The sequence below is a fragment of the Bacillus rossius genome, chromosome 3 (genome assembly GCF_032445375.1).
Source record: "Bacillus rossius redtenbacheri isolate Brsri chromosome 3, Brsri_v3, whole genome shotgun sequence".
NCBI classification, from domain to species: domain Eukaryota; kingdom Metazoa; phylum Arthropoda; class Insecta; order Phasmatodea; family Bacillidae; genus Bacillus; species Bacillus rossius.
This window is the reverse complement of record NC_086332.1, coordinates 72,221,712-72,510,069: the sequence shown is the minus strand read 5'-3', so window position 1 is coordinate 72,510,069 and position 288,358 is coordinate 72,221,712. Positions and strand designations below refer to the sequence as shown.

Sequence of the window (288,358 nt, the reverse complement as noted above, 5' to 3'; positions counted from 1 at the left end):
AGGTTTTAAAATATTAGCGAGAAAAAAAATACATTCCATTGGGTTTTTAGATAAGTTGTTCAATCTCTATTTGAGAGTATGCATTTATTCATGAACCTTAATAAACGTCCACGAATTTCATCATAAAATATTGCCTGTGGAGTGGGATACGAGAGAAGGAAACGTGCGAGTAAATAGCTCTCATTTTGTCCCGTCGAAGGTGCCAAACCTCGCCTGTCTGACGGCCGCGGAGAGGGGGTAGTAGTGGTTCGTGCGCCGCGCTGCCCCTGCTGGCCCCTCGAGCCGCGGGGAAGGGTCGTTACGCCATTAGAGCGACTCCACGTCCGCGCCGATAAGCACGGAGGCAGGATAACAACTGCAGCCATTTGTGGCGAGCTGGGCGCCAAGTGTGCCAACAAAACAAACGCGACCCCGCTCTCGGGGAAGGAGGGGTCTGTCAGAGCGGCCCAGTTGGCTCAGGCGCGAGCAGTAACCCGCACAGCATGGCAAGTACTCGCTCCAGCTAACTTATTATTATTATACTATTGTTTTTTTTTTTACTTTTTCACATTGTTTACGCAATCACACTAATTTATTTTAAGAACATTAAATACAAAAGCAAATTAGCGTGTGAGTGCTTCTAGTCTCTTAATGCCACCAGCGGTCTTTTGACTATATAAATAATTTATTTAAAATTTTTGCAAAAATACAATAAATGGACAAATATAGAAAACTTAACCAAAATTACCTATACAATTAATATTTTTTATTAGTTATTTTTTTAGAATCACAAGAGTTCAATTATAAATATAATTTATTAAAATTACTATAAAATGAATAATTTGAGTATATAAGCTACTAGAGGGAAAAAAACATATAAATTATATCATATCACCACTGGATATATCCAGCCAAAGGTTAATACATATATATATATATATTTTTTTTTTAAATATTTGTCTTCGAAGACTACCTTGATTTTTGTTAGAAACATTTTATAATTAATTTGTGGCTATTTTTGTGAAGTAAATTAAAACGATAATTCATGTTCTCTTTATTCAGTGTTGGATAATTATGAACTACACAATTTTACTGATTTTTACTTTATATACATACTTGTTACTGTAGCTAAATTTTACAATTTTCTAAACTAACTATGAAAATTTTAATAATTTCCTTAGTTGGGTACGTATAGGTGAGCGTTGTCTCAACGTATAGTTGACATTGAGGTCATTAGATATGGACGAGGGGTGACATGGAGTATTGATGTAATGAACGGGCGAGAGGGAATATGGGAGTACTCCGAGAAAACCCCTCGCCGCAACGGTCCACAGCAACTTCGGCTGCAGTTCCCCGCTAGCTGTAACTCCCGCAGGGGAATCGAACTTGCGTCTCCTCATAAGCAGGCGAGTGATCTGATTGCTCCACAAAAGTGGGTTAATAGTCGTCTAGGGTATGAACCGTAGAGCTAATAGTGTACATCCACGCCAATCGCAACACGTTCGAAGATAATCAAAAAAATAGCCACTGCACGTTATTTTTGATGGCTGAAGACGTGATACGAACGCCTGGTGTAAACAGTTAAGCCTTTTATCTCACTAACTGTTCTGGTTATTTTTATTTGTTGTTGTCATTGCTATAATTGAAGTGCAATTCCGGTAAACCCATCGCGATAGCTATCTTGAATTGTATGTTTTATCATAATTTTTTTCGGTTGGTACTAAGTGTTATCTAATTATTAATTAAAACGTTTTTTTACGGAACATCGCGATGGATTTACCGAGCAGAGTTATCTTAAAGTCCCCACACACGATCAGTCCAACTCCCAGTTCGGACTTCTCAGTGCGAGCTGAATGTTTGGACTGAACTGAAGCTTTCCTCACACACGATAGGTCTTGTGGTTGTTGTTACTGTCGGATGTATCGTTTCATTGTAGATTATGAAAAAAACTTTGGATGTTGCAATTACAGTTGCACTCTTAGTTAGAAAAAGGAAAACAAAATAGCAAAGCAACCAAAGAGTATAAACAAAAATGTCTGCCACGACACTCGGCTGATGGACTGATTGTTTGGACTGACAGTTTGGACTGGCTAGACGCAGTTCCCACACACGGCAGTTCGGACTGAGTGCTCTCGAGCCCAAAGGCCGATTCTATGGGAAGCCATCAGTTAAGAGTTATTAGTCCACCGTCCTTGCTCACACACGGCAGTTAAGTTCCAACTGATAATTGTGAACTATAAGATTGGACTGATCGTGTGTGGGGGCCTTAAAAGAGGCACATTGGTAGAGTGATTACCCACACACACACACACACTCACACTCACCTACACACACATACACACACACTAGTAGATACCTGCCCGCTTCGCAGATAATTACGTAATTTCAGTTATAAATTTATTTTGTTGGTCGTGAATTTTATCATTAAATAACAATCGAATAAAACAAATCGCTGTCACGAAAGTAAAACACAATCACAAACACAAGCTATGTCGATAAAACAATAATCTCAAGGTTTGTTACAAAGTTCACGTCTGTCATATAGTTAGGAGAAACTGATTTTTATTTTCGTTCATTTATAGCCTATCGTTTACGCAACCGCATGATCTTACTGTTTCCAAATTTCAGGACGATCGGTCAAGTCATTTTTGAGTTATAAGCGCACATACAGTTCGACAGACAGAGAGACAGACAGACAAAAGCATAATTGGAATTATTGAGTTGTAAAATTACTATTTCACGCAAAATTGTTGAAATTACTAAAATGTAGAAACAGACGCTAGAGATTTATATATTAGTAAAGTTAATGAATTAATATACATATAATAACTCAATTTTGTTATTTTTCACGCAAAAAAAATTATACACTCTATAATTTTCCTTTCAAACTTTGCTATCCCCTTTCTCCCCTTAGAAAAATAATTTCAAAAAATGCTAAAATACGGTTTTATTAATTGCATCAAGAACAATGAATACCAAAATTTCAAGCTAATCCAACCAGATTTTTTTTCCATACAGTTTTCTTTACGAATTTTGCTACCCCATTTCTCCCCCCTAGGGCTTGGATTTTTAAAAATCCTATCTTAAATGATATCTGTATAGATAAAATCAACATGCTCTCCAAATTTCACCTTTTGACATGAATACCTCTTTAAAATTGCTTCCATATTGGAAGGCAATTCCAAAAACCAATCATAAAATCGGGGGATACAGTTTAGTGTTGCAGCTACATATCTATCATCTCCATCCAAAATTTAATTACACCAATGGATAGTTATATGATCAAAGAACTCGTTACGCAAAAAGAGGACTGTGACACATCGCGCGCGGGGTAAGGGGAAGCGCCGCCATTTTGAGGTCATTTTGCTGCGTTTCGAGATTTCCATTTAGTATAACTTTTGACTCGGAGAAGCTACGACGTTCGTTTGAGTTCCAATCGTCAGCTCTCTTCAAAATATATCGATTGCATTTATAACGCATTAGTGTAAAATAGTTACAGTAAATATTCATTGCGTCAAAATAAAAAATATATAATTTTGGCCTATACGCGACTTCTTGGGGTTTAAACATGATTATAACATACATTAAATAGCGTATTTTATATTTCGTATAGAAAACATTACCTGTTACGTACACGTATTCACGTACAACACGCGCCCGTGTCCATGACACAGCCACAACCCATTTTTTTTCCTTTCTGTGGTTCAGCCTACAGCGTGATGAGTCAGTCAGGACTTTGCCTTCTATATATTGTTACAAACGTAGGCGGCAAGGGTGCGCCTGGTGAGCCCGCACGGCCACTGACGTCACACGCGTCCTCCTTCCTCAGCGTGGTTATCCATCCCTTAGCGGCCTGGGGATTCAGTGGGATTACTGAGCCCACCACGTGGAGTGGCGTGAATAAGCGCTGATATTCTGGATGTTTCGAACGTCGGGTCGGTCCGGGATGACGCGACACGTCACAACCACTTCAGTTGGTTCCAGAAAGACTGCCAACGGATATAAAATCGGTGACGCCGGCCTCCGCGGGAGTTCCAGCAGGCGAGTTGAGTTGAAGTGCGTGTTCGGCGAGCGGCGCGACGCGGAGCGACGGGGCCGTGCGAGTGCGACCGAGTGGCGCGAGACTGTGTGCGTGGACAGGCGCGAGCCTAGCTCCAGTGAGGAGTGCGAACTGTGGATTTGACAGATACTTAGTGATTTGTGAACAGACATTAAGTGTGGTGATTTAAATTAGTAATGAAATTGTTAGTAGCAAATAAAACTGTATAACATTAGTTGGACTATTCTTACGGACCCGATTTTCCCCATTCGTAACAATATTTAGATAAGTGAAAATTCGTGTCTCGCGCGTGAGGCGGCCCAGCTCCCTTGTGTTATTATATCAACACATTCCTAAGCATAAAAATAATATAGACAGTAAAGCAAAACTACTGGGAGGACAAATGTGAAACACAAATGCTTTAACTATATGAAATCAATTGAAACTTCAAAATAACAATTTCAAGGCATTTTTCAACTTTTTTTTATACACTCAATTCCGATTGTTAAGTGGTCAGAGTCTCTTACTTCAAGGCCTATCTACAAGTCGGAAGTACAATTCCCAACTCAGGCGCGGGTTGTCATTCAAAGATTAGTTAGTTTATAAATATGACAAAATTTGAAGACATTATTATTCTGTAAAGTAATTTTTTAAAAATGGGTGGTTGGCCGCTACTTTAAGGATAAAACAGAAAATTCAATAATTACCTAGCTAGAACGATAAAACTAAACATTTAAGTACAGACTAATAGAGGTTCACTGGGGGGGTCAAAGTTGTAAAAAATATGGTGACGAATAAACCTTACAACCGTTAACAACTTATACCGTTGTTGCACACTGCCACCTCTTGGCCCCGATGGCACCGCCAGTGCGCGTGTGGGGAGTGAGGGGAGTGTGGGCAGAGATCACCGTGTCGCGGCAGTATCGCGCCGGTCGCCAAAGACGACACATCGGAAGTCGCGCCGCCGGGGCAGTATAGTGCCAGCTGGCAGCGGAGTCATCAGACGCGCTGGAGGCGTGTGCTCGCGGACGGGTGCCTCGGCCGACGCGGGACGCAACCACGGCGAGGAAGCTTGGTTCCCAGGGCCGGATTTACTGCCTGTGGGCCCCTAGGCTGAGTCTGTGGTGCGGGCCCTCTTTAAGGGGAAGGGGGGGGAGTATATTGAGTATCCCCTTCCAGTGCCTCTTGCCTGGGTCTGGGTGGGTAGTTTATTTTAACTGACCTACAAAACTCATAGTTTTGATCAATTTTTCTATTTTGAAAAAAAAATTAGTTTATTATTAAACTAGACGATTAAAAAAAACAATATTTAGATGTTAAGGAATTAAGTGACACCAAAACCAATTAAAATAATCGAAAATTTCTAAATGCTGACACAACTCATATATCAGCTTTCCACAGAAGAGTTTAGTTCGGCGCAATTAACCCACACAAAACAACTGGAGACTATGTCGACGCGTATTTTAAGAATATAAGAAGATCCACATCGCAGTATAATTTTTTTTTTGTGTCGTGTGGTGCGGGCCCCCATTTGTGGTGCGGGCCCATATAGGCTACAGCCTAGATAGCCTGCGCGTAAATACGGCCCTGCTGGTTCTACAACACGAAACTGCGGTACTCTCCGGGACAGTGACACACCTGCGCTAGGCTTGATCCCCAGGCCACGAGGCTCGAACCCCCTCTACCACCCATCTGAGCAGCCGGGACTTCAACCACCACAGACGGGATCAGCCCCAGTGACATCATATTATTTCCCTCCCCAACATCGAGTGTTCCACTCCTGACAGTTACCTTCAATTTTAGTGACCTAGACTTTCCATTAGCTACACTTTTTATTACATACACTTTTCGGTACCTACACTTTTCGTAACTCAGTTTTAGTTACACTTTGATGACTCATCGCCTTTACTAAGCTGTAAAGAAGTATCGCTTCAATAAAATTATTTAATTGATTTTTAAAGCAAAATTGAACCTGCCAGTACGATTAATACCAACTTTGTTGAAGTATCTATACATGTCAAAATTATACAAAATGCATTCTATTTTAAATGAACCTGAGAATGCCAATGCCAGTACCGATCCAACTTCTCTTCACCATGTTAGGCAAAACATTTTCGACGGTTAATTCTTGCAGTAACAGCCCTCATTTAGTCACAATACTGCCAAAAACTTGCTTCAACTTATAGAAATGTCAGTTATTTGTAGATAAATTATTGAACTCACTTCTCTGCTCCGCAAAAAATCGTGAAAACGTTTTAGGGCCTACACTAATGCCAAATTTTCCCACATATAGCTGTGTCCTGCCAAAGGCAATTGTAAGTCATTTTCCTGCATCATTCTTTTGAGTTCTGGCATGTAGAAGCAATAAAGATACAAGCTAGTTATAGAGTAATAAAACTACTGGGAATAAGAATTTGGTATCTAGCTCGCGACCCAAATAAACAAACGAATGTCGTCTTGGTTTTTGTTTGTATCCTTCTGAAACGTTCTCTTTTACGCATTAAATAGTTATTTAAGGGATAGTGTGAGTGTTCCTGCAAACATGGTTTATTAATAACATAATTTTTTTTAATATACTCTAATATAATTCATTGATATTCATTGAGAACAATTAAGGATAATGCTAACATTAAAAATCTGTATATAAAAGATAAAGATCATTCATGGTAGAAAATTAACATTTACAAAAAAAAAAATACTTTGCATGAAGCCAAGCAGACAACAGCGATGTTATGCTTTAGTAAGTGACCCCTGACTTTTTTTATTAAAAGTTTTAGTAATAGAACATGTATTATTTTGTTTTATTTAGGATACAAGACGGACCCAGTTTGAAGCTCTGAGAGTGCTTCTTCAACTCTCCTTCATCTGCCTGCCCTCGTGTTGGTCTGCAAAGTTGGAGATACCTCATAATTCGTCACAGGTGGCCTTGGCTATATCTGTAATCGACAAGCATTTCAGTCAAGGACTGTGCTTCGTGGTGGTCCACAACGAACAGCGGGAAAGTAACTCCATCGTAGATGACATTGTTCGTTACATGCATAGTAGTGCGGCGGTACCCATGCTGGGATCACCAGTTGGAGCAAAGGCCGAGGACTACGGCGCCTTGCGTCGCCTGGACAACACAGAAACCGCCGTGGCGTATCTGATTTTCTTGGGCCGGGCTGCTAACCATTGCTTCGTGGATGCCAACTGGACGAGCCTCCCGTTCTGGAACCCTCAAGCTTTGTTTCTGGTGATCATTACTGAAGTATACTCCGAAGAAACGGTCCCGCTCTTGCCCATCTTTCAGCACTGCTGGGAGGTCTTTAACATCCTCAACCTTGCTGTGATATACTCTACGTCAGAGAAGGAAGTACATGGGATTGAGAACGAAGACACTCGCATTGCCACATTCAATCCTTTCCTAAGATCGGCAGCAGTGATTGACGTTCGCAAGAGATGGTCCAAACACAGAACTGGCGTGTTCCCCCAGAAACTGAAGAACACCAACGGGTACGTATTCGATGTCACAGTCGGGCCAGCTCGCCAATACGCCGACGTCACGCAAGATGCCGAAGGTAACATGATTTTCACAGGGCCAGCGAGTTTTGCAACTGCCGTGGCGATAAAGAAGATGAACGGTACCATTCAGGTGCTCCAGCCATCTGATTCTGTACGTCTCACAGGCAGTAACTTCTCTAAGGCTCTGTATTCCTGTGAGTCTGTTGGGTTCCAAAGTGTGGCAAGTCAACTAGCCTATCCACACGAGCAAGCTTGCATTACAGGGGTCGTCCCGAAAGCCAACAGAATACCAAAGTACATGAACATCATAATGCCATTCACAAACTACTTGTGGCTCATGTATATTGTAACGGTGTTTCTGTTTGCATTATGCTGGAAAGTGATCACTGTATTCGATACAGAGCATAGCAATTGCAGCAGCACTGTTCTGGAGACTGTTAGGTTGTTGGTTCTGGGAGGTAGCATGAGATCGCCTCAATTCTTGGTACAGAGAACAACCGTGTTACTTGGGTTGTTCTTCAACATAATCTTGGGGAATTCGTATCAAGGTTCCATGACGACTTTTCTGTTCAAGAAGTTCCACTATCCTGACATACGAAACTTTTGGGAACTGATGAAGACTGACCTGAGCGTTTCGTTGTTCGTCTCCGTCGAAGACATATCCACGTTTATCGAGGACATCGGGCTGGACAGCGAATTGGCGACCCTCGCGAGCAAGCTGACTTTCATCCGCGATGACAGCGAGGCCCTCTACATGGCTGCCAACTTCAGGAACATGAGCAGGATCATGACACTCAGCAACGCGGTGCGGGAGATGGCCAAGCCGTCCTACTACAGCGACGGTGAACCGATGCTGTACGTCATGGACTACTGCATGATGAAGTCACCGCTGAGCCACTGGGCGGTCACCGCGCACAACCCTTTCCTCGGCCGCCTCAACACCATCGTGCAGCGACTGTCGGAGGGCGGGCTGATCCACAAGTGGAGGACCGACGACGAGCAGCGCTCCCGGGAGACGGCAGCCTCCATGAAGGGGTCTCCTCACTCGCCAATCACCATCGGCCACCTGCTGGTACCGTTCTTCTCCCTGGGAATGTGTATATTCGCGAGCTGCGTCGCTCTGGCTGGCGAGATTGTGTTCAGCAAGATAAGCAAATTGATCAGTGAAGAGCAGAAAAACACGAACAGTACCCCATCTGGGACCAAGAAGCATTCCCAATATGACGTGCGTCTGGCAGCAGACTGTTCGTGGCTCAAAGATCACCTACCTGAGATACAGACCGAGAAGCATTCTCAATACGAGGTGTGTCTGGAAGCAGATTGCTCATGGCTAAGAGATTAAATAGATGAGTTGCCATCTAAGTTACACACTCTTTAAAAGTGCTGTAATCAATGTGTCGGTGATTTTTCACTGTCTCAGTTGACATCAGACCATTTTTCCTAAAAGTATACTTAAAATATCGTTTTTCAAAATGCAACATATTACTTTACTAAATATTACTTTCAATATCTTATAAATAAAAATGAATGTGTGTGTGTGTTTCATCTATGCGTTCGCGCATCATTCATCCAACTGAGTTGAAACTTTGCACACTGAACCTTCTATACATTATGAAGGTCACTAACTAAGTAATATTTTCATAAAACCACCACTTAAAGGAGAAATTAATTATTGTTGATGGAATTTCATTTTATTGGTAATGCTTTATTCGTCTCTATGTCAACTGGCTTTTGCATTGTTGATGTCTTGTGCGTATCAATTCGATGCGCAGCAGGGGCGTATTCACGAGGAGGGGCATGCGTAATGAGCGGTGAGAGAGTGTATGCTTGTAGACTTCCGAAGCGAAGCACGGGTACATCAGCTAGTTATTAGTAAAAATCATATAAATTTAAATTCAAAGATTTAGCTAGGAATTAATTTTGTGCGGGTGGGAATAAATTTCGTGAGGGAGGGAGGCTGAATCACCCTCTCAGTCCTATTTAACTGTTTACCATCAATAAAATAGATGCTATAAAATGGGAATATTCTGAGTTAAAATGAGTGGAATCTAAGAATCTAAACATGTTTAATGTCAATATCAGATTGCTATTTCACAACATAGACATAAGTAGCTAAGGAATATCTCTGAATCAGTAATTCCATTTATATATGTTTATATATAAGAATAACAAATTCAATGAAGGTATTGTGTTAGAATTTCCATGTTTTGGCCCTAAAATAAAAGTAAGCGGCTGATTACTTACGAGACGATTAGAAGAAAGCATGTTCATCACTTGTTTTCCGAAGTGATTATTAAGAGAATAGAAGACAATTAAAAATCAAAATAATTAAAGATTTACCAAAAACTTCTACTGAATAAGAAAACAATTGGCGAGAAAATTTTTTTCTGGTAGCGTATTGTTACATAAGTGAGAAAAAAGGGCTTGGTGATATCGTTCCCCTTTTTGGTAAAATAAGAAAGGCTATATTTTTTCAAAAATAATTTCCTAAGATTTAACTGTAATCTATTTTTTTTGTGATCAAAGAGCACTCTCAGTTAAACCAATTTCGCGAAATGCAAAGAGGTAATAGCAGTTAAAGGCAATTCGGCGCCAGATTGAACGTTCAACATAATGCTCTTTCGTTATTGATTTTAAGGAATAATTATTACAACCATTGTGACACTGCAATGCTTTCATTATTTGCTAACAACCGTTTGAATGATTCTTGCAATGGAGAAGATAGATTTAAAACATTATTTTGGACATACGCCATTGCAGGTTTACACTATATGTCATAGAAAATATCTGAATAATGAAGAATACAAAAACACAAAGAAAAGAAGCCAAAACCACACGATGTCAAATGTTAAATTCATAAACAGCACAGAAAATTCCGTTGAAGGTATTAGTCTGAACGATATCACATAACAGACGAAAACAGTGGGCTGACAAAAAACTACAAACAGAGTAAACAATCAATCATACTAAACTGTTAATCTGGACAATATAACCACAATACAACGTTGCAAGGCGAAACCAGTGACGAAATTGAACAATTATTCTCGCAACACAACGACGACAGCATAGAAAAACACAGTATGTTTCCAAAGACGAAAAAAAAAAATTTTATTTTTGGGAACCCGTCGTCAGGCACAAACAGGATCAAGCTTCATTACAGGCATCACAACGTCGACGCACGTGTCCGAATACGCCAGTCGTCGCTTTGAGTGCTGTGTGAAGCTGGACGATTTCTTTCCTGAGTCGATCAGTGACGTGCACATTAGGGATTGAATGAGGTGTTCACACGCACCATCATGTCGTGTTATATTAGAATCGCGCAGGCCATGGCACAGGACCTCCGCGACGAATCCAGTGGGCGCCAAAAATGTGTATTAAGTATCTAAATATGCATATATTCCTTTTACTTAAGCCCAAGTGGGTTTATGGCAGGCAGGACAATGTCACTTGGCAGCTCTCTACGCACTATGACCTTACACAGCACCAAGAAGGTGTACTAATGCTAGTAGTTTTCACTCTTGGTAAGCCCACATTAACCAATAAAATCTTCTTAGAATACCACGTTTGCATAAGCTAGGTGCCGATTGCATATGCATTACCAACGAAATTTGTTATATATCTTGTCTCATACACTTTCCAAAATATTTTTCTACTCTTGAATAATCACTTTACCTCAGCGGGACCTGTCTCCTTCAACAAATATTTACCTAGTGTGTCTCTTTTAACAAACTTAGAGGCCGTTGTGACGTACAAAATAGTTTGTGACACCAATAGGCAATACTCATAATAGTCATCAAATTTAAATTATGTTTTCTCCTCACAGATGGTGAGCCCCCGTTGAAATACATACTAGATACTATGGTACATATGGAATTGACGTTGCATCGTACCAACACTATTTTATTGTCAGTTTATCACTTTTATCAATACTGCCTTCCTAGCTAAATGATAAATACATTCCATGTTCAGATTTATAGGTAGTAAGGAAATTTAACCTAAACATGATTATAAAACAAAGCACTTTGAGAAGTAAACACTTCGTTTGTCAATCTTATCTATTAAAATTAACTTTAACCATTTATATGTATAAATAAGTCACAAAAATAATTAAATCTTTGCTTGCAAGGACATATTTTGTTACGTTGTATGTTTTTGCCCGGCTAACCACACATAGAAACGTAACAATACAAAACAAACAATGTTCCTGAGGTTCTGCTTTATTTGGAAATAAAAGAGTTTATTAAATTATCTTTGTTTATTTCTTTAAAAAAATGTTTTTTCTCATCGTTACATGGCTTCAATACACAATTTTACAAATGAATTTAATTAGAAAAACTTCATTACTTGTACAGTTTTTGTCTTTTCTTATACGAATTTTAACGATATCTTTGAATTTTGATAGGATGAGGTCCAAATACATACCACAGCACCATACATATTGCCGTTGATGGTCGAGGAGTCTTGTCACTCGCCAAAGAAGAAAGAAAGAAAAAAAAACTTAGTAATGTCCCTTGGTTAATTACCTAACTCAAGGTACCGTTGATCGCGGACCGAAATCACACGAGTCGGGCCGATGCCGACGCCTAGGGCCTAAATTTCTAATACATAGTCCGAAAAAAAAAATGAAATTAGGTTAAAAAACTACGGCGTGGCCCCAGCCCCTAGGCGTTAAATTGTCCCTTAATAATTTTTCATTTGTTTCGTGACTTGCCGACGACGCGACCGAGTTCGGCGACGATCGAGCAACAAGTGACTTGGTCGACGAGATTACCTTCCCTTGTAAAGGTGAAAACAAGGGAGGCAACCCCGTGGGCCAACTGACCAATCACAGTACAGCATTCATCAACATGCCCAAATAAGGAATTTCGGCCGAGCGCATCACACCACGCCAGGACTCGCCCTGATTGGCTGGCTAGTGGTAGCCTCCAGAGACCCTTCCAGACGGTCGCTACAGCTGTGCGTACGTGACGCGTAAATCCCAAACACGCATTTACAAAGTGAAAAATAGCTTTCTGGCGCCAGAGTGTCGCGCCTGTCCGCTCTTCCTTCTGTACCTTCCAGACTATTCTCAAAATATCACACTAGCAATATCCAATAGAATATAAAATTACCCAAAAAATTCAAATACAATGTTAAAAATTTAGTAAACAAAGTTGAAATTCATATAAAAACTTTTGTTTAAAAATGATGTCCTGTAAAATTATAATCTATACTGCTTTAATTACTGACATTAATTATCAAATATCAACATTAATTATTATGAATTAGAGTTAACCCTCAAATTAATAATTAAGTATCTCAAGGAAATAAGTATTTTAAGGCTTTCCATGAAATTTAACCAAAGTAATTAATAACAATTCTTAACAGCTCTGAACTGTTCTCTATATCAACAAAAAAAAATATCCTTCACCTCAAACTTATTCTTAATATTCTTATGACTCATTTTGCAATGCTACATAACCCCCCCCCCTACTTTTTTATTGAATATGCAAAATTAAATCAAAAAGTACAAAAGTGTAAATTGTTGAACCAAAAGAAATAACATACCATAACAAAAGTGTAAACAAATGTAACAAATTAACATCAACATTAGAAATGCAAATCTTGACACAATAATAGCAAACAATGACTTTTCATATTATTACATATCTTTAAAACGCAAACAATATAACTCAAACATTGAAGCATTTGTTTATATATAAATTCAAAAAACTGTTTCTTAAATATTGCAATATTAATTCCTTGTCAAAAAGCCAAAAATTTGAAATATCTCTCTTACTACAAAGTGTCAACAACTCTTCACAAACGGTTATCTCCCTCTCATCAGTGCAAAATACAAATAACTTTGAAACTGGTTTCTCTACAAGCTTCAAGCAGACACCCCCTGGTCAACGAAGAATCCTCAATAACAGCAAAAAACTCTGAATAACTTACTTAAACTCCAGGAATTACGTCTCCATGACTACCTCAACGACGATGAATAAACACAAAAACTTCAACATCTTCAAAAACTTAAACCTCAACGACGACGACAAATAACCTCCAAACAAATTATTTCCTTTAACCTCGACGACGACAACAAATCTTCAACTCCAGGAATTACGTCTCCATGACCACCTTAACGACGATAAAAACTTCCAACCTCAACGACGACGACAAATAACCTCCAAACAAATTATTTCCTTTAAAATCCTTTAAAAACCAGTTACCATAATTCTCTGCTGCTTATGGAAAAACTCCTCAAATCCCCTGGAACAACTACTTTGACCCACAAATCCACCAATATCTCCACTCTTCATATCTGCACTAATAAAAACTTGACAACACTATCACTTCAAAACTGTTGACACAAAATTTTCCTATATTTCATCCCAAAGAAACAACTTCTAATGTTACCCTGTCCATTCCCTCTAATATTACTCAGCTTTTCCTCTACTTTTTGATTGAATTTATAAAAAATTAAATCAAAAAGTACACAAGTGTCAATTGAAACAAAAGAGATACTATAACAAATCAACAAAGTGTAAATAAATGCAACAAATTAACCTGACCATGAGTATTGCAATATCTTTTTAACACAACAACAACATACCATTACTTTTGATATTATTATAACTCCTTAAAACAAATTTATAAAATTATAACCCAAACATTGAAAAATTACATACATAAAATTATTTTAATTCTCCATACCAAATTAAAGTGACCAATCAATCTTTACTAAAAAACACAATTAACACTTGATTATAGATAAAACATAACCTTTAACAGGTTATACTGACACTACAAAACATTTCATTGGAATTTCATGTTCATTTGTCATTTAAAAAATATGCTAAATATTCACTATAGTGAAGTGTCTTTAGTCCAACCTGATAAAATTCATGATCACAATTTGTTTACAATATCAACATAAACATACTTTACACAATAATCAAACATTGCATAGCTGATTGTCCATAATAATGTTTCATTGATGTCCACATTGTTTCATTGACTCATACTAAAAAAGTACATACTCAACTTGCTTAAAATGTACCCTTTTTATTTTATACTTAATTAATTTTCCATGGTCTGAGTAAAGAGACGTGCCAATTAGCATCGTTTACTCTGTAAACATTGTGGCCTACCACAGCCTTTATTTCATATGGCCCATCATATAATTTGAAAAACTTGGATATCTTATTATCTATAAGGGATGACAACTTATGTGAAGCAATTAATACTTCATCCCCTTCCTTAAAACTTATTTGTCTGACAGTTCTATCAAATCTGGCCTTCCTTGAATTAGCCTTATGCATTAGTTTTTCTTTTGCCTTATCTAACTTTTCTTTCAAATCTACAGCATCATTTTTAGGAAAGTTAATTCTATTTTGGAGTTTGGTGGTTGGTAACTTTTGTAGCATCAACTCGATAGGTGTAAACCCTGTACTCTCATGCCAACAATTGTTGATCAATTTCTCTACCTGGCCTACAATGCTGGCCCATGTGTTATGTTTCTCATTACAGTAAACCCTAAACAAACGCCCCAATTCTCTCATTACTCTTTCAGCAGGGTTGGCTGCTGGGTGATATACAGCAGTGTATCCTAGTTCGATACCTAAAATACTAGATAAGGTTTTCCAAACTTCACTCCGAAATTGGGGACCATTATCAGAGATTATTTTGTTAGGGATACCTATTTATTTTACATAAACATCCATTATTTTATTTGTAACAACCTGAGCTGAAGCCTTTTTAATCGGATACAGTTTAACATACTTAGAAAAAATGTCTAAAACTACCAGTATGTTTTTGGTACCACCCCTGCCGCTTGGTAAAGGTCCAAATAGGTCAACACACACAAGGCTTGGTAGCTAAAACATTTCCCATGTATCCTTGGCATTTCCGATTCATTACTTTGGTTTGTGCACATAGTAAACATGATTTGATATTAACAGCTACCATCCTGTACATATCTTTAAAAACACAAAACTTTTGAATGTATTTAATAGTTTTGGTAACTCCAAAGTGTCCGCATTCTATATGCATCAAAGTACATATCTCATTTCTCAGAGTATTGGGGACGCATAGTACCCACTTGGGTACTCTGCCGGATACATTTTGGAATAAATATTCACCCTCCAATACAAAAGTTTCTCTTATCACATCCCTACAATTTGGAGATCCTAATTCGTGTATCACTTTCTGTAGTCTGGGATCTTTACTTATTTCTTCTGTCAATTTCTTAGAAAACTCCTCTATTCCCTTTTCTACCTCTTGCATTTGTTTTCTTAAATTACGAATTTGGAATTCTTTTGTTCGGGCCGATTGTGAATCTGTTACAACTCTAGACAGTGCATCTGCAACAACTTGTTCTTTTCCTGGTACATATTGTAAATCTAAATTATATTCTTGTAAGGATAAAATCCATCTAGTGATTCTGCCATGCAATAATTTACACGAATCCATGTGGCATAAGGCCTTATGATCCGTTTGCACCGTGGTTTTCTTACCATAAATATAGATTCGAAATTTTGAGCAAGCAAATACAATACTTAACAGTTCTTTCTCTGTAGTAGTGTAGTTTATTTCGGCAGAATGCAGAGCTCTACTGGCAAAACTTATTGGAATTTGATCTCCTTCCCTATTCACTTGGAAAAGCATGGCACCAACTGCCTCACCTGATGCATCACAAGTAATATAAAATTCCTGATCTAATTTTGGGTGGTGCAATAAAATTTCCTTTTCTAATTCTTGTTTTAGTAGTTCTACTGCTCGCTCCTGTTCCTGTCTCCATTCCCAACACTGGTTTTTTTGTAACAATTTTCTCAATGGACTACAAATATTGCTAAAATTTGGAATATATTTCCGAAAAAAGTTGAAAAATCCTATCAACCTTTCTAATTGTTTTCTGTTTGTAGGTGATGGGTATTCCCTAACTGCTTTTAATTTTTCAGGATCGATACAAATTCCCTTAGCATTTACAATATTACCCAAAAAGTTAATTTCATCTTTCAAAAACTCAGATTTCTTTAAATTTGCAGTCATGCCTCCTTCTTGTAATTTTCTCAACACTAACTGTACAACTTTACAATGTTCCTCGAAAGTTTTAGTTGCAATCAAAATATCGTCTACATACACAGTTACCAAATTTAATACTTCAGGTCCCAAAACCTGTTCAAGCCCTCTAATGAAATGGCTCACTGATACATTTAATCCGAAAGGCATCCTTTTAAAACAATATGTTTTTCCTTGATATGAAAAAGCAGTGCAAGGTCTAGATTCCACATTTAAAGGGATTTGCCAATAAGAAGCTACTAGATCAATTTTTGAAAAATAGGCACAGCCTTCAAATTTCTGTAAAAGTTCATCCATAGGTTCTGTTGATTCTCTATCAGGAACAATTAACTGATTTAGTTTTCTAGCGTCTACACATAACCTTACCCCCCCATTTTTCTTGTTAACCACAACGAGTGGATTCAAATATTCGGAACTGCACCTTTCAATTATGTCCCCATCAATCATATTCTGTATTTCGTTTTCAACGGCTAGCCTCAAACTATATGCAACTGGGTAAGGTTTCTGTACAAAAGGTTGGTGTTCTTTCAGCTTCAGGCGACATTCGTATTTATTATTGAGCCCAGGGAAATTGGCAAACGCTTTACATTCTTTTTGCAAAATTTGTTTAAATTCATACTGCTGTTCTGTGTTACCATTATGTAATATTATTTGTTCTACTTCAGTTTCTAAAATATAGTCCCTTTCTAAAAAATTACATTCTACTTCAAAACCCATTTCAAAATCATTTCCCATTATAATTCGTAAATTAAATGAGTTGTTTCTAGCATCAGTTTCAGCAAAAGTAATTTGTGTCTCTTTTACATGTATATACTGCTTTGAATAATCAATGATAACCTCATTTGATTGCAACCAATCAGCTCCCAATAGTCCATCAACATTAAGTCCTTTAACTATTAGAAAAACCACCCACATAATTACTTCACCTATTTTGATTTCCATTAAAACTTGTTTTTTCACATTTTTATTTCTTACTCCAGTTGCTCCTATGATCATAATATTTGAAACTGGTAGCACTGCAACTGCTTCCATTGCTTTACTTCCTAGTGAATTAAAATATTCTTCAGACATTGCGGTTACTTCACTCCCTGAATCAATTAATAATTTAACTTTTGTTTCGGTACCAACAATTTCACCCTGTATTACTGGACATAACCCCAACTTGCCTTGAATGAATTTTGATTTTTCATTGACATTTTGCAAAAGATCCTTCCCTTCGTGTGTAATAGTGGGTTCATTACAGCCCTGTTTTTTCAACACCTTACATGACCCTCCTGCCTCTGCGAAATGAATAGGGAAAGTATCAGAGGCTATATCTTCCCTATCTAAGAGTTTAAATTCCTTGCATTCCCTTGCTCATCATGTCTCTGCCTATCCTGTCTTTCCCTGACCCTCTCTTCCCTTGGATGTTCCTGCTGAGGTCTCTGTCCCTCCCATTGTGGCCTTACGTTACCTTGCAACTCTTGTCGATGGGGTCGCTGAACCTGTTCCCTCGGCATGCCCTCTGGAGGATGAAATCTCTCTCTGGGTTGTCCTCGCTGCCTTCCTGGGAGCTCTGGTTCCCTTCCCCTCAGTCCTTCCTCTCGCTCGTTCCTCCTGTCCAATGTTTCAAGCAATGCAATGACCTCTTCAACACTCTTAGTCCTAGCCCCCAAAATGCAGTTTTGAACTTGCTGGTAAAAATGGTGAACAATGTGGGAAATAAATCTTTCATCAGTAATTGGATTATTCAAAAACTTTGACTGTAAATACAACCTTTGAACATAAGGGGCCTTGGGGCCGTCTCTTGCTCGGTGTTTTCCTGAAAATAAATATTGTAGGAAATCATCTTGAATGTATATACCCCAATATTTGTTCAAAAATGCTACCTTTGCCTCTTTAAATGTTTTCCATTCATTCTCCTTATGCATTGCCCATTGCAATGCAACACCATCCACATACAATTTAGTGATAAACAATTCTACCTGTTGTTCATCTGAACCACTAAAATAGCTAACTACTTTCTCGCATTTGGTTACAAATTGTATCGGAGTGACCCCTCGATCATCTCCAAAAAATTTAATCACTGTCCCTTCAAAAGTGTTCACTTCATCTACAGCCAAAATTGAACCTCCAATGTTACACTGTTCATCCCCTCTAATCTTACTCAGACCTTTCTCGATTTCCTGTAAACATTCTCTACCCACATCATACCTAAAATTCTCCAACTGGCCACCCTCCTTTGAACTTTCTGTAAACGTCCTTTCAACATTAGCTTCAAAATTCCCCTTAACTTCCTGAACCACTTTCAACTGTAAATCTGTGACATCATCTTGATTTTCGACAATTCTGTTTTGTACACCCTCACCATGTTGTACCAACTCCGAAATTTTTTTACTATGCTCCTGAAATGTTTTACCTGTTTGTATCAAATTTTCCTGAACTGGGCCCACTATTCCTTCACATGTTTTTAACCTAGACTGTGCCTCCTCCATCTGCACTTCACAATTATTTACTTTGCCGATACAAGATGAGATCTGTTCATTAAGGTCATTCCTAAGTGCATCAAATCGGTTCTCAAATGTATTGGTTATTTCTTGTCTTACTTGTACAATTTTCTGTGTAATGGCATCTAATTTTTGTTCCATCATATGTCTGAATTCAGTCTGACCTTGTGACATGTTATGCATCCCTTGTGACATGTTATCCATCATTATCATTAATTTTTCTAACATTTGATTAGACATACCTGACCCCCCCATAACCTCTACTGGACTACCATTTGCAGGCTGTTCCATGTTTTCCGACTGCTCCTGCACTAATTCAATATTCAAATTAGGATCGGACATTCCTGAAGTTTCAGGAAAACCCGCAAGGTCATCCTGACTGTCTGTACTCATTTTTCTTTTGGTTTTACTATTATAAATGACCAGAAAACGTAAACAACCCTTTAAAAACACATTTAAAAAAAACTTTAAACAATGATAACCACAAATACAAAATTTAGACCATAAGAATATAAGTTTCTGTCCAATTTAGACTTGCTGTTTCCGGCGATTCATCCCTCGTTGTCCCGCGAAGTACCGATTCATCCCTCGTTGTCCTGCGAAGTACCGAGATGGTCTATGTTGCTAGAATCGTGTCCCACGATGTTCTGCGAAGCGCTGTTCTACGATGTTCTAAACTGTAGTTCTCGTCGCATTCCTTTCCCACGATGTCCCGCGATGTTCTTATACGGTGAATGCTGGCTTCTCACGCTCGTTTTCGTTTGTTGATGTTTACAAGTACGACGCGAAGATCACACGATCCCCTATCGAATCACTCGTTCACAAGTTATAATTTTGCCGTTGTTCCAAAAGGTATTACCACAGTTAATTTAGACATAATTGGCTTTTACTTGATAAGTTTTTACTGTTTTTCCGAATGTTTATTTTATCATCAGGCAGTGTCTAAATTCGTGCCCCACGACAGGGCAGCCATGTTGTTACGTTGTATGTTTTTGCCCGGCTAACCACACATAGAAACGTAACAATACAAAACAAACAATGTTCCTGAGGTTCTGCTTTATTTGGAAATAAAAGAGTTTATTAAATTATCTTTGTTTATTTCTTTAAAAAAATGTTTTTTCTCATCGTTACATGGCTTCAATACACAATTTTACAAATGAATTTAATTAGAAAAACTTCATTACTTGTACAGTTTTTGTCTTTTCTTATACGAATTTTAACGATATCTTTGAATTTTGATAGGATGAGGTCCAAATACATACCACAGCACCATACATATTGCCGTTGATGGTCGAGGAGTCTTGTCACTCGCCAAAGAAGAAAGAAAGAAAAAAAAAACTTAGTAATGTCCCTTGGTTAATTACCTAACTCAAGGTACCGTTGATCGCGGACCGAAATCACACGAGTCGGGCCGATGCCGACGCCTAGGGCCTAAATTTCTAATACATAGTCCGAAAAAAAAAAATGAAATTAGGTTAAAAAACTACGGCGTGGCCCCAGCCCCTAGGCGTTAAATTGTCCCTTAATAATTTTTCATTTGTTTCGTGACTTGCCGACGACGCGACCGAGTTCGGCGACGATCGAGCAACAAGTGACTTGGTCGACGAGATTACCTTCCCTTGTAAAGGTGAAAACAAGGGAGGCAACCCCGTGGGCCAACTGACCAATCACAGTACAGCATTCATCAACATGCCCAAATAAGGAATTTCGGCCGAGCGCATCACACCACGCCAGGACTCGCCCTGATTGGCTGGCTAGTGGTAGCCTCCAGAGACCCTTCCAGACGGTCGCTACAGCTGTGCGTACGTGACGCGTAAATCCCAAACACGCATTTACAAAGTGAAAAATAGCTTTCTGGCGCCAGAGTGTCGCGCCTGTCCGCTCTTCCTTCTGTACCTTCCAGACTATTCTCAAAATATCACACTAGCAATATCCAATAGAATATAAAATTACCCAAAAAATTCAAATACAATGTTAAAAATTTAGTAAACAAAGTTGAAATTCATATAAAAACTTTTGTTTAAAAATGATGTCCTGTAAAATTATAATCTATACTGCTTTAATTACTGACATTAATTATCAAATATCAACATTAATTATTATGAATTAGAGTTAACCCTCAAATTAATAATTAAGTATCTCAAGGAAATAAGTATTTTAAGGCTTTCCATGAAATTTAACCAAAGTAATTAATAACAATTCTTAACAGCTCTGAACTGTTCTCTATATCAACAAAAAAAAATATCCTTCACCTCAAACTTATTCTTAATATTCTTATGACCCATTTTGCAATGCTACAATTTTTAAGTATTTAGAAATGTAAATTTAGACTTGGTCCACGTGTTATTTTATTAGGTTCTTGCAGGGTGGTGGTATTACTAATGTATCACACACAATGTAATGTACAATAAAAGCATACTCCTCCTCTATTAGGAAGAGAATTAGAGGTATACGCAAAAATAAAAAGGACACAAAAAACAAGGACGAAAATTCTGATTCTTTCAACCTGAAAAGCCCGGGCTTTTTTTTAAATAAAAAACAAAAAAAGAATATGGTGGCTTTAAATAAAGGCTGTTTTTTATCTTAGCCACTTTTAAAGTCAAATAATAAGTATTTTGGAATATCAGGGGAATATTTTATGTCGGCAAATCCTAACAGTAAGTATTCGGGTGGAGTGTGCAAGGAAGTGTGGTAAAATGGCAGGAGTCGGTGTTTTATTATTCGTTATAATGAATAAAGTGGCGTTCTCCCGGTTGTCAGTTAAGGTCAGGGCTGAGATGTAGATGTTTTTCCTGGGCGCTTGCTTGCTCGAACGGCACGAAAAAGTCTCCTTTCCTCAGGGCTGGTAATGTTCTTCCTGGTGAGGTCATTCGGCCTCGACCAACGGCTGTTTGCGAAACAGACAGTGGTTCACGTACTGAGAAAAGACGCCTTTGTAAATGCACTATTTGTCTGTTACGTGCAATACAACTCCCAGACACGCCAAACTGGCGGGAAGCGAAAACTGCTGACAAAGGGGCTGTTTCCCCCTTGCCCCAAAAGAGGGGTTGGCTGCAGACATCTGAGGCCGGAGCTGGTTGGGGCTCAGGAAAGGGACTAGGCTTTGAAAGGTCAGTTAGCCCATTTCGTGACAAGTTAGATAAGGAAAAAAAGCGTAGACTTCACAAAATCAATCAAAATGTACAAAGATCATAACAGTGTTGAAATTTTATATCTTCACTCTATGCACTGCTTGTCCAGAGAAAGTTAGCATTTTTTAAACACATAAATTATGTACAGCCGAATTATGCACTTCTTGAAAAGAACAAAAAAGCAACTATGTTACCTTTTCTTTACGAACACCATCATTGCGTGTCTTTACATGTCCTATGTTTCATGTTTTGCTCAAGATATGTGGCTAAGACCTGAGAGTATATACAAATTTGAAGATTAGGCAGATTGGCTAAAGACTTCCCGTCCTTATGTTTATTGCGATGTATGTAACCGCGATGTTAATATTCCTTCCAAGTGTGTTGAGTCACGTCATGTATAGATAAAACGTCCATACTTTAACTTGAGTAATTCCACGAAAATATACCTCTACATTATGATTTATGTGTCTGTGTTTATCCTAAATGTAGCTCCCTTCTCAAGTATCTATGAATACTTCATGCTGCAATCAGTAAATAAAGAGTAATTTACAAGGCGCTACTCAGAAGATTGTCAATGACCATTTGTTGCCAGTTTCTGGCTATTCCAAAGATAATTTGAAAATAATCGCTTGAACATTTTTTTGTAAATTAATGTTTGCAGTAACCAGCGTTTGCTGTTCTGTCCATATCTCGCATGCACATTTGCTTAGCTTCCAGGGGATTACCCAAACAGAAAACATATCTTACTACTGATCATAAAGTAACTATTCCGAATAATAATTTTAAACTAGGTAATATTGAAGTTCTGATAATAATTTGAGATGAAATCGATCTTACAGCTTTAGCTGATTTTTTTGATTAATTCGCTACCTGTGCTCCATGATATCTATCCCGAATCGCATATAGTGACTAAAGCACACCCCATTCATTTATATCAAAGTTAACTCAAAATATCAGGGAAGCTGAAAATGACTTATTATTTGGCATTTACTCGACAATAAATCACAGTTAAATAAAGCTGAACTAAAGTTTTCTGATACACATACATTCTTCAACTGTTATTAACTACCTACTTATATTCACACCGAAGGGCCCTTAGAACTCCGAAGGGACACTTACTGGTTTGGTGGAAGTTGGCTGGCAAAAAGGAAAATGTGAATATATTTTTATAAAATATTCTCAAGATGATGTTGACACACTAATACTAATAATGCGCAGGTGAATAAAATAAATATAGCTAGACCTACTTAAAAATGTATACATATGGACTGAAACTATGCAAATAACTGCTTGAACTAAAGGTGGTTGTTATTTACATATTTTTATTATAGTTATTTTTCCTTGTGATGTATCTTAAAATTTCTTGTATTGCTCTCATTTGTATTAGGTCTGTTAATAGCAAATTTATGTACCAGTTTAATAAAATACTACTGTTTGGGAAAAAAACTGGTGAAACAGCATACGCTATGGATATAGACTAGAAAACTCACAGGTTTAATTATTTTTGGATAGACACCACTGTCATCTCCTTAATTGGAAAAATTTCACCCATTTTCGGTTCCTGATTTGTGGTAGATCGTTACCATGATTCAAAACTTCCTTGATTTATAGCTAAGAATTGGCTTATAGTTCTTCACATCAAACTGAGGGCAAACATAGAAAAATACTAAAATTAAAAATGTTTGGATTTTAGAATACCAAAATTTCAACCGCCAAATTCTCCGATTTCTACGTATGTATTGGTTCAAGTGACGCCAATGCAAGGGATTAACGCGCAATGAAATTCAACCTGCTGCGACTCGGAAAAGTGATATCGAAATATCTCGTATCAAGTTAATATGTGCAGGCCTCGGTCGGTTGTTTTGGGACATATAACCTACTATTCTTCCTTCACTCCCTGTGAATGTGACATATATTTATCAACAGTCACTCTCTAAGTAGTGTAAGAGATATTATTCTGACGTGTCTTGATTAACATGTCATAGAATTATGAGAAAATTAGGCCAAATGTAGATGTACCACCACCACTATCACCACCACAACCTCCAAAGTAAAAAAAAAAATTATTTTACTACCATTACAACCAGCTAGAAGTTAGCCCATAATAGGATTTACTTCACTACAGGCCATTCTAGTTGTCATCCAGTGCAGTATCACAGGAGAAAAATAATATGGAAGATCTTCAAAAAGGAAACCATTCAAAGTAGAACCCAGCACGAAACCACGACAGAATACCGTTCTTCAGATATCCAGAGTAACCAACACACTGGGTAGGAATAAGGAGCATTTTTCTGTAATCGTATAATCAAAATACTATTTACATCTTCAAACAAAGTCTTATATTTATATAATGGTATTATCACATGAATTAATTTACAATGAAGTCATGTCCTTCTATTACCTCCCATGTAATTCCAACAGCGAAGTCGAAGACTAAGTAATTTAAGACTGTGGAGAGAGAGAGAGTGTGTGTGTGAAAGAGACAAGAGACACACTCAAAAGCAAGCCAACAACACGTCCACTCTTCGCCAGAAATTTAGGGAACTGATGCAGTGCAGTGGCACTTGGCATGACCTTAAGGTAGCCAATACCCAGAAATATAACCATCACACTCCACTATTATTATTATTAGGCTTTTATTTTTAGTTGCTACAGTCTACTGTGTGTTCTATATGAAGTTCGTCTGGTGTGAGCATCGCTCCTGCATGCTGTCGGCCAGGATGTTCCCGGTGCATTGACGTTCCCGAAGACTGACAGCAGGGACGTCGGAACGTTTTCATGAGTGGGAGGGGCGAAAAGATGTATCACACTTGCCTCAGTCCTAGAGCGGGGGGTCCGGGGACCCTCCCCCGGAAAAATTTGGAGTTTTAGATGCAAAATTGTAATATTTAATGAGTTTCCGAACCAAAATATTAATTATACCATTCCAAGAATTTGATGACGTAGTATGTATTAAATACTACTCTGACAGTAGATGTAGTACAATTTAAATAAAATACCATCTAGGAATTTGCAATCCTTTTACAGTATATTGATAATCATAAATTTGATTTCCTAACCAATGTGATCACCAATGCAACGTTTGTAACTACTGGTTGAGAAAAATACTACTAGGACCAAACATTTATTCTCGGAAAAGGAAGGGGGCGAAATGCTATTCTCGCCCCCCCCCCCCCCATGCATAACAGCACGGGGGCGACTCGCCCCTGCTACCCCCCCCCCCCCCCTGTTCCGACATCCATGACTGACAGTCTCGCGTCGTGGTGCGAGCATCTGAGGCGTCTGTGCAGCTGCGACCAACTGTGACCAACTGCGACCGAGCACATCCCACAGGGTGGAAGATACGGGATTCCAGCTTGCTTGGGTGACTGGAAGTATACTGAATAGCAGTCCGTGGACCAACGGTGGTGTGGCGGCGCCTAAGGCAATCGGCGGGAAGCAGTTCGTCGGTGAAGGCTCGCAGGAGATCACGACGTGCCCAAAAATGCGAAGAAGGGTTTAGAGCCAGTAAACCCTGGTCCTGAAATAACCGGGAAAACCCAGTACTTTTGAAATAAAAAAAGAACCTGTAATTTAAAATATATTTCCGGATCTTTCGTTACCTTTGGGACTCGACTTCGACAGCATAAAATTTCGTTTATATTGTGTGCAATATTCTTAAAATATATATATTTTTAATTTTGTTATGAAAAGAATAAATGTTACTTTAAGTTAATAATTATGAGATTTTGCATGTGTTAAAACGATTTTTTGTTAAATTTTTCCTTCAAAGTTAAATATTGAGAGTATGGCTGAGAATAAAGTGATTTTTTCCCTTTATTAGATACTTTTTGCAATAAAAAATTGTAATGCAAATTTTCATATTTTTACTTTTGTGCTGTTACATGACTATCCCATGCACAGAAAATGAATTGTTTTTATTTTAAATAACATTTTAATATAATAATTATTATTTGTTAATATTTTCATGTTTAATGCTCTATGTTTGTTATTGGACGTATCTACGAGTTCTACACTCTATAACGTAGCCCGAGTGACATTCCAGCAACAATTGGCAAGACCTCTCTAGGGAACTATTGACTTTAACGGCAAATGAAACTTTTTCCACGTATTTTATATAAAAGGAAATTCATTGTTGGAAATTAACATTTTTAAATTTGTGACATTTTAATATTTTAAGATGTATTGTTGGAAGTCTGTATTTTGTTTTGAAGTGTAAATTACGTCAACGATCTTTTTATTTCGGCCAATGAGAGGCCGAGTTACTTAAGTTAAGCGTTTTGAGGAGGAGAGTTAAGAATAAGTAATGAATGGTGACGGCGTTGGCGATATAGCCCGGGTTGAAATCCCTTACAAATCAGATAATCTGACAAGCTAAATAGATCATCATATTATGTTTTGAATCGTCGTGCAAATATAAATATATGTGATTAATATAGGGCACATCCGCACTGATGTGTATTTAGGTGTGATTCTGACGTGAGTAAAACAGACTCATAATTCTCCATTGTAAACGACGGTTTTCCTGCACCTAATGTGCGTCAATCCTGCTAATCACGAATAAAAACATTGATTATTTTGTCAAACTAAGTAAAGCCTTACAGAGAAAAACATTTTAAACCAATTAATATTCTAGTTACATATTCCTGTTCAGACCCAGAGGTTAAATGAGACAGGGTTCTCATGTTGTTCTACCCACCCAACACACTGAATTGAGCCGAGGTATATTATTTTAAATTAAATTTTAACGGTAATAAACTATATTTTGATACACTTTCTTCGATTTAAGAGTGAGAGCAACGGACATAATAAATTGAATTAATGAACTTTTGTTGTATTGTCATGTGTGAAACATATTTCCTGTTTGTTTGAGAGACATAAGGGTATACCACTGGCCAAGCCAAAAATTATATATATTAATTTTTTTAAAGACTATTTGTTTAATTCTATTTTATTTTATTATTATTTCATAGTGTGTATGTTTTCAACGACCTTAAATTCTCCATGTTTTCACTCTACTTAAATATTATATCTGAAGTGTTTTTTTTCCTCTTATGTATTCTACTACACTTGTTCTCTTTTGGTAACAAAGTTGAGGTCTGCATAGGAGTGGCGCCCAGTAACAACTATCAATTCAAAGAGTCTTCACACATTAACATTAAAGTGACTCCACCCGGCAGAGGGACCATTATAAGAAGTAGAGACCTATAGAAAACCTACATAGTTCCGAAAGTACTGGTAATTTTCAGTTCCGTTGAAGACTAATACCGGAATTCCCTGTTCTGAAAATCTGTTAAGGTTATGAATACCTTAAAGCGAAGTTTAGTGAACTTCAGGCTGGAGTTTGCGGTCTGTGGGATGCTACGCGCGCAACGGTACTGATCAGCACCGGAATTCAGATTGGAAGGCAACAGGGACCTTCGTCTGGAGTCACTGCATGTAGAAGTGGTAGGTACAGGTGGCGTGCAATAAAACTGTCTCAATATTTTGAGGTAAGGATTGGCCCCCTCCTCCCGCACCGTGGCATGAAAGGGCACTGTTGTTAACTGCAAAAAAAAATACGACATTGGAGCAATGCCTGGCTGCCTGGGACGTCGTGCGCCGGCAGTATGAGCCGGTATACTGACTCGCCTGCACGCCCCTTCATGCTCCAGTGAATATTTTCAGGCAGAGGCAGGGAAATATTCGCAACAGCCTGGCGATCGAACAAACTAGCTTTGTTCGCATCGCGGCCACCAGGAGAGCTTGTGCCACTGGTACAGCACCCGCAATACCACCCCATTGGCTGTGGCCTACGGCCAATGGGAACACAGATTTTTTATCTTTCCACACGCTTCTCGCACGAAACCAACTTCCTACTTTATTTCTTACCTAACCTGTAATTTATTGCAGCTTATGCAGTTTTTAAGCTTGATTTATACCTCGGTTTTTCCCAGTACTTTACTCTATTGTACTGGTTATTGCGTGCCCTTATCTAGACACTTTTTCGGGTTCTGCCGATGGCCACAATTTGTTCCATGGCACCATTAAGCCCCGCTATCAGCCACGATGCATGTGAACTACTTGCAACCCACCCGCAACTTGAGTGTAAAGCACTTGCCCTGAAACGCACTCATTCCCCAACCAAACTTAAATACTGACATGCATGCCGGAGAGCTCACACAACTGTGAAGGGGCTCATGTTGGCTTGGCGGTATTTGGGGGCTAGCTAAATAAAAAATAAATTGAGAATTTCTTTAAATGATTATACATTTGAATTCATACGCATAAATGTCCAAAACCAATTAAAACTATATGTTTTGTTCTAACCTGAAAAAACAAACAATTAATTATGGCCGGTTTCACCAATATCTCATAACTTTAGATGGCTGCTTAAGGCTCGTGTAAGGACTGTCCATGGTATTGAATTGTTACCCTAATGATTAAGTAATTACCTGAAATCTTAAACAGGTCTTAATTTAAGCAGCTAAAATCGAGTCTTTAAGTTCTTAAGACGTCCTTCCAGATCCCAAAAAGGTAAAATAAAATGTATGCTGTGGGGAGACAGAAAGTACTTGCCGAAGAAGTAAAATTTTTCATATTAATGTTTTGGCTGAAGTTCTAGAATGGCTGCCAAAACCACGAATATTTCAACGCAAGCCTAAGTATTATGACCAACTAGATGAAAGTGATTTCTTTATGAGATTTTGCATAAAGAATTATGTTGTCCATTGTGTTATGCTACGCACCGAAGATTATTTGGAATACCCTTCCGACAGGTTAGAACAATTTTAGTTGTAATTTATTTCTTATTTTTATGATCTAGTAGATAACAACTGAATAAAACATTTTTCCGAACATTAGCTTTTGATGTTAGTTTTCTTTAGTAATACCTGCCAAACAGTAGGCTATAATATTTCTTGGATTTTGATAAAGTAACATAAGCACAAAACGGTTCACGGCAAAATTAAAACACTACATGACTTTTAAAATACAATTAATGCACTTGGTGAATATTACAATCAGGAAATATATTTTACAACAACAATTACTGCCAATGTGGCTTACTGGGCATTGTTGAAGTACTAAACATTCTCTATTCAATTTTTCAATTTCGTGTATTTGTATTTTCTTCATATTAACTCCTTCTTTGTGGTATTATATATGATATAATTATATATTATATGATATAAAATTGCAAATTTAATTGTGTAGTATTTTACTAAGGCTTGAAGATTAACTTTATTTATAACTATAAAGGTTGTTAGGTAGTTTTTTTTTTAAATTTCATTACCATGTATGTTTGGAAATTATTTATAATGCTTTTTTAATATATTATTACTTTCCTCTTTTTATGAATTTTTATATGTGTTTTACTATAACTAGTATATAGGTGATCTAGTATTTATTAGCCGCACACTCACTTATCAATCTGTGAATAAAATATGTGGAAAGTAAACAAGATAAAGGTGCACCAAGTATTAGCCTTGTTACGGCCCAGTATGATGTTGCGCGTAGAACCAAAAATATCAAAAAGTGACACTTAAGAAAACGGACAGAATTTTATTTAAATATTCCGCACATAAACACAAGTGGCATATATATACAACGCAAAATGCTCCATCAAAGTCCTTGAAACCAAGCACAAGTTTATTAGGCCTAGATATAAATGTCAATATGATGGGCAAATTAAACTCCAAGAATCTTTTCCTTCAGAGATAAATTTAAACAACATAAAACTGTGGCAAATTCGGCTAGATAATTTCTACAAGATAAAAATTAATTAATTGACAACTAACTCAATTCTATAAACATTAAAAACAGAGTCTTAGAACTTCTAGACTTCTGTGAGCTTATCTGTTCATTTGCAATGTTTGTTTATAAATAATGGAGAAGTAAATTACACACACAGTATTGTTCAAATTAGCTCAAGGTTTAAGTATAATTCAAAACATTTTGAAGCCACAGAGTACGCAACAAAGGACTTTTATCAAGGTAGAATTACTAAGAAACCTAGTAACAGTTTCTCAAAATGGCGTACCTGGTAGGATGCTGCTATGGACCCACCTTCGTAATTGTCTATCATACACTACGCCTGGCGCCTACAAACCCCTTCAAATTTCGAAGTGCTGCGCTGCCAAAGCATCGACCAATCACATGATGAAATTCAATAATGTTTGAAAAACTTTTAAACTGTCATAAAAGAAATAACATATGGATAATACAACAAATACTGTTTGTTTCCAAACATTATGAAATAAATAATAAGTAGCACTAGCAACACAATACAGTTTAAAGTTTGTTGCTGCTCACATGTAAACAAACCTCATATTTCGCGACTGATTGCCTTAGCGATGGTGAACAATATACATATTCAATTATCCAATTAAAACATTCTGAAACACTGTAAAAGTACAGATGCTGCTCCCAGCCAAATTTCAAAACACATTTGAACTGATTTTTTGTATAATTTTGGCTGTTCAAATCACTCTGCTTAAAATGGCAACAGCGCGTGCGGCAATGCTGCAGGCAGCCGGTCACTTGACACTTGCTGTGCCGTCTTCCCACGAGGCGCTCCACCACATCGCCTTGGGAAAAGGCAGACACCAGCTGCTGTTGGAGGTATCACCTTACCTCGATGAAGGGTCTCAACATTGCAGAAGAGGCTGCTATTCTAACGTCATTGCACGGTAAGTGCCAGTCACACCGGAACTCTGGAACCATGAGAATGTTATTACATGCAGTTAGTCACCCATGTGTTGATGGTTACAGGTAACACCCCACTGGGATGCTGTCCCCTGGGATGCTGCCCGTATCGTCACCCCTGTCTGATGTCACACCGAGGACATCACTAGAAGTGACGGAGGGGTTGCAATGCCAGACAAACATGTTCGGGACTGCTGTGGCAGCTCCACACCAGACAAGTTGCCGGCCGGGCATCGGGCCCGCGGCCTAACCTGATGTGGGGAGGTCTGCTGCCGCTGCATCTACTGCCCCATGCAGTAGAAGATACCAGAGTGGATGGCATCATTGTCCGTGCAGTTCTCTAGCAATCGCAGACACAACATAGTCACATGGATAAGAGATTTTTCACCCACTCTGAGGATCAATCGCGCTATCTGACATTAAGTGTCTGTGCTTTTTTTTATTCACAGTTCATAGGGTACCTTTAAATTCTGAATTCACTTTTCCTCTTGAGTCCCTAATTTAACTTAATTAATAGATGGAGTAGTTTAACGTTGATATTATTTAAAATAAACACTAGAACTTAACTATTAACTCTTTTTTAGAATTACATTAAATTATTAAATAACATGAATAGCATTACATAGTAAACAACATACACTTACAAAGTTCACTAAGTAATTAATAGTATATACACACAGTTTCTTGTAGTAACAGAACATATATACATTGTTAGTGTGGACCATTGTTTACCATAAAAAAAATCAAGTCCAAAATCAAAACTATAATTTTTTCCCAATAACCTGTGACCTCATTGTACATATTTTAATGCGAATAGCTGAATAACATATACTTTTTTCACAAATCTTACTTTAATAAACAACTTTGTACATGGTTGAACTTAAAATATATTTTTTCATAAAATATGACAAAAAATTATTGACGAACACATATGTTTATTAGACTTACTTTGTCATTAGTAATACAATATCCATAACTTATTTCATTCAAATTTTTCTCTCGCCAAGAACTAAATAATCGTCGACTTTGCCATAAACCCTACAGCTGATCATCATAACAAAACATTCTATGTAGAAACTGAAGTCGATAAAATCTTAAGTCAACCACATAGTTGGCTTATACAACCATATTTTACTGCAATAGATTGGCTTTAATCTCCTTTGACAATATTTCACATGTTTTTGCTAGTCTTTCATTCAGATTAGATCGCTTTGTTTACATGATGAGGATTGGCAGTTTGGGTCGTACTGACGCTTGTAATCTTAGTACCTATACCCAGTCGCGCCCTAGCTGCCAGCCGTATCGGTCGAGCTCTCTCTTCACTCCAGTTAAGATGCCAAACCCGCGCCGAAGGAAGAGGGTGAAAAATCGCAGCCACAAGCACTTAGAGCAGCGCGACTCAAGCCAAGAGATGGAGGCGGACTTCGGACCTGAAGTGTCGCCAAACCAACTGCAGTGCAGTTCGCCTGTCGGCTTTCTCGCAAGAAGGTACGATTGCGACATGCCGGAGTACTTCGGTTCTCTGGTTTTCTGCATCGGGCTCTCTTGGAATGGAGACCTAGAGCCGGAGAAACTGCGTCAGCTGATCAGCGAATACTTAGAAGATCCCGACGAAGTATACCAGGATGAAGTAGTGGTAGTTAAAATACCCACTTACCCAGGCTTCACAGAAGCACTAGTGTATCTGCGAGAGTCCTGCTATTTGAAGAAACTCTACGAAGTAGAAGACACCAGATACCGCGTGGGGAAACACATCCCGGCCGTTCGCATACCAGCAGAGCCGGAATACGAGTACATCCCGTGGGATACGTACTGCACTGTAGTAGCATGCGGAAAAAAAAGAGTCGCTAAAATGCAACTACAGCACAGCCCAGTCTACTCAGTCCAGCCCGTCTACCAAGTACACTCCAGAGATGCGTAATAACAGCACCCAGACAGACCATCCAGCGAAGCTCCGACACACCTCGTGTCATACGCCCGTCCCAGCCGAGTGGAAACACTCGTGCACACAAACAGCCGTTTTTACGGCAGAGAAAGGTACCAGCACTGCTCGAACAGACGTCGCAGCTCACCAACAATAGCTGCCGACATCGAAAGCCCGCTCAGCGACACAGGCCACCCCTGCCAAGAAGAGGGAGGCGACCACAGCTGCGCGGGATCCACGAGAACAGCCTGCTGAAGAGCGACGCCAGCAGCCTCCGCAACTGAAGAGAGTGCCCTGGCACTTTGTTGTCCTCCGGGGCGACAAAGGGGCCGGGGTGCCGACCGAGGAAGTTGAGGCTGCCCTGCACGAAGCCGGCCACAAGCCGACCAAGTGCTGGCGCATCCGCAGCCGGGCAACAGGGCGCCCCACTGGCCTCCACCGAGTGGCTTTTGCCACTTCAGAAGAGGCCACTCGACTCCTGGGGGCCGGGCTCGTCATCCAGGGCGCCCACCTAGCAGCTGAACCAGCCCACACCAGACCGCAGCTCTCCAGGGCCTGGGGACGCACCGAACTGCAGTATATTCCGCGCGGCGCAGTGCTGCAGTTGGCAGACATGCTAACTGCAGTTCTGAGCCGCCCCACGTACACAGCGAGCCAGCCGTTGGTCGAGGGGACTCGTCCCCTCCGCCGGCCTAGCCCCTTCTCCCGTTAAAGGAAGGGGGTCAGTGGCCCACAGTCTCAGGAAGCTCGCCTGATATACTATACCTCTTAATGCAGTAAATTAGTCCAGCCATTGCCCACATGCAAAACTTAATTAAAATCGACAAAGTAAATAACAGTAAATAATATCACCAAGATTACCTGAGCAGCTAAGGCCAACTGCTCAGCTTAAATTAAATTTGCCCCCCCCCCCCCCCCCCTATTTTACACTTAAAGGGATGGCTGGACAACACTACGATTTTAAAGTAAAATATAAATTCATCACACGAAATTAAATTTAAAATTTTCGGCCACTTGCATTCACCACTGCTTCGCAACATTTTTAGAAACACTGTATACAAAAACACCAAAACAAAACGCACAGCAGTCAAATCAGGAGGTTAGGGGTCGCACTAGGCAACCTGGGACTCCTTCACGGGCCTCGGGGTTTGATGCCAAGTCTCGGCACTCGTCCCCTAGGCCCACATGGGCGATGATGATATCCCTGTCAGTCAGACATGACGTCTGCTTAGGGTTGCTTCATTAAGCAATTAACTCTGAGAAAGTACTTATACCCTAAAATCCTCGCCACGTGTTACACTTCAGGTGTGCCACAACATATGCTTACAGGCACTGAAGACATCTCATCGCAACGAGGCTCAAATTTCAAGAGTGAACGAAAGTGCATTCATATGTGTTCAATAAATCTTTACCTGTGCAATATAGGCTGATATAGTGGCAATAAATCATGTTATTTCTAAGATAAAATATCTCATTCCGAGCATAAATAGGATAGTGTGGTCAATAAGAATAACCACTTAAGTGTATTGTGGAAGATAAATATTAACCAGAATTCCTTGCAAAAAATGGAAGTACATGGGCTGAATCTTAGAAGTTCAAACAGGTTAGTGTTAGAGATAATTTATTTTTACAGTGTTGATGATATGTTTTGCTACACTTGTAACACATGTAGGTGTCGGTAGACTACAACATACGGCCTATTAGTACACTGTAACTTCCCTGTAACTTTCATGTTGTTTTGTGTACCACAGTTCACATAATTCATGCCAAAAATGATCTTAATTACACAGGGTTGTACAGGCATTGTTAAGTTCGGGTGGCATCGACTTACTAGGTGTTATCAATCGTACATTCAGTACGCAGGTCCTGTAAGATGTCGCCTAGGAACAGAGAATTTGCACTCTGTACTGGACCAAAAATATGCTTATGAGGCAAATACTTATTCAAGCCAATACCAGCTGACTAACACCTAAGTCCTTCGGTATAACATTACCGTTACAAACAATAGTAGCATACACACTTGTATCGTAACCTCTTTTATGTACGAGGTAGTATAACATTAAATTTCAAATGTGACCCTTTAGTAAGCTTGCAAAACAGTATGTACAGTTTGCTATTAGGCATACACTGGTTTTTATTCTTAATCAACTAGGAAGTTGTAGGTCCTTAATGGGTTTATATTGTAGTTTACTACCGTGTCACCTGTTAATACATCCTTTAGTGTGTAGCAATTTTCACGACAGATCAGTACAATCTTGTACAGACCACTGTACCACTGTACAGAACAAACAATGTTTGGGTAATATCACATCTACTGCTTGAGAGGGTGCTGTTTTTCGCAGTACGAGGTCACCCAACTTAATCTTGCGAATGCAGGATGCTCGCTTTCATTTCTGCCTAATTATCGCTTCAGATAAAAGCTTATTTCGTATCAATTCTTCGATCTCCTCCCCGGTCGGTTCCTTGGCACAGTCAGTTGTGTAGCAGGTTGGGAGGTATTAATGCAGTATAACTGTTGGGGTGCACCATAATCAATTGTGTTTATCTTGTATATCAGGAGGGCACTCGCTGCTCCACCATTTGCTTGTATTAAGATGGAATGGATAGACATCTGGTGCTAGAAGTATCCTTTTTGCTGGAATGTAGCTGGCAGTGTGAAAGAGTAGTTGTTGCTGAGGAAACTCGCTGAGCTTGAGACTGCAAGTGTGGTTTCTTCACCAACTGGGGAGAACAACAGCTGCTGCTGCTCCTCTGGAGGAGGCAGTGGGAAGTCTTAGTACTTACTACGTGCTTATCTTAATCGCTAGTCGTGGTATTAATGCATGGGAGGCCGTTTCTCCTCGGAGTACCGCTGCTGCTTCCTGTTAGCTGCTGTCCCTGGCCTGGCTGCTCCACCTCGTCATTGTCCATGTGGTGGCATTTTCCCTACCAGATGTTCGTCATACTTTTGTTATTATTGTATGGCTTGCGCTGTTTTGCTGTTTGTTGCTGCCCTTATTATATTGACAGCTGGTAATGTTGATTAGTGCTTTCTGGTTGCCACCACATCTCTGCCATTGCTGGAACAGAGGTGCAGTCTTCTGTGGAGGGGGCTGATCTTTGTCCGATGTGGTGTTCTTGGACAGTCGCTCCAGCCTGTCGAAATCCAACACTTTCTATCTGAATTCTATGATATTAGCGCATTTCCATCCTGTAAGGTGTACCTGGTAGAGTAGAGGGAGCTGTACGACCACCATTGTAATGAATTCCTCGTCGCCCATCTCGATATCCAAATACTGGGTTCTTTTAAACATGTTCGATAAATGCGACTCCAAAGACTAACTCTTCTTGAAGTTGTACTTATCTGTGTGTAATCTTGCAATGAGTTTGCCCTGAATCTGGATATTACAGAACTGATTTTTAAAGTTCTGCTTTAACTCCTGGTAGGTGATGATGAATGGCAGTAACACCTCCCACCATTTGTATGCATGATCTCTGAGTGCAGTATTATTATACACCTTCTCAGCACCAGAAATCTTGAAAATCTCTACATATTCCTCAAAACATTTCAGTAAATGTATGGGGATTTCCAGTTCACGAGCAGAGAAACGAAGCAAGCCTCTGACCATTCTCTGGCCGGGTGGTACATTGTGGTAACTTGATCCAGCACTGGCCAGTTGGTAGGCTATCTCGATGGTTCAGGCAATTCGACAGGCAAGGATTTCACTACAGAAGTATTTGCCTGAGTTTCCCTGACAGGGGTGAGTTTCACTTCAGTCAGGTACCCATGTGGTCTGTCAGGTTGTCGTCTCGTAACTGAAGCATTCTCTCTTCAGGATCCACACTCGAAGCTCCACTTGGTTACCTGATCTTCCTGTTTTTGGGACACATATTGCAGATGTTGTGTAGTTGCCTGCTCGATCCGAAAAAGTGTTCTTCCATGGACTCCGCTACCATGGCCTGACAGTTAGACTGGATTTCTTCTAGGCCACAGTAGTTTTGAGCAGCCTGCTCAGCCACTGGCTCTATGGGCTCGGATAACTGCTGCTGTTTAATTGACAACACCTTAGAGTTGGTTTCCAGCACTTCCACCTTGCTGTATACAGTTGCTATACCTTAGATCACTTCCTGGAGCTCTTGTTTCAATCTGTTCTCCAGTTGTTTCAAATTGACAATTGCATTCATTTCGTGAGTCAGTTGTTGAACTTTTTCGTTCAGCTTGTTATTCGTTTGCTGTGTCATTTGCTGAGAGTTTTCGTCCAGTCTGGTATTCATTTGCTGCAGTGGCCGATTTAGAGGGGAGGCAGGGGGGCAAGTGCCCCTCCTCAGAAGGGTAAGATATGCACTTGGTAATATGACTTCTGAAGTAATGAACAGGTTATTTTACTAGGTCCAGACTACCGAGGCTCCACCCAGAAGTAAATCCTGGATCCAACCCTGATTTGCTGTGCCATTTACTTAGAGTTTTAGTCCACTCCATGGATTGAGAAGTGGTGTCAACAATTTATTTAAATATGAGACACTGCCAGTCTGTTTCTGGATGGCTGTCAAAGAAAATATAAATCACATTTGGATTACTGAGACCATCAGTTTCGCTGATAACAGTCAAAAACAATATTATTAATACACGACACTCATTGGCGTAGCTGCGTTCATAATGTTGGGGGGGGGACAAATAATGATTTTGATGTCATGTAAACCCATTCCCCTCTTACGGGGGTCCTCCACCGGAAAATTTTGATTTTAAAAGTGCAAAATAGCGCTTTTTAAGCAGTTTTTGTATCTAACCATTGGATACATCGATGTTAAAATTATTATTGTTTCCTTAAGATAAAATTTGATGAGTGAAGAAATTACAAATAAAGTTGGGCAGAATAATATTATAAAATAAAAATATCACGGTCTAGAAAGTTGGGGGGGACAGTTCCCTCCACTGTAAACGTTCAGGGGGACATGTCCCCCCTGTCCCCCCCGGTTCCTATGCCCCTGACGACACTGGTGGCAGCCGGCCATGATGCCACAGGATGCGCTTCCACAATGGCAGATGGTACTGGAACCCGAGCTTAGCATACAGCCTAGGTCCATACCACATACAAATAACTTGAAATAGTTATTGAATCTTGACACATTATCAAAGCTTATTGTTGGATTGAACTAGCTTAGCCTTTAATATCTATTCTAGTGGTTGGAGCCATTTGCAAATCCCTGGCAAACACGAGTTCGGGTTATAAATGGAGTAGCCAGATGATGCATTGTGGCACCATCCATACCAGCAGCACAACCTGCACCACTTGGCGGACTATGTTACAGAGATTGTTTTGGTGGACCATGAGGTTATCTGCATGAGGGACGAGTCCTCGCCTGCAGTTCCTGAGTGAAAGAGGAGGCCGTATAGCCTATGACAGGCACAAGAGATCACACTCTGATCCTGCTTTCTGGTGTAAGCACGCAGTCGGCCTTGACCCGGGCTTGACATGTGGGTATCTGACGTGGCTGAATGCTAAGCCCAGGTCCCAGTACCATCTGCTGCTGTGGGAGCACATTCTGTAATGTTACGGCTGGTCATCAACATGAATTGTGTATTAATAATATCATTTTAGACTGTTATCCAACAAGGATGGTGTAATTTATATTGCCGTCGTCCGGGTTATCGTGTTCGAGATCCGGCGTGGTTCCTAGCGGGAAGGCTGGTTATTTACTGAAAATGTGTCCGGGAGGTCGCCAGGCTAGCTCTGTGGCTAACCACGAGTTGGGTCGTTGGGTGCGAGTGCCCCTGCGTGGTCCGCTAGGAACGGCAGCAGTGGTCATGGTGGGAGGGATCCCTGGCTATTGATACACCACTGGTCCTACACAGCAAAGCATGCTGATCCCTGACTGGATTAGATACACGAGTCTGGTTTTGCACTGTCGTATACACGTCGCGCACGGAGTGTGCAGAGTGGACGTTTAATTGAAATCGGCAGTTACACTTGCAGTTACAGTTACACTGACGTGTCCCAGCCGGAGACCGTAGGCGATAGATGGTTTTAAGGTGGGGGTGAAAACCCCCGAGGTGTAGCGGATTCAGGCGCTACCGAAGAGTTCCTGCAGGCGGGCAGTGAGTCTGGCCGAGATGGGCTGCGGGCGAGTGTCCTGGGGCTGGCTGCCCTCCTCGTAGGGCTTGGGTGGCCGCCGGTCCGGAAGGGGGGGAATGTCGATGGGGAGGAGGGGGGGGGCCGGACTTGATGGGGGATAGCAGCTGGGGAGGATGAGGGAAGAGGGGCGCTGCAGAGGGTGGGTGTTCTGGGGAATAGGGGACCGATGGAAAGTCGAAGGAATGGAGGGGACTGTAGATCGGACTAGGCGCCACTGGGCCTGAAGAGAAGTAGCCCAGATGATATTCCTGCCCTGGCTTCACCTTCTCGGCTGGCTGGTGGTTGCCCTGCCTGGAATGTCGTCTGCCTGCCCTCTTGCTTGGCATGAGCGAAGATAGGGAAAAGGGAGGGGGGGGGGGAAACAGGAGCCTAGAGCGAAATCCCCGAAGGGCCGCTCCAAGAGGGGAAGGGAGTCTAGAGCGTAATCCCGAAGGCCGCTCCAGGAAAGGATTCCAGGAAAGGATTCCAGAGCGTAATTCCAAAGGCCGCTCTAAAGGAAGGAAGAGAGAGAGAGGGAGAGGAGAGGAGTAAATAAAACAAAACACCAATTCAATGTTACTGCTGTATTTACCCAGATTTCTCTGGGGCAAGGATCTCTGGCTAGGCACATTTCGACCCAGCTTATATACAGCTCCTTCAGACATTGGTCACTGACAAAGTGACAATCTTTCCCCAATACAGAAAAACCGGCCATCCTGTGCCCTCCACAGTATTTCACACACTAGGATATTATTTAGTTATACCATATATAGCACTGACACACATTTTATATTATACAGTCCTTAATAAATCCATATGCACTGCTATAAACGTTCGAAAAGATGCGTGCTGCCATCTATGATATGTTTGTGGCACCACTCGTAGTCTATATCCCATGGCTGGTGTAGAGAAGTCTGTTGGGATACAGCTTTCCTTGTGAAGTGGCCATGTTGGTTGCAGAGAGAGGAGGCCGAGGTCAAATATAGGACACAACAATTCGCCCCCTCCCTCTGTGGCCTCGGCCTGGATCGTTGCACCTGCCAGAGGTCAGCACGCTGGGCTTCAGTCCCAGGGCTGACCTCCCTACACTGGCCACTGCACTATGGGGAGGTTAGTAGGTAGCGGGCTGGTCTGACCAGCCGGTCCCGTGGTCTGAGGGTTCTGGAGGCACACTCTGGACCTGGTGGGGAGGGACTAGCAGGTTTCTGGGGTTGCGGGATTTCTGGGAGGTTGTCGTCTCGCAGTGAGTTGGTAGGACAGTCCTTTTGGGGTACACCGGGCGATGGGTCTTGATCCCCCTGCAAGGACTTATGAAGTTCTTGCTGGTGGACCTTGATGATTTTCCCCGGTTTCTGCTGCAGATGGAAAACCTGCCCTTGTTTTCCCACTACTGGGTATGGACCTTGCCAGCGTGGAGCAAGGCTGGCACAGAAGTTGTCATCCTTGGAGGACAAGTGGTGGGTTTTCCAGTATGCAAGGTCCCCTACTTGGAGAGATGAGTCCGACTTGTCTCCGGAAGTTGGGGCTTGGGTCCGAACGTGGTATTGGGATTGGTGCTCTCTGGCCGCTTGTTGTCTCGCTTCGGCTTGGGAGCAAGGACATCCCGGTGAAACCCCCTGATTCACATTGGTTTGGACTGCTGGTAAGTCCCACTCCCCGGGTCGTCGGAGGTCTTGTCCCATCAGTAATCTGCTGGGACTGCAGCCGATTACATTATTGTATCTGGTCCGGAGGGTGAAGAGGATGGCAGGAATGTGGCGATCCCATTGACGATGGTCCTCTCGGAGTCGGAGGCGTATGCCCTTCTTGATTTCTTGGTTTCGCCTTTCGGTTGGGTTTCCCTGAGGATGGTACAAGGCAGTTGTCCATATTTTGACCCACCACCGTTGGCAGGCCTGGTTCCATTGTTCCCCGGTAAACTGCTTCCCATTGTCACTGAGGATTTGTCTGGGGAATCCCCAGCGAGGAAAGACCTCGGTCTCCAGGACCTGGACAACCTTCGGTGCCTTAGCGGTCTTCATGGGAAACGCTTCTATCCATCGGGAGCATAGGTCAGTCACTACTAACAGGAATCGGTTTCCTCGGACGCTCTTCGGGTAGGGTCCCATAAGATCGACTGCCATGGTTTCCCACACTCGTTCCGGTTGTCGGGGTCGTAGTTGCCGATGTCCGGTTGGACGGTGTGCTTTGGCGATGTTGCACCGGCGGCACCTTGCCACGTATTCCTCAACGTCGCGTTTGATTCCTTCCCAGGTGTAGCCCTTGTGTATGGATCGTCGGGTTTCGGCCATGCCGGGGTGGCCAGCGAGGTCTGTGTCATGGTAGTCCCTCAGCACCTTTTGCCGTAAATCCCGGGGAACGTTTATTTGTGGCGGGTCTCCATTCTCGGGCCACCAGACTAAACTACTCGAGTGGAGGCGATGAGTCTGGAAGAAACGTTGGTCACCAGGGGTCCGTTCTGAAGGCAATCGACATTACAGGTCCTGCAGGCGCTGTACCAAAGCGCATATCCTGGGATCAGACTGTTGACTCCTTATTACTTCGTGACAAAGACTTTCCCCGGGTACCTCGGTCTGTTGGAGGCTTATCCCTGAACCTCCTGGGTCTTGGAGTTCGTTAAGGTCCACCAACATTCTATCGCAATCCTGAAAATTGTTTTCCAGTAGTGGTCCGGTGGGGTTTCAGGATAGCGAGTCCGCGAGTTCATTCTCCTTCCCAGGGCAATGTTCGATGGTGAAGTTGTATTTCTGCAGCAGCAGTGCCCAGCGTGCGAGCTTGGCTTTACTGTCCTTCATGGAGCCCAGCCAGGTGAGTGCCCTGTTATCCGTACGTAGCGTAAAGTGCCTGTCTTCAAGGTATGGCCTGAATCGCTTGATTGCCCACATGATGGCCAGACACTCTAACTCATTGCTGTGGTACCTATTTCAGCTCAGTGGGGGAGAGCTTGGCACTGGCGTAGGAGATGACTCGTCTATCTCCGGAAGAAGACACCTGGTATAACACGGCTCCCAACCCTCGCTGACTGGCGTCTGTTTGAAGGGTGAACGGCTGCGTGATGTCGGGTCTACTCAGCTTTTTGAGGTTAGAGAATCTTTCTCGAAGATCTGCCAGAGCCTGAGCCTGTTCGCTGCCCCAGTGGAAGCGTACCTGTGGGCTGAGTAGCTGTGAGATGGGTCCACATATACTGGAGAAGTGTGGAATGAACTCCCTCATCCAATTGCATAGTCCCAGAAATTTTCGAACTTGCTTCACAGTGCGGGGAGTTTCTGCCTCCATTATGGCTTGGATTTTCTTCGGGTTGGCTTCGTTTCCCTCAGCTGACACCAAGTGCCCTAGGTATTCTAGCCATTCCTTTCCGAAATGACATTTATTCAGATGGCAAGTCAGGTGATGTAGTTGGCACCGCTCCAGTACCTGCGCAAAGTGTTGGAGATGTTCCTCCCAAGAGTTGGAGAACACTATTATATCATCTAGATATGCAAAGCAGCACCGGCCGATGAGGTCCGGCAGTACGTCTTGAGTCATCATTTGCTGAAAGGTGCTAGGTGCGTTCTTAAGTCCAAAGGGCATAACCTTAAACTGGTATCGCTCTCCGGTGGGTGTGGTGAATGCAGTAAGAGGTTTAGAGTCTGGGTGCATGGGGATTTGCCAATAGCCAGACTTGAGGTCCAAGGTTGAGAAGACCCGCCCCGTTCCGATGTCCTTCAGTGTCTCGTGAATGTTCACGGCGGGTGGTGCAGCGCTGATGGTTGCATGGTTCAGCGGTTGAAAATTTATGCAGAATCGGGGTGTCTTGTCTTTCTTCTCTACTATTACAAATTGTGAATTGTAGGCTGACCGGCTGGGTTCTATGATGTCTGCTGCCCTCATTTCTGCTACTTGATCCATGATCAGCTTTCGCTTGAGATGAGATGGGGCGCGGTGTCGAATGTATATGGGTCGGTCATCCTTCAGGATCACCTTGTGGCACGCGCTGGCGGTTCTCGGTAGGTTTCCATTGGGTTTAAACACTGTCCGAAAAGGCTGCAGGGTCAACAGGAGTTGCTGCTGCAGTGGTTCAGGGAATCCCTGTTGGAGGTCTTTCAGTGTCAACGCGGGGACTTTCTCTTCGCAACCCCGCTTGGTCACCCAGTAGAGGGACTGGCGAGGTGCTTTACCAAAGCATATTCTCTGGGCCTCGAAGTCCATGATGGCTTGTTGCTCGACCAGCCAATCTTGTCCCAGGATTAGATCCTCATGTAGATCCTCGGCTACTAGACAGCTTATCGTCACCTCCCTGTCTCCGATTTGACATTGTAAGGCAGTCCGCCCTTGTAGTGTCAGTCGGGCGCCTTGCTGTGCCAATTGGGCCTGTTGTCTATGGGTGGTGATGGATGCGCCAATGCGTCTGACCAAGCTGGCTTTTACATAGCTGTTTGTAGCCGCTGAGTCTAACAGGGCATAAATTTGTTCGTGCGCCAGCTGTACTGAGAGACGGGGAAGAATCTGAGGTAGATCTTGGAGGATGCTGGTTATTTGTCCAGCCTCCTGGTTGCCCCTGTGACTGCCATGAGGCTTTTTATTCCTATCGGGAAAGATGATGGGGGCTGCATTCCTTTCCCTTAAAGGTTTTCCTGGTTGGTCCTCGGGGCCCGGGGTGTTGGTCCTTGGCCTCGGACCGGGCAGTCTGCATTCAGGTGTCTTCCAGGACAGAACCAGCACTTCGGGATCTCTCTTTGAGCAGCAGTCTTCTCCTTTTCCCGGGGTGGTGAGACATTGTTCTTGTTGGTGCTCGTGTTTCGAGTTTCCTGGTAGTCTCGTTGTACCGCCACGGCTCGGCGACATAGTTCTGACCAGTCTTGTAGTATTGGGTGCCATAGGAATGGCCGTAGATTGGGCCTCATGAGTTCTAGGACAGTCGGGAGAAACTCCTTGGCATCCCTGTTGGGGTGCAACCTCTTGAAGAGCCTCTTCTTCCGCGTGATAAAGCTCTCTATATCTTCACTTTCTCTCTGTTTGTTACCAAACAATTGTGACGTGAGTTCAGCTATCCGGGTTTGACTGCCGAAATTGTCTATGAAGCTGGTGGCGAAGTCTTCCCAGTCGTCATATAGCCCTTCGTGGTTCTTCCACCACCGGGCTGCCTCCTCTAGTAGTAACTCTCCGATATGGTCAACCTATTCGGCGTGGGGAATTCCTTGTGATCGTAGTGCCTTTTCCCATTGCCTGATTTGCTGATGCGGATCCTCGTGGTCTTGCCCCCTAAAAGGCCTGAGGGTGACCTTGGTCTCCGTCCCCTTCAGTGCTCCGGGACTCGGAGGGTTCTTGCACTCTTCACACCTGAATGATAGTTCTGCCAGGTTTAGTGGGACTCCTTCCCAGCCTAGACAAGAAAGATGGTACTCCCGAGAACAGCTCTGGCATGTTGTCAAGAGGATTGCAGTCTGTGGACACCCTGGTGCGAAGCATCGCCGGGGTACTACTGGTGTGGGCTTCTGATCTCGTAATTGCTCTTGACAAGAGCGGCAAATGTAGAAAAAGTCTTGGGAGTTGTTGTCGAGCTCGGCCTCCCTTACGCCGGGTTGGTGGAGAGCGGTTCCGCAGCATACGCAGCTGATGTTGGCTCTTTCTTGGGTGCTGCCATCGGATGCGGTGCTCTGTGATGATGCCATCATAGTAGTGGGTGGGCGCCACCAGGTTTTTGCTGCACTCCTGGAAGTGGATGTTGGTCCGGCAGTGATGCGAAGCTCTAGCAGCGGTAGGTCGTGGTCCTCAGCCTATCCAGACTGTTGCTGGCCCCACGTTGGGCGCCAAATTGACGTGTACCAGCCGGAGACCGTAGGCGATGGATGGTTTTAAGGTGGGGGTGAAAACCCCCGAGGTGTAGCGGATTCAGGCGCTACCGAAGAGTTCCTGCAGGCGGGCAGTGAGTCTGGCCGAGATGGGCTGCGGCCGAGGGTCCTTGGGTGGCCGCCGGTCCGGAAGGGGGGGAATGTCGATGGAGAGGAGGGGGGGGCCGGACTTGATGGGGGATAGCAGCTGGGGAGGATGAGGGAAGAGGGGCGCTGCAGAGGGTGGGTGTTCTGGGGAATAGATGATCGATGGAAAGTCGAAGGAATGGAGGGGACTGAAGATCGGACTAGGCGCCACTGGGCCTGAAGAGAAGTAGCCCAGATGATATTCCTGCCCTGGCTTCACCTTCTCGGCTGGCTGGTGGTTGCCCTGCCTGAAATGTCGTCTGCCTGCCCTCTTGCTTGACATGAGCGAAGATAGGGATAAGGGGGCGGGGAAACAGGAGCCTAGAGCGAAATCCCCGAAGGGCCACTCCAAGGGGGGAAGGGAGTCTAGAACATAATCCCGAAAACCACTCCCGGGTAAGAAGGCTGCTCCAGAGGCAGGAAGAGAGAGCAAGAGAGAGGAGAGGAGAGCAGTAGATAAAACAACATTCCATTTCATTATTACTGCTGTATTTCCCTATATTTCTCTGGGGCAAGGATCTCTGACTAGGCACATTTCGACCCAGCTTATATACAGCTCCTTCAGACATTGGTCACTGACAAAGTGACAATCTTTCCCCAATACAGAAAAACCGGCCATCCTGTGCCCTCCACAGTAATTCACACACTAGGATATTATTTACTTATACCATATATAGCACTGACACACATTTTATATTATACAGTCCTTAATAAATCCATATGCACTGCTATAAACGTTCGAAAAGATGCGTGCTGCCATCTATGATATGTTTGCGGCACCACTCGTAGTCTATATCCCATGGCTGGTGTAGAGAAGTCTGTTGGGATACAGCTTTCCTTGTGAAGTGGCCATGTTGGTTGCAGAGAGAGGAGGCCGAGGTCAAATATAGGACACAACAACACTATGCACACTAATTTTCCCTACACAAATTACACTAGGTTGACACTGGGCGCTCTGATGCGCCGTCACTAATATTAAGTCCTCACGCCAGTCGAAGTAGAAGGGGGGAGTTCGATTGTAGTCGGCCAATCCCGAAAATTGCGAACGGCGACGCCCGGGCCCACCTGTGTGGACTGTGGCTCACTATGAAATTCGTTAAAAGTCTTTTAGTCACTGTGGCCGGTGCCTGTGCAGTCGGCGATTACCCAAAAGTCTGTGGTTGCGGGATTCGGCCTGCGCCGTATGCTGCACCGCCCCGCGTAATGCTTTGTGTGGGGAGTTTACGCTTAAGCAGCTGGGATAGGCCCTACACCGTAAAAGGACCGGGCGCACACAGGGAGTTAAATACCTACGAAAAGGTTTTGTAGAGTGACTATAATTACCAGGAGTGAAATCGGTGAAGAGAAAGGTTGAAGGCTCCCCATGGGACGCACATCCGTCCCGGTCCGCGAGTCGCTCGGTACTGGCGTCTGGCCCTGGCGCGAGGGGAGGGCTCAGGATCCTCTTGCGCCAAAGGTTCTAAAGTTCCGTTATTCGGAAATTATTAAATTAATAAGAGATTGAAAGTGGCTCTAAATTCACAGATTAAATAATAAAAATTAACCTAATACACAGATACATTTTGGGAATTGGATTTAACAAGTTTACATTAATTAAGTTTGGATAATGCGAGTCACACTGGAGACTGTTCGTCACTTGTTGACTGCTCCAGTGGTGAATGATATACACAAATTGGGGAGGTTATAATTACGTCACACACTACTTTATTTAATTTAGGCTGAAGGCCGTAAGGGGAGCACTCACAAATGTATTACATTGCAGCAGTTGCCGCCTCCCGGGCTAGCAGAGCGCTCCCTTCCCCTCCATCCTTTTCCCCTCTCCACCTTGCCCCAGCCTTCCCCTCCGCACTTCCCCTCCTTTCCCGAGGCTTCCCGTCTTCCCTTCTCCTCGTTTCTCGAACCTTCCCCTCCGCCGCTTTTCTCTATTGTTCTCGAAAGACAGTTCGCCTGTATATAAGGCCGCGAGTTTGCTTAGGCCGGCACTGTCTTCAGTCACTCTCGCTCGTAGGCAGTCCGCTGGGAGGAGGCCGCGCTACTTATGCTCATGGTTGATTAGTTATGTTAGAAGCTTCGCTTTAAATCCACTATGGATCTCTGCCTTGTAATTTCCGCGTGCATTAATGGTCTGTTTGCTCAAGTTTAACTTCTTTCTTACGAGCCTTCTGCTCTTGATTGAGTGGTCTAGATGGGTCTTGTACCTAATTTTGTTGGATGTTCCATTTATCACCGACCTTAATTTACATGAGTGTTTGCTTGATTATTTGTTTTGCGCATTGGGCTTCCTCCCTGTCGTAATATTTTTTGTTTTAATGTCTTTTAGCTGGGGTTCGCGATTCCCATTTAAATTTGCCATGAAAGCTTATGTTGCAAGTAAACTTAATGCATAATTTAAAGCCTTAATATTTATACTTAATTGTTTGATAACGTTTGATAGCGTGAGACTTTTATATGACTTTTGTCTGCCTGCTAAGGTCTTTTAAATGTACATAAATTAAGAGAACTTTCCTTATGCGCAGTACTTATATATGTGTTACGTCAGGCGCATTTTCATTGCGCAAACTGTTCATGATGCTTTCTTTTCAAGCATCTGTTTTATACTCATGTTTGTAAAAACTATAACGATTAATGGGTGTGGCCTGCACATTTGTTATATCTATTTGTACCTTAATATATTATCATTTTTGTTTAATGAATAAAATATATTTTTTCCTACTTTCATTTATTTTCTAATATAACAACATTTTCACAACTGCTGTTGTATCATACTGGAATGGTACACCATTGGTTCCTATTTAACTAGTTGAAGTTACTTCGATCCCACTTCCACCTAGCTTCAACGTCTGCGCAACTCTGCTTCGGCAGTTGTTACTTTGTTGTTTGTTCTCTGTTACCATGAGCCGCCCTGGAGTCACATGGATCTATCAGCTGCACCGGGATGAACTTGTCCGGTACTGTGAAGAAAATCAACTGCCTGCCGAGTCGGGCGACACTGTCACGACCTTGCGTGCCCGACTCGTTCGGTTTATGCGTGACAGCAGTGACGTCACACCTGTGAGGGGTGAGGTGGAGGCCTCACTGGAAGTAAGTCCTACTCCCACTCATTCCTTTTCTCAAAAGTTGTTCTTTTCCTCTTTGAAGTGTTTTTCATGAGGCTGAGCGTCTCATTAAGCTGAACCTGGTTCCTTCTGAGGCATTTATGAAGGCGCTCTTAACTAAGTGTTCTGGTATATTTGTGAATAGGCTAACTGAGGCTATTGTGCAAAAGTCGGATTTTCACACATTTAAGTTATCCGTGCTGAGGGGAGTTTGCCCCCCCCCCCCCCCCACGGGTGTTGGACGCCTGCAAGAGAGACTTAGTCTTTCGCTTTCAGCGCCCTGATGAGTCGGTGACTCAGTACATTGATTCGGTACTTTCGTACGCGGATGTGTTGGAACTTGATACCCCCGAGGCGGAATTAGTTCAGCTTGTCTTAGGTAACTTTGCCCCTCGTGTTCTCAGTCTTGCTAGTATGTTAACTCCTCCTTCCACCTTTGATTCTTTACGAGCCTGGGGCAGTGAAATAGAGGCCCGTTTGTTAGCCGTCTCTAAATACGAGACGGAATTTCCATCGCGTCGTGACACTGATAGTAAGTGGCAGCCTCGCGACTGTAAGTGCGAGGTTCGCTCGTTACCCACATTTCGCTCAGAGGCAAATGATAAGGCATGTCATTCTTATCGCCCCTCAAATCCTAGTCGGGGTGCATTCCGGCAACGCATTCAGTCACACAACACTGAACGCATTAGCGCGCCAGCAGCGGGCGCATTCTCTTCGCCTCGTGTAAGTGCTCCCGCCCACCTTGCTGCCGCCTCCGCTCTTAAAGCCACAGGTCATGTACAGTGCGATCAAAGAAATGTACGCACTCGCTGTGCAAACTGTTGCATTTTTGGACATATTTCTAAAGACTGCGGTCAGCCATTCATACCGCACAATGACCGGAAATGTTTTTCCTGTAAGGGAACAGGGCATTACCGGGCTAAGTGTCCGGGAAACTCCGTCTGACGGGACGTAAGAGAGGTCGTTTCTGTCGGTTTGTTAAAAAATCCTCTGTGCCAGTCTATTTGCATTTTCTTCCAATTCATATTCAGGAGCATTCTTTTCCGGCTCTAGTTGACACTGGCGCCACCCATTCGGTTATTAGCGAAGGTTTTTTGCAGAATTTAATTAAAATGTTTCCTACTATTGCTTCACATGTGTATTGCAATGATCCAGTTAATATTTGTGTTGCAAATGGTGAATGCATTCGATCTAACAAGTCAGTCACTTTACATTTAAAGATTAAACATTTTTCCTGGAACTGGAAATTCGCTGTTATTTCTGATTTACACCCTGAATTTATTTTGGGTTTAGATTTTTTGGGCAAGACTAAAGCAGTTTTAAATTTTGGTCTTCATGAGCTTTCTTTTGGATTCGCACTTACTGTCAAAATCCCTTTAACTTTCGACTCTTCTAAGCCTGTCATTTTTGAATTTCGTGATAGTAACGACTATCTACAGAAGCAAGTCCTTGCCAACCTCGTGCATAGATTTTCCGATGTTATTTCTCCTAAAATCGGACGCTGCGACATCTTGCCCTACAAGTTTTACTTGAAGGATGAAACTCCGGTTCGCAGTAAATATCACAAGGTTTCCCCTCCTAAACTTCAGGCCATGCATGATATCGTAGATAAGCTCTTATCTGCTGGCGTTATTTCTCCTTCCACTTCTGATTTTAGCACTCCCACCTTCCTAGTGCGTAAGAAGGACGGGGTTAATTGGCGAATGGTTCACAACTACATTCCCTTGAATCGTAAAATAGCCATGGAGGATGTTTATCCCCTCCCTACTGTAGAAAGTGCCTTGCAGCACTTAGGCAAGGCCAAGGTGTTTTCAATTATTGATTTAAATCAAAGCTTCCATCAATGCCTCCTGGATCCTTCTTGTCGTAAATATACCGCCTTTTCCACCCCGTTTGGCCATTTTGAATTTAATCGCATACCCATGGGGGTTAATTTTGGCAGTCAGGCCATGAGTCGTGTTTTGGACCATGTACTAAAGGACCTTAAGTATAAATTTGTGTTTAATTATGTCGATGATATTATTGTGTATAGCGATACTCTTGACGATCACATTGCCCACTTAACAGAAGTTCTTACTCGTTTACGAGCTGCTCATCTGACTGTTAACCCTAATAAGGTCATTTTGGCAAAGACGTCAGTAAAATTCCTTGGCTATGTCATTTCTCAGGGAACCCTCCTCATGGATCCAGATAAAATTGCACCCATTGTACAGTTTCCTAAGCCTATCAACATTAAGGGAGTTCAGCGTTTTTTAGGCATGCTGGGTTACTTTTCCAGATTTATTCATAATTTTGCTTCTCTAAGTGCTCATTTAAATCACCTTCGAAAAAAGAATGTAGCTTTTGAGTGGGGTCCTGAACAAGAAAAATCTTTTCAGGCCTTGAAGACTTGTATGGCCTCTCCTCCAGTTCTTATTTTACCCGATTTCAGTAGACGCTTCGCAGTTCAGGTTGACGCCTCTTCTATCGCCCTTGGAGCAGTTTTAGGTCATTTGGAAGAGGGTAAGATCAGACCCATCGCCTTTGCAAGCCGTTCTCTTTCGGAATCCGAGCAGCGCCTGGGTGTGTACGAGAAGGAGGCCCTTGGGTGCCTCTTTGCTCTTGAAAAATTCGAAAATTATTTGGATGCTAACGAGTTTGACCTATTTACCGACAACCAAGCCCTTAGTTGGCTATTTAACCACCCACACCAGCTGGGTAAGTTGGGTCGTTGGATCCTTCGGTTGTCGCGGTTCCGATTTTCCATTCATCACATCCCAGGTAGAGAAAACATTATTGCTGATTCTCTTTCCCGTATGTTTTGTACTGATGAGTTTGAGCCTGTTGATGAGGACTATTCTGAGAGAACGGAATTCCTCTCTGTTTGTAAAATTTTTCCAGAGTCATACTTAAATATTAGAGAATGTCAGAGCAATGACCCTTTTTGCCAGGAGATTCGTAGAGATCTTCATCACAAAAGGCCTGTGCCTTATATTGAAGAACAGGGTTTACTTTACTTTACTGGAACCTCAGGTAGAGCTCGCAAGGCAGTCGTTCCAGCCGCCTTAAGGGCCATGGTATTGGCTTATTTTCATTCTTCACTTCTCGGTGGCAATTTGGGTATCGAGAAAACCCAGCGCAGGATTTCCGCGCATTTATTCTGGCCCGAGTTACTGAGCGATGTTCGTAGCTATGTTCGCTCTTGTGTAGACTGTCAAATATCAAAGCCCCCTCACAACTCCAAGGTAGGGCTCTATGCCGCCGATCCTCCTGTTGCTCCTTGGCACGCTTTACATATTGACATATTTGGGCCTCTTACCCGGTCCAAAAAGGGAAATATTTGTTTACTAGTGGTTCTGGACATTTTTTCGAAATTTGTCATTCTCCTTCCTCTCAAAAACATGAAGGCTGCTACGATCGTTAGGGTTCTTAGAGAACAGGTGTTTAAATTATTTGGTCCCCCTTGTATCATGGTTTCTGACAATGCTCCTTATTTCAGATCTTCTGTTTACAGTGATTTTCTTTTTGAATGGGCTGTGAAACCCATCTATAGCTCTGCTTACTTTCCTCAGGGTAACATGGTCGAACGAGTAAATAAGGTTTTGAAGAGCATCCTTATATCCTTCTATCGTTCTGACCAAACTCTTTGGGATTCCGATTTGGATTATATTAACGTGGGTTTGAACTCTGCTACTCATTCCTCCTCTGGATTTCCTCCCTCTCTTCCCTTCCTTGGGCGTGAGCTCACTCATCCCTTACTTAACCAGTGGGGCCTCCCCCCTCTCGACTCCGCCCTCGATGCCTCGGGCCTTGACAGTGTGCTCGACTCAGTAGCTTGCAATTTACGTAAGGCCCGTCAGGCTGTCGCTGAATCTTATAACAAATCCAGATCCCCTCATGGTTACAAAGTCGGAGACCTTGTTCTCTGTCGCAGCTTCACCCTCCCTTCTTTGGCCAGTAAATTAAATGTGAAACTTTTGCCTCCCTATGAAGGACCTTATAGTGTGCATAGGATTTTGGCCGCTAATACCTTGTTACTTAAGTCATGTAAGTTTAAACATAAGTTTAAGAAGGCTCATGTGAGTCAAGTCAAGGCCTTTGTGAGTTAAAGTATTTTGCTATTATTACTTGAGAGTGTTTATTAAGCTTGCGTTTAGATAACTGTTTTATTATTAAGTTTCAGTGTTGTTTGTTTGTTGTGTTTGCTGTTGTGGCTCTCCTTTTTTTTTCTCTCCTTTTTTTTTTCTCTCCTTTTTAGTTTGGCGCGCCATCCTCTTCTCCCCTGCCCTCGCTCTGCTGGCCCCGCATCTCTACGATCTTCACCAGCCTGCTTCTTCGCCTCGAGGAGAGACGTCTTTTCGGGGCGTCGTCGTCATCTTCGCCTCCCCCCGCCGGGACGTGTCCCCCTGAGAGCAATCTTCGCTTCGACTTCTTGCCTGATGGCATGGCTCCTTCGCGGCGCCCGGATGCAGGCCCCCTGTTGAGGTTCCCTGTTGAGCGCCGGCAGTCTCCAGTTTGAACGCCTTCGCGCTCCTGTGAGCGCTCGGATGCTCCAGAGCCCATCAGAGGTGATCCCTCATCTACGATGATTGCCGCTCTGGATTGCCTGCCTCGGCACTTCGGTCTACGGCGGGTTCCGCTGGAGTCCCACCTAGGCCTGGGTGGTTGAGACTCGCGGATTCCCTGCACCAAGCGACACTGATGGCGTCTTCTGCCCCGCTTCTGGACTCGTCAACGTTTCGGCTCGAGCTGCGAGCCGCTAAAGATTTCTTCATGCTGGCGTTCCAGCATCCATGTTTTTGCAGCTTGCGTGGCTTCGCATTGTTCTTCGACTTCGTGATATTATGCTCTCAGGGTAGGGCCACTTAAGGGGGGGGGGTGGCAGCAGTTGCCGCCTCCCGGGCTAGCAGAGCGCTCCCTTCCCCTCCATCCTTTACCCCTCTCCACCTTGCCCCAGCCTTCCCCTCCGCACTTCCCCTCCTTTCCCGAGGTTTCCCGTCTTCCCTTCTCCTCGTTTCTCGAACCTTCCCCTCCGCCGCTTTTCTCTATTGTTCTCGAAAGACAGTTCGCCTGTATATAAGGCCGCGAGTTTGCTTAGGCCGGCACTGTCTTCAGTCACTCTCGCTCGTAGGCAGTCCGCTGGGAGGAGGCCGCGCTACTTATGCTCATGGTTGATTAGTTATGTTAGAAGCTTCGCTTTAAATCCACTATGGATCTCTGCCTTGTAATTTCCGCGTGCATTAATGGTCTGTTTGCTCAAGTTTAACTTCTTTCTTACGAGCCTTCTGCTCTTGATTGAGTGGTCTAGATGGGTCTTGTACCTAATTTTGTTGGATGTTCCATTTATCACCGACCTTAATTTACATGAGTGTTTGATTGATTATTTGTTTTGCGCATTGGGCTTCCTCCCTGTCGTAATATTTTTTGTTTTAATGTCTTTTAGCTGGGGTTCGCGATTCCCATTTAAATTTGCCATGAAAGCTTATGTTGCAAGTAAACTTAATGCATAATTTAAAGCCTTAATATTTATACTTAATTGTTTGATAACGTTTGATAGCGTGAGACTTTTATATGACTTTTGTCTGCCTGCTAAGGTCTTTTAAATGTACATTAATTAAGAGAACTTTCCTTATGCGCAGTACTTATATACGTGTTACGTCAGGCGCATTTTCATTGCGCAAACTGTTCATGATGCTTTCTTTTCAAGCATCTGTTTTATACTCATGTTTGTAAAAACTATAACGATTAATGGGTGTGGCCTGCACATTTGTTATATCTATTTGTACCTTAATATATTATCATTTTTGTTTAATGAATAAAATATATTTTTTCCTACTTTCATTTATTTTCTAATATAACAACATTTTCACAACTGCTGTTGTATCATACTGGAATGGTACACCATTGGTTCCTATTTAACTAGTTGAAGTTACTTCGGTCCCACTTCCACCTAGCTTCAACATAATAAAAATTCACACGTGAGTGGCCCGGGCACTCCTACGTCGCACTTACCTTGCACAGGGTTTTTAATTAAAAGTGATGTTGCCATTACATTATGTTTAATTTATAATACACAGGGATCGCGGTGGCTGGTTCATTCGGGCATGGTCTTTAATTCTACCTTCTGTTCCGGTGCTCGCCTGACTCGGGTGGGCCATGGTTAGGGGTGCGTTCCGTTAGCGGGGTCGGATACTGGCGGTTGCAGGTCGGGCTTTAGGGTGGCCTTTGGTCGGACGACGTCAAAATATTATTTTACAGTCATCCAGAAACTGACTGGCAGTGTCTCATGTTTAAATAAATGTTATTGTTGACACCACTTCTCTTCCCATGGATGGCAGACACTGTGTCTCGCGGTCTTCCCCAACAATCGCTTACTTTAAAAAATATTAAAATCCAAAGTCATCCAAATTCTTCTTAAACCTTTAGCCTTTCATTATATTTGGGGCTCTGTGTGGATCTCGCTTAACCCCCTCCCTCTTCATTAATTAACCACTTTGTTTCTTCAGGTATGCGAGAAGGCAGTATCACATGAGAGCAGCACATATGTATGCCAGCCAACACATTTCAGACCATGAGAAAGTGCCATCGTAAATATACAAACTACGATTTTACCGAGGAAAGTGTGAAGTATTGTGTAGTTGTACTTGTAAGTAAATGTGAGCACTGCATTAAAACCAGACGTGACTACAACCTGGTATATGAACACTTTTTAACCCCAACCTTTATCCTGTACCAGCAAATGTCCACAGTGTGTCTAGTCTAGCTAAGGGAATACCCACGGGACTACAACATGTGGATCAAAGAGGGTTCAGGCAAAGTTGCATAGCATTGTTCTCCAGTATGGGTGACATACATTGATAAGCCACATAGTCGGAATGGTCCACGACTCACATTACTGTGAGAGGATGCTCTGCCATCACCCGACCTCTGTGAAAGGCCCGGGAGGTACCTGACAGACGCTACAGGCATCGCGATGCTGTTGTTGTCCGGAGGGGCGCTAGGCTAGTGGGCTGCTAGGCCGTTGATGTCGGGTCGTGGGTACTCTGCCCCCGCGTGCCCCACCAGGTACACGGCTTGAAATCTAACCTGAATGTTTTTCCCTTGGCTGTGAAGGCCGCTCGGCCGTGTGGAGGAGAGAAGACTATGGAAATTATTGTAACACAATTTGGTGAGAATTATGTTTAATTTAAGAGCTTCGCCGGGGGTCGCTTGGGTACACCGTACTGTCTACATGTTCGCTCCGTGGTTCAGTCCCGCTACAAACACTCGCACCAACACTTGTCAATGTCTAGCGGTTACACACTTACACTTACAAAACGATAAAAAAAAAACAAAAAAAACACAACACTACGCGACACTGAAATGATTACCGCGGCAGTCTCGCGGGACGTGGGTCAATGCTCGCTGGAGACTGCCAGTGCCGAAAGTTAACGGGTGCAGGGGGGGCTCGATGAGCGGGCTCCTAAGTTCGGAGTAACACTTATGTGATAGTGCAGCCGGCAGGCATATGCACGGCGTCCTTAAATAAAATGCTCTCACTGGAGTCGGCCAGTAACGTAAGTTTCGTGATCCGATATGCAGCGCGGTATCACAATGAAGACAGTCGGGATAGGCCCGGTTCCGCAAAATATGCGCCGAGTCGACGTGGGCAGCGGTGAATTAATAAAAGGATTTAGTTATGAAGGTAAAGTGCAGAAAAAAAATAATCAGTGAAACTAACTTGAATGCTGCCCACGGACAAATGTCTGTTCCCAGCGCGGAGTGATTGGAGACTGCCGAAAGATGGCCGCTTCGCAAGGGAGGAAACTTTCACCTTTGTGAGTCGGCGCCAAAAACTTATAATAGCCTAATTTGTTATACTATGAGTAAAAAACATGTTCCAGGTGCTTGATTAAAACTTTGCACCTGGTAAATAGTTGCCTAATGCTTAACAGTTATTTTTAATGTTTTAATAATTTTAAAAGTGGCACCAAGTTGGCGACTGTATTTTTTACTATAAATTGTCTCAATGTGCACTGCTTGGGTTTGAATTCCCTTAGTTTGGCTGAACTACTATCACATGCCAATTAATCAAGGCCAGTAGCCACTGTGGCTAGTAACGAGGTTTGCTTTCTGTTCCGCACGGAGTCTCTACGACGCACTTTCTCACTGCTTGTGATTAATTAATTTTGCCTTAATGCCTCGTTTGGGAATTGTTTTCCGTAGTCGAGCCCCCGGATTTTCGTGTCCTGATGTTTAATTCAGTTGATTGAAGTCACGCCCGGGGCGTTCGCTTGACTCATTCCCACTGGGCTAGGGGTGCGCTCCAAAAACGGGATCCGGTACTGGCGGTGCGGAACACGGGCTTAAAGGCCATGGTCGGTACGGCGTCAGCTCTTACTAAGAAAGTGAGATGGCTCTGAGTAACAATATCTAAAAACGATGCCAACAGGGATGTCCACCATGTTTCTACATTATACAGGAAACTGTACAACATTAATCCATCCACTTTATTTGATGGTAATGGAAGTCTATAAGGGAAGCCTACAACTCACGTAGTTTCGGTTCCCTGCAAGAATTTCCGAAGATTTCCGAAGTTTTGTGTTTTGGTGTTAACGCCACTTGAGCCGCTAAATCAGAAGTTCAAGCATGTTGTGACTGACCTAACCTAACCTAACCCTTAGATTTTTTTTGATTTCAATTTTTGAGAGAAATCCGCAGTTGCACGAATGTGGTAGGGAACCGAAATTACGTGAGTTGTAGGCTATCGAAGTCTATAATGCATCATGTAATATATCTTAACTCTGGTGCGAAATACAGTTTGTGATGAAAATTTAAGTGAGGTATAAAGCTACGAACCAGTTTATATATATAAATTTAATGTAATTAAAAGTCATCCACCCTGTCAAATAATATATGGATGCGATAGTGATATTATCTATGTTTTATAACCCTATGTGTCCAACTTTATAGGAATGTGTTGGAAGGAAATTTGATAGTGCGACAATGTCTTAACAATTTAATAATATAGCCTCAAAATGAATCAACATTTGCCCGACAGTTATTTTAAACATTTTACAAATTTGTTTGCTTGATTGATTTATTAGTTAAAAGTTTAGAATGCAGCTGTTAAGCGCCCTCTACTCAGATAATGTTTGGCATTCTGTTGTACCAACTTTCAGTAGATTAGATTTTAAGTTGATTCACGATTGTTGTTCTTGTTGTTGTTGGTGTTACTGTTTGTATTGACTTCTGAAGATTGTAAACAAATGATGACCGTCAAGTGCAAGCGTAGGTAGTCGTGGCTGTTATGGCGTAGTTAACAATTTTATGTCAGTTGTACAAAAATCCACAGTCAGATTTATTCCCGAACCTAGGTAACATGTGACCTGCGGCAATGGAGGCAGTGGTGAAGTACGCGCGCGTGTACGCGTACGTGATTGAAGATTTCCTCAAGATCCCGCTGACGAGCTTGACGACCGCGGAGGAAGTATGCGTGAAGCTTGCGAAGGAACTGGGGATCGGCCCCCGGGCCAGACACCTCTTCTCCCTGCGGCTGCGCGGTGGCAAGAACGTGTGGTTCAGTCCCGGCAGCAGGCTCTCGGAGGCGCGTCCGGACAGCGAGTACGAGTTCCGGCTGCGTTTCAAGGTGCCCGACTCGGAGACACTCAAGAGGACTGACATCAAGGCCTACGACTACTACTTCCACCAGGTTCGTATTTTTTCTTTGCGAGTGGGGAACGTGGTGGACGATGCCGTGGGTTTTCGCGAAGTACTCTTAGTTTGCAATGCAGAGCAGCGAGCTGGGTCATGGGTATGTGGAGGAGAATGAGGGTCGTTAAGATAAACTGAAGGCCTGTATGCATATAATTTCATCATACCCCCTGCCCTTTACCTAATGTACAACTTCTCAAACCCCACAATTAAAAAATATACTTTAAACACTTAATGTTACCTTGGCCATAAATGTAAACTTGATCTGCATATTTAAACTTGTTGGATTTTCGATTAATTATTTTATCAAATGACTTACAGTTCATAAAAATCTTGAAACTTAACTAGGACCTCCCCAAGTCCCCGGATACCGGGAATTTTGCCCCCACACCTTTGCCCCTTCCTCTGGTTGGCCCTGGAGAAGGGAAGGGCAAGAGGGTAAGATGATTAGAAAGTTGGGGTGGAGGAAGGTAAACAATTTGGTAAGCTGGTCCAAGATGATAAAGGAGAGCGAGGATGGGGAAAGCAGTGAGGGTGCTCAGAGGTGGTTACAGAGGAATTAACGATTACAAGTGGAAGCTCTGGAGGGAGTGGAAGTGAAGGTTAAGAGGGAGTCACTCATTCCTGGTGAGGACAGGGAAGGAATGGAATCGGTATGAGGGAGAAATATTGGAAGTGAGAGATACAAGGACCTAAGGAGAATGTTCGAGAGAGGGGGAGAATGAAGTAAGAAGTAAGAGTTCTTGACACCGGGTGGAAGTCCAATTGCAAGTGGAACTTTTAAGTTCAAATTTTGTTTCCCTTCTATTTATCCATCATTGTTCCTTCCTCAATTCACCACCTCATCATCTCTAATGACTATGATGCCAAATAGACTTTAAACTCATTAATTCTATCAGTTTTGCCAGTTGCACTTGAATTTCAGGATAAAAAATGTGCTCTTGCTGATAAATAGTGTAACAGTGAAAACATGACGAGTTATTAAAAAATAATAAGAAACAAGAGATGAAATGCTATAGGTAGATGTATGCACTTTTCTCTTGGTAATTCTGGAGAGCCTCTGTTCTGAAAAGTAAAAAAGAAAAAATATCCTGAATATGTTTACTTTTTATTTTGTGACATGTTTTTCAGTCATTCTGTAAGAGAATGTTGTGTTACTTCAAGAAGTTTATCATTTTAATGAGTAGTTAAGTTAAAGTTATGTATTACAAATACTGTTATTAGTTGAGAATGGTCTGTTGGGTTAGGTTAGGTACCTGCATTAAGAATATTAAAAATTCTAAAAAATTGTGTTTTTTAATACTAAGTTAGTTGTTACAAAATGACAGATTGATATTTTAAATTTGGCTAATCAAACTTAAAAAACTGTTACAATGATAAATACTCTGATAAACTACTTCAAATATTGCAGTGCCGTTTCACAGAATCATCACATCAGTTAATGAGAGGAACTCAAGTAGACCATTCTCAGATTTGTATTTAAATTTTTTCAGTAGAGCAGCTACTCCAAATAAAAATACCATGTTTATTATTATTATTTATTTTTTATAACGAAAAGAGGCTCTCTTTCAGTATTACCATTGTGTGATACTCCACAATTATTTTAACACTTTACTGAAAATGGCAGGTTTGGTTAGGTTAGCTTAGTCACATTTTAAATACAATAAAGTCCCTATTAAAATATTTATGTTTTATGGATAGATTTTTTTCCTTCTCGCTGGATTATGGAAACTTCCTTAAAGTAAAGGATTTTGATTTGATTTGATTTGATTTTTTTATTGCATTCCATAGACCATACATAATGGTATAGAATATGTCAAAAAAAAATACAAATAAACATAAATACGAACACATAAACAGGTACAAGAACAGTATTAAAAGCATTACAAAATTAAAATAATATAATATAATATAACAGCTGCACTTCCATGAATAAGCACCTATTTAGATAATATTATATATAAAAGAAAAGTAATACATAATGACAGTAAACAAAATTATCAACATTAGAACACAATCTAACCTTTATCACATAGTACAGTGCATCATAATCATAATATATAAAACTCACAAAAAAAATGTTACAAAGCTACCTCCTGTTCATAATCATCTATATTATAAAAAGCCTTATGTGATAAATAAAGAAATAATTCCTTTTTAAATACCTAAATTATATTGCTCCATATTTTTTAGAGCTGATGGTAATTTATTAAATAATCTAATACCAACATTTCTAACTGACTGTAAAGTTTTTTTCTTATGAACCCTTTGCAGATGAAAATCTGCATTAATTCGCGTGAAATGCTCATGAATATTAGTATTTTTTATATAAATTAATTTGTTTTTATAAATAAACAATAATACTTTGTAAATATAAATACAGGGCACAGTAAGAAGACCTAAGGATTTATAAATATCACAACTGTCCAAACGTTTCATGTGGAGTACCTATAATTCTGATTAATTTTTTTTGTATAATAAAAACTGATTGTAGATTATGTCTATTACTCCCCCAATACATAATTCCATAGCTGATTAAAGAATAAACATAGCCAAAGTAGGCAGACTATAGGCATTGTTTGGTAGTTATATTAGAAAGTACTTTAAACATATAAGTAACACATACTGTTTAATTTAGTACATATTTAGCCAACCAAACGTATGTTTGTCCCATGATAAAAATTCATCAATCTCAAGTCCAAGGAATCGTGAATGTGCCACAAAATTTAAGTTAGTATTTTTTAACAGAGTATTTGGTTTATTTGATTTTAATTTAGAGGAAAAAAAAATAAAATTTGTTTTACCATAATTCAGTAGCAGTTTATTATTTGTAAACCAAGAGTTTAATGTATGTAGTGTTCTCATAACCAGAGCATCAAGTTTAGAAGCTGGATTGGCTTTAACCAGTACATTAGTATCATCTGCAAAAGAAATTATAGGAATATCGGTAAAATGATAATTTAGATCATTTACATAGACCAGAAAAAGAAGTGGCCCTAAAACGCTACCTTGAGGAACTCCTACATTCATAAATTTAGGTAGGGAATTATAAGACTCATATATATTGTTACTATTGACTCTAGTAACTTGAAGTATCTGCATTCTGTTTGTGAGATAAGACTTCAACAATTTATTGACTACACCTCTAATTCCCAAATTATATAATTTATCAATAAGTAATTTATAATCTACTGTGTCGAAAGCTTTGGACAGATCAAGAAAAATACCAACAACATCCTCTGATCTGTCCTTGCATTCTGTGACAAAATCAAAGAACTCGCCAATAGCAGACTCGGTATTGTGGAAATCTGTGCAGTTTGATGAAATTAAAATGAGTAATAATTAAATATTTATGGCAAATTATTTAAATCACTGTTATTAATTTCTAATACCAAGTTTATGAATTTTTGCAATAATATTTTCTCCTTTTCATTGGTTCACAACGCCCCCCCCCCCCCCCCCCCCCTCCAAAAAAAATTTCCTTTGATTCATAGCTCTCCCCACAGTCAAATTATTTAGAATCCAGCAGGCATTAATAATGCAGTTTTTTGGGTTCTTCAAGAAATTTGAGTAGTGCTAAAAAGTCATTTTCAAGAATAAATAAATAAAATATTCAAAATTTTGTTGATGGCAGATGTGGTATATGTGAAATCCGGTTGTGGTGTAATTTAGTGAAGGGCTTAATAAATATACAGTGGTTTATAGCGAAATATGTTTTAAATCATACTAGGAACTAGGGAGTTACTGTGTATATATAAAATACGCGACGGGAGTGCACATTAGGCGGAGTTAAAAGGGCGAAGGTCGGTGGCAAACACGTGGCAATTAGGTTAGGGATGGGAGGTAAAGTGAAATGTAGGGGGTGTGGGAAAGCGTGGAGAAGGAAGGAGAATGGTGTTCAGTGTGATCGATGTGACGAGTGGTACCATGTAGAATGTGGAGGGATCACAGTGGGCTTAGAAAGTCTCAAAGACAAGGAGTGGGAATGTGAACTGTGTAGGGGAAATTATGAGGAGGGGCTAATTGAAGGACAAAAACATTGTCCTGGCAAGGATTTTGAATTGGTGAAGGGGACAGACAGAGGTTCACTAGGGGGAAAGGAGGAAGAAAATATAAAGGGAACGAATGACATGCTTGAAGGAGAGGAGGTAACCATACAGGGGAAGGAGGTAGTGAGTGTAGGAGGAGTGATGAGAGACAACTGGGAGGGTATACAGGAATGGATAAAGGAGCTAATAATTGGAACTATAGTGGAGGGAGGAAAGGGAACACGGCAGGAGTGGAGTACCTGGAAGGGAGACGTAGAGAGGGAACTAGTTGGGAGAGAGAAAAACCTGGAAGGGCTAATAAAAGGTACCAAAAGGGAAGTGGACACCATAAGGGCGGGGAGGCAAAACTGGGAGGAGAGAATGGAGGAGGAAGTGGTTAAACTAAGACATAAGGTGAAAACTCTGGAGGGGAACATGGGTGACCTCCAGCAGGAAGTGTTAAGGGCAAGAACAGGAGAGAAGCATGAAGCAGGGAAAGCAGACAGGGTGCAGGAGGGGTAGGGACTGGAGGTAAATGCAAGAGGTGAAAAAAGGACGGCATTGGGGCAAACTAGGAGTAAGGAGGCTGAATTGAGGAAGGAAGTGTGGATGTTAAGGGGGGAACTGGAGGAGGGGAGAAAAGAAATTGACAGACTACGCAAGCAAAACGGGAAGGTTAGGGATCTGGAGGAAGAGGTCAGCAACTTGCGGAAGCAAAAGGTAGCGCTAGAGGGTCAGATACAAAAGTGGAACGATACAATCGAGGGGGAAGGTAGGGATGACTGGGTAAGCAAAATGGAGGGGACGAAATGCAAGAATGACAGAACCAAAAAGGGAGAAGAGAAATCATGGGCTGAGGTAGCCAGAGAGGACACAGGCAGGCTAAAGGAAGATAAGTCAAATAAAGGGGATGGGAATGAGGGGACTATGGAAGGTAGGGGAATCGGAAGCGTAAAGGTGGCATTATTCGGGGATTCGATGCTCAGATATGTAAACATACCGGGGGCGTATAAGGCAGGGAGGAGTGGTGAGAGGTTGGAGGATGTAAGAGATAGAGTTAAGGCTAGCCAGCTTGACGGAATAAGGAAGGTGATTGTGCATGTGGGCACAAACGACCTTGTTAGAGGGGGAGGACCAGGAAAGTTTGAGGAGGACATGAAGGGAATGCTTTGTGAGTTAAAAAGGAAAGTGAGGGGAGACATCCTGGTGAGTGGAGTGCTGCCTAGGAGGGGTGTGCCTATCCACAAGCTCAGGGCTGTGGAAGCCATCATGCTGAAGCAGTGTCAGGAGTGGGGAGCAAACTACATCAGCGCAAGGAGTCGACTTCAGATGAGACACATGGCAAGGGATCAAATCCATCTGAATAGGGAAGGCGTGGGAATCCTGACGCAGGTGATGATAGACGGTTTAAGAGCGGGTAACATGGGGCAGGGAAACGGGGGTAGGGGGGAGGTCAAAGGTAGGGTGCAGCTAGTAGGAAGGAATGAAGTGAGAAAGGTGGGGGGGGGGAGGGGGGAGGCAGGGGAAATAATCAAGAAGGAATGGAGAGAGGGAGGGAAAGACAAAAGCAGGATGGGGAGGGGAGGGTGCATATAGAAACAGGAGAAGAGGGTAGGAAAAAAAGGGAGAGAGTAAATATAATGGTTGTTAACTGCAGGAGTATCTTAAACAAAGTGGACAAGTTCTGGACAGTGGTTGAGCTCTATGGGCCAGATATAGTGGTGGCAGTAGAGACATGGCTGGATGAGGATGTTGCAGACAACGAAATAAGGAGAGGGAGTTACATAGTTTTCAGAAGGGATAGAAACAGGAGAGGGGGTGGGATAATGGTTCTTGTTCGGGGGGAGTTAGATGCAGAAGTAAAGTGGATGGGAGAAAAGGAAGAAATACTTCACTTGGAGATCTCAGGGAAGAAGAGGAAAATGCAGCTGTTTGCGGTGTACAGGCCGCCGGGTGATGGGGGTACAGAGGTGGAGGCGGTACTCGAAAGGCTTGATATGCTGAAGGAGGACAGCATGGTAGTTGTAGCAGGTGACCTCAACCTTCCAGGGGTCAAATGGCAGTGTGGTAAGGAACTGGTGGGGCCACTGGGACAACGGAGGGCAACTAAACTGGTGAACATGGGGTTACAACAGGTGGTGGTAGAGGAAACTAGGATGGGTGGGGGAGCTGGCGGTTCAATATTGGATGTAGTGCTGGTAAGACCCGAGGAGCTAGCCACTCACTCTAAAGTGGTGGATGGGATAAGCGATCACAATATTCCCATTGTGGAGATTTGCCTGGACAAGAAGGTCATGAAAGGCAGCAGCAGGCAAATATGGTTGTATGGGAGGGCAGTACAGACAAGGGTGGAGGAGTTTCTGGAAGAGAGATTCGACCAATGGAGCATAGGCATCGATGTGCAGGAACTGTGGAAGGATTTCAAAAAGGTGGTGGGAGATGCTCAAGAGCAATACGTACCTAAAAAGAAGATTAATGGGGGAGGGGACCCACCTTATTATGGAAGGGAAATTTGGAAACTCAAGAGGAAGGGTAGACTGTTATATGCGCTGGGGAAAAAGGAAGGAAAGAAGACTGTAACAGAGGAGCTGAAAGAAATAGGAAAGCTACTGAATAGAGAGATAAAGAAGGGGAAGGAGGCCTATCTCGGGGACCTGATGGTACAGGGGACAAAAGGCAACTGGCAAAAGCTATACGGGTTTGTTAGAAGCACGAAGGGCACAGGGACAGGGGTACCAATTTTGAGGAATCAGGAAGGTGAAATTGCAGCGGGATCCAAGGAAAAGGCAAACTTGTTGGCCATGCAGTACATGTCAGTGTTCGAGAAGGGAAAACAGTGGGAAAGGAAACATGCTGAGCATAGTACAGGGCGACACGAGAAACGGCTTGAGATCAGGAAGGAAGAAATTGAGAAAGTAGTGAAAAGGTTAGACAGCAGGAAAGCCATAGGTAAGGATGGCATAGGGAATGGGATGATAAAGCTGGGGGGGCAAGCCATGGTGAAGTACCTGGAGCTGCTATTCAGTAGATCGATGCAGGAGAGCAATTTGCCGCAAGAATGGAAGGAGGCGGTGGTGGTACCGATATACAAGAAGGGGGGTAGCAAAGAGGACCCAGCCAGCTATAGACCTGTTAGTATCACGTCGGCGGTGGGCAAGGTGATGGAAAGGTTAGTGCACAGGCATGTGGTAGGGGAGCTGGATGGTAGAAAGTGGATTGACAGGAGACAGCATGGATTTCGAAGGGGATATTCGTGTGAGACTCAGCTGGCTGGACTGTTGGAGGAGCTGGTGGAGGTGGTAGATAATGGTCTACAGATTGATGCCTGCTTCATCGATTTTGAAAAAGCATTCGATAAAGTTCCTCACGAAAAAATGATGAAAAAAGTGGAGGGAGCTATAAGTGACAGGAGGGTGGTGGGTTGGATTGGTGACTTCATAAGCAACCGGACACAGAGGGTACGTGTGGAGGAGGAGGTATCGGAGGAAGGAAGGGTTACATCAGGGGTGCCGCAGGGCAGTGTGCTTGGCCCACTTCTCTTTACCATAATGATGAATGATATAGGAGAGAAGATACAAGGGCATATTAGGCTTTTTGCAGACGACTGCGTGGTTTACATGGATGCGGAGAGAAATGGGTTACAGGAGGATCTGGAAAGGCTGAAAGAATGGGTGGAAAATAATGGTATGAAAATAAATGTGGGAAAGACGAAAGTGGTCAGGTTTACCAGGAAGAGGAAGATTGTCAGGAGGGAATATCGCTGGAGGGGAGACGTGATAAGTGAGGCCGACAGCTATAAATATCTAGGGGTGGTGCTGCAGGGTAACCTGGGGTGGGGGGAGCATGTAGACAAGGTAGTGAAGAAGAGCAGACAGGCCCTGGGCATGCTGGGACGAGTGCTCAGGGGGGGAAGCAGCAGCATACGTGACAAGGCCTATAAAACTATGGTCCGCCCCATACTGGAGTATGCCGCAGCAGTGTGGGACCCATACACGGCAGTTCTTGAGAGGAAGCTGGAGGGGGTGCAGAGGAGAGCAGCTAGATGGGTGAAGGGCAAGTGGAGGAGAACGGACAGAGAAGGGAAGGGGGAGTGCAGTACCACAGAGATGATGATAGGAATGAGATGGGAGAGCTTAAAGGATAGAAGACAGAAGGAGAGATTGGTCAAGATGTACCAGGTGCTGAGTGGAGTGGGAGGATGGGGAGAGCTGGGGGGCAAAGTCAAAATGGGAATGCCTAGAAGGAGGAAGGAAAATACTAGGAAGGTTTTCAAAGAGAGGAGAAGAACAGAAAGGGGAAAAAATGCGATGGTCGTGAGGACAGTAGGGGAATGGAATAGGCTGGAGGAGGAGTGTGTGGCGGCTGGGAGTGTGGACCAGTTCAGAAGGAGAGTGAGGGGGAAGTAGGGAGAATGTTTGCCACCGGGCACTTTGTACCCAATTGCAGCTATTAATTAAATAAATAAAAAACAGGATTTTGTGCCTAGCATCTTGGAGTTTACAAGTATTAGCTCACAAGTTGCAGTACACCTTCTGTATTAGGTACATTTCGTGACTGGCAACGCATTCATTGATGTAAATTTTCATGGATTATCAGGAGAGTACGTAGAATTGCATTTTGTGGTGGTGAAAAGGGGGGGGGGGGGGCTGTTAGAACCACCATTCCTGTTGTTTGCTTTCAAATGCTTTCCTTTTGTTAGTGGGAATGATAGATTTTTTTTTTTAGAATTTTAAAGGTGGAAGGGATATTTCCCCTACATCCCCTCCTGCGGATGCTTCTGATTATTACATCATTTGCAGTGGCATGCACAAAATGTTCAGTTATTTTCTTCCCGCTGTTACATGGTATATAAATGTTGTATGGTTGTTAATAAGCTATAAGAGTTTAGAAAGATGTTATTATTTATGTCCTGTCTTGCCAAACATTTGGATAAACAGCTCAAAATCAAAATCTTAGCAAAATTATAAAAAAAATCCCCCAAGAGTTGATTGTACACATTTTGTCTCATAATTGGGTTATAAGTTTTTGTCTTGAAGGATTACAAACCACTTGATAAACTTGCAACAATTATAAACTTTATCACGTGAAGCCCCCGTATGAGTTTTAAGGTTGGAAGTGTCTCTTTGTGGCTTGCTTAATCAGGTACATAATGAATATTGAAGCAAAAACCCTGTCAGGTTAATCAAACTGAGTAACACTTCACATTGTCTCAAGTTATGATTGTGCAAGCGAAGTAAACCTGAATGAAAGCTCTGTGACTCATCATAAGAGGATTATGAAGTATAGCACACATAAGTAATTCAAAACACTTTTTTTTCTAGTAGTAGTTGGTGTAAAGTAGACAGGCTTTGGTTTTACAACTCATGGAAGAAGTCATTGGAAACAGGAGTTATGTCAGGAAAGTTGAGGAAGGAAATGTTTGTAGCCCATTGTAAAGTACCATCTCAGCATTTCCTAGGAGTGATTATGGAAAGGGGTGGAAAATATTAATTGGAATGGATACACTGGGGTTTTGAACTTAAACAATCAAAAGTGAATTCCAACATTTTACCACTGTTCCCCCTGGCCTTTGACTCTGTAGTTAGTTTAGGGATATGGGGACGGCTTTTATACCAATGGAACCAAGCACCTTTTTTTTGTGTACCTTCACCAAGTGCATAAGAAACCTATGAAATTTATTTATGTAAATAGAACCAAGCTCTGTGTACCCTGTGCTGCCGTCTGCAATGCAATGAACCAACCACCATCTGGCTGGATTTAATACAATAACAGTACCTACATATGTTATCTTTGAAAGATTTGTGCAATGGGAGTGCATGACTTGATGTAAGTTTTTGGACATACGCCATTGCTAAGAACTTTTTCTGTTGAAGAAAAAATAAAAAATAAAAAAATAAATAAAAAAATAAAAATTCCCCAAAAAAGACAAAAAAAACACAAAATTAAGCAAAATGGAAAACTATTGTATTTGTTTGGTCTTTTCGTTTTGTCGTGTTTTTGTTTCGTTTCAACCGTTGTGCTGAATTTTTTTGGGTTGAATATTTCTGTGTCGTCATCATTTGTGTTTTTTTTTTTCCGTTCTCTTAGTACATTTTTCTTTGTTTTTCTTTGTTTGTTGACCATATTCCTGTTACGGAATATTTTGTGGTGTTTATATCCTTGTTGACAACAGCAATTTTTTGCTTAATTTTGTGTTTTTTTTTTGTCTTTTTTGGGGAATTTTTATTTATTTTTATTTTTTTATTTTTTTAGTTTCTCTTCAACAGAAAAAGTTCTTAGCAATGGCGTATGTCCAAAAACTTACATCAAGTCAGTACCTACATAACTTTACAAACCTTTTTCAGTTCAGGCATAGGTTGCTTGACTTAGCCCTTCTTAGCAGGGCTGGTGGTTGTGTTAACTGCCTCTGTGAAGAGAAAGGTATTTGTTCCGTCTGTCTTGGGTGCTGCAAGCAGTGGAGAATCTCCTCCAGACACGTGGGGCAGCCTCCAGGTTTAGAAGGGGCAAAAGATGTACAGGCCGCAATATGTTAATGTTGCCAACTTGGACGGTGTGTGCCAGGTTCGGAGCGACCTGGTGAACAACAAGATCCCGGACATCAGCTACGAGCGCTACAAGTCGGAGCTGGTGGGGCTCGGGGTGGCGGACATGTACCGCGTGATGCTGGAGAAGGGGCTGGACCGACAGGCGGTGGAGAGCAACTACAAAAAGTACATCCCCAAGGAGGTGATCAAGCACCACCTGTTCTTCGTGAAGAAGCCCATCCACGAGACGCTGGGCAAGATCAGGAAGGACGGCCGGCACGACGCGTGGTATGTCAAGGCCGTGTACCTGAAGCAGTTTGAGGACATGGCCGCCAACTACCCCAGCGAGGAGTTCAGGGCACTCATGGACGAGGCGGGCGCCGTGAAGAGCATCTGGCTGAGGGTCGCGCCCTTTCACGAGGCCCAGCCCGGGGTGGCGTATCGCTACGGCGAGAAGAAGGAGGTGGGTGGTTGCGTTCCATTACACATCTCCGTGCAGTATTTGCATGTTGCACAAACTGAGTGTATCCCGCTTGTGACTAGGAATTATTTCATTTTTAATTTGGTGTTAATAAAATAATTTTTTTTTCTTTCAGCCAAGTTATAAAACCAACATTGTCAAAGTGGTACTTGAACCCACGACCCTAAGAATGAAAGTGACCAAAAGGGGTAATAATCAGAATCCCTGGTGTGGCAGTAATCATTATCTCACATTTTTTAATGAGAAGAAATGGAGACAGTAATTTTTTTTTCTGTAAGAGGATTATGTTTATATGATTTGTAAATTGATTTTACGGATAAAAGTTGTATAGATGCAGGCATTATTGAAATGAATATTATCATACTAAATGACTAAACCCAATAAGGAAAAGGTTATAAAAATTTTAAAAAAGAAGGAAAAAGCTTTATGAGAATTGTAAAAAAAAGGAAAAAAATGATAAGAGAGCTTTTCTTTTACAAATAAGGTAAATGAGGATCAGTTAGGATCAAATGTTTCTGTATGTGAGGGGAAAGCAGGTTGTCAGCTCTAGTACTGGTGTGGGTGTGTATATGCCATCTCCATACAATGTATATAGTATGTATACTTTTATGGACTTTTAAGAATAAATCTACAGTTTAAATGAGAAGAATTTTTTAAACTACATTATGAATTTGTTTGAAATTATATCTGAAGATGATATCCAGAGCAAAATAAGTATAGGGTAAATTTATATCACTGGTCAAGGTAGTTTCTGTAAAGATATTAAATTTTTTTCCTCCTAATTAAAATCCCACTGATTTTAGTTTAAATGTAGTATTACTTAAAAATTAGATTTAGAATATAGTTAGAAACTAAAAATTTAAGGGTGTGAAATTATTTTTAAAAAGGGTGAACAAATTTCAGATTTTATACATAAAAGATACGTTAAAAGGCTTTTGCAAAGATGCCTTTCAGGAGTTTTTGAAATTATGTCTGTTGGTGAAGCAAAATTTCTCCAGATTTTTAAGGGCCTCTAATAGTATGCAACATCCCACTCCTTTTTACTTTACATGACTTTTGGTACAATTGCCTAAAAATACCTATATTGATCTCAAGATATTTTTATATTTTATCTACACCAATCCCTCTCTTAGCTCGATAATGCATTCCTAAAAAGGTTTGTGTTATTCAGTATCGCGTATTCAGAAGCATCCGTCTCCAAAAATTAACAAGCCTAATTTACTTAATGTGTTCCAAAATGTGTAGGGAAATATTCTTTACATATTAATATAAATGTGTTGAATAACACTGGATAATAAATATGTCAAACATTTATGTTTATAAACCTACCATCAAATTCTTTGTATGACAAATATGACACGTGTAATGGGAGATAAGTGGCTATGTACTTATCGTCAGTCGGCTGATTGGATTGCCTGCTGGGGCGTGACCTTCAACATAGCGTACCTTTCCACAGACTTTCTAAACCATCCTTCACTTGCTGTGAAACCGATATTACTGTCTGGATATTTACATTTTAATTTTACAAAAATTTAAGTTCTTGTTCGCTTGTCATTGCTTGGTTCACACCAGTGCTGTGAGACCCATGATTTTTTTTTCATTGCACCATTCAACAACCTTTTCCATGTGAATCATCTGTTCATTTCTGTTCCGGTTTATAATGTCAAGTAATATGTTCCTGCTAATACAACCAACAGCATCAGACTTATATAAACGTTTGATAGAGTCCTTTTTTCATATGATTGTGCGCACAGTTGACTTGCTTACAATTAAAGTGCGACCTATGTAAAGGTGGCCTTCATGACAATCTGTGCGCCGTAATACTTATAGTTTTGAACACGATGCATTAGGCTCTCACTTGGAAGCCATGATTCCAACTGCAGGTGCTTGCGTATGTTCAGTTACCAGCAGATGAATGGGCAGACGTTGGTACAGCCCGGTGGCATACTCGCGGATGTAAAAAAACATTTGGTCTTTTACACTCCTTAGCCGCAACTGCACTTGCCATCTGCGTATGCCCATGGTAGTCGGCTCCAAACCACCTGGATGCTGACTGATTGTTCAAAATTTTAATCATGTCAGGATGTTGAGATCCAACTCACGACCCTCACACAGTATGAGCACGATATGTTAACAAGCACAGCCACCGATGATCCTTTATTTACTAGGAGAAACTATGCCACAATGGAGAGTGTTCACAAACTACAGCCAAGACATTAAAGTGAAATATTAGTACAGTAGTTAACTTGCTTGTTAGTTTGTCATTTACTAATGATGGAATTAGTGAATAATATAAAGTGCACAGTACAGTTAAGCTAATCCAAATACTTCCAAAACTAACATTTAAATATTTAATTATTTACCATATCTTTATTTTTTTAAATATAGTTAAATATAATTTGGTATACTCATTCAGTTTGGCATAGTTTTGAAAATAGTGATGACTTCCTACATTTATAGGTAAACTAATCACGTCTAACTAGCATAAATAGAACAGTTTATAAGTGGACAAGTCATTCAGGATATGGCACAAGAAAAAAGGGGTGGCAAGTCAAATGTCATGTAAATTTAAAATGCTTATGGTATTAATCATAGGCACACAATTATGTAAGCAAGGCTTCTGATTATTTGAGAAAGTCACCCAGCACTTTACATGTCAAAGAACATATCTCCTTATTTAAGGTTCAAGCAGTGCTATAAATGCAAGGTCAACCAATACAGACTGTTCACAAAACCTACTGAGAAAGAATTTGTCATTTTTACTGTTCAATTATTACAAATAAATGTGTTTTGGTACATTTGACATTTTAAGGTAATTTTTTTCTTTTAGTGTAACTAAAGATTGAGGGAGATATGTGTCTAATAAAACATATTCACATTTTATTCAAGATTAAGGGAGAGATGTGTGTTTGAAAATGTATTCAAGTCATCATCATCATCAGCATCATCCACATCATCAGCATCCTCAACCGCTTATAGCGTGTGGCAAGGTCAGCAAAATGAAATTCCTCCATCTTGCTCTATCCACCATTCCTCATCTTTCACTTTATTAGTCTTCTCCTCTGTCCTAACCTCCTGTAACAATCTGCTCTTCCCACCTCTTCCTTGGTCTTCCTTGGAGCCTTCTTTCTGTGTACTTCAACTTCATCATTTTCCTAGGCAATCTCTTCCCATTCTCTGGACATGGCTATACCTCTCATTCTTGCTTTTGCAATGATCTCATTCAAGTCCTCTACTGCTCTTGCTTGCTCCATCTCATTCCTGACCCTGTCTCGCCTCGTAACTGCTAACATACTCCTCATAAACTTCATGCCTATTGCTCTGATCTTCCCAATATCTCTCTTGTCTACAGCCCAAGTCTATGCTCCGAAAGTAACGATGGGCACATAGTAAGTATTGTACATTTGTTAGCATTTTAATGACACCTGCGTCTTCCATACTAAATCTGTCATGAGGTAATCAGAGCAGTGAGTGGGCAGCGGTGTGGAAAGGCACCATTGCTGCAGCCTGCGATAGCTGGAGGTTGCTGCTGTTGCAGTGGTTGCACCTCTGCAGCATTGAGGACCTGTGCTTCATCTCGGTGCGCAACGACAGCACGGTGGAGATCTCCCGCAAGAACGGCATCCCCTCCTACCTCATCTTCTCCTCCATCCCGGAGATGTTCACCTTCGTCAACCTGTTGGACGGATACTACCGCCTCATGGTGAAGTGGACCTTCAACCTGTGCAAAGACGTGTCCACTCCGTCCTTGCAGCAGCTGCACTCCTGGAAGTGCCACGGCCCCATCGGGTAACTGCTCAATTGCATGATCGTTCAGCTCCATGCTGTAATACCATGTTCATAAGTGCTGTGTATGCGAACAAGAGGTTTTGAAGGAAAGTTAAATTATTTGAGTTTAAGGGACCCATCTATTTGGGGGTGTATTTGTGTTAGTGAAGTGGTATACGAGTGATGCTCGCTGGTGCTTGTAGCACAGCATCACCTCTTAAGTGCAAAACTCTGAACTGGCACACATTATTCTCGCCGTACATAGGGAATCTAAATTTGAGTTTAACCGTAACATTCATTGGCAGAGAAATTAAGATAAAGGTGTAATGCAAGTCTCATGAGTGCTTTCAAATTCTGTACCAGGTGTTTCATGCATAAAGATTATTCTGAAAAGTTTGGTTTTAACAATTTTCACTCTCCTAAAAATACTGTTTTAAAACCAAAATATGGAAACAGAACTACTCATCTGCCCTGAGTGTATTCTTAAATGCTTTTTGTAAGCAGATCCATTTTCAATTTATTTTTTATTTTTTTCTAAACTCTGCACACTGTATATGCTCAGGTGGGCAGGGCCCTTTATGTTTATTATATTTGTGTATCTGTAGTGAAGTTTCAAGTAAACTCTTATCTAGATTATATTAATTTTGAAATAAAAAATAGTGCAGTACCCTATCAAGGGGAAATAGTAAATTGCACTACTTTAGTATTTATAAGAGAGTCTGATTTTTTGTACAGTGAGAAATCTTTAACCCAGCATTCTATGGTTCAGTACATTCTGTAATCCGACACCAATTGTGTCGCTCACATTGAGATTTTTTCAAATGGATTCCGGCTATTGACTTAGCCACTAGGTCGCATTACTGCACTGCTGGGTTTTTTATTTCGCTCAGAGTTTTGTTACTGTCAGTTTTTATTACATTGCAGTGTTTCCTGTTTTCTAGCGCGTCACATTTCACTTTTCACTGGCACATTTTCTAAGAAGACCAACGCTAATCTGTATTTTTTCTACATTCTTTAATTGAATGATGCAATGGGGAATTTTGATCTAATACAATTTCTTGAACATATGCTATTGCAGTTTTGCACTTTTTGTCATGGAAAAAATTAAAGAATGGAAATTAAGAATTAAAAATGAAAACATAAACCCACAGAGAACAAGCCAAAATCAGCTGATGTCAAACGGATAAACCCAATGATGAACCTAAGAAGGTATTATGGACAAAACGATGATGACAGCACAGACAAACACATTCAAACTTAAATATCAGACAGCACAAGAATTCCGTGGAAGGAATTTAGTTATGAAAAAATAATAACAGCACAGACACAGTGGGCTTACAAAGAAGAGACAGTTTCAACAATAACAGTAAAAGCAGGTAATAAAAAAACCTGGATAACGCAGCAACGTGCTTGTATATTTGTGCTGTCTCATATTAAGTTTGATTGTGTTCGTATGTGCTGTCGTCATTGTGTCATCCATAATACCTGTTTAGGTACATTGTTTGATTGATCTGTTTGACATCAGCTGATTTGGGCTTGTTCTCTGTGGGTTAATGTTTTCATTTTTAATTCTTAATTTCCATTCTTGAATTTTTTCAATTACAGACAGTGCAAAACTGCAAAGGAATACCAAAAAAATTGTATTAAATGTATTATTTCTTTTTAGAGAGCAGCTTATTATAACTTGATTTAAATACCATTGTATTGTATGTTCTAAGTTTTCTGTGGTGTTCCTTTCATAACTCTGGTAGTAGTCCTAAACTTGCAGGATTAAAGACCTTTTACTTTACCACTCTTTTTAACATCTTATTTTAGATATTCTGTACATGCATCCCACTTTTTTAGTCGGTTATTTTTCTCATCGCACGAATGCCACCCATTTGTACATTAACTGCTCTCTCAGACTATTTTAAGAAGCTGCAAACATTTATATTGGTAAGAACTGTTATCTAGTCAGTGGTGTGATCACAACTGTCAGCGCATCTGTGATATGTCCTTGACTTAATAAGGAGACTTTTTTTTTTTAGCAAGTATGTTAGATAAGTGAGATGTAGCATTGTATGCAGTTCATGAAATAAAACTACTTTTCAGCTTTTCAAAGGAGAAAAATATATATCACCTTCATGTCTCTGTGTGTGCTTGCATGTTGCATGCATTTGTCATCCTATTAGTTTCTGTATTATGTACCTAACCATTTTAATAAAATTTGTTATTTAAATTTTTTAGTGTCTAATTTATTATTTTGTAATTTTATTGAAAATTTATTGACATAAACTTAACTTTTATCTTCATTTTTAACTGACTCCAGAAATGTATGTCAGAAAAATTAACTAATACATATTTTAAGAAATTTGTAGTTTTTTTATTTTTCAGACTTATTTGGCTTCTAATATATTTCGGTACCTAAACATATTTTTCAGCTTAGAAAATATTCTGCCTTCTTTTAATGGTAATTTTTAAATTAAATCTTTGAATGTTAGTTAAATAAATTTTGTTACAATAGGTTTGCAACTTTTTTTTTATCTCACCCTATCTCAAATATGTTTCCCTACAGACTAGTTGTCTGTACAAAAGAAATTGCAAAATTGAGGCTTGATTTATTACGTAATATTTTATTTACAAAATATTTTTTCATATATTTAATATGCCAAAAAAATTATTCTTGTACTTGAATGCATTATAATTGTACATGAATGAATTTTGAGCCCTGAATATCTTCATGTGACCAGAAAAAGGGGGGGGGGGGGGGTGTAATCAAAGGGAGGAAAGATGGTATAATCCTCACCTCCCCGAATTCCTAAGGAATCCATAAAAGAAAAATCATTCCCACCTACTAAAGGAAAGAATTTGAAAGCAAACAGCAAGCAAAGAAGTTCTATCCTCCCATACCCCCTTCACCACCCCGAAATAAAATTCTGCGTGCGCTCCTGCACACGACATAGTAGAGCTTAGACGGGAGAGTGTGTGTGAATGACAAAAGTGTCTGTTCTGGGCAGGGGTGAGTTCTCATATGCCAAGCTGGAGGAGAAGCGGGGCAACCAGCCGGGCTGCTACATCCTGCGTGAGAGCGAGACCAAGTACGATGTCTACTACCTCGACGTCTGCACCAGCTCCAGGTACGCTCACCTCGGTGTCCTTGTGCTCTCCTTGACAAGCTGAGACACATTCCTGCATGCCACCTGTTTTCTTTCACATGTGACCTGGTATGTTCTACGTACACAAGTGTTGGGAAAAAAAAACCACGATGGACATAAAGATAAATGACGATAAATCAATTATGAAGTTTTGTTGAAGATTTATTTATGTTGAGGGTGCCACCAGTTAAGAATTTAGCATTTCCAAGTTAGAATCAAACATCAATTATTTTTTTTTACGGTTGTTGGTTTTACTGAAGGAAAAATCACTTGTGTCACACAAATATTACGAATTGCTTGAGCCATGATTTTTATGTTTTAACCAATTTGTAAAAAAATTAGGATTACTTTTTTGTCATTTTTACTTTTATAAATATACATAAATAAATTGTATAAATTGTACATGTATAAATATTCTTAAAAAATAATTATATTAAAATTTGGCACACATCACATTTTATTGATTAGAACAAGACCCTGTGTGATTGCAGCTACAAAAGTTTTTGTGATGGCCCAGTAAAAAAAAAAAAAAATTTCATAGATAGATATTGTGACTTAATTAATTCCTAGTGCTGATGAAGTTTTGAATTTGAATTAAACTTATTTATTTGTCTTACTATAATATTGTTATAAAAATGAAATGAATAACAATAAATTAATTATAAAACAAACAAAATAAGCTCTCATGACTTAAATTACTCACAACTATAAACATTATCTCTACTATCTACCATAACTCTTTCAACATGATTATTGAGCCTGTAGTAAATACGGAGCAGAGGGAATGATACATTCACGAGTATGGTTTTGAAGCAGTATTGTTTGACTGTCCCTAATTTTTAACCTTACAAATTGAAGCTCTACTGTTGTTTCAGAATTATAAATTCAATTTTCACAGAAAAAGTTTATTTATTAATTATTATTGAGATTCAAGTTGAAAATACATGTTCTATTGCAAGTTGTCCTTTACTACAGTGAAGAGTAACCAGTAAAAATAAGGCACTGCATTCTTTCGTAGCCTGGAGGTTAGACCATTTGTCCGAAAACCCTCAACCACATTACCCTTTTTTTTTTTGGATTGAAAATGTCTTCAGCCTTGGTTGCATTTCTTTTTCTGAAGTTGAGATAGAAATTTTAACTCTGCTCAGAGGAATCTTATGGATAGGGGAAATATTCTTACTCTCTGTATTCATTCATTAATGTGTAATACTTACGTAGTGAGCAGTGCCAGGGATATGCAAATATCATGTATAATGATCCATTATTTACAATTACATACACAGTGTTGAAAGGAAGGTGCAGGCAGTGGTATACCTAATTTAATGTCTCCTTCCAGTTATCAAGTGACTATATAAAATATAAGTTTTTATAGGTACATAACTTTAACATTTCAATAGAGGTTGATATGATCCAGAAACTTTGAATAAAAGTCAGGAAAGAGACCATTTCCGAACTTTGGGAAAATAATTTTTCTCCTTGGGATAGTACTTTTTTTTAAATGTAAAAATTTCTGGCAAACTAATTTGTTATTATAAAAACATTCTTACATTTTTAACACAATCTATGTCATGTAACAAACCACAACTTTGTACATGTATTGACCAAACAAAGCACAAATGTATTATAAAAACACAAATATCTGTGAAACGTAATTCACCCCTCTAAATAAAGTACTCAATGTGATCAAACATATTTTAAATATATTTTTACTTTGGCGAATGTAAAAATCTTTACCGTATATTTAGGTTATTTTTGAAAATGAACTCCACGAGAGCAGCAATGATTAATGTTGCCAAACGCATCACATTTGAAATGACACTAAACTCCATTTATAATAAAGAAACTGAAAGAGACCATCTTGTTTCAAATATTCAAGCCATAAATTTCAGTTTCTTTCAGAAACATCAGAGCGGTTTTAAGGTTTTGCAGTTGATCGTCATGTATGAACCAAAAGTAAATCTCCATTATGTGTTATTTATGAATGTCTTTAATCTCAGGTTGAGTGTCACTTGCTGAGGATTTGAAACTGCTTAAAACTCGTAAACTATTAAAGCTACAGAGCTCAAGTAGATAAATCTTAGTAGAAAAGACTTTGCTCGTGGTTGTTACGTATTACTCACCCAGTTAACATTTGCAGTGATGATGTAATGAGTGTTTGTGGCGAGCGTCGAATTCAAGTCAGTGAGAGCTGTAACTCTGAAAGTAATAGACTGATTTGCATGATTTAAACTATAAGTTGCTTGTGAGTGAGCACTGAGTGGTGCTAGTTGAGTGGAATAACTATAAAGTTACTAACTTTGGTTTTGGAGCCATGAATTGCAAAATGCCTAAGTGAAAATGGGTTATGTTGGAGGAAAGAAAGAAAACAAGCAAAATTGCCCAAGCAAAAGCAATTAAAAATCCAGAGAAGTGTCATAGGTATTGAATGAGGTAAGAAGTAGCTGAGAGAATTGAGTCAGTGTGGCAAAACGAGTCCCCGAATGAACCGCAAAATTTGCACTTGAGCGAGTCTCAGCCTTCTACCTCACGAGAAGTGACAGGGAATGCAGAAAATTGTATCGTAATGGACATGGATATGATCTCTGATGATTCTGATGTTGAAATGAAGTCACTTGAGCCAGTGGTTGTGAACGATGGGCCAAATTTGTTGCGGGTTAGCAATTTTTGGTGTCAGAATTTTTCTGGCATGGCTGCCTGACTGTCAAGTAAGATGATCATCGAATTTACGTCAAGCAATAAAGCAACATCAAATTTGTTAAATTACTTTATTAATTTTATACACATAATTCCCGTTCAGCGCGATGTAAATTCATGAAACAAACCTCTGTTGGCTGTAGTCCAAAATACAGACTACCCAAAAAAAAATTTATCTATCGTGTTGTACAAATTTTTCTATGATATTCTCCATAAAACTCATGTATTGACGTTCAGTAATCCAATACAAGCGTACTCCTGGACAAGCTGTAGTGTGCATGAAACATCTCATTATGGAAGAGGTGTGCAGGGGGGTTGGGTGATGTGTGTTGCAGCGCCAAGCCTACCTCACATCGCATCGACCGGCTGGAGGACGGGCAGTACCTGTTCTGTGCGGACAACAAGAAGTATGACACCCTGCCCCGGCTGGTCCTCGCCTACAAGACGCCCCACGGGGAGCTGCAAGAGTGCCTTCCGCCCTCCGAGTACGGTGAGGAGCCGCCTGTTGTCCTGTTTTACTTTCCCGGTCACCGCTCACAGCTTCCGTTGTCGTCGGAGACCTCACCCTCTTTTAGAAATTTTCTGCTTGGACTTCCATGGGTCTCCAGAGCACCTCTAGATGGCTCCGTTGTATGGGGACCCAACCATTGGGGGGGAGCAGGCTGAAGATTCCCAAAAGGTGGTGTGTTGTCGGATACCTGCTAGAGGTGCTTTGGAGACCCGTGGAAGTCCAAGCAGGGGTCCAAAGAAGGTGAGGTCTTTGTTCTGCTTTGGCTTATGGTCTCTGCTCTCAAGAAGACCAGCCTTTCCCTGCTAACTCGAGGCACTAGAGGGGCCGAGGTGGTCGAGTAGTCTAGACTTCTGCCAATACAATTATTTTTATTTCAAATTAATTTAAATTTGAATATCTAATTAGTCATGACTATACATTTTTTTTTTAATATATTTAAATTGTACAGTGAATTTCTTTAATACTTCACAGGAGTCCATGAAACTGATGAAAAAGAGAGAAACATATACAATAAAAGGGGTGTAAAATGCAAGAAAATTTACAAACTTGGCAATGCACTTTTTTAAATCAGTAAAATATTAAGTTTGAAAGTTATTTTTTAAATCCATTTAATGATATACATTACAAGTTTTTAAAATTTTTTAATAAATCTTTTTAACTTCATAGAAATCACATATTTATTTACTACATTTTTTTTTTGGATGAGTTTTACTTGGTGTATCCATGGTCAACAAATAATTTACAAAAACAAACTTATTCAATTTAAAATGTTGTATCATATAGTATAAAATTATTCACAAATATTGAATACTTATTTTTAAAAATTCACAGACTCCTACTGACCTCCCACCAAAGTAACTCTGGTACATTCCTAGCAGGGTTAACTCTCATGAATGCAAGTTCTAATGTTTAGGTCTCTTCAAGTTTCGGGTTAGTTTCTAAGGTTTATATGTAGTTTGTGTAAGTGCATGTTGAGAGTTGGAGTGTCTGTGGTGGGTGTTGACAGACAAGTCCCCTCTCCTGCTGTGTGCTGCCGACTCTGAGACGGTAAAGGATACGTTGGAGAGTGTGGTGTCGGGCCTACAGTCTGCCCAGCCCGTCTGCATCGACGTGCAGGATCTCCAAGTGTACAAGAGTGAGTGATTCATGTGCAATCCCAATAATTAATGTGTACTACGAAATGCAACAGCCCTGGAAACTTGTTTTTTTGCAACACAACTAATACTGTAGTTCAGCAGTTCCCAACCGGTGGGTTGCGACCCACTAGTGGGTTGTGGAAGGGTTACAGGTGGGTCGTGACTCGATCCTAAAACTATCAGAAACCATCAGTCACTATCACTATCGAATAAACCATCAGAAAAGATAAGAATATTTGAAACAAATTGAATTGTGTGCAAACATATGTCTATTGTTAAATAAATAACTGTTTTGCTACAAATTGCATATATTTTGTCAACCATTTTCAAATCAGAATACAAATTGTTTATCAATAATCAATCTGTAAGTACAAAAAAGCATATTTATATATCTGCAATATTTGATGGTAAATTATATATACCTACATAAGGAAGGGATACAATACAAATACGTAAGGTTTTTTTACTCCACTACGAACCGATGGACCGTGGAGGTATTCCGATAAGGAAAGGTGGGTCGCCAGCTGAAAAAGCTTGTAGACCACTGATGTAGTTTGTAGTTGACACTGATGACAGGCATACTTTAAAGTGTCAAAAATATATTGACTCCAAAATTTTATCATGATGGATGGATTTTGGGTTTTATATATATATATATATATATATATATATATATATGCATTTTTTTAGTTATATTTTTATTTAATTGAGTTTTTAGGGTAGTTATTTCAAATTCATTAATGCAATATACTTTTTGCATATCTTGTATCTGAAAAGAATTATTATTAAGAACAATTTTAAGTTTTAAGCTGTAAAAAATATAGTAACCTATTTTGAAAAAACATAAATTTACATTAAACTTAACAGTTGTCATTTATAATTACATGTGGCATTAATGTCTTAAGCCAAGCTTGCTACATTTTTGTTTTTACTTTCATCATCTCCCTTAGCGTCCCGTGGATGAAGTGTGGTCACTCAACAGATAGGCAGTCTCTCTTGCCCTTCTTTTACTGTCTACTGAACACGCACCATTTATCGGCCCCTCTGCCCTGTTGGTTACCCCTCCTGGCCATTTGCAAGTGCCTGTCCGAAACTGCCGTTGCTGCCCGCTTTCCTGCCACAGATTCAATCGAGGTGAAGGCACATTTTCCCGACAATTTGTCCTCACTGCTTCTATCCTGAAAAAGCTAATTTCTCTCTGCCAATTGTTTCTGGACTGTTCCCTTGGTTTGTTCAACCAGAAGACTACAAAAGTGTCGCAGGCGGTCTCCATTGCGTTTTAGATTTTATGGTTTTATCTTTAGTCTTATTTACATATTAAAAAAGAAGATTTCATTGTTATAGTTTTTATTTTTATAAATTTTGTTTTTAATACCTATTCCACAGAATAGTGGTTACATATATATACACATACATACACATATATACATATATATTAGAGACCTGCGAGTACTCGAATTTGGAGTTCGAGTCAAGTTTTTAATTAGTGCTCAGACTTGGCACGGCCGTTCACGACTCACGAGTCGAGTTTGAGTTTAATGATGTCAGACTTTTTTGGTTAGGCCTAAGTATAAAAATATTTAAAATTATGTGTTAACTAACCTTTTTTGCGCATGTAAATAAAAGAAACCCATTGTATCTTTCAGTTCAACGTATCATTAGGGATGTGCGAGTACCCGATATTTTCGGGTACAGTTCGAATCCACAATTACCCGAACCCGGAATCGTTGTACGTACATGGATTCGAACAGTATTATGAATATTCACAAAAGTCATAAATTAATTTAATATGGCTCAAAAATACTAGCATTGAATAATAAAATTAGGCTACTATTACGTAAGTATTTATAATATGATGTATCAAAGAAAGATATGTAAATTAAATAATTAACACAGTGACATTAAAAGAATTTTGAGATTTTGAGAACTTAAACTATAATTACGAATTTCGTCGTATAGCAAACTATAAACTAAAAACAATTACATACCTACAAGAAAAAAACATCTCGGCTATATATTGGAGAAAAAATGGTTTCGTTTGCTGAAACGTTTATAAAACTGAGATTTCCCTGTGGCGTGCAGTTTATTACGATTGAGTTGGAGAATCAAATATGTTTTGGTTTTCATACTTTAAAGTGTTTATTATTAATTAAGTTTACATAATTATAAACATTTCAATCTCAGTGTAGTAAATAATTGCCAGTAGTTACAGTTAGAAAAAAGAGAACACACATTATTTTTAAATTAATCAGTTATTTTTAATTATTCTGTGCTTAATATTCGGAATCGGATTCATATCTCTAATATTGCCAGGGATTCGAAATGGATTCGAACCGAACTGAAAATCAAGGATTCGCACATCCCTACGTATCATTTTAAATTCCCGCTCAAAACACCAATGTAAACAATGTAAAAATATTTCACTTTACATTAAAAACGTATCCTACCTTTCAATACGACCATTCTTTTCCAGTTATCAGGAAAATTTTACATAATAGTTACTGTGTTTGCGCAGGGGTTCTTTAATATAAATGTACATTATGATTAATTTTTATCACTTTCAAGAATCGTTAACAAGTATCAAATGTAAACAAACACAGTATAACGCGCCATTCGTCCTCCATGGATCACACACTTTAGTGCATGAGACGATCTAAACAATCGATTGCTCTCTCGCCCCTTTTCAAGACAATTGTTTTTAGCTGCGCCATCTTTTGGTTATTTATAGAGCACGTTTTAAAAGTTTCAATTACCGCAGATACAAGCGTTAAATAAAAATTTTATTTTATCTTATATTACAAAATAGAAAATCCAATATAATGTTAATTTATGCAGGTTAATTTTTGAATTGTTTGGTGTCACAACATGGCCGACACGCTTTAATTGTTTTGCCACGAAGGCCGGAATGTTGCCTGGCACAGCCATGCTCTCGACGCACGCTACTAGTGCGGAGCTATGGTTATCTATGGATGAGAGGTTTGTTTACGTTTGACTTGGCACGAGGCACACAATATTGTTGATTGAATATTTTAATCAGGATGGATGGCCAAATAGATAAAAAGAAACGCAAGCAGTTTACTTTGAAGGAAAAAGTGGAAATTTTTAAAGAGGGGTAAATATGTAGTTGGGCGTTATTTCCGAAAAAAAAAAAGTAAAAAATACGAATATACTTTTATTCTATGCTCTTTAACTTCCTTTTTTAATTAAACCCAGCGGAGATAAGAAATTCCGGTAAGTATGTAGTTGGGCGGTATTTCCGAAAAAAAAGAAGTTAAAAATACGAAAATACTTTTCATTCTGTTATGTATATTGTATAGTTTCCGTGTAAATAGACCTTGGACATTATAAACATTGTTGGCATTGGTCAACACACTTGAGTTTTGAATCTCGCGCGCCGCGCTGCTGGCGATAGTGGCGCTGCTACTTGGCTGCTGTGAGTTGGCTGCCCTGCTTCCTCCGGAAGTCAGTTGTTCTACAAAGGCATGGTGGTAAGTGGTGCTATCGGGTACTCTTGCTATCTGGCGACATCGGTCGCCAAATTAAATAGTTTTTGTGCAATTCGCTGTTTTATAGTCCATTAATGAACATTTTTGGTCCTCCGGGCCGGATCTAGTTCCGGTATTTTCGTTCGTTTTTTTGTGTAATTTTCGTTCGTGTTATCGCGGCGTTGTTAGCCTCGTGTGAAGTGAATTCTCGCACATTGACTAACAGTGTGTGACTCTGAAGTGCTCGTTATTTGGTTGGCGGGAGCAGCGATCAGTGTCTCGGCTGTGGTTGAAACGTTTTAACTAGTTCGTTCGACGACTCTAACCTCTAGGTTGAGGTTATGTCTTCCGTTTCATTTGAAAACGATCGTTGAACCCTTTGGTATTCAATCACCATGGCTGAAGGGCAGTCGGCGCTGGTGCGCATCCGTCTTGCTGAAGGTCGTATTAAGCGAGCCTTTGATCTCGCGCAGATGGTTCCCAGTGATAGCTCAAAAATAAATTTGTTTCGCGCCACAGCGCGCGACCTTCACTGCGTCCGAGAAAGGTTCGAAACGGACTTCGTCATCGTTGAAACAACCGCAACGACCGAAGATGGATTCGATGCTGAGGCGCACACCGCACGCTTGGCTGACTTTGAAGAAAAATATTTCGAAGTGATGTCAACATTGGAAGCCATTGAGGAGGTCAAGGTAGTATCACCAGGCACACCCACTACTCAGGTGAGCAAATCTCGTGTGGCTCTTCCAAAAATCTCTCTTCCCAAGTTTGATGGGAGCCCTCAGCAGTGGGCTAATTTCTCTAATTTATTTATCACCCTGGTAGCCAACAATGCTGATATATCATCAGTGGAAAAACTGGCCTACCTCAAGACCGCCCTTAATGGGGAACCACTTGGAATGGTGCAATCTCTGCCGATCTCTGAAGCGAATTACGAGGTCGCGTGGAAGCTTCTTGTTGGCCGCTACGAGAATAAGAGGCTAATTGTCTCAGTCCATGTAGAGGCCCTCTTGAAGGCCCCAATGGCTGCGTCTGACTCACCCAAGGCTCTGCGCAATTTGTTAACCATTGTAAACGAGAACCTCTTGGCCCTTAGGGCACTGGATGTCCCTGTAGACCAATGGGACTTGATTTTGCTCCCTATTTTGTGCAAGCGGTTAGACTCTGTCCTTCAAACACAGTGGGAGCTTACTCAAACCGATGCCCTTCCAACTGTAAAAAACCTTTTGTCCTTTATCGAAACCCATTGTCGGGCCCAGGAAACTGTGACAGCTTCTCGGTCACATGTTCCAGGTGCAGGACCTACACAGTCAAGGAACCAAATGCCAAGCTGGAGACAGGCTCGACAATCTGTGAAAAGTTTGGTCAGCTCTCCACAATCATGTTGCGTTTGTAACAGTACCCATGTTGTTTTTAAGTGCCCTAAATTCATCAAGAGTAGTCCCAAGGACAGATATAAGATAGCTAAGGAGCACAAATTATGCCTGAATTGCTTGTCACCATCTCACGCATCCAAGGATTGTTCATCATCATCGTGTCGTTATTGTGGATCCAGGCATCATTCTCTGTTGCACTTCGAGCAACAGACAGCCATCAACCCTGGTCCGGGCAAGGATGCTTCAACCACACTCATTGATCCAAACCCTGCAACTGTTGCAGTTGCTGCCGCTCTACCAAGTGAAGCAAGAACAGTGTTATTATCAACAGCACAGGTACACGTGTTTGATTCAAGTGGAACTCCAATGGTCGTGAGGGCTCTGTTGGATACTGCCAGCCAAGCTAGCTTCGTCACAGAGAGCTGTCTGCAAAGATTGAGGCTTACTCGTAGAAGATCTCATCTACCAGTACAAGGTTTAGCTAACACTTCAGTGAATGTGGCCAAGTCATGCGCCTCCATTGTTATGGCACCAGTTGGTAGCACGAGCCCCCAGTTTGCAGTAGATGTATTTGTAATTTCGAGAATCACCTCCAATTTGCCAAGTGCCAAGCTGAGCGCCAGGGTCCGTGGTGCAGTGGCACATTTGAAACTTGCCGACCCTGCATTTGACACCCCTGGTCCTGTTGATCTGTTAATTGGTGCAGAGTTAGTTCCTAGACTCCTTACTGGGGCCAAAATTGACGGTTCTCCCGTAGCTCTGGACTCTGTGCTTGGGTGGATACTGATGGGACAGGTGGACACACAAGTCCCATCATTGACTGCAACATCTTTGTGTATCTCTCTTCTCACTTCACACCCTCCTTTGGATGAGGTAGTAAAAAGGTTCTGGGAATTAGAGGAGTTTCCTGCGACAACACACAAGTCTCCTGAAGATGTCAAATGTGAGGAATGGTTCAGTAAAACTCATCTGAGGTCTGGAGATGGGCGTTACAGTGTATCACTGCCCTTTCGGCAACCTCTTCTGAAATTGGGTGCGTCAAGGCCGCAGGCTCTTAACAGATTTCTTCGTCTTGAAAATCGTCTCAAGTCTGATCCCAAATTGAAGGCCATGTATTCAGAGTTTATGAGTGATTATGTAGCTAGTGGTCACATGGAAGAAGTAACAGAGTCACAGATTCCGTCAGAGTCGTATTATATTCCCCATCACTGTGTGGTTAAACCTGAAAGTTCAACTACAAAACTGAGGGTGGTTTTTGATGCATCCGCCAAGAGCTCTTCAGGTGTTTCGCTGAACGATGCGCTCTTTACTGGCACCCGGCTTCAACGGGACATAGTTGACCTATTGTTGAGTTTTCGTCTGCATGTAGTAGTCTTCACTGGTGACATCAAACAGATGTACAGACAGATAGGTGTACACACTCGTCATCAGGATTATCAGCGCATTGTTTGGAGGTTTAATGATGCTGAACCTGTGAAGGATTATCGTCTCAAGACTGTAACCTATGGTGTCTCTGCAGCACCGTTTCTCGCATTACGTACACTTCAACAATTGGCACAGGATGAAACCGAGCACTTCCCAACTGCATCACAGGTCTTACTTACAGATGTCTACGTTGACGATGTTGTCACTGGATCTAATTCGGTTGATTCTGCCTGGGCCATTCAGAGGGAGCTTATAACACTCCTAGGAAAAGGAGGCTTCAAGCTGCGCAAATTTATGAGCAACCACCAAGCTCTTCTGGATTGGTTGCCAGTGGAGGATATTGAGATCCCACAACCATTTTCATTGGATTCAGACGATTGTGTCATTAAGGTCTTGGGTCTGCAATGGAATCCTGTGTCGGACACATATTCCTACAAGATACAGCCTAGTTCTGGCAATGCCACAAAAAGGACAATCCTGTCAAATCTGGCTAGGATTTTTGATCCTCTTGGGTGGCTCACCCCACTGAGTATGTTTGCAAAGCACCTGATCCAAGTCTTGTGGGCACGGAACCTGGGCTGGGATACTGAACCACCGGATGACATCCTAAGCAACTGGAAGAACTTCAACACTCAGCTGTCACAACTGTCATCAGTTACCATTCCCCGACTGATTCGAGGACAGGCAGGAGGTTCCTACCAGTTGCATGGATTTTCGGACAGCTCCGAAATTGGTTACGCAGCAGTTGTGTACTTGCGCATTGACAACCCTGATGGTACAGTTCTGGTACACTTGCTGATTGCCAAGTCGAAGGTAGCGCCACTCAAGGTTCAGTCGCTGCCTCGCTTAGAACTATGTGGGGCCCTTTTGTTGGCTCGCCTGCTTCACCATGTCATTGATGCCTATGGAGCGACACTGCACTTCAGTTCGGTTACTGCCTGGACTGATTCACAGGTAACTCTTGCCTGGATAAACTCTTCTCCACATGAGTTAAAGACCTTTGTGGCAAACCGGGTTAGTCACATTCAAGAGCTAACTCGTCCAGAATGGTGGAAGCATGTTCGTTCGGAACATAACCCGGCAGACTGTGGATCCCGTGGGCTTCTGCCAGCACAAATTGTATCTCATCCTCTGTGGTGGTCTGGCCCTTCATGGCTGAAGAAGGCTGAGGACCAGTGGCCTGAAGGTATTCCGTGCATTAAGGCTTCTGACGTAATCCTGCTTGAAAGGAAGGTAGTGGCATTGGGAACTTTTATCTCCCCTGGGGACTTGGACACATTATTGGAACGTTTCAGTCGGTTGACAAGGCTGTTGCGTGTTACTGCCTGCTTGTTCAGATTTATCAACAATTGTCGTCATCCACTGGAAGGACGGGCCATAGAAGAGCTGTCATCGAAGGATCTAAACACTGCCCTAGAGTTCTGGATACGTTATGTTCAGTCCATGTGCTATCGAAGTGATTTAATTGCCTTGAAGAAGGATCAAATCACCTCCCCACAACTTCGTAGATTGCTACCGTTCATTGACTCCAAGGGAGTGATTAGGGTGGGCGGCAGACTGTCTCATTCGGATCTGCCCTTTGAGCAGAAGCACCCAGCCCTTCTTCCTAAATCGAATCCCCTGACAAGACTGATCATAGGTCATTACCATGAAGTTAATCAACATCCGGGAATACAAGCACTCCAGGCCATTCTCAGGGAGAAGTTCTGGATTAAGCGTGCAATCACCAACCTTGTGCACCGTTGTGTGCGTTGTTTTCGTGCATCTCCATCATCAGTTGCTCCGCTGATGGGAAACCTTCCAGCTATGCGGGTTCAGCAGGTAAAACCGTTCTCAAGGTCGGGGGTTGATTAAGCTGGTCCATTCTTGATTAAGATGGCCCGTCTTCGCAAGGCTGCTGTGCTGAAAGCATATCTATGCGTGTTTGTCTGTTGCGCAACAAAGGCAGTACATATCGAGCTAGCCTCGGACTTATCGACAGATGTGTTTTTGGCTGCCTATAAACGTTTCATTGCACGTCGAGGACGTTCCTCGGACATCTACAGCGATTGTGGCACCAACTTTGTTGGGGCACGAAATCAGCTCTCCGAACTACAACAACTCCTCACGTCGTCTTCCCATCAAACAACAGTGGCTTCATCGCTCGCACATCTTGGTGTGACTTGGCATTTCAACCCGCCAGCTGCTCCTCACTTTGGGGGTTTATGGGAAGCGGGTGTCAAGTCGTTCAAGTCCCATTTGAGGAGGGTGATAGGAGAGCAGATACTAACGTACGAGGAGTTAAACACAGTATTGGCTCAGGTTGAAGCAGTGTTGAACTCAAGGCCGTTGTGTCCCCTCAGTGCGGATCCCAAGGACTTCACTCCTCTGACCCCAGGCCATTTCCTGACGCTGGAACCGTTAGTGACAATACCCGAACCAGATTTACGTCAGGTAAAAATGAACTGTTTGCATCGCTGGCAGCTTGTATCCCGACTACATCAAGATTTCTGGCATCGCTGGCATCGGGATTACCTGCACACGCTGCAACAACGTAGCAAATGGCAGAAAAGGGCGTCAGGTCTTGCCCCCAACCAGATGGTGCTGGTCAAGGAAGACAGGCTTCCACCTCTGCAATGGCCGCTGGGGCGCATTGTTGATCTTCATCATGGAACGGACGGCGTGGCACGAGTGGCCACTGTACGCACTGTCACAGGCACTGTCAAACGGCCAGCAGTGAAATTATGCCCGCTCCCCTGTGACTGTTGAAATCGGTGATTTCAAGGTGGGCGGTATGTTATGTATATTGTATAGTTTCCGTGTAAATAGACCTTGGACATTATAAACATTGTTGGCATTGGTCAACACACTTGAGTTTTGAATCTCGCGCGCCGCGCTGCTGGCGATAGTGGCGCTGCTACTTGGCTGCTGTGAGTTGGCTGCCCTGCTTCCTCCGGAAGTCAGTTGTTCTACAAAGGCATGGTGGTAAGTGGTGCTATCGGGTACTCTTGCTATCTGGCGACATCGGTCGCCAAATTAAATAGTTTTTGTGCAATTCGCTGTTTTATAGTCCATTAATGAACACATTCATAGGTCTTGTATTTCAAAATAAGAACGGTGATATCTCCTAAAGTATTTGGAATTTCCTATCTCCGCCGGGTTTAATGAAAAGAGAAAGTTTAAGAGCATAGAATAAAAGTATTTTCGTATTTTTAACATTTTTTCCGGAAATACCGCCCAACTACATATTTACCATAAGATCGCGAAAAAATTATTAAACTGTATGAACATTCATCTTTATCTGCTGGTCGCAAGAGACTTCGCCTAGAATATGACGAGGGAATTCTATCCCAATAAATGTACATATCTGCAAAATAGTCTAAAACATTTGTCATTTTGTGTTCGACAGATATAAATTTTGTATACGTAGGCCTAGAATTTAGGCTACTGTATTACGTTCAGTAATTTTTTTTTAATTTTTGTTGTTTTACAAATATTTGCTTCCAAGCTAATGTATCATTTGATCCCCTACTACTCTATTTTCAAAAATTCAAAAGTACTACGTTTTAAAGGTAACTTTCAGAATAAAGTACTTTCATTACTATATAAAAGTTGAGGCTTTATTGATGTACTTTATAACGAGATTCTACTGTGGTGACTGGTAAGAATGTTGACAAATACTTTTGCACTTATGCTATGGTTTTGAATAAAATTTTGCTTGGTGTCGGTGATTAAATCATGCCTTTATACTTTCTTTTTGTAAACAAGTTAATTTTAATAATACTCTGCATTTTCAAAAGAAATAAAATTATTAAAGATCATGAAAATACTTGCAGCAATGAGGATCCTCACACCCAATATTTGTATAGGGTCTTGATATTTGCTGGTCTTTAAACATGACAGTTATATATAAATAATGGATATTTATGGATTTTACTACTCGACTCGAATTTAACTCGAACTCGAAACATTTCTTGAATACTCGCTCAAACTCGACTCGACCTAAAAATCCTATACTCTCATGACTCTAATATATATGTTGCATTTTTTCAATAAAATAATTTTTAATAGATTGGTCTCAAATGTAGCCTATACATTCAGAACAATAGATAAATTGGCGAACATTTGTGGTTTAAAAATGATTCACTAAGAGATGCACAATAAAACAAATTAAATTCATTTTTCTGATCTATGTACTTTGGTACAAACGTTTGTCCGGAAATAACAACTATCCTTGAATTTTAAACATTAAAAGATTACCTTTTTTATGATTGAATTAAGTTTTGGGTAAATGCTGCCTAATTCCATGATATAACTTGCATTTTGTAGTGACATGCTTTTCGGTTTTTTTTTTTCCTTCTTCTTTTTTGTCACAATTCACCGTGTAATCTTGTCTCTAATTATCCCTTAACTTAGTGGGCTGTATAGGGGCAGCTGTCTGTGACAAGTGGATAATAGCTTGCAACCAAGTTTACCTATCAGGTGACCAGATCTTAATGAGTGTAAACAAAACAAACATTACAATATCTTACACATGTTATAATTCTAAGAAATTCTATAACATTTACTGATTTGTTATGCCAATGGCAATGAGTTTTGGTTAAATCATTTGACATTCTGAGAATATCAGACTTTTACATCATCGTATTGAGGTCAAAATATTTCCTTGTTTTTCTATTTAATTTTTATGCTTGCTTATATATTGAAAATTTTGTTTTGATAATGAATGTTGAAACTTTGTATGAAATTTAGTTTATTTATGTATTCAGGGACGGGCATGATAGAATTATGATTCATAGCTGCTCTTAATACAAACTGAAAATTATGAACATGGATGCACAGCACACATATATAAACATGTAAATGTGTGTAGATATGTGAATGCTTGCATGTATATTGGAACTAAAAAAAAAGGAAATTTCTTGTATTGGACCAACATTTGTATAATGCTGTCAAGACAGAATTTCAATGCATTTTTAAACTATACTCTGCTTTACGTAAGGTAAAGTACACACGCAGCACACCGGTGAATTCTCTACACGTCTTGCCTCTGTGATTTGTCTACGTTCTTGAAAAGTATCATGTGATTTCAGCCTCAAGAAACTCTCTTGAGATAAAGCATGAGAGATTAGCATACTGTATTTCAATGTTGATGCTTATGCTTATACATATATTGCATTTTGTGATTTCAGAGTAATATCTGACATTGAACACAAAATACTGTATAAATATGAGTACATATATATATATATAGTTAAGAATGCCAAGCATTTAAGCCTCTTAAGTTCCTTTAAGCCTCTTAAGTTCCTTTAAGCTGCTTCAGATTAGAGGATTCCGATTTTCATGAGTTATCACATTAAGTTGGTCTATCTGATTGCAGTCTGTCTGATTTATGTTATTTATTAGCTACCCAATTGGTTACTGGGTTCAATATGATTCCTGTGGTGATTCTCAATCAACACTAGGGACTTTTCAAGCTTTAAGATTAGGAACTTAAACATACCATATTGATTCCAACAGTTTTTATGCCATAACTTTTTTTTTATTGTTTAATATTGAAAATTTGTCTTCATTAAAAAATAGATCACATATGAAGGGACATACAAAGTCTTACATGACATAGTTTATAGTACTGTATTGTTCTGAAAAAGACACTTTTTTTTGCTGATTTTAAAATATCAAAATCTAGTGTTGTCCTATAATCCCAACCTCAAAAAAAAAAAGGATATTGTTTAACACATGCACAATAAGCATCTATTGCAAAGGAACTATGTTTAATGTTTACAATGATAAAACAAAATACTGTTCTGTGTTATTGTTTCAGCTACGTAAAAGACTTGTGTGACATGACGAGTGCAGGGATCGTGCACTGGAGTGAAATTGGAGTGACACACCATCAGTTGTGTAGTGTGTATGTGTACGTGTGCGTGGGTACAGGCCAGAAGAAGGAGGGCAAGGAAGGCATCACGGTGGTGTACCGAAGCGTGTGGAAGGTGTCCAAAGGGAAGAAGGTGGAAGTGGCGATGAAGATTCTGAAGCAGGAAAATCGAGACAAGTACCTGAAAGTGAGTGTTTTTGATCCAATATCTGTCCTGAAGTGCCATTATTCTCAACATTTTTCAGTATACATACACCTCTAATACATGGTTTGTATGTAAATGTGAATTTTGTACATTATACAATTTACAGTATTCATTTTTTTTTCAAATATTTTTCCTTTAATAACAAATCTGTAGAATACTGAAGATTTCATGATATTTGAGGATTTCATTGGTCCATCCTTATTTTGAATACACATTATCACTGTATACTAATGATGGGTTGGTCCCGGTTCTTGATTCTCGGTTACTCTGGTTCTCAGCAAATTAACTAGCACTGAGAACCGTAAATATAATGTCGGTACCGGTACCATGAAAAGCATAACGGCTAAATCTTTCCCAGTGACAATACAATAGACTCCCGTCATAATGATGTTTGCAGCTTTACATCACTTATAACTAGAGACCTGGAAATATCGCAACTCATTGCGAAAAATCACCAAAAAAACAGTAGAAAATGTGTTTTAATGAAAGTTAAATACAGGAGAATCCCGTTATAGCGAGCACGGTAATAGCGAGAACACGGCTATAACGAGGTCTTTTTGAGGAATTTACGGCGTGATCGCGTGAGGCGCGCCTTGGTTTTTTGTCTGCTATATCTTCACCCCTCTCGCTCGCCACTAGACATCTTGCCGTTGACACCTGTCACATTCTTCAGCCTTGCAGTCGCCACCTAAGTGCGTGGCTTTAAAAATAGAATCTCTACCTTTCTTTCTTTTATCAAACTTCTGCTTGGCTTCAAGGCCAAGATATGCTCGACTCGAATAAACCAAGCCTTTGAATATACATATACTTGTACGCATTTCTTATTATTTAGAAAATAGACAAAATCTATTTTTTCCCGCCATTAAACATAACAATGCGCACTTTTTAAAAAAAAATATAAATGCTCTTAATTAATTTGTTGGGACATTTTCATTAACGAATAATAACATTGTTTATAACTATATTGGGGCAAAAAAGTTAGAGCCGTCTTTATACTTGTTGCTAATTGATCGCGTTAATAATACACAAATATTTATAAACTTGTTTGGAATTATTTGTCGTGACACGTTTACAAACACGTCAAGTTATTTATTTTACTATCTGACAAATAGTAGGCACTACCGTATTTATTTCCAAATCGCTAGGACAGTTTTCTTGTTTTGTTTCGGTCAGTTGTTGGGGTAACTGTCCGGGAAGGGGGTGTTGATGGTTTGAGTTTAATCCCAAATTTATTTTCAAAAAAAATATACATGTTTCTTTAAATGAAAAAAGTATAGTTTTCCAGCAACTATTTCGTTTGAGGCGTACGTGCGTTGCCGCACTCCTGCTTTTTTTGTAAGGAATTAAATTGTCGCGCTACACTAGCACCACCTGTTAGCAACATCCCGAACCAACATGGCCGCCAGCAGACAGCCGGCGTCGACAATAGATAGCAGGACAATGCTGCGTCGGCCGCGGGCTGAGATGCTATACTTACGTGGCGTGGTAGGGTATTCTGGTTATTTTGACGGAATCGGTGATTGCATCCGTACTTGTGGGGTATCGTTTTAAAGAGAATTCACACATCTGCTCACAGAAATTAAGATTTTGTTAATAAAACCTGTTATTTTCCAATAATACAGGTTCAAACACAATTTTTATGCTATTTTTGGTTAATTTTTATTTTTTGGGGGCCAAAATCTGTCCAATTCGGTTATAGTGAAGACACGGTTATAGCGAGGATCAAACCCGGAACCGTGACACCTTGCTATAACGGGACTCTAGTGTATGTTTTAAAAGGCTTTGTGACTTTGCATTCACTCATAAACTTATTTGTAAATGATTTCAATCCCAAGTTTTCGTATCTGTTCACAAATTTTTGTCATTAATTTTTTTTAATCATAAAACAAATAGGTGTGAATGCATGATGACAATGTTTTTTTTAACCATATGTAGTAAATTGCTTAAGATAATATGGTACACTATATGGAACTCAGCATTACAAATTATTGTGTCGTACACCCAAAATTATGGTACATGGCTGTAGATTATTGCTGGACCGGCAGTGAGATGCAGAGATTGTATGTTTATTTTGGTTTCAGACAAGTAGCATTTGAAAGATTATATAAATCACTTGTTCACTGTGTTATATTGTTATTAAACCTGTTAGATTATCCACATTTTTAAACTATATCAAACTAAATTCCCTTCACTGGTGTATGGCAGAAGCTGCCTTCAAGCAGGAAGAAAAAAGATAATCACTTATCTTGGAAGCCCGGTGCTTATTCAGCATTGAAAACAAAAAATTTATTTGTTTGTCCACTTGCCCTCACTCTAAAAGCCTTCAAGGCCACAAGACTGGTAGGTAATTTAAATCACCATCTCTCATTCCTCCAGTGCTGACTGGCTGAGTTTTTTCATCACTCCCACCTTCTTCTCCAATAGGAAGTTTTTTTCCTTCATATGCCCTTCTAACACTCCTGGTCACGCTTGCCTCAGCACTTCCACCCCAGTCAACCAAATTTTTTCCAACCACAGATTTTCAAGCCAAACAACCCAATGACAATAATAAATAATTCCAGTATTCTGGGTGTTGGGTTTTGAAAGACAAGGGATCCTTTCATTATTTAATGGATATAAATATCTACTTGCTTTTATTAAATATTTATTAAATAAGTATTGAAATTATCTTCTCTGATAATATTTTGTTGTAAGTAGAATTTAAGAGGGATTAATTTTTTTATATAAATACATTAGAATACCAGTACAATGTACCTCACTATAACTTATTTTTTCCTTTAACATTTTTTTTTTAAATAGGGTGGCCACCCATTTGACATTTTGAAATTCCTGGTTTATTCCAGGTTTTCTCAACTAACTGAAATTGCATGGCAACAAACTTGAAAATTATAAATCACAACAAACAATGGCTGTAAGATATTTTTAATGCCGTAAAATTATTGAACTACATAGGAATTATTACAATTAGGTATATACACTTAGAAGATAACAGGAAATGGACAACTTACTTGTTACTTTCTTTTCATTGAACTCTCATCTTCAATTAATGAAGCTGCTTTTGCTGCATCTGCTAGCAGTTTAGCCTTCTTGGCTTCCAATTCCTTAATTTCTAAGGCCTTCCTTTTCTTTTCTTGGATAGCAACTGACTCTTCATGCTTTTGTTTTTGCTTAATTTCTGAGAGTTCCACATATTTTCCATGAGCATTCCGCCACGAATGGATAGGACTTTTATCAATTAGAACTTTTCCTATGCCCCTAAAATTGATACAGAATCATACACCTGTCTTAATGCTATCAGACTCTCTCAATGTTGATTTTCAACAAGGCATTCTGCGTTTACTGAAAAGCCCCTTTCCACCTATGCATTTCCACGGGACATAATCAGCATCATTTTAACCAACAATGTAAGATTTGGTGAAAGCTTATCAAAATCAACAACTTGCATCCAAAATTTAACCAAGAATTTATCATTTCTTCTGTACGATTTTACAGATTCCAGCAGATATGGTAACTTGCATAGCTCCCTAAATTCACTTTTTTATATTGTCTGCTAGCAAGCTAGCAGAAACATAACACTTGCTAAACACCATAAAATCTCTGCCTTGGACGTTTCTTCGTTAACAAGAAAAGTTTTTAATGCCGGAACTACACTGCTTGAGCAAGGCAAATCTAAAGTTGGTGTAAGTGCTACAACCAAAGATGTAGGCTTTAAATCTCGTTTTTTCTTAACAAACACATCCATAGGTAAAGATCTTGCCTTATTTGTTGCCGCAAATGTGTGCTTTGAACCTTTAGCATGACTAACAAGGGCGGTTCTACCCATACTACTAATATTGTTTTTTCCATTACACAATTTGCACAATGCATTTGTACTACACTTGGGGTCCCAAATTCATCTTTGTACTTATCACTGTACGTGGTAACGGAACACTTCGGCATATTAATTACACACTGTTGCAGATCACATAACCTTACTGTACAGAAAAAAGTTATATTTACATCATAAAACAAATATTTGTTACATCAAACTCTTTCTGTTGTTCACTTAGGATATTATAACGATTCGTTATATACAAAATATAAAAAGATGTTCAATGCCGATTGTAATTTTTGTTTTATTTTTTCAAAATAGAATGCACAGACGAATCCAATCACTTTCAATGTTTTACTCACTCGTTCAACACGTACATCTGCCTGTCGAAAGATGCTCGCAGCTCGTGCGATGAGAATTAACGAAAAATAACGTCCTTCAGTAATATTTTACTGTAAGTACACAAAGTCAGTGTGGCCTCAAATGTGCAGTTCCCATGACCAGTGGTGAATCCCAGCTTTTGTCTCTCTCGTACTGGGGAATCACTGTTTCGTTCTCACTCGCACTTACAGGCCTCTTATGCCTCTCTCTTTTAATACCTCACCCCAGACACCGTCCCGTGTTCTAGAATTATGCAACACGTTAATTAAAATTAAGAACAGCAACCACAACACAAATTACTTGACAAGATTCAACTTATTTAGAAAAACCTGAAAAAGTAGGCCAAAACAGGGCAAACATCCAGTACAGCGGCTTATTTGTTAATAATTACATAAAAAATACTGATGATTTAAAATGTCTGTTAAAATACAAGGTACATTCTTAAAACACATCGCACGTGAAATATCAACCCTTAAATACATAAAAACGGTAAAATATCATTAGAAAGACTGTTTAAGAAATAATTACATGCATAAAAATAGTTTAAAAGAAAATTATTTAGCTAGGAGGGCAGGGTTCTTGCAAGGTTACAATATATTCATCATAAAACAAATATATGCAAAATCAAACTCAAATACAGCGATTTATATTAAATGATTACTGTAAACATAAGACGGACTTGAGCCACGCACAAAAATACTTCAATTGATAAAACCTCAAATGCTGCGCGTATGGACTTCTAAACGTAATATTCCAACATCTAACACACTTCACTTGCGTAGAAAATCGTATAACCTTGTCCAAGCACTAAAACTGTACAACAAAGATGGCGAAGCGCACGTGCGAACGAGGAAGCAAACAGGTCTAAGTCATGTGACTTGACTGCTAGAATGCATGCTGGGAGAAATATCGATTGATCGCTGTGCGCGTGCGTAGCTGCGCAAGCAGGCTCGTCACATTTTTTTTAACAATAGACATAGACAATCGAAAACTGTGGTTACTCGCCATCATAATGTGTTATTTTAACTTACATTTAAAAAGAAAATTATTATTTTAAATGTTTATACAACAAATGTATTGGAAAGCTAAGGTTATTTACTGCTGATGCGTATACATTTCATGATGAAAAATCCCGCACATACATGTTCCCGACTCTCTACGAAAATTCCTGGCTTTTTCAAGGTATTCTCAGTGCTCACGAAAATTCACGTTTATTTCACGGATTTCCCGAATATTCCGGTTGAGTGACCACCCTGTTAAATCTCCACCAAAAATTGTATATTTTCAATGCAAAATATTTTCATTTCAAAGTATCATAATTTTCAATACATCGTTTAAAATCCACTACTAGCGTGGCATTGCTACTCAAGAATTTACTTAAACTGGTAAATAAATTCCAACTAAATGATTAATGTTATAAAACAAACAGAAATCAATCATACCACTGTAATGTAATTTCTAACCTCTAAAACGTCAAAATAAAATTAATGTTTTTGCGTACTACCATAGATTAACGTACTTAATATACGTCGTGAACAACACAACACAATTTTCGATACATTGAAACACTGAAGTTCGAGAGAAAAGTGTATATTAATTCAGAGGAAAGTGTCATGCTAATATATTTTTTCAGTCTGTGCCATGATTGTTATTGTTTTGAATTTATTTTCACGTTATGTTTTGTAGACACCTCATTGTATTTATGCTACAAATATGAGTGATCCTGGAGATAAAAAGAAACCAAAGCAATTCACGCTTAAGTAAAAAGTGGAAATGCTCAGAGAACTGAATAAAGGGAAAAGCAGGATGCAGTTGCAAAGACATATGGCATTGCGGCGGCGACCGTAAGCACGATTGTTAAAGACTGGGCAAAAATTATGAAATAGAAACAACACCAGTGTTGATTGACAGTGACATTAGAAGTGAAGTCATTCGATCACAATCATCAAAAGCTGGATCAGATGATGATTCTGACTGTGAGGAGCCGCCTGTGACAGGTACGGAAGCTATTCTGAGCTTAGAAAATCTGAAAAAATTCATCTGTAAACACGAAAAGGTTCCAGAAGAGATCAGAAAATCTTTCTATGACATAGAACATTTTGTTCAACAGAGCATCATTCAAACTCAAAAACAAACTGAAATAACAGATTTTTTTTTTAAAAATAAATAAACTTAAGTTATGCAGAAACACCAACATTTAAAATGATTTCAGATGTTCGCCAAATGATAATGTTGTATCTTATAATAATGCTAGTTTTTATTTATTTTATGATTTTTCTCTTTGTAACGATGATATATATGTATTTTTCAGTACTAAGTACAAAAAATTGAGGTCCCTGTAAGTACTTAGTAATGAGATTCTACTGTAATTGCATCTAGTTACACAAGAAACAACTGTGCTACTTGGGGCTAGGTGGCTTGTTTGTGGTCTAATTATAGTTAAGTGGGGTGCTAATGAGTTATTATAAACAAACACACCATTTATTAGAGCAGACTGTATCTTTGATGTGACTTGAAATTGTTTGGAAGTTAACTAAAACTGAGAACTGGGAACCAATTTTTAAGAACCAGAACCAAACTGAGAACCGGGATAAAAGTAGAACCGACACATCACTATTGTATACTATATTTTTAAGAATTCATGAACTATAGAGTAAAGTTGTCCTGTAGTTATCAAGTAGGAATTACTCAAACATATTACTGCTATAATAGTTAAAGGTCTTGCGAGACCGTTGATTCGTGGTACAGACTTTGTGATGTAGAATTGTGTTATTTTAGACTTAAGGTGCTGGACCGTGTCCGCAAGCCATTTTAATGCATGTACAACCAACACCACTGACAAGTGGTAGATGTCAGGAAATTTCATCGGCCTAATACTACAGAACAAATTGTGCTCATCGTGATCACGAATTTTCATACCTCTATATACTGAGTACAGTAGTTTGTGATCATTGAGTATCACTAGGGATAAGATTATTTAGTGACTTGCGATAAAACTGAAATAACACCGAAAAGCATGTCAATACACCGTGTAACACTGAAATGCAAGTTAATACACCTTGCATCACCAAAATGCAAATGAAATCATGAAATTAAGCAGCATTTAATCAAAACAAATAGTAGTAATCTTTTAATGATCGAAATTCAAGGTATGTCATAATTTCCATACAAAGTTTGTATTAAATTGCATAGATCAGAGAAATTATTTTTTTTCTTATTTTGTTTGACAGAGCATTTCTCACAACTTTTAACTTTTAATGCTTGCATATTTTTTTTATTATTGCTCTAAATGTATCTCTTGTAGACAAACTGATTTAAAATGAGGGTTTTTTGTAAAAATACAGCTTGTTGACATTACATTTGTATGGGGATTAAGTTTTACAAAACAGAATTTGTTAAAATAAACACAATAACACCAACTTCTTACATTTTAAAAATGAAATTTGACTAAAAGGTAGGACCATAAAATCTTACGTCTTAAGTATTACCGAAGCTGCAAGGATGCATGGCGCATGGCGCGATGCGCAGGAGTTCCTGGAGCTGGCGGGGCGGTGGGCCTTCCTGCAGTCCAACTCGATCGTGAAGCTGTTCGGGGTGACGCTGGCCAGCCCCTTCGCCATGGTGATGGAGTACCTGCAGCTGGGGCCGCTGGACCGCTACCTGGCCGAGCACAAGCCGGACCTGAAGCCCGTGGACCTGGTGGAGGCGGCCGGCTACCTGGCGACCGCGCTCTGGCACCTCGTGAGTTGCCTGCCCGTGCCACTCGCCCAGTGTTTCTCCACAAGGAGACGTCTCAGTGTCCTCAAATGTGTGTGCGTGAGTCCACGCACGATGGAAGTGAAACTTCTTGCTTGTTACATTATTAGATGTAGGAAACACAATTCTATTTGGCTGAGGGTGCGGATCAAAAGATATATATGAGAGTATGCGAGCGCTAGATTATGCTATTGCGCAAATAAGCAAGTGTGAAAGTATGCTAGTATGCAAGTGTAAAGTATGCAAGTGTGCAAGTATGCTGCTTCAATTATACCTCTCCCCTACCTTCTCTACCAATTCTCCCAACACGTACCTAACTATTCCCCTCCTCTCGCTGTTCCCCACCACGTACTTTACTATTCTCCTCGTGCATTCGGAATCTTCGTAACGCTCAAAAATTGTAGCCCCCTCAGCAAAGAAGTTTCACTTCAAAAAATCTGAAATAAATCTAAGTATATATTTATGGTAGGTATCACGTTATTATACATTTTATTAAAACTAGTGATGGGTCGATTCCGATTCCAGAATCGGTCGGTTCCACCGATTTCAGTATAACGTGGGATTCAGAATACAATGGTTTTGGAATCGACCATGACCGATTCCTGCATTGTTTTAAAGTTTGCAAAATACATCTCCTACGCAATGTAAGAAAATATTAAAATGCATGCAAATATAATTTTTAAACTACATAATACAATTTTTTTTTACGTTACTGATTTACGAATTACGGTGATTAACGTATTTATTTACTTGCACCGCCATTTTCCTTACAGTACAAATGCAGTATCTACTTTCCCGCTTTAAGCGAAAGCATTTTTCGGAAATTACGTTGCAGCAGCACTGCATTTAATAGTAAACCTTCAAAAATAATTAGACAAAACCATAAATGTTAACAGAAAATTATGTAAATGTAAACGGCAAATAAAATAATGTAAACGTTAACTATTTGATCATGGCAGCTACATTTGCCATTGTAAACAACCTAATTTTTTTTTTGTTTGTGCTACCTGCCATGGTAAACCATACGGCCATGAACCAAATCTTTGGTGACGTGAACGTGAAAATTATAATGTTTCACATCTCTGCACTTAAAAATTTAAAGAATTAAAATGAAATAATTTTTGAATGAGATTTTACCCTAATTCACAGTGGAATACAGTGGTGGCCATATTAAAATAAGTTTAAAAGCAACATAACCAAATTGCTGAAAATCGGCGTTCTTGTGCGTGTTCAGCGATGCTCGTTTTATGTTAGATATATTTTGGAAAGGCAGTTGGCTAATCTGAATTTCCAAACATTGCTGCTGAAACGTTCGTAATTTTTTTTTTTTACCAAACATAAACAATCTTTTGAAAGTAGTTGTGTTAGTTTAACAGAATTGTTTCCGATAAATTTCTGAAATGAATTAAATGTTAACACGCGATTATTTGAAGAGTTTAAATATTTTGTGTAAGAAAATCTCATCATAAAATGTGGAAATTTTGAGATGCTAAAACAAGCACAGAATTTTCTTACTCAAGAACTGAAAATTTATTTTCTCTTTACGGTTGTGAAGAACTGCAAGACTGGATGGATTTATTCTTTTCACGAAGTGAGATAATTAAGTTCTAGGTAATATATTAAAACGTAAGCATCTCTGACATTTTATTTTAGTGTGGTGCATATTTGTTTCTTGTCATTTCCATCATAATGAGATAATACAATTTTATTTTTACATTTCCCTCTTTTTATTTTCTTTTTGCCCTGGTCCCTTGAAATATGTATAAACGAGGTTATATTGTCATTTTATTTGGATCATTATTTAGTTGTGCTTGAAAATAAAATTCTTAACCTAACCGTACAAACCTCTTTTTTTACAATTAATTAATGTAAGGTATCTAAAGTTGGTTAAGTTATAACATTATTTACAATTTATGTCATATGACATTTTTGATTATTGGCAGTGTTTGAACACGTTTTTCGTTTAACTATATGCAAGGTTAAAAGGCCAAATTGTGCTAGAAATTCAAGGTAGCGTAACTTGATGGTAATGAATATACTTTTTAACATTATATAAACTGTATATAATGTTAATTTCTGCACAGAAAATGAAACACAACGCAATTACATTTTTAAAATCATAAACAACCTTTTTTTTCTTCTGTATATTACTCTGTTGAACATTGTCAGATAAAAATTAAGGAATCGGAATCGGATTCGAAGAATCGACTCTTTAATTTAAGAATCGAAAATGGAATCGGTATAATTTAGGAATCGGCCCAACACTAATTAAAACAGAGAATGTAAACGACTACAGGCACCATGCATGGCAGCGTGTAATGTAACATGCTATAAAGAGGACGAAAGTGTGAAAACACAACTACATTGTGTTATAGTTTTCATATGTTGGATATTTCCCCTCTTAATAATAACCATGTTACGCAAAATATGTTCAGTAATCAGTTGCAGAAATGTGAAGATTATTTGGCCGTCAGAATTCCATTAATTTCCTAACAACCACTGCCCTTTAGGTATGTAGCACTTTTTATCACAAAAAAAAAAGTTAAACGTCATCAGCATCATTGGCCATTGCACACTTAGATGCTTGCAGCCCAGGTTTGTAAACAAAAAATAGTAATGTGAAAAAGAGTTTTAGTAAAAGTAGTTCTGAAGATATTTTTATGATTGGTTTACTTTGGTTACATGAATAAATTACACATGAATAAAATTACAAAAATATTGTGGGATTAATCTTGTTATTTGGTAATTACAGTGAAAAAATTTGCTCTCGAATAAGAATCAATAAAGTACCAGTATTATCGCTCTCTAGTTAAAGTATGGAAAAATAAAAATAAATTAAAGGGGAAGAATGATGATTTGTGGAATAAGTTGTAAGTATTTGGTGTAAGGGATAGGGGGAAAATGCTAGCTGATTGGGTGCCGTAGGAGGACCGTGGCATAGTGCACGGCAACATCCGGTGCCACAAACTCCTCGTAGCCAACCACAGTGAGAACACCTTCCTGGTGCGGCTGGCTGACCCGGGCTTTCACACCTATACCACCAGCGAGTAAGTCCCCTCTTCAGAAAACCATCTTACCTGTGACAAATAAGAAGTGTTTAATTTTACATGTTGATGTTGGTTATGGTGTTTACTTTCCATAAGATGTAGTACTACTTTTTCCCAACATTGAATTTTATAATTATGTATCATGTTGTAGCGTATTATACCTTCTTACAACTTTTTTCTTTTGTTGTGTTCAGTATGGTTTACTGTTTAAGATGACCACCATATACGTAGACCAAAATTTTATAAATCATAAGTATACATGTGCATCACTATCATGCTCATACAGTTATTTTATAACTTATAGACTTAAAAAAGTCTTTAATTTGTGTATAGTATGTCTAGCATTGTTTTTTAATTATTGCAGCATCCACTGGATCCCAGTGGAGTGCTACCACAACTTCGCAGTGGCCCGCGCGTCTACGGCAGCGGACGTCTGGTCGTTTGGAACCACGCTGTGGGAGATATTCACCTTTGGCAGCGTGCCCATCGACATTGGCAGTGTGGAGGCCGTCAAGAAGGTTAGTTGCTTGGCTCTCTTTTAGGCACGTGCCAAACTTTGGGTAGTGTGGTGACTTTACTTGGACATTACTGGCTACTTAGTACTGTTCCCTGTGGAATTCGTGTTATCTGTGAATACCAGGTGTCAACTTGCTCATTCCGGAGGACAAATATTTCAATTCCTATCCAGCCATCCTCATAGTTGCCAACTTGTACTTTTTTTTTCTTTGTCATATTTTGCCTTAATTTGTACTGTTTGTAGTGTTTTAATAATTTTGTGTTAATAATTTTGTGTGTGTGTGGTGTGTGTGGTTGTGTGTGTGTGTGGTTGTGTGTGTGTGTGCGTGTACGTGCGTGTGTGCGTGTATGTATATATAGTACACATTTCAATATTTTCAGATATTTTTCCCCCTTTTTTTTTTGTAAATTATATTGTTAAAACACACAGTATTCAACAATTGTCAAGGTAAACTAACTGTTTCAGGTTTATGAGCTTATAAAACAAGTTCTGATAATAGAATAGCAATTGTATATACGTACTGGTTTTATAATGCCTTGTGTGTATTTGTTTATTAAAGATATTGAAACATCATAAAATACTTACTGTATGGTAAAATTTAAATGGTTGAATAGTCTGCTAATGCATTTAAGTTTACAGTGATAAGTGTCCTTATGCAAAATATGGCATTAGTTTAGCCAGAGTGTCACATTAGTCCGAGATGAGAACAAATATGTAATCACTGTAAAACATTTTTCTTTACAACAGTCATGCCATAGGGCATAGACCAACATATTCTTAACAAGTATATTCTTACAATTATTTTCCCAGCATATGCCCATAATATCCAGCCATTGTTAACGCTCTACACCCGTTTGTACATTTGTTTCCTTTTGAAATGATTGCAAGTGCTGATACAGAAGCATAGTCATCATGTTTTGTTTGATATTTTTTTTCAACTAGTGATGTGTCTGTTCTACTTTTTTACCGTTCTCGGTTCTCAGTTCTCAGATTTAGTCACACCAAAGAAACAGGCTGCCCTAATCAATGGTGTGTTTGTTTAACATAACTTATCAGCGCCCCATTTTACCATAATCCGAACACAAGCAAGTCACCTAGTTACTAGGTAGCATAGTAACTTCTCGTACCACTACATGCTGGATGGAGCAGTACTGTACCAACATTCTGTGGTGCAGCACTATGTAGTAATACTTACTAACAACTTTTTTTTGCTAGGTTAGTATTATTTTAGGCACACTAATAAAAGATTGCTTGAAAAAAAAATTAAATATTTGTTCACATGAGATTAAGTAAATTAGAAGAAATAAATAATAATAAAAACTAATACTACAGTAGCCCCATACCAAAGCAATTGCAAGTTATGTATGTATTATAATGAGTGAGGGATGGAACGTTAAGAGAGTTAACTGTTAAAAAAATAGTGTTTTAGATATTTTGGTTAAATTATAAATAAAGACCCAAACATTTCTTGAAAAATTTCTTGAGTAGCATGTCTTCAAATTTTTGGGTGACAAACACCAAAGTTCTTAGGTAAAATTGTATAAATTTTTGAGTAAAAACAAATTTCTTTAGTTAAGAAGACATACATAAGAAACCCAGTACTTAACATGTTTATTTATATAAATATAACATAATAAATTGTATAAAAAAATTAATCCCACTTATATTCTACTTACAACAAAATATTTGTAGAGTTACTAATTTTTATACTTAATTTAATTATAGTGAGCAATATTTATACACATGAAATAGTGAAAGGACCCTTGCCTTACAAAACTCAACCCCTCAGAATACTGGAATTATTAATGTCATTGGGTTGTTTGGCTTGAAAATCTGTGGCTGGGAATAATGTAGTTGACTGGGTGAAAGTGCCGAGTCTAGAGTGACCAGTCGTGACAGAAGGGCTTATGAATGTAAAAACATCCTATAGTTGAAGGGGGTGGGAGAGATAAAAGGTCATCCAGCATTGGAGGAATGAGAGAGACAGCTTTGTGGCCTTGAAGGCTTCTAGAGTAAGGGCGAGTGGACAGAACAAAGGAATTTTTTGTTTTGAGTGTTGAAACAGAGCACTGGCAGCAAAGGCCTCCTTTCTGCTTGAAGGCAGCTTCTTGCCCTATATAATAGCAAGGAGTGCAGGAAGTAGCTGTTGAGAAAACTCGCACAGCATATTATTTGCAATGCAATAAAATTGTTAGTGACTTAGGTGAACTATTCATGCATCAATTATCTATTTATTGCATGTGCCCAACATTTTTCAGTTTTAATTGTACAAGTTTTCATAGGGATTAAAAATTCTCTATTACAAATTCTTTCAGGACATTCTGTATGTGATTAGGGATGTAAATGGGTCTAAGAGAAAATGTTTTATACTTTTAAGTCCATTTTAAAAATGTAGTGTATAAATTTTTTTTTAATTAAATAATTTTTGATGTGACGTCTAATAAATCGATGAACGCCGGCTGCACGCACAAAAAAGTGTACCACTACGGATGTCCCACTACGGATGTGTCCTGTTTGCTCATTGTACGCATGCGTGGCATATCTCTTCATGCTCATTGTACGCATGCGTGGCATCTCTCTTCCACTCGATTGGAACAACCATCGATTTGACTTTTCAATCATATTTTCGTCATTTGAATTATTAATAATATGTAATTTAACGATCGTCCACCGATTTTCAGCACAATCGGTACGGATATTTAAAATTAATGTTGAATATTCAAATACGTTTTGAACCAACAATGGTGTTTTACAGTTACACATAATAATTCAAATTACACCCGGGATCTTTTGCACAATGTTTTAAAAAATATTGTAACACATTATAAATATGTTTGGTGTATTTGGGATGCGTATTTGTTATCAAATTGTGTTATAAAAACGAAATAATATTATTTCCCTACCCTGAAAAAAGTTTATAAATATGTATATATTATAAGAAAACACTAAGTTTTCATGCATGGCCTCGTGGCCTTGCGGTCAGCGTCGCAATCTTCCAATTCAAAGGATGTTGGTTCGAATCCTAGCAGGTGCAAAGTTTTTTTTTTGTACTTGTAAAAATAAATATGGCGCACGCAACATTTCAATAGTAATAAATATATTTGAATTAATGATTGCAAATAAAAGTAAATTTATTAATTAAATTGTAATTTCATTTCACTCCTTTACTCCTTTGTATCCGGGTCATTCTCTGGAAAAGGTAGAAAATCAAGAAGAAAATTTTTTTTCTAGAAAATTATAAACTGAAGCAAATAAATTCTTTCATATTTTTTATTGAAGTAACTAAACTCTGCTAAGCAACTGGTCAAGTTTTTCAACAGTTATTTACTACAATATTAAATGTTATTCTTTATGCTATGTCCACGGAGTGGACATGTATGTCCACGGAGGGGAGATAATACTTTCAAGTCACAGATTAAAGTATGTAATTATGTATTAGGGATACAAGTGCCACATTACCTAATGATTAGAATGTGAATTTGTATATTTAAAGTCAGGAAAGTACATAAACTTTGTTAAGTAAAAAATAATTTTGGCAAATTGGCGTAATGAGATCATTGATTTACTCTCATTTTCAACACAAAAAAAATTACTTATTTTAACAAAAACAGAAGTTGGCTCCCTGTTGCTATTGCATAATTAAATCTAACATCACTTAGCCTAAATTGTACTGCTTTGGAATGTCATGAAAGATGTACTGCAAATGACTGTTAAGAACAGGCTGATCCAGAATATGTACAATGTCTTCAGAACTAATAATAAATTCTTGTTCCTCACTGAATATAAACTTTGTGGATGTTTGTGTACATTTAGTCATGAAACGAACTTTAAACTCTTTCTCAGAAATGCATTCTGTAACATTTGCAATGTAATATCTTTGCCTTCTCCTACCAGAAACTTTTACAATCAAATAATCATTAGGCCTATGTTTTGGTCTAATTTCACATTTTTTTTCATTATTAGATTCTGAGTCTGACGCTGAATCAGATGAACTGTAGATCTGAGAGTATCTGAGTCTTCTATCATGGTTTTCACCACAGCATAAACCTGAACGCAACTCTAAATCAGATTCGGAGGTGTCTTGAGAATCTGTAGGATAACATACTGGTTCTTCTGTGGTAGATGGATTGGAATCTGTTTAATATTGTTAATGAAAACAATTTGCAATTGGAAGTAAAGTGATTTGGACAGCTCTTAACAACTAAATTCTTGAGAGCTTATGACTTATGAGGGTAAATGAAATTATTCTGAAGCACTTTTAGAATGCAATGGTGGGGAAATAGGAAATTCTCAAGAAAACCAATTGATCAACAACATAGTCCAACTATAAGGGCAAAAATATTAGAAATGAAGATAACACATTAAAACTTATGACTTAAAAAAGTAGCATGTAGCATATAAAAGAATACAATACATTTCCGAGAGTGGAATCAGTCCCATTCCATGATGACATGGGCCAGCTTCACAGCTATTGCATGAGAGTCGTCTAACATGCAGACCTTGAGATCCCTTTTTGAATACAACTTCATGTATCTTCATTGTGCCTTTGAACACTTGAATATTATTTGGTATGTGCTTGTCAATACTGGTTATGACTGATTCCTGAATTTGTTTCACTGATATACCCTTGCAATGGTCTTGTAGAAAAGGAACTGTGTCACAGTCTGGAATATCAATTTGATGTGCTACCAAGCCATCAGCTGTTCTTTTTAGAGCTGCCCCAACTCCATCTAGAGCACCCTTTCCATGAGCACTTTCGCTGAAATGCCAGTGAATTTCTTCCACATTCAATTCTCTTGATAAAAAGCCACCCATTAGCTGAAACATTTTCCAGTTTTTGTACTGGGTACAGGGTCCATCACTAAGGAAGTGAGCATTTTCCAACTGAGGTATACGTGACTTTATATCCTTAATAATAGGCAGTAAATGGGCAACTATTGCTGCAGGATCATGTCTGTTGCATGAGCTGACTGTTCCATAACAGAGAGGTGATGGTGCAACATCCGTATGACAGTACAGAACACATGTATGGATAGTCATTTGGGGTTTTGATCCCCCAAAATGTGCTGCTTGGATTTCTTTTGAATATTTGCAGGTATAGTTTTCAGAAAAGTCAACATGTACCAACACTTCATTCTGTAAAATATTTTTCTTGAGTTTTGAAATTTCCTCATATTGGTGGCTTATGTTTGACACATGTGCCATGAAAGGTACAATTTATCTTGAGAAAATGCATATGAGCTGCGTTTTATAACATTCTTCTACAACTTTCACAGTTTTAGAACACAATTTAATTTAATTTTTAAACTGTACAGGGACTTTCTTTGTGGTCCACTTCTGGAAAAACACGGGACTATCGTCAGAATCTTCTTTAGTCTGTATACATTTTGATTTACAATCATTGCACTGTTGTTCTAGGCATGCTTCATTTCTTAGGTCACATTACAGTGTTCTAAGAACTTCAAATGGTGTTTTTTCATCAACAAGGTTCAAAGAATTCAGCTTTCTTACTAAGAGAACCATATTTTCGTGTGTTTTGCATAAACATGTTTCTCTTTCAGATACCTTTGGAAACACAACCCAAAAAGGTCTAAGTCTGCAAAATGTCTGATAGCTCAAATTCTGATACTCGGGACTTTCTTCTTTGAAGATCTTGTGCAGGTTCTGAAGTGTGTCATTTAAGAAACGCTTTTGCTTCTTCATGTTGTTTCTGGTAATAGTTTCCTTCTTTCCTGAGCACAAGCGACTCGTTTTATCTGTCTCTAAAAATGTAGTTACGTCAGATCTTACCTTCTCCAAGATAAATCTTCCTTTCAAAACTTTCTTATGGGCTTGACCACTCTGAAACATTTTTTTTGAAGTAAGTGCACTCAAATAGTTCAAGTACCTATATTTTCGAACTATTTTTCCACTTTAAACTGTTACCATGACTCTTTTAACTTTGGATGACTTAAGTTTCTGAAAGTTGTGTTGTATTTGTTTGCTAATAACTTCTCCAAACAGCAGTTTTTTTGTATGCTACATTTTCATTGTTTTTGTCTCGACTTTTTAGGAGTTTTCGAGACCTCTTTCTTGGGCTATCGTCTTCTATTTGCTGCTTTTTTTTAACCTACTTAGTCTTTTTTTGTACTTTTCTAACCTTGTCTTGGTTTTTTGTTTTCTTTTGTTGTAGCTTTTATCTATTTCTTCTAATCATTTTCCTTCCTCTTTCAGTTCCACACTTAAGTTTTTCCCTTTTATCACGATTGCTATTAATCTGTGTGGTAGGATTATTTGTTGATGTGCATTCTTCTGTTTTTTGCTCCATATTTTGCTGCTGTTTTTTCTGTTTTCGATATCATTTTGCTTTATCCTTCCAAATTTTTCTTGCTGCTCTTTTTTCACGGTCACTCATTGTTTCAATAGTCTTTATTTTTCCAGATGCTGTTCTCTGGTGATAACGTTCTCTTTCTTTTCTTTTAGACTCTTCATACAAAACAGACTTTTCAAGTAACTTCTGTCTCAATCGTTTCATGCTAAGTTTTTTCTGCTCTCTTCTTTTCTGAATCTGCGCATCTGACTGGTACTTTTTCTTCTTTTTTGTGGGTGCCATCTTGAAAACAATTAAATATCTCAGCAGTTAGGTTGACTGCACATCAAGCTAATATTTTTATATATGTATTCTTTGCAGAACATAAATTCTCCTCCGTGGACAATAAGTATCCCCTCCATGGACCAACATAGGTAGTCCACGGAGGGGATGTCCACGGAGGGGATGTCCACGGAGGGGATAAAAGTAAGGTTTTTTATTTTTTATAATTTTAATTTTGAGGTTAGGAAATTCTAAAACTCAGTTGCTTAACCTACACCAATATACATTTAAACACTGAGTTTAACACAAATACACAAGAGTTCCCTACCTTGTTTATGATGACCACGGAGGATACGAATAGAACTTTGCGAAGCACAAATTTATATCTCAGTTATAAATATCAGAGCACCACATATAAATAAGAACATCAACACAAAAAGCTCATTAAAAATGGCTTCCTTTCTCTCCAATTCCATGGAGAAATAACAGTTGCTGTACTTTTTAATTAATTTTTAGTGCATTATTATTTGGCCATAGAGGTAGATTCTTTAGATTATGGACAATGTTTAAAATATTGTTATTCAATTACATTTGCCCATTGAAAATTAAATCGCATAGCCATGAGTTTGTGATGCTTCTAGCAATTACTTTTTGTAACAAGAGTAAAAATTAAAAAAGAGTTTAAAGAGTAACACTGGCCAGTGTCTTATAAAATGTGATTGGGGACGTCCACGGAGGAGACTGTATAGCTATTGCAGGCTAAATATTTAAGTAGTATTATAAAATGTAACCAAAAATTTTACATCAATATGTTTATCTAAAAACTTAATCATACTTACAATTAAAAATAAATATTGTTTTATGCAAATTGTTTGGTATTCCAGAGAGTGACACCAAATTGAACCTTTTCCAGAGAATAACCCATCCATACAAAATAGTGATAATTCAATAAAAATGATTCAAATTAAAAAAAATTTCTTCCTCAAAGAATATAATATTTTTAATGCCTAAATGGTTTGGTTGCAAAAACCTATTACGGCTCAGTCTCAGGCCGAATATGATATTTCCTTTTCTTTTGGATCAATCATTTCATCAATGTTTTGTTATGACGTCACGTTAAACTATCGTCCGTAAACCGACTTTACAGACAACCAATTTTTTTAATCTTACACGAATAAACCGTTCACAAACGTTTATTGGTACAAAATCAAATGATAATTGTAAACTGAACTTGATGAAGAATTTAATAATAATACATAGGTACCTTTTAATTACTATCTCTGTGCTGACAAAAGTTGACCAAATCTTCCTTAATTACATTGTTCACACACATGATTTTTTTTTAAATACTCAAATACTTTCAATACAATTGTGCGCTCTCTCCTTCGTAGCCTACCAATGTTAGTTTGTTTTGCTACACATGTATGTAATTCACTTAAAGACAGAAAATAAAATCACATATGTGAATAAAGAACTAATCAAAAGTGTACTGTAACGAGTCACCCGTCACAACGCATCACTTGGTCATGAGACATGGCATTAACAGGCAGAGTGGAAGGAAATACCTGACTAAGGAAGCCTTTATCTTTGAACTTGTTTGCAGGACAGAACCTCACTTCTCCAAACTCACGTTCGTTTTTCATCATAAGACAACAGTTTGGGAGCAAGTCTCTATAACAGCACGCTCTCGTGATAAAGACACGTTTTCAGAGCTATGGACATGAAATCTATAGGAGCAATTGAGATGGTGTTGCTTTTAAAAACAAATTCCATTCATTGTGAACATCTTTCATGCTTTTGGGCCCCATCTGACTTTAATAGCAAAAAACTTTCCTAATGATCAACTTTTTGATGTGTCGGTTTCTGGGAAAATGCATTTTATGATGATAAAAAAATTATATAACTGAAACATGGAGCATTTTTGTCTTGAGTTTTATTCAGTGGTACCCTAAATATGATATGAATTTATTAACAAAATAAAAATCTTAATTGAATACAACCCTAGGTTAATTTTTTTTTACATGATCCATTTTAGAATACTTAAAAACAGTTTCCAGTGAGGAAGTTATATTTTTAATTTTTTGGGTCCTTTAAAATTCCATATCCTATGCGTATTTTGATGCTATAAAATATGCAAAATTGCTTTTTCCAAAAAATACAATTTTAGATTTGTATGATATGCAGGAACAGCGCACAAAGAAACAAGGACAGTCCTAACAGCCGTTGGCATTTGTTAGAAAGAGGGAGAAAGTGTCCATTTACTTCCACACTGCAGTGTAAGAGTGGGATGCCATATAGTGTTACGAATGATGTGGGGAGGAAAAAACTCGGTTAGTAAAGTATAGCCCCAATTAATTAAATTCAGTTTTATTTAGTACTAATGTTTACAATATCAGTCACATTACTGCACTCAAGATCTCTGTTCACAATTAATCTCTGTTATTCCAGTCCAGAACAATTTGTCTTACACTGATCGTTCACCCACACTGCGCCGCCACATGTCTGTCGCACCCGACTCGCTATTGCAGAGGCTCTCAAGACACTCTCTCGCCGGTCGCCCTCGCTGGTATTGCTACCAAAGAGACTCTTCCCCAGTGGTCAAGCCTTCATTCGCCGACATTCGCTCTAATGTGACCGTACTGATGTCACTGGTTTATCCGATAGGTCCAGACTCACTCGCCCTCTCACTGAACGCACGGGTATCGCCAGAGGGAGAGAGACCCTCACTCTACTCTACTCTTCCGCTCACTCGGAGTCGAGGCCCTTTTATACCTGAGGAGGTCAGGCGTGGAAGCATCCAGAAGCTGTGTGTTAACGTCACAAGCATCCCTGGTCAGGCATGAAAACACCCAGAAGCTGCTTTTGAAACCACAAGTGTCCCTGACCCGATGGCACTGGCCTCGCCCATCCCCCAAGGCAACGACACCAGAACTCTCCAGACATCTCGGCGGCGGTGTGTTGTTAACTACCAGGCCATAGCCAGGCCCTTTGCAGGGAGTGTAGGAAGCAGGGGAAGGCTGTGATTCACAGGCCGCCAGAGGCCAGGTGACACACAGCTCTCTCTCGGTGGGGGTGCCAGCCAGCGGTCAGCGAAACAATAGTATTATACCAGCTTGAACTACAGGTTTCTTTTAATACAACTAATAATGATAACTTAACAATCCCATGCAAGTTTATCATGTCTTTGAGAATTGTAATAATTTCTAATTTTGGAGGTTGGCATTCATACTTCCTCTTTTCATTGTATCATGGTTTCCCAAATCACGCCATTAAAATTATTTGATGGTTTGTAGCTATAGGCCATGGCCTATTCACTGCTCAATACAACTATAATTATCTTGGATTTGAATTATAGCATCAGTATTTCTGTCGCAAATACTGTTACTTGAAAGTCGCCAAGCTGTGGTCACGGCGAGCGCTGTGTGTCACGCACAGTTCTACCTGAGCAACAAGAAGCTGGGGCAGCCGTCCGACTGCCCGCCCAACATGTATCGGCTGATGCTGGAGTGCTGGGACCTGGACGTGTACCGTCGCAAGAAGCCCCAGGCCATCATGCGGGATGTGAACCAGATCCTCTACCAAGGTAATTGCCCGACTCCATCGCACTGCATTGCCGTTACCAAAAGCACTGATTATGAGCTGTCGGTTTTTGTTAGTAAAATTTATAATACATTTATGTATATGTATGAAATATGTTTTAAATGGTGTATTTGAATAACTTTTAAAAATTTTTCAAAGAAAACTTGAATTTGGTTTTTGATTTAGTATTATGTCTTTGTGACCACTTCTAGACATTGCTAAGAATTATGTGCTCTTGGATACCTTGTGCACTAGTTTCGCCATATCATCAGTGATATGGTGAATAAATGATGACCTTGTTGTGAAATTTGATAATGAGTTTTAAAATTTGAAACTGGTGTTTGGCATGGGTCTGTGTATAATGAATTAACCTATAAAATCTATTGTAATGTTGACTTTAAAAATATAGTGGAATATCTGTCGAAAAATTTCTTACAAAAGTGCAGAAATATTTTAGTAATGAAAATGAAAACAATCTCTTTAAAAAGAACAATATTTCTAGTATATGGCAAAAGTTATTTTCAATCATGCATTTCTTATAAAAAAAGTTACATTTATACCATTTATTTCAAATCCCTAATGATATAAACATAGAATACCTAAAAGCATTTGTTATCAGATGATTGAACTACAATATCATTTGACTAAATGATAGTGCATTAAAAAAAACTCCCTTTTGGGAGAGATTCTCATATTGAATCATTCTCGTAGAAATGAAATTCCACTATATGTTAAATTAGATATGAATAACACTCGTGTGTTCTGTGAATCAAGATAGTAGTAGTAGTAGTAGTAGTAGTGGTAGTGGTAGATAATATTATTATTTATTTTAATAATGAAGTTGTGTTTGGTGCTCAAGTTTTTTATAGTTAAGTCTTCTGTAAATAGACCATTGTATATTTAAAAGTTATAGGTTTACATTGGTTCAACAATTGTTAGCTATCTGATTTGTTTTCATGACAACTAAATTTTTGTAGTATCATTCGTGCAGCTAGAAAGATGCCAGAATATGGGTTTAGGTGTGGGTTTATTTACCCTAGTTGCATTGCTTGTGTTAGTTCCATTCGCTATGGACGTTTATTCCATTCCGTAATATTTGAAAGCTGATGCTATTGTCTGCTAATTAAGAGAAATACCTCGTCAGCAGAACAAAAAATGATATTTGAGTATCCAATATATAGTGTATAGGAAACAATACGTAATTATTTTTCAACTAAATTTACACATCGCAGCTTATAGTCTGTAGCTTGGGGTGGTTATGGTACCTCTTATAAAGTCTCGTTCTTTGCTCTGTCAGAGTTTGCATTTCTTTCGTCCACACCACTGGCTATCTGTCACTCATATCTTATCCATGGCCTACATTGTGTAGCCAGCCTTTGTTTTGTACTGTGTTTTTATGAATTTTTCTAAGCACACTCTTTCAATTTTGTTTGCATGTTCATTAACATCACATTTGTGCGTTCTCTTTTGACAGTTTTGCTTTCCCAAATATTTTTTCCCAATTATTCCTTACACACCATTTTCAGACACAAATTATTTTATTACTCTTGTCTTTTCATGTCGTCGAACACCCATGTTTCAGCTGAGTAGCTCGTATAGTAAGCCCATTTTTATTGTTCACTTTAGCTGCATAAATTCTTTTACAGTGTACCGATAATGCTTTTATTATTTATTTATTTATTTATTTAGTTATTTATTTTGTACATTTGTCAAATGCTCGCCAAAGCCGTAGGCTTTAATGGTGGGCACAACAAATACAGATAATGACAATAAAGGACAAAATGACATGGTAAAAATTACATAATAAGAAAAGACAAAAATACAAAAAGACAAAAGAAAAATAATAATAAACAACAAAAATGGTCGCTGCCAGTACATGGACGGCCCCTCCCATCTGCATCAAAAGCGGGCAAGCACTACTTGAGCAGAAACCACATCAGGTAGGCTTCCCTCATTTCACAAATTCTCTTTATTATTCTGCCTTAGTAAATTAGTGAATATATTGTTTTACACAAACACGTGTATAGGTAAGTGCTTACATGTAGGATATCATTTTCCAAACCTATTCCTTATATATGCTCAGTTTCATTTAACTTGTGAATTATAGTTTTGTGTTTGGTATGACTGCTTTTCATGTTTCGTCAAGTTGTCAGGTTTAATTCTTTACCCTGGTAGCCATTTGTGATAGTGCACAGTAGTCTCCTTTGCCATCTTAATGTTTATTGTCGAAAACTAAAAAAATCTTTGTTTGGGTGAACTATTTATTTTTGAGTGGCGGTTCCAGAAAGTATTTTTTTCTGCCCCAGGTTTGATGATTCTTTTCTTTAGTGCCCCCCTGTTTTTGTTAAGGTCTATGTTTATAGCGTGTTCTGAGCGCGCTGTCAGACTGTAGTTACTGGCGCTGCTGCCAGATGGCAGCTTTGTGTGGGCTGTCCATAGCTTACAACCAACATGGCCACCTACAGGTAAAACTTTCAACGTGTGTGTCGTGCCTTCATGTTGTCACTTTGTGCGTTAAGTGTGGCATCCATACGTGTGAGCTAATGGGAATAAGTGACGATTGTTTCATCTACGTGTGGTATTTCAACATTGAAGAAATTATCCAGTCACTTCAAGCTACAGGCTGTTTGACTTTGCATTACATCTAAGTGACACAATTAATTTTTTAGATTTTCTGTGTTTTTTTTGTCTATGGTTCCCTATTTTATTGCAAAGGGTGTTTTTTCACCAGGTTGCTCAAAAATCAGATGTAAAGTTTTCATGGTTTGTACAATGTGTCTTTCACGATTAAGTTGTGACATGTAGCCTTCATATTGTATTGCTAACTTTTGCCCACTAGTTTCACCCTGATTTTCAGATGTATAGCATTTATATTAATAATAAAACCATTGATATTTCAGACGGTTAAGCAGCTGGATAATGTACGGTAAATAATAAATGAAGAGAAATGAAAAAACTGATACTGAATACGCAGAGCAGTTATTATGCAGCTGTGTTCTCTTTATTATATCTGTGTATATTGTAAACACACATGACACAATCATTGTTTTCAAACAGTCAAGGTTGAAGAATCATGAACATTGCAGATGAAATTTGTTACATACAAAATGGTAATTTTGGTATTTGTTAAATTTGGGATAGTTATTCTTGAAGTACACAACCAGAATACTGAATAGGTATGTTAGGTATAATTGGATAGCATTGTACTAATCAATTTTTTTTTCGCATCGCAACACTTTCACTAGTGAGCACAGTCTAAAATATGAGACAGAGCATAGTGCAAACTAATTTTATACCTTTATTTACAATATGGATAATACCTAATCAGGTAATGTTAACTACAACGTTGACAGTGAACACTTATTCAGTCATTACAGCCAAGTGGTTACAGACATGTATCAAAAGTCAAAGAAGGAAATGTTGAAAGCTTTACGATGCTTTCATTTGATGATTAAGTCAGAAAACTACATTTGTATCTACAGTAATCAAACACGTCAGTAGATAATATATGTAGAATCATATCAGTAGCTAATAAATGTTAGAATCATATCAGAACAGTTTTTTTTTTAATTTGTGTAATATTGAAAAAAAAAACATAGAATTTGTGTTAACAATAATTTTTGATATGTAATAAAAAAATTAATAGTATTAAAGCCAAAGAAAATAACACCTATTTGTGTTGAAAATAATAACTATTTTTGAGAAACAAAACTACTTTTTCAGGTTTCTAAATGCCTCTAAAAATAAATGTTTTAAAATTGTGTTTTTGGTTGTAAAAAAGTTGCTGTATGATCCTGACAACAACAAATTCCCCATAAATTTTGAGAAAAATAATAATTTGAAATTGGGAAAATTGTTAAGTAAAATGCTTCAAAATGTTGTTTGTTCATAGCTCTCTAATTCTAATCAGAAAAAAGTGAGCAACACATAAAGAACTGAAAACACTACCTATTTCAAATAATTTCTGTGCAACGAACCTAGCCCAAAAGAAAGTGGAAATTATTTATAAAAAAAAACTAGAAAATTGAAGGGAAAAAAAGAACTGGTATGCAGGTGTGTCATTTGTGACTAAACTTTCTTATATTTCTCGCTTGTTACTTAACAAAACAGCATACTGTAAAAAGCCAGGAGTTTAATTAATTATTAAAATTCTACTTGTTCAGAGCAAACCTTGTTTGTAGCTGAATCAAACCCCCTGAAGCACTCGTATTTGCGAACTCATATAAAAACACATAGTTGATTCGTGAAGGAATCATACGGCCACAAACCACCCACTGCGAACCGCTCTCTCAGAGGAATTCATTGTACAAATGAACTCTTTAAATGAACAAATTGTCTATCATTCTGTGGTGTTGTATCCTCATTTTTGTAAATAAATAATTTAAAAAAATCAGAAATTTGGAAAACTTTCTAGTAAATATACATAAAACACAAACAATAATAAAACTCAAACACATAAACATACATACAGTGAAACCTCGTCCATAGAAATCCTGTTAATAAAAAATTCTCATTAATACAAAGTATTTTTACAGTCCCTAGAAATTACATTGGTGTTACAGTGGTAAATAATTAGTTTAATATAAAAGTATGATTATTTTGTAATAAAAAGTGGTTATTGTTCAAATCGTAGACAATTACATCTAGTAAAGGATAAATACAAATAACCCCGAATAATGTAAGGAAACAATTTGAAGTTTCATCTAAAATAACATGTACTAATGCCATTACTTAGGTTTGTTTCAGGTTGGGGGGAAAAGTTTGGAAATTTTATTCTTTCAAATATGATGGTAGTATGCCTTTTTGTAGGTAATAATATTTACATTTGCTTTATTGTTCTGTCATAAATCCATTAAGTAGGAAATTTTTTTTTGATCCTCGGGTGTAGTCATATTAAAATTATATATTACAATTCCTTTTTTTAAAAAAAAATTGGACAGTATAAAATTGTGTTCTGTTTTAACTTTATTTGGATTTTATTTAAAAATAATATCAAAATGTGATAAAATTTTTCAATGGTTTGGTTAATACAAACCTCGTTATTACAAAGTGACAAAATTATGGTCCATTCAGGGTTAGACTTTATGTACATCCACTTACAATGAACACTTGCGAATTCTTGGAAATTTTGCTTAGGTAAAAATAAGTTGTAGTTTGCATACAACAGGTAAAAAGAAAAACTAAAAAGATCTCGATTGAATAAGAGTCGTAACGAATTTCATAATAGTATATACGTAAAACAACTGTAGTAAACCATATGATTTTTTTATTTCCACAGAAAAATTTATTTTTAACAGAGCTCAGTTTACTTTTTCATTTCTTAAAAACCATGTACTAATACAAATTTTGAAATGTGCCTAGTTATAACAACAAAAGCTATGAAACCATTTTTTATTTTTTATTTTTTTCCTGTCTTTATAATATCTTAACAGTTTTAAGTATTTATAATTGTAATGCAGAGATAGGATTTTTATTACTGAAAATAAGAAACTTTATTATTGTCACTAATGTTCCATTTTACTGTGCAAATAATTGAAATGAATCCAATTTTTACTTGTATCAAAGTTTTATTTTAGTTTAGTTTACCATTAAAAAATTGGGAAATTTTTTAAATCCAATTACGCAATCCCAGAAGTTTTATGCATATGACATCTTTGGAGGAGCTTGGTTGCTGAATTGTTTGCTGTTAGGAAACTTTTGAAACATAGTCAAATGAATTATTACCTATAACGATATGTGTTTTAACCAAATTATTCCCATAATCAGAGAAAGTAGTTTCGTAGTCTAACATCTAAATTTCCTCATGCGTGGCATATGAATTAAAGTCATTAAACTGATACCAATGTTTATTTTCTTTGTGTGACAAAAGGATGCTTAACAAGCTGAAAGTTGATTCTGTACAGCTTTCAAAAGTTTGTAGTTAACAGTGAACTACCTGTTTGAGAAAATACAGTGTGGCTTTATAAAAGTTTGACAAATTTATAATTTTGGATTAATTTTCTGATAATAAAATTATATATGATTTTGAGCATTTCAGCTTGATTTAGGGATAAAATTATTGCAGTGTGTGAATCTGTTCTTCTATGGCTTCAGGAAGGTCTAAACAGGGTCACTAGGTCTGATTAAATTTAAAAAAAAGAAAAAAAAAAGATGGACACAATCAAGAATAGTTTAGGAGTTATATTATTATGTTTGAAGTTTTGGTGCTAAGATTGTGTTTGAAGTTTTGGCATTAAGGGCAATATGAAACGTGCACAAGCAACCAGTCTCGTGTATACCCAAGGCATTGTAAATTTATTTGCAATTGAGACTTTGTGACAATTGTTTACCATTCAAAACATGCCTTGGGTGGTTTTGCAGATGTTCAGAGTGTAAGGTTTTAAGCTACAGCTATGCAAAAATGCTAATTTTCCTCATGTTAAAGTGCTTCAATAAAGTTTTACCAAATGCCAAATGTTTGAAACATGACATCCAGCACAGTCTTTTTCTGTAAAAAACAGATTGTGAACTTGCTTAGTACATACTTTCCTATAATTTTTTTTTAAAAAACAGCAACATCCATCACAATTTTGTCCATAGTGAGCGAACCATTTAAGAGTGTTTTACTGGCCTTGTTTGAACAAGAGGCTTTAGCGAAGTAATTTGGGTCTCTGATCATTAAGTACAATTACTAATGAATTGACTTGAAATGCACTAATAAATTTTGCAGAAGTTCATATAAGCATCAAGAACAGGAGAGCAGACCTCTACCACCGAGGGAAGTTGACATCACTTCATTGCTTCACAGGAAGATTCAGCTAAGATGCAACCTCTTTTTTTCCTTATGGATAGACTTTTTAAAAAAAAGTTTTCATAGGATTTTATACCAGAGGTATAAAACACAAGTATGCTACAGCAGACTAAACAAAACTGTACTAAACAGTATTAGTATAAAATTTTTCGACACCTTGCAAGAATTATAAGCTGCTATTACTGCATTAGCAATTATTTACATAAAATAATTAAAATATTACGTATTCTTGCATTGCATTAATTATCACTGTGTAGACCAGAGAAAATGAGAGATAAGTCTGTTGCTGAGAACAGTGACATTTAAACTTCACCTTGGAGTTTTAATATTACAATCTTTACATTCATTGGGCTATAATATTGTAAAATGTAAAGATTCTCATAGAAGGTGGCAATATTAAACTATAAAGGCACATTCATTTCTTAATTTATTGAGGCTTAATGTACCTAAAAAATAATTCTCATCATAATTCATTTCATGTACCTGTTTAGTGTAACTTAAAGTATTTTAAGTAGTACCTACCTAATCAAAATGCAGAATTAAGAATTTGCTGTCTTCTAGCTTGAATTTTAGTTGGTGTATGCAGGTTATATGGATAAGTGAGTCAGATGTTTACTATTTATGGAAATAATTTGCCTATATCTTTGCACCATTCTGATTTAAGTAAATGTAAACTTTGCAATACTTATTAAAACATAGAGGCAAGATTAAAAGGTGAATAGTGAAAAAACCGAAATAACCGCAAAATTATGGCAATACACCGCCAAACACCTAAATGAAAGTTAATAACAATGCATAACATAGAAATGTAGTGAAATTCACCTCCATTACTTCATTATAGCTATTAAAATATACAATTCATTTCATAATTTAAATGTTTTGTACAAAGTAAAAAACAAGAAAATGTACATGTGTAATAATTTTGGGTTTTTAATTATTGTTTATTTAATTATTGATTTTTTTATTATTGTTTTAGTTGCTGGTATTTTTTTTAACTTTCATCAGTATATATAGTAGTATTATTGTTTAATGTACACATTAAAGTGTCTTACCACAAATTTTTGAAGCAGTTGATCAATGTAATTGTGTTTGACATGTTTTTGTTCTTATTATTTATTACACGTGTTTTAATTTTTAATGACGATAAAGACAAAATCCACTATTTTTAATGATGAAGTTTGCTTTTTTATAACACCATATAATTCTATTAAAACTAAATAGTTTGTAAGCTAATATATCTTTTAACATAGTTTGGTACGCATTATTATACATTCTTTAAATGATTCATGGAATGGGGAATTTTGATTTAATGCAGTTTTTTTGGACATACGCCATTGCAGTTTATCCAAAAATAATAAAAAAATATACAAAGATAAAAAAATTTACAGAAAACATACTTTTTTGTTAATTTTTTTGATTTTCAGAATTTTTCCATGACAAACAGTGCAAAACTGCAATGGCATATTTCCAAAAAAAAAAACTGCATTAAATCACGTATTAGTATGAATAAGCTTATTTGTTATCTGTTATTTTTAACAGATACTTAATGGATATTTAAGGGGGGAAAAATGTGAAAAACTGATTTCCAAGAAAACTGTTGAGATGAAAAAAGTTTATATTTTTGTTTTTAATTGTTGACAAGTCAACACAGTGAACAAAGCCCACGGTTCTCTTGGAAATCAATATTTCACATTTTTCTCTCAACTTCCTGAATGGTGCTCAGAAACCTCCATTCATTTCTATTGTCAGATGGGGTAAGACACAGGTAAGTTTTTCTTACATTTACAATTAATGAACTATATGAGGACACTTTTTTTTATTATAAATGTACGTAGTGTGTAGTGATAAGTTAACAAAACAGGTAAGTTCGTACGACAGTTGCATGGAGACATTTAAGAAGGAAACTGTCAAAACTTTATGTTTTTTTTCCTGTAGTTGTGTGTGATTGTCTTTTGAGTTCACTGCATTGCTGTACGCCTGTGCATTGTTCTTGCCTGCAGTGTTTAACTCCAGGCGCACCCACACGTACGCTACGGCTCTGCCAAAGCTCTTCAACCGCACCAGCGATAGCAGTTCCAAGTTGAGCCTCTTCTCTGGAGTCACTGGTAAGTGCAGCGAATGCTTGTTTTTTCCTTTTTTTCCCCCCCATTTTAAATGCTGGTAAATTAAGTGCCCACACATAGCATCAACTTTTTCCAAAATTTAACATCTATGATTTTATAAATCGGCATATATTATTGTGAACCTAGCTTTTATATGCAATATTTTTAAAATTCTAAATTGAAAATAATTTTTCATAACTAAATATACATAAAAGTCAAATACAAATATTTAAAAATAACACTCACTTTTAGTTTTGTACAAAAAAAAAAGCAAAAATCCTGGTAAGCATTGGATTGTTAAATGCAGAGTTAAGTCAGTCACGGAAAGTCTACAAAACATGTTTGTCTGAAACAATATATTTTGTTACACAATTTCCTAAAATGCAATAAACTTGTTACAGATTTATGGCATTTTATGCAAGAGAATTTATAAACAAAGTTATTGACTAATTAACTAAAAAAAAGGGCTAAAAAAATTAAAGCTTTTATTTTAAAAATGGGCAAAAATAAAATTTAAATTGGAAATTAGCAAAATTATGCTGTTAAACACGTAAAGTGCAAATTAGTGAAAAGATCACATATTATATCAAGTATCTTTTCTACTCCAAGTTGCATAATAAAATATCTTTTTTTCTTCTTCTTTTTCTTTTGTAAATATGAGCCTTGCTGACTTCACAGACATAACCTACTATATTTGCCTGCATGTTAAATAACTTTGAATAGTTAAAGAATTCCCACTATCTTGTTTTTGAATTGTTCCATACTAAAATCATTATCTTATTGTTTTTTTAGTTGAAGTAATGATTTTCATGATGTGAACATACCACTTTTTGAGTTTTTAAAACTCTACAAATCTGTGAAGCAATTTCCCTTGAAACAATATCAAAAGTTTTAAGCCCTTTAGCTAAATGGGGTATGTAAATGTTTTAACTTTTAAGTATTTAAGTAAGTTAAAACATAGTTTTATATTTAAATCATGCATTTGACAGCTGTCTAAGTATCAAATGGGGAGAGGGGGAAATCATAATTATTAACAATAGACAATAAGTATTTTTAAAATTATTCTTTAGCTTTTTTATTTTAAAAAAAATTAATTTAAATTATCATAACAAATCAACACATCGGTTAACTTGCCTTTTTGTTTTTGTGTGTTCTATTATTTTGTTACCAAGAATTGTGTACATATTTAGGTTACTAACTTTGACACTTTGAAGATAGATAAATACATATGTACTATTTTAAAAATTCCCTGGGTGTGTCCTTAGAGGAAACGTACATCGGAGACTCCAAGTCGGATCTGATATCGCTCGGTTGCAACGAAGACTCTGACATTGCCAACATCAACGGCCTATCCTCGCCCGCAAACAGCACGGAGGGGGCTTGGCTTCTGGGCAACTTTCAGGTAGCTCACTCAGTCCCCTTCCGTGATTGGCTGTGGCATTTTGAGCTGAACGGTTGTAAATATTGTGTAAGCCATTGACACGCAATAAGTTCTGGTGTGACAAGTATTGCTGAATGTGCATGTTGCCTGTCTTACATGGTTACTTTGTAACACATGGTTTGGTGCATCCAGGGGTGTTGGCAAGGGGAGGGATAGGGGGAATATAATAAACTGCCCACATCCCGCCACCCGAAGCTATGAAAACATTTTGCAAGATTTGGGTGAAGGCGGTATGTTATTTTGTGTGATACAATGTGGGCTGTTACAACATCGGTAACTACAAACTACACAGGAAGTGGCACGTGCTGAGAATAATAATGTAACTGTCAGAACACTTTCTCAGTGTATTTTTCAAACACACAAATAATTTTTTTAAATTTTTTAATATCCTTCCCTGAAGAAAATCCTTGTATCCACCTCTGGGGGTTTAATGTAAGTTTTTCGTTTATTCTATAATAAGATTTCTATGTGGATTCCGACTTACTGCTTGTTTGCTGATCAGAACAAATAAATTTTACAGACAAGTGTTAAAAATGCTATTCCAAGTGCTGTATCGGGGCGAGAGTCCACTCCCTCAGTAATGTTCGGGTCTAACGATTCCCCACCCCTTCTCTTGTGCCTCCTCCTCCTGGGCAATCCAGATAAACAACATGGCGACATTAAACAGCCGTTACCTCTTCATAATTTATCACTAAATCGTAGCTATTTATTTAAACACGTTGTTTGCGAAACTGTGAGATACTGTACAAACCTGGAACAACATATATTATAAATAATACCTTGTCACGAATGAAAGAAACATCTTATCTTTGTTTAGCATGAAACAAAGGAAATTTAGAGTGAAGTTTCCCGCTGTATGCTGATAAATTATTCGACGTTTCCACACGTGTACATTTGGGTTAGAGGAAAATGGTATTCGTTGAACGAGAAATCTTGCGCAGTTCACACAGTGAACATCTTGTAAGATTAAATGTTACACAATCACTTTATTATGTTTTGATGTCTGAATGTATTAAAGTACGATAGTGTTTTGACGGTTACTAGGAAAAATTGTGTATTCAACATTGAAACACTTAAGGGAATTAGCTTTTTAAAGTAAAAAAAAATTACCAATTAACCAAAAATAAATATAAACTTATTCTCTAGTCTTTTCTACATTTTATATAAATGTATATTATAGTAATGGTAAGTACACTAGAGTCCCGTTATAGCGAGGTGTCAGGGTTCCGGGTTTGATCCTCACTATAACCGTGTCCTCGCTATAACCGAATTGGATAAATTTTGGCCCCCAAAAATTAAAATTAACCGAAAATAGCATAAAAATTGTTTTTAAACCTGTATAATTGGAAAATAACAGGTTATATTAACGAAATCTTAATTTCTATGAGCAGATGTGTGAATTCTCTTTAAAACGATACCCCATAAGTACGGATGCGATCACCGATTGCGTCAAAATAACCAGAATACCCTACCACGCCACGTAAGTATAGCATCTCAGCCCGCGGCCGACGCAGCATTGTCCTGCTATCTATTGTCGACGCGGGCAGTCTGCTGGCGGCCATGTTGTTTCGGGATGTTGCTGGTGGTGCTAGTGTAGCGCGACAATTTAATTCCTTACAAAAAAGCAGGAGTGCCGCTGCGGCAACGCACGTATGCCCTAACGAAATAGTCGCTGGAAAAATATACTTTTTTCATTTAAAGAAACCGGTCAACTTTTTTAGAAAATAAATTTTCAATTAAACTCAAACGATCACCACCCCTTTCCCGGACAGATACCGCAACAACTGACCGAAACAAAAGTTACAAGAAAACTGCCCTAGCGATTCGAAAATAAATACAGTAATGCCTACTAGAGGTGTAAAATTAACGAAAAAATGTGTACCCTTATGTATTCGTTACTATAAAAATTAGTACTCGTTACTATCGTTAACATTACTCGTTACTTCTGATACCGCATAACATGCTATGTTATGTTGCAGCAACGAATCCAGTCGTATTGCGTACGCGTACAGTATGCAGTCGTGTAAATAATAATAAATAGAATATAAACAATTAACAGTATTTGATAATTAATAGTTTTTGTTAACCAAGAAACAATTAAATCTCATTAGAGCGGCTTTTTAATATTATCTCTTTTAAGATAACAATAAAAAAACGTGAAAATACGCGATTATAAAAACAAAAACATATTTCTAATTTGTAAAAAATATTTTCTTTCGTTGTTTCTGTTCCAATCTCAAACTTTGTCTACACGCGGCAGACGGCACAGATAACTAATGGAAGTTTGATAAAAGAAAGAAAGGATGGGATTCTATTTTTAAAGCCACGCACTTAAATGGCAACTGCAAGGCTGAAGAATGTGACAGGCGTCAACCGCAAGATGTCTAGTGGCGAGCGAGAGGGGTGGAGATAAAGCAGACAAATAACAAAAGCACGCTTCAAGCGCTCACGCCGTAAATTCCTCAAAAATACGTCGTTATAGTCGTGTTCTCGCTATTACCGTGCTCGCTATAACGAGATTCTACTGTATATCAACTAATTTAGCTCAGTTGACAGGGTGACTGCATCACATGCTTTAACTGCTGCATGAGATTGTTTTAGGTTTGATTCCCCAAAAAATTGAAATTTTTTTATTCTATAAAATTATTGAGTATTCATTTTCATTCACAAAAATTAAAATGAGAAAAAAATTTGGTAGATTTTTATTATAGTCGACTAAATCCTTACTTCATCAGTGCAATCTCAAGTAATCTCACATAACAGAATAAACTCTTTTAACTTAATTGTTTAGATAATTATAAGTCTTTTGAGCACAGATTAAAACAAGAAAAAATATATTTATTGTCTTGAAAATATTAATTAAAATATTGAATTACAAAAATAATAGCACTAAACAATATATGAGTATCCTGATAAAGATAGATAAGATAGCAAGACTAGGTTAAACCTTAAAATTCTAGGTAACTTTAATTGTTTGAATATTAATGAAACCTTCTTAATTTAAAAAAAAATGTTTACGGAAACTCTTTACTTCAGTGCAGGGACTTGATGGCTACGACTCAGTGAGTGTGGATGTGTCCACATAAAACAATATTGTAATATTAATATTGTAATTTTTCTTTAAGTTGTGCGTGACATGCTGTGGAAGCTAGTTAAGCTGTACAAAGGAGTGTCATGTGGTAAAACATGAGTTGGGTGTGGCATCGTTGTTCATGTTTCAACAATGGTGATATCTACTGCGTCCAGAATTAATACAGAATGAGCTGTATTAATATTGTTCACCTATTATTTGTCGCTGTGTATCTACACTGACATCTTGGAGTGTTTGTTCAAAGGGAATGTTGCATTGTGGTGTGCAACAGCTAGCCATGTTGGACTTCTTACAGCTGATGAATATTATAAGGGCATGATTTTATTTCATGCCAGATTCTTCGTCCAGCGATTAAAAATGTCAGTTTTTCTCTTCAAGTGTTCATGTGGGTATTGCAAAAACTGTTTGGTGGTTAGTATAAAAGAAACATTCTCATTTTATTTGCAAAAAATAACGTCTGCCATGGATATAGTGTCAAACAAAGCTAAATGCCTGCTGGCACTAATATTTAAATCTGTGCTATCATAAAAGGTTTGATTAAAAATATTGTGTTAAATAATAAACATGTTAATTGAATACAATAATTGGTATCTGTTATGGTTGGTTATAAAATAAATAATAAAAGATAACATGAATGTTGTTGTAAACAACAATTTCAAAGTGAAGTCATAGTAAAGAATAAATTTACTTAGTGGAAATTACGTATAAAGTAGTAAGTGCTCACAAGCAAGACTTTAGCATTTTAAATAATATTTTTTAAAAGACATTATAATGAAAATGTCTTATATCTTGAGCTCATTAATATTTATTGTGATCAAGTAATTATTTGTTTGAAAAACAGTATGAGGATTTCTCATATTTTAAGCTCTTTAATATTTATTGTGATAAAGGAAAGGTTTGTTTGAAAGATATGAGGATGAGAATTTTTTATATATTAAGCAAATTAATATTTATTGTGATGAAGTATAAAAAAGCCTGAGAAGTAATTGTTTGTTATAAGGGCTCATAATTGAGTTTGTTATTATTTATTTTAATATTTTATTTTTAATTAATTATTTTTTTAATTATTTATATTTATACATGAGATTATTTATACTTACATAATTTTATATGGTTAAAGCATGAGTGGCCAAGCAATAGTGTTTCATATAGTGTATAAAATTATTTTATATTCCTTTTTAATCTGCGCTAATGATTAGCTTGATGCATTGAATAAATTTTATCAATGTATATAAATTACTTTCCAGTAATGGTTAAAGATGGGTATGATAAAACTGTGCAGTGTGTGTGTTGCACAATGACGAAAATCAATTACCTGTATTTGCCAGCACTTTTAGAGTTCCCCGTTTTAATGATAAACTATCTGAGTTATTTAATAGTACATTTGCAGTTTTGTGAGTTCAGCTTTTACTTGAATGTAAATGTTATTGATTCCAGGAAGTGGTTTCATTTATTTGAGTTAAGAGATGTTAAGATTTTGAAAAAAACATCAACAAACCTAACTTTTGTTTACACTAATTTTTTATTTGGTATTACTACTTTGCCCACCCTTCCCTTTGCTTGAATTTATGAGAAGGTCCAAAGCAAGGCTGTGTTCATACTATCTTAAGTTGAATCAAAAATTTTGGAGTAGTGGAATTAATATGTGTTGTTGATAGGTGTTGTCGGGAAGGGTTTTGGTTTGGTAGGTTGGTTTGATTTTTTTAGTCTTAAAAGTTAACTAGCCTTAATCTTTGAAAAACATGTTACAAATAAAAATAAATATAACTGTGATGAATCTATTTTTATTTAATTTAATATAATATTTTTGTTTGTAAATGACTAAATGAGTAATATAATTTCTAATTTAATACAAAAAGGTACAGACATATTTTTGTACATTGGGTTATTAGTCAGGAGAAAGCATTGTGTTTGTGTTGAAACTAATGGAATCAGAATCAAACATGTAAATTGGTTCGCTAATGTGGGAAACTGGAATGGACTTTTTTAGTACTAACTTATATATATATATACACACACACATATATATATACACACACACACACACATATATATATATATATATATACACACACATATATACACACACACACATATATATATATATATATAACTGTGTGTGTGTGTGTGTGTGTGTGTTAAATTTAGGTTAATAATATTCAAATATTATTTTAAAGCTGAAATTAGTTTCAATTAATAGTTTCAGACTTTATTTTATTTTTATTTTTTTATGAAATTGTCAAAAATCTATAAGATTTGTGGGGAAATGGCCTCTGCAGTAACTTGCTCAATCATTGGAAAAGAGGAAGTGCAGGCAAGATGTTTGCACATAAGTACACACCAAAAGTCGAGAGTTGTTCCAGTATCTTACTTATGCAAGCTCCATGAGATACGAATGGCAGCATGAAATACCTACCATGTTTACTTTTATATGTAAATTCATTCGTATAGGTTGTGAATCAACCTTCATTCAGTCATTCTTTATTTCATTCATTCAATCATTCATTCATTTTTAAAATTTTGTATTGATATCATTACCAACCTAAAAGTAAAAGCAAACATATTTCAGTATGTGTGGGGAGGCAGGAAGGAAATACGGCTTGCCCCGGCTGCTGGGTCAGTTGTGTGTTTCCCACCAGAAGTGGTGGACCACGCGGTGAGGCCTGTGTTGTCTGCACAGTCGTCGTCGCCCTTAGAGGACTTTGCCACGCCGGACTTCTCCACCATGTTCTCCACATTCACGTTCCCGATAGTGAACACATCGGTGGACAGCATCACCTCCATGCAGGGCATCTTCGAGTTGGACTCCAACTGCAACGTGGTGCTGCAAGGCCGCATCGGACAGGTGACCGCCCTTGAAGTTCTGCTACTAGTATACACGGCCTTATACAGGAGGGGGAAGAATCTGTCTCCCCAACAATCCTAAAAAAAAATTATCATTCCCACCAACAAATGTAAAGAATTTGAAAGCAAACAGCAGGTAATGTGGTTCATCTCCTCCACCCGCCCTCCCAACTCCTGCTTGTATAGGTAGTCTCTTTCACCTTATTTCACTAAGATTTTGATGGGTATTGTGCCCAATGCAACATATAAAATCATTTCATTTGTAAAGTACCATATCAGGCGATGAGTACTTTGTTAGTTGGCGTGAATACGAAAAAATTAATACCCAAAACCTAGATTAATTTCTTTAAACTTTTAAGACCATTATGTTTAAATAAACATTTGAAACAGCATAGAACAAGTGCTGTGAAACCTCATTGCAAAGTTATCTCACTTTAAAGTATGAATGGGCCTGTCAGATCCTGAAACATGCAAATAACATGAGATACTTGGTATGGAAATTATTTTATTTTTGAGGGTAAAGATTCGAAGAAAAATATCGGAGGAAAGGAAAAATTCTGAAATTTAAACACTAATACACCTCTGGTTGACTTGTATTATTTTACTCTTCATGAAACTGTCAAATAAATTGTTGTGCATGCTCACATTTACAGTGCTTTCAGATTAGGTAGAAATGAGAGATAAACATGGCAGTTTTTTTTGTCTACTTCAGGGGTTCTACGGAGAGGTGTTCCGTGGCACAATGGAGCGGGACGACTGCGAGCCCCAGCTTGTGGCCGTCAAGAAGCTGAAAGGAGACGCCATGGGCGCTGTTCTCCAGGACTTTGAGAGGGAGATCTCCATCATGAAGGTACTGTTCTTGCAACTATTGCAAGATGATGCAAACCATTTGAGGGCTTATCCGAATACTTGAACAAAGTCACTGGTCTGTAGCTGCTTGTAGTTCAATAGGTTTACAATCTGTCGAGTTGGCAGGGCTAGTCAAGAAGAGCACTTTTATTTTGTAACATCTTATTGAAAGTGTTACTTTAAAATGTCTTGCAACTGAAATATGCTTTTTGTTTATTTTGTAAATGGATATTTGAAAGACATTTGGTGTGAAAGTAACGTACATGCTAATATAATGTGTGACAGTTTGACAGTTTCGTGTGCTGGGTGCATGCTCGCAAGTTGCTAGCCCCATGGTCATGTTAAATTTGCCATCTGGTTGAGAGCTACAGAAAGTATATTTCAAGCAGGGCTTCTGAAACGTTAACTAACTGTAGTGAATGTCTGTGTTAAGTATGTTTCAGTATGTTAAGCCGTATTTATCAGTAGAGGTACATAAAACTAACCATTCCTACAAATGCTAAATAGATAATGAATATTTTGTGGTAAGCTATAATATGCCGAACTTGTAACCTAAATTTACAGAAATTTTAGGTTAGTGTACAAAAAGTAAGAGTTTCTATCAACCTTTTCTCCAGAAGACTTTTTACATGCATATCACCGGTGTTGTTGAAAACTTTAGCAAATAAAACCAAACCAAAAATGTTTCAATGCAGTGAACATTCAAAAACATTAGCTAAGTTATTAGCAAGTGTAGCAAAATAGCTAAGGGCTGGAAAAATTAGCATTTTGCTATGGATGGTACTATTTTGCTAATTTACACTTGAAATATTATTATTTTTTTGCTAATTTCTGACATACATAGTATTTTAGTTAAGTTTCGAAATAAATATTTTTTTTTAGCAAAATTAATTTAAAATGTCATTCATTTGTAAATTACCCTCTATAAAATTCCACAAACTGCTACACATTTAATGACTATTCAAAATGGTGTAACAAAATGTATCATTTCACATTTATACCTGACTCACATTAAATTTATACCTGGTAGTTGTCAGGGTCTCATGCACATGTATAATCAAATTTTTACATCCATATGTTTTTTTTACTGAAGACTTATTAGGAAATTAGTTATTACATAAAAATAACACAACCACCATTTTTGTTGCAGATTTTCTTTCATTTCACTGGCCTAACCCAATTTAATTCAATTGATAACATTTGAATTTTTTGTGGTTTTAATCAATAAAGGGATGAATAATTTTTTTCTACAGAACTATAAATGTCCTCATATTTACTTTTCAAAATTTAGAATGTAAATTTTAAGTTTTAAATATGTTGCATGGAAAAGTTGATTTCTTAATAATAGATACTAATTTATAAAATTATAGTGCTTATTTTGAAAAAAATAGATGCTAATTTTTCCAGCCCCTAGAGAAAAATCTTGTATAGATCTCGTGGAAAACATCTGGTCGCATACTCACAGCAAAGACTCCTAAAGCCTAACAACCTATTACAACGTTTTTCTGGTGGATAATACACAGTGACCGACGACTGGATACAGGCACACACGTACACGCACAAACACACTCACTCTCACACTCACACATTCACTTACACTCTCACTCACACTCACACTCACACTCACACTCACACTCACACTCACACTCACACTCACACTCAAACTCAAACTCACATCACTCATATGGCAGTGACAGCTTATCTTCTCCTGTGTGTCCCAAAAAAAAAGGTCACTAAGAGGGGAAAAAAAACTTTGCCTCTTTTAACAAGCACACATACTGGATTGACTAAGCAGCTACTGTGGTGTTCCAAAACTTAAGTTAAAACAAGCCAAAAAATATAATCCATAAATGTTAATACTATTGTATATTATAAAAAATGACTTATTTTCACAAGGTAAAAAATTCAAACAAACAAGTTAAAAAAAATTTTTAAACCTGCATGAAATTTAACTATATATTAAATCTTCTCACTGCACATTCTTTTTAAACCCATCCTCTTGAAGTTTCTTCACACTTACTGCAATTGCCTTACATATTCGCATTGCACTGTTTATCAAAATATTTTTTGATGCTATTTTGATCACCATAAAAAAAATTATTTATATTTTTCTTTCGAAATTTTGTTATTTCAACAAAAATTATTACCTAAATAGTAATTTTAGCTATCTTAACATTAATATTAATTTAATTTATATAAGCCACTACACTACAGATTTGCTTTTTCTTTCAATATGTATTTGTTGTGATATGTGAAAAAAAAATATTTAGTGGGATTCTTATTCTTACTATGCAAATTCAATATTTGTATTCAAGAATAATTTTTTTTTAAATTCATATTCAATTCAAACTAAAAAACTGATATTCACACAGGTGTACTGTTCACACATCAAATCCCAGCTTAATTCACTTTTAATTATTGGTTGGCTTGTTATATTTGATATTTTAAATCATAATTTTTTAGATAGTTTGTTCCATATACACAATGGTGTTCTTTGACTCTGCGGGGCCCTGGGACTTTTACTTTGGCAGGGCCATTATATTTTGGGGTGAAGCTTCACCAGGGATTCGGAAACTTAAATTTGAACTATGTTTTTTGCTAATTTATTGTAAGAAATTTTTAATGTTCTTATTAAAATTCAAATAAATTACACATATTAGAGAATGAATAGGTTCTGCAATTCAGTGACAAATATATCACATGACAAATGTGTCGATAATAGAATGGCCGGCGCGGTTGCGTGACTTGCCTGGTCATTATGCTTACACATTTTTGACAGATTTTTACCTCCTTATAGGCACAGTGTCATTATTATTCCAAATCTTTTATCCTCCCATTGAGTTAAGTGACTTGAGAAATACATATGTGAAATGATATGTATATAAGTAATGAGTTCTTAAAATATTTTTGAATGATATCTATATCTTGGGTAAGGTTTTGCAAACAAAGCTTTTTTTTTTGTATGAGTTTTGATAAATTGGAAGCAGTGTGGTTTTAGTGGAGACTGATTGGTAGAGGCACTGGAAAATAGCATTTATAATGGCTGTTTGTAGCATTTATATTTTGCCATTTAGCATTTATATAGCATTAATTTTAATTCTCCCAGTTTATGCGGATGTTGCAAGCTTTGCACATAAGTATGTTAGTGTCACTAACGTAGAAATTATGCGATTTGTATTGCTCTGCACGTGAATGCACCGTATAGCATTGCAAGACCCTGCCCTCCTAAATAAAGAATTTTCTTTTAAACTTCTTTTTTGTATATGTAAGCAATAATAAGTCAATGTTTTTAGAGTGGTGTGTATGTTATGAGACAGTATAATCAGACGTTATGGCTATTAATATATGTTATTTTCACTCGCTATGTGTTTTAAGAATGTACCTTTTATTTTAACAGACATTTTCTATCATCAGTAATTTTTAGGTAATTATTCACAAAGAAGCCGCTGTTCTAGATTTTTGCTTGTTTAGGCCTACTTTTTCAGGTTATTTCTAAATGATTTTAATTTGGTAAAGTACTTCGTATTATAATTATTATTCTTAATTTTTATTAACGTGTTGTAATATAATTATAAATCACGGGACTGTGTCTGGGCTGGAGTGATGGTTAGAAAGAAAGGCATGAAAGGCCTGTAAGTGGAAGTGAGAAAGAAACAGTGTTTCCCCGCCAACCGAGATAAAGACGGTAATTTCCCCCCTGCATGGGAACTGAGTGATAACTGCTCTCTCACGGTGTGGGAGAGAGAACGAGAATGGAAGTCCCCGATTTCGATGTGAAATTGAAAAGAGACTGATCAGGGGAAGCCCAGAGTTCTGTATGTACAAAGTTTTTTCATGTATTGTAACTTGTTCTATGATTGGCTTGTATCTGTAAGCGTGAAAGAAGCGTGCGTGTGATTGGTCGGTGAGGTCATGTGACGTCTACTCCCTGCGTGGAGAAGTGTGTGGCAGGACTTCACCAGTCGTCTGTCGATCGTTGCCAGGCGAGGCACGTTTCGGCGGCTCGCTGTTTTTTGCTAGGTGCGGCCGTGCTTGAGGCCGCACATATTTAGGATAGTTTCCTTATTGAAGGACTTAATCGACGTTATTATTTTTATTATTAAATCTCATCAAGTGAAATGCGGGCAATTTTCGACGGGTAGATGTATGTGTGAAACGAGAGAATGAAACATTGGATTCGTTTTGTGTATTATAATTTCAAAGAATAAAACAACTAAAATCGACGCTTAAAAATCTTTTTATTTTTGTAAGTAACGAACCGTTACAACCGTAACAGATTTTGTCCGTCCCAAAATGGTAAAAAATATATATATGTGTATATATTTTATAGTTATAACTGCATTGCACGCGAACGCGATACAGAAAACCGAATTTAATAACCTTAATTTTATTGTGAATAGCAGCGCAATATTTTAGTTTCACAGATTACCGTTTGTTTTTCGGGTTAGGAAATTAGTAAACACTAGGTACGTTCAACAAATGAGCGACAAAAGCATAGAGCTACATTGCTGCCATCTTTTTTTCCCGTTAAGCTGGGTTCACAATTAAAAAAATTAAGCGAGTGCATAGCAAGCCATGCACACGACCTGTGCACACAACCTGTGTGAACTGCGTAATCGGTTCACAATTGAACTCTTACTGTTAATTTCAGCCAATGTAATTTCGCAAACGATGCGACATCTGTTAGCAGTGTTAGTAAATAAACATATTAACTTTTAAAATAACGATAATACTATTATTATCTTGACATTTTCTCACCACAATATGGTTAATAAATATAAACATATTTCTAGTCCCGCCAAAAAAGCACCCTGCTCTTCTCCCATTGGCTGTTGTGCCATGCGTACGCGACCGAAATAAAATATATTCATTTCACTCCTATGCGCACGACCTCGCTCCCATGCACACGACCAACTTTCCGCTATTGTGAATCGTTAGGTTAGGAAACATGGCGTTCATATCCTATGCACACGACCTACTATTACTGTTACTGTTATTTTTTTAATTGTGAACCCAGCCTTAAAGTGCTAACGAATTTGACTGAAGTAGATTTTAGTAATTTTTTTTTTGTAGTTGCCAAATATAAGCTGCGTGTGTTGTAAAGTTAAATTAATGCATTTTTATATTTTAGTTGTCATTTAACAGTAAATAATTTGATTGCTTGTGTTATTATCACGCACGCAAGCAACACGTTTGCAAACATGGCCGCTTCAATGTTTTCACATTTCACTTTTTTTCCCGTGAAAATATTCATGCGCGTAAATAAACGTCTCTCTTTAACCGTTTACATTTGTTTGGGTCGTACGTTACGTTTGCCGTTAAACAAGTTTCCGCGCAAGCCTATGCGTATTTAAATTGTGTTTCGTGTTATTTACAAGATTCATAGATCGTGTTGATTGTTTACATGGCTCGCCATCGTTACAGTTTATTAGGTAATCTTGAAACACGGTAAGAAGATGCATAAAATAAAGAATGTTCTTTATTGTATGAGGTTAGGCCGTTAATAATAAGAAATGGTTTATTTAAAAATATTAGGTAAACCTAAAATTTACTTGAAATTTTAATATTACTTGAAATTTTAATACTTACTTCTAAAAACGGGATTGTAGCGTTTATTCGCCGATAAACCATTTTGTCGCTTTTATTCGCGCCTATATCGTTTTTACGATTTTCCAGTGCCTCTACTGATTGGCTGTTAGCAGATGGCAGGGTCAGGAAAAGGCTTGTACGTGACCCGAGTCTGGAGTCTTAAATCTCTCTCGCAGGCCCTGAAGCACGAGAACATCGTGGAGATCAAGGGCGTGATCCTGGAGCCGGAGATCAGCCTGGTGATGGAGTACGTGCAGCATGGCTCGCTGCAGAGCTTCCTCAAGATACACAAGGAGTCGCTCACCAAGCGACAGCTGCTCAAGTTCGCCCTTGACGTGGCGAAGGTCAGTCTCCCGGTGCCGTGCCCGAGCGATGCCGAAGGACCTGGCCCATCCATTCTGATATTTCTTCTCAATGGTTTCCTGATATCACTTCAGCAAAATGCTGGGATGGCTCCTTACAATTAGGCCCCTGGAAATCCTGTTGTTTTATTTGAATCTAATTTCAAGTAGGATTATTCATGAATATCAAATATTTTTTTTGAATAAAATCTAAACAAAGAATTTATGTGGTCGGAGGATTTGTTGGCTGTTGTTTACGAATAATAATGGGCGCCACTGTGTTAGAGGGACACGGACCCGGCAGAGACTCCGACCCGGGGCGTGACGTCGCCCGTGTGGGAGTGTGACTTATGTTATATCCCCCTTTGCTCAATTACCAAAAACCACCTGACCCTAGCCTGCTCTCAGCGTCGGGCTGTAGTTGTTAATATAGTGGGCTCGTAAGGCGTCCCACACACCGGTCTTCAGTTACAGGTACACACTTAAGTAGACTCAGATTAAAACACAAGAAGTACGGTACCGAGATTTAATGCACACCATGGCGTCACATGCCTCTCATACATCAATTAGGATTAATAGTACAACTACGAAAACATATAATGGCACGTCTATTTTTGGTGAAGTCCAGAGCCACCTCTAGGTGGGAGATTAGTTTCGCGGTAGTTTCAGAATTCCGATTAGCGGATTACTAAGTTCGTAATTAAACAGTCGAGCCCCTGAAGTAAGCTCTGAGAAATACGAAAGTAATTTGAAAGAATTAAGGGATGGGACGACAAATAGATCAGTTAACTTGAAAGTTAAAGTTCTCGGAGAGCTAGATGCGTCTTACCTCGGGGGGCTGAAGTAGCTGGACAAAGCGTCTGACGCCCTGTTAAATAAACTGTTAGTCGTTAAAATGCATATTGGAATTAAAACAGAATATTACGTGTTAGATTAGAGTTCAAAATTATCAAATATACTGTATTTACCCGCAGAAGGGTCACCCTTGCCTATAGGTTGTATCTGTAATTTTGAGCAAAAAAATCTAACAGTTTCACTTTAAGGGTCGCCCTCGAATATGGGTCGTACCATAAATCTGTCTCCAGTAGAATACAGTGAAGTCTATATGGTTTATGGCATTGGCACTGGGGTTCTTCTTCGCTTCTCTCCTTTTCATCCTTTATGGTGCAAGAATACTAGTTTTTATACTCGTATTTCCCTTCCCATTTATTATATATTATTTTACCCATATCCTTACCCAGGAGATAAAAGATGGCGTGCTGCTCAATTTAATTTTTAAAAAAAGAATACCCTTTTCATAAATTTTGTCATGGAATCGTGGAGTAGAAAGTGTGGGAAATCTCTCTTCAAAAACACAAAAACAGTGTTTGGATACAGGTGCATCACAAAAACCTTTCGATTTAGACGCAGTGATTGTGTACGGTGCCAGTTCACGGACATTTACAAAGATTAGAAAGGGAGGGAGAACCATAAACACTGCTATTCACACTCACACATTCAGAGCCCCTCCCCTCCTCTGGCTGGTTTGTTTTTAGATTTTTGATCTCTTGCTGAGTGTCAGCAGCAGTCAGCCACATTACTTACCGGCGGCAGCCGGGTAGCCGCTCGATAGGTGGCAGTCACAGCTGAATAGTGCAGTTCATGGTGTTTTACATGCGCTGCTGTATACTTACATTACATATTTATTAAAAACCAGCTCAGGCTAGTTATTTACGCACATATTCGACCTCACAGTGTCGTGTTATTTTTTTTTTTACCAGAACTGAAAAAATTTGCATACGGGTCGCAGTACATGTTTTAAACAAAAACTCAGCATAAAATGTGTGACCCATACGCGGGTAAATACGGTATAAATGGCCTTCTGCAAGTTCAGGTCTGTTGCTGCAAAGTTGTAACTTAACTGAATATTGTGACAATGTTTGCAAATTCCTGAAATTAATGTACACTTCGGACATAAAAGAAAAAGGTTTACAATATTATTTACTGTTTATTTAGGGACCGAGGCACTGATTCTACTGTGCCCTCTTTTGTTAGTCTGGCACACTGTTTAAATATGTCACATGCACGTCGCTGGCGGGAAGTTTGAAAAGCAATGTGGTTAGGAGGGGTGTGAGGGGTGGTGGGTTGTTAGGCTCTGTGGGGCAAAGCCAGGACAATGTCATAGTGAATATTTATTTTTTTTCCTCAATTCACAAGAGTTTAAGAAAATTTTATGCAAAATATAGTTAAATGAAACCATAGTAGAGTTGTGTTAAATACAAGATAGTATTAAACCTGGCAATACATTTAAAACCCGTAAAATTTTAAGTTTATAATATGTTTTGTTGAAACAACAGATTATATACATAAATAAAGTATTTTTAATAACATTTTTTTCATAATCACAGAATATTTGTTACATATAAAAATAAGTACAGTACACTCCCTATTTAACGCGGTTGTCGGGGGACATAACTTTTACCCGCGTTGTTGCATAACCGCGATGTTTCGATGTGACCAAGGTCAAAAGGCATAAAACACCGCCTGTGTTCTAATAGGTCGGCAAGCACGCACAGTATAGACAGCCCGCCTTTGTGCGACTTTGCATCCGCAGTTTTCACTAAACGCGGGTGAAAAAATAAAAATAATTAATTTTAAAGATAAATATTGTGTTGAATTTTTTTTTTCCGCATGCCGCGCACAGTTTGTCGCACGGCCTACGAGCGCGCCACACGCCGCCATACACACGTGCGGCACACAAGCTGCTGCCAGTCTCGTGGTGTCAGCCACAGTATCTGCTTCGTCTGAGTGTCCGTAACAAAGTAAGTGCAGTGTGTGCGGTTACACACGATTCTGTGGTCAAAGTCTTCTAAATAGAAAGGCCATAGTAATACTTCAAACCGAATATGAATCGCAAAGTACCGAGTTTGATTGACAAAATAAAAATTCTAGATTTACGTACTTACAGATAGCGTGTATTTTGCAGAAGTGTGCAGCAGATACGTGAAAAACGATTCTAGCATTCGTACAATATAAAATAAAGAATCGTCTATCGTGTAAAGTGGTTAATCTTTGTTATCCATGCTTACAGTAAATTATAAATGGTCACATGTGGGATACAAAAATTGCGCCAAAATAATTTTAGCGCAATCAGTGGCGCCGTATTAAAAAGTCTGTTAAACGTTGTCTTTACTTATTCCATCAAACGCTGTGTCGAGTTTCTGAGTGTGTGTGGCTCGGATCGGCGAGTGTTATATTCCCCAGCCTCTGGTTAAAGGTCGGGAGACCGCTACACACAAACATTTCCGGGGCTTGTTTACTACCTCACGGCAAAAGTGGTACAGTATGGTTCACGTAAGTATTGGACCACTGGGAATTCCTCGGCAAAGATTAAAAATACGCTAGCTGATTTACTTTACTATTAACCCCTTAACATATATATTATGGCTAGATATATGTGTCTAAAAAAACCATTTTTTAAAATTGGTTTTTTTGCAGTAATCTATTGTTTTTAATATGCAAATAAACGTACCACATGTAAAACATACGTTTTTACATTTTTTACAAAATTATGTAATTTTTAATGCACACTGTTTTACTAACCCGAGTATACTCGTCATTGCTGAAATATATGTAAATACATTATAAATATTTATGGAATATAATTAAATAGATAAATATTTAGATAAAAACATTTAACACAAATTGGAAGTTATTATAACAACATTAGTAATGTTCAGCATGGTTAGAATTATTTCTCAAAAGTAGTTATCTGAAAATCACATTTGTGCAGCAATATATTTTACCTATTCAATATGCAAATGGACATACCACACAAAATACATTAAAATTTCACATTTATCACACCATCATGTCATTTTGAATGGACACTGGTTTCCTAACCCGTGTATTCTCGTCAGTGCTAATATTCACTAAGATTACTAAAAATATTTATAACATTAGCCAGATATAGTATAAGCTTACATAGAAACAAATGAAATAACTTTTGCAACATACCATATTTCTTTTACAAAATTACATCTACTTTTATAAAATTGCCTGAATAACATGAAAAACAAAATATGTACATATGATATGTAAATGTTGTCAGTCCGAATAGATCTTCGTATAAAAATTTACCTCACAAGGTTTGTACAGTATACACTAATTGCAATAGCTGAACATTCACAAATACAAAAAAAAATCATTGTAATGTCAAGGATGTCATTCTTTACAAAAAACAAAGTTTTTATGTGAGACATTCAGTTTTTTTCACAGCACAATAAATAGAAGAATTTTTATTTGAATACAGTAGCTGAATAATGTCACGAGTCTGTATTGACATTTGTGAAGTTATTGTTATCTTTAAAAAGATAAATTAGCCAAACTGACGAGTAAGATGAATACAAAAACACATCCCACAACACAGAGCATCAACACTGTCGTTAATTCATCTTCAAGAAAGCTGTCCAATAGCGAGGAAAATGTTTTACAAAAAGGCCTCAATTTCAGCATTGCTCCACGACACATTCCTGCACTTGACATAGTTTCATCTGTTGAGAGTGCAATATACAAACTTCCTGCCGCCAAACAAGATGAATTTCGTTGGAATGTGCGTACAGCAATCACTTCAGCTGGTCCACCTAAACCGAATCTGCCGCCTGATGAACTAAAGGCCATCAAAACTCTGAAATCCGACCATACCATTGTAATCCTCCCAGCCGATAAGGGTCGTGCTACAGTCATACTTGACAAACCAGACTATGAGCAAAAAATTACTGATTTGATCACCACAGATCAATATACAAAACTGGTAAAAGACCCCACAGCCAGCATTGAAAGAAAAGTGTACCAAACTCTAAAAAAACATCAGAATCACATCCCAGAAAAAACTAGATCAGAACTGACACCACACAGCAGTAAAGCACCCCACATTTACGGTCTTCCAAAGATTCATAAACCCGACATGCCTCTGCGCCCGATCATCAGTTGTTGTAATTCCCCATGCCAGAAACTATCAAAATATCTCCTGAAAATTGTTGAGCCACTAGCAGGACAGACAGATACATTTGTCAAAGATTCTAATCATTTTATTTCTATAGTCAAAACACTGAAAATAGAAAACAATGATACCCTGGTGAGTTTTGATGTCCAAAGCCTCTTCACTAATGTGCCAGTAGCCGAAACACTCAGCATTGTCAAGGCGAAATTGGAAGCTGATCCAACCCTAAAGGACAGAACTATAATACCAATCCCATCCATCATGGAAATGATTACCCTCTGTGTCACCACAACATATTTCCAGTTCAAGGATATTTTCTACAAACAGACCGATGGCATGGCAATGGGCTCTTCTCTTTCACCATTTATGGCCAATATATTTATGGAAAACTTTGAGCAAGAAGCACTTAGCAAAAGTAATAGCCCTCCAAAAATCTGGCTCCGTTATGTGGATGATACCTTCACTGTCTGGCAACATGGACCTGAAACTTTGGAGGAATTTGTGAACCACCTCAACTCTCTGAGGCCATCAATAAAATTCACATATGAAAAAGAAACCAAAGGTAGCATTCCTTTCCTGGATGTACTAGTCAGCAGAAAAAACAACAGCCTGGAAACAAAAGTATACAGGAAACCTACGCACACAGGCCAATACCTTAATTTTGCATCCAACCATCCCAAAACAACAAAAACTGGCATAATTCACACACTAACCAACCGAGCTGAGATTATTTGTTCTGATGAGAAATCTATTGCGGTTGAACACAATCATATAAAAAAAGAACTCATAGCCAATGGTTACCCTGTCAACACCATCAAACAGCATTTGAAATCCAACAAAACACTCAAATCCACAGAAACTGAGAAACCTGCAGGAACCCTAGTTATTCCATATGTTCAAGGGCTTTCAGAAAAAATAAGACGCCTAGGAAATAAATATGGACTTCAAACAGCATTCCGTTCTAAATCTACTATTAAAAGTATTGTTACCAAGGTGAAACCAGCCACAGAAAAATTACAAACTCACAACTGTGTGTATCAAATCCCCTGTGAATGTGGCCACATGTACATAGGTGAAACTGGCAGAGCTCTATCCACCCGAATCAAAGAACACAAAAACAACTGCAAGAAGGGTGAAACCCTAAAATCCAGACTTTCTGAACATACATGGGAAAATAGCCACAAAATTCTCTGGGAAGACTCCACACCACTCATACAGGAATCCGATAAAATAAAAAGGAAAATCAAAGAATCAGCCTTCATTATTAGCAATAAAAATATTTTCAGCCAGCAGAGCATTGAATTAAAAAATATGTGGATCCCTTTGATAAAGAGAGAAACATCCCTGCAGCACAAAACAATAGCCAATACTCAACCCACCATAACCAATCCGCTTTAACTACATGGTGCACAGCCAATGGGGAGACAGCTCGTCTGTCATTGGCTGAGCAAGATGTAGCCCTTTCTCTGATAAATACCCTCATTTTCCAGCCCCTTCTCAGTCGCACCTGTGTTTCCGTACCATGTGCGTCTCTGCCTGAGGACGGGAGCAGATAGCAGTTCCCGAAACGTCGCTTGTTTCTGTTTAGGTAAAACTATTGTATTTGTTTGTTTTTTCGTTTTGTCATGTTTTTTGTCTCGCTTCAACTGTTGTGCTGAATTATTTTGGGTTTCAATATTTTTGTGTTGTCATCATTTGTGGGGATTTTTTCGTTCTCTTAGTACATTTTTCTTTGTTTTTTCTTTGTTTGCTGACCATATTCCTGTTTCGGAATATTTTGTGGTGTTCATATCCTTGTTGACAACAGCAATTGTTTGCTTAATTTTGTGTGTTTTTTGTATCTTTTTTTTTGAGTATTTTTATTTTTATTTTTATTTATTTATTTTATTTATTAGTTTTTCTTCAACAGAAAAAGTTCTTAGCAATGGCGTATGTCCAAAAACTTACATCAAGTGTGAAGTTATTCTTGAATGCATTTCACTCTGACTGTAAGCCTAACTAATTTCTGCCTAAATGTCTGCTGTTGTATGATAAACTCTGAAGCACGGCACTACACACAGTGGCACACCACAGTCTTCACACATGTACCGTGTTTCACGCCGTATTTTTTCCCCCCGTGAATCTGTCACCCTGCTGCACATTGCACACTGGCGTGTAGGATTGCTTTTTTTGTCAGTTGGCGGGATCGTAGCTGGAAAGTGACGTTCAGTCATTCTCAGTGGATTCGTTGATTTTCCAGGCCTACCTCGTCCTGGCGACATTGTTGGCTTGTGAAACTGTTCAATCAAATTTTTGACAACAGCCTCTCTGTACTCCAAATGTGACTGCTTCCCTCCCAACTTTGAATATAACAAAAATGAATTCCATATTGCTAGGTCCACTAAATGGAAAAAAATCTTCTTATAGTATTTTTTCCCCCTCTTCCTGGGTACTGCATAGTCTGTTGTGCGCTGGTCAACAATGTCCACACCTCCCATTGTACTGTTGTAATCTAACACAACTTGTGGTTTTATGTGCTGTTGTCCATAGATTGTAACACTTTTCATTTCAGAATTGTGGATTGTAGACAACATTGTGACTGGTTTTTTGTCCATCCACTTCAATGCCAATAGTTTACCTCTTTGGAAAGCAATGACACTGCCTTTCGGCAATTTTTGTTTCCGCAATTCTGGTGGCATTTCTTTTCTTGTCGTTTTCACAGTCCCATAAGAATCGGTTCGATGTGATAGCAACATATCTGATAGCTGTGGTGAGGTATAAAAATTGTCAGTAATGACACAATAACCTTTCCCAAGAAGAGGTTTCACTAATGACATAACTACTTGTGACGACATTGGCAAGCCTTTGTATTCATCATCAAAATTGGTTCCTCGTCCGGTGTAAATTACGAAGGAATATACATATCCACTTGACGATTCACATAACATGAATGACTTTATTCCAAACCGCGCCCTTTTGAGAGGTGAGTACTGTTTCCAACCTAGACGCCCTTTATATAACATAAGACTTTCATCTACTGTGACATCTTTTTCTGGAGTGTAAAGTTCAGAAAATTTATTTTGCAAATGAATATATATAGGCCATATTTTGTTCAGTTTAGGGTTTGGATGGGTGGCTGCATCATATGACTCATTATCCACAAAATGAAGAAACTGTTTCAGCTGAACAAATCTGCGAAATGGCATGGTTTTCCTAAAAAATGGTGTGTCAAATATTGGGTTCTTAGCCCAGTACATTTTATATGTAGGTTTTTTGACTATGCTTTGAGCCACAACTAGTGCAAGAAAAACATAGATTTCCTCTTTGTTTGTTGGTTTCCATTTTGTTTGAGGATGTGTTTGAATGTACTGTGATGCAAAACGGTTCGTTTCTGTAGCTATGAGTTCAGCCAAATCATTATCAAAAAATAAGAGAAAATAACGAAGAAAATTATCGTCAACATTTACATTTACATTGACGCCTGGTTTACCTGTAAATGGGTATCTTGGAGGAGAGATAGTTGGCAAACTACAGTTTATCTCACACCACATTCTGCCAGATATCTCTTCACTACCTGATTCTTCTGAGCTTGAAATGTCATTATAATTGTCGCTACTATCAGATCCCAATTTATCAAGATCACTCACGTCGCTTCCTTCACTGTCGGAATCACTCATTTTGAACAATTTCTATTATTCACATTACAGTAATGTTGACACCTCAGCTAAAATATATAAACATTGGCGGGAACATCATAAATTCATAATAGTACTATTAGAGACATCTAATGTACAATTTTTCAAACACAAACGGCGAACGCGTGTAAGTAGGGTACCGTGATGGATCGAATCTGCCCTGACATCTAGTGGGTAACATAAAACTACTGGAAGTCTGTTTCAAAGGCTGAAAATACCTACCACGACATCTAGCGAGAGCTCATATAACTCATTCGAGAAAACTCGAAATAATATAATCAGACGCACGTTTTTGTTAGTCGAACGAGTAAACTCGGGTTAATAATTACGTGCCAAATGTAAAAAAACGAATATACTCGGGTTAATATGTTAAGGGGTTAATGTTAAAACATTATACCAAAGTAAAAAGATGAACGTGTATAATACAATGAATAATATTACGTCTGTAGGTTCAAGTTATAACAAAACATTTATATGTCTCCGCTTGTCAACACACGTGACCACGAGAAGTGTGCCGACGGAAATGAGTGAACTACTCAAGGTCACCAGACTTCCCCCCTTTCGGCTTAATCGCCCCTCTCATCACTGGCGCTTATATTCCACTCCTCCCGTCTACCCGGGTGTCTTGGTCGCATATTCTCGGCTCGCCTCTCCCCTCCCAGCGCTTGCCGTCAACCAAACCTATCCAAAATCAATCCCCAGCCGAGTCACGCTGGATAATGTCGCTGGATGGTGGGCTTTATCGGGTCCCCTGTCCGATGCTTTATTTGTGGGTTTAAAAAAAAATGTTAAGAACTAGTGTTTCAGAAAATAACACTGGGCTGGATTGGACCATAATTTGAAAGATAGAGGAATAATGTACGGAGATATCTTGTTTAGAATTTCACTGCGGACATTTTCTACGCCTAGGCTTTTTTCTGCCTGATGCTTAGTTTGTGAGTTACAACGCAAAATTATCCTAATCGGCTGTCAACCATTTATTCCATTATTATTACAGTAGAAACTCGTTAATCCGTGACGCGCTAATTCGGGAATCGGATAATCCGGGACGATTTAAAAGTGCAGAAAAAAAAAGAGAAGTAAAAATTGTCAGCGCTTAAAATTAACGTCACGCTGGCCGGCGGCCGGCAAACACTACAAGCCATCGCGTGGGTCTCCAAACTCTGCAACGCTGTTTGTACCGACCCTTTGTGTCGCCCCCCCCTTTCAGCTGTCACATTTGTCACTCTTTAAACTTGAGGGGGATGTCCTGACTTCTGCTTCCCGCCTCCCTTTGTTTGTTTCCACCCGCCACCGCACGGCAGGCGCCTGGCGAGTGACCTGTCTGGCTGGCATTCGGCTGTAGGAAGGGGGGGGGGGGGGGGGAAGGGGTGCAAGGCCAGCACAATCTTATCTTTCTCCTTTCGGCTGTTGTAAATGACCGTGAACTAATGGCTAGGCAGTGCCGTATTTTTTTAAGCCGAGACTAATTCGAAAACGGCCCTTACCGTGAACGGTTTATCCGGGTTTATTACTTTTTTTTTTTTACAGGATTTTAATTATCCGGGCATCGGCGGGTCCCAATTAATACGAATATTGGAGAGTTTACTATTTTTTATCCATCTGCTGCCAAGGCGCAGTAAGCCTCGGTAGATGTTACGTCACATGACCTTGGCCTTAACCCAGCTGCACGCCGGTGTCTGAGAAGCTTGACAAGACCTTCCGGGCTTTTAATCGCTAGTCCGTGAAATTCTGTAATTCGTGATTATCTCGGTCCCGACCATCACGAATTAACGAGGTTCTACTGTTATTATTATTATTATTATTCATTTCTGATTGGGGGACATGGTTTGACCCGCGATATACCCGATTCCGCGATCTATCGGGGCGCGGTATACCGGGAGTTTACTGTACAATGTAGTATGTTGTAGAAAACAAATTCAAATTTCCCACCAAATCATCTTAGCCTCATACAGAACAATTTTTTTCATTTCAAATTTTTGTAAATGATTCTCAATTGGTGTATCTATTGGTAATGAATAATAATAAAAAAATATTTGATTTGAAGAATCAAACCAAACATCAAAATAATTCAAAAATATATAATATTTTTTTAATACTTGCACACCCCTTCTTACAATTGGTAGGGACCTCAGAAAATGTTAAATAAAATTGACCAAAAGCAGTGTTAAAATTAGACAAAATCTTTGCAAAAATAGATACTAAATTAAAACATAAAAGTGCTACACAAAATAGGGGTAAAAAATTAACATTAGTTTTTTAAAGTTCAGTATGAAATGTTAATTTCTGAATTCTGTACCCTATGAATTGAAACTTAACAAATTTTGGTGGTTCTGGGGGGGAAAACTACCTTTTTCTAAGAAAAAATTAAAAAAGTATTTTGCGGTTTTAATGAGTAATTATGTTAGTACAATGAAATTGTTTGAACTGTTGGTTAGGTTGCTACATTTAAAATACTGTGAAATATAGTGAACATTTGGTTAGATTAGCTACATTAAAAAATACTTCAATATAGTAAGTATGGTGGGTTAGGTTAAGTTACCTAGGTACAATTTAAATTGGTGATTCATAATTATTTTACAGTGTTTTTAATGTAGCTAACTTATCCTAACCAACAATCCACACTATTTTTTAGTATTTTCAATATAACCTGACCTAAACTAACCACTGTCAGAAAAATCCTGAAGGGCTGCCCATCCAAGGGGCAACAATTTAGACAACCTTTCAAAAACACTACTGTCAGAAAAATCCTGATGGGCTGCCCTTCCAAGGGGCAACTTTTCAGGATTATTAAAACACTTAAAGAAACATGTTTTCAGAAATTGGATGGGCTGCCCTTCCAGTCGCTGTACAAACAAACCATTGCCAGTAAAATCCTGAAGAACTGCCCTTCCAAGGGGCAACAATTCGGCTCCCCCCCGTAAATATAGTAATTGGTGCTGCAGTAAAAGAAAATACTATGTTTGAGATGTCAAAATACTTAGTTATTGAAATTTGTACGTATACGTATTGTGTTAAAAATCTATGAATTACAGTGTGATGTTTTCAGAAATGGCATTGATTAACTCTTGGAAACAGCTGTATTTCGCGCCAAATTTTGTTCCACAAAAATGTCTAAATTTTGCAAAAAAAAAAAAAAAAAAAAAAAAAATTTAAAAACTAGCGAATTTCATCATTTTTCGCTAATTTTGCAGTTCACCATTTTCTGGGTCTATAACAATAGGCTTTGGACAGTTCGAACTTTGATTTCCATGAATTTTGTATGTCTGCCTGTCTTTAATAAGCTCATTGACAAGACATAAAATCAATAATAAAAAAACTTTTAGCTTTTCTACAATGACATGCAGCTTCAAAATTTTGATATTTGAAATATTTATACAAAGTTTTCGAGCATTTTAAGTTTTAAGAAAACATCCTTCATATCTTTAGTAACTGAGTATTATTGATGTATCAGTATTGTCTATCAAGTGATTATAAATTAATACCAGTGATGGGTCTAATTCCATTATTCTCAAATCAGAACTTTGAATTAGAATCTCAGATTTTCTCAGGAATACCCCCTCAAATCAGAATCAGAATCTCAAAAATAAATAATACATGATCAAAAACACAGAGACTTAAGTTTAAAAAAAAATCTCATTTCTTCTAAAAAGAAATGTTTGTTTAAACATTCAGGATCTGAACAATTTATTGGTGTCACAGAAATTTGCAGCAGTGCTAAACAAACACACTGAAAACACTGTATTGGTGGTAAGCACACAAATTTCTCTGGTGATGATCGCAACTTTTCGTGGCCATTGTCTGAAGTTTCTTAGCTTGAGGAATCTAGCCACATCGAGAGCAAAGGTTTCACCGATGTTTTGACAGGTGACATTATAATTCTGATAATGATAATTATAATCCTGATAATAATGATATCCTGATAATGGTGACATTAAAGTCACTATTATCAGGATAGCTGATAGTGTTTGGAGAGTAAAGTAATTTAAAGCTGGTAAAATACAGAAATATTAGTGTTTGAACTATGAATTTCTCAACCTAAAATTTTTCTTGAATCTTCTTCCTTGAATACAAAATATTTTGAATATTTAATGGTAATGATATTTGAAGATTGGACTAGCTCATCCCTAATAAGAAAATTCTAAATATTATTTCTAATGTCTATTTTATGAAGAAAAAATGCATTACTATCTGTAATGGGTGCAGGGAATGGAATACCTGGGCCGCAAGAACATTGTTCATCGAGACTTGGCAGCCCGCAATATTCTAGTCGCCAACGAGAACCACGTGAAAATATCGGACTTTGGCCTGGCGCAGGTGATGGAAAAGAATGATTATTACATTCTGAAGACCAGCCGGGACTTGCCTATCAAGTGGTGAGTGACAGCAGAACCTGCAATGCAGGGTTTCTTTTTCAAAGATAAGATACTAAAAAAGCTTTAATTATCATATAGGTTTCTGTACATTTTCATAACTTATCCCCACCTGGAAAGTGACTTACCAAACCAGTTTGCACAACTTTTTATCAATGAAACACTAGTGTGGAATATAAAACTGACCTTATATAATCTCTAGCCTTTGTCAAATTCAAACACATACTTTATTTAATATATTGTTCAGATATTGAATTGTGTCATTTTCGGAATGTTGATTTTTCAGTGAAAATTGTTTAATCAGAAAAAAATTTTATTTTCCCCATAAAAATGGTTTTATTTGGTACTGGAATGTTACTCTATTTACAACATTATAGTTGTATTGCAAATATGAAATATTGAATCAGTACTCTCAAATTATGTCCCAAAAAACATGAATTCATCAAACACAAAATATGTACATTACTTATGGTTTGGGACAAGTTTATACAAAGTGAATTGCGATAAAACCGAAATAACACCGCAAAGCATGTCAGTACAACATTTAACACAGAAATGATAATTAATACACCAATTAGCACTGAAATGTAACTAAAAACATGAAGTCAATGAGCAGTTTGACAAAATTAAACTCAAATTACAAAATTTTAATCGTTTTTTCTTGGTAAATTCATTGAGTGTAATTATTTTGGTGTACCTCAGAGTGGTACACTTCACCTCTCCTCTTTAATATATATATTTATATTAGTGATACATATTACTAAGTTACTCAGCCACTCTGTTGGTATATATTTCTGATGATGTAAAACTCTATATAATTATTTATACATTAAATGATTGTCTATTATTACAATAAGACATTATTGAAGTCAATAATTGGTGTTTAAAAAATTTGGTAAAACTTAATAAAGATAAAACCAAGGTCGTATCATTTACTATGAAATATCATCCAATTGAATATGAGTACAAATTTTCTGATTCTTTAATCTCTAAATCTCCTTTTATAAAGGATCTTGATGTCATTCTAGATTCTAATTTATATTTTCACAAACATGTTGATTATTTATATTCTCATGCTTGAAGAACTTTAGCTTATAAAATGTATTACTTCTTATGCAACTAATTCATACTCAATCATCTCACTCATTTTGGCACGTATAAGATAAAAGTTAGAATATTGTTCTATTATCTGGAATGGTATCAACAGAACTGATATTGAATAATATGAATATATTAAAAATAAAGTTATCCAATTAATTATTCTGATGAATTTCCCGCAGCATAATTTAATGCCCCCTGTAGACCATAGGGCCTATCATGATGCACATTTTGTTCCGAATTGTAATACTTTTAAGTTTTAAATTAAGTTGCTTATTTATTCTTGACAATACCGGCTTGAGAATTCCCCAATTTAATTCCTGCTTACGTTTAATCCTTTGTATTCTTCATACTTATAATGATATTATTTACAGGCTTATATTAAATTATAAAAATTTTATTTGAATTCTTTAAGTGTATAACTGCAAGTTCAAACTTAAACTTTTTTTTATTTCGTGCTTAGGTTTAAGTCTTTGTCTGTTATTTTTAGCAATTATGAATAAGCAATTTTTGTCTGTTATTTTGTGTCTTTTTATGTTATTTTGTAAATGAAATTGTTCTCGAAATAAAACCATAAAATCTTGACTCTACTTATCGCTATAACAAATTAGCTCGCCATATTAGTGTTTATTTATACACTGCCACAAAGTGAAATGCAGTAAGTTATTTTCAAAGGAAACTGTTACGTATACCATAACAACTAATACAGTGGAGAGTTTTGATTTTTTGTTAGTGACATGACATTAAATTTTATATATTTGAGTATTCTTGCAGCTATGTTTACTTGCAATTGGTGAGAAACATTTAAAAAAAAATTAGCACAGATAACTTTCTTTTACGTATGTTTACTTTTTATGAGGCACTGTTTCTTAAGACATGAGTCCATGTATATGTACAGTATATTGATATTAGGTATTCATGAAATCATGATACATACTTGGTGGTATGTTTTGTGTCGAAAAGGTACTGCAAATGAGCATGAGCAAATAGCGGAAGAGAGAAAGGTGTGCGAGAGACGTTTAGGTTAAAAATGAAGGGAAAAAAGGTGGAGTAAGTTAAACGAGAGATGGAGCAGGGAGATGTTGTTTTTGACTTTCAATTTTTTTTTTGTGTGGTTTTATTTTTTGACGTCAGAAGGCATAAACTAAGGATGAAGTTAAACTGGAGATACGCTATCAAGTGGTTGGGTAAAGGCAACATTTTGAATAGTCTACGAACAAACAAAATACTAAGTGATCATTCCAGCGTCCAAGTAATACTTTATACCCCTTGAGACTTATTTCGAATGCCATTGGCTGGAGGCTTGTTGTGTTGCGGTAGAGGCTGCAGCACCACTGAGAACCCCTGTGTCGCCACCGCAGGTATGCCCCGGAGAGCCTGCGGGACGGCAAGTTCTCCCCGCGCTCGGACGTGTGGTCGTACGGCGTGACGCTGTTCGAGATGTTCTCCCGGGGCGAGGACCCGCAGCTCGGGGGCTGCGAGCAGGACCAGCAGCAGCTCCTGGCTGCCCTGGAGGGGGGTATCCGGCTCCCCTGCCCGCCGCTCTGCCCCCAGACTGTCTACGTGCAGCTCATGACCCCCTGCTGGCAGGCAGACACCCACGCGCGCCCCTCCTTCCCGGAGATCTGCGCCATCGTCCAGGACATGCAGGCCAACTTGTGCTGAGTGAGTAGCTTTCTCTGCTTAGCTTCTGGGCGAAGTAGTTGCACTAGACTGTGGTCATGCATAGATGTTATATTTACGGTGGGGCATGATGGCATGCATTCAATGGATGAACTTAACCTCTCTTATCAACAGCGGGGTCATTAAGAGAATATATAAAAGGCGATGAAGGGCTAATGGATAGAGACAAGTTTATATGGTAAATATCAATAGCGATAAAACCAAAATAACAGCAAACTTTAAGTCAATATATCGCCAAACATTGAAATTTAAGTCTGTACATAGTATAACACCATAATGCAGTGATATTCATCCAAATAAAAAAGATGGAGTTCATTTTACAAATATTTAGTGTAGGCTTTTATTTAAAAACTTAAAATATTATGTGCTAATTAAAAAGAATTTTTATTTTTCTATGTATGATTTTTTAAAGTAAAGTAAATGTATTTCATTCAGACGTGACTAAAGGTCTTCAGAGAAATTTTGAGGTTTTAACATTGCATTTTTGAGTCTCTGATTTATATTAACAGTATTGAAATAATAAGACAGTCACAAAAAATAAGTTTTGAATTTGAAAATATTTTGGCACCATAAATAAACTTGAAGCAACACAGGCTACTGCATAAGTTGGTTAAATATTTATCATGTAGTTATAATAAGAAATAATATATGGTTAGGTTTTCTATAATTATGTAAATGAATGCTGTGTGTTCTTTTGAGAAGTAGTTGTACATTGGTGACTTGTTTTATGAACATAGGATCATTTATTTATAACACTTTAAGTAATTCTGATTTATTGTTTACTTATTATGATTAAGTCACTTAAATTTACTTTTACCTTTTTTTCCTTTCTCATTAAAATTTTTAATATATGTTCACATATTTTATATTGTCTCATTTGTGGTTTTTTTTTTATGTTTGAGGGTGGGCTGATGTAATAATTTTGCGTCATGTAAGAGAACGAGAGAGAGAGAAATGGAAAGTGTTTTAAGGCAGCAAACTTGGTTTTGTGTAGAAGCTGAGAACTGTGTTATAGTGTAAGTTGTGGATTTTCGTGAAATTAATAAGTAGTAATAACCATTTTGTATTCACGAGACTTTTTTCATCATGAATCATTTAGAGCAACGATTTTACGAAATCCAAACAGTATCTTTGAAAAGTTATTTTAAAATGTTGTAGGTTTAGGAGTTCGAGCGACACCACTTCTTGTTTTGGTAATAGAGTAATTGTACATAGTAATGCACGATACATAAAAAATACAAACGATAACAGCAGAACTAGTCAAATTACAATCATATATTTTTGCCTCTAGACATTGCATTCCAAAAAAAAAGATTAGCCTTATTTTTTATTTTTATATTTATAACTTTATTATAAACTAAGGAACATTACAGAAGAATGTAGAATGTTATTGTTTTAGTTTTTTGGTTAACTTACGCTCATCAATATTATGTTGAATTGTTTTATGTACACATTTTAGTGTCATACCACAAATTGTTGAAGTACCGTATTTACTCGCGTAAAGGCTCCCCCCTTTTTTTTCCAAATTTTCGACTCCAAAAAAGGGGAGCGGGCCTATACGCAAATTTGGAGGAAAAAATAGATTTTTCTTTTTTTCAGGTATGAAAAACTAACATTTAATAAAAGCAAAATGAAATACTGCTACAACTTATTTAAACGCCAATTAAATTTTGATTAAATGAAACAGCTGGCGGAACGACTGGCAAGTCGTGCGTCTTTGTTCTAATGAGGGAGGGTGGGGTAAGCAGCGACGCGGCAGGAGGGAGAGAGAGGCAGCGAGTCCGCAGGGGGGAGAGGCAGCGCTGCGGCAGGAGGAGAGAGAGGCAGAGGCGTGGCTTAACCTCCCTCCTGCCAGCTAGCCAGCCAACCAGACAAAGGAGTGTTAGAAATACCACGTCGAATTTCCTCGCGGGAGCGCGTTTACTGTGTTCGGTCGCGTAAGCTATGACCTTTAACTTATACTCGACCGTGTAGCTACCCCTTTTTCCGCCCATTTTCACGTTTACGGTAACGACACAGACGCTAAAACAATGTGACTGGCAATGTGTAGGGTGAAACAGCCGGAGCGCGTAAAGCATGGCAACACTGTCGGCCAGCAGCGCTTGCTGACTACGTAGGTACCTGCTCCACCCACTTCCCTTCATTCTTCACTTGCCCTCTTCTTCTCCGACAACACTGCACATCAACACAAGCGCGCAAGTCCAGCTTTCTTTATCTTTATGTCGTTTGAGATACGACTAACTGCGTACGTCTGTCACGCCTCACGACAGTCCTACTGAGAGCGGACAAACTATAATACCAGTCTCTGTATCACTGCCACTTACAAAATCACCTCCCGCCGCTCACAATACATGGCTTGCTGTTTGATGCATGCCAAGCTGCCCTTCCCTCAGATAAAGCCAGAAAAACACGTTTTTAAATTTTTTCTCAAAAATGTTTACAACACGGGGGGTTGGGGGGGGGGGGTGGAGGGGGAGTATACGCGGGCGGGGCCTTTACGCGAGCAAATATGGTAATTGATCAACATAATAGTGTTTGATATCTGCTATTTTTAATGATGAAAATTACTTTTTTTAAAATACCATACAATTTTGGCTCTACTAGTGGAGCATTATTCAGGGTGTCTACTGACCCTGGAAAACCTGAAAAACCTGGAAAAATCAGGGAATGTTGTATTCAGGGAATAATCAGGGAATTTTTTTAAAAAATCAGGGAATTTTTGTTTGGTAGGTTGTAGTTGGCAATACGTTTTTTGTTTATTGATCAGCTCACATTGACGTAGCATCAAGTGAATATCCCCTCCCATTTATTTTTGAATGGCAAATAACTAACAGTTCCCACATCTATTTGTTATGTTTACCATCGGATTCGGAAGTGGCGTCAAATCACGTGATACAAACTGGTTTAAGCTGGTCTGTTATCCTGCTGACGTGACGTGCTGCGGCATGTGCTTCCCATGCTCGGATAAGACCAAGTTGTTTCAGCTTACTTAACATCAGTGTTGTTGGGGCATACCACATCTCAGTGTTTACTGCAAGCATTTTTGGGAGCTCTCTCCTCTGTTGACATTCAAAATATTCTGCAGGTATCTATAGATGGCCCCAACGTAAACTGGGAATTTTTGTTAGCTTTGAAAATACATATCACAGACACTTTTGGTGAAGATTCACCATCATTGCTAGAAATTGGTAGCTGTGGGCTTCATTCGGTCCATGGTGCTTTCAAAACTGGAATTTCTGCTACACAGTGGGACATTGTTAGTTTTTTGAGGGACAGTTACTATTTGTTTAAGCATGTACCTGCAAGGAGGGCAGATTACATTAGAATAACTGGATCACAGCTTTTTCCCAAGAAATTTTGTGCAATCAGATGGTTAGAAAATACTGCAGTTGCTGAGTATGCCACAAAAACGTTGCCCCACCTAAATAAATTTATTAGTGAAGTTTCCATTTCATCTGTCTCTTTCAATGTAGTGAAATTGCTCTTGATGATAATCTTCTAGAAGTAAAATTGACATTCATCTGCTGGGTGTGAATGGCTTGTTTCAGAAATTCTAAATAAATTTTAATAAGGAATCACATCTCAAAATATTTAAGGGGCCCACCTACCTCGGCACACACATGGTGTGCAGAGCTGAGGAAACCACGCAATTCGAAAACTGCTTAAGATATTTAAGTGGTGTCTGTTTACGAAAAGCATTTAACCCATTTGCATCCACTCACATTAAAGCATAACATACCATGAAATCCATAAACTTTTTTTTATATATTACAATTATTATTAAAGTAATTTTCTATTTTCATTATATTTTTATTCTTTGAAAAAAATTGAATAAATGGTTTAAGTTTCACAATAATTTATCTTTGTTATGACAATACTAGGTATTCTAGAAATATTATGCTTAGCTGCAACAGTTCCTTGTAGTCATCTCTTGGCTGATATTCACTTAGTTGTTTTTGAGAAAAGGCAATTATTTCATCTTTAAGATTCTTTATCTTGCCCATAGATTCTACATCATTTTCAATTGTTACATATTCTTCTTTATTGAGCGATGACCAACATTTCTGGAATCTCTTGAATAAAAAATTATCAAAACACATACTCTTCACTTTATCAATTATACCCCAGGAAATGAGAGAGTCATAAACTGCTGATGCTATTTTTTCACCCTCTCCAGATTCAAGTTTTGGTATGCAAAGGAGCTGATCCACTCCTTTCCCTGAAACTAAAAATGGAAGACGATCAACTACTTCCTGTCCTGTAATATCTTCTAACATTTTCCCATCCCAGTGCACAGTTAACCCCTTCCCTTACAAATAAAATCAACAGTGCTTATCCAAAAACATCAATTTTTTTTATTGCATATTCAAAAATAACTATATTTGCCTATGACATTGCACATAAGTTTGATACATTTATTTATTAATTTCATATAAATATTGAATTTTTTATTTTCCAATAGTTATTATCCCGAGTTAACTCGTGTCATAAATTTCCACGCACAAAATTGTATATATCACTAATTCTTTGTAGACTTATTCACTTCAAACACTAAGGAATAAAACACATTATACCATGTGGTTCATTCTACCTTGTGTGAGGTATGATACACACGAAAACACGGCACTACACACAGAGGAACATTGCAGTCTGCACAGAAGTAACGGCTTTCTCTGCGGATTTTCTTGCCATTTGAGTCACGTACTCTGCTGCACATAACGCATTGCCTTGTTGGGTTGGCTTTCTTCTCAGTAGCTGGTATCAGATCAGGAAAATGCCTTCCTGTCAGACGAAGAGGATGTGCTGTGGTACCTGGACGTCCCTGAGATGGAGATGTGACAAACGGGCGATATTTTTCAAATATATCCTGGACAATTGTCATTCTGTACTGTAGCGGAGATTTTTTGCCACCTTGTTTGCAGTACATAACGTAGGAATTCCACAATGCTAATTCCATTAGGTGAAAAAAATCTTATAATATTTCTTTCCACGTTTCCTAGGAAGTGGATAAGTGGACATATGTTGATCAACTAAATCAACTCCTCCCATTGTGTTGTTGTAGTCAACTACCACCTTTGGTTTTGTTACAGTTTTAGAGGCAGTTTTCACTTCGACCGTATCTGCATTGTGGATGGTGCTGAGAAGAACGACATCCTTTTTGTCTTTCCATCGAAGAGCCATCACTTTTCCTCTCTGAAAAGCTGTAATTTCACCCCTCTTCAGTTTTTTTGTTTTAAGTTGGGCTGGCATTTCTTTTCTGTTCATTTTTACTGTGCCATAAGTGTCAGTGTTGCGAGAAATCAGAATATCTGCAAGTTGTGGTTATGTATAAAAATTGTCTGTCGTGAGACAATATCCCTTGTCTAAAAAGGGCTTCATGAAAGTCATCACAACTTGAGATGACATCGGAAGTTCTTTGAACTCTTCATTCAGTGAAGTACCTTTCCCTGTGTATATGATGGTAGAGACCACGTAGCCACTTTTCGACTCGCATAACATGAAAGTTTTTATTCCAAATCTGGCACGCTTTTTTGGAATATACTGAACCCATCCTAGTCTCCCCTTGTACAACAGCAAACTTTCATCAATTGTAAGGTCTCTTTCTGGTGTGTAGAGACCAAAAAATTTCTTCTCTAGGTTCTGATACACTTCCCAAATTTTATTTAATTTTGGGTTGCGGTGAGTTTCAGCATTGTAAGATTCGTTGTTAGAAAAATGTAGATATTGTTTCAGTTCAACAAAACGACGGTAGGACAGTATTTTTGAAAAAACTGGCACGGAAACCAAAGGATTTTTCGACCAATAGAGCTGTTGTTCAGGCAACCTCACAATGCTCTGTAATATTATCACAGCCAAAAAAACAATAATTTCTTCTTTTGTAGTGGGACGAAACTGTTTTGATGAACCTGGTTGTTTGGCTTGAGTTTGCTCTGCAAATCGGTTTGTTTCAGAAACAATGATTTCGAGTAAATTGTCATCGAAAAACAACTTGAAATACTCCAACAAATCATCGCTTTCATCTCCTGGTAGCTGGAAATTCATTGTTGGAATACCTTTGAACGGATATCTTGGTGGTGGTGGAGGACGAGGCTGTTGTGTTTTGTCTATCTCGCACCACTGTCGCAAAGCCGACCAGTGAACAGAACTGTCGGAGTCTGAACTGCACTCACCTTCTGAACAAGATGATTCGCTACCAGATTCTTCAACATCGCCATCGATACTTACTATTTTACTATCACTGCAATTACTATCATCACTATCCATTTTAGGATGTAAGAACTGTCAAAACTTCAGTTTATTTACATTGAGTTATAAAAAAAATAAACTGTCAGTAAAAACCTAAAAACATATATTCTAGTCACTTATAACAAACAAATAATAAAAGAAACACGTAATTATGATGATTTCAATTTTTACAATCATGGGTATTCACTTGCAATATGTAAACTGAGCACAAAACCAAATACAATTTGTCGAAAACGCGCGCAATCGAAACGGCGCAGAAGGCAACACGCAGTACATGAAAGAATAGCAGATAATACAAGCAGCACAACCTAGTGACTGCTTGCGGAAGCAAAACAAGCCAGCTTCGCTGGCAGTAAAATTTTAGTGGAGCATTGAGTACCATTTATACAGTAAATATACGGGTTTATTCGGGTTAGTAAATTTTCAACCCGAAAACCACATAAAGACCGAGTTAACTCGGGATAATATATTTTTATTACGATTAATAGCCCGAGTTAACTCGGGATAATCAGGGAACGGGTTAAAGGTACAGCAGCTGAAAACTCCTTTTTTATATATTCTGCTATGCTCTGTCTGCATTCAACTTGCTGGCGGCGTATAGAAGAAAAATTTAGATTATATTTTGCAGGATAACATCACAGCCGATGTAAAGTAGATGTAAGGACAAGAGCTGCTTTGCGATCACTTATTTTTGAAACATCCAAGCTTGTAGTCAATTCTCTGTTAAGCAGCTTTTTTCTTCCTCTTTTCTTTAGTCCTATGTTTTGTATTTCCCCAGATTTAGAAGTTGAAGGCCCCTTAAAGTCACTGTCGTAATCATGCGAGGATTCATCATCGGAAAAAAATGCTAGGAATTTCTGATTTACACGTGATTGCCTTAATACTATCACTTTCTTTTGCCTTAAGCACCTCCATTCGAGCCTTTTTACGCTCTTGCTCTTCTTCCTTCTTGGATAGTTTCTTGTCAATGCCACCTATTTTCCCTGGACGTCCTTTTTCACGCTGCAACACTAAAAAGTGTCTATCTTATTGAATTTGAATCATTTCCAGTGCCTTTGCAAGCGCTACATCAAATAAGTAATCTAAATTGTAATTCCATGTTTCTTCTTTTAGTCTTAATACTGCTGATCTTTTAGATTTGTTCTCTTTATTTTTCTTCAGATTCTGCCACTCTTTGAATAACTTTTATACTTTATCAACAACATGTATTTGCTGTCTGGTAGGTATCCTAGCCTTATTCCAAAAGGCTAGCAAATCTTTAGAGGTCGAATAAGCAGCTTCACGAATCTTTTGCTTTACTTGTTTTTTATAATAAAAAAATACGGACAGTACTTCCCGTTTAGATGGAAGTTTGGTATGAATGAACGTTTTAGACATCTGTCCGACCAACCATATTTCTGTCTTTTTCCTTGCAGAAATTGCAGAGTTTTTACTATGTTCCATGGTAAATACTAATAGTTATAAAATTAGTAACCATAAATTATATGACTTTTCAGTTTAAATTCATAAATTTGCAGTCTACATAGATAAAAACTTTTCAAGTAAATAATATTTTTTCGTTTGTTGTGTAATTATTTGGTTTACTATTTAAACAATGAATACAAAAACATTTACTATGAATTCACAAACCAAAATCACTTTCAATAACCAACTTTAACCACACACTCACAATCATAATTACTTTTAAAAACACTCTGGATAAACTAAATGAACAACTGCACAGATCAGACAGGCACACTGCCCAGACAGGTACTGACAGGCAACTCACACATGACCTCAGCTGTGGGTTGGTTGGAGGGGAGTAAAGGGGGGTTTTGAGGAGGAGGGAGGGGTGAGGTTGCTTGGAGGGGAGTCTCAGCATGACAATGTTCCCTTTAACGTGTAAAGTGGTGGTTGGTTGCTCAAGTATTTTAAAATTACTTATTTCCTTATATTAAAAATTCATGTGCTGCAGTATTGGTAATTTTATAAACTTTAAATGCTGGTAGCGACCCCTAAATTCGTTTTAAATACAGCCAAAAAAAATTCTAGACCATCTTACATGTGGGAGAATAAAATGAGAGGGTGAACCATTAAATTTTTTAACCTTCATTTTTAAGCATCACCTTAATGTATATACATAGCCTACATATAGGGTAAATATCTATTATTGCAAGTATTCAAGTGTATAAATCTGCATTTTGATGAACATATACATTTATTTCTGTATATTAGCATGTAAGCATTTACATGCATGCACATATATGTTTATATACATGTGCACCATGTGTATAAATATTTGTATGCATATATAATATTATATAGGCCTACCTTTCAACATAGTACAGAAAATCACTTCAATTCTAAAAAAAATGTACTTTGAGTACTGTTATTTATTTATATATCAATATGTAATATACTTATTTATATGCATGTATAAAAATGAATTATCCATAACATTGCACTCCAATTCCATTACATTTTCATATAATACATTCATATTTAGCACAAAATGAAGAACGTTAGCAAAATATATGTGTATATACATGTATTATATAGGTATGTATACTTGCATATATGTATGTATAACCCTTTTTAGTGCTCCTAAAATGTACTTAATCACACGTACATAAGACAATAAGTTATATATAGCCTTCATGTGACTCATAATAATACAAATTAGCCTACTAAAAATATATGTGAATGTATAAGTAAATATATATTATATAAGTATTGTATCAACATAATATACGTAAATGCACAATATAAATGCCACTCCAAATAATTCACCATACAAATAAACGTAGAAAATTTCACTTTCATAACAAATAAAATATTCATATAAAACATTAGAAATCAAGTTATCAATAATAATACAGATGATTTCCATACCGAATTACATTCAAAAAACCACATTACATGAAAATTCTCTTTCATAACAATAGTTCAAAGTATCTCTTTAGGCGTCTAATAATTCTTGAGTGTGTGGTACGGCTTGAAGTGCTCAATACGCAGAGCAACATTGCAGCTGTCACACTTTCATGTTGACTCTCTCCTTTGCTTCTTTTGCAAGCACACAAAACAACGTTTAGCGTATTTAGCCCCCTTTGCTGCAGATGGAGCAAGTTTCTCAGGGAAATGTCGGCCACTCAGACGTGAATGCAAATCTCCAGGCGTTACAGATCATCTTTTGACCACATCTTCTTTGAAGTAGGTCGCCAGAAGTTCTTCTGCCATTTTTTGTTTGAATACATGGAATGTTGTGTCATTTTTACCATGTAACTGTTTATACATTACATGACTGTTCAGCAGCATCATGTCCAAAACATTAAAAAAAAATAAAAAATTGTATGCCTTGCTGTATCTACGCGTTACATGGAATTTGCTCAAAATTTGGTCTCCTACATCAAAACCTCTCATTTTCATGTTGTAATCAATAACAGCAGTAGGCTTCATAATGTTAGTTTTGGTTTTTCAATGCACTTTCTCTGTTTCTGCGAAATCAGGTTTGCGTTTTGTGGATAACATGCACACTTCCCTTTTATCTTTCCACTTTATTGATGTGATGTTGCTACTGTAAGCTACTGCTTCCCCTACTTTCAGTTTTTCTCTTGCGAGTTCCTTGGGCATATTTTTTCTATTAGTACGAACTGTTCCACAAACATTTGTTCCTGCAGAGAAAAGTCAATCAATCTAAGTGCCTTGTCCACGTCCCACTCAAAATCATAAATCATGCCCGAAGCTCGACAATACAAAAAAAAGGAATAAAAATTGTTGGGTTTCGGCAGAACTGGCCTATTCCTGGAAACAATTAGCTTTAGCTTGAAGAGTTACCCAGTCACCACCTGCTTATAAATACCGCGCTGGTTAAATACAGCAGGTGTAAGATATTTGAAAACTTGGGACCCGTCACGGCGTCACAACCTTATAGCTTCTGCTCGTGACAGGGGTAGGGGAAGGGAAGGAGAATCGGTAGGGCTTGCTTACTCTTCCCCTCCAGCGCAGTGGCCGGTGATAGCAGTAAGACACCCAGGCTTTTAGCTAACCTACTTTCAGATAAGAAAAAAAATGATGGCTAAGGGGGGGGGGGGGGGGGGGGGGAATTCTTCAGGTGTTGTACTAACAAATGTGCTGTCACTTGAACCATATTTATTCGATTGTTCAACAATATGCTGTACAACATTGTCATTCATGTAAAGCGAAAATATTGTTGCCCTGCTGGAGTTATTATCTGAATTCAAATTTGGTGCTATGCCTGGAACTCCGGTAAATTGATGACACATTGGTTCTGCAAGAGCTTGTTCCCATTTCCAGTCAATAACATCACCGCCACTAATATCCATAGCAATATTATCTTCTCCTGACTCTGAAGAACTATCATCTCTTTCGTTATCCGCTGCACGCGAACCCTTTGTTGCAACTTATCTGTTATCAACACAATCAGTTTCATCTTCAATGCTTGAACTTTCAGAACTCAACTGTTCAAAGTATTGCATCATTGCCTCATCGTCTCTGCCACAAACAAAAACGTCACTTCTCTTACGTGCTGCCATTTTTACATGCAATATTACAATATAAATACCATTTACTGTGAATTTATACTTGTTCCGCAATTTCAAAACACTGATTTCGTCTAAACCATTTTCGTATCAAAAATAAAACGCATACTTTAGCATGTCTTTCGGTTTATGTTTTATTCTGTATATTTTGCACAAAATATGTCTATAAAATCACATTTTTCGAGCAATAAGTTTTACACATATACACGCATTGTAATCTAATTATAACTTTGTTTTTTTTTATACACTCATCTGTTATGTGAATAAATATTACACGCAACTATGCAAAAGAATTCAGTGTTTTAATTGATATGTGGCAATTTGTGTTAGTAAAATGCTAAAACTCACGTTTCATGCAACATGTCATGCTCTCTCCAAAATACGTGATAGGTTAGAAGTGTTATACAGTCTGCTTTATGCGCGCACTAACAGACATAAAGAAAATGCCTTATTGGTAGCATTGCGAGTTCCGCCACGCAAGCAAACTTGGTCGAGCATAGCAGACGCGCGTAGAAGTGATAAGATAGTAGTGGTATAACCAAAGAGATGTCACTTAAAGCTGTCTCGAGGCTCCCAAACGATCCGACCTTCACTTAATGACTCATAGATAGTGTTGCGAGCTCATCGCCGGCAGCTAAGCTATTTAAATTTAACGTACCAATACGCCTATGGTGTTATCGGCCTTTAGGCAGTTGCATACCAGTACGCTTGTAGATGCAAATGGGTTAAAAGTGCACTGAAGGCGAATGGGTGGTTCTGTTTCCATATTTCATTTTCAAACTGGTGGTCGAGTGATTAGAATCCATGCCTCCCACAAAGGAGACGGGTTTGATTCCTGGTGGGGTCAAACCCGGATTTTGCAAGTGGGAAACGTAGCGGACATTACTGCGGCCTGTAGGTTTTCTCGGGGTACTCTCATTTCTCCCACCAATTCATTCATTCGCTGCTTCATGCACATCTCATCTCACCTTATGCATTCTTCAGGTTAGCTGGCTCCTGTGAGTGTCAGTCCATTTCCAACCATGTAGACCATGCCTCAGGCGGGAAACTACATATTATGACAATCCAACTGCACTGGCTAGGTATTATATTGCACATACATAAACACTTGAAGAAATTTTGATTGAATGTTGAAATATTATTTTAGTTCCAGAAAAAAAAAAGGGGGACTGTCGATGATTGGTTAATGAAATAAAGTTTCTCAGACAATCGTTACTGGGTTTTATACTGCATTTTATTATTATCATCCACAAACAATTCACATATCAGAATGGCCGCCACTACAGACCACAAAACAAGTACATGACCAAAAAAAATTCACATAAAAAACAACTCTACTTAAGCAACATCTCGGTTCATTACTTAGGCATAATATAAAAAACGGTTTGTCAATTACATCCTGTAGTTGCATACAACACACCAATTGAGAATCATGTATATAAATGTAAGTAAAGTATGGGGAGTTGTATAATGGCCGAGAGATCATTGTCTGCTTGGCGTGGCCATTAATTTAATAAAAAGGTCCCTAATTTAAGCCTTTGATGCCAACTGTGGTTGTAAAATTTTTGTTGACTGTCTGAAGTGCTGCCTGGACCACAGGCGTGAAGTTCTCCTCTCCATTACATTAATATATTATTTTGGCAAGCTGCCACTTAACATAATCACAATGCCTAAGTAAAGACTAACATGGCGACCAAAGAATCCAGCTTCTTGCCCACTGGGAAAAAACTGCACTCATAATGCCAAAAACAACCAGTCACAGAGCAGTTTACACTTTCGACCAATGACACAACATTACACCTGTAAAAATCAGACAATCACGGAAACATAGCAACAGCATCTCAACCAACTCGAGTTTTTCCCACGCTTATGGAATTCACATGACCGTCACACTCTTTCTATCCTTACTTCCTTGTTATAAGATGCTGCAGCATTCTGCTTTCAGACAAAGAACCATAGCAAAAAATACAAACGAAAAATATGTGAACACACATAATATCTTAACCAAGAAAACAAGGTAAAAAAAAAACTTTTTCACTAGACAGTAAGGAAATAATCAAAAATACAGGAAAACATGAAATAATGTAAATAATGATCACAAAACATGTTACAAATGCACCAATCCTTCTTACAAGAATAAATAGCTGTTATTTACATCCAATCAATAAACCTAACCAAGTATATTACAGATAACAAAAACCTAATAAATCTTTAATAAATTCATGTACAAAATGGGGAGGGCAGTAAACTGGATTGCCACAGTGTATTGTAATATGATGTAAAATGATTTTCAGACCAATTTTTAGACATGAAACACCTGGTAAAGATTCTTGAAATCACCCAAGGTCCTTGCATTACACCTTTATTTTAATTTCTCTGCCATCTAATGTTATGGTTACCGCTCAAGTCTCATAGTTGCTCTGTGTACCATGAGAAGACTGCGTGCCAGTTCAGAGCTGTGTGCTTAGAGTAGATACCACGCTAGGAGCACCACAGAGTTTTTCACTATCATCCCGCCTCACCGAAACAGATACACAATAATTTCTTCTTTTGTAGTGGGACGAAACTGTTTTGATGAACCTGGTTGTTTGGCTTGAGTTTGCTCTGCAAATCGGTTTGTTTCAGAAACAATGATTTCGAGTAAATTGTCATCGAAAAACAACTTGAAATACTCCAACAAATCATCGCTTTCATCTCCTGGTAGCTGGAAATTCATTGTTGGAATACCTTTGAACGGATATCTTGGTGGTGGTGGAGGACGAGGCTGTTGTGTTTTGTCTATCTCGCACCACTGTCGCAAAGCCGACCAGTGAACAGAACTGTCGGAGTCTGAACTGCACTCACCTTCTGAACAAGATGATTCGCTACCAGATTCTTCAACATCGCCATCGATACTTACTATTTTACTATCACTGCAATTACTATCATCACTATCCATTTTAGGATGTAAGAACTGTCAAAACTTCAGTTTATTTACATTGAGTTATAAAAAAAATAAACTGTCAGTAAAAACCTAAAAACATATATTCTAGTCACTTATAACAAACAAATAATAAAAGAAACACGTAATTATGATGATTTCAATTTTTACAATCATGGGTATTCACTTGCAATATGTAAACTGAGCACAAAACCAAATACAATTTGTCGAAAACGCGCGCAATCGAAACGGCGCAGAAGGCAACACGCAGTACATGAAAGAATAGCAGATAATACAAGCAGCACAACCTAGTGACTGCTTGCGGAAGCAAAACAAGCCAGCTTCGCTGGCTCGGTAGGCAGTAAAATTTTAGTGGAGCATTGAGTACCATTTATACAGTAAATATACGGGTTTATTCGGGTTAGTAAATTTTCAACCCGAAAACCACATAAAGACCGAGTTAACTCGGGATAATATATTTTTATTACGATTAATAGCCCGAGTTAACTCGGGATAATCAGGGAACGGGTTAAAGGTACAGCAGCTGAAAACTCCTTTTTTATATATTCTGCTATGCTCTGTCTGCATTCAACTTGCTGGCGGCGTATAGAAGAAAAATTTAGATTATATTTTGCAGGATAACATCACAGCCGATGTAAAGTAGATGTAAGGACAAGAGCTGCTTTGCGATCACTTATTTTTGAAACATCCAAGCTTGTAGTCAATTCTCTGTTAAGCAGCTTTTTTCTTCCTCTTTTCTTTAGTCCTATGTTTTGTATTTCCCCAGATTTAGAAGTTGAAGGCCCCTTAAAGTCACTGTCGTAATCATGCGAGGATTCATCATCGGAAAAAAATGCTAGGAATTTCTGATTTACACGTGATTGCCTTAATACTATCACTTTCTTTTGCCTTAAGCACCTCCATTCGAGCCTTTTTACGCTCTTGCTCTTCTTCCTTCTTGGATAGTTTCTTGTCAATGCCACCTATTTTCCCTGGACGTCCTTTTTCACGCTGCAACACTAAAAAGTGTCTATCTTATTGAATTTGAATCATTTCCAGTGCCTTTGCAAGCGCTACATCAAATAAGTAATCTAAATTGTAATTCCATGTTTCTTCTTTTAGTCTTAATACTGCTGATCTTTTAGATTTGTTCTCTTTATTTTTCTTCAGATTCTGCCACTCTTTGAATAACTTTTATACTTTATCAACAACATGTATTTGCTGTCTGGTAGGTATCCTAGCCTTATTCCAAAAGGCTAGCAAATCTTTAGAGGTCGAATAAGCAGCTTCACGAATCTTTTGCTTTACTTGTTTTTTATAATAAAAAAATACGGACAGTACTTCCCGTTTAGATGGAAGTTTGGTATGAATGAACGTTTTAGACATCTGTCCGACCAACCATATTTCTGTCTTTTTCCTTGCAGAAATTGCAGAGTTTTTACTATGTTCCATGGTAAATACTAATAGTTATAAAATTAGTAACCATAAATTATATGACTTTTCAGTTTAAATTCATAAATTTGCAGTCTACATAGATAAAAACTTTTCAAGTAAATAATATTTTTTCGTTTGTTGTGTAATTATTTGGTTTACTATTTAAACAATGAATACAAAAACATTTACTATGAATTCACAAACCAAAATCACTTTCAATAACCAACTTTAACCACACACTCACAATCATAATTACTTTTAAAAACACTCTGGATAAACTAAATGAACAACTGCACAGATCAGACAGGCACACTGCCCAGACAGGTACTGACAGGCAACTCACACATGACCTCAGCTGTGGGTTGGTTGGAGGGGAGTAAAGGGGGGTTTTGAGGAGGAGGGAGGGGTGAGGTTGCTTGGAGGGGGAGTCTCAGCATGACAATGTTCCCTTTAACGTGTAAAGTGGTGGTTGGTTGCTCAAGTATTTTAAAATTACTTATTTCCTTATATTAAAAATTCATGTGCTGCAGTATTGGTAATTTTATAAACTTTAAATGCTGGTAGCGACCCCTAAATTCGTTTTAAATACAGCCAAAAAAAATTCTAGACCATCTTACATGTGGGAGAATAAAATGAGAGGGTGAACCATTAAATTTTTTAACCTTCATTTTTAAGCATCACCTTAATGTATATACATAGCCTACATATAGGGTAAATATCTATTATTGCAAGTATTCAAGTGTATAAATCTGCATTTTGATGAACATATACATTTATTTCTGTATATTAGCATGTAAGCATTTACATGCATGCACATATATGTTTATATACATGTGCACCATGTGTATAAATATTTGTATGCATATATAATATTATATAGGCCTACCTTTCAACATAGTACAGAAAATCACTTCAATTCTAAAAAAAATGTACTTTGAGTACTGTTATTTATTTATATATCAATATGTAATATACTTATTTATATGCATGTATAAAAATGAATTATCCATAACATTGCACTCCAATTCCATTACATTTTCATATAATACATTCATATTTAGCACAAAATGAAGAACGTTAGCAAAATATATGTGTATATACATGTATTATATAGGTATGTATACTTGCATATATGTATGTATAACCCTTTTTAGTGCTCCTAAAATGTACTTAATCACACGTACATAAGACAATAAGTTATATATAGCCTTCATGTGACTCATAATAATACAAATTAGCCTACTAAAAATATATGTGAATGTATAAGTAAATATATATTATATAAGTATTGTATCAACATAATATACGTAAATGCACAATATAAATGCCACTCCAAATAATTCACCATACAAATAAACGTAGAAAATTTCACTTTCATAACAAATAAAATATTCATATAAAACATTAGAAATCAAGTTATCAATAATAATACAGATGATTTCCATACCGAATTACATTCAAAAAACCACATTACATGAAAATTCTCTTTCATAACAATAGTTCAAAGTATCTCTTTAGGCGTCTAATAATTCTTGAGTGTGTGGTACGGCTTGAAGTGCTCAATACGCAGAGCAACATTGCAGCTGTCACACTTTCATGTTGACTCTCTCCTTTGCTTCTTTTGCAAGCACACAAAACAACGTTTAGCGTATTTAGCCCCCTTTGCTGCAGATGGAGCAAGTTTCTCAGGGAAATGTCGGCCACTCAGACGTGAATGCAAATCTCCAGGCGTTACAGATCATCTTTTGACCACATCTTCTTTGAAGTAGGTCGCCAGAAGTTCTTCTGCCATTTTTTGTTTGAATACATGGAATGTTGTGTCATTTTTACCATGTAACTGTTTATACATTACATAACTGTTCAGCAGCATCATGTCCAAAACATTAAAAAAAAAAAAAAAATTGTATGCCTTGCTGTATCTACGCGTTACATGGAATTTGCTCAAAATTTGGTCTCCTACATCAAAACCTCTCATTTTCATGTTGTAATCAATAACAGCAGTAGGCTTCATAATGTTAGTTTTGGTTTTTCAATGCACTTTCTCTGTTTCTGCGAAATCAGGTTTGCGTTTTGTGGATAACATGCACACTTCCCTTTTATCTTTCCACTTTATTGATGTGATGTTGCTACTGTAAGCTACTGCTTCCCCTACTTTCAGTTTTTCTCTTGCGAGTTCCTTGGGCATATTTTTTCTATTAGTACGAACTGTTCCACAAACATTTGTTCCTGCAGAGAAAAGTCAATCAATCTAAGTGCCTTGTCCACGTCCCACTCAAAATCATAAATCATGCCCGAAGCTCGACAATACAAAAAAAAGGAATAAAAATTGTTGGGTTTCGGCAGAACTGGCCTATTCCTGGAAACAATTAGCTTTAGCTTGAAGAGTTACCCAGTCACCACCTGCTTATAAATACCGCGCTGGTTAAATACAGCAGGTGTAAGATATTTGAAAACTTGGGACCCGTCACGGCGTCACAACCTTATAGCTTCTGCTCGTGACAGGGGTAGGGGAAGGGAAGGAGAATCGGTAGGGCTTGCTTACTCTTCCCCTCCAGCGCAGTGGCCGGTGATAGCAGTAAGACACCCAGGCTTTTAGCTAACCTACTTTCAGATAAGAAAAAAAATGATGGCTAAGGGGGGGGGGGGGGGGGGGGGGGAATTCTTCAGGTGTTGTACTAACAAATGTGCTGTCACTTGAACCATATTTATTCGATTGTTCAACAATATGCTGTACAACATTGTCATTCATGTAAAGCGAAAATATTGTTGCCCTGCTGGAGTTATTATCTGAATTCAAATTTGGTGCTATGCCTGGAACTCCGGTAAATTGATGACACATTGGTTCTGCAAGAGCTTGTTCCCATTTCCAGTCAATAACATCACCGCCACTAATATCCATAGCAATATTATCTTCTCCTGACTCTGAAGAACTATCATCTCTTTCGTTATCCGCTGCACGCGAACCCTTTGTTGCAACTTATCTGTTATCAACACAATCAGTTTCATCTTCAATGCTTGAACTTTCAGAACTCAACTGTTCAAAGTATTGCATCATTGCCTCATCGTCTCTGCCACAAACAAAAACGTCACTTCTCTTACGTGCTGCCATTTTTACATGCAATATTACAATATAAATACCATTTACTGTGAATTTATACTTGTTCCGCAATTTCAAAACACTGATTTCGTCTAAACCATTTTCGTATCAAAAATAAAACGCATACTTTAGCATGTCTTTCGGTTTATGTTTTATTCTGTATATTTTGCACAAAATATGTCTATAAAATCACATTTTTCGAGCAATAAGTTTTACACATATACACGCATTGTAATCTAATTATAACTTTGTTTTTTTTTATACACTCATCTGTTATGTGAATAAATATTACACGCAACTATGCAAAAGAATTCAGTGTTTTAATTGATATGTGGCAATTTGTGTTAGTAAAATGCTAAAACTCACGTTTCATGCAACATGTCATGCTCTCTCCAAAATACGTGATAGGTTAGAAGTGTTATACAGTCTGCTTTATGCGCGCACTAACAGACATAAAGAAAATGCCTTATTGGTAGCATTGCGAGTTCCGCCACGCAAGCAAACTTGGTCGAGCATAGCAGACGCGCGTAGAAGTGATAAGATAGTAGTGGTATAACCAAAGAGATGTCACTTAAAGCTGTCTCGAGGCTCCCAAACGATCCGACCTTCACTTAATGACTCATAGATAGTGTTGCGAGCTCATCGCCGGCAGCTAAGCTATTTAAATTTAACGTACCAATACGCCTATGGTGTTATCGGCCTTTAGGCAGTTGCATACCAGTACGCTTGTAGATGCAAATGGGTTAAAAGTGCACTGAAGGCGAATGGGTGGTTCTGTTTCCATATTTCATTTTCAAACTGGTGGTCGAGTGATTAGAATCCATGCCTCCCACAAAGGAGACGGGTTTGATTCCTGGTGGGGTCAAACCCGGATTTTGCAAGTGGGAAACGTAGCGGACATTACTGCGGCCTGTAGGTTTTCTCGGGGTACTCTCATTTCTCCCACCAATTCATTCATTCGCTGCTTCATGCACATCTCATCTCACCTTATGCATTCTTCAGGTTGGCTGGCTCCTGTGAGTGTCAGTCCATTTCCAACCATGTAGACCATGCCTCAGGCGGGAAACTACATATTATGACAATCCAACTGCACTGGCTAGGTATTATATTGCACATACATAAACACTTGAAGAAATTTTGATTGAATGTTGAAATATTATTTTAGTTCCAGAAAAAAAAAAGGGGGACTGTCGATGATTGGTTAATGAAATAAAGTTTCTCAGACAATCGTTACTGGGTTTTATACTGCATTTTATTATTATCATCCACAAACAATTCACATATCAGAATGGCCGCCACTACAGACCACAAAACAAGTACATGACCAAAAAAAATTCACATAAAAAACAACTCTACTTAAGCAACATCTCGGTTCATTACTTAGGCATAATATAAAAAACGGTTTGTCAATTACATCCTGTAGTTGCATACAACACACCAATTGAGAATCATGTATATAAATGTAAGTAAAGTATGGGGAGTTGTATAATGGCCGAGAGATCATTGTCTGCTTGGCGTGGCCATTAATTTAATAAAAAGGTCCCTAATTTAAGCCTTTGATGCCAACTGTGGTTGTAAAATTTTTGTTGACTGTCTGAAGTGCTGCCTGGACCACAGGCGTGAAGTTCTCCTCTCCATTACATTAATATATTATTTTGGCAAGCTGCCACTTAACATAATCACAATGCCTAAGTAAAGACTAACATGGCGACCAAAGAATCCAGCTTCTTGCCCACTGGGAAAAAACTGCACTCATAATGCCAAAAACAACCAGTCACAGAGCAGTTTACACTTTCGACCAATGACACAACATTACACCTGTAAAAATCAGACAATCACGGAAACATAGCAACAGCATCTCAACCAACTCGAGTTTTTCCCACGCTTATGGAATTCACATGACCGTCACACTCTTTCTATCCTTACTTCCTTGTTATAAGATGCTGCAGCATTCTGCTTTCAGACAAAGAACCATAGCAAAAAATACAAACGAAAAATATGTGAACACACATAATATCTTAACCAAGAAAACAAGGTAAAAAAAAAACTTTTTCACTAGACAGTAAGGAAATAATCAAAAATACAGGAAAACATGAAATAATGTAAATAATGATCACAAAACATGTTACAAATGCACCAATCCTTCTTACAAGAATAAATAGCTGTTATTTACATCCAATCAATAAACCTAACCAAGTATATTACAGATAACAAAAACCTAATAAATCTTTAATAAATTCATGTACAAAATGGGGAGGGCAGTAAACTGGATTGCCACAGTGTATTGTAATATGATGTAAAATGATTTTCAGACCAATTTTTAGACATGAAACACCTGGTAAAGATTCTTGAAATCACCCAAGGTCCTTGCATTACACCTTTATTTTAATTTCTCTGCCATCTAATGTTATGGTTACCGCTCAAGTCTCATAGTTGCTCTGTGTACCATGAGAAGACTGCGTGCCAGTTCAGAGCTGTGTGCTTAGAGTAGATACCACGCTAGGAGCACCACAGAGTTTTTCACTATCATCCCGCCTCACCGAAACAGATACACCCCTGACTGGGCGGGCCCCTTGAAGTGTGAGTTTCCATACAACCTGTATAGTTGCTGTTTTAAATGGCAGCAATCACTAGTATATGAAAGTTCAGTGACTAATTTACGGTAATTGAATAAAGATCAGCTGTAAGCACATTTTAAAATTATTTTAGGAGTCTCCATCAATAATCAAACTCCTGTTGTATTTTGTTTTGTATGAGTGCCAAAGTTTACCAAATTCTATGGAGCCTTTTCCAATGAGCCCATCCATTTTCCTTAAGTCTTTATGTGTATACCATTGCAATTGTCTCTTAGTATTCTTTAGGCGAGAAATGACACACTAGGTGGAGTCAACCCTTAGAGAAATGTGAGGATGAGTTTTTTATATGCATAACTGGTACACTCTTGTTTTGTAAATTTGTATATTTTGTTGCATTATCCATTTCTTAATAGAAAATGAATTGTTACGGATATTTTCCAGGTATGTCAGTGTGCATCTGCATTACGGTGCTTAGCAACAACTTGCGTCTTGGAAACATAAGCGAGCCTACAAAAGAAATGAGACTTTTTGACATGCTCTGCTCAAGAATGCTCAAGTTGACATGATGGCTTATCCTATTTTTAATGGGTCACCCAGCTGTTAAGAAATGCATTGCAAAACATGTTATCTGGCAGCATCTTTTAACCATAAGATTTTGGGTGTTCTATTCTGGGAAATGTGTTATTTTGTTGTGTTCCTGTTATATTCCTGGTTGTCCAGAGGAATTTTGGAAGGTACAGTATTGTGCTTAAATTTGTGTATATTTGCCCCCCAGTAATTTGAATTATGTATTGTATATTTAACTATTCTTTGCTGTCTGATGTTTTTTCTGTAATGTTAAAGAATATGAGAGCTGAATGTTGAATATTTAAGATAAGATCTGGGGGATTAACAGTTCGAGAACTTGAAATATTTAGTGACACCAGAGTTAATGGTAACTGTATGACATTTAGGACTTGCTGTAAATGTGAAGGATATTGCAGTAGACTATTCATATACTGTGCTAAATTTTATCATTTTGCATTTGCTCTGCATGCATTCTGTTGTGTGTATATGACACTGAAATTTTTATCTTGATGGTTTTGTTATTTCTGTGTTTGTGACCCAAGTCAAGTAAGATTCTGTCATATTTATTTTTGATGGAATGGGATCCTTATTGGGGGGAGGGGGGAGGGGGTTGACAGCTACCTTCTTGTCCCAGGTGCCAAATGTGATTTCTATAAAATTAGTACACCAATAATTTACCCTCTAAACTAAGTGGCATACTGACAGTTAAATACAGGAACTTCTCTTATAAGGAAAAAATGGACATGTGTCGTATGAACAAAGCATGCCTCCATCCAAGGTGCATGTCGCCTCTTGGAATTTGACGCAAAGGCGAAAGCATTCTGTTGAAGTCCTTTGTGAGAGTGGGTACTTACTTCATATGTGGTGTGGTTGTGGCATAGAATGTCCTTTGGTGTAAGTGACTCTAGGAACAGGTGGGGGGGGGGGGGGGGGGGTAACATTTGCTTACGAGATGAAGAAAAGCAGGGAAATAAGGCCATTTTGGATTTATTGTGGGTGCTAGGAACTGTAGCGCTTCAAAAAGAAGGGTACACTGTAAATATTTTCTGCTGTTGCACAAATTGAGGCTTGAAATCAGAGGTATCTAACAAGATGAGCAGATATTTTAGACAGAGGCGACAACTGCAATTCATTAGTGAAGACTGAAGGGGAAGGAAAGAGGCTGTCAAATCATTAAACTACTGCCAAAAGTTCAGAACATGGATTCGCATAACATGTGACAAACATGAATTGCATGTAGAAATAACAGGCAGAGTGTACACAACTGCAACACACACCTGAAATATCAAATTATTCAATACTAATATGAAATTTTTTTCAAAATAAATTTTTAGAATACAGTAAAACTTTATTTTTAAATTTTCACAGGTTGCAAAATACAGCAAATGAAAAAGATATAAATGGTATAATAATAGTTTGGTGTAAAATGCAACAAAATAAATAGAACTGGCAATGCTTTTTTCTTAAACCAGTAATGTTTTCAATTTAATTTTTTGTTGTTGTTGATTCAGTTGATTATAAACCTTAATTTTTTTTTTTTTTTTTATAATTTTTAATTGTGATCACAAATTATTTGTTACATATATACATGCATGAACTAGTATGTTGCAGAAACATACAAATTTATGAATAAATCTTCTTAACTTCGTTAACCTATTTTCATTAAAATTTTTGTGTATGAGTTCCACTATTTCCACAATTCATGAATATCTAACATGTCTGTTCTGGGTTTCACTAAGTGCAGAGGTATCCCACATGACAGTTAGTAATTAAATTGGTATTATAATTTTTCAGGACATTAAATGTTATGGAATGTTCTAAAACAATCATCATTTTCCCGTTAATTAATTTTATGACTAGTGAGATTGTTGCAAAACACATTCTCCCAGTAAGGTAGTTAGTGAGTCTGATGAACAAACGTACATAATATATTTTCCTGCAATTTTTATTTTTATACAAATAGAACATATGTAACTTTTTTAATGATAGCTAATTATGATGAAAACAAACAATGGAGTTTATTGCTTAGCTCAGAATAAATAACTGAAGATGTGGTCAGTAACTTTCAAAGTAAAGGGAAAATAAGGAAGAGGCAATTATACCAACTATAACTGTGCAGTAAATGTGATTTTGAGAGATTTATATGTTTTTTATATTAAATATCCTCAATAATTGTATGTTGAAAATTTTTGTATATTTTTTTAGTACATACAATTGATTTGTTCAGGTAAATAATAAATATTTAGCTATGAAGAAATGGACAGGAATGGAGTGTGATTACTGCAAATGTGGCTGGCTATAACCCGCATTGATAAGACTTGCTGTGTGTTGTTCAACCATGTTGCAGCACGTCAGTCTTTGAGAAAGTTAAGTCTTTCTTTGTTGGTAATCTCGCACCGTCACGCACACACACACACACGCTTGTGGCAAACACCAACTGCCTAGCCGCTGACAACTGTGATTATGTACTACCTAATTTTGTTTGGCCAGCATGAGTTGTGAGATTGGATAGAAGCATATACTACAGAAATGAGAATATATGGATTTGTAAATATTTGCCTTGTTCTCATGGTGAATACTGAATTTTTCTGTTGATGACGATGAGAAAATTGGTCCTAGAATTTTTTTTATTAGAATTTTTATAGATATTTTGAATCACAATTTAGTGATTTTTTGTTTTATAGATATTTTTCAAAGTCGACAACTTATCTGTGGGCTGAAAAAAAAAAAAAAAAGGGGGCTTTTGCCTTTCAGCAAATGTTCATTGCTGTCATTTTCTCATAAAAAAGAGAATCGTGATGAAAAGGTTAAGGACCTTCTAAGGGAATGTTTTATGCTATGTGCTGTAAATGGCACGGCACCTTGCTCATGGATGCTTATGAAAGCCTTCATGCACAGCGGTATGTGCCTTGAATAGCACTTTGCAGTTGATGGCAGCCATTGTCTCCATGGTACTTATTCATTTAGAATCTTAGTACGGTGTCGTGCCATCCAATGTTTCAAATGTGGATATGTTCAGACATGTAACTGTGTTTGCTGTCTATCGGATGAAAGCCTTCATTGACATTAACTGCATTAGTGGATAATCTGTTGTGTTTAAATATTTGATATTTTTTCTCTCTTTATGTATTGTGTCAAGTGTTGTTCAACAACACTTGCTGTAACAGTTAGCTTTTAGGTGATCTTAAACGTGAGTTTCCTTGGGGTGTTCTCATTTTCCTCACCCTTTGTTCCTTTGCTCCCTGTTACTGCTATTCATCTTCTCTTGCAGTCAAAACTTATGAAATGATGGTCACCACCCTTAGATGCAAATTCACAAGCTGGTTGCTCAGATGTGCATGCTATAGACAGCACAGTGCACATACTTTGAAAGGGACCTTAAGGTGATTTTTAACCTGGTTAATTCAGCACAATGGCTCCAGTTGGCAAAAATACTCCGTTGCTAGTCTTCATCTAAATCATCCACTTCTAGTGCTAGCCTTCTAGGCCAGCCAAGTAAAATGATGCCATCCATTTCCTCTTGCTGGAACTCTTAAGCATGTGCACTGGTATCTGCCAGGGGAATGGGCGTGGTTGGTAAGTTCAGCTCAAAGTCACAGTCTCTTTTCGCCGATGATGAACAATCATGTCTCTCATCATGTTCAGTTTTAAATCGTTTCATGTTTTCCGTCACGTGATTGTGTATGCTGTTCAGCGTTTTACTCATACTGTTTATGGTGTGAATTTTTATAAAAAAAAACAAATTGTACCTGTTGTTGCAGATGTGAGCTTAGTGCATACAAGGAATTCCTTTGTTGAATTTTTTTTCCTAGTTATTGCTGCTGCACACTTGGACAACTAACATAACCTAGTTGTAGCACTTGGGCATGCAAGGACAGACAAGGAGACTGTCTGCCACACAAGATTCTTTTCAACATCGATAATCATCCATCCTGTTGTTGATGCCTTTGAACAAGTTTAATACAAATGTTTGCCTTTCTTGCTACACTGTGACAAATTTTTGCCCAACATATTTTTGACTGTACAAAAAATATTTGTAAATGTGTATCTATCTTATTGAATAAAAGATTTTTGTTATATACCATTCCTTGTTATATTATATATTTAGTACTATATTTTTGTCTTCCTATTACATTATATTCATTATTCAGCTGTTGAATTTTTTAAATGCAATTTTCAATTATAAATATTTTATTTGTCTCTAAGAGGTGCATGTTCAGAATTGACAGTACAGTAAAAAGTTTACAGATTATTACCGTATGTATTGTTTTTAATGTCTGTTGCTGGCAATGAGATCATGTGACCAGAACCTCAGAACCTGTCGAGGCTAAATTCTATATAAGATACTGGAGTTTTAGAGGACAGGTGATTCCAGTGGTGACGTATTTCAGAGCATTTTCAAAATGTGTTTGATAAATTGTAGAACATTAGGGATGTGCGGGTACCCGATATTTTCGGGTACAGTTTGAATCCACGATTACCCGAAACCGGAATCGTTGTACTTACATGGATTCGAACAGTATTACGGATATTCACAAATGTTATAAATTTATTTAATACAGCTCAAAAATACTAGTAGTGAAAAATCAAATTAAGCTACTATTACGTAAGTATTTATAATATGATGTATGAAAGAAAATTTATTACCCTGTAATTATTTATGCAATGAATAATTTCCTTATTCAACAAGCATCACTGTTGAGTACGTAGGAATATTTCAGTGGCAGATTTTGTCATATAGCCATTTATTTTAATATAAAACTTGCAGTACACTTTAGAAAATGATTTTTTTTTTTTTGCCGAAACTCGAAATATTTCCTGCAACTGCGATTGATATGCTAGTCGATGAGATTTCCTTCCGGCGCCACATTCGTTCAAATTCAACATAACCTCCATACTGGTCTTTGTATTTGAGTCTTGAATTGTAATTTACAAAATTTCATGGTAAAACAGTTTTAAGACATCAGTTTGAAAAAAAAAATGAGTTCCGACAGTCATGATGGTGCATGTGCGCTGCCAGTGACGTCAAAACGAAAACATCATAGTTGGCGTAGCTTTGTTTGGTATTTTTTTTGCTAAAACTTCAGATTTTAAGTCAAAGTGTAAAACGTGTGCACGTGAGCTTAAATGCACCTCTGGTAGTACTTCAAGCATGAAGAATCATTTAATGCTGCACAAGAAAGAGTATTCTGAAACTTCTGAAAACCAATTGAATTAGATAGGCCAAGTAGGGAATATTTTAAATGTGCTTCATGTTTTGAATTTCATCGTTTAGAGGGTTGGTTTATTATTAATTAAGTTAATATAATTATAAACATTTCAATCTCAGTGTAAGAAATAATTGCCAGTAGTTACAGTTAGAAAAAAGAGAACACACATTATTTTTAATTATTCTGTGCTTAATATTCGGAATCGGATTCATATCTTGCCAGGGATTCGAATCGGATTCGAACCGAACTGAAAATCAAGGATTCGCACATCCCTATAGAACATAAACTGTTGCTACAGCCAACTTCCTGGTTTTATAACCAGAATGATAAAAATGTTACTTTCGTTAATTAATATGTTCCTGACTGCAGACTATAAATAGTTGTTTATATCAATAATATTTTTTTGGAATGGAAATTACTTCCTAAAATGGCATTTCACAATATCTTAAACTATACTCTGATGTTTTATCAACTTTTAGACCTGGTTTGTGCTGGTACTTATGCGGACATAAAATTACATGTCACACTCAAAAGTGTTAAAAATATTTTGTTGTTCATACAAATGATCTCTTTTTAAATAATTATAGAACATTTTATGTACAAATATTTGCTATTATTCTCACTATTATTAAATTTTCATTTTCACTACCAAATTTTTTAAATCCTATTCTAACAAAAACTAGATAAATTCATGGAGATGCCAGTTACTGTATCAGTATGAAAGTGAACAACTTTCAAGATGCCACAGTCTTAATCTCAACCCATCTGACAAAAAAAAATAACTTAGCAGTATTCATTTAATGGTTCTGAGAAAACCTTAAATTTTTCCTACAATTTTTATATTAAAGAATTATACTTCCTTCTCCAGTAACATAATATTTTGCTTATATCATAGAACCCTATCATAAAATTTTTCGGCTTAATTGTAACATTATTATTTTGCAGTTCCAACATATGTCATAAGAGAGAGGCATATATTATCTTGTTTTACATCAATCTTAAATTTTTCTAATATTTATACTATAATTAACAAACTAAGTATGTGCTTATTAATTTGCAACAAAACAGCCAATTACGTCTGTAATGGAAGATTTTTTAAAACAAACATTAATTCTTATATGTGAAGAATATAAAATCATATCAAAATTAAAAATTCATCACATAAGTGCTCCGTAATGAGTTTTCAAACATATTAACAAGATTACTTATACAAAAAGAGTATGTACAATATTACAAATCAAACACCTGTGGAGGGGTGAAAAATGTTTTATCATTAAATCAGCTTCAAGAAACTTGCAGAATTGTAAATGTACAACAAATTTAATTGAATTATTTGAACATTAGTACAAAAATGTCACTTGCTCACAGTTCTCTTAAACAAGCAGGAATAAGTATTCCAAGTCTCCTAGGTCACAGATAAACATTCTCGAAATGTATTATCTGAATTGATACAAACCTTTCACGGGTACCCTTTAATATATTTTTGTCTATTCACTCTAATATTCCTATGCGCTGTACACAATAAACATACTGACAGACCTCTCAACATAGGCATGTGTTGTCCACACAAAACACTTAAGTAGCAATGCAAATATTCCAACATGCAGTAATACAACTTCTAAAACTGTTGCACACAGCCTAAATTTTACCCTCGTTGCACTCTTCCACTCCAGTTCATTCTACGGAACTTGAAAAAACAACTATAATACAGTACAAAACATTAAAGAATACGCATAATTATTGATATTTACTCTGCATTTTATGCAGTAAAAATTATAAAAATCAACAAATTACAACTTTATAAACCATTTTAAATGCTTTTCCTATAATTGTATTTTTTTGTAAATTTTAAATTATTGATGCTTCAATATTATGTTAAACATATGTTTTCAGGTACTCCATAATTTTTCTTGTTTTATAAACTGTATAAATAAGTTGTTGCTTCCCATGAAACAAGAAAATTGGAGGCTGATTCAGTGCTTCACCCTTCCTTGACATTCCAACTCACATTAAGGTAAGAACAATCGCTCAAAATTCTGAGATACTTAACCTAGAACAAAGACCATAAGCTAAGGGTTCCTATCATGTTTCGTGCCATCGTGACATTTATGTTATATGTTGACCTAACATTCATCAGCATGTTTCCTGTATCCTTAGAATACAATGCCTGCCTTAAGTGTGTGTGAGAGCCCATGACTTTCTTGCTGCAAATTTTATGGAATGTATTTTTGTTGTAAGAAAAAATTAAAGGCATGCCACTAGAGTTATATGAGATTATTTTTCCAAATTTTTGTACAAATTAATTTTTTTAAATTTCAATATATGCATTTCTCAACATTTTCAAATCATCATGAACAAAAAATTAAGCAATAACTATGAAGTTTTGGAAGACACAACACTTCTGAAAGTTGTTGCAATTAAAATATGCACGTTTTAACTCCCCCATTGGACATAAATTTCAAATGTAATGTTATGTTATGTTATTGCATCCCAGTGAACTGTCTGCACTCACCAGCCAAATGGCGAAGATGTGATTCATGAAAGCATGCTGGTCCACCTTGTAGCCATCCTAGCCTGTACAAAGTCACAAGGGACTCCCGCCAACTCTCGGTATAATGAATGAAAATGGGAACACAAGTTATGTGGCTCCAGCTTAAGGGGGGGGGGGGGGGGGGGGAAATTAGCATTTTAAATTATTTTTCTTCTAATATTTTGTGGTTTTGTGCATCAATTTTCAATAAAATTATAATGTAACCAAATTGATTGGTTTTTAAAGGTTTTTTTTTCATAGTAAACAAGTTCTTATTTAATAGTTTTTATGAACTTAAATGCAAATTTTTTTGTTAGTCTCAACATGTAATGAAATCATGATTAACCATTTTGTTTATAGCCTTCATCATAAAACACTTCATTTTTGTAAAACATTAATTAAAACATAAATTAGGTTCTTTTCAAAACCCTGAAAAACTCATGTTTCAATAGTTTTAAGACTCAAGGTTACATACAAATGGTTAATCCAGAAATGCATATGTGATTTCATGCTTTCAGTACATACTAGGACCGACATAAAGATTTAATAAGTTAACCATTAAATAAGGATTTGTTTAGAAAAAAAAACCTTTTATAAACAAATCAATTTAATTATATTATTAATTTGTTTGAAATTTATGAAAAAATATATATAAGAAACAAAATAATGCTGCCAATGCTGAAAATACCATCTATCTACAATGTTTGGTACCAACCAAACTTTTAGTTGTTTGACCCAGGAATGGAGAACGTCAATACCTACATATTTATATAATTTGTCAAAACCCACCGATCATACAGGAATAATAACACAGGTCTGCGAAATTTTTTTTGAAAAGTTTTTTTGGTAAATGGTTAATATTTGTTTTAATTGTTTTAAAAGTAATAGAAAACTGTATTCATATGATATATACCACGTCACATTTATCAGATTTAAATGATATAGTATTTGAATACGAAAAAGAACAAAACAAAAATTTAATAAAATTAATGAGAATCATTATAGAATATTTTATAAAGTTTTATTGAGTCTATAGCTATTAAAATACAACATTAAGGTATACATGAAGAAAACAATAACGTTTTATTTTTGAAAAAAAGCTGCGTTTTGTTGGTTTTCGTTTATGATTTTTTATTTCATCTCCGTGTATCATCCAGTAATAGTCCGCCATCAAATTAACGTCCCAACGGCCTTGATATCTTCTTTCCATCTTTTTTATGTCCTGATGAAACAGTTCACCTTGTTCTTCACTGTAGTCGCCTAGATTTTTTGGTAAACAATCAATGTGAGACTTCAAAAAATAAATTTCAGACTCATATTACAGCCTAAATTTTTATAGGCGTTTAACATTTCCTGGACAATATTTTTATACACAGGATCTTTTGTGTTGCCTAGAAACTTAGATACAACATTTTTAAAGCCATGCCAGGCATTTCGTTCCAAGGTTGTCATCACTTTCTCAAATTCTGTATCCCTAATCAGTTTCCTGATATCAGGTCCCGTAAATATTCCCCTTTTCAACTTTGCATCAGATAAGCTAGGGAAACATGAACAAAGATACTTTAAAGTATTTCCATCTTGCGGTAATGCCTTTACGAACTGTTTGATAAAACCAAGTTTGATGTGAAGGGGTGGAAGCAATATTTTTTCGGGATCCATCAAGCTCGGATTGATGACATTTTTTACTCCAACTTTCAATTCCATTCTAATTTTCCAATGTAAATTTCTTGCTCTACTGTCCCATTCACAAATATAACAGGGGAATTTTGTGTAGCCTTGCTTTTGACCAAGAAGCATGCATATGATTTTTAAGTCACTGCAAACTAACCATTTGTGTTCGGTGTATTTTATTTTCTCCAAAACATTTTTCAAGTTTTCGTAAGTTTCTTTAAGATAAACTGAATGAGCTACCGGTATCGATGCAAATTGATTGCCGATATGCAAAAGGACAGCTTTTAAGCTTCTTTTTGAAAAATCTATAAAGAGTCGCCATTCTTGTGTATTGTATTCGATATTGAATTTTTGTATTAAACCGCCAATATCACAGCAAACTACTAAATCAACCTCTTTCTTAAAAACTCCACAAATTCTTGTTCTCTGCTTCGATACCAGTAAAATGTAGTTGCAGCATCTAATAAATTGTTTTCTTTTAGTCGAGAACCGAGAAGTTCAGCAGCGTCCTTAGGTAATCCAAGATCCCGTACCAAATCATTCAGTTCTTGCTGTTTTAAAGGTCGAGGGTCATTTGTAGGGTGAAAAATTTCACCACTGCTTTGCAGATGATCACTTTGTTCTGAGTTTTGTGATAAAGGCGTTTCGAAGCTGTTAGTGTTAGTAGGAACTGGTATGGGTAATTCAGGTCCATGTGGAACTGGCTTTGTTACAGAGGAAACATTAGGATACACAAATTTGGTGCGGTGTTTAGAATTATATCCTGTTACATTGGTCAAACAAAAATAACAATCATCTGTATGATTTTTTTGTTCCCGCCACAACATACGAATACTGAATGACAATGATTTTGATTTACCGTAAGTCCACTATCTTAACACTTCAACACATAGCCGGCATACTGTATGCGGAACCCACTGTTTCTCTTGGTAACATAACCTCATTCCGAAGTAAGCATAATAAGCATTTTTTACAAAGTCTGTTATTTTTAATCTTTGCTTAACTATTGTATATTGTCCGCAAACATAGCAAAATACATTTGGATTGTGTTTGCAACTCCGAGGAGCCATAATTACAGATTTAATAAAACAATATTTTATTACACGTTTTTTTGTTTTTGCAGTTTAAACCACTATGATTAGTCAGACTACATAAAACTTTTTTTTGATACTTTTTCTCACAGGGGAAAGGCAGGTTAGTAACAATAGACAATAGGATGGTCGGTCATAGAGTATAGAATAGAAATATAGCTCAAGGAATCAATTTTGTAAAAAAAAAATGAACTTACAGATCTAACGAACTATTACATATTTTTCTATATGCAAAAAGAATGTGACGTGATACGTTAAAACAAAGTTTATATTTGCTATATACAGACCAACATCTACATGTTTGTGATAAAATTTAAAAAACTTTTTCATCGCAGAACTGTGTAATTGAGAATAATACGCAATAAACATTGTTGCAACAGCAAGGGAGGATCAAAGTGCAAGAATCAATTATCTTTTCATTTGTGAAAACCACAATGAAGACTTCTTACAGCTTCTTGTTTGAGGAAATAGTAAGGCAAGACTAGATATTTAAATCATTTTAAAAATTAATGCATTGCCTTGCATAGTCAAAGAAAGACATGGTTTCTGACAAGTTGATTCAAGGACCATCAAATCTGGAATTGAATATACTGTGGCCTACTTAAATTCCACTTCATTATTCATAACCCGTTCACAACCATTAAGCTAGAGTCACAACCCTGCTTAGTGCATAAGCATAAGACTAAATTACGTACAAGCTTTATGTCATTGGTGAATAAACAGGGTGTCTACAGGTCAGAAAAGTCACAAAAAGAGAGGAAACTGAAGGTCTAGTCTGATCATGAAAGTCACAAAAGAGTCCTTAAAAAACAGCAATCATGCTGAAAGTCACCAGTTACCTCAGCCTTTTGATAACATTTTGTTTTTTGACCCACTCTTCAGTTTATAGCACATTTTAAATCATTAGGAAATTACCAATTTAAAGGTACATATTTAGCTTTCTAACTAGATCGTATGAATTTTAGAAAATTTCTTAATTATATTTGCTCAAGTTTAATTTTGGTTGTACATATTTAAAAATCACCCTTTGATAAAATAAAAAACCTCGTAAAATAATTTATATTAAAAGTTCTTGTAAAAGTCTTGAAATTGGTTCCCCAAGTATTTGTAGACACTTTAATAAAATGTACTAAGGAAATATCAATATATTTTCAATTAAATGGTGGTGATTAAAAAATATAGTAAACTCAAACTGGCGTAGAACACCATTTTGGAGTAAATAACACAGCTTAAAGCCATCTTCAGTTATCTCCAATCTTAAAGCTAGGCATTAATGAAATTTAATGAAGTATTATCTGTTGTTTCCACTGGAATTGTTATCAATCAATAAATAACAAATAAAAGCACTTGGGCAATTATGTGAACCATGCAAAACCAAACAACAGATTGCTACAATCACCCACAATAAATAAACATGCACTCTGATAGGCCAAGTTTATACCCAAGATATCCTGAAAATTATGTAAAGATTCTGCTTCACCCAATATAATTTTTATTTTTAGTGTTTCTACACATACCAAATTGCTTATAGTCTCATTTTTGAAATAATTCTATATAATAATCTGAAATCAGCATAAAATTAAACATTACAGGTAAAGTTGAGCCTTAAACTGCAGCTTACCTACATAGCTCATTATAATCGTATTCCAACATGTGACAATATCAACCTAAGCAAACATTTAGCGAAGTGCCTTTACAGAAAAACATCCACCAGACTTTTAACTACAGAAAACCTTACTGTAATAGTTAATAATGAAAGAAATGCTCAGATGGCTAAGGTTGTGCAAATATTGTTAATTATGTAATGACATGAAAACAGAACATCGTTAAAAAGAGTACGTTTGTGGAAAATAAACGTGGAAATTCTTCACTAAGGTTCACCTCTTAATGAAAATGTTTCCAAAATAATTAAAATTACCCTGGTGTATTAGAATATGAAAAAATATATAAATTCTGCAATGTAATTTAACATAACTATATTCACTACTTTGCAAATTCATCACATACTTAAGTGGAAATTTTTACCTATAATTATTGCAAATTAAAATTTTGTTCTTCAAAATGAAACTTTTTGAGAGCCAATTTAAAAATGATTGAATTTGCAATTAAGAGTACACTAAGTTTCAGACATCCTTTTAAGTAAATTGTCTACATTCAAAGTTGTATTAGCACATCTCCTGGCAATGCAAAAATGCAAGTTTTTAATTTAAAGTTTTGTCAGTTATTTTACTGAATGTTAAGAAATATTAAAACTGTCTGTCAAACATTACATTGATATACTGTACAGTAATACCTTGTCTTACGTGATTCCGGAGCTAAGCGATTTTTAAATCTTCTCATTGAATTGTTCATCTTTTGTTTTAACGTCTTGCAACTATTGATTCTCCACTCAATCCACATTTTGCATGAGAAGAAAAAATCTTTGGAGCTGTCACATGACTTAGATTTTATGAAGCCTTGTACGTCAAAATGTCTGTTTACGTTTTTGCAATTCATAATAATATTATTTATTGTATTATCTAAGATTTCATCACACATTTTTTTTCTTAACTGTTGTTTTCTTTCGTTTCCGGTCCCAACTAAACATAATTTGTATTGTTACGATCGCGCTTTACTGCAGTGCTTGGGTTCGCCGCGCTCGTTCGGCCTGTCTGCGCCCCCTTCCACCCGCATCCTCTCCCTGGTATCTCGTGTCATACTATCTCGCGACATCCTGACCGTCGCAGTGCGCACCTGCCTCAGATCGAGTTACTTAAAAGAGGCCGCACTGCGGAATAAAAGGACTCAGACATGTTTATCGGCGCGTTTTGAGCAGCCGCCCGTCCTTCGAGGACTCACGACGCGTTTCTGGGCATTTCGACGGCGAAGGTCGCGCGATATCTCGTAGACATGCCTGATTGTTCTGGACGGGAACCCAAGGGCTATATATGGAGGTTGGGCCGACCTTCGAGTTCAATTCAGTGGGGAGTTCTCCCGCGGCGGAGTTTCCGGGCGATAGTTCCGCGGGTGCGGCAGAGTGGCGAAGTCCTTGGACGAAGGTTCCAGGGCAGTGAGTGAGTGAGTTCAGTGGAGTCGGGAGGTTCCGGGCGATAGAGTCGCGGGCGCGGCGGAGTCCCGAGTGAAGTGGTGAGCGAGGCGTCGTGTGGGATCTCGGCGAAGGGTGTGACGGCGGCAGCGGAGTGCGGCGACGGAGTCCCGCGGCGGAGACCCACGAGGGGTGCTGCTGCGAGAGTTGCGCCGGAAGTGCGGCCCAGCGAGGTGTGTGAAACGAGTGACTGGGGAATTGACATTTCTTTTCGTGTAATTAATTATCTGCCAATTTAGAAGATTATTTGTAAGTGACAAGTATTGGTAATAAATAAAACTGTGTGTAATAAAAATCTTTAATTGGGCTATCCTTTACGAACCCCCACGGTAAATCGTAACAGTATGTATGTATTTATAAGCAAAATTGTACCCTGACTTATGTGACTTCGAATTACACAGTTATCACTTGGTTCCACCTATTGTGAGGGTTCAGGGTATTACAGTATATGAATAAGAAATCTATGATAAAGTATTTCTCGTGGACAAAATTTTGTAGCATTTATATGATGCTTCAAACATGAACCACCACTTAAGTTAAAAAGAAAGTCCTATTCATAATTACAGGTTTGTAGTAAATCATATAACTCAAATCACTGTTTTTGCTGACTCACTAAAGCCAATGACAGTGGTATAGAGGTCAGGATTATTCACGATTTTGCACACACTTTTTTTTATTATTTTGTAAGCAGTCTCTCACTAAGCATTCTGACATATTGGTGGGATTAATGTTCTGTAAAATAAAAATAATAAATAAAAACCTAGCTTGTTTTGATTGACATTTTTGGGTGGGCATCTTCTACTTTAAGTGTGATGCGTAGTTATAGACGGCAAGTCTACAGTTGACACTATAGGCTTGTCAGCAAAGTGTGTGTCTAGTTACATTTACCAAAAGCGTGACCTATAAAAATCTAGCTCAGATTTGCCCACTAAAAAAATACAAGACAAAAAATATCCAAGAGTCATTCACCATATTATGACATATTTTAGGTTTTCCCATAAATTGAGTTCTTCAGCTTTTACATGTCAAGAAAAAATTGGTTATCTGTAAAGTCGGTTTACAAACGATAGTTTAAAGTGATGTCATAACAAAACATTGATGAAATTACATACTTTTATGAATAATATTGAATCATTTTTATTATATTATCACTATTTTGTATGGATACAAAGGAGTGAAATGAAATCTACAATTTAATTGATAAATTTACTTTTATTTGCACTCATTAATGCAAATATGTTTATTACTTTAACGAACAGATTACTTTAACTATAACTTTTACACAAAGAAGGAGTGAAATGAAATCTACAATTTAATTGATAAATTTACTTTTATTCGCACTCATTAATTCCAATATGTTTACTACTTTAACGAACAGATTATTTTAACTATAACGTTTATACATGTTTGCTATTTAACTACTTCCAATCTGTGTTATTCTGTTAAGGATAGGACGATGATAGGAAAAGTAGGAAACGAATGGGAATGTTTCAAGTTTAATGTGCCTCGAAAAAGTCAAATCGATGGTTGTTCTAATCGAGTGGAAGAGAGATAGATGCGACGCAAGCGTACAATGAGCGTAACGGGACAATGAGTCATCCTTTTTCGTGCGTGCAGCCGGCGTTCATCGATTTATTAGACGTCACGTCAAAAAAAAAAGCACTAGATATGAAACCCTGCAGCACACAATAAACAACAGTGGTCATAAGTGGCATAAGTGTCACAGTTTGTAGACAGAGCATGTAGTTTTTCAACTAATCTTGTCTTGCTAGACAAACTGAAAATTCCCAGACTTTCAAAATATTACGGGTTTCTCTTTTTTCCAGACTGCAAAAAACAATCATGGTTCAGTCCGCGTGAAGTGTATACTCTGCAATATATAAGAAATAGAAATTATTGTAAAATTTTATTTAGTTATTTATTTTTGTTAGAGAATAATTACTAACTCTTGACTACTGCAACAATTTTGTACAATCTAAATGACCATTGTTTATCTCTTTAGACACTCGAATTTTCATGTGATTTGAATATTTTTGTTTAGTTGTCTTTCACAAAGAGAACTTTTAATTGAAAGCAAAACAAATGTTCCAAATCAATACCAATATCAAATATTTGCACAACCATAACTACAGTGAAACATTTGTTTTATTCAACAATTATACGTACATTCACAGTAATTATTTTTTATTATTGATTATTGCTAATGTGACTATCATTAAAATTGTATTTATTACAGTGACTTCACCTGTATTATATTACATTTCACATACATTTTTACGAAACAATATAAATAGCTTTAAAGTAGTTCATATATGCATGGCATGTAGGTGGTGAACTAATATATATATATATATATATATATATATATATATATATATATATATATATATATATATATATATGTGTGTGTGTGTGTGTGTGTGTGAAATGGGGACTTTAAATTATTTTATCAATAGTTAAAAACTACAAAAGGAAACGGACAATAAGAAAACTCATCATTTGTGTTAGGTACTTCCCTTTGCTAAAATTCAGAATTAGTGAATCTTAATGATAATGCTTGCTACAGGTGCTACCCAAACTTTGATTGCAAATTTGGCCTATAGAGTCCCATCAGACGTGCGAGTGGGTGGGGCAGTCCATTCCAGATCAACCAGGGGTATCCACCCCACAATCTCAGATCTTGATGAAATTTGGTACTTGGTATCTTCAGACAAATATAAGAACCCATATTTTTCATTTTTGGAATATTGGCTCTAGTTTGGAATTTAAAGCGCTTTAAAGTTTTCCTCTGTTTGGTGGAAGTTTTTTAATCCACAACAAAAGTTGAGTGACAGCTTGCTTCAACTTACATTTGTAATAACAGTTATTAATGTAGAACTGTGAAATTTACCATATTATTCAGTATTTCACATAGATTTCAAATATCACTTGTAAAATGTAATTAAATGCCCAGAAGTACATGCAATTTATGTAAGAAAAGGAATAAATTAATTACCAAAAATTGTAAACATAAGTTCAGTAATCCTATTATAATTTTTTTCTATTAATCTCTTCAATCTTGGGATTGGTTTCATTAGAAAGAGCACAAAATTTGCTACCAAATGGTGTAATAAAATTTGTGGTTATTTACCTCCCTGCTTTATAAAAGCAAGTTCTTTGTGTAAAAGTGGTTAAGATGATTGTAAATCAGATTAAAGTTTACAAAACAATTTGTACTGTAAAAGTAAATATGTAGTAACATTTTTATTGAAAAAATGTTTGAAATAATGATTTAGCCTTGTTGGAAATGCACACTTAAAATACTGTAGGCCTATATATGAAAAATACATATGAAAATAGAATAAAACATTTGAAGTAAGGTTATGGTTCAATTAATGTTTTGTCAATCAATTTGGATAATATTGTATCTTCTTGCTTAAATGTAGATGATGTAATATATTGCATTATCTAAATGTTTACTGTAGGGTGATCTCATAGAAGATGTTAGTCAGTCACAGGTTGTCCAGTGTGTGGGAGTCTTAGGAACTGCTATTTTTTTGTCTGGGATTTGTTTAAAATATGACTGTTAATGTTTGAGTTTTGACATGTAGCTGGTTTTATTTATTTATTTTGACGTGACAACGTCTAATAAATCAATGAACGCCGGCTGCACGCACGAAAAAGTGTTCCCATTACACACATTGTCCCGTTATGCTGTGTCCCATTATGCTCATTGTTCGCTTGCGCCGATTTCTTTAATGTTTTGTTATGACGTCACGTTAAACTATCGTCCGTAAACCGACTTTACAGACAACCATTTTTTTATAAGTTTTTTTGCTTTGCATTTTCTGACTGATGGTAAAACCAATAGTTTTTTTTTTTTTAACAATCTACAGTTTATACGAAAAGTATAAAGTGTAGGTCTATTTATTAATTCTGTCTCTCACATAAATACATACACAGACAAGAAGATAATTCTTAATATTGCTGAACTTCCTGATGAAGAAAAATAAATTCTGTTTTGGAGGATAGATGGATTCACACTGCATTCAAATTCAAGTATATATACCTACACACCACTATGCAACACTCATTAAATATAACGGGGAAGCTTTTAAAAAATGTTTGTGACCCAGCGAAAAAAACACAAAAGTGTCTTCAAATGGCCAAAGATGCGAAAAGGAAAGCTGGTGTTTTGTTAGTTCCTGGACAAAAGCTGTATTCCAACTGTAGAATGTAGTTATATCAAGAACAAGAGTTTGAAAATTCACAGAATAATTCTAACGAAGAGGAAGGCCCAGACCCTCACAGGCATACACCTACGAAGGAAGACCGTAGTGACATGACACCATTTGAAAAGGAAGATTATATTTAAGCATGAGTACTCTTGATGTATCACCCTTAAAACTAAAAGGACTTTGAAAGTGTTCAAAATCAGTGTATGGTAACAGAAAGATAGCTGAGTCAAAATTAAAGTGAAATAAAAAGTAGCAGCAGTTTTGAAGCTACCAGAAGATGAAATGCAGTCTGGAGGAAGTACTGATGAAGACTTACCTGAAGAGGAATGCAAGTGACTTAAATTTTCTAATCAGTCAGATGAAAGAAAAACTGAAATATCCAACATCCATAAGGGAGAAGTTACAAATTTTATCAGTTGTACATAATTCCTGGTCATGAAAGAAAATTTCAACTGAATTCAATGTTTCTGAGTACATAGCAAGAAAATCATGCCAGTTGGTGAAAGAAAAAGGAATTCTTTCATATCCTGAGCCTTTGCAAGGTCAACAAATTTCAGCTGAAATTGAAAAAGTTACCAATTTTTATCAAGCAGATAAAAACAGCAGACTAATGCCAGGTGCCCCAAAGATAAGGTTAGTTAGTGTACACAAAAATGTTTATGAACAAAAGCACCTAATACTTGGCAATCTTAAGGAACTATAAACAGCATACAGAGAGAAATTTCCTTGTGATAGAGTGGGATTTTCTAAATTATGTGAGCTGTGGCCGAAATGGTGTTGGTGATGGTCAGCCAGGTATACATTGGGTTTGTGTTTGCTCGATACACTAGAATCCAATCCTTCTTTTAAGTGCTATGAATTTAGAAAAATCAAAGCTAAAGGACCTTATCAATTTACTGGTATGTGATGGTAAAAACTGTGATTGCATGTTAAGAATATGTCCTACTGTACAAATTCTGAAAAAGTACAAGAATACATGACACATTTTTACTGGGTTTGATGATGGAGCTGAAATTCAGTTTTCACAATGCGTAACTACTGATCGCAGCCATTTACAAACAGTGGTCCTTCCTTTATTGAGTTTATTGATCTGCTTTTGAAGAAACAGGCAGCTTTAATACCACACTCATTCGTCTTTAAACAGCAGTCAAACTATGTGAAACAGAGGAAAGAAAACATTCAGCCAAATGAAATAATAGTTTTCATGGACTTTGCAGAAAACTATTAGTTTGTTATCCAAGATGAAATTCAGTCATATCATAGGGTACGTTCTGCTTGCACAAAAAATCCAGTAATTCTGTACTTCAGAAATGATGGAGAAAAATGTAATATGTCTTTGTGCTTTATCTAAGATTACCTAAAACCATAATGTTCTCTTTGTATATGAGTTTCAAAGAAGATTGAGCTTATTAATTCATGAAGAATTCCTTAACATTAATAAGTGAAGTATATCACAGATGGTAGTGCAGCACAATACAAGAATTTTAAAAGTTTGGTCAACCTCTGCTATCACTTGGAAGATTATGATTTAAAAGCTTCTTGGACTTTTTATGCAACAAGTCATGGTAAAACAGCTTGTGATGCTGTTGGAGAATGTGTTAAAAGAACAGTATCTGGAGTGAGCTTGCAAAGACCGTATAAAGTTCAAATTTTGACAACTGAGCAAATGTTTCAATTTTGCAACGAATACTTTACTAAAATTAAGTTTCAGCTGATCAAAGAAGATGTTCACGCAGTGGAAGAAAAGCTTAACAAGCGCTTCTCAGAGTTCACAACTGTGCCTAGAACAAGGTCCTTGCACTATTTCATCCCACCATCTAAAAAAAACTGTACTATCAGCTAAGTAAATTAGCTCTGATGAGAATTTTTCGTTAAGAGTACTCTTTAACTGAAAAAAATGGAGAGCCTCAAAATTAAAAACAATTTGTATGTACGTTCAGTTTATGATGATAAGTGTTATATTGAGTTAGTGCTTGAAAAAGATGAAGATGCAATGATTAAGTTTATGCATCCTCACTGGCCAGATAAATTATTTTACTGACCAGAACATCGTAATTATGGCCAGGAAGATTCATGCTGGGTGCCATTAGTCAACATTCGTTGCACTGTTGATGTTCTGGAACCCTAGACGCAAGTTGGAAAGGGTGCATTATAAACTGACATCTATTAGTGAGAGAAAAATTACATCAAATTGGTCCAAATGGAATCAGCTTCTTTATAGATCATCCATAAATTTTATTTCACAATTTTGTAGCAAATTTTGTGCTCTTTCTAATGGTACCAAGCCCGAGATTGAAAAGATTAATAGAAAAAAGTTATAATAGGAATACTGAACTGATGTTTACAATTTTTGGTAATTCATTTTTTCCAACTCTAAAATAAATTGCATGCACTTCTGGGCATTTTATTATATTTTATGAGTGATAGTTGAAATCTACGTATAATTCTGAATAAGTATGGTGAATTTCATGATTCTACTTTAATAACTGTTATTAAAAATTAAGTTGAAGCAAGATGTGTCACTAAACTTTGGTTGCGGATTAAAAAAATTCCACCAAACATAGGGAAACTTTGAAGGCCTTTAAATTCCAAACTAGAGCCCATATTCTAAAAAATAAAAATACAGGTTCTTATTTTTTTCTAAAGATACCATGTACCAAATTTAATCTAAATTTGAGATGGTGGAGTGGACACTCCTGGATGATCTGTCATGGAATGACCTGGGCCAATAGGTAGCCAGGCATTCGGTACTGGCTGTCAGAAAACTTAGACTTTATGAAGCCGCCTACATCAAAATAATGGTTTATGTTTTTGCAAGTCATAATATACAATTTGTTGTATTCAAGATTTTATTACATTTTATTCCCATCTAAATTATTGTTTTCTTTAGTTTCCGATCCCAACTAAAAACAATTTGTATGTATTTATAGGCATAATTGTATTAAAAATTATGGTGCCTGCACGTTTTCAGTAGGAAGCGAGCAATGATTGTAACATCTACTGCAGCAAACATTCTGCATCTGCATTTTTCACATGTGTGAAGTGACAAAACTTAAAACTGATGTATTGAAATTACATTTAAAAAAGTTACAACTTCCATTTTTACTCCCTGGCACTATTTCCTACCATTCATTATTTGTTTATCAGTAATTTACCACTCTTAAGTGGTTAGGTTAGCTTATATATATTACAATTACAGTGGTATAGTAATCAGTTGAAATAGGTTGGCTACAGATTTTTTTTTTTAATACTTTAGAAAGTTGGTTAGGCTAGATTAACAACATTAAAATTCTTCGAATGTATTTTAACAATTGATTATGAATTACCTTACAGCTAACCTAACCTAACCTAACCTAAAAAGAAAAGTACCTACTGAAGTAGAAACCACTTAATAGAATATGGAGGGTAACCAAATTTGAAATATATATTAAATTATAAATAATATAAACTATAATTATTCATTACGTATTTACCTGAGGTTGCCAGTTTCATAAGTTGAGATTACCTGACTTTGAAAGCTAATATTACAAGTCACTCACTTCATACTGACTGATGCCCTTGCAGATTTGCTGATTATGGTCATGCCACACTTCATAGCACAGCATGTTGTTTTTTCACAAAATTAATTTTTTGGATTTCTAAACGATTCCCGATGCCTTTTATATATTTTGTTTATTATTAACAGACAGGCCTTACCTACGTATCTAGTCAATACGAACATTCTAGAAATCACAAATATATTCTCCTTGAAAATACATCGGTCTTGATCTCCTTACCACAACAAAAAATAATTTCAATTTTATCGCAAGTGTTAAAATTATTCTGGTAATTTTGAATAACTCTTCGTAACTTTATCTCTATTAATTCCAAGAAGCCGGTAATCTCCAGAACTATTGTAAATAAATTTCGAGTTGGATTATTTTTTGACGATATACTTCCATTAAAATAAATGGCTGGATAGTAAAATTAATGCAGTTTGAGATCAAAATACGTGTTTGAAAAAAATTACTATTGATTTCATGAAACTACTGAGTAAAGACTATCGAACTTGTATGGAAACATGCATAAATATTTTTTTTGTCTTGTTTAGCAACGCATTTACAAAAAAAAATCCTGAGAATTCACGAAGAGGAAAATCAACTGAATTTTGTGATATTAAATGTTTCCAAATTTTTTTTAACATAATGTCAACGAAAGCAGTATTTTCCATTTCACTTTTGTTAGCACAAGAAATTCCCGAAATATGTTATGATTTTCCTGACAATTCCTAGGATTCCATGAAAGTTTTAAATTCCCTGACTTTTCCAGATTTTTTTTTCCCTGTTTTCTAGTCCTGTAGCAACCATGCAATTTAATTGCAATTAAATATCCTCTTAAAAGGCAAAAACAAAAGTGCAAACCTTCCTAGCACATTGAAAACATTGATTTAATAGTACAATATTGTTCGTGATGGCTGGAGACATACAAAATCTATAAAAAAATTGTAAATAAAATTCCAACAATGTACTTGAGTTCGGCCGAGTTCCGTTACTACATCTGTGCAGCGTCACTCTACGTTCGACCAACCTCGTGCATCATACATACACGGTCTGGACCACAAGCAACATTATAATGTGGGAACGTCTGACACAAACAATGACTTTTTAGGTTAGTGAGTTGATACATAGTGAAATGTAAAATTACTAAGTGCAAGATGCGTCTAGTTGATACAGAAGTGTAAATATACTCTTTGGTGCCTCCCAAGAAAAAATTATGAGTATCATCAAGAAATAGTGAAGTATTTAAGAGTGCATGTGGTCTTCATTTTGATAACAAAATGCCCAAATTAAGATATGACAGCCATTCTGTTACTCTTTCAGAAAATAATGGCATGGAGTAATGAAACAATTCTTTTTTGGTATGCACATTTGTGTTTCATTTTAAGTAGCGGAACACGGCCTACGAGTGTAAGCAGGGTTCAACATAACATAAAGCTATTGTGGATGGACTAATTTTCATTACACAGCATAATCTCACTATCCAGGCATCTGTTAACCTTTCTTCAGCATACACATGCTCTGGTTTTTTTAGTTCTGTGTTCATCTCTGTCATTTGTGTGATGATTCTTTGACTGCTAAAGCATCAGTTTAGTTCTTACGTCTTGTAATTTTTGAGTTTTTTGCTTTGTCGAGTGGTTTCAATTGTTTCGACCTGACGTTTGTGATTGTTTTTGACTCATGTTAGGCAATGGAAAAAATTAACATTCGAATTAATGAAGCACTGCAAAAATGCACAAGCTGTTTACATCATCTTCTTATTACATAACTGTTTAAATACTTTATACCAATGATAAGCCTATGCACAAAAGACATAAATCTGTCTGTCACAATCAGTCTTGTTTTTTTCACCGTGGTGATGTGAGCAATAAAAATTCTACAAAAGGATTAACACATCACTTTGTCTTAGAATTGCAATGCATAATGAACATCAGTTTAGGTTCAACAAAGCTTGGTACAATATAAATAGTGCTCTCACGGGCTGCACCTTTACTTATCACAAAATAAAATCAACCAGCAGGAGTAGCATAGTTGGCTGATGATGATGATAAATAGAAGGTTGTCGACGAACACAAATGCCATCACATAACCCCCAGGAGCCAAACAAAATGTATTTCCGATAATGCAGAAATTGCACTGGATAAAGTAAAAACTGTTGCATTTCATCGGATATCTCTTCAAGACATAATTATGGGTGCACATAAAATCAAGTGTAGTCCATATTTAAATGTTGTACATATTTGTTTCCAAGGTACATTCTGTTCCATTAAAAACAATACATTAAACAGTCATAACATATATTTTATTCTCTTTGTATGGAGCAAGAATTATGTATTATAAATACAGTGAAACCTCATTAATACAAACCTGAAGGGGAGTAAAATATTTCAGTTTGTAATAACTAGGTTCATATTAATGAGGTTCTTGAGCCAATAGGTAGAATAAGAACTCGATAAGAAATATTGAATTCCTACATGTCAGAGCACTAAAAATGTGGAATATTATTATTGTAATAGAAGCCAGATATTGACATGCACACTAACAAAATACACTTAGAAGCAATTTTAATAGTTTTAATAAAATATACTATAACAGACTGATAATTAGTATACATATACGTATGTATGTATTCTTATTTAATTTGCTTCCAAAGTTTTGACAAAAATGATTAACATTTACCGTACAGTTAATTGCTGTTGAGTGTATAGCAATTCTTATGCAAAGTATGCAAGATATATTTACATAGGTTTAAAAAAATCATTAATTTTTTTCTGGACACACTTATCTCTGTAAATATCATTTACAGCAGAACATATCTTCTCAAATCCTGCAATCAAGTCAATTGGCACATCACTTGCAGCAAGTACATTTTCCAGTGTACGCAAAGCACTGATTGTGTCACTTTTGCTTGGAAGTTTATGCACTACCTCACCATTGTCGTCATCACCATCATTATCCTGACTTGTACCACCCTCACAAAGTGACTGTTCAGCGTCAGCCGTTGGTGTTTCCTGTAATCCTCGTGAACCAACAAGATCTTCTGCAGTTAATCTTGCACTGGTGTACACACTGTCATCAATATGAACAAACTCATTGAAGTCATTATCAACTTGCACATGTTCTTTTAACTCTTGCCAATCCTCTAAAGGTTGATCACAGTCAGATTCTTCAACAGTTTGCTGGCCAAAACCAGTTTTTGCAAAGCAATTCACAATTGTCTTTTGGCTGATGCTGTCCCACGACATGGCTATACTGCGGATAGCATCCAAAACTGACCATCTAGGAAGCTCAGTCTTTCCTTTTTCACACTGCCTGATAAGGTATTTCACCAAGCGCTGTCTGTAGTTTCTTTTCAAGCACTGTATTATACCTTGGTCGAGTGGTTGTGTCACACTTGTTGTATTTGGTAGCAAGAAGAGTAAGGTAATGTTTTCCAACTTCATACCATGAGCAGTATGTGCAGCACAGTTGTCCAACAATAACAAAATTTTGCGATTTAGAGTCGCCATTTTCCTGTCCAATTTTAACAACCACAACTGGAAAATTTTTGTGGTGACCCAAGCCTTACTGTTTGCCTCGTAATCTACTGGCAGGTTTTTTGCTGCAACATCTTTGAAACATCTTGGCTTGGCAGACTTGCCAATAACCAAGGGTCGAAGTTTTGTACTGCCATCTTGATTACAACATAGTAAAACTGTAAGACGAACTTTACTGTGTTTACCGCCATGGCAGTTTTCACCTTTTACGGTTAGAGTTTTATTGGGCAACAGATTGTAAAAAAGCCCTGTTTCATCCATATTAAACACATCTTGTGGTGCAAATTTACTTACGATGGTCTGTACTGACTGAAGCCAGTCACTCGTTGCTGTTTGGTCGACAGCTGCAGATTCGCCACAAATGGATTTTGTGGCCAAATTATGCCTATCTTTGAAGCGTTGAAGCCATCCGTTGCTGCAATGGAAATCATCAATTCTGAGTTGCAGTGCCAGCTGATCAGCCTTTTCTTGGATAATAGGCCCGGAAATTGGAACTCTGGCGGCGCACATTTGATGAAACTACTCCAGCAGTTTGGCCTCTAATTCGGAATGTTTACCGACGCGCATCCTTTTCTTAGTTTGATTACTACCTTTCCTGACCGCTTCTTCTATTTTATCTGCTTGCTTTAGAATTGTACTTAAGGTTGATTTTGATATACCAAACTCTTCAGAAAGTTCTGTTTTCGTTTTTTCACCCTGACGAACTGAATTTATTATCTTAATTTTCGTCTTCAATGCAATTTCCTTGCTTTTACGTTTTGCCTCCATTTTTATGTGTGTACGCACAAATTCTAAAGTTTAATAAAGTTCTCACGAGATAATTTACTTAAACTTTCATTACAACGTACACAAATATTAAACACGTTAGGCGTAACATATATTTTGATTTTATTGGTCCGGCACAGAATCATGTATACAAAGGAAGTACAAAATCGAACGTAAATACCATCCCACGGAAGTTCGATATATCGAATATTGTACAAACGCGAGTGATTTCTGAACATATCGAACACACGAACGAGTGATTTTGAAAACATAGAGTTAAAAACACACTTCGGATACTCAGGCGGGGCCGTATCTTTGTGGTAATCTTTGGTTCGTATTAAACGGTAAACATGACTGTTTGTTTATACGGACGGGAATTGTTATTGTTCGCTATACATAATAACGAGAATTTCGTATTAACCAAACAAATCTTCATTGTGTTTAATGGGCATATTTCACGGGGAAATAGTAATAGGTAATATTAACGAGTCATTCGTAATAAGCGGGATAATATTAACGAGGTTTCACTGTATTTAGCTAAAATATGAACAATCTAATACTGATGGGCAATGTAAGATTTACTCTATAAAGCTTATGATGGGATTAGAACTAAGTGGACCAAATTTACATTTTACTAACACAGTACAAGGAATCATCTACATGTGTTGTAATGCATATTTCAAAAACCATGGTCCCAAAACACCTGGTTACGTGAGATTATGCTGCATGTTGTGTGACGGTTGTCTCATCTAAATATTCAATTACTTCACTACTGTTGCAACTTGGGTATCATGCAAAAGTGTGATTAAGAATCAATGTTATTGGTAACCCAAAAGAATATAACTTCGCTCAAAATTCCGCTTCTTCTCAATCTCAATTAAAACATAATTAATACCCACCAAAAAGGAATATCATACAAAATACAATAAATTAGATTCAGACCTTAAAAATGACTTAAAGATTAGTAAACCAATTTCTTTTTAAAAAAGAGCAAACAAAGCCTTTGCTAATAACACAAATTTGCTATATACTCCCCCTCCCCCCACACAAAAAAACCTTACAGCATGCCTTAGCATTAAAAATAAATACTTGACAAAAATAAAATAATACCCATCTTTGACCCAACAATCATCAAATCAGTATAGTATATACAAAGATTTCACAAATGAAGAAAATAATTTTCTATCAGCATACCTATTTGATTCCTAACACTGGAATGTGACACTAAAAAAATTCACATAAAAGAACATACATACAATTACAAACCACATGAATAAAAAATTCTAAACTGTACACACATAAACAAACCAACTTGCTGAGGAAACAGATTGATTGTTATAATGATTTGTCTATTTTTAAAATGTAATTCGTCCACACTCTTTTTCTACAAGTCTATTAGTAATACAATATAACATATACATACTTGAGGATTGTATCAAAGATGTTTCTATGGCATGTACGTATTCAAAGTTTCCATACATCACATTATTACTAAATATACAACACAGTTACTCAACACCATACAAATAAAATTTACTGCACATTAATCCCAACTTGTTTGATTCATTATGAGAAAACACATCTCCCTAAATCCACTACGTCAATTTCAGAGGAAAATATTGATCAGTACACACACAGTTTATTAATTTTTCATTCTTTTGGCCAGAAAGCCACTACCACACATGAACGCAAGCCACACAACCATGGCAAAACCTGCCTGCAATGCCAGTTCAATTACAAAGGAAAAATTGGCTTAAAAAGCCTTGCAAGTGAGTCAATGTCTGGCGAACTACGCAATCACTTGCCGTGATACATTCTTTCATGGGTCAGTAATGCTCCTAGGTACACAAAATTCTTTTTGCAGTCCCCACATGGGTAGTTCCCCATCCTCGAAACCTTGGCCTTTCTGATGACCGAACCACCAATACGGAATCCCTTCTTGGGCTCCCTCTGGTGCACATTGAGAATGTGCAGATCAAGGACATTTTTGAAGGGAAACAGCCGCCCACAGACGGTGCACGTGTAACTCCAGTTGAGGTGCACACGCTTCTTGTGCTTCCACAATGTGTTATAGCGAGTGAAAGCCTGCGGACAGAGGTCACAAACATACGGACGCTCTCCCGTGTGACACCGCACATGCATATCCAAGTTCCTCTGCTTCGAGAACGCCTTCGAGCAATACGAGCACGAGAAGGCATGGCCTGCCTCTTGCGGGACCCGAGGGTCGTCTTCGATGTCCTTCTCCGGCGCGGGCAAGAGTTTTACGGCATGCAGGCGCCTGTGCTTGTTCAAGGAAGTAGAGCAACTGTAATACTTCTTGCAAACATCGCACTGGTGCGGGGTCTGCACCTGCTGACGAGCCGGACTCTGCACGCTCTGAGGGGTCGCGCTCCTGTTCTGCAGAGGCGGCGTAGAGACAGTTTCTGCTGAAAGTTTGGCAATGGGCAGTGGATGGTTCACATGCAGACGCCTGTGCCTGTAAAGGCTTGATTTGCTACTGTAAATCTTGGAACACCACTCACAATGATATTTACCGTCAACCCTGCGCTGTGCTTGTGGCGTCTGTGCTGGTGAAGCTGCTAACTCTGCAGCAGCCGAGCGCTTCGCATGGAGACGCTTGTGCTTGTAAAGCGTACCGGCGGTTCTGTAGTAAAAACCACAAATGTTGCAGTGGAACTTAGTGGGGATGAGTCGCTTGGGAAGTCCCGGAAGGAGTGGCGGTGGCTGCGTGTCAGCACCGGGCAACGGCTTGGTGTAAACAGGAAGGGGCTTCCGCGCGTGCAGCTTCTGATGTTTGTTGAGTGACTTTGTCGAGCTGTAGTATTTCTTACAGGTGCTGCATTGGAATGTCCCTTGCACCTCCAGCTCTGGCAGCATTCGGTCTGGGGGGCGGACGGACTCCTTTGGCCTAAGACATCGGTTCACCGGCAAGGTAGGCGTCGGGGAAAGATGCAAACGTTTGTGTTTACTAAGACTCGAGGCACTGTTGAATGAACTACCACACGTCAAGCATGGATAAATTTGGGTTTGCAGTGGTGGCGAGTCACGCAAAGCTGAATCCATTTCCACGGAGGGATCAAATGGCAAACTATTTCTCGGAATAAATGCCAATAAATTGCTTTTCATACGAGATGATGGAGACCTAGAATGCCAGCCCTTGTGTCTCACCAGAGCATTCTTGTTCTTAAATATTCTGCTGCAAAGGGGACATTCAAAAACTTTCTTCTGTCTTGCATTTTTTTTGTTACCACTGGAAGCTGCAGCTTCAATTTCCTGGGACTTTTCTTTTTGTACATTTCCCAAAGATGCCTCATCTGCAGAAGCACTGATCACATGTGAATCATTGGCCATCTCCTCTAAACAAATGTTATTTACTTCCTCAGATGTATCATTTGGTACAGCATCATCTAAAGAGTAATTATTAGCAGGCATATTATCAACTGGAACATCATCTACAGAGGAATCATTTGCGGACAAATTTTCCACGGAAGAAATGTTCTCCGGTAGTTTATCCTCAGAACTGCATTTTGGACCATCATCCAGCTTTGCAACATTTTCTGGAGCCAAGCCTACATCCTCATTCGTTGATGCAGCTGCACCTTCTGCAGTGGAGTCATTTGCAGATATATTTGAAGCTTCAAATTCATCAGTCTGTTCATCCTCCACAAGCTGAACTTCTACAAGCATGCCAGAGACATCTTTAACTGACGGGCCATCCATACTTCCTGACAGATTGTGCCCTTTTCCATTGTGTCTTTGGCTAAGCTTGTAATGCCGTGCCAAGTTCACACTTTTCTTGAAGCTTCTGTTGCACTCCTCACACCAGAAAGCCTCCTTCTCGGGAACAACCTTGGCAACAATTGACGTGCTAGAAGCCGACTTTCTGGGCAAACTGTCCGCCATTTTGGCTAAAGCCTTCAGATGAAGCTTGCCTAACGGGTTCACACGTTTTCTCTTGTGCCAGCCCCGGTGTGTCTTCAACGATAGCATGTCTGTAAAAGACCGGTTGCAAGGTACGCAGAGGAAAGGATCGCTTGTCACAGGAGGTGAAACAGGCCGCGAAGTCTCTGATATCTTGGAGGTTTTCCGGCGAGCTGGTGGATCAACACGAGTCACGTTAGTGTAGAGCAGCTCAGCATGGACCAGCTTGTGCTTGCTGAGCGACGAAGAGCTGCTGAAGGACTTCCCACATAATCCACAGTCGTAAGTGCCGGCCATGAGCCCCATATCAAAAAACTGCTCATCACTCTGGTGTTCTCGCCGCTTGTGCTTCATGAGTGTTGATAAGCTATTATATGAATTTTTGCACTCTGTACATGAGTAGATCTTAAGCTTTATGTGCATCTTTTTGTGTTCATATAGTTCTGCCCGTGACCTGTAAAGTTTGAAACAGAGACGGCACGTATACTTCCCAGAAGTGTGTTGGACTTCCTTCTTTGTGATGTTCATCACAGGAGCACATCCTACATCAGGCAGATGCATTGCTTGGTGGGCACGCCACGAGTTTATTCCATTGAAGGATTGGGAGCAGATGCCGCACGTGAAACAACGGAAGCGAGTGTGAACTCCTTTGTGTTTGTCGTATGTTCTTACATCAGAGAACTGCTTGCAGCATATCTTGCAGGTCAATATGGCCTGGCCCTCCTTGTGAAACTCCATATGCTTTACCAGATGTGGCTTAGAGGGGAACATCTTCCCGCATGTCGTGCACTTGTACGTTTTCAAACCCATATGAATGATTTTGACATGGCCCACGAGCAGAGACCTCTGGCTGAATGTCTTGTTGCAGATAGTGCAAACATGGTGCCCATCGCCAGTTTCTGCAGAATCTTCTATCAACTCAGACTTGATTGTACAAAGTGAAGGGTCCTGGTGGTTTGGCTGATCTTCAGAAGTAACATCATTGGGTTTGATGTTTTTGAATTCAATGGAGATATTGTGAAGGCTCTTCAAGTGTTTGTGAAGCGAAGTGGCATACCCCATCGTCGCATTGCAGATGTGACACGTGAACTCCTTCAACTTAGTGTGTTTCACCATGTGGCGATGCATCAAACCAACACTAGGAAAAACCTTGTTGCACACGCTACAAGTTGAGCTTTTGTTAACTGGCACAGGCAACACCTTCGGAGCGGCTTTCGCATAAACCATCTTGTGGGCCATCATAGCTCCAAGTCTGTGAACGCGCAAATGGTTGCTCAAAGCTTTACCCCCTGAGAAGGGTTTCTTACACTTTGGGCAAGAAAAGTTGTTATGGGTTTTTCGATGCTGAATCAACAGAAACATTGATGGGAATGTCTCTTGGCAAATGTAGCAAGATAACCCACTGTCATTCTTCTCTGGCGGCTCTTCGGGGACCTCCTGAGATGCTGGAGGAGGAGAATTCTCTAGGGAGCAGGTGGTCTGGCGATGTTGCAAGTAAGCAGACCTGTTGGCAAAAGAGGCAAAACATTTGGAGCACGAGTACGGCATCTGGCGGGTGTGCAGACGAATGTGCCGCACCAGGCAGCCCTTGCTGGAAAACCGCTTCTCACATATGGTGCACACATTTTCTGCATTTTTATGAGACTTTTCGTGGCTCTTCAGCAGCCAAAGCTCAGGGAAGCTCTCCCCACACTCCCTGCACATGTGATCGCGGAGAATCTCTCTCCGTACTTCTTGCGGGGTCCAGATGGGTGGCGATTTCTTCTTCTTTTTCTTGAAAGTGATTCTCTTGAAGAACCTTCGTTTCTTTCTGGGCTGAACAGGCTTCTTTACTAGGACTGCAGACTCGCTAGAGTCGAAAAGACCCTGCACTGATATTGCCCCACCGTGGTTCACTCTGCGAAAATCTATTTCTCCTTCGTTCTCGTACTCAAACGAACTGCCATCACCATTGAGGAGAACAGCGGAACTGTAGAAGTGCTGCTGTTCCTCCTGTCTGGGACTCTTGCGGCTCCTGCCTGGTGGAACATCCAGAGGGTCCACAGTCACAGAAACTTCGCTGGTTTCCACAGGATTCTCCTCACAAACCTCTATTTCTTCCTGCTTCACAACTAACATCTGGAAAAATATAACACATATATAGCAGTATTCTTTGTGGCAAAAGTTCACAAAAAAAATTACACTATCACACATAAACAGACCAAGAAAAAACATGCGTAAGGCTCAGCTACACCCAGCATGTTGGGTTATCAAATATACTGACATTATTTTTGTTTTACTGCACTTTTATGGATGTTTCAATATATGTATAAGCATTGAACATAACATTTAAATTGTTGCACCACATATTATAAATTATATTCTACATATTAGCTTGTAAATAGTCACGCAAATATTTGTTACTAAAATATTTGCCTGACTCTCTAGTGGTCATTCCTTAAAACAGTGACGGCCTACTTCACTATTTTCGAGGGCCAGTTATCATTTTTGAAATTAACCCAAGGGCCAATCATCATGAATTAATATTAAATTTCTTACAACATATTTTTAATGACATGTTATTCAGTAAAATTGACAATAAATACAATATGTGGCATGTAATGAAAAATAAAATAATTCTTAACATGTTTTTTTTCCTTCGAAAAATTAAAAGTAATCTGTATTTTAGTAAGTGCCATCAAACAATCCATGGATTATGGTTCACAACAGTGTCTGCTGACAACCTATTCTACACATGCAAACAAAGATAGCTTGTACAAGATAGGACCAAAAATATTTATTTGTTGAAAGATTCTTTAGGCGGGCCCTGCAAAACTTATGTCGTAGGCCAGTTGTGGTCCACAAGTCACCAATTTGTCATCACTGCCTTAGAAGTTCATATCCTGTTTCCACAGCTGGATAATGCATACAACTTAGCTTCTATAGTCACATTTTTGTAATAGCGCAGTTCTATATAAATATTTAGCATCAAAAAAAATAGAAAACAAAACCTGATGTTGAGGTTGAGCCTTAACTAAAACTAATATTTTCCTTAATTATAATTTATATCCTACTAAGCTTAGTCAAATGCAAGAAAAAATTTGCCAATTGTATAGTGGAGATAAGTAGGTATAAATTATTTTTTCATGGAACTTATCTTTAACTCAATATTTACATTATAAATGTTCAAAAATAAATATACATACATATAAATACCTGCAAAAAAAACTCCATTTAAGTTTTTACAGAAAAATTATTCATGACTATCTGAAATAAAACAATCAAAAAAATTAAATTCAAATGATTATTTAACTTGAATATTAGCAGTACAATAACCAGAAAACATGAAGTTGCAGGTTTAATTTATAGTAATTTAAAATTCAAAACTTAACTAGGTTTGGGTGAGGCTAATATTTTGAAGTTATCTTGGACCAGTGTAGAGAACAATAACCAAAATCACCACAGGGTCAAGTGTAACATTTGGGGGAATGCCAAGTACCTGTAGTTCTGCATATTTACTTCACACTCCCACTATAGCAAAATGCAAGTGTATGCAGCCTTTTTTGTTTTCATTTCATTTGTCAACATACAAACATAAGGATGCCAGAAAAATCATAGCTTTAACATTAATTCTAATAAACAGTTTTTGTGGGTATTCGGACAGTTAGAAGAGTTATGGTTTATGATGTTACTGGCAAAAAAAAATCCATTTTTTAAATGCTATGCTTTAAGACTACATTAGAAAATTGGGGAAATGTTTCAATGCTATTGTGTATAATAAAAATTGAATTCATTCTATAACTATATTTCATTTTTAACAAAATAATTAAAATTATAAAATATTTTATAATCTTATACTCATAGTTGAAACACTATTACACCTACAATGACCAAGATAGTATATTTTACAATTTTTTTTGCTGCACTTACATTAAAGTGATATGCTTGTAGGCATCTAAGGAATTAAACTATTTAAAGGCCTACAAACAAGAGTAAAAAAATATATTTTTTTCTTCCTGCAATTATTTGAACACACACAGCGACACACAAACACACACACATATATTCCCTTACCCCTTTTCTTTCTCCCCCCCCCCCTTACAAATTACTTATATTCTGTAATAACATTTAAAAATTACACATAATTGTTGTTAACTGGTATAAAAATAGTGACTCTCACTTTTACTCTTTAACCACTCCCTGTTTAATCTGCAAGCCAGCAATTATGCAACAGAGCCATATTCTGTGATACCTCTATTTAATGGCTATAATTTTCTTTATTAATTTTGGATTTGCATTCTATCAACAGTGGGATAGTTCAGAAAAAGACATAAATAAAAACGAAGTTGGGGTAGGAATTGGTCACAGCCCTTGAAAAGGAACCACCCCAGCATTTGCCTGGAGCGATTTAAGAAAACCATGGGGAACAGAAAACAGGATGGATTGGATGTAAGTACATATACTGTTCGGATCATATGGTCAGATCATATGGTAAATTTCGATAATACATAAATAACACCAAAAAGCATGTCTATACACCACACTTCACCAAAATTCAAGTTAATTCACCACAAAACACCAAAATGTAACTAAAATCATGGCACTACTCTGCATTTTCAATAAAACTCTTTTAAATATTAAATTCAATGAAAGTATTATTTAGCATGATGTTTGTACCACAATCTAATAAAAAAAAATTAAAAAGTTTTTTTTTAGCTAGTAACTGTTTTAGTTACTTTTGTTTTACATTAAGAACATAAAACAGTTTTCAAACACAGAAATAATTAACAGATTTATTTTATTTGTTCCAAAAAAGTTATACATGCTTATTACAAATCATTATATTGAAAATATTCATCATATATCACTCCAAAAATTACATTTTTTTGGAGAAATTTATATAATGGAACTTTCTTAGTATCATTTTTTTGCAGTAATATGCTATCTTTTTTAATAAACATTTCATACAAAATAAAAACAATTACACTGAAATCTCTTGTTTTAAAAACAAAATTGGCCTGAAAATAAAATCATAAAAATCTTGTCTCTATATATTGTTTTACCAGTGCACACGCCATCTCACTTGGTACCCATTCACTGAAAATTCTAGACATAGCAGGGTGTCTTTTTTTATGACCAAAATTACAAATTTCCCTGATAATTTTTATTTATTTATTTTTGTTCCCTGTATCCCATACAGAGTTAAGGTTCTGTGATGTAGAACATGCCAAGTCATAAAAAGTAAAATATATGCACATGCATTAATATTCATATAATTAAAAAAAAAATTACAAACATGTTTACCTCGTTAAAATACAATACACAGTACATGTCTAGAAAAATTAATGTACAGTGCAGATATAATAAGGGTAAAATTAATTTTAGATAACTGTTTCCATACAGCAAATTTAGCCCACTATGCAATAGATGTAACAGTTACTATACCATAAGATAAAATAATTTATCTTTTTTTGCAATTTTCTGAAAGAAATATACAAAATCCATACTCCTCCATTCTCATAACTGGCCTAGATTTCTCACTGTTTATTTCAAACAGAACCTTTCATACCCCATTTTAAAATGTTTATGACTAGAATGCACTAAAATACACCCCCAAAGAATGTTTTCATTGTTGATGATGGAAGATTGGAGCTTGTTATTTCCCCTCAAATCATTATTACTAAAGATTTACATGACTATGATTTCAAATAAAATCCCAGACTTTACCTGACTAATTACAAATTCCCTAACTATTACCTGATTTTCCAGAATATGGACACTGTGCATACGCATCAAGCGCCCTTAGCTAGTCCAACGAAGTGATGCTGTTCACAGACATTACATAACACAGAATTTTTTTAATAATATATAACTCATGATATTTAACATTATGTCCTGTGTTTCATCAAGTCACAGACAAAAAAAAAATACTCACACAATACTCTCGTGAATCGTTGCACACCTCGTGAACATCTTCCTGGAAAACAGAGTCCTCGTCCACTTCCACTGGCTCCTGCTTTATCACCACCTGCAACACACACACTCACGTCACAAGCCAAACTGCCAACTGCACACAATGAGTCGGTGCACAAGAGGTTCACAGCACAGCATTCAGAACTTAACGCTGGCATCACAATAGCACAACGGCGACGATGCGAATATTTCCAACCAATTAGGTTTGTTTGACACATCAATGATGCCAGCACAAAAAAATTGCAGATGCTACAAAATTTCAGATTAGAAATATTTTCTATTTCCATAGTGTTGCGGGTGCTGCATTAACTGAATTAAATGGCATCATTTTGTTTCAAAAGATAGTTAAACTGCTACATTGGTAATTCTATTATCATTTTATATTATTAAGGTTTTGTATATATATATATACATCTCACTGTATATATATACACATATATACGTATACAGTGTCATGTATATTTGTAGCTGAAGGAAATAAATTGATGATAAAACCCTTAAATACATCTGACAGCAATTTTTTTTTTGTGACAATGAGCATACAGATATATATATATATATATATATATATATATATGACACTATGTGTGTATGTGTACACATATATATATACACACATACACACATAGTGTCATATATATATATATATAAATGCAGTGATTGCAGTACTTTAGCTACTGTGGTTGAATGCTGCAAAGTGGAAAACAAAGGCACAAAAGAGCAGAAACCGTGAGGAAAATGATTTTATCAGCCAATCCTATCTGTAACATCCGGTAAGAGGGCGGGGCAGTAAATAATTGTGGTCAAAAGTGGCATAAGTGAAGCCATTTGTAAGCAGAATTTGTAGTTTTTCAACTCAGCAGTTTCCAAACTACTAGACAATTCCCAAACACTAATTCACGAGTTTTCCAATAGCATGAAAATTAGCTGCTGATTTCCGGTTCCTGGGTATTATTTCCATTCGGGAGGTCACCCTGGAGAATGCAACCCGGATCACCAAAGAGGAAGGTGACCACCGAGGACAAGATGGCTGGTCACCAACCTGGTCGGTGGTAGCAGTGGTTATTTCCGTACTGGTGACGGTGAGTGTGTCTGCGGTGGTGGCGGTGGTGGTGGTGGTAGTAGTTGTGGTTGTGGCAGCGGCCGTGGTCTGGGTCTGGCACAGCCACTGCTTGAGGGTCGCCTGGGAGGAGTCGCACAGCTGCTTGAAGTCGTGCCATTGGTTCACCTGCTCCAGGCACTGCTTGCAGATCACAGTGGGCAGCACATCCTGGGAACTCACCTGCAACCATTTAGTGGATGCTGGAGCAAAGCAAGCACACAAGCTGCATGGTAACAAATTCGTGATGTCAAAACTGGATTCATGATTTGCCACTTTACAATAGCATACATAGTTGTACACAGCACCTCACTGATATTATAAAATCTCAAATCACCTACCTGTGGAGTACGCAGGGGATGGATGGGGGACATATATAACAACCTCTTTAATATAAATAAATAAATAAAAAAAACCACTATCAAATTCACAAACAAAAAAAAAAGGATGAAATTGAAAGCGGACAAAGTGGTCCCCCTAAACGAAATTGCATGTGTGTTCCTGGTACCTACATCTAACATTCAATGCGGAAAGCATGTTTGAAGTTCGGTGTTTAGTTCATAGATATTGTTGTAACTTCAGAACTTGCATGAAACAATGCCTTCGTGTACATGTTTTTGGTCTGTTGAATAAAAAAACTTGGAAGTATCATGGCATCACAAATATAGAATAAAAGTTGTTCGCTGTCGGACACATCCTTGTAGTTTACCAGCAAAATAGAATGTAAATATTTACAGGAATGTAATTTAAATTGTAAAAAATGTAGTCCACTCATCGTAAACATAGCTGTTTTTCAGCCAATTCATTTTAATCTAAAATACCAGTGGAAAATAAATAAAATAAATAAAATCTGCAAAAACTGCAGACTTGGTTTTGTACATTAAATATAATGTGCAGGTATAGCAGGTTTTTAAGCATAAAGTGCTGGTCTTTTTGAACACCAAAAATAAACAAAGACATGTTAAATTACACCTGCTGATTTTGACAAAGAAGACAAAAATCATTCTGTCATCAATAGCTTATGTCTTCAGAACCAAGAGTGATAATGATAAGAGCACTCACTCACTACTAAAGTGGTTTAGATTAGAATCTCAGCAGAATAAGAAACAGTGATGTAAATTGTGTGATGTTGACCAGTTGTCAAAAGCAATTTAAATCTCCAACACATTTTTTAGTATGTAGGCCTACTTAACACACACTTACATACAAAAATTTTTAACAAGAAAATACAGCATGCATTCAAATTGTGAAGAGAGGACATGACTTAAAAAGAAGCAACCTAACATTGTTGGTTTCTCTTCATGCAGCAGAATTTCAACACATTTAGAATGAATGCAACCTGAGGAATTAAATCAAACCTACATTACTAACACAGAAATAGAAGAAATATGGGCAGTATATATTGTCACAAGAACGGCTTGGGAAGATACCCACTTGGTGTGCAACGTCACTTGTGCCGGCCACTGGAATGTGGTGCCATGTGCAAATGCTTGTGACCTGTCAATCAACCTTCATCTCCTCGCTCCAGGCACATGCGTAAGAAGAAACACCACATGTTTCATAAGCTCGCGTATGATGCCAATGTAACCGGCAGGCTTTCAGGGAGAGTAAACAATGCCCTAGGAGATGAGTTCCAACGGAGAAACAGGGTTCGGGTGAGTCCATGAGGATTCCGCCGAGAAGCTGGTGGTGATGCCAGCGAGTCTGAAGTTGTTGGAGTTTGAGTCATTGGTAGTGATATCAACGAGTTATAGTTGGCGACAATAACGAGCAGGCGAGTTCTTCGGCGACGAGCAACTGTGCGGCGGAAAGGAAGTCCCAAAGTAACATCGGCAAGGTGGAGTTAGCGATGAGACGAGGTGTCTGCATTTAGTATATTAGGTGTTAAAATTTTGCAGGCAGAAATTGATGTTAATCTTAGTTTAATAAATAGACATTGTTAACAATTAACAGAGCTATCATTTTCCACCCTGTTTCCCCCATCACCCAGTTAGTAAAAACTTATTGTTCTATCATCCAAATTACTAAATATGAGTATCAAAAATTAAATCCTTTTTTGATAACCATGTTAGTTATTTTAAGAAGCGCAAATGGTATGGAGGCCAATGAATAACTACACAAGATATGATAAAATAATATGAACATTTAAAAGATGGACCATGAAATGAAACAGTATTATTAAAGAAACATTACCAAAAAAAATTAATTTTTCAGTACTCCCCAGTGACGTGTAACATCTAACCTACTGTAACACAAACTATGTATTAACACAACATGTATTTTAATACAACACTTTAAAAATTATATAATTTTCATAATATATTATACATTATTATATCACAATGTATTTATAACGTATTAGAAAAGCCACATGGCCATGGATTTAGCCTTTTAAGACTACTGTTAGCGAAACAAACGGTAAACTGCTGTATCTTTTTTTTTTCTCTTCTACCTTTCCCTTTTTTCAAATGCCATTGAAATGTTTGTGCTCGCCATCACGCTGCAGCATAAGCACCAACTGCAGGCTGCACTGCGTACTACACCCTAGATGTTTCACATAAATAATAACCATTATCGACAACTTCCTAATCCTTGCCCTTTTTCTATATTCTCTTACAGACAACTGCAACCAGCACTTTTCTGCATCATTCTCCTAAACACCTTTCTCATCAATCTGGGACAAGCATAAACAAAAACCATATAAAAGTGTCTTTAATCACTGGATGTCAAGTCAAAACCAAATGAATTTTCTTTGTGGTTACTTAGCTATACAAGATACATAAGATCTGCTGAAATAGTAGGGCCAAGCTCATGTGGTTCCGTACATCATACAAAAGGACACCATCATGTGCAGAGGTTTATGACAAAGCCACCACAACTGCAAACAGCTGTTGAAACAATGAACCATGGGACAAGCACTCAAAGGAAATTATCTTATCATGTTGCTTCAAAAACAAGGCTTCTTAACTGGCCTGAAAACACAATGCAGCAGATTCCATTAAGTTCCCTACAATGCATGCCTCACGCCCAAACTCTTGGTTTAGATTAAATTACACCCTATGCTGATCCAAGAGTCAACAGAACTTCAGCATCTTTGTGGCACATGTTCTTGTATCCATAGCGTACATGGGTGGTGGGTTAACATAAGATTATATTAAATTTATACTTTGGCCAGTTGAATTTAAAACAGGAGTTTTTGGTGTTATGATTATAATTTTATAAATCATTTTTATTCATAAAAAAGAATATTATTCAAAAAGTAAGACAGTTAAATTTCCTTAATACTCATGTCACCAAATGCACAATGTACTTTTACAATATTCAAAAAATGTACACACATGTCTAGAACAAATTTACCTACTCTTAACTATAACAATTAATTGGCAAGCAATTGTGTGTTTGAAAAATGTATATACCTACATCTGTAATGTAAATATGAGTTAGTCAGAAAATCCAAGATCAAACATAATATAACTTTTTTTTTTACATTCATTTGGTCCATACATATTGGTATGAACTTTGTCTACCTAAATAAAAAAAATTTAATTCTAAGTATAAAGGATTATTTTTGTGATTTGAATGTAATAGTTTTAAAATGAGATTAATTTCATGATTTTAATTGCATTTTGGTGCAATATGATGTATTAATCTAAATTTTGGGGTTATACAGCATACCGTATTCACATTACCTTATTTTTGTTTTATATAAATCTACTCGCTGACAATGTGCCATTTCGGTCACATAAATGCCAAATGTTCTTTGCGGTAAAGGGATCCAAATAGCCACAAGTAGCCCCCATTACCATCTATCTAATGGAAAGGCAGAGAAAGCAGTTGGTATTAGCAAAAATATGCTCCGCAAAAGTACAGTAGAAGGGTCCAAATACAGGGATCTCGTGAAAGTGCACAGATAACACACCAGTGATAGGGCTAAAGGCATCCCCTGACCAGATATTGTTTAGTACGACCACATGAACAGGGTGCCAGTAAGCATGGAGACACTTAGACCGGTAGTTCAGGCTGAAATTCACAAATTAATATGTGCTAAACAGGAGAAAGTAAAGGCATAGCATGAAAAAACAGCCAAATGGACAGAGACATTGTATGAGCAAGGTGATAAGGTAGTGACTATGATAGATAAAAAGTATCAGTGGGAGCCAGGAGTTGTGTTGAGGAAATGTAGGGAGCCCAGGTCATATTGAGTGCTGAAAGATGAAGATGGTGGTCATGTTAGGCAAAACACTAGTCACATAAAGCACTCCAAAACTAAAAGTGTTGAACAGGAAGTAGTACCTACACCCAAAGACAACACACAAATACATAAAGTCCAGTAACTGAGGAACTCGGGCAGGCCCAAGGAGCATGTAAGAAGATCTGGAGTGGACATGTGTAGGGCGAGAGCGAAGCCAGCCGGTTGCAAAGAAGGGTTGAAAAGAAAGAGGAAGAGAGCGTATTTCTACTGCAAACGCAGCCCCAGCCCACTTGTCCTTGAGGTTTGAGTGTCGCTGGTGTGCGGCTACAATGGTGATTTCCTGTAGCGCATATGGCTGTACAAATCGATGGAATTCCAAGCCGGATGGCGTTGCTTTTTACATGTATTAAAGATTTTTTTTTTCATTTGTTAACTAAATTAATTCCCAAAACTTTTGAAGCATCAGAAAAAAAGTGGAAATTTTTTAAACGGAAGTAACTAATCTTCGAACTTTTCGAAAAACCTAAGAAAACTATTTAACAAAGAGAAGTTGTTTCAGTTGTAAGTATAATTCTTTACTTTTTTCATAGATTTCCAAAACGTGACGGTCAACGACAGATCTGGGAAAAAGCGACAAAGCGGAAAAATTGGACTGCGTCTCCGAACCATGCATTGTGTACAGTGCATTTTGAAGACAAATGGGTCTTAAGAAGCGAAAATCTAACTCGATTAAAGGATGATATGGTGTTCGGTATATTAAGGTTTCCCTCAAAGGAACGGTTTCACAATGCTTTTAAGATATTAGATAAATCCAAACATAAGTTTAAAACATTTCTCTTAAAAGTGTGCTTCGTAGCATTAAAAGACGTGCCTTAATTATTTTGCAAATTTATCATTGTTATGGTGACGATGTCAGGGGTTTTCGTATTTTTTTAAGAAATATAGTACAGTATGTATTAGCAACTATGTTAAGAACTGTTATTTTATTCACACAGAGAAAAGAAATCCAAAATGCTAAAATTTGGCGTCTGTCTTTTTATATCCTATATAGGCTTGTTATTATATGTGTGTTGTAACATGTATAAAAATGTTAAATATATTCAACAATATTTGGTAATTATATATATTTAAAAACTTTTATGTACGCTACTTGAAACTTCGTGAAAAGTTTTCAGTCTATAAAGGCCTATTCTATGATTTTTTAAAATTATTAATTCTTATGCAAACAATTAATAAAATTGAAAGTTTCTTACATTGTCAGTATATGCATAGCATTACAGTTATTACAAACAATTCTCTACCAGTGTTTAGCTAAGGTTTGCATGTTACGTTGGTTGAGTAAGTAGACTGGAACATGAACATGATATTGAAAAGACTTCTAACTTCTACTAATACACGTATATTACAAGAGATTTGTAATAGATTAAATGAAAAGTAAGAATTAGTTTTTTATAAACGTTGTGTATGAAATTATAAAATTTGAGAAGTATAATAACAAAAAGAAGTGCGTTACGAAGACATATGTCGGTAGTGTTACCCACTGAAACATTATTCCCACTTCAACTCTCTGTAAAAATAAAAGTATGGGGTTGAATGCGTCAAGAGTGGTATATAAATAAAATTTGAAGCTTCTTCCTAATTTCATACGCAGGTGTCCCCCACCTATAGTTGCAAACAAAAATTTTTCCTCGATGTTGAAATTTACTCTGCGTATTCACAAAAAAATTTGGCAGTAAATAGGTATTTAATTTTTAAAAATGAAAGTATTCATGTTTCGAAAAAAAGATTAAAGCGGTGTGGGGAAGAATGTTTACAGATAATTCAGTAAAATTTTCAGTTTGATTGTTTTGATAGTTTCGGAGCTGTTGCGAGTTTAGTTTGGAGGATTTTACGGCCGCGCGAAACAAGTTTGGCTCGTTTTCGTTTTCTTCCAGCGTAGGAAGCAGGGAACAAACGCCGATACCCGGCTTCACCTCGCATCCTTTGCTGGCCTTCCCTTGTCCTCTCCAGATGTATTACTGTATATTAGCTCCATGGGCAGGCCACACTGAAGGACAATAAAACAATGAACAAACAGCCAGAGAATGGGATAGGAAGTAAATATGGAGGAAGTCTTGTTCAGGAGGGGTTTAAAGTGTTTGAGAATAGGCCCCACAATCCATCAGTGGATAGGGAACCCACTACTTCCAATCAAAAGAATGGAGCAGATGGGTAGGTATGTTACTAGGAGTGGTAGGAGATTTTATTTCCAAGATAAGACAGCGAGTGTGATACTGTTAGAATGTGTTGCCATGTTGATTTTATTTTGTAAGAAGTTTATTAAACAGGTGTTGGGAACAATGAATTTGGGTTGTACTGTTGGTACTTACATCGTGGATGCTTCTTCTGAAAAAATGTATGTGAGGAGCGTTATGTGAAATGTGTTTTAATAAAGAACTGAAGTATGTGGACTGATACAATATATTCTCATTCCTGCGTATTATGGTAATAATCTAACAGGTTATGGGCCCAGGCAGTGCTCTAATAATTTGAGTGAAGAAATAATAGGTGGTTAAGCATGAATGTAATTATTGCTGTGGTATCAAGATGGCAAAGAAAATGGATGATATTGAAAAGTTGAGAGAAGACAGTTGGTTTGCATGGTCGCGACGAATGCAAGCGGCACTAGAGCAAAAACGATGGTGCGATGCTATTGAACCGGGATATCCTCTTAATAATGATTAAAATTTAACACCTAAGCAAGTGGCGAAAGATAAAGATGCACTCAACTACATTATTCAAAGAATTAGTGACTCGCTATTAATTGATGTGGAAACATGCGAACGAGCCAGAGACTCATAGCTTACTCTGCGAATGGTATGTATTGATTTGGATCTTCTACATGTAACAACACTAGAAGAGATTAAAAAAAACTAGTGACATGTCCATGAGAGAGTATGTAAATAAAGTGTTGGTGTACTGCAGAAGGTTGGAAGAGAATGAACTAGTGTTTACCGATGCTGCGCGAGCTGCATTCTTACTTTTGGGGTTACCTAGATCCAAATATGGATCACTAATAAGAAGCATTCATTTGGCAGATGGTCTTAACCTACAAAACGTGAAAAATAAATTGTTGTTAGAAGAACGACAGGAGAGGCTGGAGTGTGATGAAGATGAAGCCAAAGCATTCACCGCAAGGGCAGAGAGAAGTTATTACAGACAAGACAGCAAGAAAAATTGGCATGGTAGCAGAGATGATGACAGAAGGTCAGATGAAAGGAAGACATTTGAAGCCAGAAGAGACAGGGACAGATTGGCAAAAAGAAATTATCAAGAAAATAATGGGCCTATGCTGTGTTTTGACTGTAGTGAATGAAACCACATCGCCAGGTACTGTCCAAATATGAAGAGAGAACTCTATGGTGACCAAGGTCGACAGCAATATCAACTTGGCATGACACCGAGGGATCAACATCGACATACTACATATTACCCAGAGAGCTTGAAGGCTAAAGCTTGTACGGCTGAGATGCAAGATCAAGATAACTGCAGGAGGAGGAACGATGACAGTAAGCAGGTTGAAGGTCATCATTCCGTGGTGAAGTATAAAGCATTGAGTGTAAAGGGGGGGAAAGCAAATGGCCAAGGAAGTGGTATGTGGCTGATTGATAGCGGTGCATTTCATAATATGACATCAAACAGGTCAGTCTATAGTAAGTTTGTTCCAGCAGAAGGACAAGTTGAAATAGCAGATGGAGAATTTATTGCAGTAGCTGGTAAGGGTACAGTGATAATGAAAATGTCAGACAAAAGCGGTGGCTGGACAATTAGTCTGAGCAATGTTATTTATGTACCTGAATTAAGTGGAAATTTATTGTCTGTGAATCAACTTGATCTGAAAGGGCTTGAAGTCATTGTTAAAAATAGATGTGTGAAAGTTTATGATAACAATGACTGTTTGTTTACTGGTCATAATGTTGGAAATGAGCTGTATGTAGTAGAGTGTGAAAGTTACAATGTTAGTGAAAATATTGTAGGGTGTGCTGCACAGATTGAAAATAGTGTAGGGGGATGTGTAATGAAAGCTCACAAAGCTGTATTGAGGCACAAAAGAATGGGTCACATGAGCATGTTGCCAAAGGTTTGTGACGTGGAGGTTGAGGATCATTTAGATTTTTGTGATACATGCGTAGAAGCAAAAATGAAACGAAAATCATTTAAAAATAGTGACAGCGAATCTAAGGAGATTCTGGACTTAATACATACAAATGTAGTGGGTAAACTACAACCAAAAACGAATGGAGGTTCAAATTACTTTGTGACCTTTCTAGATGACAAATCCAGGTTTTCACAGGTTACCACATTGGAAAACAAAAGTGAGGTTAAAGGTGCATTAGTATGCTATGTGAACAGTGTAGAGAATCAGTTCAGCAAGAAAGTTAAGTGTGTACAATCAGACAGGGGGAGTGAATACTTAAATAAGGAAGTTGAGAATTTTTGTAATGAAAAGGGTATAGTACATAGAAAAACAGTAGGATACAGTCCACAGCAAAATGGACGGGCAGAAAGGTTAAATCAGACACTTTTATCTATATCTAGATGTTTGTTGTTTGAATCAGGTCTACCTGCTGCTTTTTGGGGAGAAGCCGTTGTAATGGCTTCTTTTATCAGGAATAGATGTCCGTCAAAGCCACTTAACCTCAAAATTCCATATGAAGTATGGAATGGGTGATTCTACAATTATAGGATATTTCTGTATAGCTAAAAATCAAAATGTCAAATACGTTTTAAAATTTCCAAAAAAATAATTTTAATACTTAAAGAGGTACATAATTACGGCATGGTATCAGCAAAGCTTAAATATTTTTATCTGTTTTTGTTTTCATTTTTGTATACTTTCACAACCATGTAAATGACATGTGTCTGCATGTGAATGACATGTGGGCATGTTAATGACATTCATGAGCAGGTGAATGATCAGATATACAGCAAATACAAAATTAAATGCAATTTGATTGATTAATATAAAATGTTTTAATTATACTCTGAAACAAACTCTACTTTGAAATTAGCATAAGTTTTTTACACTTTCACAAATTTTAAATTTAGTTTAACACTTAGGGTCTTCGCAGTACTTCACTACAGAGTTTATCAATTTTTGATTTTTCAGGCACTTTGAATTTGGTTGATGATGCTGGAATAGGTGGTTTGATCATGCACAAAATTCCTTATCTTGGGTGTAGTTAACAAAAGTATTTTTTCAGAACATCTGGTGCTGCTGCCAAGTTCAATATTTTGTGGCACTTCATGATCTATCTGCAAACTTTCTTCCCTTGAATGGTGAGAGACAGTGTCTAAATCACTTTCTGGAGGTGAATCTTGAAAAATTTCTTGCAAACCTTGCTTTTTCTTTCTCTATGCAGCTGTGTTTCTTATACAGTTTTTGCATTTGTTCCTCAGCTCTCTATGATACATGTCCTTTACTAATTTACCTACACCTTTTTCTTTATTTTTTATGTACCCCTGCTTCTCTTTTAATGTATGTTGTTCATTTTTTGTGGATCTTCCCTCAACTTCTTTCTTCTCTCCCTTTCTCATAATTTTCTTCTTTCTTTTTTTTTTTTTTTCATTTTCTGTGAGCTTTTTTTTAGGCATGTTTTCCACGTCCTGAAAAAAAGTTTAGTTTAGTGTATTGCATCCAATATAAAGTACATGAGTGATAGGACAAGGAAGAATTGATTACAATTTTTTTTTATGATTAACAATGAACAAAATTATTTTTATTTGCACAGGTAAATCAAATGGCATTTGTAATCAGTTGTCATAAGGGGAAGGTTTACTCATTATTTGTAAATTAAAATACTGTTCACTTTTAATTTTATATACACTGTACACATAAAATCTTAAAATTGATATAAAACTGAAATAAGGCATTACATCCTTGACTCACCAACACATGCACACACATACAAAGCCATTTTTACACTTTATAGCACATAATAGTAGGCTACAATTGTGAAAATGTCATTCGCATAGCTTATGTCATTCACATGCCCAAATTTGAGGCATGTGGATTACATAGCAAACCAGCCATGTGAATGACAAAATGGTTGTTTAATGCTTCTACACAAGCCAGTTTATAAGGCAACTATGTAAAAATTTGGCCAAATGCCTGCAACTGGAAGGTTTACCCAGAAGTATTATCCAAATTCAGTTATATTTCATATTTAGCTATTAAAATAAATCATGTTAATGATAATAAATAAAAGCTCTCCCCTTCAAATTGGATTAAAGTTGGTAGTTAAACACACAGTTCTTGAAATAAAGTCAGCAACAACTTGCGCTAGTTAAGAAGAGACATCCATGTTGGTTTTCAGGCAGCGTAACCAGACATAACAAATTTCCTTTCTTAGTAAAAAAAAATCTTCTTTTCAGACATGTTAATGACCAAAAATCCCTAGGACAATCACTATATTAATTTTAAAATAGTTTTTTGCACTTTCATAGTTTGTTCAGTTAATATTTTCTTTATAGCATCATTTTAAATGAAAATAAATAATAATATTAACAGAATAACAGATAATTTCCAGTAGAAATCTGTGAGAATGTGAAAAATTACGTGAATGGGACAGGACATGTGAATGACATTTTAGGAATTTAAATTAATTTTTTTTGATAAATAAATATATTTTGGAGAATAAAATTTTTGAAAAAGGCAGTATAAACTAAAACCTAACTGTGGGGGAAAACCAATATTATAACATTGTGTAATGGAGGCTTAAATTACTTTAAGACATAAATATTCCCATATTTGTAGAATCACCCGAATGGTAAAGCACTTAGTAAGGAAGATGTTGATGACATAAAATTTTTTGGCTGTGAAGCGTGGGCAGCAACCATACATCATGGGAAGCTGGAAAAGAGGGCGGAAAGGTGTGTGTTTTTAGGTTTTGAACATGGTGTGAAGGGTTATAGGCTGTGGAGTTTGAGGAGAAACAAAGTTATTTTGTCTAGGGATGTTGTGTTCAATGAAAATGTGTTTCCTTTCAAATTTCACAGTCAAGAACCAAATACACCCATCAGCTGTGTAAAACTTTAGAGGTTGAGGATGACATTGGAAATTTGGATGATGTAGGTTCAAGTGAAGTCGAAGGTGATAAAGGAAATTTTTATGATAGCATTGTAGAAAATTTAGATATCTGCCCTGTTGTAAACACGAATGATAAACATGTTGCTGGCATTGAAAACATTGAGACTGAGACTAGTGTCGCTGCTGAAAGTGTAGATGTTCACGACAATGATACAAATCCCACTGAAATGGAGAAACTCAATGTTGACCCAAGAGTTGAAGTCAGGAAGTCGGAGAGAATTGAAGTACCAAGACAGTCTTCCAACTGTGTGGGTTGTTGTAATTTGTCAAAGTACAGCAATAACAAAGAACCTCAAACCGTAAGCGAAACTCTTAATTGTAAGGAGAAAGACTTTTGGAGAAGTGCCATGTTAGAGGAAATAGAGAATTTACAACGTAATAAAACTTGGATGGTTGTAAAGAAACCTGTAGGAGTAAATGTGATTGGGTACCGATGGGTATTCAAAAGGAAATTTAACAAGGAGGGTAAGGTACAAAAATACAAAGCTAGACTTGTGGCTCAAGGTCATACTCAAAAGTTTGGTATAGATTACTGGGAAACATATAGTCCTGTTATTAGAAGAAACAGTATCAGAATAATGTTTGCACTGAGTGTACAGATGGGCTGGGATCTGCAACATGTTGATGTCAATGCAGCATTTCTAAAAAGTGTTTTGAGAGTTCCTGTGTTCATGAAATTGCCTGAAATGTGTAAAGATTTTGTCTCAGATGGTGAATATGTCTGTGAATTAAAAATGAGTATATATGGGTTACATCAGGCTGGCAAAGATTGGAATGATCATGTCTCTAATATACAGTCATTCAGGGTAACTTTGAACCACATTCTGTCTATAAACAGTTGTCTAACTTGTGTTGTTTTGGTATTCATATGGTAAAAGGTATAAAATGGAAGTAGTACTCCTAAATAATAGTTACATGTTGCTAAGAATGCAATAAGTTATTAATTATATAGCAAAAATTTCAATTTTATCGTGGTGCAAAGTTACACTGACAATCAGGGTAACTTTGAACCAGGGAACATTTTCCCATGAGAAATGCATTATTTTGTGGAAGTTAGAAGTCTGGTTAACTTTGCACCACTGGAAGAAACAAACAACATACACTAAAAATCTAGGCCAACAGTTTCCAACAATTAATATAATGCACTTTTAAAATTAAATGTTGATGTATTATAATGGGCAATGATGAGAAAGAGAAATAATAAAGTTTAAGTATTAAAGTGTAATTTTTTGTACGGAAAAACACTGAAAAGTGATTAAAAAAAACAATCTTCAAACATTTCTACATAACACAGACCACATTGATAAAATAAATACATAAATAATATTACCTGAATAAATTAACAAAAATGTTTTGATAGAATACTAAATGTAGCATTTAATTTAACATTTGAAATGACTATAACTAAGTGCTCTACTACAGAAGTATAACTAAGAAAAACAAACATGTTTTCAGTTAAGTTTTTTGGTTAAAAAAGCACTTTAGCACAAAGCAAGGGATCAGTAACTTGAAAAACTCCACGATTACTTGCAGGTGTTATACACTGTGGGGACAATTTTTTAAAAACATCAGTTTTTTCATACCACAAATCATCATTATTTTTAGGCCATTTCCAATCGGTGCCAGACTTCTCCATGCATCGAACCATGCACAAATTGTTCTCTATTTTAATAATCTGCCCTGGATAAAGTACCCCCTCATAATGGACAACAACATAGTCTTCAACACTGTATGTGTTAGAAGGTAAACTCGCAACACTTGCAAGTTCTGTGTGAGAAATGTTTTCACCCACTGCCTCATGCTCAATTACTATTGTGGCAATAGAAGTTGATGGTTCATTAATCGCATATATGCCAGTTGACTGGTGTTCTCCACTTCTGCCACTACACCGCTGTGGTCCAACATTACTTCTTCCGCGCTTTCCTGCGCAGGAGTAACAGGAGCAGTAGATGGATTTCCGTCTGAAATTTCTAATGAACAAGAGTCATTTCTACTCTGCAAACGTCCTCCTTGTGTTCTAACTGAAGATGACATCAGTCTTTAATCTGCCTCCTCGAGTTCTTGGTCCACCTCTTCCTTTGTCAGTCATTTCCTGTTTTTCCTCCGTTTCTTTGTTTGCATAGTAGGCTTCAACTTCCTCTAAAGATTAAACACTCTTGCCAGCTGTCACTGGCATTTGTTCTTACTGACTCGATGTATTTTCTGAACTCATTTCCAACATCTTCTCGTACTTCGTCAGTAGTTCGGGCATACATTGGAAGTTTCTGTAGAACTTTGTCTCTGTTTACCGGGTTTAGTCCTGAACACTCGAATCCTTTCCTCAAGTTGTTACATCCTGTTTCTTGCCCCTTTTCAAGTGTAGCCTTTAATAGCTGGCAGAAGACTGCTTTTGGTAATGCCACCACTTTTTTCCCACCTTTAGTTTCTCTCCAACTAGATAGAACTTGACGCCAGTATGTTTTCAGACTAGAGAAGTATGCTACGTCAAGTGGCTGCAGTAAGTGAGTGGAATTTGGTGGAAAAAACAATAGCCTGACATCATTTTCTGCTGCAAGTTTGACTGTGTAAATGGACAGATGAGCAGACATGTTATCACCAATAAGAATAATTTTTCCAGGTTTTGTCTTTGCAATAGGAAGGAAATGGTATTCAAACCAATCATCAAAAACTTTGTTGTCGATCCAACCTGATCTTGATGTGTTCAGACGTGTTCCTTCCGGTGCACCATACACCCAGTCAGACCATTTCTGAGTACCTTTCATTATGACATAAGGTGGAATGAAATTGCCATCAGCACTTCCACAAAATACAACAGTGCAGCAACTCTTCGTTGAATTGCGTATTCTTTCTGGGTGACGACAGCTTCTGCGAAACAGAAGTTTTCTTCTACTGGGGTTATCGTGGAAGCCAGTTTCATCATAATTGTAAATATTACATGCTGAAACTTCACTAACTTCACCTTCAAAATTGTTGAAGAATTCATTTAATGTCTTTTCATTCACTTGTGCCCGTCTTCTGCTGATATTTGTTTCGAGTCTCTGTTCCAGAGCAGCTTTGTGTCGTTCCAAAAATGACTGACTCCAGTCCCAACCTGGCATATTCCCCTTGAATTGTTGCACTTTTCTGTTTTGGGTATCCAGATAGCATTTTACAACACACCGAACATCAAAAAGAGATATTGGAATGCCTTCATCCCTACGGTACAGAATGTGTTGAATGAAAAACAGTTCTTCCTCTTTTGAACATATTGTTGGTCTTCCTACTTTCTTGTTGTGTTGTCCTGAAAGTTTATTCCTCAATGTGTTTCTTGGGATGTTGTACAACTTTGATGCTTCTCGTTGACTGATTTTGCCACATTTTATGTCACTGAGGATCCTCTCCAGTTCCTCTGTTGTGTAGCGACTCTTGGTTCCATATCGTCGTACTCCTGGGCTGACTGAACCACCAGGTTTCACTTTTGGCATTTTGGCCTACAACAAACAGAATTAACATTTATTAATGTTTCAAATGATTACATGGTAGGTTTTTCAAAACTATGTAATCATTAAATGATTACATGGTTTTTCAAAACTATGTAATCATTAAATGATTACATACTAAACTGGTACAGTATTATAAAGATTTAAGTTAGCCCTAAACAAAGTTTTGTCTGCCAAAACAATTCCCAAAGTCTACAGAATGAAATTTTTTAAAGCACTATATTCCACCCTTGTATATAATTAAGTGAACATATGTAATTAAGTGAACAGATTAATTTTTATGTAGGCCTAATAGCCTATGTCAGGTAAGTTATTTAACTCAAAACTTGGCAGTTTTTGTGTTTATTATCAGTGCAGTAACACTACTGTCTAACTTTGAGCCGGTTCAAAGTTACCCTAAATGTGTGGTTAAGAGGTTATGTGAATGTCTATTGTTAATTTCAATAACTTAAATTTAAAAAAAAGTTAAAGATTCTTAGTGCACAATTATTAATCAACAATGTTGAGAATAAACATGCAAACAATATTAAATTACACTTACCTAATCTTTCTCATCAACTTGAAAATAGGACTCTAAAAGACACACCAAAACAATACCATAGATAACAAGTGACTGAAAAAATATTTAGACTCCAGTCTAACCAACTTACATTTTAAATAATAGAACAAGAACCAAGCTTCAGTATACAACCACCAAAGAGAAATAATAGTAAATGTATATTTTGTGTTACACAAAGGGAATGAAATTTGAAGGGTGGTGCAAAGTTAACCCCAATGATTCAAAGTTACCCTGAATGACTGTAATGCTCAGTCTAGGGTTGAAACAGTGTGTTTCAGGTCCATGTGTTTTTTTTTCTTTCTTCAAAAAATCTTATTGTTGGTGTGTATGTAGATGATCTGATATTGTTGGGTGAAATGGATGCAATTAATGAGTTTAAGATCAAATTTGGTAATCTGGTTGAAATAAAATATTTTGGAAGTATGTCAACCTTATTTGGATGGGAAATTTGTATGTAAAGATGAAAAGGATTGCCTAGCTGTGAGTCAGTCAAACTACATAGCCAGTGTATTGGAAAAATTTTCTATGAGTCAAGCAAAATGATATTCTTCGCCATACTTGGAAAACTTGTCAGCCAACTCTGACAATGAACCTTTTGATCAATCTATTTATAGGGAAGCTATAGGCTGCTTGTTGTACTTAGCTACATGCACTAGACCGGATATTGCCTTTAGTGTAGGAAAATTGAGCAGAAAGTACCACAACCCAAGTGTTACAGATTGGCGGGGTGTTAAACATGTTATGAGATACCTTGTTTCAACCCAAGATTATAAATTAGTGTATAGACGTGACAAGGGTTTTGTAAGTAGTTATTGTGATGCAGATTGGGCAAATGACAATGATGCAAAGTCTGTAAGTGGATATGTTATATTTATAGGGAAATGTCTTGTTGCATGGAAAAGTAAGAAACAAGGGGAAATAGCAACTTCCACCACACATGCTGAGTATATAGCTATGTTCGAGGCATTAAAAGAGTTGGTGTGGATGAAAGAATTTCTGTATGAATTAGGTATGGGACTGTATACTGATGGGTCATATGTTTTGTATGTGGACAATCAGTCTGCTAAACAAATAGCTGAAACTAAAAGGGTAGCAGAAAGAACAAAGAACTTTAAAGTAATGTATCACAAAATAAGAGAATACATAAATGATGATATTGTTATTCTTAAGTATGTTCCATCTGGTGAAAATATATCAGACTTATTAACCAAAGATTTAGCAGGTCCAAAGACCAGCACATTTTCAAATTTGCTGGGTGTTCATAATAAATAAAACAAACAGGCAACAAGGGGAAGTGTTAGAATGTGCTGCCATGTTGATTTTATTTTGTAAGAAGTTTATTAAACAGGTGTTGGGAACAATGAATTTGGGTTGTACTGTTGGTACTTACATTGTGGGTGCTTCTTCTGAAAAAATGTATGTGAGGAGCGTTATGTGAAATGTGTTTTAATAAAGAACTGAAGTATGTGGACTGATACAATATATTCTCATCACTGCGTATTATGGTAATAATCTAACAGATACATGATTAAAAAAAAATGAGCATGTACGTTGAACAGAGACTGACGAAATAAAGGGTGCTGAGTACAACCGTACAATGCATCACAAGTTGGCTATCAAACCCAGTGTTTGTGTTAATGTATAAAACAAACATTATAAGTCTGCAATTTACCCATGTTTTAATATTAAAAGCAAATGAAAAACACAACTAAAATAGTGTCCACATTTTAGTCAAACTAAAGATATAAGTACTTTCTATTGACCCAAAATCTATCAATTTTGGATCAGGTAAAAAAAAAGCACACAACATATAGACCTATGTGGTATTTATTTTAATATATAAATAAATTTCTTTTAACACCTACTGCAACTAGGTTTTTATAACCATAATGTATTAACATAAATTCACCCCCAGTATTTAAAAGTAGTGTGTGTGAAAATTGAGGATAATAGAATCTACCTTACATTCTGTATATGTAGGTTTAGATGATAAATTCTGACAAGAAAAGGTAAATACAAAGATGCAAAGTTGCATGTAGTGTGGATGATTTTCAGAAACAGGAAATACATTCAAACAGTATGAAAAGACCTACCACAGTGTGAAAGTGTACCAGGAAAAGATGCAAGAAAATAAGTAGTGAACAAAAAACAGACAATCAGAAAATTTGACTTATAAAGAAGTCAGATGAGAAGAGGGAGTGTATACCATGAACTCACACATGAGGTTCGTAATTATGTGGGCAAACTGAGGGCAGACACACAGCAAGTGAATCAGACTAAGCAAAAGTTACATACTACACTATATTTCTTCTGACCAGTAGCTTACCAAAAAGAGCCTCCACAGACTACAGCACACTGCACAGAAAATCAATATCAAATATTTTCAACCAGTAAAAGTAATATTGAATGACCAAATGTACCAACAGCCAACACATTACAAGCAAACTAATTTATCATTGAGGTACAAGGCTAAAAACTTGAAAAAAATTATTCTATTTGAGAGCACACACTTTCAACAGAGGGTGTCAATATCCCTACATGCCAAGCTAGACCAAAGGATGGCATACAAAATGCTGTAGGTATCACAAGAAAACACATCCCCTGCCAAACTTAATGAAGGGCCAAACCAAAATATTTCAAGTTGTTGGAAGGAAAGTCTTGGGGCTGAGGTGTGATTGAAGAAAATCTGTCAACCACCTCTTAGGAAGTGAAAATGGGGGATTTGATGTAGCTACATGTGTCATTGGACCATGATTATATCATTTTCAGAGTCTTCCCTATGGATGGAGCATAAAAGGACATGTGGTCTTGACCTCCACAGAACACGATTGGAGTAGCTCATATGGAGCGGAAAAATAAAACTGTTCATCCAGCTCGACAAGTTAACGACCAGCCACAGGAACTTTAACATCAGCACTCAAAGTGTTGCTACCACCTACAGGTGCACCAATTATGGGAGACTCTCTTTGCCAAGTTTGGCAGCATTGGTCCACATACCAGAATTTAAAAAAAAAAAAAAAAAACCAGCTCCAAGACTGGAGATGTATTATCCGTTAGGAGGGAGTACTAAGTATACTTTGAGGTAAAGCCATCCAAAAAATTCAGGGTGCTTAGAAGACATTCAGAAAAATAAAGAGACAATCCAGAAAGTTAGTTGCTTAAGAATGCTATGTGTGTGAGGCTGGCAGCTTGGCAGCTAGTGCTGCAGTATCCAAGACACACACAAAAAGCATAAAAAAAGACATTGCTGTACTGTAATAACCCAAAGTAGGTATCAGACAACCTAAAAAGGGCATCATATGACAAGTGCAATGGAAAAGCACTAAGTTTGTAAACTGCCTATTTTGAATACAACTGTGTCTATAAATGAGTTACTTATGTACGATAGATAGATATAAGGTAGTTTACATACCTTTATTAAGTAAAGCTCAGTACTTCGTGCACCAGGAAAAACATTCTTCTGCAGCAACTCTTATTGCATTAAGTTAATAACTAGCACTTACGAGCCTAATTAATACTTTGATATCATAACTAACAAGATGAAAAAGTGACAATCAATCTACAGGTAATATAGGTACTTAACACACTACTCCTAGATATGGAACTTCCAAATAATAACAAAATTATAAAATCTGTTTTACTTATTTTAGAAAACCGATTAATAAGAACATTAAGTGCAAAAGCCAAAAGTATGTGAAGCTTTAATAAACAACAGTTGGAAAGAAGAAATTAACCCCCCCCCCCTTTTTTTACACAATCAATCCGAACTGTCAGTTTGGACTCATCAGTCAGAACTGTCGTGTGTGAGCAATGATGGTGGACTGATCAATCGGAACTAATGGACTGGCGAACTGATGGCTTCCCATAAAATTGGACTGTGGGCTCGAGAACACTCAGTCCAAACTGCTGTGTATGGAAACAGTCTCTCGCCAGTCCAAATTATTAGTCTATAATTTCTGGTTAGGTACTATGTTATTTTTTTTCCTTTGTTATAACTAAAAGCGCAACTGCAATTGCAACATCCAAAGTTTCTTCCATATTGTACAATGAAATGACACATCCAACAGCAACAGCAACCACAAGACTGATTGTGAGTAGGGAAGGCTTCAGTTTAGTCCAAACTGTCAGTTTGGACTGTTCGGTACGTACTGAGCACCTGGACTGATTGTGTGTGCCGTGGGCCTCAATTCAATCCCAACTGTCAGTTCCAGGCTGGGCAGTTTGAACTGGGAGCTCAGGTGAGAGAATACAACTACACCTTTAGAAGAGTGGGTCAATGACACATCAGATGCTGGAATATTTTCAGTGATGGTTATTCCCGACACAAATTTCTAGTTATAAAAGCTATTACTATCTATGTATGCCAAAAAATTAATTTAAAGCTTCTCATCCTAGGATGTAACTATTAAAGAAACTAAATTTATGAAGACCAACATACCTATCATGTGTATATTCCACAAAGCAAGCCATATACTTTGTGTTTTAATACAAACTTTTCACACATAGTCCAGTCAGAACAGATATGTGTCACCATGAATCAGATCAGAAAATTGTAGCATGGCATATAATGTGTGAAGAATTAAAAATATCACTATACAACAGGCCCTCATCATTCATAAATTCAATGGAAAAAAATCTAAAAATAACAAACTAAAAAAGAGGCAGCTTTGTAAAACACTACCAATTTCAGAAACTGCCACTTATCTAAATGGAGAAATGAAGTATCTACAAGATGAGACTCACATTAAATTCCATAGGATATGCCTAAGAATATGTCTGTTCAGTTTCATATAAATTTTTTCAATGCCTACATTGACGTGTAGTACTAATATAAACTAAGTCATATTATATTGTGTTGGTGTCTCAGGAGATGGATCACTGGGCCAAAGCTTCAAATGCAATTAGCATTCAAATACACATCATTACATTCAAATGGAATCCCTGAAACTCCTTTAATCCATTTTGGCAAATCTTCAATCCTTAATTATTACAAAAATACATCACAATGGGAAAATTGCAAAAGGAAGGAATTTTTTTTCCCCAGAGAATATATTTCAATGACCATTCTCAATAAAAATTATCCATAACTGAGCTGACTAAAAACCACCAACTGATAAGTTTCCATCTCTTAAGATGGAACCAAGAGCTCCATAATTGTTACCAATTAACCCTGCAGCAACACTCCTGACAACACTGTGTAAGCTTTCATCACAGATGAATTTTATAATGCATTCAAGTATCCTAAGCCAGTCCACTGCCAAAGAAAGACTATGTAACTGTTATGTGAAACATGACTACTTTTATGATAGGCAGAAGATATCTCATTTCAAATGAAATTAAGAATATAAAATCCTTCCAAAGATGGTTGGAAATATTGTAAGTTTTGTGAAAACGAAAGTAGGTAATTTCAATCTATATTTTTCATTTTCATGCATACCAATAAATAGGCCTCAAACACACAGCTTATTACACAAGTAAATGTGATATTACACAGAAACATGAATGGTGTCCTAACATAAAATGGATATAATGAATCATATGGCCACAAAAAAAAATGGTAGGTAGATAGGTAGGTACTGGTTTCCAACTTTCATAACTTTATACAAATTTCCTGGCAAGTTTTTATATTTTAGCCTGCTTACAAGGCTGTCAGTAGCTTAAATAATTGTGGCAAAGCTGACACTTACAGGTCTTTTCAGTGGTAACCTCTATTTGATGAAGTTTAAGGGCTTACAGTACAGGAGTTACAAGACTTTAAATGGCTAAACTAAAAACAAGGATAATGCAAAGAAGGCTGCAAGGTACACCAGGAAAGAGATGGGAAGACTACATGATTGAGGGAGTGCAGATCAGAGGTAGAGATAGAACATGGGAGAGTGGTGGAAAGACAATATGAGATGGAAGAAATTTACCCAACTGACCTGAAAACAGCAGATTATAGTTGTGTTGATGATGATGATGAAGATGATGATGATGATGATGATGATGATGATGATGATGATGATGATGATGATGGTGAGCACAACCCTCAATGAGCGTAAATTCCTGAGAAATATGATTTTTAAAATATATACCCAAAATTCTTCCAAACATCTTATCAAGTATCTGGTAGGCCTATAATGTGAACTCACTCTTATTTCACACAGACACTTATCTAAATTTTAATATATGTTTGCTGAATTTCATGGGCCATTTCATGAAACCTAAATGTATAGTTAATGTTTTGAAAAATTTCTTCCGCAGACTTCAAAGAGACTATAAAGATAATATAATCTACCAATCATTCGTGTTTTCCATGTTGAGGGCTTGCTCTGGTATAAAATCCTAAATGCTTGAGAAGAAAAATCTTTGTCTCTACGTTTTATGTAGGCCTATACTAAAAATAGCTTTTAAATTGTGTGAGTTGCCCAATGCTTTAGAAAATAAATATCTATTGGTTATTTCTTAAAGAAAGCTGTTTTTCCCAAAAAAAAATTGTAGAAAAATGTTTTTCTTTTTTTTACAAATAGGTACTATTAATTTCTTTGATGGTTCTGTAAATGCAAAATTTTTTTTATGTGAGAAACAATGTATTGTCCAGTAGACTGTTTATATTAGTGTACCAGTAGCATCCTGTTGAATACTGTGAATTAGGTTTACAAGTTATTGTCATTTGTGTCATGGAAAATAGAAAAAAAAATGTTGCTATTTGTACCAAAAATATATATAATTAATTAGGCCTATACTGAAATTAATAAAAAGTGCCCAATAATAATATGTTTATTAGCCAATGTTTCCTGAAACACAAAATTTCTTTATCTAAAATAATATTATACAGTGCTTAGTTCATGCAGGTCTTTGTTTTTGTAAGTTCATTTGTATTCACGAAAGTGATATATTAAAGAATGTTTACTTAAAATGGAAAACTAATTAGGGTGGATAACAGTCTTAGCCCCGGCCATTAAATACTGACACTAAAAATTCCTATCGTTTGGAAACAGACCCAGCTACGCTATGTTTCTAAGGATCTCTGGGGACCACTGATCAAATTGCATGCATGAGTGGCGACAACAGGATCAGAGAAATCTCTCATGGAAAAGTCTCAGCGAAGAAAATTTTCATCACTAGGCCTATATTTTAAATATAAAAAGGGACAGTTTGAAATGTAGTCAAAGCATCCCACTTGAAGTGATAACTTTGTTTTTCGCAAAATACAAAGTATTATGAAACATAAATTAAAATAAATAAGTGAAACATATTAAAAAATTTCAAGTTAACATAACAAAGGTCAGTACAGTTGGCATAATTGCTTCCAACTAGTCAAAATGAAAATCGACATGTAGTTTACTGCTTGGGTCAGCGTATACATGGATGGAATGGGGCTGACACTAAGAAAAGCCGGTGGCTCTACCCAAGGGACAGCCTGGAACAATATGAGAGGTGAGATGAGATCACTACGGAGCAGTCACGGAATACTTGGTGGGGGAAACTGAAAACTCACAGGCAATGGCAACGTCTGCTATGTTTCCTACTTGCGAAAATTTCGGGATTGACCCTGCCCGAATTTAACCCCAGTTGCCCCACTCAACCACAGCACCTCTTTCAACTAGTAAACAGTACAATTTGTTTCAAAAGTGTATTTAGCCATTCGATAAAACTGTAAACTACATACAGTATCTACATTACCTACATTTTGTATAATGGTAACAAAAATATTAGGAACCAAAATAAAATGTGTTTTCGGATTTCAAAGGATATGCAAATTATTTTCCAAGAATTAAACATGCCGAAAATCATATTCTTGTATGTATATACGTAACTGTAAAATAATTCTGCCATAGCTAATGAAATAATAGAAATATGACAATGCTGTTTTACACAGTGATTACGAAAAAGGTAAGGAAATAAAAAATGCATTTTAAATTATTTGTTTGCCATTTTTTTCATGCGCCCCTGTACTAAATATTTACCATACAATTTTTATAACTAGCAAAAAATTGCACAAACTAGGTCTCCTTCTGATATATGACTGTGAATGCTCTTATAGTACACCCAAAAACATTCGCTCCATTAACTAATGTTTCAATGTTTAAACTTATTATTTTAGATAGATTTTTGAAGTGAAACTTCTTTGCTGAGGGGCTACAATTTTTGAGGGTTACGAAAATTCTGATCGCATACGGGGAATAGTTAAGTATGTGGTGGGGGAATCGGTAGAGCAGGAATGTGCATCAGTGGCGGCAACGCCACTCCAACGCATGCACTAGCTGTCGAATGGGAAGATGAAAAAAGGGGGGATAGGTACGTAGCATTGCATACTATATGATAGTTGTACCGTAACAGCCAGATGGGAGACAGCAGGGGAGAGGTAGTTGAAATGACGCAGCAATGATGCTACGGAATTCTTGTAATGCTGTTGTGTTTGTTTACTCTTCAATTTTCGTAACGGTTAGTGGTTGATGCTACTACTTTTATTTTATTTAAAGTAGCTACGATTCATATTTTGTGTGTAAAAGAGGTTTTGAATTTTGCAATTAGGCTAACTTTATAAGAATAATTTATATTTATGTGAATGTGTGATTGAAAATTTTAAAATGATGTTAGCCTTAAGAGGTCAGCTTTATAAGTGTAAATTATGTTCAATTGGAGTGTTTTTTTTTTTTTTCTTTGTTCTTTCATTTTATTCAGCTTGAGCATGATTTAATATCCTGCCTAAAAATAATAAAAAGGCAGTAGATAATTTGATTGATTGATATTATCAATGACAACGTGGAAATAAACCGCCACAAGATTCATCAAAAAGTTCCAGTGAACGATTACAAAAGTACAGGGAACGGAAAAAGGCATTTTTTCATTTGAGATTATACCAGCATACTTACTATTCTCAATTAGGTATCTCTTAGTTGATGTAAAAAAATACCAATAATTTATATTTATTCCTAATAAGCAAGAAGTTTCACTTGTGTTGCACGTTAACTCCACGTACATTTTTTTTTTTTAATTTTTTTTTTTTTTTTTTAATTTATATGCATCCCTTCGACCAAAAGCATAGACTATGTGTGGCAAAGGAAATATTAAAAAAAATAAACAATGTTTAAATTTAAACTTATAAGCTTAAAATGCATTTGTACATAATAAATAATACATTTTGACTACCTTTGAATGGTATGCACTATAACCAACTAAAAATAATTTCGTCAATACACTACCTAACCTCAAAAACTAATCAATGACTGCACAAAACTAACCTATAATGTGTAAATTATTACTATTTACATTTGAGGATAGGAGATAAAATAGTTTGAATGGAACCACAGAAAATTTTTTTTTTAAATCTAAACTTTAAACTTACGTAAAATAAAATGATTAACTGACCTCAACAGACACGCAAGCCAGTATTCGAAAGGGAAGCGGTGTCCGGTGCAAGGATGCCTGATCCTCGCCAAATATTGGTAAAGTCTCATCATCACTCGACAAACACAATCGACACACTTCGCTCATGTTGCGCGGAAGATGTGGATCTGATCTCATTTTCGGCAAACAATCGTACTAAGTTTAAGTTTATTTGTGTGCAATTATTATTCTTAGTAAACATTTCATTCAGGATTATTCACATTAAAGAGCTTTTAATAATATGCTATTTCGTATTTACAGCATAGATAAAAGATACAAAATTTCAAGAAATATAAATGTTGATCAAATTTAAATTTCGATACATCGAATGGAATTCAATACATTTTTACTTAATAGGGGTGTTGTAAAGAAAGCCTGTTGAGTACTACTTCCGTTTATATCTCAAGATTACTAAGGAGCTTTCCTTTATATGCTGCAGCTGCTTATCGATGATTGAGTAAATATATTTTAACATCTGAATTGGAAGCTGTACTTCCTGCTGAAGCTATTAGAGAGTAGATGGTCTGGCCATGAAATCAGTTGCAAAAGATGGCGTGAAATAATGTATATATATAGTAAACATTACCCGAATATACTATTTATTTCAACAAAAAATATAGCATTCCAATTTCTTCAGAACTGAAATTTGACGATTAGTTCATTAACCAAAGTAGACATTATATTTATCCTACCAAACCTGTTAACTAGCATTCCGAAGTAGAGATCGTCAATGGATAAATTGTTTTTCCAAATTGTTTTCTATTTCCAGGAGTCTTGGCACTATCAGTATTAAAGGAAAAGTGGCCTAGGTTGCATCAATTTCTACTGGATTTATACTGTGAACAGCTTAGATCACTAGCAAGCGATCCTAACCTAAGGTCACGGGTAGAATGCAGAGAAATTATGCTTTGGAGTCTGAGATGGAGACGACTGCTAAGAGTACTAGATTAGGTAGGTAGGTCAAACCTTCTCAGCAGTGGCATATGATAATGTACAACTGTTGGAATTTTAGTAATTTGACTTGTCCCAGGCAGAGAGGAGAAGAGCGGGAGCGGTCCCCAAGCAAGGGTCGCTGCCCAGGAGCAGGGAGAGAGCAGGAGCGGTCCCCGAGTAGGGTCGCTGCCCAGGAGCAGGGAGAGAGCAGGAGCGGTCCCCGAGTAGGGTCGCTGCCCAGGAGCAGGGAGAGAGTAGGGTCGCTGCCCAGGAACAGGGAGAGGTAGGAAGGAAGAGCAGTCCTCCAGAGAGGTCGCTGTCTACATAATACTGCTCAAGTATTTTTGCCACTTTTATTTACCTAGAATTACTGGGGAGAGCTTTCTGCCTGGCTTAGCTCAGCCAGGGTAAATATACAATGTATGTACATATTCAGTAGGGAGGGCACATCTGTACCCTTCCTGTGCATACATATTCGAATTACAATACTCTTTACATTCACTTGTATCATTAACAGGTTTCTTGTCACAACACTATATATTTACATATTTGTCCTGAATTAGGCTGGGCAGGTAGACAAAGTTACCTTAATTTACATTCCCCTTTGTCTGCCATCTAGGGGCGGGTGGCGAACTAAATTTCCTGCCCATAGATTGTGTAGGAGGGGTGGCGCACTTGGGGCTTGTGCTATCATACCAGCCGAGGCCAAACTGGTGGACATGACAAATTTCTAATATAGTCCTTATTTAACAGCAAATATAATTTTCAAAATTATATTTATGTTGATAACTCATATGAGTCCAGTTAGTTATAGGCAAGAGTAAATATGGTATGCCGTCGTCCGGGGTCTCGGGCTCGAGTCCCAGTGCAGCTCCTAGCGGGAATGGCTGTTGTCGGTGTAGTGTTTCCGGGTGGGCGCCAGACTAGCTCTGTTTCTAGTCGATAAGTGGGTCGTGGGGTCGGTTGCCCTGCGTGGCCCACTAGGACCGTCGGCGGTGTTGCGTGGGTTATGAGGAATTCCCTACTTGGCGGTGTTTGGGAGTCGTATGGTTAATTAATCAGACTCTGAAGTGATGCAACAAATGACGTGCGTCGTTTATTCATGCGACTGTGGGTTGGGTGTAATACCGTTGATTACACGCCACGTCGTACAGAGGGTGACGTCACACAATACAGAAGCTACACAATTACACAAAGTTAGTCTTAAAGTTACGTAATAAGACGTCATGTCCACCAGTTTGGCCTCGGCTGGTATGATAGCACAAGCCCCAAGTGCGCCACCCATCCTACATAATCTATGGGGAGGAAAGTTAGTTCGCCACCCGCTCCTAGATGGCAGACAAAGGGGAATGTAAATTAAGGAAACTTTGTATACCTGCCCAGCCTAATTCAGGACAAATATGTAAATACCCAGTGTGGTATCAATAAGCCTTTAAATTATACAAGTGAATGTAAAGAGCATTGTAATTCGAATATGTATGCACAGGAAGGGTACAGATGTGCCCTCCCTGATGAATATGTACATACATTGTATATTTACTCTGGCTGAGCTAAGCCAGGCGAAAAGCTCTTCCCAGTAATTTCTGGGTAGATGGAGTGCGCTGGTTTCCCTTCAAAGGCATAGAATTGTTCAGGGGAATTTTTGCAAGCTATTTGAAGCAAATCAGTGCACTTTCGGCTTTATACTAACTGATTTCCTTTCAGCGATTTTAGCGAGCTGCCGAGACTTGCTGCTGCAAGTTCCTGAGTCGACCACCAGGAGTGCTCTTGTCGTAGATCTAGCTCTTAGCACCTAGATCCTCTTCTTGTGAGTGCTGTGTGCTACCGAATCGTAGCCTATAGGGGAGGTCGAGGGGGGGATCTGGAATGGATCCCCACCCGACGACGCCGAACCTGGGCGGAGACGATCTCGGTCCGAGGCCTTCGGCCGAAGCCACCATGTTGACCGACCGACCAACGCCGACGAACCCTTATGGACGACCAGCGAAAGCAACTGCATCTTCGCAACCATCGACGACGAAGCTGACCGCGCCTGGTGTGGCGGCCTCTTCCGCGTCGGGGGGGGGGGCTCTGCCTTCGCCCTCGGCACCGGCGGGGGTCCGCCCCCAGAGCGCCAACATCAAGGTCAGCGACTCGAAACACCTCGCCGGCATCGACCTGTCCACTATTCCGACTGCTACCTCGTCTCCTACTCTGTCCGTCTACACCACTACCACCACCACTGCCTCTATCACCTCGCCCATCGTGACTGCCGCTCCCTCCTTACCCGTTCTCGTCGTTGACGCGCCTGTGGACCCCATGGACACCGCCGCTCCAGCTACTTCAGACGACGACTTTGGGTTCGTGAAGCCTCGGAAGACCACCAAGCGGCCTCTCCGCGACGTGCTCTCTTCGGATGACGCCGTCCCAGTGGAAAACCGCTACGGATCCTTATCCTCCTTGCCTGACTCTGACATCGACGACGCCGCATCATCTGCTCCTCCTCTCACCGCCAAGCCTCATCGTACCCAGCACCCGAAGAGACATAAGACTGTTGCCGCGCCGCCCCAGCCTCAACCTTCTACATCTGTCTCCCCTCCGCAACCTCAGCCATCCACGTCTCAGCGGCCGGCCACCTCTGCTCCGTCTGCACCTAAGCCGCCTCGCATGCCACCCATTGGCATTCGCTCCTCGCCGACCGCTCAACCCTTCCTCCACATCAAACACTTGCAGTCCTTGCTCACCGGTCCACTCACCGCCACCTCCATTAACGATCGTACGTCTTTCTACACTGCTAATCCTCACGACCATCAGTTCCTCTACGACCACCTCAAGAGACATGGCTACCAGCCCTACACCCACCTGCGTCCCGACGAGCGCACCGACCGTGTTGTGGTCAAGCGCCTGCCCTCCTCCACCACCGCGGACGAGGTCAAGGAGGCTCTCCTGGACCTCGGCCTCCCGGTGGGCACCGTCTTGCCGCTCCGCACCTCCGCCGACTCAACAACCCGGCCCTTCCTCGTCTGCACCAACGGACTAGGGGAGGCGACGCGGTTCCTCAAACTGAAGACGCTAGGCTGCTGGGTGGTGACCGTAGAGCGCTACCGGGGCTCTGGGAGGGTACCCCAGTGCTATCGGTGCCAGTCCACCGGACATCCATCGACACGCTGCGAGCGGGACCCCAGGTGTTTCAAATGCGCTGGGCACCACTGGTCGCGAGACTGCACCTCTACGACTAAAAAGTGTGTCAATTGCGACGGGCCGCACTTTGCTACCTCGACGGACTGCCGTGTCATACAGGCATACATCCGACGACACCCGCCGCGACCTGCTGACCCGACGATGACGACCGACGCTCCGCGCCCGTCTGCTCCGCTCCCTTCTGACGTTCGGACTTTCCCGGCCCTGCGGACTCCTGCTTGGCAGGGCCACGACCCGCCTTCCTCCTCTTCCCGGGCACCACCTCTTGCTCACCTCCCCTCATCCTCTTCACAGAGGCCACCCGCCACGTCATCCACTTCCACTCGCCCCGCCGATGCCGACTCAGACGACACTTCGCTGACATCCATGTTGAGGGAACTCATCACGCTCATCCGCCACTACCTGCCACTCATCCGCCAGGTCCTGACAGCGCTTTCCCGTGCCCAGACCCCATCGGAGAAATTTGAGGTGCTCCTCCAAGCCCTCCTCCATTTCTTTGATGAATCACGCCCCACCCCTTAGTATCCTTATCTGGAACACCTTCTCCCTTCCTCCCAAACTCCACGATCTTCTCCACCTTCTCCGGGTGCATTCTCCCGATGTCGTGTTCCTCGCAGAAACCTGGCTCGACCCCCCCACATCTCTCCATATTCCGGGGTACGCCGTTCACCGCGCCGATCGTGATGGTCGGGGCGGAGGAGTGGCGTTACTCGTCCGCGCTACCTTGTCCCACCATCGTCGTCTCGTTCCGTCTTCCCCCGCGGCCGAGGCTGTCGCCGTGCGTTTGCACGGTTTTCCGTACTCCCTGACTTTGGTCTCCCTCTATCTCCCGCCCCAATTCCCCTTCCCTACCGACGACATTGTGGCCCTCGGACGGCTCGACGCCCACGTCGTGCTGGCCGGGGACTACAATGCGACCCATCCTTTTTGGGGCTGCGCTGCCGCGAACCGGCGGGGCAGCTCCCTCCGTCAATTCCTCCGGCGTACTCACCTTTCTCTTCACGCACCACCCACACCGACCTTCTATCCGGCCCAGCGCCATCGCCGCCCCAGTGTCATCGACCTCGCTCTCTCATCACCCCTTCCCGTCATTTCTCACCTTCGCACCATCACCGCCGGTACTTCCGACCACTTGCCTGTCCTCGGCTCGCTCCACTTCTTTCCTCACACCAACCCTCACCTCCCCCGGTACGACTTCATCCACGCCGACTGGTATGGCTTCCAGGATTCACTCTCCGCTGCTCTGGACCTCACGCTTCCCTTCGCCACTCCTGCTCAACTCGACGACCGAGTCCTCTACTTTTCCGACGCCATCTCAACGGCCGCTTCTTCTCACATTCCGCTCGCGCCTCCGCGCCCTCTCATCGTCCCCTTCCCGCCGTATCTCCGTGACGCCGTGTCCTTGCGCAACCGCTTCCGTGGTCGCTGGCAGGCGAGCCGCTCCCCGCTGCATCGCCGAGTTTACCTGGTGCTCCGGGGGTGGTGCCGCCGGTTGATCGCGGGGTGGAGGGCCCGACTGGAGGCGCGGCGCCTCGGCTCCCTCACCGCTACCTCTGGCTCTCTGTGGTCTTACGTCCGTCGCCTTCGTTCCGTCCCCACCTCCATCCCTCCCCTCACTCTTCCTGTCGGGGTGGCGGAGACGGCTTCGGAGCGGACCGAGGCGGTCGCCGCCTACCTCGCCACCACCTTCGCCTCCGCCCCCCACCCCACCCTGTCGTCGGAGTCCTCGGACGATGATGATGCTCCTTCCCCCTTGTCCCGTCACGTCACTCTCCCCCTCCTCCCTGATGTCCTGCCCTTCCCGCTTGCCACGCCTTCTGAAGTCACCTCTCTGCTCTCCCATCTCAAGTTTCGTTCGGCCCCCGGCTCCGACTCCATTCCCGCCCCCGTTCTGCGCCATCTTCCCCGTAAAGCCACTGTTTTTCTCATTCGCATCATTAACGCCATGTTCATCCTCTGCCATTTTCCGTCTCCTTGGAAACTCGCCATCGTCTCGCCCATCCCCAAGCCCGGCAAGCCTTCATCCTTACCTTCCTCCTACCGTCCTATCTCTCTTCTCCCCATCCTCTCCAAGATCGCAGAGAGAGTCATCCACCGGCGCCTTCTTCTTCAAGTCAACACCCTTCACCTGCTCCCCCATCACCAGTTCGGTTTCCGCCCCCGTCATTCCACCACCCACGCCATTGCTCGTGTGGAACTCCTGGTGGTGCAGGGGTTCGCCAGGCGGCAACACACGGGCATGGTGCTCTTGGACCTGGCCCGTGCATTCGACTCCGTTCCGCATTCCCAACTCATCTCTCGCCTCTCCGCCATCGGTCTTCCGCCGCACCTGGTCCGTCTCCTCTGCTCGTTCCTGGGGGGTCGCTCCTTCCGGGTTCGAGTAGAGGGGACGCTTTCCGCACCCCGGCCCATTCTCGCCGGCGTCCCCCAGGGCGCCATTCTCTCGCCTCTCCTGTTCGCCCTCCACATTTCCGACTTGCAGCCCCCGCCTGGGACCTACCTGGTGCAGTACGCCGACGATACCTGTCTCCTCGCCTCCTCCGTCTCCGAGCGGCTGCTCGGCGACCGCCTTGCCCGCGGACTCACCTCACTCAACGCCCAGTTCCTTGCGCACGGAATTGGCTTGAATCACTCCAAATCACGCTCTATCATTTTCTCCCGTCTTCATCCTCACCAGGACCGCCCCCCCCCGCATCTCCACCGTAGTCGTCCCTTGGTCGCCCACCCTCCGCTATCTCGGGGTCACCCTCGATCGTTCGTTCACTTTTCTTCCACACCTGGAATCCGTCCGCACCAAGTCCCGCGCCATCTTGGCCCAGCTGGCCACCGTACTCAGGCCGTCCTCTGCCGTTCCGCTCCCAGTTCGCCTCACCGCATATCGCTCATATGTCATCTCACATTTCATCTACGCCTGCCCGGTCTGGGTTCACTCATCTCGTTCCAACCTTCGACCTGTCACGTGCTCATATTTTCTTGGTGCCCGCCTTCTCCTCGGCCTCCCTCGCGCCACGCTCCGCCAGACACTGTTGGACAGGACGGGACTTCCGCACCTCCACCACCTGCTCTGTCAGACGACCGACACTTTCCTCCGTCGTTGCCGACGTAGCGACAATCCGTACATTCGGCAGCTAGCGGAGCCGCCGCCCGACGCACCGCACCCACGACGTCCGCTTTTCAGTTACGACCACTTACTTAACGAAGGACAGCCGGACGACGTAGGCGCGGCCGGTGGACCAGACAGATGACCCTGGGGCCTCCACGCCGACTGGTAGCACTGTGGGAACCCCATCCTCCTCGGCGCCGCCATGATGATCTTCTCTCCGCTGTTCCGCGCCGGCCCATCAACGGCGCGGCACCATCCGAGCCCTGAGGACCCCCCAGCAGCCGTGAAGAACTCGCCCATCAATAAGTAGCTGAGCATCAAGGACGACCTCGTCGGGGAAGCTCTGCTTTGTTGTTGAATAAAGACTATTGTCACCTTGCAGGCCTTGTGCCCATGTACCATTCTTTTATTGTACCTTGTGCCCTTTTTTATTAAATGATGGATTTTTTGGTGGGTGACTCCCTTCAGTGGGAGTCCCCTTTGTAAAAAAAAAAAAAAAAAAAAAAAAAAAAAAAAAAAAAAAAAAACTTGAGCAGTATTATTTGGGCAGCGACCTCTCCGGAGGACCGCTCCTCCTTCCTACCTCTCCCTGCTCTTGGGCAGCGACCCCTGCTCGGGGACCGCTCCCACTCTCCTCCCCCCCCTGCCCGATCACTCCCTGCTCTTGGGCAGCGACCCCTGCTTGGGGACCGCTCCTGCTTCTCCCCCCTGCCCGACCTTCCCCTGCTCTTGGGCAGCGACCCCTGTTCGGGGACCGCTCCCGCTCCTCCCCTCTGCCTGGGACAAGTCAATTTGGCGCCCAACGTGGGGCCAGTCAGCTTGGATAACCTGAGGACCACGCCCTGCCTCTACGAGAGCTATCAGCACAGCCAGAGCTACATCCACTTCCAGGAGTGCAGGAAACACCTGGTGGCGCCCAACCCAACTGAAGGATGTCTTCTGGATCCTGTGCTGCACCTCGCTGCAGTGCACCGGATGGACCCAGCATTCCCTGTGTATGCTGCAATGCCCAGTTTCACCTACAAGGCCTTGGTATCGTGGAACAAGTCAGTGAACAGGCATATATCCACATATGCCAGCCCTGCAGACAACTTCTGGTAGAAAAGAAGCCAACAGTTCCAGCTCCCCGGCGCTGCTTCGCGCCGAACTGCCCGGAGACAGCCCTAGTCATCGTCACCTGCCAGGCCTGCCATCGCGACTACCATCTCGCCTGTCTAGGCTGGGAAGATACACCACTGGACCTTGCTGGGATGTCGTTTACCTGCGCCCAGTGTAGAGTGAATCCCAGTTTACCTTCAAGTACAGGATCTGCAAGTGTACCTCGGCCCTTTAGAGGGCAGGATCATAAGGACCCTGTGCAATCTGTCCACCAATGGGAGCAAGCCCTACGGGCACATGCAATCCACCCCACCGAATGGGTGGACCAGATAGGTCCATTACTACTTGGGGAAGCCTCTAGATGGTGGAATAACCATGAAGGGCTGTATGACACCTGGGAAGAGTTCACAGGGGGCTTCCTGAACCATTTTGGAAACCAATCAAGACTGGCAAAGCTTACTGCCCAATTATATGGTACCAAAAAAAAGGAAGGAGAGGATGTCGAAAGTTTCTTACTACAGAAAAGGAAACTTTATAAGAGGCTACACCCAGGGAGAGACCCAAATGAATTTCTTCCTACCTTGTTGGAGATGGTGTGGCCCAACCTACGGCCATTTCTACGGCATCCGCCTCCCGAGAATTTATCCGAACTTATGGTTCGAGCCACTGCCGTGCAGCGAGACTGTCTCGAAACTAGGGGCACTGTAACAAGTAAACCTTGTTCACCACCAACCCTGGTACAAGAATATGCTACCCCCAACAAAAGGTTGCCGAAGTGTTGGCACTGCCCTGAACAACACTTTCACCAAGACTGCCCAGTGCTCCGCTGCAAACAGTCTGAAAGGAACAGCCTCAACACAGTAGACCCCTGGAGGGAAAGAGTGGTGCCAACGAGCCCTACCCCTACCCCTACACCGAAGGTAGAAGACCTCAACTCCCAAGCTCGGCTCGAAGGTAGACCGACCCCGAGCCTTATGTGCGTACAGCACCACCCACAACAAGAACTGCCAAGAGTCAAGGTGCAACTGGACTCACAGCCCATTCAGGCTCTTATCGACTCAGCCGCCACCACTAATTATGTGCGCGAGAGTGTTGTGCAGATAATAGGGACCCCTATTAATTCCCAACCCCAAATGGCACAGCTTGCCACCCAGGGATCCACCATGACCTTACTGGGCAATGCTGTGGTACAATGCTGCATAGCCGATGTGGAGATGGAGATCCCATGTCTAGTCGCAAAGGACCTTCGAGAAGAACTTGTGCTGGGCCAAGATTGGCTCACGCAGCAGCAGGCGATATTGGACTTTGAAGATCAAACTATACACTTCGGACGAACGTCCCGCCGGTCTCTTGACTGGGGCACCAAAGGTGTGGGTGACCTGAATGCCCCTAATCAAAGTGGTGTTAACCCTAATCCTGGAATCTGCACTGAACAACACAGAGACCAACCTATGGTTGTGTTGACACAAGGGGACCAGAGACCTCAAGAAACTCCTTCCCTTCGCTCTGCCACAACCAAGCTAAGTCAAAATAACTCGGGCAGTGGTTTTCAGTGGCGCCAGAAAGGAGGAACCCCAAAGGGGAAATCGACCATGCAGTCATGGAGACAGCCGCTGAGCGGCACCCTCTCAAAGGCAAGATGCCACTGGAAGAAAGAGCCTTTTCCAGACCGAGGAATATGGTTTCCCCAGAACAGGATTCACCTGCAGCCATGGAGACGGAAAACCAGATCTGTCCAAAAACCCCGAACCCCAGGAACCTACTAGCCCCTCTCCACCAGGAAAACTACCTCCAGTACCCTACGACCATGGGAACGGCTGGGCAGACCAGCCCACTACCGACTAACCTCCGCGAAGTGTAGTGGCCAGTGTAGAGGAGCCAGCCCTGGGACTGAAGCCCAGCGTGCTGACTCCTGGCATGTGCAACGATCCCAGCCAAGGCCACAGAGGGAGGGGGGCGAATTGTCATGTCCACCAGTTTGGCCTCGGCTGGTATGATAGCACAAGCCCCAAGTGCGCCACCCATCCTACATAATCTATGGGGAGGAAAGTTAGTTCGCCACCTGCCCCTAGATGGCAGACAAAGGGGAATGTAAATTAAGGAAACTTTGTATACCTGCCCAGCCTAATTCAGGACAAATATGTAAATACCCAGTGTGGTATCAAGAAGCCTTTAAATTATACAAGTGAATGTAAAGAGCATTGTAATTCGAATATGTATGCACAGGAAGGGTACAGATGTGCCCTCCCTGATGAATATGTACATACATTGTATATTTACTCTGGCTGAGCTAAGCCAGGCGAAAAGCTCTCCCCAGTAATTTCTGGGCTATTAAAAGTTGCAGAATACTTGAGCAGTATTATTTAGGCAGCGACCTCTCTGGAGGACCGCTTCTCCTTCCTACCTCTCCCTGCTCTTGGGCAGCGACCCCTGCTCGGGGACCGCTCCCACTCTCCTCCCCCCCCCTGCCCGATCTCTCCCTGCTCTTGGGCAGCGACCCCTGCTTGGGGACCGCTCCTGCTTTTCCCCTCTGCCCGACCTTCCCCTGCTCTTGGGCAGCGACCCCTGTTCGGGGACCGCTCCCGCTCCTCCCCTCTGCCTGGGACAAGTCAACGTGGCACAAGTTCACAAAAAATGTTACGCGAAGGTGCGTTGCACAAGTTAATTAAATGTTACGCGGTGGCGCGTCGCACAAGTTTACAAAAGAAAACTTTCCAGTCTCAAGGCGTCGCACAAAGTTACTAAATATTACGCATTAGCGTGGCACTAGGCGGTTCTGAGCCTGGTTACTCAAAAGAGGGGTGAGGGCGATTGGAGGCGGCCAATCCCGTATATCAATGTCTTGAGGCGGTGTTCGCGTCCACTGTAGTGGAGCGCGGACCGCAGCTAAATTCGCTCAAGTTCCCTTACGGGGTGGTGTCAGCGCCGGAGCGACTGGTTTTAGTTAAAGTTCTGTTCTTCGGGAGGCGGCCCGTGCCGTATGCTGAAACTACCCCGCAGACCAAGTATGGTGCAGGGGGTTTTAAAAGTTATGCGGCCGGATTAAGTCCTGGACCGAAAATTGGACCGGGTACGCACGGAGAGATTAGTAAAAAGAGGTTTCGAGGAAGTGACTACAATTACCAGAAGTGAGTTCAATGCAGACAATGGATGATGTCTCTCCGTGGGACGTGCGTCCGCCCCGGTCCACGAGTCGCGCTGTACTGGCGTGATGTCATGGCGCCCGGCCGAGGCTCGGTGGCCCTCGCGCCAGGGTTGACCTCATTACGTTAGTTTCTAATGTGACACGTTAGTAAGAGATTTTAAGGGCGCTAAATTCCTACATTAATTATTAAGGCTAAATTAACATCACTCGTCCCTTCTACATATTGGAGTTAGTATGTTTACGAATTATGTCCTCTAAATTATACGTCACACCAGCGACTGTTCGTCTCTTGCCGGACTGCTCTGGTGGGGGTTTATAACGAACACAAGGGGTTAATAATTATGTCACATGGTTAATTAACTAATCTATGCAGAAGGCCGCCAGGGGGACACTCACACACGTATCGACGTATTTACACACGTGAGTGCCCGGGCACTCCTACGTCGCACTTTCGTTAATCAACTTTTAATTTATACATAATATTGTTTAATATTTTGTGTTTGTTTTTGCAACGTGGTCGGCTGTAATGTCGGTCTGTTTATTAGGGGGCCAGGTTCTACCATGGTTGCTGGTGGCTCGCCTGACTCGGGTGGGCCATGGCTAGGGGCGCGTTCCGTTAGCGGGGTTGAATACTGGCGGTTGCAGGTCGGGCTTTAGGGTGGCCTTCGATCGGACGACGTCAGGTATGCTAAAACTAATGTAAAGGGGTCATTATATATGGTATAGAGAGTACCAATACTATACCTACTGCAGGGACCTGGTCATTACCACACTTCGCAGGAAGGGTTATTTTATGCATACCTCTAGTATTTTACCAATTTACGATCTTCTGGCTTTGTGTGCCACCCTGAAGTGTCGTGGATGTAGCTAATTGTAAGATCGTCTAATCGCAGATTGTCGAGCAAATAAAAATGTAAAGAAAGAGGTCTGCAGTCCCAAGATCCAGAGGGAGGGATAGTCTCAGTCCCGAAAGCTACTATCAATGAGGGGAAGTATGCTACTTTCCCGGAGGTCACTACCAGGGACAGAGTGTTGCTACCAGCACATGAATAGAAAAGAAAGAAAAATAGGAAGTAAACAAATGAACTCAATGTTAACTCCACTGAATTTACTTTCCCTAGATTGATCTAGATAAGGATTTCCCACTGGCCCAGAACATGTATGTCACAATAAATAACTACACAGTATTTTGTGAATGGTATTACATAACATATCACACATAAACAATTGTACTATCCTATATTTACAGCATATTTTACATAGAGGATAGGTAATTATATAAAACAGTACAATAGGCTATTCGTGAATACCCTTAACTACCACTTATTGGTGTTGGTGGAATTTTACATTCCCTGTAGATAACAGCACACAAAGCAAGGTATAGGCATGTTTCTTTAGGGATTGGAGCAACACAGCATCTGCTCCCACTCTGTAGGAGTGCTGACCAAGGCCATTGTAATAGGGACTTGTTAGGTAATTATTCCTTGCCCCTTGTGGTTTCTGCTGACATTTCCAGGATCGTCATAATTTCCTTAAGTCAGCATGCAGGGCTTTGGTCCCCGGGCTGGCCTCTGAAAGGGCTACTCTACAATACTGTCTTCTTGGAGATCATTTGAGGTGTTTTTGGAGTATAAGTCATGTGAATGATCCATTTTCTGCCTCCATGGTTGAATGTTATGAGATTTTGGGCAATCTCACGTTCCTTGGAATTGTAAGGGCTTTCGAATGCTGTTGAATCTCTGGTTGTGTCATGTGACACACTGACACTGTTACCATGGATTCATAGGTGATTTAACCTTCAGTGCTTTGCTAATTCCCCTGACACTAACCTGCCGCTTGAGTTGGTTTGAATGAACAGTTTTGCGGCTGTATCTCGTGGGGAAGTTTTCTGTGGTTTCTGGCCTCCTGGGTTCAGCAAGAAAGAAGGAGGATGCATTTGTAGGTTCTCCTGGGCTTCTTGTATATAATAAAGGATATTGAATTCATTCGGAGAAATTGTTTTGGCATTTTCTTTGGTGCTCCAGGTGAGAGCTTGGGGAGAGGTTTGTCAAAAGTTAATTGTTTTTCCTTTAAAATGCAGTGTTACCTGATCCTTCATAAGTACTACATCTTCTTGGAGGTCCTTTGCGACTAGATGGGGAAACTGAATCTCTTCATCTCCAATGAAACATTGTAACATGGCTTATCCTTGTAATGCAAGGATGGTTCCTTTTTGGGCCAGTTACACAGTTAGGAATTAGGACTCCATAGAGTTCCTTATTGCATGAATTACATTCTTACTCGTAAACTAGTGGTGACTGCAGTCGATAAGGGCATAAGTGGGCTGCTGTTTCAGTTCCACACCGACTTGTTACAGTTTCTGGAGTGGTTAGTTCTGTATGCACGTATTACGTTGGGTAGGGTTACTTTCTGTCTGAGACTGAGGACTAAGAGCATTTGCCTTGAACTTAGAGGTAGCATTTGTAGACACATTTATCTCCCTCCAGGACCCTTCCTTATTCAGACTTTTTCTTTCACCTTGTTTTCTGCAAAGCAACAAACAGTCTTTTGGTTGTGAGATTTTGAACATTACCAACACTTTGGTTCTATCCAAGCTTTCTTTTATTTGGTCAGTGGTAGCACTATTTTAATTTTGAGCATGGGTTTTTGAGGCAATCTCGCTGCTCGGAGTTGGCTTAAAATGGTCGTAAGTAGGTTTCAATAAGGTAAATAGGAACTCAACATTTTCTCCAGGGTGTAGTCATCAAACAGTTTCCTTTTTTGGAGCAGGAAACTTTCAACTTCATCCGCTTCTTTCTGCCGAATAAAAGGATGGTGAGTTCTGTCATCCTTGGTTGGTCACCAAAGTGGTTCAAAAAACCTACTATGAACTCTTACCAGGTATTGTATAATGTTCATGGCTATTCCACCATTTACCTGCATCCCCAAGCAGCATGTGTCCGACCATGTTCACACATACGGTGTGGTGATGTAATTGCCGAACATATTGTGTTTGTTCCTCATAATATTGTCCTCTAAAAGGCTGTGGTGCACTTGATGGTTTAGTATTCAAGGGTGTGGAGTGGTGTTATCAACATTTCATCGATGTGAATTATACATCGGCGAGGTTGAGCTGAGTTCCTTCCCATCCAATAAAGGAGAGACAGTAATCCCGATGGCAAGTTTGGCAGCATGTGAGGACTAAGGCCATCCAAGAGCAGTTCGGTGCGAAGCAGCACTGGTCACAGAGCCTTTAGGCTTCTTCTTCACAAGAGACTCTCGGCAGAGGTTGCAGATGTGGACGAATACCTGGTGTTCGATAACTTGTTATTCTAGGCCTAGACATTGTAAATGATAAACTTGTCTTCATACCACATACATGTGATGCTCGGGTCATCCCTGGTGATGTATCACGATGCTGCCCAGGTCTAGGAAGCCATTCGATGTTAGGTTTGGGTACATAAGATGTTTTCAGCACTCTGCAAGTGTTCGGATGCTTCTGACGAAAGTGCCATGCATCTGCGAATATAACTGGACTTAACATGGTTTATCAGTTTATCACAGTATGTCTAGAAAGGAATAAAGTAAAGGATAAAACAAAGATTAGCTACTGGAGTAGCCTCGCTTAAGAAAGCCGGAACACGCTTGGGATCATTTCCTTCCAACCTAGGCAAAGTCTTAAGAGTAGAAAAAAAATTGGTGGTCTGTAAAGTCGGTTTACGGACGATAGTTTAACGTGATACCGTCATAACAAAACATTGATGAAATGTTTGCATACTTTTATTCAGGGGCGCAACAACAGGGGGGGGGCAAGGGTATTTTGCCCCCCCCCCCTCCCTCTGAAACCTTGAAGTGGGGGCAAATGGGGGCAAAGAAAGTGCTGTGTAATCAATTTTTAGATAATAAAACTGCTTAAATAGCACCATTTTCCACCTTGAAATACAAATTTTCCCCGTGGAGGACCCCCGGACCCCCCGCTTCAATAAGGGGGATCGATCATTCTTTATAGAAAGGTATATTGCCCCCCCCCCCCCTTTTGGAAATTTAGTTGTTGCGCCCCTGCTTTTATGAATAAAATTAAATCATTTTTATTGAATTATCACTATTTTGTATGGATACAAAGAAGGAGTGAAATGAAATCTACCATTTAATTGATAATTTTACTTTTATTTGCACTTACTTCACTGAGTTTTCTTCCCCTATATTGCTCTAGGGAATGATTTTCGTCCTACAGTACCTGGTTAGGGACATGCAGGTCACACTAAATATTTTGAGCCATGTTAACACATAGCATTTGAATCATAACAAGCAAATGTACAATCCTGTATTTACAGCATATTTTACATCGAAAAATGAGACGACACTTAACAATACATTTGCGATTAGCCTTACTGTCGTCTATAGGTGGTGATGGAATTTTACATTCTTCGTATATATTACCATTTTGGTGCTAACAGTAGAAAAAGAACGGAAATATGGTAGATATAGAGTTGAGGCATACAGTTAATATTGGGGTGGAGTGCACGGAAGCTGCATTTTAACAAATCTGCAGATGTTTATCCCTCAACATTAACATGTTTACTTTTCAAAAGAGTTGTCAAAATCATATGTTCTGTTGTTGCAGTATTCAATTGGCAAAATCCTCTAGAACACACAGACTATTCAGAAAATTATTATTATTAGTGAGTATGTAATTCCCCATATTTGTACATACTTTCACACCACTACTATTTAAAATGCCGTTACATTTTTTACTTGTTAAGCTTGCTTTAGTTTCGTTCATACTATTTCCATTGTTGTAGTAAGCTGAGTGTAATAAGGTTATAGCAGTGTGTTTTTCATTTTAATATGTCTATAATATGTGTTATAATTTTTTGCAAGTGTTTTAGGATATAAATCGACTTTAGATTACCAACTATGTTAAAATAAGGTTAAGAATAGTACTTACTCTTGAAAAAACAGTTTGTGACTGTTTTAAAAAATTGTCAATGTTTATTGCAGCAGTATTGTTCATAAGGTATACTCAATTAAAATTTTGAGCAACACCTTCGTTCACAAAATATGTTGGCATTGTAAAGGTTTTTACAGGTAAATCTGTGTCATGTAACTAAGTTTTATGCTAACATGTTTTCAAATTTTGCTCTAAAATCTTTTCATTGTTATGTAGATGGATTGATTAAAACCACAGTACCTAATTTCTAGCATTACTTCTAATATGAGATGTGTGGCAGTTTTGTTATATATAAAATGTTAATGTAGACATGGTTTTTGTTTGCAGGGGACTGTTTGCAAAAGGAAGGGAGGCTGTTTTGCTTCCAGTTTACCAACAGGACATAAAACAAAACTGTTCCACAAATTTCGATCTCTGGATTATGACGGGCAGTCACATCTTCTATTAAACCAGTGTATTGAAATCCATAATCCTGACCATACTACTGTTCATCCTGGTGCATCTCGGCGCAAGTGCTCAGTATTCTATTGGCTACCTTCAGAGAATGGCAGAGTACGTGTATGCCAGAAAACTGTAGTCGACATTTATAAAGTAACTCCAAGGAGATTGCAAGTTTTGATCGACATGACTTAACTGACAAAAGAGGGAAACATCACAACAGGCCACACAAAATACAGAATGATAAAAAAACCTAATTAGAGACCACATCAGATCATTTCCATGTCAAGAAAGTCATTACAGTAGAAGTTCTACATCACAAGAATATCTCCCAGAAGATCTGAACCTCACAATAATGCATAATCTCTTCCAAGAACAGTATCCCAATAGTTCAGTTTCCAGACGTACCTATTCAGACATATTCTATTCTGAATTTAAACTTCGATTTGGACTGCCCAGATCTGATACATGCAGCACTTGTGATGCATATTACATTAAGTTATGTGCAGCAGAGAATGAAGAAGACAAACAAATAATACTCAATGAAACAACTATACACCACATGAAAGCTGCTTTAGGTTATAGGCAACTCCAGAAAGATACAGAAGCAGCAAAATGTTCACCTAAACTTATAGTTATTTGCACCGATCTACAGTAAGTAATGTTCTGTCCTACTCTTCACCATTCATGCATGTTTTATCAAATACAGCTATCTAGTTACAACTACTGCATACAAGATGCTGGAAATAACAACGCCACAATGATGTTCTGGCATGAAACTATTGGTAATCGTGGATCTACAGAAATAGCATCATGCTTCTTGCGATACATTGAAGAAAATTTTACGCCCCTCAGGGAAGGTGAAGAGCGAAAATTAGTAGTCTGGTCTGACCGCTGTGTGGGTCAGAACAACAACTGGAAAATGCTGACTATGTTTTCCTCATTGATTGCATCAAGCTACTTCACACAAGTTGATCAAAAGTTCCTAACAAGCGGCAACAGTTTCCTTCCCTGCGACAGGCTATTTGCTCTCATTGAGAAGAAGAAGAAGAAGAAAATGTCTAAGGTATTTGTGCCTTTTGACTGGGTCCATGTGCTTGCTTCTGCTAGGCCAAACAATACATTCACTTTAATGTGTATGTCCCAAGAATACTTCAAGAACTTTGAGCCATTCACGAAGACAATGTGGAGGGACCCAAACCTTAAGATAACAGAGGTAGAGGGGCTTCGGTTATATGCTGATGACCCTACATTTATTCACGTCAGAAAGAGTCATAATGCTCTTCAACCATGGCATAGTCACTGAATTAAGAAAGTTCAAAAAGGAAAGGGTTCAAAACGTGCAGCTGTTTCTGTGAAAACAAGTGACTTGAAGTCTATGTATATTCAACCACTTGGGATAAAAAAAGAGAAGAAAGCTGATTTGATGGATATGTGCAAATATCTTTCTGCTGAAGCTCTTCAGTTTTATGATCTTAATGTGCAATAATGCAATAACTGCTGTTGTGTGACTGAATATAGTATTTTATTTTATATTATTTGATAAAAGTACAAAATAATAATAACATTTGTCATTGATAAAAATTTGGACATGTGCAAAGTGGAGTAAGCAAACAAATGTTTTGTCTATGATAAGACTTCATATGTACATACTGAAGTGAAGCAGTAACATTTGAAACAATTTCGCACAACTATTTTACATTTGTACGGTATTTTAAGATGCAAGTCGATCGTGAAGTATCTGACAAAGAGCATACCTAAGTTTTTGGTAAAATATTTCCGCTCGTCGATATCTCGATCCGACAGTCAATGGTGTTTGAATTTATTCGAACGTCCTGTTTGGAAATGTGCTTATAGTCTTCAGTGAATCCAAGAAGCATGGACAAAGGAACACAAACTTCAAACTGTCCTGTGGCATAATCAGGTAGCTTGTACTTATCATAGAGGCCCCAGCTGGCCATCTTCACAGCAGACAGTTCGTTCTGCATGAGCGAAAGGTAATTTTTCATAGTGGATTATATGCCCACATCTCTCGTCTGGTCTACCTCAGCGCCAGTGAGTATGTATGTAATGCGCTCGATTAGGTGAAGACTACCGTTGCAGGATATTGTCGTCTTTGTCAGACCGGTGCCATCAGCCTTTGTCAGCGTACCTTTTATACGTAGAAATGACTGCGAAGGCAAAGTACAGATATTTTGGTGCTAGACAGCTATGCAAACATCCAATGGTAGCGCATACGATCTGAGCAGGAAAGCCTGGTACTCATGCAGTTTCACTTTCGTAATGCTGCCATCAAATATTACCGGGTCTTCCATGTTGAAAATTTCGTCTTCCATATTTATTTGGCACTTGTCCTATACTGAGAAGAATCTTTACTCTGTAAGGTGTTAATTCAACCGACGTCTTGTATAGAACTAGTCCTCTGCACGTCAATGCGATTTCTTTTATAACTGCTCGGTGTCACATACTTGATTCCCATCGCTTCAAGTGTAGGCTAAGTGTAATTTATTTGTTTCAAAAATTCACGAAGCATTCTCGCTGGTCAACGATTCTGACGACGACTTCGTGTGCGCTCTTCACGACGACTGGAAGGTAAATGATACATTGCGACAATTGACCAAATTATGTCCTGGCTGGACCATTGGCGAAAACTCGTGTAGCATGTTGTTTAGTCTTCCATTTAGATACGTTCCACTTGGCATATTGCAGTTTTATTCGTATGACGTTCACGGCCAATATATTTACTGCTCGTGTAGATTCGTACAATATTCCTCCAGCATAAATCTTTATTTTAAATCTTAGCATTGTTTCTTCCAGGTTTCGTAAAGTCGACATTTACACCATGTTAGATTTTTTTCCGGGGGGTATTTGTATCTACGCGCAGTTGATAGTCTCTATGCAGGTGGTAACTTTTCCCTGATGATTTTTCAATGTCGTAAATTCCGCAAGAACAAACAAAAAACTGTTTTTTCTCGGGTGGCTCATTCACTTGCAGTTATCTTCATCGATATTCGGTATGGCATTATACGTTTGAAAATCACGAGTACAATACACCATTCTCCTTTTAAATCCAGAGGCAGGAAACGGACCGCTCGCAGCTCCGGACTATAACTGTCAAATTAAGGTTTATAGACATGACTATTTCTCAATATTGCTTACGTATGTTATAGTTTATTATTTAAAAAGTGTTGCCACAGTTTTATTTGTTAGGCGACTATTCGGTTTCGTAATTGTAGTACAGCGTAGTCCCACACAAGTATCGATGTTGTTCTGATATGGGTCACAATTTATCGATACTGTCGTAGTACACGGCCTTTTTTACAGACTTAATGTATGCTACCCAGTGTGTGCCATGGCCTGTCGTTGCATCTCAATTAATAATGGCACACTCACGAGTTTTTGGCTCGCTAGATAAATTTTCTCGCATGAACGCGCTTCGGAAATTAAGCATTTTCTGTATTCGAGCGTACCCAATTAAATCTACATTGGTGAGGGGACGTTTTGGCAGAGAACTTCGAATTTTTTCACTCATTTCTTTCTCAAGGGTCGACATGCTTTGTGCTAGCAAGACCAAGGTTAATGCAAGCAAGACTGAGGCAGGCTTGCGGAAGATCAAGGAAAAAAGTCGGAATCTCGATAAGAAGATTACTGGTGGATTTCTACCTTTGCTTTTGCCTGCATTGGGTTTCCTCAGTGTCCTCATATGTGCTATGAGTGGTATAGTGCGAGCAGTCAACACTTCTAAGAACGAGCGCAAGCAATTGGAGGAAGCACGAAGACACAATGCCAGCATGGAAGCATCGCATTTGTTATTTTTATACAAATTTGCTGAAGATATAGTAGTATTAAAATTATAATCTTGAAGCTATTTCATAACCATTTTTATTTTAGTTTTTTTAATGAAGATGCTAATTAATCTACTTTTCTTCTTTCTTCCTTATTTTATAAGGAAATGTGGGCTTTAAATTTTGCCACAGTAATTTTATGGATATTGAAATCTATTTCTATCCTTGTTTTAAAATATAATAATATATATTTAATCTTAACGTTTAGTTTTATTAATTTTTTTGTGTTCATAGTATTTATTACAATATTAGTGTCAATTAATTACCTATAGTCTTTTTCTGATCTTCAGATAAAGTAAATGAATCTAAAAATACACGTAATTAAAGTGATATAAATAGTGTCGTTCGAGATGTAGTCTTATAAATAAGTTAATGAATACAACCAAAAATCAGGTTACAATAAACCAATATTTTTATTACAAATATTCATATATATTTATGAAAAATATAAAAAAAAAACAAATTCTGGCTTGAATTTTTGAAAATTAATTAATTATCAAATCTGTATACATTTCATTTATTAAGTCATTTACAGCGACAATTTTTGCCAGTCCACTCAAATTCTTTTGGGATAGAAATTAGCTTAAAATTGATTTTGAAAGTTTAAACTCGGGGGGAAAAAAATCTTTCTCCACTGCCCACTAAAACTGGGGGCATCAGAAGATATTTTAAAGTAACATAAACGTTTGGTAAGGTGTCCTTATTATCATTAATATTTATGAACGACAAAGCTTCATCTGGAGAACTTTCAGTTGCCATCATTGTGCAAAGATTTGCAGCTCGTCAAATGGTTCAAATCCGTTTCTTCAATATCACTCAGAACACTGTGAAGATGTGTACAGGTCTATCGATTAAAAATATCTTAAATAAATTTGTGATATTCCAAGAGTTCAAACCTATCTTTAGACAAGCACAACAAAGAAAAAAATTAACTTTGAACTATGTTATTTCAGCCCACATAAGTTTATCTTCATTCTCACAGGAAAGGTGAATTGTTGTTGTTTTTAGAAGTACATCGGCAATTTTTTTTTGTCAATGTCAGCAGCAACACCAGTTTTTTTTTGTAAATTCTTTTACATATGTGATCTAAAATTTTTTAGAAATTTCTGTAACCTTTGGAATCATACCCAATCATATATTATTTGTTTATAATACTTAGTTAAAGTTATTTGTAAACCGTTACCTGAATAGCTTTCCAAATTTAAATGCGCACATAATAAGCATAATACAACAAAATTAATTCAAATTGTTGAATATTCAATTATCTTTTTCATGTTTTAAAAAATTAATTCTAAAATGAAACATAAAATACGGTTTAAAATATATGCCCATTTTCTTAAACAATCTCAGCATTATTTAGAAAAAACGTATTCCATACATCCAAAAATAACCATAGCCATGTTTTGTACTAAGTTACAATACATTCCTTGTAGTATTACAAACTATTTATTGGAAAACGTTTTTTAAAGGAATCATGTTCGCAGGCTTTCACGGCCATTGTCTAAAGTAGCTTGGCTTCTGGGTTGTAGCCGTGTCCTTGGCGAATAATTCACCGACGTTTCGGTCGACATTGCAGTCGCCATCATCCGTTACCTACAGTAGGTAACTGCTCCCTGATGATGGCGACTGCAATGTCAACCGAAACGTCGGTGAATTATTCGCCAAGGACACGGCTACTACCCAGATGCTAAGCTACTTTCAAAGGAATCTTTTGTTAAAGTACAGAACATTTTTCCCTGTGTACAATGTTTCTTTTTGGATGAAAATGAGGAGAAAGAAAAGTGGAACAATTTTTGATAAAATTATGTATAGTTAAGTCAGTGTACTTGAACGGAAACAATGAGTTCTTTGTGCATGCGTGAGGATTTACAGGACGAACGGAGGTCTAGATTTGAGGAGTTGCGTTAAAAGTTTATTTTTCCTTCTGGAGGAGGGGGGGTGGGGGGGGTTACGCAGGTATAGTGTATTGATTCTAATCTGGACATTCTAGAGTTGAAATCTGACAGTCAATATCATGCAATACACACCTGTTTCAACTCATGTGAAATTAGTACCAGAAGTTTAATTGACGACGAGAAGGGTGCATCTGAAAAAAAAAATATATTTTTTGATTGTTTCTAATAATTCTGTAAAAGTTCTTTGTGTTATGTCAAGTAGTTTGCAGGTAGTTTAGGTTGCTTAGGTTAGGTTAGCCAAATTTCAAATACTTACTGTTCAATATTGCGGACGGTGGTTAAGTTAGCGACATTTAAAATACTGTAAAATATTTGCTAATATTGTATTTTCAATGTAGCTTAACTAACCTTGCAAAACATCCTCAAAATTTTATACTATTTTTAATATAACTTACCTAACCAAACCAACTGCTGAACAGTTAAATTACCAAAAATATTATTTAAATATCGCACTGCCCTTTTTTGTAAATATCATAAAAAAAATCAGAGACTAAAAAAAAAAGTAACAACTTCAATTTTTTCGTAATGTATGGTGTCTCGCGAATAAATACCATTTTGTTGAACTTTCCCAAATTAACTCAACACTTGGCAATAAGACCTGTTCCACTATAACGCGGATACGTGAAAACATTGGTCCGGATCCGCAAGATAGTTACCTTTCACTTTCCGTCTGTCGCTTTTACTATGCACGGAAAAGTAACAAAAGGCAACCAATGAGATTGAATTTCACGATTACGAAAAATTAATTTAATTGAACCAATTTTTAGCTCAGATATCATAAAACGGTATGTAATCACATTATTATGTTCACTAAAAATAAGTCATCAAGCAATCATATATCACTAAAAAATATTCTTGAACTATAAAACCGTTTTTTAACGTAGGTATTAAACATGATTACCAACCGCGGTAAAATACTCGGCTTCAATTGGTCGAACGAAGTAATGTAAAAGGAAGAGCTGGGCACTGCCGAGATAATCATTATGCATGCCATTGTATTAGATACTCGGTTCTGTGAGATCCTTCTCCGCTTCTGTGTCTTTATAGAATGGGCCTAATGCAATAAAAAGTGTTCCTATTAGCGAGAGTGCAGTTGTAGTTGTTTGATTCCTGCTGCAGCACCTGGGCTCAATGATGCCATGGAGCTTCAGTGACGGTCCTATGGGAGGGGATAAAGGGGCTAAACCATCCCCCCCCCCCCATAACCACAGAACAAAAACAAAATAATGGAGCGAAAACAAGAAAATATAATGTACTCCATCCAAGTCATAACTCGCATCTAACCTTAGAAGTCAATTCAATATATATATATATATATATATATATATATATATATATATATATATATATATATTTAAAGTATTTTATAAAACTTGTTTCGGTGATACTTGTTATTTTAACTTCGTTTTCCTGACTACAGAAATGCATTGGACAAAAAAAAAATGCGAGCGAGTTTTTTAGTACTCGCCAGTAATGTGTACGCAACTCGGTAACGAGCAAATTCGTGTATTCTCATGTTGCAAATACACCTATAATATGACAATAGGACACGAAATTTAACGTAGAATTATTAAAAAATAATGCCGAGCGTGATAAATATGCACGAAAGTTGTGTTTTCAAATACATTTCTGAACGCGAATCACCCGCCGCCAGAATCATTCCAATTGCATACAGACAATTTAAACTATATTATGAAACGGCTCCGATAAAAGCGAAAAAGACTTGAATAAATACTACTAAATACCGAGTTTGGACCTGATTTTCGACAAGGAATTTTGTTGAAATACTACCCATCTTGTTAAAATTCACTAACCAGTCTCGTTAACTATGAAGTTTCCGTTTGGCACTGAAGGCTTTGCTCTCGCCATCCGCCGCGGATGGAAGCACCGTGATTATTATTAGATACACATTTCCAGTTCCTTGAATTTTTTTTCTCATTCGCAAAATTACTACCACCAAATGCCGGATACCGAGAGATAAGATCCGACACATCAGTAGCCTTCTAAGGAGCCGAGGAAGTATCCCACAGCACCGCACAGCCCTTCGGTCACAACCCCCCCCCCCCCCCCCAAAGAACTCGAAGTCGGGTCCGCCACTGGGGAGCTTGCCCGTGAAGAAGGTGAGAGTGGATCCGGGCAACATTGATGGGTCTAGATGGGGGGGGGGGGGGGGGTGAGAGGGGGCCGGTGAACCCAGCCGTGACGTACACGAGACACATCAGCGCTGCGAACGACCTCCCCCTGACCCGCAAGTTATTGAACATCTGCAGGAGGAGAAAGAGAGAGAGAGAGAGAGAGAGAGAGATCTTTATGCCGGCTGTGACGTCCCCGCCGCGGTTGCCAGGCAACGGGGGCCCCGCGCCGACACCGGGCGAAGCGTCGTCGTCTCGTGTAAGCCATTGTCTTCGCGCCTGCCTTCCTGCCCGCCCGCCGCCTCATCACGGGGCGACGTGCGAGACGACCCTCCCCCCCCCCCTCCCACCATGTGGACCTGGCCACGTGAGCGCGTGACAGCGGCGTCCCGAACCCACACAGAAAAAAAAAATACTTTCTGCACTTTTACAAAAGATTCCTTTTGGAACCATTTGCCAAGAAATAGCAATACCACTACAAGAAATATATTGTATATTTTTGCACAACACATGGATAAGGTTATTTTTGCGTATGTGAAATACATTTTTTTTCGAGATAATAAATTTAAATTGAAATTTTCAATCAAATATCATATATTTTTTAACCATGGAAAATATAATCGAATGTACAAAAATTTGTCTTTATTTCGTTGTATCATTCTTATTACTGTGCGCCGTTAATATTGGGGAAGCTATTCAGGTAACGGTTAACATATAACTTTAACTATTGGAGGCACTGGAACAACAAAAACCATAAATTCCCGGGAAAGAATCCGTACCCAGTTATTACTGCGAACAATATTTTGTAGCAATACAGTTGTTTTCATGTAAATGTACAAAAAATTTACAGTCTACCGTCGCAGTCATTGTCGGACCTATAGAAGATCGCGATATAATTTCTCCAACCGACCGACTGCTACTTGCGACAGCAACTCTATCCTTTCCTGAGGCCGTGTCCATATTCAACAAAGCAGTTGCGTACTTGTAATTTTGTGTACTTCAGTTATCTTCACGAATCCGGGTGGGTTAAATGCTTAACCTCTTTACATTCCAGCCCTTACAGCCAACCGAACAGGGTTTATTCACACATTATTTTTCAACACATACATTTTATTGAAAAAACACATTTAGCTGACATTAGTCATTTTTAAGACTCAATTGCTGCCAAATGAATTTACAGCAATTGACTTTATAACTGCACCTTTATTTTGTAGTTACGATCGGTATGTATATGTATTTATTTGTTGAAACTTCCTTATAAACATGTTTCAATATTAATTTCGTATTTAAATTTATTAACACCAGTAAAATATAAAGTGAAAATGATTTTACGAATTTTTCAAATTAATTAAATGTTTCATCAAATATAACCTACAAAATATATATACTTTTTAATTTGGCGATGTATCTTCAACTGGAAGTACGCGAGAAGCACACACATTCGTTTACTTGCGTACTTGCATACTTCAGTTCCAGTTCGAACGGCCCGTGTGTTGTCACTTCCGGAGACAAGTACGTGTAAGTATGTACTTCAGGCGAATCCGGGCAAGGCCTGAGAGTGACCCAATGCACCAGCTCGCGATTAGATATTTTAAAACTAACCGACTCGTAGCTGCTGGGTATAAGGTTTTGTAATGACAGATATTATAATTTCGCTAAGTGCCGTCAGCCTATTGCTGCCGCTCTGTTATCTCTTCTTGAATTAATATCCGATGCACCAGCTCGAGATTAATTGTTATTATGAATATTCCCTTGAAAACTTATTCTTTTCCCGAAGTTAAGTATAAGTGCTGATTGGCAGCCTGTTGGGTACGGAATGCAGTCGCCCACCGCCGCTGGTACCAACCCAGACGCGCCCAACAAACATTTCGGACCGCGAGGTCCATGCTCCCGACCCCAGCATTGATTGAACTTTCTATCCCGGCCAACTCTTCTTCCTGGACCACCCTTATTGATGTACTGAATTGAACGTGCTGCTTAATGCTGGCCATATTGAACCCCGCATTTCTGTTCCCAGAGTTTTCCCTGTATCTTATCTATGCGGGTCGTATCTGGGCCCAACTTAACTAGCTATAGTCTAGAATCAAGATAGGAGAGTTATTCATGGCATCAATGCACCACGGGGAGCCGGTTGAGTTGTTAGATTTTTTTAAGGCGTCAGTTTACTTTGATATTATGACGAAAAATAACAAGTTTGTTGAGAAGTATACATATAATATCTCCTCCGGCGTCTGGGTTCTGGGTGAGGTTTGAGGCGGTTTCTGCCTCCATCTTTTATTGTGACGCCACGGCGGTCATAATAAATGACCTTGATATTTTACCTTGCACTCGTCTGGCATCTTTGAATCCGCCATCTTGAATTCCGCTCAGCCGAGATGGTAGGCGCGATGCTCGCTGGTGCTTGTAAGCGCAAGGTTATTATCTAGCGCGCAGGTTTCTAGTCGTGCATACTGTACATCCGAGATTTTAGCGGTAAAAATAACGTTTTGTGGCTGAGAAATGAATATAAAGGTGTAATGCAAGTCCCTTGAGTGCTTTTAAAAATCAGTACCGAGTGAGTCATACCTAAAAATTATTCTGAATATATGCGTTTTAACCATTTTCACTCTTATAGGTATACAGTTTAAAAATGAAATCCGGAAACAGAACTCCAAAGCAGCACTCATCAGAGTATCCTTGAAAGCTTTTCGTAAGCAGACCCCACTCGGATAACTTAAGCAATTTTCCAATCATGTGTTTTTCTGAAGCTCCGAGCACTTTATGTGTGCTTGAGTAGGCGGGGGCCTTAAGACCTGATAGATACTTTTTTTTTTCTCTAGCGCTCCCGCGCTCGAAGACTTCACTCATTCAGCCATACAACAGTCTGGCTCTAGAAACTTAGCTGGCGAACCAGACTCTGACATTTTCGACCACACACGATACACGATACGAACACACTCGGAACTGTTGCTTGTGATTTTAATTGTTTGAAATGAGCTTTTCGAGACCAGTTGCAGCTACATTGATTGTCCTGGACGAATGTGGTGGGAAAAAAAAAAAACGAAATGTTTGGACTAAGAAGTAGTTTCAATAAATAAATAAATACTCACAAACTTAAACTGAAATAACTTCATCAGTGTTACCTGACAACTTCAATGCTATTTTAGAATGACGGACTAGAATATTGAGAACTCGTGCTCGAAAAAGTAACTCCGTTTACGTGTATTGAAACAAGACACTGTGATGCGAAATAATATAACCTGTCACCTGTCACAAAATCGGTAATTGACTAAAATACATCTAGAAATTTTTACTACTGGGGATTACGGGTTCGTAAGGATAGGCAATAATCAATTTTATGCAGTTTTATTTGCCACTAATATTTACATTACTAATAAAAAATCGTACTTAAAAATGCCTTTTCACAGGTCACTAAATATCTGTCAAGTCCACAGTTCACACTCCTCACTGGAGCTAGGCTCAACAGTGGTTTACTCCTTACCACGCATCTGTCCACACACAGACTCGTGCCACTCGATCACACACGCGCGGTCCTATCGCTCCGAGTCTGCGCCACTCGCAAAATGATGGAGGGGGGAGGGGGTAAAGCCCGTCTCTCGCCGCTTTTATACCAGTTGGCCGTTCTTCTGGAATGGACTGAAGTAGTTGTTACGTGTCACGTCATCCCGAGTCGACCCGACGCCCGAATCATTCAGAACAGTGACGTGAATAGCACGTAAATCCACGCGGCTGCCTCTGTAAGCCCGCAGGATTACCTGGCCTCTGAGGCTCAGTGGCAATAGTCCAAGGAGGGCTGGTGCGCGGGTAGCGGGGTGTAGTGAGGACCCTTGTAATCCGGCAAGGCACGCGAGGCACGTCTTACGTCAATTGTCGACGCGTCACCGCCTAGCCTGGCTGACCCACCCGCTACGAGCCCAGCCTCTAGTAGGGTTTGTAACAATATGTTTACATGCGTGTGTATCTATAGTGCGGAAGTTTAGGCTCGAAAAAATGCTTGCGACATGTCAGCTGACATGGTTCCTTGTACCTACACCAATAAATATCACGCAGACTGCAGAGCTTGACTGGTTTGAATGCAAGCCAGGCTCACTTACCCCTTCCCCTCAACACTATGACACTCTTACGAGCCAAAAGGTGAGGCAGAAACGAGCCGTCACAGACACACACACGCGTGCGAATCACCTTCTTCGGGAGGCCGAGCCGGACTCGCGCCGCTTGTGGGCCGCGCCAACGGGACCAAAGGCGTAGGAACCGGGGGGAACAGGGGGGACGTGCCCCCTGAACTTTTTGGGTGGAGGGGACTGTCCCCCCAACTTTCTAGACCGTGATATTTTTATTTTATAATATTATTCTGCCCAACTTTATTTGTAATTTCTTCACTCTCAAATTTTATCTTAAGGAAACAATAATAATTTTAATATCGATGTATCCAATGGTTAGATACAAAAACTGCTTAAAAAGCGCTATTTTGCACTTTTAAAATCAAAATTTTCCGGTGGAGGACCCCCGGACCCCCCGTCTTAGTAAGAGGGGAATGGGTTTACATGAAATCAAAATCATCATTTGTCCCCCCCAACTTTATGAACACAGCTACGCCAATGAACGGGACCACACACTGCCGTACGAGTCAGTGGCGCAGCGGGTTAAGGTGAAGGGGGGAGGGAGGTTCCTCTATTTTTACGGCCTAGTAACGAGTAACGATCCGATCCGTTCGCGCGCGCGCGGCGGGGAAGAAGAGAGGAGGACAGCGGGAGGGACGCGATGTCGACATCGACCCAGCCTCCTCCTTTCTCCGACGGCTCGACGCAGGCCGGCGTGGATGGGTTAGGGGGCGGGGAGTAAGTAGCGTGGTGACGTCACGGTCGGAGGTGACCCCTGCCAGACTCCCGGAGACTACTGGCGCACCGCCACAGAAACTTCTTCACTTCAGAGGCGGGAACCAGAGGAGTACGCGGGAAGGGGTGATATGTACCCTCCCTCACCCCACAAAAAATACCTGTCATTATCACTAACAAATGGAAACAATTTGAAAGCATACACCGGGGAAAAATGATTCTATAAACAGTCTCCTCCCCATTCCCCCCCCCCCCCCCTCCCGTGAATTTAAATTCAGCGTGCGCTTCTGATGAGAAGTTCCCTGTTTCGTATTTTTGTTCATGATTTTAAATAAGTTAGTATTATAACTATACGTATTTACTAAAAGAAAGTCCTTATGAATGTTTTTTTTTTTATGATCTTATAGGCACAATTTATGTCAAACTTAACGTGAACGGCAATCATGAAATCATGTATACCGTTTTTGATTAACCGTACGTATTTAGCCTTCGTCTTAAAACACACTATTTTTAGTAAATCAATACATGTTAGATTTACCCTAAATCCTGACTAACTCAGGTGTCTTATGTTATTTTTTTGGAAAACCTAATTTTTATTGATACGAATGTTAAATCGAAAACTGTAAACCACGTGATTTCATTCTTTCGATACTGCTAGAAGTGACATATATTTTTTTCCTTTTAAGTTCATAAAAACTATTAAATAACGACTTGTTTGATTAAAAATTTTTAAAATACGTATGTATATGGATATATGATTAATTCATTAAAATCCATGTGCAAAAACACGAATATTGTGAAAACAAAATGATTTGGGATACTACCACCATTACTACGAACATCAGCTGCATACATGACTTTTTATCGCTAATAGCTAATATTTAGATAATACCTGCTGAGAAAATTTCACACGAAACATTAAATTAAACCAAAATTGCTTGAAATAAAAGTAATGCCCAGAAATTTTAACAATTCAAATGGAGTGTTAAACCGTGGCTTAAGCTGGGTTCATAATTAGAAAAAAAAGCTAGTGCGTAGCCGACTATATAGCGTTGTATACGTTATATACAGAATGAGTCTGAGTTCGACCGACATATTTCGGCTGCAGGTTCGTCACGACAAAATAAGTATGATTTATGTTGTGATGTGCTTCCCAGGGCTGCTACACGTCTTTGTAGTTAGAGTTGAACACCATTTTTATTGTAAATAATAGAGAAAGCACAACCATCGCGAATTCTGACACTGTACCAAAATTGTTCATTGAAATAATTTGAAGTAACGGCTTTATTTTCTACACATTCTTATGGCATGTTACCACCCTCAATTAAATCAATAAAATAATTTTACCACAACGACATAATTAGCACTTAATTATATTTAAAATATTTCAGACGCTCTGTATTCTATCTTAAATACTTTATCTGTTATTAACAATAACAGTGATATTCAGCCCCAACTTCAAAGACGTATACCAACCTTGGGAAACACTTTAGACCATAAGTTTATTTTTTTTTAACTTATTTTGTCATGATGCATCTGCTGCCGAAGTTCGTCAGTCGAATTCAGACTCTGTCTGTATTGGCAATATTAGTAAATAAATATTTGAACTACTTTGTGATTATAACGCGACAGCTAACCAGCAGCCTATGAAAACAGTTGTTCCAACACAGAAATTAATTTAGGTGACGATAGTTTGGCAGTGAGAACTACATATCCATAACGGATATCCCAAATTAATTAATTAGTATTTATTAACTAATATTTACACTCTTTTCCTAAATTATAACCATCTAAATGACTGACCACAAAACTGACCTCAGTTTGATGTAGCCACTATATACTCTCTCCACTGGAGCTCGGCTGGACAGAGATTCTCTCTACTGTTCGTCTCTTACCTCACACTTCAGTTCCAACACACTGCTTTGATCTATTCACTCGTCCGCCGCACCGCAACACCGTCCCCGATTCTCCGACCTTTGCACACGAAGCCCGTCGCTCGTCGCCCGCTATCGCTCGCCAAGGGTCTCTCTCGCCTTCTTCGCTTCACTCTTGCATCGTTCCGAGCATTTACCGGTATCGACATCAGCCTTTTTCTCTCACCGCAGCTCGGCCCCGCCTTTTAAATACCTGCTGGTTGGTCCCGTGGAAAGGTCATCAAAGTTCCCCCACTTAACACTCGAAGCTGCGAAAACCATGGCGTCCTAGTTACGCCACTTCAAGTGGTGGTGCTCTCAGAACATGCAAAACTCTTCAGAGAGACAGCAAGGCACCCCGGACTCCAGGGGATGGCGTGGCGCGTGTGTTTCAAATAGTAGCCAACTAATGAAAGGTTCACATGTGTCAAGGTGGAGGAAGGTTTTCCCCCAGGAATCCACCAGGCCCGCGAGCCAGTCAGACTGACCGGGCCACTGTCTTTAGCAGCCTCGTAACACCTCTCTCTCCTTAAACCTGCTCATCCCGAACAGATAACAACGTGCTCTTTTGTCCATTATGCGATGTCTTCTTACGCACCCGGCAATCGTACTGGAAATGGCACGCTTTTGAACAGGTGTAACATTGCGGCCGTCCTCCAACTCTTCGGGACCGCTGGTCTGCTTTGAGATCAGTCTGGACCTAGTTCTTCCGTATTTGTTACAGTTTCCCATCGGGCAGTCCCTCTGGGCGCGTTTCAATTCTGGGCATCTCCATATGCCCTAGTCCCTGGCAGGCGAAGCACTGTGGGTGACTTCCTGCTCTCCGAACACACAGATATTCATCCTGCTCAACCCTATTACCACATAGCTGCCCTTCTTTCTTCGGTTTTTTCCCCATCCCCGCTGGACATGTTATTGTTATCCACAGGCAAAGCACCGTGGGTGACCTCCCGGCCTCGGAAGCTGAAAACAAACGAACAGCTTTTATAATGCTCCAAGGATTTTTTTCTTTGTTAGTACAGGAACTGGCATTGACCTTGTGGTATGGTTATATCCAATTTCGCCTCGCCCTGATACTGGATAGAACTAGCCGTCATGCTAGTTGTATATAACAGTTCCTCAGGCGTCTGATACATGGTTGAGGAGCCGTAGAACAGACCGCCATCTTGGATTATGACGTCACAGTCACCATTTATTTTCTAGAATTTTGCGTCTTCTTGGATTCTGCCAAGTGGAAACCCATAATTATAATAAAAAAACGGTAAAATTTTAATATTGAAAATATATATTTATTAACCATTTAAATAAAATTAATAATAAATCACTTACGTCATGGACCTTGGAGACCTTGGTTCGAATCCAGACAGGTCTTTCGATTAAAAATGGCAACAGGTACTTTCCCCTTTGTGGCTACTACAGACTGACCCCCCAACCACTAATATAAAGAAATATATAATACACTAACCAGTATGACATCATTGTGGTAATATTGGATGTCGTCATCTTGTTTTCGTATGCTAGAGTACGCTGCTGCTATATTGGTTTATTTTTACTCGCTAGAGTGCAGTAGTGTCAATCACCCCATCATATCATAGTCTGCCATCTTGTCGGGAATCTTGGCCAATATAATCCGTAATTATCTTTCAAATTTTTCGGAAAAATTCCAAAACCTTAAAAAAATTAAATTGATTGACTCCCTTGATTACTATCCTGAGTTAGATCCTTGGTTAATGCAAAAAATGGAATGTTTGCCTAATTATAATTATTAAAATTTTTTTTTTATCATTACCTTTCCGCATGCATGTTAATCATCCTCACCAATAACAATCACCCTATATACGACAACTGCACCTGTAGAATAAATATATTACATAAAATATCTATGCCGACCATGGATGCCGTACTCGGTGCACCTTATAGCATCCTATAGCACGTCACGAAAAAGTTTATTTTAGGTAAGCTGGTATTTATTTTTTTCTTTTTTCATTTAAATTAGGTAGGGAAACAGTACGTCTGGGACCTGGCACGGTTGTGGTTATCTGTACGCATTCCATTTCTACTGGTGAAACTTGCTGATTTTAAAATCATTTAAGATATTTTTTTCTTCATCTTTTTAATGTCGTTTTTAGCAATATAAATGAAAAATTGCCAGACAGTTTTGTAATTGTTAAAAATGTGCACCATGCAATTTTGGTAATAAAAAATCTTTTTAAATATTTTTAGTATAGCTGCAATTTTTATGATACAGTTATAATCGAAGATTATAATATTAATTTTCCAGACATAAATTCAGTTGTTTAGTTAAGAGCCACATCAACTTAAGTCTTTGAAACCATAGGTGAATTATAAGAGCACGGCAAATAGTTAGTTTGCAAGATCAGCGCAAGATTTATGTGTATAAGAATGTGATTAATTATCTCGTTGGTCAACCTCAAAAATCGGACATTACAGCTATACAGTGTCTTGAACTATCCAAATGAAAGGTGGAAATTAATGTTGAACATAATTTGTTTAAGTAAACTAATTATTAAGTAAATTAATTGTGCTTGGTTTTGTACTTGTAGTAGAGTAGAATTTATGTAATAATTGTTTGTCTATGAAAATTGTGATGTGTTTCTTCTCGAACCAGTAATGCTTTTTAGTAAGTTTAATAAATTATCTTTTTTGCATTAGTCAAGGATAGAAACCAAGGTGATTTAATCAATAATTATTTTAAAAAGGTTTTTTTTGGAATGATTTTTGGAACTTTTACCAAATTTCTAACTAAATAATTATGATTTCCAAGATGGCTACCATGTGCCATTACATCATACTGGCTGACATAATACCTACCTTGGAATTAGTGGTGGGAGATCAGTCTTCCAGTGGCTTCCGTGAAGGAGCCATCGCCACTTCGAATCGAATGACCTCAGCGGGTTCGAATCGAGTAACCCATGATGTGTTTATCAAAATTTTTATTGTATACATTTTTATGAACTTTAAATTTTTTCCCGAATTTCTAGCCTAAAAATTACGTATTTCTAAAGATGGCGGACGATTATGGAAATGATGGGAGTTTTTTTAAATTAAGATATTATTAATAAATTTTTTATAGTGTTTAAAAATTTTCCAGAATTTCTAGTATGAAAAATACAGGTTTTCGATATGGCGGGAAATTTTCAAAATGGTAAAAGTATTTTATTAAAATTTAATTCTATTTTTTAATTAATTAAATATTAATTCTGATAAAATTGGATAATAATTTAAAATTTTCAAGATGGCGGCCATAACGAAAATGGAAATTTTAGAGAGTGGGACGTTTGATTAAAAGATGGCAGAAGTTCTGGAATTCAAAATGGCAGAAAGTTTTCGAATTCAAAATTTTGGAATCCAATATGGCGGAAAAACCAAATGGCAGAATACAAAATGACCGATGGTGTCAATTTCAAGGTCAAGTTCATATAATATGGCCACCAAGACATCAGAATTCAATATGGCGACCGTCACAAAAGTGCTATGGTGATGTCATCATTCAAGATGGCCGCCGTGATGTCACAATCCAAGATGGCCGACCCCATCCTAAATCCTCGCCCAGGACCCAGCGCTCGGGCTACTCGAGAGTCTCGGAACCACAGAGCATACTGTGCGAATATAGTAACTCAACATGCTTTACACTTATCGAAAGACCTCTTTCAAACACATAGAATAAGAGTCCCGAACTTTCAGACATATCGTACGGCCTAAATCTGATGTATTTCACGATTACAATAAGGTGTAGGCCAATTTCAAGCATGTAGCTACACCAAAAATCTTCGAATTACAGGGGAAAAAAATAAAAAAAATTATATTTCACCAATCATATTCTACAAAGTGTCTTATAGTGAGTAATCATTCTCATCATGCTTAAACTTAATATAGCACCTATTAAAACATAAGAAGAGATCACCACCCCAACAATGATTACAGGGCCACTGATTAGCATAAATCCACAAATAATTTATTCTATTATCGTATCCTACCGATCATATCCTATTGTATCCTTCGTATTTTGTCAGTCGTATCCTGTCAATAGTATCCTGTCAATCGTATCCTATCATCCTATCGTAAACTATCGTATCCTGTCGATCTTATCCTATCGTTTCATGGGGGAAGCTGAATTGTTGCCCCTTGGAAGGGCAGCCCTTCAAGATATTTCTGGCAATGGTTTGTTTGTACAGCGACTGAAAGGGCAGCCCATCCAATTCCTGAAAACATGTTTCTTTAAGTGTTTAAATAATCCTGAAAACTTGCCCCTTGGAAGGGCAGCCCATCAGGATTTTTCTGACAGTAGTGTTTTTGAAAGGTTGTCTGAATTGTTGCCCCTTGGATGGGCAGCCCTTCAAGAATTTTCTGACAGTGGTTAGTTTGTAAAGCGACTGGAAGGGCAGCCCTTCCAGTAACTTAAAATGTGTCTATTTTCGTAATTTTATAATCCTGTATTGTTGCCCCTTGGAAGGGCAGCCCATTAGGATTTTTCTTACAGTGGTGTGTTTGAAAGGTTGTCTGAATTGTTGCCCCTTGGAAGGGCAGCCCTCCAGGATTTTTCTGCAAATTTATTCAAAACAAATTTGATCGGTTTTGTCAACACATTTACAAAGGTTTAGTTACACTGTTTTTTTTAAAATGTAACATAAATATTCAAGTAAAATTACAGATATTTGTAAATTTATATACACTTCAAAATAGGGTTCACAGTAATAGTGGGTTCGGATTTTTACCCGTGCATTTATGATCTGTATTGTCCCAGTACCTCCAATAGTAAAAGTTACTTGTAAATCGTTACTTTAACAGCTTTCCAGTACTCACGGCGCATATTAATAAGCACAAGAAAAGAAAATAAAGTAAAGTTATTGAATATTCGATATTTTTTCTTGGTTTGAAAGAATTATGCTTGTAATAAACATCAAATAAAAAAAATCGTCACTAATTTTCGTAAGAAATACTCAGTAGCACTTCGAAAAACGAATTTCATACGTTACATAAATAACTATAACTATGTGTTGTAGAAAGTTATAATAGCTTTCTTGTAGTACTTATTACAAACCTTTTCGTGGCCACTGGTTTCCAAAGGAATCTTTTGTAAAAATTCAGAATTTTTTTTTTATTTGTAGCTACTGTGACGTTTTATTTTCTCACTATATAGGTAAAAAAAAGGTATTTTTCAAATGTTGCCACATCAGTATACATCAGTTAGGCGAAAAGTTAAATACACATACTTACGTTTAATAGATTTGCATAAAATAAAATACATTGTTTCGTATTTGCTGTAGTGTCTACCAAGAGTGTATCTAGCTTAAAACGGGAGAAAATTGGTGGTGAGGATAGCATTTTTCGGAATTCAATCTCATGGGGGGGGGGGGGGGTGTCCATGGTTTCTCACAATAACAAATATAAACTAAATGAAATAACATTTTATATATATATATATATATATATATTTGAGTATTAGTTACAAATGTTCTAAATACAGCATTTTGCTCCTTGTTTTTACACTTTGGAAAATGGGGCAGCCCCTTTCCCCCCTGGATTAGAATTTGGTGGTTTAGTATTATTTTTTTTAGACATATGCCAATGCAGTTTTGCACTGTTTGTCAAGGAAAAAATTAAGAATGCAAAATAGTAAATAAAATTAAAACGTAAATTCACAGAGAATCAGCGGATGTCGAACAGTGCAAAACTGCAAAGGCGTATATTGTATTAAATCAAAATCCCCCAATGCATGAATGATTTGAAGAACAGTATTCCCTTTGCGTCTGCACTTTCGAACAGATCTGCCATCCCAGCACACATGAGCGAGCGGGAGAAGCGAGTTCATTAGGTGCTGCAACGTTGGCAACATCTGCCCTCGCGGTTATCAGCTGGTGTTGCCACGTCCAGGGTCAGCCAGCGGCAGCAAACACGTGATGGCAAGCTAACGCAGTCTCGCTCGACTTGACCGAGTGTGTAGGTGCTGCGTCGGCGGCATTGTTCCTGGAGCCGCTGTTATCAGGAGACTCGCAATTTACAGCGGCAGCTCCAGATTGTGGCAATTATGCACGGTATCGTGCGTGCCAGCCATTGTGTGTGTAGGATTGTGTTAACGAAATAAAAAAGAAAAGTTTTTGTCGTCTGAGACAGCCAACTTTCGCTGAAACTTGCCAATACGGCGGGAAGCCTCCAGAACAGGGCGTACGCAGAATTTTATTTATCCTTGGGGTTAGAGGGGGAAACAGTTTACTTGCTTCCCAATTCTTTCAATTTTTGATTGGAATGACAGTTTTTTTTTTTTAGGAATTTTTGATAAGACGGGTTGGGGGGGGGGGATGGCGGTGGATATATATTCACCTATGAAATCTATTCTGAAGCCAGTAGGAAAATACTCTAATGGCCAGTTTCCATAGGTCAAATACATTTATAAACTGGCATCCAACTACACTGTTAGAGACAACAGTAAATTCACAGACCTAAATTGCATACATCCGTTTACCTACACGCAGTGGTGGATCCAGGATTTTGGTTTGGGAGGGGCTTGACCCTGCTAGGGCTAGGCTTTATCAAGGCAAACACTAAAACAATAGTGGACCCAGATGCTTTTGGAGGGGGCTTGAGCCCCTTAGCCCCCCTCTGGATCCGCTACTGCCTACACGGCATGTAAAATTTTAAATGGCGTATCTCCTACTGGGAGAACTAAAACTTATTTCACTTATATAATTCAAGGAAAAACATAAGTACTTCCTACTGCGAAAACAGTTTTAAAAAAGGGCAATGTTAAAGCTATGTACTGCATTGTTTTTATATTATGTAGATTTTTTATATATTAGTATGAATTTAAATTTAAATTTGATGGTGTATTCAAAGCGATTTTTTTTTGTTCTTTCGAGTAGATACTAATTGTAAAACAGCTAGATCTAAATTTGGCCGTGCACTGAAAATATTTTCTGTACGTATACAAAAGATTCCTTTAGAAACCAGTGCCAAGAAATAGTTTGTAATACTTTAGAAAGATAATGTAATTTTGAACAACACATATTTATGGTTATTTTTGCTTAGGTATATAAAACACGTTTTTCGAGATAATAATGAGTATTTCTTACGAAAATTGGCGCATAGTTTTATATTTTAATTGAGGTTTAATTCAAGCAATATATTTTTAAACCATAGAAAAAAATAATCGAATATTGAACAATTTACCGTGCTTTGTAATATGCCCAGACTGGAAAGCTATTCAGGGAACGGTTTACAAATAACTTTAACTATTGGAGGTACTGGGACAACACAAAGCATAAATACCCGGGCAAAAATCCGAACCCAGTATTCCTGCGAACACTATTTTGTAGTGATACAGTTGTTTTCATGTAAAAATACAAGTTTATAAATATCTGTAATTTTACATTTATATTTCTGTTCCTTTAACAAAACAAAAATTACTCCTGAGTCACGCGCTTCGTTTTAGGCAAGGGAATACACGTGGATGAAAGAAGTCATTAGATCAGTACCCGTAAGTTAACGAAGATATCCGTAAGCTGACGAAAATCCCTAAATAATCTGCAAACAACATTTTTTCCCTCAAATTTTTTTAATAGTGTAGGAAACACTTGATAGGCCCTTTAGACTTCACCTCGCTCACCATGTTGGTATTTTCGATTTCATGTCATTGCTATTAATTATGGCTATTCCTTATATTTCTCACTATAGCTCGTTTGCATTTTTTTGTCAAAACGTTTGGCACTAGAAATTTACTTCAACAAGCATGTGAAGTGTAAGAATCTATGACCCTATTTCCTAATCTCTAAATGCTTCTTAAAAGGATGATTTATAGGAGTCTTAAAGTTGATTGGGTGAAGCATTGAAAAGAAATAAGGAAGCATTTATTCTCGGTGTGAATTTTTTAGACAGTTTTAGTAAAACCTTATTTTATAGGAGCGCTGGTCCGATAACGAACAAATGGACACTTAAAAGGAAGTCGACGCGTAGAATGGTTATAAAAATTGTCATTATTAAATTGAGGCAATGTTCACGAATCATTAATACATCTGCTATAATTTAAAGAAATGTACTTTTATACAGTAAAATTCTCGTATATACATAGTGTGAACCGTCACAGACGTGAATATGAGCAGAACAGTCGTTCGCATCTCCTGAGTGGTGATTAGAAATTAGAAGTTTAACGAAGCGAGACGCCATGACTTTAATCTCTTAACTAGAAATGTTAGTGCTTTATATCGAAAGCTAGCTTTAAACTGGGTGAAGAGTAACTAAAATATGGAAAATATCACCGTGTAATAAATTATACATAAAATACCGTATAAGCAACGTTAAGTACTACCTATGTTTCTAATGTATAGGCTGGGTCTGAATTCAACCGGCAAAATTCAACTGCAGATTCATCACGACAAAATAAATTGAAAAACTCTATACGACGCATAGTCTAAAGTGCTTTCCAAGGATGGTGTACATCATTGAAGTTGAGGCTGAACAACAATTTTGTTGTAAATAATAGAGTAAGTATTGAAGATGAAACACTGATTTTCTGGATGATGTTTAATTGAACGAGTTTCAACAACCACCGCGAGTTTTGTGGCTGTAGTTTCGCCAGAGCCAAAAGATTAGCAGTGGTCGTACAACTTCATTCAATTAAACATAATACAAACACTCAGTGCTCCACCTTAAATACGTTCTCTATTATTTGCAATTAAAATGTCGTTAAGTACTAACTTCAAAGGTATACACCAGACTTTGGAAATACTTTAGAGTTTCGACCATAAGTCGTATTAGAGATTTTAACTTGTTTTTCTCGTGATGAACCCACAGCTGAAGATTTTCGATCCAGTTCAGACGCACTATATACAATATTTACTTATATACATAAACTATATTGGCTCAACCTCAAAAACTGACTATTCGCTTTGCATTGCAGTAAGTATCACCAACTGACTTGTCAATCCTGAAGATGACTGCTGCAATACAGAGTGAAACGTTGTTACACTCCACAACTTCGCCGTGGCACATTCTCTACAGCCGGGATAGCTAACTGTACAGAAGTCGCAAAATCCTGTGGTCTAAAAAAAAAAGAAACATTTTCTATTTATTAATTTAATTTTTTCACTTATACAAAAAATTTTTGTATTTGTTTGAAATTTTTACATAAAGTACACCGAATTTTGATTTAAACACAGAAGAGAGATTGAAAACAAACGTTACGGTTGTACACCTCGTATCAACTGTAAGGTGATACTTGTAAGTTCATGTTCAAGTAACTAAACTATATACTTGTAGGTTTATAAAGATATGTTTAAATTTACGAATATCCCTGAATACTTTGTAACCAGCGTTTATCGTAAATTTAAGGTTGCAATTTTAACAGTTTGGTTTTGTTTCTAAATGATTTCTTTAAAGAAAATTGGTTAAAATGAGCGAACTCAAAAAATATATTTGCTAACAAAAATCGAGGAACTGAGTATTGAAAGTTTCGTAGAGACTTACAGTACAACTTTGCCTTCATTCAATAAAAAAGAATATATAATATCCTTTAATTCAATGTCCTTATATATATATATATATATATATATATATATATATATATATATATAATTTCAAGAACTTTTACCTAATACAACTTTACATTTAGTCTGTAAAAAAAAAGATTTCCTATCCATTCATTCAATAACTTATTTATATTATATGTAATTAAAAGAAATTATAAATATGTGTAAAGATATCATTTTTCCAGTGTTGATTAGTGTTGTAAAGCATTCAAGTCGTTCCTTGTACATGTTTCTGTACATTTTATTATGTATCAATGCGTGTTAGATGTTTATCTTAATGTTTTTTTGTATTTTGACTAATAACTAAGGCATAAAGCTGTATGTAGTCAAGTCATCTTTATAATAAATAAATTAAAAAAATAAAATTAAATAAAATAGTTACCGTTCATTATTATTTAGTTGAAGACTACGCGAAGGAAAGAACGCACACCAGTTCGGAACTTTGCGCTTACAGACGATACTGCAATGGAAGCACCAGCCAGCTTCGCCCTTATCACCTCGGCTTATCAACACAAAAACCTCCCCAGATAAACGGCCGCCATAAATTTTTCCGCTGTGCGATATTCAGCGGTTAAAGGGCACTCAGGTGATTAGATCGCGATCCTCGACAGTGCTTCATATCCCAAGGAGATAACGATATGAGATGAAAGTCGCAGCAATCATAATGGTGAATCTGATGACAAGTTTAAATACGTTGAATATTATGTACAATCCAACGGAGACTGGAGGAGAGAAAAAAAAGTGGATCTGCATATCGGTAAATTTGAGTGCCTAGGGACTAGGGACTAGAAAATTCCGTTGGTTCAGTGAGCTCATAAAGTAAAAAAAATTATACATAGGTTCTTCAGTTCGCGAAAATGGCCTAAAGTTTGGAAAAAATTACAAAAAAAACAACATATACACATTATATAAACTTTACGCTCAAAAATATACAGGTAAAGTTATGTAGCTTTCAGTAGCGTCTAAGTAATTCATTTAAAATGCCCAATGACAGAAAAATTATATTTACAAACCATACATCACGTGTTAAGTTAACGCATCAGGGAAAACATTTCGTGATTTTGTGAAAAATAAGGTTTTTATTATTTTACAAAGATGAGCACTGTGTCAGTGTAAATTAATAATCAAAATATTGATTAATAATTCTTAAATATGAGTGATTACGTACATTCTATTTTTAAATGAGTAAAACCTTTTGTAGCTCTTTGACCATTTCACAATTATTTTATGAAATCACCCAGAATTCTCCACGAGGAGGTGGCTGCAGTTAGTTTCCGACCCCTCCAAACCACCCAAACAATAAATGTGTGATAAATTATGTTCATTTAGTCAAGAATTTTGCCTGGGATTAATATTTTTGATTAAATTTGGCAGCGTGAATCTTCCTAATGAAGTTTCCTTAAGGTGGCCATCTCTTTCTTGGCCGCGCACGTTATCGCAAACACTGTGACCTGTCTAACTCATCTTTCAACAGTTTGGATATGGTATGAAAAACTGAAAAAGTATAAATTTACAAAAAAAGAGTTTTTCTTTGCAGAACTGTCGACATAGTCTCTGCTGTCAGGTATTCCAACATAGGAGGGGGTGGCAGCTTACATTTCGTCCAATCAATCAGCTCTCTATACCCGGAGATATCAATATTTGTTGAGGGGTCGTTAAAGCTATAACAGACTCCATCCATCGTTTTTTGTGGTCTTCCTTTCGTATCGCCCTGTAACCAGACTCTCCTATGTGTTTTTGCTATTCACTATCATAGCAGACAACATTTTTCTGGGTGACAGAAAACGTATTTTCTCTCGATGACAGGTTTGCACCATTGTGCAAAACATGTCTTACGATTGTTCGTTTTACAAATACGTCCTACAAACGAAGTCAAGATAATTGTAAACTACATTGTAAAGACATATGACTGGTGATATCAGTATAGTTCTAAGCGTATTTTTAAAGCTACTCTAACAACGAGACATTTGCCAGATGGCATTAATATTATCATTGACCCTGTGATTGAGAGGAATGCTTTCTTTTGTCACCCAGAAAACATTTATTTGGCTATGATATTGGATGAGCAACAAAACATACGAGAGTTTGGTTACAGGGCGGTACGAAAGGAAAGACCACAAAATACGAAGGATGAAATCTGTTAGAACTTAAACGATTCAGCCATCGTGCCACTGTGATTCAAGCTTTATGCGTGAAACATTTATAACACGGAAGTAGTGTACATAAAAGCCTTGTACTTTGTACTCCTGCGCTTCTGTGGAACAGGGCAAAGTCCTGGAGCTTGCATGTGCATTTTGACCATTTCACCATTGTTTTATGAAATTACCCAGAACTATCCACGATTAGGTGGCTGCAGTTAATTTCCAACCCTTCCACTATACCCAACCACCCAAACAATAAATGTGTGATCAATTATGTTGATTTAGTTTGACGGTGTTGACGGTGTAAACAAGCTCTCCTCGTGAGATACACCACGAAATCACACAGTAATGATAAGCATTCAGAAGCGAACCTGTCGTGTTTATCGCCAACGCCAACTGCACACGACTACAAAATGGCCGAAACTGATCAGAAATATACGGCGGTGCGAGACGAGCCCGCCAGTATCCGGCAAAAATATTTCTTGACATGGCAGAAGATATGAAGTGACCAATCGGATTCAGGTACGCGTTTCCCCACGAACCCGGGCAGCCAATGAACAGGCGAGCACGCCTACATCAAAGGTTCCACCCCCGCCATTCCGCCTACAGTGATCGAGGTGGTGCAGTGGTGAACCACTGAACTAGCAAAACAAATGTACTGGGTTCGAGTCCCGGCCAGTTTCATTTCGGTCTTGCATGGTTTTCGGAAGCTACCGCATGTTTCCTTACCGTCGAACGTCACCACAGCCACAATAACCTACATTTTGTTCGTCTTCCTAGTCCGTCGCCAATACCCCCAAAACTTTATACCTGTTAGAGTGCAATGAGTGAGATATATAAGCGAGGGTACGTTTGGAGCCAGATATTTATTAACAAAATATATCCACATGACCGTGGTAATTTACAATTCATTCAGCACACAATTAATTGACCCTTTTGGATTTTGTAAGCTGACGTCGCATCGTCGAGCTTCTTAAATCTACGAACACAAGTAAAATGAGACGTTAAGAAAAGATCAAACAAGCTAAATATAAAAACAATTTTAAAATATTAAGAAGATTCTTACAGACTTTAAAATGAAAAACAATTGAAGGGAATCTTTAGGTCTACTATTAAAATAAACAATTTTCCCCAGATAAAATGTGTTCACCAACTACCGGCTCTCAGAATTTATTATAGATAAAATATTATTCCACATAAAAAATATAAATTTCAAAGGCTCCCATAAGAGAGAACAATATTTAACTCTAAAATTATTGTTAATAATATTCCAGACAGAAACTAATGTCAATACGTGAATATGTGCTGGCGTATATTACAAACGGAATTTTCTACCATAAAAACAATAAAAAATAAACTTTGCAAGATCGTCTAAACTTTTAGATTACTGGTGTTAAACTTTACTCCAAGTGTTTTTTTTTAAATGACCACTGAACTGACTATGCAGTAGCAGAAGTAGGTATATTCGCCTCTTTCCGGTCAGGGCGAGTCCTATTGTCGGTCACAAAAATAATAATAAAAAAATTAAACAATTTCTGACAGCTTGTTAACGTCTTATTTCAGCAAGGCTAGAGTTGCAGCACAAGACAGAATTATTTGTATTTTTATTTTATTTTTTTTGTAATTTATAATTTTTTTTTGTGATTCACTGTTTTTGATTTAGGAAGACGTGCGTTAGTTTTCTCCCGTGCTCCTGATTTTTCCTACCGATATTATGATGGTTTACTCCGTGTGCTCCTGGTCATTCATGACGAGCCTTCTGTTGATTTTCTTTGTGTGCTCTTGAATATTCGTGACAATATTTTGTTGGACTTCTCCATGTTCTCCTGGTTATTCCTGGCGAGAATTCTGTTTTTTTTTTTTTGTTTTGTTCTCTGAGTGCTTCTGGTTATTTGTGAGAAATGAATGAATGGTCGTAAAAATGTACATGCTTTTTGTAAAATGTACGTAGTCAAGCCTGTATTATCGTATCCTACTGAAGCGACCGTATCCCTGTGGCGAGATCGTATCCCTGCGATGAGATCGTATCCCTGCGATGAGATTGTATCCCTGTGATGAGATTGTATTCATTTGGCGAGATCGTATCACTACAAGTTGAATTTTTGTCCAAATGTAGTTCATTTTTGTCAAATGCGTGTCCATTGTGTGTATTGCGTGCCTTTTGCGTGTCCTCTGATTCTTTTCTTTTGTCTATTGCTGCTTTTATTTGTTCTTTCTTTTCGTTGATTGTGTTTCCGATTTTGCTTCCTTTTCGTTGATTGTGTTTCCGATCTTGCTTCCTTTTCGTTGATTGTGCTTACGATTTAATTTTTTTTTTCTTCGAATGTTCATCGATAAGACTGTAGTCACACCATGATTGACCTCCAGGTTCGAAATGCCTAGACTAAACGCCTGACATTGAACATGGCCTGTTTCAAATGATGGTTTAGTATCGAAGAGAATTTTCTCTTGGCTACTGACTGGATGTGTTTGATCACCTACTTACTGGATGCGCCTGGCTACCAACTGGATATGGCTGGCCACCTACTGGACATGTATTATTGGCTACTGCATAGACGTGTCTGACCACCGATTTGGCGCGCCTTGCCACCAACTGGGCGTGTTAGCTTCACCATCCGACTAGGTGTGCGTTCCTGGCCAACCGTCTGACATGCATAGTTTACATCAAGACGCGACTGGTCACCGATTACGTGCCTGACCACTGAATAGACGTGCCTGATCACCACCTGGGCGAGCCTTGCCACCTACTGGCCGTGTTTTCCTGGCCACTGAACAGACGTGACTACACAACCAACTGGATGTGACTGGCCACCAACTGGGCGTACCTTGCCTACCTGCTAGATGTGTCTGTCCAACCTATCTGACATGCCTGGTTAATGTACTGGCATTTAGACCTGCCTAGAAAACACATATAAATGCATGTAAAGGACCCGCTTTGCCTTCTAAGGAGACTGTAAACTTATAGAAACGCTTGTTATTGTCTTGATTTTTCTACTTTTACAATTACTGGAATTTTTTTTATTTTTAATTTTTTTTTCTCGAGCCGGACTTTTTTGGTAATATTATTTAAATTATATTTTATTGCCAATTGAATTTATATTCGAATATCACAATATTCATGAATATCGACTAATTTTCTAAAATAATTTTAAAATACAGTGGTATTTTTAATTCACATTAGAGGAGTCCAAGAAAAATTGATCCAAAATACAATAAAATAATTTAAAAAATCAGTGTTCGTAGACGCCTAGTACCTTACGACTGTTGTACTATTTCCAAGCTTTGTTTCAATGTTATTTTAAAACATTAAGCAGCATGAGATTTTTGGTGGAATTTTATTACTCCCTTGATAATCACTTTAAGGAAAACAAGGTTGTAAACGTTTTTCGTCCTGTTTCCTCGTTCGGCTGCGCGTGGTCGGTGCTTATCGCAAACAAACTTTAAACTGCATTCGAGCTAATCCGAACATAGATTCTCACTACTTGTTCTCTTCAAGTCAAGAAGCAGTTTTGATACGAAAATGCTTATCCTTCAATGCTGCCAGATAGAACAGTTGAGAGACAGGCTACGTTTACTTGGGTGTAGTAAGCAGTTTTTGTATTACAAAAAAAATGTGTTTGGTAGTATTCTTAAATTGTTAATGTAGATTATTAACATGTGCGCTGTACGGGAAATTTTACATTTAAAAATTATTTATTTCCTATGAATTTTACCTTTTCGTAAACAAGTTTATAAGTGATATAATTTGTTTCTATGAAATATTTTAAACATTCCACATACTTAATTTATTTTATACTCATGCATTAGTATGGCACATTTATGGAGATCTTTTAGAGTGTAGAAGAAATACCATGCAATCATAACCTTTCTTACCTGTAAAAATATAAAAAATTTGCGTGCTCAATGGCATAAAAAATAGATTTTACAATTTTGGCCAAATATACCCTGCTCATAGGCTAATGAGTTTTGAGACGTCACAACTTGTTAGCCCATGGTCCTAAACTTATTTTGGTTGAGCGCTTTTCTTTCGAAAGGAGTGCTCCAGATAATTTGTGAGTTAACAGCAGAAGCAGCGGAAATATATATTTTTTTCTCGTTAAGCCTGTAGCGAAATGAATCCAAGATTTTACCCTGTCGCTGCGTACGTGTGTTGACTGAGGAGAATATATTGTTGTAATAACTTTTATTATGAAACCACGAGCTACCTAGGCTGTAAATACATCGATAAAAATAAACTGGGTTAAAGGTCCCGTGTAACTAGACATACTTGCATCTCATGAAATTTGTCATATCAAGATATTAAGGGGAATTCGGCCTTGCCATCTTGATATTTCAAATATTTCTATATCGATTGTATTAAAGTTATTTATTTTTTATTTTTACTGGGTCTAAATGGCTTAGGACTTCGTTCTGGCTACAATTTGAAGTCAACATTCGGGAACGGGTGTTATTATCAGAACAGTTGTAGTCGCCCGCATGAAATTATAAGTTATTTCCTCACGGCGCTTACAGATTAGATCCTGTTAGTAAAAATGTGGTTGCAGCAAGGTATATAAGGTGTAGGAGATATGATTTATGTCTTGACATGCCAGAAAACTGGGATAATTAGTGAAAGAACAAAGGAATGATATCAGAAAGAGGGGAAAAAATTCCCACTATCGGGGTATAATCCCCCTTAATATAAACAATGTAGATTTTTGGTATTGTGAAGGCGATTCTTAGATGTTCAGTTTTATAGTAACAGCATTCTGATTCATGCAGCAACGTGCGGAAAAGTGTATCTTTACCGGCCACAGCCAAAATTTGCATCATATTATAAGGGACCGGCCAAATTCACGTTTATATTTGGCAACATTTTATAATGCATCTGTTTCTACATTTAAATGATACTTTTGATTGTATATGAAGTTCACTGACACGACCTGAAGGACTAGCCAATGGCAAACACCTACAAAAACATCAGACTGAATCACGCGCGACCCGCAGAGAAGGTGAGCTGTGGCAGCATCACTTGACATTAACTTGTTATATTGCACACGTTTGTGCAGTCCAACCTAGCACAAGAAATAAAGCAAATTTTACATGTATCTACAAGTTGTGAAAAACACAAACACAGTGCGTGGAGGACCAAAAAATTGTCCAATTCACCCCGCAAAACACACGTTTCTCTCTATATATAAATGCCACTGCATGTACATTGAACTGTTATACATAAATGAAGGTTTAGAATGTTCTGTACACGGATATTCATTTTAGTCATGGGTATAGATGTTTATTTACCAGGGGAAAAATGACTGTTTGTTTGACTTAATAACCGTTTGTCCAAATTTGCAATATTTATTTTCCTTTTTGCCTCTGATAGGCGAAAGAAGCTCTTCCAGCATTCAACGCAGCCAATTAGGTAACACATTCTGCAGTACTGAACTCTTTAAAGCACCCGCCTAGTCAGAGTTGTGCGTGTGTGCGACGCTCTCTGGTGTTTCTAGCGCGTTGTTGCCTCTAAGCGCAAAGCTCTGAACTTGCACGCAGTCTTCTAGCCGTCCATACAGAAACTATGAAATTGAGCGGTGACCGTAGCTTTATGGGGCGGAGAAATTATGATAAACGTGTGATGCTAGTCCCAAGAGTGCTTTCAAGAATCTGTATTGGGTGTTTCGTGACAAACCTTTATTCTGAAACACGCGTTTGAGACATTTTCACTCTTCTAAAAATAGTTGAAAAACGAAATATGGAAACAGAAATACTCATCCGCCCTCAGACTATTCTGAAATGTTTTTCGTAAACCGACACCATTTGCATATCTGGAACAGCTTTCAAATCGCATGGTTTATTCTGAACCCCAGCACATCCTATGTGCGCCTGGGCAGGCAGGGCGCGTAAACGACTAATGCTATGAAATTTTTTTCTCCCAGGCATAAGAGATAGGAGAAGTTACAGTGGGTTGCAGTCTACCTTGGCACAAAACATTCTAGCGATAAATCTTCGTGTTTAGTCACAGTGCTGACCCTAAGGCCGATATTTCCAGACGCAGCGTTTAGATGATGACTATGCTTAACCTGTACACTCACCGTATTCCTAAAGCACGAAATGACACTAACAGTCATATATTTTTAGGAATCGGACTTTGGTGTCCTATCCGTTGGAGATCTGTTCCTCAAATTCCGCGCATGCGCAGAGCTCACTTTATCGTTGATTTCGTTCAGATGGCGAATCCGCGTCTGGTGCCAATAACTCGTATATAGTCACTTTTGTGATCATCGGGGGACGTACCAGGCGTGTTGGTGCGCCAAATGAAACTTATTGTTAGCGAAACAATCCTTGAATACATTCTGTACACTTTAATTGTCATAATAAGGATTAATAACAACTTAAATAGTGCTTGAGAAAATAAGAAAGACGGTTATACGTTTGATCGCTAGTGCAGCTATCTCTAGTATTTTTATCCGTAACATATGGATAGATGGTTGCGAAACATCCACTAGATTGCGTTGGAACCCATTTCTAGCCTCGCGCAGGCCACCGATTTGCTTCCTAACTGGAATATGGTGTGCTAGTTAGGTCACGGCTGTATCCCCAACAAGACGGTGCTTCTTCGCTACCTTGCCCGAGCCTCTTGTACCGCCGCCCCTAAGTTGCGCCTCCCTTGCGAGCCAATGTCAGGACTGATCCGTCGACCTCGGCGCTGTCTGGCGGAGGACATCGTCGTCGTCACCCGCGCGGGACGGGCCTCTGCGTCCGGAACACCCGCCCACGCACGCCTCCCTCGTACGTACAACTCGGGTCAAGGTCAACTGGGGCTTCCCCTTCCCCCACACCAAACACCCACCCACGCACCCACCCGCCCGCAGATCGATACAGCGACCGCCAGAGTCCCGCGAGCAGCGGCTGGCCTCGCGCGCGCTCCTCGGTAGGCCGCTCCCACCGGTTACACTGCAGACTATACTGGTGTCTCAGTTCCTTACACTGCAGACTATACAGGCTGTCTCAGTTCCTTACACTGCAGACTATACAGGCTGTCTCAGTTCCTTACACTGCAGACTATACAGGCTGTCTCAGTTCCTTACACTGCAGACTATACAGGCTGTCTCAGTTCCTTACACTGCAGACTATACAGGCTGTCTCAGTTCCTTACACTGCAGACTATACAGGCTGTCTCAGTTCCTTACACTGCAGACTATACAGGCTGTCTCAGTTCCTTACACTGCAGACTATACAGGCTGTCTCAGTTCCTTACACTGCAGACTATACAGGCTGTCTCAGTTCCTTACACTGCAGACTATACTGGTGTCTCAGTTCCTTACACTGCAGACTATACAGGCTGTCTCAGTTCCTTACACTGCAGACTATACAGGTGTCTCAGTTCCTTACACTGCAGACTATACATGTGTCTCAGTTCCTTACACTGCAGACTATACAGGCTGTCTCAGTTCCTTACACTGCAGACTATACAGGCTGTCTCAGTTCCTTACACTGCAGACTATACAGGCTGTCTCAATTCCTTACACTGCAGACTATACAGGTGTCTCAGTTCCTTAGACTGCAGACTATACAGGTGTCTCAGTTCCTTACACTGCAGACTATACAGGTGTCTCAGTTCCTTACACTGCAGACTATACAGGCTGTCTCAGTTCCTTACACTGCAGACTATACAGGTGTCTCAGTTCCTTACACTCCAGACTATACAGGTGTCTCAGTTCCTTACACTGCAGACTATACATGTGTCTCAGTTATTTACACTGCAGACTATACATGCAGTCTCAGTTCCTTACACTGCAGAAAATACAGGTGTCTCAGTTCCTTACACTGCAGACAATACAGGTGTCTCAGTTCCTTACACTGCAGACTATACAGATGTCTCAGTTCCTTACACTGCAGACTATACATGCGTCTCAGTTCCTTACACTGCTGACTATACAGGTGTCTCAGTTCCTTAAACTGCAGACTATACATGTGTCTCAGTTATTTACACTGCAGACTATACAGGATGTCTCAGTTCCTTACACTGCAAACAATACAGGTGTCTCAGTTCCTTACACTGCAGACTATACAGGCTGTCTCAGTCCCTTACACTGCAGACTGTACAGGCTATCTCAGTTCCTTACACTGCAGACTATGAAGGTGTCTCAGTTCCTTCACTGCAAACTGTACAGGCTGTCTCAGTTCCTTAAACTGCAGACTGTACAGGCTGTCTCAGTTCCTTACACTGCAGACTATACAGGCTGTCTCAGTTCCTTACACTGCAGACTATACAGGCTGTCTCAGTTCCTTACATTGCAGACTATACAGGTGTCTCAGTTCATTACACTGCAGACTATACAGGCTAACTCAGTTCCTTACGCTGCAGACTATACAGGCAGTCTCAGTTCCTTACACTGCAGACTATACAGGCTGTCTCAGTTCCTTACACTGCAGACAATACAGGTGTCTCAGTTCCTTACACTGAAGACTATAAAGGCTGTCTCAGTCCCTTATACTGCAGACTGTACAGGCTGTCTCAGTTCCTTACATTGCAGACTATACTGGTGTCTCAGTTCCTTACACTGCAGACTATAGAGGCTGTCTCAGTCCCTTACACTGCAGACTGTACAGGCTGTCTCAGTTCCTTACACTGCAGACTATATAGGTGTCTCAGTTCCTTCACTGCAGACTGTACAGGCTGTCTCAGTTCCTTACATTGCAAACTATACAGGTGTCTCAGTTCCTTACATTGCAGACTATACTGGTGTCTCAGTTCCTTACACTGCAGACTATACAGGCTGTCTCAGTCCCTTACACTGCAGACTGTACAGGCTGTCTCAGTTCCTTACACTGCAGACTATATAGGTGTCTCAGTTCCTTCACTGCAAACTGTACAGGCTGTCTGAGTTCCTTAAACTGCAGACTGTACAGGCTGTCTCAGTTCCGAACACTGCAGACTATATAGGTGTCTCAGTTCCTTACACTGCAGACTATACAGGTGTCTCAGTTCCTTACACTGCAGACTATACATGTCTCAGTTCCTTACACTGCTGACTATACAGGTGTCTCAGTTCCTTACACAGCAGACTATACATGTGTCTCAGTTATTTACACTGCAGACTATACAGGCTGTCTCAGTTCCTTACACTGCAGACAATACAGGTGTCTCAGTTCCTTACACTGCAGACTATACAGGCTGTCTCAGTCCCTTACACTGCAGACTGTACAGGCTGTCTCAGTTCCTTACACTGCAGACTATATAGGTGTCTCAGTTCCTTCACTGCAAACTGTACAGGCTGTCTCAGTTCCTTAAACTGCAGACTGTACAGGCTGTCTCAGTACCTTACACTGCAGACTATATAGGTGTCTCAGTTCCTTACACTGCAGACTATACAGGTGTCTCAGTTCCTTACACTGCAGACTATACATGTCTCAGTTCCTTACACTGCTGACTATACAGGTGTCTCAGTTCCTTACACTGCAGACTATACATGTGTCTCAGTTATTTACACTGCAGACTATACAGGCTGTCTCAGCTCCTTACACTGCAGACAATACAGGTGTCTCAGTTCCTTACACTGCAGACTATAAAGGCTGTCTCAGTCCCTTATACTGCAGACTGTACAGGCTGCCTCAGTTCCTTACATTGCAGACTATACTGGTGTCTCAGTTCCTTACACTGCAGACTATAGAGGCTGTCTCAGTCCCTTACACTGCGGACTGTA

At 38.3% G+C, this 288,358-nt stretch overlaps 2 protein-coding genes across 3 annotated transcripts; one reads left to right on the top strand and one right to left on the bottom strand.

Moving 5' to 3' along the window:
- Positions 1-56,836: 56,836 nt before the first annotated feature.
- Positions 56,837-178,225, top strand: LOC134530888 (tyrosine-protein kinase hopscotch). 2 transcript variants are annotated; one of them, XM_063366167.1, is made up of 20 exons: positions 56,837-57,198; positions 57,285-57,619; positions 68,211-68,636; positions 72,193-72,443; positions 75,419-75,538; positions 78,586-78,740; positions 79,768-79,896; positions 92,100-92,227; positions 99,966-100,178; positions 103,119-103,240; positions 103,605-103,758; positions 113,764-113,911; positions 122,698-122,802; positions 124,065-124,201; positions 130,012-130,176; positions 130,888-131,025; positions 136,790-136,957; positions 149,816-149,985; positions 152,442-152,745; positions 174,016-178,225. In XM_063366167.1, the coding sequence occupies exons 2-19, from the start codon at positions 57,305-57,307 to the stop codon at positions 152,743-152,745; spliced, it is 3,348 nt and encodes a 1,115-aa protein (XP_063222237.1). In that variant the 5' UTR covers positions 56,837-57,198; positions 57,285-57,304; the 3' UTR covers positions 174,016-178,225. The 2 variants fall into 2 exon arrangements, with proteins under 2 accessions (XP_063222237.1, XP_063222235.1); XM_063366165.1 differs by having other exon boundaries at positions 56,838-57,619.
- A 22,869-nt stretch (positions 178,226-201,094) lies between these two features.
- Positions 201,095-235,762, bottom strand: LOC134530887 (uncharacterized). Its single transcript, XM_063366164.1, has 4 exons — positions 235,468-235,762; positions 210,698-210,937; positions 209,618-209,710; positions 201,095-205,821 (listed from the first exon to the last, which is right to left on the bottom strand). Exons 1-4 carry the CDS (start codon positions 235,621-235,623, stop codon positions 201,580-201,582), a joined length of 4,731 nt encoding a protein of 1,576 aa, XP_063222234.1. The 5' UTR covers positions 235,624-235,762; the 3' UTR covers positions 201,095-201,579.
- Between the last annotated feature and the right edge of the window lie 52,596 nt (positions 235,763-288,358).

Coding starts and splice junctions, on each gene's coding strand:
- LOC134530888 (XM_063366167.1), top strand. CDS start 57,305: ATGGAGGCAGTGGTGAAGTACGCGCGCGTGTACGCGTACGTGATTGAA. Junction 113,912..122,697: donor GAACCAGATCCTCTACCAAG/GTAATTGCCCGA, acceptor TCTTGCCTGCAG/TGTTTAACTCCAGGCGCACC. Junction 124,202..130,011: donor GGCTTCTGGGCAACTTTCAG/GTAGCTCACTCA, acceptor TTGTCTGCACAG/TCGTCGTCGCCCTTAGAGGA.
- LOC134530887 (XM_063366164.1), bottom strand. CDS start 235,623: ATGAGATCAGATCCACATCTTCCGCGCAACATGAGCGAAGTGTGTCGA. Junction 210,938..235,467: donor TGGCTTGCGTGTCTGTTGAG/GTCAGTTAATCA, acceptor AAATGGTTGCAG/GTGAGTTCCCAGGATGTGCT. Junction 209,711..210,697: donor CCACTGCTACCACCGACCAG/GTTGGTGACCAG, acceptor TGTGTGTTGCAG/GTGGTGATAAAGCAGGAGCC.